Raw genomic sequence first — 288358 nt, 5'->3', positions numbered from 1 at the left:
TCAAGATACATAAAAGGTTCCCTGTGACCCGACCTCACCTCAACAAATGAGTATCATACTTTAAGGAAATGTTCCTTTCAGTGCAGTTTGGAACACATTTGCTAGTACATTTAAGTAACATACTTGCGTAGACACAGGCTAAATGCGGTTGTGAGTTCAACTTTTGCTCTTAATACGGTTTATATACACACACAGTTCAGTTACAAAGGGCAGCGACAACCGCACTAGTTAATCCTTTTCAGAGTATCGAGTGCAGTTATTAATTCAGTTTGTTTAGGTAATGCGCATTAACTGTGTGTGTGTGTGTATTACAACCGCACTATCACAACTGCAGTTGGTGCTCAGTGGATTTCTGCACAACTGATGATGTCATTGTTTATCAGTGTGATAAACATGGCTAAATAATATACATATATATATATATATATATATATAATTATGATAAGGCAAGTTGATTTTGTAATATTGATGAAGGTCTGTATCTTAGCAACGTGCTGACATTGGCTACCTACCTTACTAACAGCTGGTAGAAGCAGAAGAACGTTCCTCTCGGCTCCAAAAAAATTACAGCTAGAAGAAAATCTTCAGGTACCGACCAAATCCTTCAGCGTGTGCGGAACTACGGTGCAGCCCTGCACTAGGTATGGATCGATAATTTCTTACCCCTAAAACGGAGTCTGTGGGAGTGAAACAGGTTTTGAACCAGTCTATAAAAAAAAAAGCCTTCCACTTTATTTCAAACATGCTTGTGTATACAGAGTGCACAATTAATTCTGCAGTGCAAGCTAAAGAAAATCTAGGTTTTAAGTTCAACAAACCACCTCTGCCAGAAAGGGTTATGACCCAGTTTACACTACTGGGCTGGCCCAGGCCCGCCTCAGATTTAGGTCTGCAACCCTATTCACATTTGAGGCTTAAGGCACCTTTGCGAATTTCACATATGTGACTGAAAAGCAGGCCTAAAATGTGGCAAATGGCTTTTTTTTTATAGAACGATAGCCTGCACTCCAGAATGGATGAGCTACCGGAATATACAGTAATCCGTTGGTAGCAGATTTTTTTTTTTTTTTTTTTTTTTTCAATGCAGCACAGTAGCAATTGTATGGTATATATTTATTTATTCAAAAAAAATATATATTATTGCCTATTTTAACTTGCTGCTTTACAGCAATGCACCATCACATATCTAATACAATTTGATCAACAACATACATGATACATAATACACCACTGCTCTAGTGCCAGTAGAATAACATTAACAATAATAATCACAATAACAGGCATCAATATTACAGTGAGGGTCTCTCCCTCACATGGTGCATCAGCAATCTTAATATTTGTGGATGAGAAATATTTTTTTGTGTATGTAAAAGCAAGCAGCTTTTACAGTAAGGGCCGGCCCTGGTCCCAGATTGCAGGCCCGGGCCTCATCAAAACGACAGCCTAAATCTGGGCCAGCCCTGGGCTTCACATATGAGAAAAAGGGCCAGCTTAAATCGCAAGTGTAAACAGGGTCTAGGTCTCCAATCTGCCATGAATCCAAACAAGGCATCCCTTGAGACTGATACCAAAACTGTCAGAAGCTGCTTAATTAGCAATAAACACACTGCTCCCCACAAACATGGATCTGATCTGTCAGTGTTCAGCTGGAATTCTTAGACAAGACCATGATACCTGTACAGTATTGTGATTACACTTCTATAGAAAGTATCTCAAAACCATAAGTCTTTAACTCAGCATTTTCTTAGGTGACTAGAAATTAGATCAATCTAATATAGTGCTGCACTTTCTTTTTAACACTAGAAGCGCCAAGCTGGTCAATTTAACCGTTTTGTGTTTGAAAATTGAAATTACTCTGCGTTCCGGTATGTAATGTGCATGCCCGTTTGTGACTTTTCCTAAATATATGTATTAGATATACTGACTGCGTTTGAGCCGCATATTCACAAGAAATTGATCATTATAAGCACGTTTACCTAGAAGCGCCAAAACTGGTCATTTTAACCAGTTATTTCAATACATATTTATTTATCAAATATAGCCTATAATCCTGCCTTTCAATACAATCACCGGTCCTTTTCAATACAATCAGTCCCGTGATCAAGTGGCGTCTATCTGGCTACATTCTTTGAGTGCTTGAAAAACACGCCTCTCTGAGTCATAGGTACCTCCTGTGTATAGCATTGCAGGTTCATTCTCAGCTCTATGCACGAAACAGTATTCAGTCAAAGGTGGGGATCTCATCGGTGGCTGTAGCTGTATTTTATAACATTTTAGACCTGTCAGCCATCAATACATATGTTCTGTACAAGGAATGTACCGGGGGAAAACTGCAGCAGGAGGGACTTCATCTTGCAGTTAGCCAGGGAGCTTCGGCAAGCACATATGGATCAGAAAAGGGCAGAGGAAGATGCTCCTACTGGCAGTGCTGCAGCCGCTGCACCCACACACAAGAGGAAACAGTGCCCGGTTGCAAAATGCAATGACAACAAAACTTTGGATGTCTACGACAGTTGTGGAAGGGCAGTGTGCGGTAAATGCTCAGGGAAAGTGGAGAAGCGTGTATTATGTGTGGACTGTATAGGTTAAAAAGCTGCCAGGTATGTAGGCTAAATAAATATTTTATGTAAACAATTTATTGTATTATAGTTATTTATGTTTTGAAGTAGTGATTATATTCTATTTAAAAAAAAAAAACCTTTTAAAGTTATTTTTAGAAACAAATAAAATGTTTATACAACTTCATATGTACAGAGACCCATTACAAAATAGTTACTAGTTAAATGTTTATTTTAATTATTATTATTATTTTTTTTTTTTTTAAATCTCTCCAGTGCTTCCCTTCCTACTGGCTTAAGAAAACCTTCCTTCGCACACACCTTTGCATCAACTCTAAATGCCTCAACTAGTAAGTGTCATTTGAGTGGCCCCTTGTGCGTTTGATACACAACAAGGTTTTACACTTAAGTGAGACCTTTTCTTACGGCTATAAAGGTATGGCAGTTCTCTGGGATTGACATGTTTCTCCAACTGGGTAAGCTTATAAGAAGGGTGGTTTCATTGAAACTAGGTCTAGATCGTATTGCAAAGTCGTTTGTGCCATTCCAAAATATAGTAGCAATGTACACAGGAAGGGGTTGATTTGAGCAACATTTACCCTGCTGGGTTATACCACAGCTGGATTTCAATGAGAATTTGATTGTACCAGGGAATCCTCCTTTTTTCTATGCAAAATCTACAGACACAAAAGGTTAATATATTTGAAGATTTTGGACAGGATTAAAGTAATTTGTGATTTACAAACAAACTCACTTAACAGAAACATATAACGGGCAGCAGTGTGGAGTAGTGGTTAGGGCTCTGGACTCCTGACTGGAGGGTCGTGGGTTCAATTCCAGTTGGGGGACACTGCTGCTGTACCCTTGAGCAAGGTACTTTACCTAGATTGCTCCAGTAAAAACCCAACTGTAAGAATGGGTAACTATGTAAAAAATAATGGGATATCTTGTAACAATTGCAAGTCGCCCTGGATAAGGGTCTCTGCTAAGTAATAAAAAATATATCTAAAAAGAGTCAACATACTGTAGATTATTACAACAGTACAGACAATGCAAATATATCATACACGCACCTCCAGTAACACGTTCTTACAATTACAACGAAAAAGCTCGATACTCTGTATACAGATGTGCCCAAATACGGATAATTACCCATACAATTACGAATAGAACGTATAGTGTAAACTATACTAGTGAGCCCATATTTTTGACAACTTCTATCCGCCCTTAGAAAAAAACATTTCAGTATCCAATAAATTAATAAACCTAAACTTTTTTTTTTTTTTTTTTAATGTATTGTGGTTATATAAATTACATCAGAGTGGCTGAATGCATGTCATGTGAAATCCCAGACCGGCTTTACGCCCACGTATACATGGTTTGTGTACAGTAAAGACAGGCGTAATAGTCTGTTTTTAAATGAGTTATTGTGTGAATATGAACCGTTTTCCATCATCACCTTAATAATCAAAGTAAATTATGTAGCGCTGGCTACGACTCGAGTGGCTACACACCGTGTCAGAAGTCAAATGTTTTTACTCCTTCAGTAAGTCTTCAATTACTGTAATTATTTTAATTCTCACACAAACATGGATCAAAAGTCAGCATTTGTCAATATGGCATTCTGAAAAACACCTACAAAATGCTGTATCCGCAAATTTATATTAACTCGTTATTTTAATTGATTGTCAACTCATTCATTTCAATGGGCCTGCGAGATCCCGCCCATGTCAAGAGGCCTTCACTGAAAAATACCTGCATCACCCTATACTGTATGTTCACACATTTCGATAGAGGCGCTTCGAGTAGGGTGGAAACTCAATTAGCAATGGAAAAAACCACACATACACCTTATGCAGATCCTACTTATTTAATAAGCTCAGAGAATAATGAAATGTACCTTTGTAAACATTTCCATGCAAGCTCAAATGAAAGAAATACACACCCGGTTTGGAATCGTTTAGAAAAACATATCCCGTCTGACTACAGACAATCGTTCGATAATGACATTTCGGGTCTCCAGATGTTCTGCATAAACACTCCACCCTACTGTCTAAAGTGACGTGAGTAGATAACATTTGTTTATTTAATGAAACACGATCATCCAGGAGGACGAGGGCCACACTTCTCCGCCATCTTTAACAAGGGAGGAGGTATTTTAACCCAACCTCATTCGGGTTTGGATCAGAGAATAAGCGGAAGTAACCAACGCAATAGCTATTACTGTAAGTTAGCTCGTGCGTGATCCGCTAACTGGTATTTGGCTTGTCTTGCCCTTCGCTCTGTATTTTGGTCGTCGATGTGATGCTAGTAACTGTAAAATAAAATCTGTAAGTGTTACCTTAATGATCCTGCGGGGCAGTCCTGCCATCTTGTCTTTAATGCGGTTTTAGACTCTGGCTCTCTCGCTACTTCTTCACTCGCAAACACGGTGCAGGGGCGCAGCCGCACGATGTTCCGGTGAATACCGTCACTGCGCCGGGAGAATGCTGGGAAATTGAGTTTATTTAGGAGCTGTCTAACATGGGTAGCAGCGATTGTTTTTAAGAAAAAACTACAAGTCCCAAAAGACTGCTCCACTTGTCTGTTGCTGCGAAGCAGACAAATATAAGAAAGTGAAAAAACTGACATTGAATTTGGAGGTATGTAACGGCAGCACCTGGAGAAAAAAGGGGAAGTTAATAATATGTCCTTGTAATTTAAGTAATATACGGACAGTACTGTACAGCTGTGTATCAGTTGTATATCAGTTGTATCAATATACTTTGTGTTTTTTTTTCTTCTTTTTTTTATGTAGTACATGGACCTATTTTAAAACGGGAGTTTTGATAAACTGTAACCTGTAAAGGTCCATTCTGGTCAGGATTGTGAGGTTTGATACAATATTTCACATTGAGCACCAAGTTCATTTTGTGGGAATATTCAGCATTCATATGGATTTCCATAATAAGATTACATACGATCATGTAATTTATCAGAAAAGCAACACATGAAGTACTTTGCTAGTTAACCTAATTGATGCTCTCCTGTTACATGCTTTTCATGTTATGTCAGCCTGGTCACTATCATATCTGATGACATATCTGAGTACCTGTTTTTGTATGGTGTATTAAATATTTTCTAATCTCAAATGTAATTATTTGAGTCGTTGAATATTTAGCGGCTGCCTTTGTTTTACCCTATAGTGCTGTATTACATCATACATCTAAGACATAATTTTTCATATGGGTTTTTTCTTTTCCTGGAGACCATGCATGGGGTGTGTGTGTATATACACACACACACACACACACAGTGCTGGGACAAATTATAACAACAGCAAATGATCTGCAGCAAGATTAGGGGTGGGGATTGCATTGCCCATTATTCCTCACTCTGATCCTTTACTTACTAAATATCTTGGTATCACAGAATAATCATATCCTCTTTAAAATATATGCTAAATATTTTAATGAACAGTCTCTCTACAAATATGATCCACTTGCTCCCAATGCAGAATGACTGGGTGTGACATTTTCTCTTCATTTTACCCTCATTTTAATAGGTTTCTGTCTAAAGACAACCAAGGACAACACTACATTCAAGTGTAGCTGTCTTGGCAGTAACCACCCAGGACCTTTTCCCTTTTTTTTCTAGGGGTGGTAAAATAGAGAACAAATGCCATTCATTCAGCATTGTTTGTAAATTGATCATATTTAGGGTACCACTGAACTTGTGAGATTAATTGCTTATTAAAATCATTAGCATAATTTTAAAGAGGAGAAAATCATCTATTCAGGGATACCAAGATATTTAGTGAGCAAGAGTGAAGTTATCTAGCAACAAACTCTCCATCCCCAGTTCTACAGCTTTATTAGAAAAAGGCAGTACAATTCCCACCCCTAGTCTTACTGTAAAATATTTGTTGTTGCCATAATTTGTGACTGTACTGTGTGTGTGTATATGTATATATATATATATATATATATATATATATATATGAGTTTGATTTTTTATTTAATGTTAAATACACCAAGAGACAGAGAACTGTGGAATAGGTATTCCTTAGGAAGTTCATGAAGGTATCAATCATGGTGACTTCGTTTTACATGACATGTCTTGATTGGTTTGGCAAATAAACACCTTAAGAACCATTTGTTGTCATATTGAAATACCTGATGAAAGTATAAGAAATATGATTATATTGTTTGCAATGAAAGTAACAAAGAACAGGTTTGATTAAGAATTGCATGTTGAAAACAAGTTTGCAAATTGCAGGAAATAATAGCTTGGTTTATATGCAGTTTAGAAACTCCAAATTATCCCTCCATTGTTGTGAGAATGTGACATAGCATGCATATCTCACGCACATTCCTCACGCTGTAGGCAGCGAGTGACCAAAACATGGTACGGCTAAAAATGGGGGGTAAATCGCCTTTTCACGCTAAAAAGCAGCGCAAATGAACTAAAAATAAGTTGTTTTTTTTTTGCATGTCAACAACTTTGAAAGCCGTACGTTCATGAGACTTCAGCAGTGAGGATACCATTTATGACATCACCTTTATAACTAAAGGCCGTACCAAACAAGTCTTTATTAACAACTGAGATCTGATGAAAGTAGCCCTGGCAAGTTCCATGCTTGAGCAAACTTGTATAGAGTTGAAGTAAAATCTCTTTAACTTAATTCATAAGGTAAGATTTTTTTTTCACAAGAACAAAAACATGAAAAAAACTTGTTGGTTCCACAAATTTGTTCAACAAGACAAATATGGGGCTTAACATAAGCTTGCTGCAAGATTTACAGAATGAAAATGCCTGGGTGGATTAGCATCTACTGCGGAATTTGTTGAACTCGTATGGGCTACCAGTATACTGGATCCACAATAACAAAAAAATATAACATTCTGCTGGCGAGAGACTTGCACTGTCCCTGCAGAATTCAGATTCAGGTATTTATTATTATAAGAACAGTATATAGTGAGAAATGTGGGAGGGTAGGGTAGCATATTGTAGATGTACTACAACTATTTTGAAAATGTACACTACTATACATTTTGACAGGATATTTTAACCTGAAGTGCTGGATTTTAGAATTGCTGAAGCTACACTTCTTGTATAATATGTGTGTGTATAAGGCTATGTCTGGGTTTTTGTTTTGTGTCCCATGCTTTTTTTTTCTTTTATTTGAGGCAGGCTGCACTAGAAGTTCTTCAACACAACCTAAAAACTGCTTGTAAACCCAGTTTAAGAAAGCTACACTATATCAGTCGTCGCGCAAGGCCAAATTGGAAGACTGATAGAAACATATAAATGTACCCTCCCATATTTTAATATTAATTAGGTCATTTGAATTTTAAAAGGACAATTTCTTTCCCTAAAAGAAAACTTCAAGTAAACCTAAACTGCCCGAAAGCTACTTCCAAAATAGCGTGACAAACAGGTGAGACATTTTATTTTTGCATATAAACCAAGTCAATGTGTAAAACAAATTCACAAATAGGTATAAATCATTTTTAAATAGTCCATTTATTAACTGGGTCTAATCCAAGAACAAACAATACACTTATTTATGCTTCACTTGGGCATAATCTTGTACAAGGTGATCTCCATTTAAGAAACAACAATATTGGTGTGGAAACCAAGGTTTTAAAGCCAATTTCTTACCTCTTATTTGCACTGCCAATATATTCACCTGATGCAAATTAAAAATTAAAGTTGTGGTTGATTCCTGGAATACAATCTATTCCTGTGTTATATGTTTGATTAATCCACTGATTAAAAACAAAATGTGACCTAAAGCACAGGAAGTAATAAGGTACTGTACCAGGAATCTATAACATGCTGTTTATGAAATGTCTACATATACGGGAAAAAAAAAAATCAAGCAAAGGAACAAATGATTTCCAGTACAACAAAGTAAGTCATCAGGAAATTGTAATTTGTAGAACCACCATTAATAGAAAAATGCAAGTGTTCAAAATTATCTGTCTTTAGGAGGATTAGTCTTTTTCCGTCTTCTGTGATACCTAATTAAAAAATAAAAAAGGAAACAAATATATTAGATTGTGTATTTCAAAATTGTAATTGCACAAGTTACATTATATTTACTTCAGATTGCAGCTGTTAAAGAGTATGTTTTCAAAACTTTAGCTCAGTCGTTGACACAGTGATCCATGGAAAACTAGTTTAATGAAGCTGGCCGACATGTTTTTTTTTGTTGTTTTTTTTTTAGTTATCAACGTAAGCCACAACTGCATTTTGTTGGACTATTTTACAGCATTGGGGAATCACCCTGGATTACATTAACATTCTATCCTTGGTTATAACAGGGACTGTACTAAAACAAACAAACAAAAAATAATGGTTGATGGATTCCCTAAAACTGGGTCTTAGCTCCAATCAGCTGAAGCACAAATTGGGATTTTTGGACTACACAAGTGAAAAAATCGTTTCACAAATACAAGTACATAACAATTTAAGCCGAATATATATAATAGATATAGATATTGAGATATAGATATTCTAATTTGATATATCTGAACACTTCTCAGACTAAAACAAAGTAAAAGCCAGTGGATGCATTTCACTGTGTACCTTTAACCATGGCAGTAACTTGATGGGATTAAGTTTTCAAACCCTCCAAGGATTTCAAAAACACAATTTAACTGATAAATCATTTACATCTTTGTTATTGTACATATTGTTTTAGAAAAGAACAAAACAAAACACATATAACACCTGAATTCTATTGTTGCATGAATACAAAAGCAAGCAAGGCTAGGATTTAAAATATTTTAAAAACACAGAAAGTACTTACTGTCCAACTGGATACCAGCGATGTTTTGTTGTATAGAACATTTTACTGAGCTCTTCAATAGTGGGTGCCTGTTTGTTCTGCAACACTTCTTCATTCAACCGAGCTTTCAGCACCTGATCGTGTGTTTCCTCATGATTTTCTAAAGGGTCTGGTCGTGGGATAGGCTGCAACAGTGAGGAATTGAAATGCCAATGCACATACACTGTACACTACCTTTTCATTGCAAGGTCAGAATTATCGGTTAACAAATGTTACACATATTTAGTCTTATACACATGTTACAACTGTCTATCAGAGTTTAGCATGATGAACTTTCTGACTGGAAAAGTCAAAAGATTTATTCTTAAAAGTTACAGTACCTTTGAATGTTCATATGGGAATTCTGCTGGAGGGTGATAACACACTATTGTTCTGCCATCTGATGTCAAGGCAAGTTCCACTTTGCTGCAAAAGATAGGTACAAAAATCACCAGGTGCCACAAATTTAAAAAAGAAAGCACATTGTAAACCACTACAGAACCATGTGTAATTTTACAGTGTTTCATTTAACTGTGTTCACTAACAGCAGTACAGATCAGCTTACCAGTTATCACCTGGAAGAGCACTGAATGTGGATTTTGGATGAATGCAGTTCAGGTTTCTACCTAAGAAAGACAAAAAATAACAGTGTTTAATGTTTGCAACAGTTGAATGTGTTTTCTTATTTTTTTTTTTTTCATTGCTTGGTTTTTATTTACAAAAAAACAAAACGCAGATACGTCCTGGGGTATAAAAGAAGTTCATGTCTAAAATTATGTTTGAAATTCACGTGTGATAAGACATTGTAAAATATAATAACAGCGCAGTACCGTACAGGTTGGTTAGTAAAAATGAAGGTCACAGGTAGTTAAGGTACGGCATCTTGCTTCCTGTTGAAATATCACATTTTGTAAAAACAGACAAAATAACATATTTTATTAAAATTTTGCAGAAACGTCACTACCCACCTTGAACTGCATTTTGTTTCGCAAACTTAAGTAAACGCCTGGTTATACTGTTTAACCCGAATATGTGTCGTGCCGCCATGCCTATATAGGAATCTGGCGCCACCAGTAAATACTCCGTGCAGGAAACAAAGTACATAGCTAGCTAGCTCGTCGTCAGTTCCACTAAAAAAAGGAACAGTAAAGTGTCCTCTCTGGAAATTAACGAAGTCTTCAGTTTCGGTAATTTTAAGTCCTGTAACATTTATTATTATTTTAAATGCATTTTCAATTGAAAACAAGTTTATTTTAAAGCCACAATGTCCAATCATGATTCATTTTACACTACTGAGTTTTATCAGAAATCAAACTGTTGGCTTAGCAGCTGTTTACATTATGCTGCAGACACTCACGCTTCCTCCTCCCTGGTATGTATTCAAGGATTTCAAACTGCAAGGCAGTTTTTGGCAACACATAAATGTCAGTTTGCGGTGTGTGTGTGAATGTGAATGGAAGTAAATGTTAAGTATCCTTTCAACAGAAGTGATAGTGAGATGCTTCAGGATATGGAGGAAGCTGATCACACTAAGCTAAATGTTAGAGGCGGGAAAAGGCTTTCACCACTAATTAACTTGCCTTTTGTCCATAGTTTGTTCCTGATTATATTAACTGCTTATTATTAGGAGTAACTAAGCAGCTGACAATTGTGTGTCGAAGGATTTGATAAAAAGTACTATATTCATACACCTCAATCAAAAAAAAATAGTAAATGCCAGACTGCTAAAAATCAAGCCTCCTCAGTACATCACCAGATATCCGAGAGCACTGAGTGAAAGGAAGTACTGGAAGGCTTCTGAGTGGAGAGCCTGGTTTGCCATATCTAAAAGATGTGCTACCTGACAGGTATCTGCCTCATTTTGCTCTTCTTGTGCAGGCTATATATATATATATATATATATATATATATATATATATATATATATATATATATATAAATATATATATATATATATATATACTTTTAGATCTAGCAACATTACTAAAGACCAGGTAAGCTATGTTGAAATGATCCTATTAGTATTTGTCTTTCGATTCCAGATTCTTTATGGTGAACATGCTTTGACATTTAATGTGCATCAGTTAACACACTTGTCTTTATGTGTGAAGAATTGGGGACCTTTAAGGGATTTTTCTGCTTTCGCTTTCGAATTTGGGAATGGTAAACTTGTTAAGTTGTAGCTGGTAAAAAATTCTAGGGGCACCATTGCAAATTGTTAACACATTTTTGCTGGCAAAAGCTCTCCCACCCTTTAGTAAGCTGTACAAGAGTAGTGAAATTCTTTAACACTATTTTGTGTAGTCAAACAGACACACGATACACAACCAGTAGAATTAATCACCAGCATAGTATCTCAAAATAAGCTTCACCTGCAATAAATCAGCTAATTGAGCAGCATAGTCATTTCCAAACCAGCTACATAGCTGAAATTTCCAGCAGGGATTGCAACAGGATAATGCCCTGTGAAAGCAGTTCATTTAACACTGGATTTTCTACAGAAGACAAAAATGATGTGCTGTCTTAGCCCATGTTTTCTCTTGATTTAATCCCCAGTGATCAAGCCATGAATCATTTCAGACTTGTATCACTTCCAAAACAATTGAAAAAGCAACCAGAACATTCCAAATAGTGATTGGTGACCACATTTAGATGTTGTTGATTTGATTGTGGTCAGTTGGCCACATTCAATCAGCATCACCTGCGGTTGTCATAACAATATTTACTGTTCAATTCACACTCACTAGAGGTCCTCATTGCTCCAGTGCTCAAAAGCACCCAGACAATTCAGGCTTCACACTTACATATATGACACACATGGAACCCATTCTGGTGAGAAATTAACTGGAAAGCCTTGCTTTAATGGAGCAGCACTTAGGAGGAATGAGAGTTATTTTAAAGAAATAGTTTGATTGCATTCTTAGTAGAGGAAAAAAACTACAACCTCTGTTTGTGGCTTGGTGATTTTCATGAAATGACATTAAGGGATTGTAGTTGTAATTGGTCTTATAGGATTACTGGTTCCTTTCCTTTAGGCCTACACGTGGTGAGTCTTGGTTGTCTACAGTATATCACATAAATCCCAATGAAAAGTGTCATCATGTAGTTACTGTACTATAGGCAAGATAGCTGAATTTTGTTTTCAGTCTTTAAGAGTGTGTTGTATATGTTGTGTAAATAAATGACCCAATTCTCAAGTGCTTGAAATCCAATTCAGAGATAAGAGAAAAGTATTTTTTTATTTTATTCTATAGATTTTTATTGAGAATTTAAAAATTACATGATTATAAACAGTTGACATGTAAATTATTTATTTATTTATTTCTTAGCAGACACTCTTATCCAGGGCGACTTACAATTGTTACAAGATATCACATTATTTTTACATATAATTACCCATTTATACAGTTGGGTTTTTCCAAGCAATCTGGGTAAAGGGTACGGCAGCAGCGTCCCCCACCTGGGATTGAACCCACGACCCTCCGGTCAAGAGTCCAGAGCCCTAACCACTACTCCACACTGCTGCCCAAAAGCAAGTATATGAGAACACAAGGCAGTAAAAATTGGTGCATCCATTAATGGCACACGTTAACTGCTGATAATAAAATAATAATGAATAATAAAACAAAATCAAATGAATTTATTGGAAAACAGTAGATTAAAAGTTCAGTTCCATAATTTGACCTTAAAGAACAGTTTCAAATTGATCATAAATAGTGTTGTCTTGTAGTGTTTGAATACAGTATGATAGCAGGGATGGAAATAAGACTCCTATTACATAGCACTTTTATCCATTCCAGGTTTTACCATAAACTTGAGTAGTCACAGTGTATTGGTACCAAGCTCAGGTGTGTCATTAAACCAGGAATGTCTCAAACTGCTACGCAATGGGAGTCTTATTTCCATCTCTGTGATAGCATTAGAAAACCTCATTTAAATCACTATTCTTACCCTTCCTGATGGATATGAAAATAAAAGGTTGTACATGTTATAAGTCATAAAGGCAATTACACATAAAAACTGTCCAATTTAGTAAGGAACTTTCTTGCATTATTTGGAAAGATTGTAAATAATATAATTTAACTAAATTGTATGAAAATATATTTTCTAAATATAATGTGCTTAAAATATAACAAACACCACAATCAATATTTCCTGAAAAACCAGACATATAAAACCACTTGTGCAAACAATACAATCAATCTGATTTCCTATACTGTACTGTATGTACAGTGTATGTGTATGTCAAATTAATAAAACCACATTGGTTTACAGTTAGTGTTGTACTATTTTGCATGCTTAGGGCATGGTTTTTGAAAGCTTAGGAACTTATGCTGAGTAAATATCAAATACTAAAACTTACTAATTAACAAGAAAAAAGGTTTTAAATGCATTCAGGTTTTCAATCATAAATCACACATCTGTTTGTTTTAATTTAAATACAGTATTAAACATTCTTAAATTTAGAACCTCAAACACACACACATAAATGTAACATTTGTGGGTTTTCAAGCATGATCCGCTTGTTTTCAATAACATTTTCACACCTGAAGATTGCATGTTTGATTACCTTGCACACCAAACAAATGAAAGAAGCACCAAACTTTGGTGTCATTTTTTCTCTCAGACTCCCTCTATATACTACTGCGTTGTATTCCATGCCCGTTCACGTATTGTTTTCATTTCATTTGGAAATTTAAAAATAACAGCAGCTTATTACTTGTAGGGATTTATGTTGTACAGTAATCAGAATAAAACTATAAATTGTTTAGTTTAAAAACTGGAAAACATAAAGACAACACACAAGTTTTAAAAGCTCTTTAAAAGTGTTACAGAACTCCCTTCAGTGTTTACAAACCTTTGTTGTATCCCCATATATTTTTCACCATGATTCTGATTGTTTTGATATTTTATTCACAAATCATGGGGCAAGTCAATTGAAAAAAAACATTTTAAATTCACTAAACAGAGAAAATGTCTCTTATGTGCCATTGTCATTAATATGGATTTACATCAAACTTTAAAGTGCCACACCAGTAGGTGTCATTTTATGGTAATTAAGTATACTCTAGCCCAAGGGTGGGCAATTCCGGTACTGGAGGGCTGGTGTCCCTCCTGCTTTTTGTTTCAACTGTACCCTAAATTACTTAATTGGACCAATTAAGTGCTTATTAGAAGCTTGATTGGTCAGTTGGAACAAACACCAGTCAGGACACCGGGCCTCCAGGACCGGAATTGCCCACCCCCTGCTCTAGCCTAATATTTTGGATGTAATGCATCAAAGCAACTGTACTGTACTATAAATGTGCAATGCATTAAAAAGGGTGTTTACAACAACTTTGTAAGATTTTAGAATATTACAGAAACATTCCAAATGTACTTGCCTAATCGTAGCGCACCCAGGATTACAACAGATGTAACTGGATCATTCTACTTGTCCTTTGAACAGAGTTTTGTTAATGTGTTGTGTTGTGCAAAAGTTGTGCCAATAGACTATCATTACTACTAATCTAATTTAAGTTTATTTTTTGAACTATGTACTATTAATATGTTTTTTATACAGTTACCCTCCTCACTCAGCAATGTGACCTTTAGCTTCACTGTAATATGAATTTCAAGTTAAAACAGAATATGTCTAGTAAAACCAATCTGATTTTCAAAAAAAAAAAGCTAATACTAATACTATTATTGATGGAGTTAAACAGAGCTTGTTGCTGAGACTTCAGAGGTTTATCAGCAACAGTGAAGGCCTGTATATCTCGACTAAATATTGTATTTGTAATTTATATTGATAAGAAATGCACAGTTTAAACAGATTCACCTTTTTAAAAGTTTATTCAGAGATCTGTTGTGAAACTCCTGAGAATGTACTTTGGACAATCGTGGGGAAGCACTGACATACTGTAGCTCTGTGCCCTTTCGCTGGTTGGCATTTATTGTATTTTATTTATTTTTTGCTAGTTTTATTGGCCCTAACGTTATCTGTTATGATGTTTTGAGAAGTCTTTCTTAACACGAGATATGGAACAGGATTACAGGAGATAAGGAAGTCTATTTCTGGCTCACTAAGACAATGCTTCTTCAATTTGTCTCTGGAATTTTGACCCATTTTGACCCATGGAACGATGTAAATTGAACCAAACTGGCACTGGCCTGCCCCCTCCACTGCCTGCCCCATCCAGAACCGGTTACCCCCTTCAACAATGCTCTTTTTTTCTGTTTCCTCAAGCCATTTATTTTAATCAAGAGTACAGTATCAGCATTGTTGTAGGAGGGTGCTTGATTTGGATACACTTTTATGTTAATAAGAAAAATGATCTTTCCCTTGGGGAATGCTCTTCAGTAAAGGTCCATCGCATTTTTTGACACCATAATGTGTAAATAAAAATATCAAAGCAATCAAAATCATGTTGAAAAATATAACATGACGGTAAGGACAACACAAGATGCAGGAAACATAAATGAATGCATTTCTCATAAACACTGCAGGGTGTTCTGTAAGACTTTACATAAACAAACTTGATTTACCATTTGAATTCTACAGATGAGGAAGCAATTATAATTGTACATTTGAAAAAAATAATCTGAACTATAGGCATCAACACCTCTCTAAATTACTATTTAGAGATTAGCAGGGGTTTACAGTCTTATCCTTTTCAATGTCTTTAGGATCACGTTGTTTCCACTAAGAGACAAATACAGAAGGAAAATAAATATAACAAGGTAAGTCTTGAAATTCTGATGACATAAAAAAAGTAAAAATATGAATGAAGTAGAATTAGATCTAACAAACAAAAATGTAAACTAGATTTCTACAAATTATCATCAATAGTCATTTAAGGACACTATATTAGTCTCCAGTTTATGCTTTTGTTGTTGCAGCATAAACATTTTTAAAACATTACAGCCATAATTTATTTTACCTGAGTTAGTTCAATTTCTTTCAGGAAATGTTTATCCGTCATATCACTTTGATCTGAGCACACTACTTCCTTTATTTTTTTCCCTTTAATCAAGGGGATGCTCGTTTCACATGGGAATGTTGTAGTGAACATGATAGCTCCTTCCATGTCCTCTGGAGAACTGTTAAAATAAAATAAAAAAACACAAAAAAATAAACACAAAAAGGGAACAGTTTTCTCTCTTAAAGAATGAAGAATCTTAATTTTCACTGAAATGAAGATATCATTGTGTCAATTTTGAGTGTACGGTACAGTACAATTGACGTTAATAAGACAGTGATGCTGTTCTTTTACAGCATTTTAGTATTCTTGGAAAAAATCCATCATTCCTGATTTTTATATTTAATTTAACAATTTTGCATCAAGCAGTATTAACTAAAAAACATACCCAAGTAAGAGTGCGTTTGCTTCAGCAGCGATTTCTCCATGATCATTATCAGTCTGAGAAAATATACTTGTGCCTTTTGGAAATCCATTGTATCCTGCAGCAACCTAGCATAGCAACAGAATGATGGAAATAGTTATACTTATAGATTCATATGTATTTATTTAATGTAACATCCAAAATGTTATTACTATTGTAACATAAGCCCCAAATAACTTGCTATCAAGATAAATTAACATTGCTGTATGAAACTAACCTGTCAATAAGACAAGCTGATCCACAATATTTTATGCGTGTATCATGTGATATTTGAATCTAAGAACTTTTAGGGAGTTAGTGTCCTGAGGATGATTACAAAGGTTCTCAGTAGAATACAAAGGGTAGCATGGAGCAAAGTAGCAACTCCTGTGAAAATAACAATTTATGGGACATGTGAGGGTATTGATGTAATGGGTTTTTGTGTAAAAACACTGGAAAAGTACAAGAAAGTTCTGGTCCTTTCTAATGAGGTATAAAACCCCTCTCTTATTGGTCAACCGCGTGCCTTTTCTACCACCTTTCATCTGGAAACTGTGATGCTGCGGATTGCCATTTGTACCTGATAAGTCTCTGCTGCTTGTTTTATGTTACCAGCCTGTTTCTGTAAATGGATACAGATACAAGAAGGGAAAATGATCCTACATATGAATTGCTATAAGGAATCTTTGAGCGAACCTTATCAATAAATCCTATCAGTAGATTTGGTGACAGCCCTCACATTGTAAAGAGTATTTCTGAGTATTGGAAATATCTCTGCACTCTTCAGTTGTTAAGCTAATAGCTTTGAGTTTCTTGGACAAGAAACTAAAGACCAACAATTGAGATATAAGAAGAAAATAGTGACTGTGTTGATTTCACTTCAATGATTGCTACTTGCTTGTTGGACACCACCTGCCTATGATGGAAGAGGAGGATCTACAGTACAGTTGTGGACTTTCTGTAAAAGACATTTTCCTTTTTGTTTTTATTTTCTGTTTTTTCATCCAATTCATCTAACCATCTTATTTCTGCCCCTAATAAAATACATCAAAGACTATTTTTACTCCGAATCATATTTGGGTTTTGTATATTTTAACATACACTGTGTCTGAGCTTGTATATTTGTGACTGAAACAGTAGGCAATCACGACTTAACTGGTACTGGGATACTTGCCCTATACTTTCCTAATTAAATTAGCTATATTTTTTAGCAATTGTTCCTACATTACAAAAGTAAATACTTACAATGTGTTGGTTCTTGTAAATTAAAGTCCCTGTTCCATTAGGACACTCTAAAACAAAAAACAAAAATGCATATTATACTGTATGACTGGAAAAGCTGATTGGCTAGTTAGTCCATATTCCCTGATAACCTGCCTGAGACCTCAACAGGCTGGTACACTTAACAAGGAGAATAAAGTAAAATTATGGGCCAGTTTGCTAAAAATCCCAAGAAATAACTTTGTAGCAGTGGTTTCCAGATGTTCATTTAATTTTTGAAAATGCCATAGCAGTTAGTGAAAAAAATGAATGCCTTTGTATATCTTTCATTGCTTTATTTCTGATTGTGAAGGAACGCTGTCAACATAGAAAAAGAAAATACGTGAGTCTTAGCGAAAGCAGTGACAGAGCAAAGAAAACCAATTCTAAATGTTTTTTTTTTAAAAACATTCTACATTTCTGTCATGTACTTCCTTTACAAGGACTCAAACTTGCAGAACTGACTGGTGTGTTTTAAATGTGCACTGAGTTCCTTCACGCAAACTTTATGCAATTAAATAGAGATATGCCACTGAAATATCTGCAAGAAACAATCAATACATTTTCTTTACTAGCAGCTTCAAAAACATACTATTAAAATGTGGCAATTTCTTTATAAAGGAAAATATGATACCTAAAAAAGATTTACTGAAATTATTTTGTTAGGTCTATGTCATTTATATATATATACCTACCTGTACGGGCTGCCATTAGGTAGCACATGTTTAGGGCATGTATGTACTTCTGTTGCTTCTTGTCATTTGAATCCTCATTATGATTAATGCCAACAGATGTCTCTTGAAAATTACCAAGAAGTGCCTGCATACACTTTTCTGTATTATTGATTTGCTTTATTAATTTCTTTTTGGAGTCCCCAGTGATGTTTTCAACATTTAGCAGCTTCCCTCTGTTTCTTGCCTGTAAAACTGTTCTGAGTTTTATGTCAGGCCTCGCTGTTGATTTGGAAATATTTAAAATATTTTGATGCACTTCGTTAAAGTCCATCAGTGGTATATATATCTCTGCAGTAACACAACTTTTGCTAAACAACAGACCAACTTCAACAGCATCTGACTCAGCAACCTGTTCTTCATTTGTGTTGTTTTCTGAGGGAAGCTCCATATCTGGCCAGTAACATACTCTTGAAACTTGCCCTATAACATAATGAAAACAATCATTATTTGTTATATTATACGCATATGTGTGTGTGTGTGTGTGTTATATATATATATATATATATATATATATATATATATATATATATATATATATATATATATATATATATATATATATATTATATAAACAAGTAGCTTTTGAGTTGAGAGGATTTGATTGCTTCTTGTAATGCTGAAATTTGCATATTTCGTGATTACCCATTGTTCACTTTTCATTGCTTTCATTCCCCTTAACTTGAAAGCTACTTGTTTCTACTTACTCTCCTGAGTTATTCAGAAGTCAAAGCACAGTTGTGCTGCACTGATGAGCCCCAAACAGGGTGAAACATGTCTGCAGATACTGTACTTTAACTTTTAAAACACTGTGTATGTAGAAGCCTTTAGGTGACTTTCCTGCAATTTAATTGGCTCTTGTAATGCTGAAATTTGCATATTTCCCGATTACCCTATATACACACACACACACGTTACGGGTGAAACCCGGTGGTCTGGCAAGTCTAGTTTTGCCCGGGTCATTCTACTTTCTCCAAGGGCTTCTGGGTGAAATACAAAGTTACCATTTTTTTCCAGCACTCACCCACGTCCAATCGAGTGAATCTAGATTGGCCCAGAACATGAAAAAGATGACAGGGCGAAACCCATTTTTTCATCAGTTTTCACTGAATTTCGGGACTAGCCTGGGCATGCCTAGTTTCGTCCAACGCTTCAAAATCGATGTTGGGCAAATCTGGTTTTGTCCAAAGCGTCAACATCGATGCTGGGTCAGTCTAGTTTTGCCTATGCCAATTATTTGGGCGAGTCTAGTTTTGCATTTCTATGTAACGGGCAGTTGTATTTAATCATATCCTGATGTAACTATCACTGACACTGCTATCTGCTGTATTATTGATTCGTATTTTGTCACACTTGTACTTGCTTGAACCAAAGTCATTGTATTTATCTTGCTCTTAATTGTATTATTACTTGTACTGTGATACTTGAAATGTATTTGCTTACGATTGTAAATCGCCCTGGATAAGGGCGTCTGCTAAGAAATAATAATAATAATAATAATAATAATAATAATAATAATAATACACAATTAGAAATTAAATGATATAGTCCGACTATGCCAATGGGAAATTACATACCAGAAATATATTAATAATTTGGTTAGAATAATATATAGCATACAGGTTCTTTTAGTTGAGTCATTCAGTACTGCAGTACTGAGTGTCCTGTGATATGCAGTGCCTTTTGAACCTGTTTTACTGTGAAAGAATACTTTTAAAACAGCACGTCTAAAATAAACTGTGCATGTGAAAATAAATTGGACCTGATGCGCCTGAGACACGCTGAACATATGGACCGCTAAGGGTTAAAAACCAAGGAGTACTTTTATTACAGAAAAGAGTCATAATAAGAATTACAGTCAATCAATACAATCGTTGAGAGTCCATAGAAAGACAAAACCAATTACAATTATAACACATCTCCGGAGCTGTCGCCTTGGGCCAGCACTACCCAGAACAACAGCACCACAGTCACTGTTATTTGTTATCACCCACCTTGAGTACTACTGCATGCACCCGGACTGGTGATTTGTGTTAGTAGTATTGTGGGAGTGGATAACGTGTTATTATTTGTTTTGTTTACAAATCATTATTATTATTTTCCTGGAGCTTTACACCAGGAGTGTATTGCCAGAGGATTATTGTTTGGTCGCCAGACCAGGATTTGTGTAATAATAAAAATAACATTTCCAAATTGGATTACAGTTTTCACTTGTGATTATTTCTGCACTGTATCACCTCTGCACCTGTTCATATCAGCAGCCACTTTGCCACAAATACAGCAAAACAAACATCAAGCAGGCAATATAATATTAATAAAGAAAGAAACACACGTGTTACACCTACACTCTTCCCTGCCAGCTTCCAAGTGAGTGCCGGTAACTGCCTCGCCTCCACTTCTGACAACAATGTAGAAACCACGTGCTGGGTTTCCAGAAGTGGTGCTGAAAAGGGAAGACACCAGGGCTGGTTTAAATAGTGGTTAAAACCTTTTTATTAGCTTTCTCTCCTAAAAAGTCCAGTCAAAAATTCTTGCTCCTCCAAACGTGCAGGCAAACTCGCCACACACAGGAGAGAAACTGTAATGCGCAGGCAAACTCGGCACACACACACACACAACAGAGAGAGAAATAATATGTTAATTGTTCATGTTTATATCTTCTTTTGTTCTGTCTTAATTAAAATAGCTAAGACTGTAACATGGTAAATAATGCCTCTGTTAGATTTCACATATTTATTTGTCACTTGTATGTTTTATTTTTATAATTGTACACTTTGATTTGATTAGTGCACGTTTTTTTATATATTGTCGACTAGCACTTTGGAATTGATGTATCACTTTCTAGTAGCTTCTCCACTCAGTCCCCTTGTAATGCCTTATTGGGTACCGACTCATTGAGTTATTGATAGTTTTACCCACCTGTGTGTGGTGAGTTTGCCTGCAAGTATGGAGGAGGAAGACTTTTTGACTGGACTTTTTAGGAGAGAAAGCTAATAAAAAGAGTGGTTTTAACCGCTATTAAAACCAGCCCTGGTGTCCTGCCTTTTCTGCACCGCTGCTGGAAACCCATCACACAGTCACTACATTGTTGTCAGAAGTGGAGGCGAGGCAGGTACCCCGGCACGCACTTGGAAGCTGGCAGGGGAGAGTGTAGAAATGCAAAACTAGACTTACCCAAATAATTGGCATAGGCAAAACTAGATTGGCCCAGCATCGATGTTGAAGAGTTGGACAAAACTAGACTCGCCCAAATTAATGGCATGGGCGAACCACATTCGCCCAGTATCGATTTTGAAGCATTGGACGAAACTGGACTTGCCAAGGCTAGCCCCGAAATTCAGTGATAACTGTTGAAAAAACAGGTTTTGCCCAGTCAACTTTTTCAAGTTCTGGACCAGATTCGCCCGAATGGCGAGTGCCAAAAAAAAGTTGTAACTTCGGGATTCGCCCAGAAGCCCTAGACGCAAACAGATTGGCCCGGGCAAAACTAGACTCGCCAGACCACCGGGTTTTGCCCTTAACACACACACACACATTATATATATATATATATATATATATATATATATATATATATATATATATATATATATTCAATTCAATTTTATTTTTATATACAGTAGCGCCTTTTGCAACAAGTCACCACAAAGCGCTTTCCAAATGCAAAATTATTACTGAACAACAGTAAACATTTAAAAAAAGAACAGAATAAAAACAAAACAGAATATATACAGTGCCTATAGAAAGTCTACACCCCCTTTTAAATTTTTCACCTTTTGTTGCCTTATAGCCTGGAATTAAAATGCATTAAAATAGTTGTTTGTTTTTTTTCATTTATCTACACATCCTACCCCACAACTTCCAAGTGAAAAAAATATTCTAGAAATTTGTAGAAAATTAATTAAGGGGGGTGAACACTTATCCAACCAATCTATTTAATTTTTAATTGTCAAGAAAATAAGTGAGGCAAGGTTGGATAGTAACTATGACTATTTTGTTTAAATATTGCTGATACAGCATAATTAAATAAATAAACAGAAATTAATAACAGAAAATGTTTTTGAAGCTCATACCGCATAATTATCAATTAATTATTTGTTTGGCGTACAGCTCTCCGTCTGGCTTGCTGACTCCACATAATACTCCAAGTTTAGACCCTGGCTGTCATATTTGTTTACATGGTTGAGTTGAATTTTATTAAGTCAGAAAACAGTGATGGTGATGTTTTAATCACCATTTTAGTGTTTGGAGCATCTTTCTTTTTGTAGTATGTTTTGTAATTAATTTTCTGTTCAGCAGTTTTTTCACTTTCAGCCATATTTCTTCTGGGACTGACAGTGATGTGAACCAATCACATTGTCAAGGGAGACTATTGCCAGGTGGTGTACGGATGTTAGGGCAATATTTCAGTCTGTTTTTGGTCTTATGATGATGTTTTAACAGGCCAGGATTTCCAAACACTAATTCTCATTCATATATATATATATATATATATATATATATATATATATATATATATATATATATATAATTATTTATTTCTTAGCAGACGCCCTTATCCAGGGCGACTTACAAGATATCACGTTATTTTTACATACAATTGCATTATTTTTTTACATTATTTTTAAATACAATTACCCATTTATACAGTTGGGTTTTTACTGGAGCAATCTAGGTAATGTACCTTGCTCAAGGGTACAGCAGCAGTGTCCCCACCTGGGATTGAACCCACGACCCTCCGGTCAAGAGTCCAGAGCACTAACCACTACTCCACACTGCTGCCCTTATATATATATATATATATATATATATATATATATATATATATATATATATATATATATACACAGTACTGTGCTAAAGTTTTAGGCAGGTGTGAAAAAATGCTGTAAAGTAAGAATGCTTTCAAAAATAGACATGTTAATAGATTATATTTATCAATTAACTAAATGCAAAGTGAGTGAACAGAAGAAAAATCTAAATCAAATCCATATTTGGTGTGACCACCCTTTGCCTTCAAAACAGCATCAATTCTTCTAGGTACACTTGCACAAAGTCAGGGATTTTGTAGGCATATAGTCAGGTGTATGATTAAACAATTATACCAAACAGGTGCTAATGATCATCAATTCAATATGTAGGTTGAAACATAATCATTAACTGAAACAGAAACAGCTGTGTAGGAGGAATAAAACTGGATGAGGAACAGCCAAACTCAGCTAACAAGGTGAGGTTGCTGAAGACAGTTTACTGTCAAAAGTCATACACCATGGCAAGACTGAGCACAGCAACAAGACACAAGGTAGTTATACTGCATCAGCAAGGTCTCTCCCAGGCAGAAATTACAAGGCAGACAGGGGTTTCCAGATGTGCTGTCCAAGCTCTTTTGAAGAAGCACAAAGAAACGGGCAACGTTGAGGACCGTAGACGCAGTGGTCGGCCAAGGAAACTTACTGCAGCAGATGAAATACACATCATGCTTACTTCCCTTCGCAATCGGAAGATGTCCAGCAGTGCCATCAGCTCAGAATTGGCAGAAAACAGTGGGACCTTGGTATACCCATCTACTGTCCGGAGAAGTCTGGTCAGAAGTGGCCTTCATGGAAGACTTGCGGCCAAAAAGCCATACCTCCGACGTGGAAACAAGGCCAAGCGACTCAACTATGCACGAAAACACAGGAACTGGGGTGCAAAAAATGGCAGCAGGTGCTCTGGACTGATGAGTCAAAATTTGAAATATTTGGCTGTAGCAGAAGGCAGTTTGTTCGCCGAAGGGCTGGAGAGCGGTACACGAATGAGTGTCTGCAGGCAACAGTGAAGCATGGTGGAGGTTCCTTGCAAGTTTGGGGCTGCATTTCTGCAAATGGAGTTGGGGATTTGGTCAGAATTAATGGTCTCCTCAATGCTGAGAAGTACAGGCAGATACTTATCCATCATACAATACCATCAGGGAGGCATTTGATTGGCCCCAAATTTATTCTGCAGCATGACAACGACCCCAAACATACAGCGAAAGTCATTAAGAACTATCTTCAGCGTAAAGAAGAACAAGGAGTCCTGGAAGTGATGGTATGGCCCCCACAGAGCCCTGATCTCAACATCATCGAGTCTGTCTGGGATTACATGAAGAGAGAGAAGCAACTGAGGCTGCCTAAATCCACAGAAGAACTGTGGTTAGTTCTCCAAGATGTTTGGGCCAACCTACCTGCCGAGTTCCTTCAAAAACTGTGTGCAAGTGTACCTAGAAGAATTGATGCTGTTTTGAAGGCAAAGGGTGGTCACACCAAATATTGATTTGATGTAGATTTTTCTTCTGTTCACTCACTTTGCATTTTGTTAACTGATAAATATAAACTATTAACATGTCTATTTTTGAAAGCATTCTTACTTTACAGCATTTTTTCACACCTGCCTAAAACTTTTGCACAGTACTGTATATATATATATATATATATATATATATATATACACGCTACCATCTAAAAAGTATTGGGGTATGAATAAAAAACACAGTTCCAAATATGTATTACTACAAGACTTTTTTTCACTTCAAATGTGATTCAGTCTGTTAATTGAGGTGTGCAGGTGTGCAGAAAAATGTCATCCCCAAACTGCTTTACAAACACTTACCTTGTATTAATAATTTGGCGCAGGTGCTGCAGGGTTTCTTTGACAGGAACACTTCACATCCTTTCACTGCACTGGGTAAATTCAAGAGTGCTTGTTGCACGGCATGGAGTTTTTTTCTGGAACAGTCGATTGTAACAATCCACTTTGGTTTATTTGGTTCACATATGACAATTCCACTTTTACAATACTGAAACAAACAAACCAGCCAATTATGATCACCTTTCCCTATTTTCTTGAATGAATGTTTAAATCACTTTTTCTTTAAGTGACACAATACAATGCTGGCATTTTATATTGAGAATTGGAGCCAAAGAACATACTGTGCTTAACTAAAATTTAGATCTAGATTCGTTATTCAGCAGACATGTCATAAGGTGATTTTAAGCTTTCACAATCATCAATACAGATCTGACAAAACAAAGCCAATAATGTCATAGATGTACAAATAAAAGCAATTCATTATATGTTATAAAATACTACAATAAACTTAAATTCAATGACAAGCATTTCGACTAAAAGTTTTTCAATGTCTTCAATGATTATTAATTATATGTTAGGGTAAAACAAAGTCCAAAATCACCCAGAGTTTAACTTCAAATTTAGAAAACAATACCTTTTCTTAATGTACAGTACATTACCCTCCAAAAGTATGATAGGGTTTCCAATCCCTTGAAATATAAGGCCATTTAATAAGAATTGGTACATTTTACACTGGCAAGTCATCAAGACCTTATATACAGAATTCTGACCATCAAAAAGTGTTGGGGTTGCCAGTAGTTTCATATGGATCTCCTGTCCAATGTAACAAATGCCACAAGTCCCTATACAAGCTGGTTTAGCCCCTCTGCTTATAAACAGCTTACCTTCAGATCTTCTGCTTTTGCTGGTTCCTCACAGTCTGTAGAATACTCCATGTACAGTGCTAGCAACATGCAGAGGTCATCTTTCTCTCGCAGACGTGAATGACCTACTAAAGAGAACAATATGGCTGTCTTTAAATATGCTGACTGTAAGCCCTATAAAGAAAAATAATAATGACTGCTTGTCTACAGCTCTCCTCTGTAGCATTGAGACAGAAAATAGACTAGGAATTGTGAGATAAAGCAACATACAGTACATGTATGTACTGTTTTTTTTGTAGTTTGGGAACTGTTTAAATTAAATACATTTTCAAAAGCTTGGTAATTGTATCCTAAATTGGTTCTGAGAAGTATAGATCTGTACCAGGCCAGAGAACTAACAAAATGGTTAAATATATACTGTACTGTAGGCCTATTATTCTGTAGAAATCACTATCCTGGGGGGGTCACGTTATGAGTCATAGTGAGAGGCTGTAATACAAAGGAGCTCCTGTTAGGAGACATTTATAATTTAATTTAAAATCAGAAAATAAGCTTTATATATATATATATATATATATATATATATATATATATATATAGTAAAAGAGAACGAGTAGCAGATAATCAATTCTAGCAAAAGATTTATGCAATTCTTTACCAGTTGGATTTAATATTCTCCAGATATCAAGTAAATGTAGTTCTTCAGCTAAATTATTTAAGGCTTAAAATGATTTACCTAAGTTCTGTAGGTTTTTTATATTATATTAGGGGCATATATACACTGGCTATGACTACCTCTCTACCTCCCAATTCTACACAAATGGCTAGGAATCTACCTTATTTATCTTGTTTACGATCAAGTATTTTAACATTCAGTTTTTTATTTAGTAAAATAAGAACGCCTCTGGATGATGAAGAATGTGAGGAGTGTAGTACTGTTCTCACCCATCTTTTCTTTAATCTGATCACTTCTGATTCAATCAAGTGAGACTCCTGGATAAAGGCTGTATCACATTTGAGTCTTGAAAGGTAATTTAGGATTTTACTGCGTTTTATGGGATTATTAATGCCCTTGACATTCCATGAGATCAGTTATAGTTTTTTTGACCAGGATAAATTACTCATTACAAAATACTTAACATATGGTGAGGGTAAGATGCTGCAATCTGTATTAGGCCATATAAGACTGAAAGTCAAATCGTACAATTTTTAACTTTTTATCAATGAAAACGCAATCAGTTCTGTGAGTGGGAGACGACAAAAAAAAACTATTAAAAACATAACAAACAAGACAAAGACAGACAAAGCAGTGAAAAACTGATATATAAAGGAATAATACATAGATAAAACATTATGACATCTTTGACTGGTCGTGACAGCCTTTTCAATGTGAATCCCACGTCTTTTTCCATTTTTAACATTTTATCTTCTATCTTTTTTTGGCAGCAACAAACCGTTCTTGAAATTTTGACTGACCCTCCAGAACATTCTTGAGCATCTCTTTAAAGCGGGTCAACTCATACATTATGCTTGTTCTATGTAGGTAGTTCACCGGTGCCATTTTGATTTGGAGTCGGAGAGTCTGGTTTTGGTCTTTTCTAAGCAGATTTATCACTTCATGGTTCTGAAACTGTTTTTGTAGGGTTCGTTGCCATCTCATGGTTTTTTGAGAACCTATAAATTATATATATATATATATATATATATATATATATATATATATATATATATATATATATATATATAGGATGCCACCATTGAAACTATTGAAATATCAGATCATGCCCCAGTCACATGAATTTATCTAACCCAGTGGTTCTCAATCTGTGGTCCGCTGGCTCCCTTCAGGTGGTCTGTGGAAAGGTTACATAATTATGGAAAGGAAGCAGCAGCATAGTTTATAGATCCTGTTGCAAAACCAAAATTGAGACCTTAAATCCCCAGAAGCAGGAAGAAAATGCATACAAGGAGAATATCTCCAAGTTAAAAAAAGGTCTAAACTCTCCGTCATATATAGTTTTTAAGTGTCTAAAATGTATGCTCTGTGTATTGCACTCACGAGCACTCAACACAGCAGCTTGTAAAGTAAGGGAATAACACACGACAGGGCGTGCGTTGTGTTGCATTAAAATACTGCTGTTACTGGGTTGGAGGCATGAAGTGAAGCAACACAATGCACAAGCCCTGAATAGTTATCCCATTTATAAAACGGATATAATAAAAAAAAAAGTGTTTTTATTTAAAAAAAAATATATATATATTATATAGCCTTCTGCTTTGGAGACAAAATAGTCACTCAAACAAGGTTATATTTGTTGTAAACATTAAACTGGAGGTTTTCAACATTTCCATTTATTGTAATTAAGTAAAATGAATGAAGCCTCCGTGCTGGTCTCAGTTGCTCCATAAACAGAGCTGACATAACCCACAATGTTAGCCTTGTTAGTGACCAAGCATTTAAAAATGCCAATCATGTATTTTTGTTGACAATGAAAAGATACAGAAAAGGAGGCAAAGACAAAGTTCACTATTCACACATTACTACCGCTGACCTGGAGAAACTAATACAAAAAGACAGAAAGAGAGAGAGACAGACGCAAACTCAAACACTCCTGTATTTTTATGTAAAACCTCATCATGATAGTGACAGATTTGGGTGAGGGATTTTCTGTTTCATTTTGTGTGCACGATTTGTTTTTGTTTAACCTTTATCTTTTGGCTCGGTGAACAGGGTTTTGTGGTTAATTTTGATTTATAAAAATAAACTTGCAACACTTCCGTTAGATACATTTTCTCTGGCATACTGTAAAGGTTTACTTTCAAACTTTCGACTAGAGTTCACTAACATGTTATGGTACTTATTTATTTATTTGGGTCATACAGTTATGAAATTACCTAGCTATTTATTTATATTAATGTATTGTTGTAGGAGATTAATAACTTGTTAATGCTATTGAAAAGTCAATAAAATATAATTCTGGAAATCTCTATCCTAGTGAATTTAGTATCAACAATATGCACTCTCCGTACTGCTGCTGGTGGCTGGTGTGCTGCTGCTGGAATCTGGTGTGCTGCTGCTGGAATCTGGTGTGCTGCTGCTGGTGGCTGGTGTGCTGCTGCCTGTTGTCACTGCAAAGAGAAAATAAATAATGTTACTGTGGTAGGGCAGTAGCCCTGCACTTGTAAATATTGTGTGTGTGGGTAACATTGTGTTGGCAAGGAGGGGGTTAAATTGCTCCCTGCCAAAATACACGTGAGAATGTGGCTGGAGCCTGATTAACGTGATTAATTAAGGTGCAGCAACATGGCTAAGGAAGGAGAAATCCTTTGTCTGGTGGAGGGTTTTGGGTGAGTTTGCACTGTGGTGCTAGGGGCCTCTACACAGTCAGTTACCATTCCAACAAAATAGAGGAAATACATACAGAATATACAGTACATATTCTGTAGAAATGTGTTAAAACCCTCATACTTTGGGGTATTGTATCCCTTTATCCTACTGAATTATATATATATATATATATATATATATATATATATATATATATATATATATATATATATATATATATATATATATATACAGTGCCTTGCAAAAGTATTCAGACCCCTAACAAATTCTCTCATATTACTGAATTACAAATGGTACATTGACATTTTGTTCTGTTTGATATTTTATTTTAAAACACTGAAACTTAAAATCAATTATTGTAAGGTGACATTGGTTTTATGTTGGGAAATATTTTTAAGAAAAATAAAAAACTGTAATATCTTGCTTGCATAAGTATTCAACCCCCACACATTAATATTTGGTAGAGCCACCTTTCGCTGCAATAACAGCTTTAAGTCTTTTGGGGTAAGTATGTACCAGCTTTGCACACAGTGTCAGAGTGATTTTGGTCCCTTCTTCTTGGCAGATTTGCTCCAGGTTGTTCAGGTTGGTTGGACGACGCTTGTGGACCGCAATTTTCAAATAGTGCCACAGATTCTCAATAGGAGTGAGTCAGGACTTTGACTGGGCCACTGTAGGACATTCACCTTTTTGTTCTTGAGCCACTCCAATGTTGCTTTGGCCTTGTGCTTGGGATCATTGTCCTGCTGAAAGGTGAATTTCCTCCCAAGCTTCAGTTTTTTAGCAGACTGAAGCAGGTTCTCTTGCAGTATTTCCCTGTATTTTGCTCAATCCATTCTTCCTTCAATTTTAACAAGATGCCCAGTCCCTGCTGATGAGAAGCATCCCCACAGCATGAAGCTGCTACCACCATACTTCACTTTGTAGCTGGGTCATTCTCATGCTTTCTGGCAAACTCCAGACGTGCTTTCAGATGGTACTTTTTGAGTAACGGCTTTTTTCTTGCCACCCTCCCATACAGGCCAGTGTTATGCAGAGCTCTTGATATGGTTGACTGGTGCACCATTACTTCACTCCCAGTCACTGAACTCTGTAGCTCCTTCAAAGTGATTGTTGGCCTCTCTGTGGCTTCTCTCACAAGTCTCCTTCTTGTTTGAGCGCTGAGTTTTGAGGGACAGCCTTTTCTTGGCAGTGCCTGGGTGGTGTGATGCAGCTTCCACTTCCTGATTATTGATCCAACTGTGCTCATTGGGATATCCAAACACTTGGATATTATTTTGTACCCTTTCCCTAATCTATGCATTTTTATTACTTTATCTCTAACTTCTGTAGAATGCTCTTTGGTCTTCATTTCCTTCAGATTCACAGCCTGACCAATGATCCTTCAACAGTGGGGTTTTTATCCAGAAAATGTGACAGCAACTTTAATGGTTCACAGGTGGAGGCCAATGGTAAGGTAATTGTGTCCTCGTTAGGGCAGTTTCTTTCATCGGTGTAAACTGGGAGCTTCCACAACACAGGGGTTGAATACTTATGCAAGCAAGATATTTCAGTTTTTTTATTTTTCTTAAAAATATTTCCCAACATAAAACCAGTGTCACCTTACAATAATTGATTTTGAGTTTCGGTGTTTTAAAATAAAATATCAAACAGAACGAAATTTCAATGTACCATTTGTAATTCAGCAATATGAGAGAATTGGTCGGGGGTCTGAATACTTTTGCAAGGTACTATGTGTGTGTATATATATATATTATTATTATTATTATTTATTTCTTAGCAGACGCCCTTATCCAGGGCGACTTACAATCATAAGCAAATATATATATATAGTTATAAACCATACATTTTGCAAATAACTACACTTTATATGTGTTTGTATGTGACTTGAGACAAATAATATAACCATAGTATCATAACTCCATATAAAAATTGGAAATGTATAATGCATGCATATATGTATCCTTATATATATTACATGAGTTTTCCATTTTTTTTTTTCGTTTTTTGATTTTACAATTTAGTTTCAAAATGTATTTCTATAAATATTGTTATTTAAACTAACCTTGGGCATCAGCACTCGGTTTCCACTGCAAATGAGAAAGTAGAGCATTAAAGTACTGCTGCTGGTGGCTTGTACAAGTAACTAGAAGTTATGGATGAATTAATAATGATTAAAATCAGTTTCAGCAGTATTACCTACTTTATACTGCATGGCATACTATGAGAATAATATTCAATATCATGAATTTTATAATATGCTGACTTTAATTTTCACTTGAAACAAAATGTCAAGCAGACAAACTTTTCTGCTAATATCAGTGTAATCATCATCATCAAAACAAGCAGGCAGTGAATGTAAATCTGTGGTCAAGCAAGACATACATGTCTACTTAGACGAAAACATCATCACAAACATTTATTTGACTGATACATACTGTACATACCAAAACAAGTGTATAAGCTGTGTCTCGTTCGTTTGTATCATCTATGGAAATCACTTTTGTAATCCCTTTTGCCTCTATTAACAGCTGGCAGCTCACACATGGTTTTTTTGATGAATAAAGGACTGCTTTATCCAGATCTTTCTGAGATCTGCACACAAATATGGTGAGAGAAAGAATATAATCACTTGATTATAAAGTCTTAATTCATAATTGTTTCCCAGTAGACTGTTGTTGATTTTCTGAATAGGTCACCCCACATTAGTGAAGTCACTATCTTGAAATATTCACAGATTGTCGTACCTAACATAATTTTCAGATCCATCTGCTTGTCCTGCTTGCTGAAATCTATTAGTTTAATTGTTTTTACTTTACATTGTCACCCAGCTTAAGAGGTAACACTGTCTGAAGGATGGGGCCATAGTCAATACTAAGGTTAATCATGGCAGCTACATATTTGTTTACCTTAAAAGAAGTGCATTTGCTTCAGCATGTACAAGAGAGGTTTTTTTTGCTGCAGTACCTCGTCCCTCACGAGGAAAATTTCCATAGGTTGCACCTGTCACATATCCATTATAACCACAGCCAATCTGGAAATAATCACAAGACTATATAAATAATTTACCATATACAGAGAAGAACTCCTTGGAAAATGAGGTTGAGTAAAGCAATTCAGTTTTAATTTAATACTTACAATGTAACCCATTTCATTGTAGATAACAGTCCCTATGCCACGATCTGGATCATCTGGAATATTTGCATTTTAGTTTAAATGAATATTGAAAACACCTTGTACTATTCATAACGAAATAATTTCAAGATAAAAAAATGTATATATAGTTGCTTCATAGTAAGTTCATCCACAAATGTATTGTTTGTAAATAGACATGAGGCATTCAAATAAAGATGTGACAGCCTTGACAAATTGTAAAGAAAAAAAAAAAAACATCTGTGCTGACAAAAAATGCATCTATAGTCCACAATGTGTAACTCCTAGAACAGTATTCCAATGTCATACCTATTTATTTAACATATTTAGTTTCAAGCATTATCTTGCTGTGATAATAGTAAGGGTAAAGATTAAATGACAACTTGCCTGATCTGGCAGCCAGCAGGTAGCATAACTGCAGTGCATGAATGGCAAGCTTTATATCTTCTTGTTCTAGTGCTGGTAAGAAAGAGCCTTTGCTGCAGGGAAGCAAACTGTCCAGGCAACATAAAGCCCTTTCGATTAGCTTTTCGACTCTCTCAGGATTGTCTGCCATCATTATGTTCTTCATTTGGTCATTGCTGAGATCATTTTCATAGTTTTTTGCATGACAGCATTCACACTTGGCTTTGCGAGTAAATTTAATTAATTCATCCTTCACCATGTCTGTTTCAGGAACCAAGCATTCAAATGAGATTTTACTTCTTAGAAACATCTGGTCAACACACTCTGAATCAGTGAATGCCGAAGAGTCTGATGTCATGCAACTCCGTTCAGGATCCCGTGGCCAATAATAAACGGAGGAGAATTCACCTAAAAATGCAATAGTAAGATTTAGTGATCTGGTTAGCTCAATTTTGAATGGCAGTTATGGAAGATGTGAACTTTAGCAAGGCATGTGTTAAGTACATCTGAAACTTAGATAAGGCTAAGTGAACATGTTAAAACATATTTTGATTGTGAACTTTTTGATTTAGGTTTGAAACCAAGGACTTGGCTTGGATAAATGACTTTATATTTTCTTAACTCTCATTAGTCTAACAGTTTTTACTTTGTTTTGTATAGGACCCCATCTGAGCCACCTGAACACCAATTTGTTTCTCTTATTTTACTGTGATATTCTCAGAATTGTACCTTGGATAATGAACTGAGTACACCTGTAGCAAGGTTTCCTTGATAAGAAGACATTGCCCCCTTTTAAAGACCTTGGGAAATTCATCATTACCACTTCCACTGCATGCAGTTCATTTCTGGAACAATCCATTGTGACAATTCTTTTCATTTTATCTCCTGTAGTTACTACAATACCACACTTGTTATACTGCAAAAAGAGAAAAGATGTTCATTTTACATATTATTCAGGTGCCATGAACCATGGTATTTATTTTAGGTAGAAAACTACTGTTTCTACCTAAAATGCAGTGATACATGTAAATAAAGAGTATATAATAATACAACACATACAATATTAACAGTATGCAAGAGTGTACTGTTTTATATGACTGTACAAAATGTCAATACAGTACACCGTCGCTATAATGCCTTTCATTATAACGAACCTTCGGCTATAACGAACCTGGCCCCTGGACCCCAAATAAAAAAAGAAAAAAAAGAAAATATTGTGAGGTCTGTGAAGTGCTGGAATGCCTATGAGCGACAGGTACGGACCACAGGAGCTGCTGGTGATTGGCCGTGGAGTGGGACGAGGTGGTACTAACTGGAGCTAAAGACCAGTGACAGGAGGAGTGTTTGTTGTTGTGAGAAGCAGAGAGAGAAGTGAATAGACAGATAGGAAAGTTCCACCCTGAGATTCCTTTTAAAAATTAATTTGTTTTAGCAGCGTAGGTCGTGGCACACAGTGACCTGTTAATTGCTAGTTAACAACTGGCAAGTTGTCTTTGATTATTTATTATAAAGTGTCATGAATATTGACTTTGGCCCTGAATCGACTGAAGGCTCATTCTTATAGCATCAAGGATTTTTGTTACAATATACACACACTGTCAACATCCCAGTCTGAACGCACGGGATCATGCCACCTCCACAGTGAAGTCAACTCTTTTGTCTTAATAAGAAACATGCGCTGTGCTGCCTCCAAAACGAAAATCATTTTATGTTGCAACAAAGCTGGAAACTATATTGATTGTTTGAAAAAAGTAGTAATGCAGGCATATCTCAGTTGTGAATATAGGTTGTCAAAAAGCACTCTGTCTTTTGGCTTGTTCAGCAACCATGCGGCCAAGCAACATTGATTATCGAAAGTTGGTAGAACCTGGTGAATGTATGCAGAGTAGCCCAGCTAGCCGCAGTACAGATATCAGTCAATGAAGCTCCTCTAAAGAGGGCCCATGATATAGCCACTCCTCTGGTAGAGTGCGCAGCCACCTGCCCAGGAGGGGGTAGGCCGGCATTAGTACATGCAGTCGAAACTGTGTCCACAATCCAGTGAGACAGTCGCTGCTTCCAGAGGGCTTGACCCAGGGTCCTTTCACCATAACAGACGAAGAGCTGGTCAGACTGACGCAGCACTCTCATCCTATCCACATAACCTTTCAATGCATGAACCGGGCAGAGGGAATTTAATCTCTGATCCTTCTCCGAAGAAAAAGGAGGGGGATGGAAAGCCTCTAATTCCACTGACTGGTTTAAGTGGAAAGCCGTAACAAGTGGAAAGCGGGGTTCATGTGCAATGATACCCTGTTTCCATCATCCCAAATACGCATACAGTCACTGCTTAGCGTAGGTGATGGCTAGCAAAAAGGCTGCCTTCATAGAGAGATATTTCAACTCTATGGAATGTGTAGGCTCAAACACGGCCTTAGTGACAGCCTCCAATACCACGTCTAGACTCCACTCAGGGAGGACGTCCTTTCTAGGAGAACGTAACCGCCGAGCACCCTTCAGAAAACGAGTCTGCGAGAAATGAGTGCCTGGGGACACTGAGTCAGTGGGGGCATGGTATGTAGATATGGCTGCTAAGTACACTTGCAACATAGAGGGGCATCTTCCCGCCTCTAGGAGGTCTTGCAAAAACTGTAAAATAATTGCTATAGGCGTACAATGACCTTGTGGAGGAGGCCCTAGCATTCTGCAGTGTACTGACGACTGTGTCTGAGAGCCCGAGGCGGACAGAGGGTCCCATTCAGGGGCCAGACCCACAGTTGGAGTCTGCCCCTTTCTGGGTGCCAGAGGGTGCCTGGCCCTGCAATAGCTGGCAAAGGGTTGCAAACCAGATTCTCTTGGGCCACCTGGGGGCCACCAGGAGAACTGTCGCATCTTCTCTCTGAACATTCTTTAGGAAGGCCGGGAGCAATGGTATCGGCAGAAATGCGTATAGGAGCATCCTGGGCCACTCGTAGGCTTGGGCGTCTACGCCTAGTGGACCACCTCAGCCGTAACCATAGGGAGCAGCAAGTCATCTCTGCACAGAGCGTCTAAGCACTGAGGGTGACGAAGCACAGAGGCACTGAGCACCGAGCACCATGAGTGTAAGCACCAAGGGTACTGAGGACAGGCTCCTAACCTTAATGTGCATGGGCGCTGAAGCACCAAGCATGGAGCGTCTAAGCACTGAGGCTCTGGGGTACTGAGGGCATGAGCATCGAGGGCGCAAGCACTGAGGGTACTGGGCAAGGGTGCCTAGTCTCGACCACGTGCAGTCACACATCCGGGGCAGAGCATAGCTTACAGCGTAGTGGAGCACCACCTACAGGCAGAGGACATCGAGGCACCGAGCACTGAGGGCGCAAGCACCGAGGGTACTGGGGAAGGGTGCCTAGTCTTCACAAGTCAGTCACACAACCGGGACAGCGCGTAGCGTAGCTTGCAGTGGAGTGGCACACAGCACTTTTTTTCCAATGCATAACACACCGAGGTGGAAGAGGCGATGTAGCCATGGAATATACTCGACAGTGGGGCAGTAACAGGCCCAGTGGAGGTAGACGCTACAGGGGTCGCTGGTGCGTGGTGAGCTGAGGACACCCTGACCGACCTGAAGGTTGTGCCTGAGCTTGCATAAATTCAATCCTCTGTCTTTGTGAGTTCCTGCAGCATTTCCCATCAGACCTTGGTTCATCCTAACATTTACAAAGCATGTCGCGTAGGCAGTCTGAGACAAGCAGGTGGAGTCTACTCAACAGCGAGACACAGCAGAGCCAGGTCCCAGTGGAGGAATCACTTTTTCTTTTTTCTTATTTTTTATTTTTTTTAAACTGCAAGGCATTAAAGAAAAAAAAAACACGCACACAACAGGAAAGCTGTGAGGATAGAACAGTCGCTGCGGGTGAACTGTAAGATTTTTGGCCGAGCGCACCAAGAGGGCGGGTCGAGACAATCCGACGGAGTCGACTCAACAGTGGGGTGTGGCAGAGCGCTTTTTTTCTTTTCTTTTTTCTTTTAGCTGCAAATAGTAGAGGAAAAAACACAAAACAGCAAGCGTCGTAAGGTTAAAAAGCCTCTTCAAATTGAAAGAGAACCAGCCTTCTTTACATGAACACTGCCATGTTTTTATTTAAAATACCTTAACGCTTTGTTCCATCTTGTTTGGGGGGGCTTCACATTTTGGAGACTCTTCCATGTGTAGGGCAAGAAGCAGCATTAGATCCCCCTTCTTTTTTAATCGGATAGAGGGATCATCATTATCTGAAACACATAACAATGGTCACTCTTTCTTTCAAAATTTATTACCATATTTGTTACACTGCCACCTTTGTGTATTGCACTCACGAGCACTCAACACAGCAGCTTGTAAAGTAAGGGAATAACACACGACAGGGCGTGCGTTGTGTTGCATTAACATACTGCTGTTGCTGGGTTGGAGGCATGAAGTGAAGCAACACAATGCACAAGCCCTGGATAAAATGGATACAATAAAAAAAAAAAGTGTTTTTATTTAAAAATATATATATATATATATATATATTATATAGCCTTCCGCTTTGGAGACAAAATAGTCCCTCAAACAAGGTTATATTTGTTGTAAACATTAAACTGGAGGTTTTCAACATTTCAATTTATTGTAATTAATTAAAATGAATGAAGCATCCGTGCTGGTCTCAGTTGCTCCGTAAACAGAGCTGACATATGGGCAGCAGTATGGAGTAGTGGTTAGAGCTCTGGACTCTTGACCGGAGGGTTGTGTGTTCAATCCCCAGTGGGGGACACTGCTGTTGTATCCTTGAGCAAGGTGCTTTACCTAGAGTGCTCCAGTAAAAAAAAAAAAACCCAACTGTATAAATGGGTAATTGTATGTAAAAATAATGTGAAATAATGTATAATGTGATATCTTGTAACAATTGTAAGTCGCCCTGGATAAGGGTGTCTGCTAATAAATAAATAATAATAATAATAACCCGCAATGTTAGCCTTGTTAGTGACCAAGCATTTAAAAATGCCAATCATGTATTTTTGTTGACAATGAAAAGATACAGAAAAGGAGGCAAAGACAAAGTTCACTATTCACACATTACTACTGCTGACCTGGAGAAACTAATACAAAAAGACAGAAAGAGAGAGAGACAGACGCAAACTAAAACACTCCTGTATTTTTATGTAAACCTCATCATGATAGTGACAGATTTGGGTGAGGGATTTTCTGTTTTATTTTGTGTGCACGATTTGTTTTTGTTTAACCTTTATATTTTGGCTCGGTGAACAGGGTTTTGTGGTTAATTTTGATTTATAAAAATAAACTTGCAACACTTCCGTTAGATACATTTTCTCTGGCATACTGTAAAGGTTTACTTTCAAACTTTCGACTAGAGTTCACTAACATGTTATGGTACTTATTTATTTATTTGGGTCATACAGTTACGAAATTACCTAGCTATTTATTTATATTGATGTATTGTTGTAGGAGATTAATAACTTGTTAATGCTATTGAAAAGTCAATAAAATATAATTCTGGAAATCTCTATCCTAGTGAATTTAGTATCAACAATATGCACTCTCCGTACTGCTTCTGGTGGCTGGTGTGCTGCTGCTGGAGGCTTGTGTGCTGCTGCTAGAGGCTGGTGTGCTGCTGCTGGAATCTGGTGTGCTGCTGCTGGTGGCTGGTGTGCTGCTGCCTGTTGTCACTGCAAAGAGAAAATAAATCATGTTACTGTGGTAGGGCAGTAGCCCTGCACTTGTAAATATTGTGTGTGTGGGTAACATTGTGTTGGCAAGGAGGGGGTTAAATTGCTCCCTGCCAAAATACACGTGAGAATGTGGCTGGAGCCTGAAGTAGGTAATTGATTAACATGATTAATTAAGCTGCAGCAACATGGCTAAGGAAGGAGAAATCCTTTGTCTGGTGGAGGGTTTTGGGTGAGTTTGCACTGTGGTGTAGGGGCCTCTACACAGTCAGTTACCATTCCAACAAAATAGAGGAAATACATACAGAATATACAGTACATATTCTGTAGAAATGTGTTAAAACCCTCATACTTTGGGGTATTGTATCCCTTTATCCTACTGAATTATATATATATATATATATATATATATATATATATATATATATATATATATATATATATATATTACAGTGCCTTGCAAAAGTATTCAGACCCCTAACAAATTCTCTCATATTACTGAATTACAAATGGTACATTGACATTTCGTTCTGTTTGATATTTTATTTTAAAACACTGAAACTTAAAATCAATTATTGTAAGGTGACATTGGTTTTATGTTGGGAAATATTTTTAAGAAAAATAGAAAACTGTAATATCTTGCTTGCATAAGTATTCAGCCCCCACACATTAATATTTGGTAGAGCCACCTTTCGCTGCAATAACAGCTTTAAGTCTTTTGGGGTAAGTATGTACCAGCTTTGCACACAGTGTCAGAGTGATTTTGGTCCCTTCTTCTTGGCACATTTGCTCCAGGTTGTTCAGGTTGGTTGGACGACGCTTGTGGACCGCAATTTTCAAATAGTGCCACAGATTCTCAATGGGAGTGAGTCAGGACTTTCACTGGGCCACTGTAGGACATTCACCTTTCTGTTCTTGAGCCACTCCAATGTTGCTTTGGCCTTGTGCTTGGGATCATTGTCCTGCTGAAAGGTGAATTTCCTCCCAAGCTTCAGTTTTTTAGTGGACTGAAGCAGGTTCTCTTGCAGTATTTCCCTGTATTTTGCTCCATCCATTCTTCCTTCAATTTTAACAAGATGCCCAGTCCCTGCTGATGAGAAGCATCCCCACAGCATGATGCTGCCACCACCATACTTCACTTTGTAGCTGGGTCATTCTCATGCTTTCTGGCAAACTCCAGACGTGCTTTCAGATGGTACTTTTTGAGTAACGGCTTCTTTCTTGCCACCCTCCCATACAGGCCAGTGTTATGCAGAGCTCTTGATATGGTTGACTGGTGCACCATTACTCCACTCCCAGCCACTGAACTCTGTAGCTCCTTCAAAGTGATTGTTGGCCTCTCTGTGGCTTCTCTCACAAGTCTCCTTCTTGTTTGAGCGCTGAGTTTTGAGGGACAGCCTTTTCTTGGCAGTGCCTGGGTGGTGTGATGCAGCTTCCACTTCCTGATTATTGATCCAACTGTGCTCACTGGGATATCCAAACACTTGGATATTATTTTGTACCCTTTCCCTAATCTATGCATTTTTATTACTTTATCTCTAACTTCTGTAGAATGCTCTTTGGTCTTCATTTTCCTTCAGATTCACAGCCTGACCAATGATCCTTCAACAGTGGGGTTTTTATCCAGAAAATGTGACAGCAACTTTAATGGTTCACAGGTGGAGGCCAATGGTAAGGTAATTGTGTCCTCATTAGGGCAGTTTCTTTCATCGGTGTAAACTGGGAGCTTCCACAGCACAGGGGTTGAATACTTATGCAAGCAAGATATTTCAGTTTTTTATTTTTCTTAAAAATATTTCCCAACATAAAACCAGTGTCACCTTACAATAATTGATTTTGAGTTTCAGTGTTTTAAAATAAAATATCAAACAGAACGAAATTTCAATGTACCATTTGTAATTCAGTAATATGAGAGAATTGGTCAGGGGTCTGAATACTTTTGCAAGGTACTATGTGTGTGTGTATGTATATATATATATATATATATATATATATATATATATATATATATAGTTATAAACCATACATTTTACAAATAACTACACTTTATATGTGTTTGTATGTGACTTGAGACAAAAAATATAACCATAGTATCATAACTCCATATAAAAATTGGAAATGTATAATGCATGCATATATGTATCCTTATAAATATTACATGAGTTTTCCATGTGTGTTTTTTGATTTTACAATTTAGTTTCAAAATGTATTTCTATAAATATTGTTATTTAAACTAACCTTGGGCATCAGCACTCGGTTTCCACTGCAAATGAGAAAGTAGAGCATTAAAGTACTGCTGCTGGTGGCTTGTACAAGTAACTAGAAGTTATTGATGAATTAATAATGATTAAAATCAGTTTCAGCAGTATTACCTACTTTATACTGCATGGCATACTATGAGAATAATATTCAATATCATGAATTTTATAATACGCTGACTTTAATTTTCACTTGAAACAAAATGTCAAGCAGACAAACTTTTCTGCTAATATCAGTGTAATCATCATCATCAAAACAAGCAGGCAGTGAATGTAAATCTGTGGTCAAGCAAGACATACATGTCTACTTAGACGAAAACATCATCACATACATTTATTTGACTGATACATACTGTACATACCAAATTAATTTCATAAACTCTGTCTTGTTTTTTCTCTTTTGGATCATCTATGAAAATCACTTCTGTAATCCCTGTTGCCTCTATTAACAGCTTGCAGCTCACACATGGTTTTTTTGATGAATAAAGGACTGCTTTATCCAGGTCTTTCTGAGATCTGCACACAAATATGGTGAGAGAAAGAATATAATCACTTGATTATAAAGTCTTAATTCATAATTGTTTCCCAGTAGACTGTTGTTGATTTCCTGAATGAGTCACCCCACATTAGTGAAGTCACTATCTTGAAATATTCACAGATTGTCGTACCTAACATAATTTTCAGATCCATCTGCTTGTCCTGCTTGCTGAAATCTATTAGTTTAATTTTTACTTTACATTGTCACTCAGCTTAAGAGGTAACACTGTCTGAAGGATGGGGCCATAGTCAATACTAAGAATACTAAGGTTAATCAGGGCAGCTACATATTTGTTTACCTTAAAAGAAGTGCATTTGCTTCAGCATGTACAAGAGAGGATGCTTTTGCTGTAGGATCTTGTCCATCACGAGAAAAATTTCCATAGGTTGCACCTGTCACATATCCATTATAACCACAGCCAATCTGGAAATAATCACAAGACTATATAAATAATTTACCATATACAGAGAAGAACTCCTTGGAAAATGAGGTTGAGTAAAGCAATTCAGTTTTAATTTAATACTTACAATGTAACCCATTTCATTGTAGATAACAGTCCCTACGCCATGATGTAGATCATCTGGAATATTTACATTTTAGTTTAAATGAATATTGAAAACACCTTGTACTATTCATAACGAAATAATTTCAAGATAAAAAAAAATTATATAGTTGCTTCATAGTAAGTTCATCCACAAATGTATTGTTTGTAAATAGGCATGAGGCATTCAAATAAAGATGTGACAGCCTTGACAAATTGTAAGAAAAAAAAAAAAAAAACATCTGTGCTGACAAAAAATGCATCTATAGTCCACAATGTGTAACTCCTAGAACAGTATTCAATGTCATACCTATTTATTTAACATATTTAGTTTCAAGCATTATCTTGTTGTGCTAGTAGTAAGGGTAAAGGTTAAATGACAACTTGCCTGATCTGGCAGCCAGCAGGAAGCATAACTGCAGTGCATGAATGTCAAGCTTTCTATCTTGTTCTTGTGCTGGTAAGAAAGAGTCTTTGCTGCAGGGAAGCAAACTGTCCAGGCAACATAAAGCCCTTTTGACTTTCTCAGGATTGTCTGCCATCATTATGTTCTTCATTTGGTCAGGAACCAAGCATTCAAATGAGATTTTACTTCTTAGGAACATCTGGTCAACACACTTTGAATCAGTGGGTGCCGAAGAGTCTGATGTAATGCAACTCTGTTCAGGATCCCATGGCCAATAATAAACGGAGGAGAATTCACCTAAAAATGCAACAGTAAGATTTAGTGATCTGGTTAGCTCAATTTTGAATGGCAGTTATGGAAGATGTGAACTTTAGCAAGGCATGTGTTAAGTACATCTGAAACTTAGATAAGGCTAAGTGAACATATTAAAACATATTTTGATTGTGACCTTTTTGATTTAGGTTTGAAACCAAGGACTTGGCTTGGATAAATGACTTTATATTTTCTTAACTCTCATTAGTATAACACTTTTTACTTTGTTTTGTATAGGACCCCATCTGAGCCACCTGAACACCAATTTGTTTCTCTTATTTTACTGTGATATTCTCAGAATTGTACCTTGGATAAGTAACTGAGTACACCTGTAGCAAGGTTTCCTTGATAAGAAGACATTGCCCCCTTTTAAAGACCTTGGGAAATTCATCATTACCACTTCCACTGCATGCAGTTCATTTCTGGAACAATCCATTGTGACAATTCTTTTCATTTTATCTCCTGTAGTTACTACAATACCACACTTGTTATACTGCAAAAAGAGAAAAGATGTTCATTTTACATATTATTCAGGTGCCATGAACCATGGTATTTATTTTAGGTAGAAAACTACTGTTTCTACCTAAAATGCAGTGATACATGTAAATAAAGAGTATATAATAATACAACACATACAATATTAACAGTATGCAAGAGTGTACTGTTTTATATGACTGTACAAAATGTCAATACAGTACACCGTCGCTATAATGCCTTTCATTATAACGAACCTTCGGCTATAACGAACCTGGCCCCTGGACCCCAAATAAAAAAAGAAAAAAAAGAAAATATTGTGAGGTCTGTGAAGTGCTAGAATGCCTATGAGCGACAGGTACGGACCACAGGAGCTGCTGGTGATTGGCCGTGGAGTGGGACGAGGTGGTACTAACTGGAGCTAAAGACCAGTGACAGGAGGAGTGTTTGTTGTTGTGAGAAGCAGAGAGAGAAGTGAAAAGACAGATAGGAAAGTTCCACCCTGAGATTCCTTTTAAAAATTAATTTGTTTTAGCAGCGTAGGTCGTGGCCCACAGTGACCTGTTAATTGCTAGTTAACAACTGGCAAGTTGTCTTTGATTATTTATTATAAAGTGTCATGAATATTGACTTTGGCCCTGAATCAACTGAAGGCTCATTCTTATAGCATCAAGGATTTTTGTTACAATATACACACACTGTCAACATCCCAGTCTGAACGCACGGGATCATGCCACCTCCACAGTGAAGTCAACTCTTTTGTCTTAATAAGAAACATGCGCTGTGCTGCCTCCAAAACGAAAATCATTTTATGTTGCAACAAAGCTGGAAACTATATTGATTGTCTGAAAAAAGTAGTCATGCAGGCATATCTCAGTTGTGAATATAGATTGTCAAAAAGCACTCTGTCTTTTGGCTTGTTCAGCAACCATGCGGCCAAGCAAAATTGATTAACGAAAGTTGGTAGAACCTGGTGAATGTATGCAGAGTAGCCCAGCTAGCCGCAGTACAGATATCAGTCAATGAAGCTCCTCTAAAGAGGGCCCATGATATAGCCACTCCTCTGGTAGAGTGCGCAGCCACCTGCTCAGGTGGGGGAAGGCCGGCATTAGTATATGCAGTTGAAACTGTGTCCACAATCCAGTGAGACAGTCGCTGCTTCCAGAGGGCTTGACCCAGGGTCCTTTCACCATAACAGACGAAGAGCTGGTCAGACTGACGCAGCACTCTCATCCTATCCACATAACCTTTCAATGCATGAACCGGGCAGAGGGAATTTAATCTCTGATCCTTCTCCGAAGAAAAAGGAGGGGGATGGAAAGCCTCTAATTCCACTGACTGGTTTAAGTGGAAAGCCGTAACAAGTGGAAAGCGGGGTTCATGTGCAATGATACCCTGTTTCCATCATCCCAAATACGCATACAGTCACTGCTTAGCGTAGGTGATGGCTAGCAAAAAGGCTGCCTTCATAGAGAGATATTTCAACTCTATGGAATGTGTAGGCTCAAACACGGCCTTAGTGACAGCCTCCAATACCACGTCTAGACTCCACTCAGGGAGGACGTCCTTTCTAGGAGAACGTAACCGCCGAGCACCCTTCAGAAAACGAGTCAGCGAGAAATGAGTGCCTGGGGACACTGAGTCATTGGGGACATGGTATGTAGATATGGCTGCTAAGTACACTTGCAACATAGAGGTGCATCTTCCCGCCTCTAGGAGGTCTTGCAAAAACTGTAAAATAATTGCTATAGGCGTACAATGACCTTGTGGAGGAGGCCCTAGCATTCTGCAGTGTACTGACGACTGTGTCTGAGAGCCCGAGGCGGACAGACGGTCCCATTCAGGGGCCAGACCCACAGTTGGAGTCGGCCCCGTTCTGGGTGACAGAGGGTGCCTGGCCCTGCAATAGCTGGCAAAGGGTTGCAAACCAGATTCTCTTGGGCCTCCTGGGGGCCACCAGGAGAACTGTCGCATCTTCTCTCCGAACATTCTTTAGGGAGGCCGGGAGCAATGGTATCGGCAGAAATGCGTATAAGAGCATCCTGAGCCACTCGTAGGCTTGGGCGTCTACGCCTAGTGGACCGCCTCAGCCGTAACCATAGGGAGCAGCAAGTCATCTCTGCCATAGCAAAGAGATCAGCCCTGGCCCGAGGGTGGAGTCGCCATTCTGACGGGTGGGGACCATCCCTCGACAGGAGATCCACTGCCCAATTCACCACTCCTTGAAGATGAACAGCCCGGAAGGATAACAGGTTCTGTTGTGCTCAAATCTATAATTTGAAGGCTATGTGATGCAACCCAGGGGACCAAAGTCCCAGACCGCACCCCAACCCATTTTGGATGCATCTGTCGTCACCACCTGACAGTTGTGGATCACCCCCATCCTTACACCTTCATGCATGTGAGAGGCTTGCCTCCACCAGCGCAGGGCTTCCCAGCATGCACGAGACACGGTCAGCCCATGGTGTCTGTCGCGTTTGGGATGTAACCGGAAGGCACTGAAGCAACCCCAACTGAAGGGCTAATGAAGCCGCAGTTATCAGACCCAACAACTTCTGACACAACACCAGAGGTACTATCGCCCCCTGTTGAAACACAGATAGGTAATTTAGAAAGGCAGACACTCTGTCATCTGACAGGTAGGCTATTCCATGACCTGAGTCATCTGACTCTTTGTCTGAGATGTCTTTCGACTGGCGTGAGTGTCTCACCCGCTTACTACTCCTTGTAGGAGACCTAGAGCGGCTGCGAGATTGACCCTCTAGAGCCAGACCGCAGGGAATACTCTGCACAGGGCTCGAGGGCAGATAGAGGATGGGGGAGGCCGGGGTTCCCAATGCCGCAGATGCCTCTGCTGAGCTAGCTGGGGAAGCTGCACCAGTGAACCTAGCAAGTCTTTTCTGCAGGACTCGTGGTTGGAATACTGAGCAAATATGGCAGAACCTCTCGTCCCCTAAGGCAGAGGAGGTGTGCTGCAAGCATTGCCTATTAACATGCTGGGGCGAAGCACCAGGACACAGAGCGTCTAAGCACCGAGGGTGACGAAGCACAGAGGCACTGAGAGCACCGAGCACCATGAGTGTAAGCACCAAGGGTACTGAGGACAGGCTCCTAACCTTAATGTGCATGGGCGCTGAAGCACCAAGCACGGAGCGTCTAAGCACCGAGGCCCTGGGGTACTGAGGGCATGAGCACCGAGGGCGCAAGCACTGAGGGTACTGGGCAAGGGTGCCTAGTCTCGACCACGTGCAGTCACACATCCGGGGCAAAGCATAGCTTACAGCGTAGTGGAGCACCACCTACAGGCAGAGGGCATCGAGGCACCGAGCACTGAGGGCGCAAGCACCGAGGGTACTGGGGAAGGGTGCCTAGTCTTCACAAGTCAGTCACACAACCGGGACAGCGCGTAGCGTAGCTTGCAGTGGAGTGGCGCACAGCACTTTTTTTTCCAATGCATAACACACCGAGGTGGAAGAGGCGATGTAGCCATGGAATATACTAGACAATGGGGCAGTAACAGGCCCAGTGGAGGCAGACGTTGTCTTTTTTTTTTTTTGTCACACACACGCAGCAGTTCAAGCTTATGGGACAAGACAGTCACCACACCAGGTGTGCTGTGAATATCCTTTATTTTATATTTTTTGTAATTATTATTATAATTTTTTTAGTTTTTTGTAGTTTTTTAGGCTCAGCTTACCACTACCACCCCTGCGCTGACTCGTGAGCGGCAAAGATGAACATACGCTACAGGGGTCGCTGGTGCGCAGTGAGCCGAGGACACTCTGGCCGACCTGAAGGTTGTGCCTGAGCTTGCATAAATTCAATCCTCTGTCTTTGTGAGTTCCTGCAGCATTTCCCATCAGACCTTGGTTCATCCTAACATTTACAAAGCATGTCGAGTAGGCAGTCTGAGACAAGCCGGTGGAGTCAACTCAACAGCAGGACACAGCAGAGCCAGGTCCCAGTGGAGGAATCACTTTTTCTTTTTTCTTATTTTTTATTTTTTTTAAACTGCAAGGCATTAAAGAAAAAAAAAACACGCACACACAACAGGAAAGCTGTGAGGATAGAACAGTCGCTGCGGGTGAACTGTAAGATTTTAGGCCGAGTGCACCAAGAGGGCGGGTCGAGACAATCCGACGGAGTCGACTCAACAGCGGGGTGTGGCAGAGCGCTTTTTTTTTTTTTTAGCTGCAAATAGTAGAGGAAAAAACACAAAACAGCAAGCGTCGTAAGGTTAAAAACCTCTTCAAATTGAAAGAGAACCAGCCTTCTTTACGTGAACACTGCCATGTTTTTATTTAAAATACCTTAACGCTTTGTTCCTTCTTGTTTGGGGGGGCTTTACATTTTGGAGACTCTTCCATGTGTAGGGCAAGAAACAGCATTAGATCCTCCTTCTTTTTTAATCGGACAGAGGGATCATCATTATCTGAAACACATAACAATGGTCACTCTTTCTTTCAAAATGTATTACCATATTTGTTACACTGCCACCTTTTGACTAAGTAATGACTTCTGAGAGATATTCCAGTCTAACCAAAGCAATAATTATTGACAGGTTTGACTTGTATATATTTCACTATGCAAGTACAATACTTATTGCAACAGTGTAACACAATAAAGAATACATCATTTAAAAAATATATGTACTTCTAATATCCTAAAATCTCTTAATTAAATCTCACAACACTATGAATGAATAAAGCTGCATCCACACTGGACACGAGCGACGACAGCGAAGTCGCCAAATTTCAATCCAAACCAGACGCAACTTGGAAACGATCCAAAAGACTGGATATAAATATACTGAGCATCACTTATCACTTATATTTGAGCATCAAAAGAAAAGTATAATTTATATTTGAGCATCAAAAGAAATGTATCACTTATATTTGGATAAAATTCACAAGATGTGATTGAAAAATGACAAACTCTGTTTTAGAGCAAGTGCAGTGACTTTTTATTGTGCTGATTAACAACTGACATCACGAAGATGCTGCAAAATGATCTGTCGATCTTGAGCAGGTGACTCTTGGTCTCTCAGTTCATGGCCTGTCATTGACAGAGTGTGTCTGGTTATACCGTCTTGCCAGGTTTGAAATTGCTGGCTGTGAGCACCCAAGATGGCGAGCCACAGTACGCTGCCCTAGTCCAGCCTCCAACATGCTGATTGCATGAAGGCGCTGCTCTCTTGACAGACGTGGCATATTGGTTTTTGTCAGTGATTTTCTTTATTGCTTTTAATCAAGCTTGCAATTCAACAGCTGAAATCACTCCACTCGTGTCATGGTCAAGGATGAATGATCGAGCGATTAAAAAGAAACCAAAAACATTTTATCAATGTCCATCATTTATATACCTTATTTTTTTCTAAAATAAATGTGTTATAATAGTGATAAGTTTACTTTGATGCTCGGTATACATTGCCACGCCTATGCCTTCCTATTGAACATCAGAACATTGCTGTCAGAGTACACTCTGTACTGGGTATTTTATGTTGAAAAAACCAAAATGACAACGATAATAGGCTTAGAATGAAGTGCAATTAGGTTAACCGATGAGTAATTAACACAATTTACCACGTCTGTTTGAAATCAAAATTAAGCGAAACAGAATCAGACTCAGTCAAGATATGAAAGTAAAAACAAGTCACATTGTTTTGTAATTATCAGCTTTTTTTCTGAATTTAATTAAGAAAGAGAATCGGCTCAAAATAAGTTTAAAGAGACGTCAGGTGATAAAAAATAAACTCCGGAAACTTCAAGCCCTACCTTTTTACCTTACCAGGTGAAAAATGAACAAATAGCACCCCCTAGTGTCTGAATGTCAAAATGACCCTGGATCTTAAACTGCATCCACACTGCACTGCATCCGCGAGCGAAGTCGCCGAATGTCAATCCGACACGAGACGCCACTTGGAAACGATCCAAAAGACATCAAGGAAATAAATACATTGCCACGCACATGCATTCATATTGAACATACTAGAGATGGGCTGTCCCATTACAAAACAGGTCTTGTTTTGATAAAGTAAAGGAAATAAATACATTGCCACGCACATGCATTCATATTGAACATACTAGAGATGGGCTGTCCCATTACAAAACAGGTCTTGTTTTGATAAAGTAAAGGAAATAAATACATTGCCACGCACATGCATTCCTATTGAACATACTAGAGATGGACTGTCCCATTACAAAGCAAGTCTTGTTTTGATAAAAGTTTACCACCCTGAACTCTAGCAATGCTGTTGTAAAAGTTGGACTTGTAAAATCTATAGATCAGAGTTATTGAACATCCTTATATATCCAACAGTTTAATTGTTATCATTATTATTAGTAGTAATTGTACAGGTGTAGTCGTAGTTTTCTTTTTTATGTACAGTAGTACTTGTAGTCTGATTTGAAGCCCGGTACATCTGTCAGACGACAGCTGGACAATAGTAGTATAGTTGAACTGATATTTTCAACAAAATTATTTTTTATTTATATATACAACTTACTGCAATGTCAAAACTGGATGGATATATAGGGAAGTTCAATAACTCTGATCTATAGATTTTACAATCCAACCTTTATTTTACAACGCAGTTGCCGGAGGTCAGGGTGGTAACCTTTTATCAAAACAAGACCTGTTTTGTAATGGGACAGTCCATCTCTAGTATGTTCAATATGAATGCATGTGCGTGGCAATGTATTTATTTCCTTGATGTCTTTTGGATCGTTTCCAAGTGGCGTCTCGTGTCGGATTGACATTCGGTGACTTCGCTCGCGGATGCAGTGCAGTGTGGATGCAGTTTAAGATCCAGGGTCATTTTGACATTCAGACACTAGGGGGTGCTATTTGTTCATTTTTCACCTGGTAAGGTAAAAAGGTAGGGCTTGAAGTTTCCGGGGTTTATTTTTTATCACCTGACGTCCCTTTAAACTTATTTTGAGCCGATTCTCTTTCTTAATTAAATTCAGAAAAAAGCTGATAATTACAAAACAGTGTGACTTGTTTTTACTTTCATATCTTGACTGAGCCTGATTCTGTTTCGCTTAATTTTGATTTCAAACAGACGTGATAAATTGTGTTAATTACTCATCGGTTAACCTAATTGCATTTTATTCTACGCCTATTATCGTTGTCATTTTCAGCATAAAATACCCAGTACAGAGTGTACTCTGATAGCAAGTCCATCATTTAAAATACCCTTGATTTGAATTGTAGCAAAGAAAAAAAAAACTTTACCCAATCTTTAATTCGTAGTTTTTGCTTTATTAAGTTACAGAGACAGTTTAACAACGACTAATTAACATTTTGGAAAATAAAAACCGAAAAGTTCAAGCCCTAGTTATAGGTTACTAACTGGCTGTGGTTTCTGTTATTGCTTTGTTTTGTTAAAACATAAAACCAAAGTACACAACACAGAATGTCCACAAAATATCCAGAAACAGACCAATTTATCCTATTTTGTACAACTCATTTCATCAAATGCATACATATGGACTGTCTAAATTATAAAAAAAAAACTTTCATTTTTCCTTTTACTCGTCCACCTCACCACTAGCTTCACCTTGTTTATGTTGCTGAGAGGAGCCAGTTGCCTACCTACTGTCTACTATGCCAGCTATAGTAACTGCTGAAAATAGAGCACACTGCAGGACCATTATCCTGTCTCAATGGCATACAGGATAATAAAACCTGATACAGGATAATAATTCAAACAGGTATGCCTTACGAAACGTAGCATTAACCAATTATGCAATTTATGAGTTTGGAATTTGTACCAGGATGAAGTTGTTTGGATATTGGACATTCGCAGTACACTGTATAATACTACAATTATAGTGCCAGCTTCAGCCGCTCCTACCAAAAAAAAAAAAAAAACTAAATGCAGGAATGGTTTGTTGTTTACATGGTATACTCTTTGTACCTTGCTAAACAAAAGAAAAAAATGGCCAGGGTACAATTATAAGTAAACGTGACCCGTGCCCATATAGCTATGCATGTAGCTAAATGCACAATGGACCCCAGGATTACTGAGACTACATGAGGTGTAGCTGTACTGTTGAATTTCAAACTAAAATAAAAGGTTAAATGTAACACATTTGTAGTGTTCTGTATTTTCGGTTTTTATCTTTTTAAAAAAAAAAAAAAAAAAAAAAACATAAGAAAACAAACAAACATTTCTCTCAAACTGTAAATAAAACAGACAATATTCGAACATTAAAAACAAATTTCATGTATTTCAACTGTACCTTTCTTTTTTCCTCCGTGTCTGCCATCTCCACCTGTTAAGATAATAATTCAAAGAGATATGTCTTTCGGACACATAGCATTTAATGTAATTTTTGAAAGTTTGGAATTTTCTTTTCAAAATACCGTCCCAAAAAATTAAAATATATATTTTTTAAACGCGTTGACTGTCAGAAAAACCTGAAAACAGGGATTCAGAAATATTAAAACATAATAGGTTTAGTTTAAAGGAGTTTGTATGTGTAGAATAATGAAGGGTGTGGCTTTGTCGAAAATCTGAAACACATAACAATGGTCACTCTTTCTTTCAAAATGTATTACCATATTTGTTACACTGCCACCTTTTGACTAAGTAATGACTTCTGAGAGATATTCCAGTCTAACCAAAGCAATAATTATTGACAGGTTTGACTTGTATATATTTCACTATGCAAGTGCAATACTTATTGCAACAGTGTAACACAATAAAGAATACATCATTTTAAAAATATATGTACTTCTACTATCCTAAAATCTCTTAATTAAATCTCACAACACTATGAATGAATAAAGCTGCATCCACACTGGACACGAGCGGCGACAGCGAAGTCGCCAAATTTCAATCCAAACCAGACGCAACTTGGAAACGATCCAAAAGACTGGATATAAATATACTGAGCATCACTTATCACTTATATTTGAGCATCAAAAGAAAAGTATAATTTATATTTGAGCATCAAAAGTATAATTTATATTTGAGCATCAAAAGAAACGTATCACTTATATTTGGATAAAATTCACGAGATGTGATTGAAAAATGACAAACTCTGTTTTAGAGCAAGTGCAGTGACTTTTTATTGTGCTGATTAACAACTGACATCACGAAGATGCTGCAAAATGATCTGTCGATCTTGGGCAGGTGTTGTGACTTGGTCTCTCAGTTCATGGCCTGTCATTGACAGAGTGTGTCTGGTTATACCATCTTGCCAGGTTTGAAATTGCTGGCTGTGAGCACCCAAGATGGCGAGCCACAGTACGCTGCCCTAGTCCAGCCTCCAACATGCTGTTTGCATGAAGGCGCTGCTCTCTTGACAGACGTGGCATATTGGTTTTTGTCAGTGATTTTCTTTATTGCTTTTAATCAAGCTTGCAATTCAACAGCTGAAATCACTCCACTCGTGTCATGGTCAAGGATGAATGATCGAGCGATTAAAAAGAAACCAAAAACATTTTGTCAATGTCCATCATTTATATACCTTATTTTTTTCTAAAATAAATGTGTTATAATAGTGATAAGTTTACTTTGATGCTCGGTATACATTGCCACGCCCATGCCTTCCTATTGAACATCAGAACATTGCTATCAGGGTACACTCTGTACTGGGTATTTTATGTTGAAAATAACAAAATGACAACGATAATAGGCGTTGAATGAAATGCAATTAGGTTAACCGATAAGTAATTAACACAATTTATCACGTCTGTTTGAAATCAAAATTAAGCGAAACAGAATCAGGCTTAGTCAAGATATGAAAGTAAAAACAAATCACATTGTTTTGTAATCATCAGCTTTTTTTCTGAATTTAATTAAGAAAGAGAATCGGCTCAAAATAAGTTTAAAGAGACGTCAGGTGATAAAAAATAAACCCCGGAAACTTCAAGCCCTACCTTTTTACCTTACCAGGTGAAAAATGAACAAATAGCACCCCCTAGTGTCTGAATGTCAAAATGACCCTGGATCTTAAACTGCATCCACACTGCACTGCATCCGCGAGCGAAATCACCGAATGTCAATCCGACACGAGACGCCACTTGGAAACGATCCAAAAGACATCAAGGAAATAAATACATTGCCACGCACATGCATTCCTATTGAACATACTAGAGATGGGCTGTCCCATTACAAAACAGGTCTTGTTTTGATAAAGTAAAGGAAATAAATATTGCTACGCACATCCATTCCTATTGAACATACTAGACATGGGCTGCCCCATTACAAAACAGGTCTTGTTTTGATAAAATAAAGGAAATAAATACATTGCCACGCCCGTGCATTCCTATTGAGCATACTAGAGATGGGCTGTCCCATTACAAAGCAGGTCTTGTTTTGATAAAAGTTTACCACCCTGACCTCTAGCAATGCTGTTGTAAAAGTTGGACTTGTAAAATCTATAGATCAGAGTTATTGAACATCCTTATATATCCAACAGTTTAATTGTTATCATTATTATTAGTAGTAATTGTACAGATGTAGTCGTAGTTTTCTTTTTTATGTACAGTAGTACTTGTAGTCTGATTTGAAGCCCGGTACATCTGTCAGACGACAGCTGGACAATAGTAGTATAGTTGAACTGATATTTTCAACACAATTATTTTTTATTTATATATACAACTTACTGCAATGTCAAAACTGGATGGATATATAGGGAAGTTCAATAACTCTGATCTATAGATTTTACAATCCAACCTTTATTTTACAACGCAGTTGCCGGAGGTCAGGGTGGTAACCTTTTATCAAAACAAGACCTGTTTTGTAATGGGACAGCCCATCTCTAGTATGTTCAATATGAATGCATGTGCGTGGCAATGTATTTATTTCCTTGATGTCTTTTGGATCGTTTCCAAGTGGCGTCTCGTGTCGGATTGACATTCGGTGATTTCGCTCGCGGATGCAGTGCAGTGTGGTTGCAGTTTAAGATCCAGGGTCATTTTGACATTCAGACACTAGGGGGTGCTATTTGTTCATTTTTCACCTGGTAAGGTAAAAAGGTAGGGCTTGAAGTTTCCGGGGTTTATTTTTTTTATCACCTGACGTCCCTTTAAACTTATTTTGAGCCGATTCTCTTTCTTAATTAAATTCAGAAAAAAGCTGATAATTACAAAACAGTGTGACTTGTTTTTACTTTCATATCTTGACTGAGCCTGATTCTGTTTCGCTTAATTTTGATTTCAAACAGAGGTGATAAATTGTGTTAATTACTCATCGGTTAACCTAATTGCATTTCATTCTACGCCTATTATCGTTGTCATTTTCAGCATAAAATACCCAGTACAGAGTGTACTCTGATAGCAAGTCCATCATTTAAAATACCCTTGATTTGAATTGTAGCAAAGAAAAAAAAAACTTTACCCAATCTTTAATTCGTAGTTTTTGCTTTATTAAGTTACAGAGACAGTTTAACAACGACTAATTAACATTTTGGAAAATAAAAACCGAAAAGTTCAAGCCCTAGTTATAGGTTACTAACTGGCTGTGGTTTCTGTTATTGCTTTGTTTTGTTAAAACATAAAACCAAAGTACACAACACAGAATGTCCACAAAATATCCAGAAACAGACCAATTTATCCTATTTTGTACAACTCATTTCATCAAATGCATACATATGGACTGTCTAAATTATAAAAAAAAAACTTTCATTTTTCCTTTTACTCGTCCACCTCACCACTAGCTTCACCTTGTTTATGTTGCTGAGAGGAGCCAGTTGCCTACCTACTGTCTACTATGCCAGCTATAGTAACTGCTGAAAATAGAGCACACTGCAGGACCATTATCCTGTCTCAATGGCATACAGGATAATAAAACCTGATACAGGATAATAATTCAAACAGGTATGCCTTACGAAACGTAGCATTAACCAATTATGCAATTTATGAGTTTGGAATTTGTACCAGGATGAAGTTGTTTGGATATTGGACATTCGCAGTACACTGTATAATACTACAATTATAGTGCCAGCTTCAGCCGCTCCTACCAAAAAAAAAAAAAAACTAAATGCAGGAATGGTTTGTTATTTACATGGTATACTCTTTGTACCTTGCTAAACAAAAGAAAAAAATGGCCAGGGTACAATTATAAGTAAACGTGACCCGTGCCCATATAGCTATGCATGTAGCTAAATGCACAATGGACCCCAGGATTACTGAGACTACATGAGGTGTAGCTGTACTGTTGAATTTCAAACTAAAATAAAAGGTTAAATGTAACACATTTGTAGTGTTCTGTATTTTCGGTTTTTATCTTTTAAAAAAAAAAAAAAAAACATATAAGAAAACAAACAAACATTTCTCTCAAACTGTAAATAAAACAGACAATATTCGAACATTAAAAACAAATTTCATGTATTTCAACTGTACCTTTCTTTTTTCCTCTGTGTCTGCCATCTCCACCTGTTAAGATAATAATTCAAAGAGATATGTCTTTCGGACACATAGCATTTAATGTAATTTTTGAAAGTTTGGAATTTTTTTTTCAAAATACCGTCCCAAAAAATTAAAATATATATTTTTTAAACGCGTTGACTGTCAGAAAAACCTGAAAACAGGGATTCAGAAATATTAAAACATAATAGGTTTAGTTTAAAGGAGTTTGTATGTGTAGAATAATGAAGGGTGTGGCTTTGTCGAAAATCTGAAACACATAACAATGGTCACTCTTTCTTTCAAAATGTATTACCATATTTGTTACACTGCCACCTTTTGACTAAGTAATGACTTCTGAGAGATATTCCAGTCTAACCATAGCAATAATTATTGACAGGTTTGACTTGTATATATTTCACTATGCAAGTGCAATACTTATTGCAACAGTGTAACACAATAAAGAATACATCATTTTAAAAATATATGTACTTCTACTATCCTAAAATCTCTTAATTAAATCTCACAACACTATGAATGAATAAAGCTGCATCCACACTGGACACGAGCGGCGACAGCGAAGTCGCCAAATTTCAATCCAAACCAGACGCAACTTGGAAACGATCCAAAAGACTGGATATAAATATACTGAGCATCACTTATCACTTATATTTGAGCATCAAAAGAAAAGTATAATTTATATTTGAGCATCAAAAGTATAATTTATATTTGAGCATCAAAAGAAACGTATCACTTATATTTGGATAAAATTCACGAGATGTGATTGAAAAATGACAAACTCTGTTTTAGAGCAAGTGCAGTGACTTTTTATTGTGCTGATTAACAACTGACATCACGAAGATGCTGCAAAATGATCTGTCGATCTTGGGCAGGTGTTGTGACTTGGTCTCTCAGTTCATGGCCTGTCATTGACAGAGTGTGTCTGGTTATACCATCTTGCCAGGTTTGAAATTGCTGGCTGTGAGCACCCAAGATGGCGAGCCACAGTACGCTGCCCTAGTCCAGCCTCCAACATGCTGTTTGCATGAAGGCGCTGCTCTCTTGACAGACGTGGCATATTGGTTTTTGTCAGTGATTTTCTTTATTGCTTTTAATCAAGCTTGCAATTCAACAGCTGAAATCACTCCACTCGTGTCATGGTCAAGGATGAATGATCGAGCGATTAAAAAGAAACCAAAAACATTTTGTCAATGTCCATCATTTATATACCTTATTTTTTTCTAAAATAAATGTGTTATAATAGTGATAAGTTTACTTTGATGCTCGGTATACATTGCCACGCCCATGCCTTCCTATTGAACATCAGAACATTGCTATCAGAGTACACTCTGTACTGGGTATTTTATGTTGAAAATAACAAAATGACAACGATAATAGGCGTTGAATGAAATGCAATTAGGTTAACCGATAAGTAATTAACACAATTTATCACGTCTGTTTGAAATCAAAATTAAGCGAAACAGAATCAGGCTCAGTCAAGATATGAAAGTAAAAACAAGTCACATTGTTTTGTAATTATCAGCTTTTTTTCTGAATTTAATTAAGAAAGAGAATCGGCTCAAAATAAGTTTAAAGAGACGTCAGGTGATAAAAAATAAACCCCGGAAACTTCAAGCCCTACCTTTTTACCTTACCAGGTGAAAAATGAACAAATAGCACCCCCTAGTGTCTGAATGTCAAAATGACCCTGGATCTTAAACTGCATCCACACTGCACTGCATCCGCGAGCGAAGTCGCCGAATGTCAATCCGACACGAGACGCCACTTGGAAACGATCCAAAAGACATCAAGGAAATAAATACATTGCCACGCACATGCATTCCTATTGAACATACTAGAGATGGGCTGTCCCATTACAAAACAGGTCTTGTTTTGATAAAGTAAAGGAAATAAATATTGCTACGCACATCCATTCCTATTGAACATACTAGAGATGGGCTGCCCCATTACAAAACAGGTCTTGTTTTGATAAAATAAAGGAAATAAATATTGCTACGCACATCCATTCCTATTGAACATACTAGAGGTGGGCTGCCCCATTACAAAACAGGTCTTGTTTTGATAAAATAAAGGAAATAAATACATTGCCACGCCCGTGCATTCCTATTGAGCATACTAGAGATGGGCTGTCCCATTACAAAGCAGGTCTTGTTTTGATAAAAGTTTACCACCCTGACCTCTAGCAATGCTGTTGTAAAAGTGGGACTTGTAAAATCTATAGATCAGAGTTATTGAACATCCTTATATATCCAACAGTTTAATTGTTATCATTATTATTAGTAGTAATTGTACAGATGTAGTCGTAGTTTTCTTTTTTATGTACAGTAGTACTTGTAGTCTGATTTGAAGCCCGGTACATCTGTCAGACGACAGCTGGACAATAGTAGTATAGTTGAACTGATATTTTCAACACAATTATTTTTTATTTATATATACAACTTACTGCAATGTCAAAACTCGATGGATATATAGGGAAGTTCAATAACTCTGATCTATAGATTTTACAATCCAACCTTTATTTTACAACGCAGTTGCCGGAGGTCAGGGTGGTAACCTTTTATCAAAACAAGACCTGTTTTGTAATGGGACAGCCCATCTCTAGTATGTTCAATATGAATGCATGTGCGTGGCAATGTATTTATTTCCTTGATGTCTTTTGGATCGTTTCCAAGTGGCGTCTCGTGTCGGATTGACATTCGGTGATTTCGCTCGCGGATGCAGTGCAGTGTGGTTGCAGTTTAAGATCCAGGGTCATTTTGACATTCAGACACTAGGGGGTGCTATTTGTTCATTTTTCACCTGGTAAGGTAAAAAGGTAGGGCTTGAAGTTTCCGGGGTTTATTTTTTTTATCACCTGACGTCTCTTTAAACTTATTTTGAGCCGATTCTCTTTCTTAATTAAATTCAGAAAAAAGCTGATAATTACAAAACAGTGTGACTTGTTTTTACTTTCATATCTTGACTGAGCCTGATTCTGTTTCGCTTAATTTTGATTTCAAACAGAGGTGATAAATTGTGTTAATTACTCATCGGTTAACCTAATTGCATTTCATTCTACGCCTATTATCGTTGTCATTTTCAGCATAAAATACCCAGTACAGAGTGTACTCTGATAGCAAGTCCATCATTTAAAATACCCTTGATTTGAATTGTAGGAAAGAAAAAAAAAACTTTACCCAATCTTTAATTCGTAGTTTTTGCTTTATTAAGTTACAGAGACAGTTTAGCAACGACTAATTAACATTTTGGAAAATAAAAACCGAAAAGTTCAAGCCCTAGTTATAGGTTACTAACTGGCTGTGGTTTCTGTTATTGCTTTGTTTTGTTAAAACATAAAACCAAAGTACACAACACAGAATGTCCACAAAATATCCAGAAACAGACCAATTTATCCTATTTTGTACAACTCATTTCATCAAATGCATACATATGGACTGTCTAAATTATAAAAAAAAAACTTTCATTTTTCCTTTTACTCGTCCACCTCACCACTAGCTTCACCTTGTTTATGTTGCTGAGAGGAGCCAGTTGCCTACCTACTGTCTACTATGCCAGCTATAGTAACTGCTGAAAATAGAGCACACTGCAGGACCATTATCCTGTCTCAATGGCATACAGGATAATAAAACCTGATACAGGATAATAATTCAAACAGGTATGCCTTACGAAACGTAGCATTAACCAATTATGCAATTTATGAGTTCGGAATTTGTACCAGGATGAAGTTGTTTGGATATTGGACATTCGCAGTACACTGTATAATATTACAATTATAGTGCCAGCTTCAGCCGCTCCTACCAAAAAAAAAAAAAAACTAAATGCAGGAATGGTTTGTTATTTACATGGTATACTCTTTGTACCTTGCTAAACAAAAGAAAAAAATGGCCAGGGTACAATTATAAGTAAACGTGACCCGTGCCCATATAGCTATGCATGTAGCTAAATGCACAATGGACCCCAGGATTACTGAGACTACATGAGGTGTAGCTGTACTGTTGAATTTCAAACTAAAATAAAAGGTTAAATGTAACACATTTGTAGTGTTCTGTATTTTCGGTTTTTATCTTTTAAAAAAAAAAAAAAAAAAAAAAAAAAAAAAAACATATAAGAAAACAAACAAACATTTCTCTCAAACTGTAAATAAAACAGACAATATTCGAACATTAAAAACAAATTTCATGTATTTCAACTGTACCTTTCTTTTTTCCTCCGTGTCTGCCATCTCCACCTGTTAAGATAATAATTCAAAGAGATATGTCTTTCGGACACATAGCATTCAATCTAATTTTTGAAAGTTTGGAATTTTTTTTTCAAAATACCGTCCCAAAAAATTAAAATATATATTTTTTAAACGCGTTGACTGTCAGAAAAACCTGAAAACAGGGATTCAGAAATATTAAAACATAATAGGTTTAGTTTAAAGGAGTTTGTATGTGTAGAATAATGAAGGGTGTGGCTTTGTCGAAAATCTGAAACACATAACAATGGTCACTCTTTCTTTCAAAATGTATTACCATATTTGTTACACTGCCACCTTTTGACTAAGTAATGACTTCTGAGAGATATTCCAGTCTAACCAAAGCAATAATTATTGACACGTTTGACTTGTATATATTTCACTATGCAAGTGCAATACTTATTGCAACAGTGTAACACAATAAAGAATACATCATTTTAAAAATATATGTACTTCTACTATCCTAAAATCTCTTAATTAAATCTCACAACACTATGAATGAATAAAGCTGCATCCACACTGGACACGAGCGGCGACAGCGAAGTCGCCAAATTTCAATCCAAACCAGACGCAACTTGGAAACGATCCAAAAGACTGGATATAAATATACTGAGCATCACTTATCACTTATATTTGAGCATCAAAAGAAAAGTATAATTTATATTTGAGCATCAAAAGTATAATTTATATTTGAGCATCAAAAGAAACGTATCACTTATATTTGGATAAAATTCACGAGATGTGATTGAAAAATGACAAACTCTGTTTTAGAGCAAGTGCAGTGACTTTTTATTGTGCTGATTAACAACTGACATCACGAAGATGCTGCAAAATGATCTGTCGATCTTGGGCAGGTGTTGTGACTTGGTCTCTCAGTTCATGGCCTGTCATTGACAGAGTGTGTCTGGTTATACCATCTTGCCAGGTTTGAAATTGCTGGCTGTGAGCACCCAAGATGGCGAGCCACAGTACGCTGCCCTAGTCCAGCCTCCAACATGCTGTTTGCATGAAGGCGCTGCTCTCTTGACAGACGTGGCATATTGGTTTTTGTCAGTGATTTTCTTTATTGCTTTTAATCAAGCTTGCAATTCAACAGCTGAAATCACTCCACTCGTGTCATGGTCAAGGATGAATGATCGAGCGATTAAAAAGAAACCAAAAACATTTTGTCAATGTCCATCATTTATATACCTTATTTTTTTCTAAAATAAATGTGTTATAATAGTGATAAGTTTACTTTGATGCTCGGTATACATTGCCACGCCCATGCCTTCCTATTGAACATCAGAACATTGCTATCAGGGTACACTCTGTACTGGGTATTTTATGTTGAAAATAACAAAATGACAACGATAATAGGCGTTGAATGAAATGCAATTAGGTTAACCGATAAGTAATTAACACAATTTATCACGTCTGTTTGAAATCAAAATTAAGCGAAACAGAATCAGGCTTAGTCAAGATATGAAAGTAAAAACAAGTCACACTGTTTTGTAATTATCAGCTTTTTTTCTGAATTTAATTAAGAAAGAGAATCGGCTCAAAATAAGTTTAAAGAGACGTCAGGTGATAAAAAATAAACCCCGGAAACTTCAAGCCCTACCTTTTTACCTTACCAGGTGAAAAATGAACAAATAGCACCCCCTAGTGTCTGAATGTCAAAATGACCCTGGATCTTAAACTGCATCCACACTGCACTGCATCCGCGAGCGAAATCACCGAATGTCAATCCGACACGAGACGCCACTTGGAAACGATCCAAAAGACATCAAGGAAATAAATACATTGCCACGCACATGCATTCCTATTGAACATACTAGAGATGGGCTGTCCCATTACAAAACAGGTCTTGTTTTGATAAAGTAAAGGAAATAAATATTGCTACGCACATCCATTCCTATTGAACATACTAGAGGTGGGCTGCCCCATTACAAAACAGGTCTTGTTTTGATAAAATAAAGGAAATAAATACATTGCCACGCCCGTGCATTCCTATTGAGCATACTAGAGATGGGCTGTCCCATTACAAAGCAGGTCTTGTTTTGATAAAAGTTTACCACCCTGACCTCTAGCAATGCTGTTGTAAAAGTTGGACTTGTAAAATCTATAGATCAGAGTTATTGAACATCCTTATATATCCAACAGTTTAATTGTTATCATTATTATTAGTAGTAATTGTACAGATGTAGTCGTAGTTTTCTTTTTTATGTACAGTAGTACTTGTAGTCTGATTTGAAGCCCGGTACATCTGTCAGACGACAGCTGGACAATAGTAGTATAGTTGAACTGATATTTTCAACACAATTATTTTTTATTTATATATACAACTTACTGCAATGTCAAAACTGGATGGATATATAGGGAAGTTCAATAACTCTGATCTATAGATTTTACAATCCAACCTTTATTTTACAACGCAGTTGCCGGAGGTCAGGGTGGTAACCTTTTATCAAAACAAGACCTGTTTTGTAATGGGACAGCCCATCTCTAGTATGTTCAATATGAATGCATGTGCGTGGCAATGTATTTATTTCCTTGATGTCTTTTGGATCGTTTCCAAGTGGCGTCTCGTGTCGGATTGACATTCGGTGATTTCGCTCGCGGATGCAGTGCAGTGTGGTTGCAGTTTAAGATCCAGGGTCATTTTGACATTCAGACACTAGGGGGTGCTATTTGTTCATTTTTCACCTGGTAAGGTAAAAAGGTAGGGCTTGAAGTTTCCGGGGTTTATTTTTTTTATCACCTGACGTCCCTTTAAACTTATTTTGAGCCGATTCTCTTTCTTAATTAAATTCAGAAAAAAGCTGATAATTACAAAACAGTGTGACTTGTTTTTACTTTCATATCTTGACTGAGCCTGATTCTGTTTCGCTTAATTTTGATTTCAAACAGAGGTGATAAATTGTGTTAATTACTCATCGGTTAACCTAATTGCATTTCATTCTACGCCTATTATCGTTGTCATTTTCAGCATAAAATACCCAGTACAGAGTGTACTCTGATAGCAAGTCCATCATTTAAAATACCCTTGATTTGAATTGTAGCAAAGAAAAAAAAAACTTTACCCAATCTTTAATTCGTAGTTTTTGCTTTATTAAGTTACAGAGACAGTTTAACAACGACTAATTAACATTTTGGAAAATAAAAACCGAAAAGTTCAAGCCCTAGTTATAGGTTACTAACTGGCTGTGGTTTCTGTTATTGCTTTGTTTTGTTAAAACATAAAACCAAAGTACACAACACAGAATGTGCTCAAAATATCCAGAAACAGACCAATTTATCCTATTTTGTACAACTCATTTCATCAAATGCATACATATGGACTGTCTAAATTATAAAAAAAAAACTTTCATTTTTCCTTTTACTCGTCCACCTCACCACTAGCTTCACCTTGTTTATGTTGCTGAGAGGAGCCAGTTGCCTACCTACTGTCTACTATGCCAGCTATAGTAACTGCTGAAAATAGAGCACACTGCAGGACCATTATCCTGTCTCAATGGCATACAGGATAATAAAACCTGATACAGGATAATAATTCAAACAGGTATGCCTTACGAAACGTAGCATTAACCAATTATGCAATTTATGAGTTTGGAATTTGTACCAGGATGAAGTTGTTTGGATATTGGACATTCGCAGTACACTGTATAATACTACAATTATAGTGCCAGCTTCAGCCGCTCCTACCAAAAAAAAAAAAAAACTAAATGCAGGAATGGTTTGTTATTTACATGGTATACTCTTTGTACCTTGCTAAACAAAAGAAAAAAATGGCCAGGGTACAATTATAAGTAAACGTGACCCGTGCCCATATAGCTATGCATGTAGCTAAATGCACAATGGACCCCAGGATTACTGAGACTACATGAGGTGTAGCTGTACTGTTGAATTTCAAACTAAAATAAAAGGTTAAATGTAACACATTTGTAGTGTTCTGTATTTTCGGTTTTTATCTTTTAAAAAAAAAAAAAAAAAAAAAAAAAAAAAACATATAAGAAAACAAACAAACATTTCTCTCAAACTGTAAATAAAACAGACAATATTCGAACATTAAAAACAAATTTCATGTATTTCAACTGTACCTTTCTTTTTTCCTCCGTGTCTGCCATCTCCACCTGTTAAGATAATAATTCAAAGAGATATGTCTTTCGGACACATAGCATTTAATGTAATTTTTGAAAGTTTGGAATTTTTTTTTCAAAATACCGTCCCAAAAAATTAAAATATATATTTTTTAAACGCGTTGACTGTCAGAAAAACCTGAAAACAGGGATTCAGAAATATTAAAACATAATAGGTTTAGTTTAAAGGAGTTTGTATGTGTAGAATAATGAAGGGTGTGGCTTTGTCGAAAATCTGAAACACATAACAATGGTCACTCTTTCTTTCAAAATGTATTACCATATTTGTTACACTGCCACCTTTTGACTAAGTAATGACTTCTGAGAGATATTCCAGTCTAACCAAAGCAATAATTATTGACAGGTTTGACTTGTATATATTTCACTATGCAAGTGCAATACTTATTGCAACAGTGTAACACAATAAAGAATACATCATTTTAAAAATATATGTACTTCTACTATCCTAAAATCTCTTAATTAAATCTCACAACACTATGAATGAATAAAGCTGCATCCACACTGGACACGAGCGGCGACAGCGAAGTCGCCAAATTTCAATCCAAACCAGACGCAACTTGGAAACGATCCAAAAGACTGGATATAAATATACTGAGCATCACTTATCACTTATATTTGAGCATCAAAAGAAAAGTATAATTTATATTTGAGCATCAAAAGTATAATTTATATTTGAGCATCAAAAGAAACGTATCACTTATATTTGGATAAAATTCACGAGATGTGATTGAAAAATGACAAACTCTGTTTTACAGCAAGTGCAGTGACTTTTTATTGTGCTGATTAACAACTGACATCACGAAGATGCTGCAAAATGATCTGTCGATCTTGGGCAGGTGTTGTGACTTGGTCTCTCAGTTCATGGCCTGTCATTGACAGAGTGTGTCTGGTTATACCATCTTGCCAGGTTTGAAATTGCTGGCTGTGAGCACCCAAGATGGCGAGCCACAGTACGCTGCCCTAGTCCAGCCTCCAACATGCTGTTTGCATGAAGGCGCTGCTCTCTTGACAGACGTGGCATATTGGTTTTTGTCAGTGATTTTCTTTATTGCTTTTAATCAAGCTTGCAATTCAACAGCTGAAATCACTCCACTCGTGTCATGGTCAAGGATGAATGATCGAGCGATTAAAAAGAAACCAAAAACATTTTGTCAATGTCCATCATTTATATACCTTATTTTTTTCTAAAATAAATGTGTTATAATAGTGATAAGTTTACTTTGATGCTCGGTATACATTGCCACGCCCATGCCTTCCTATTGAACATCAGAACATTGCTATCAGGGTACACTCTGTACTGGGTATTTTATGCTGAAAATGACAACGATAATAGGCGTTGAATGAAATGCATTTAGGTTAACCGATAAGTAATTAACACAATTTATCACGTCTGTTTGAAATCAAAATTAAGCGAAACAGAATCAGGCTTAGTCAAGATATGAAAGTAAAAACAAGTCACATTGTTTTGTAATTATCAGCTTTTTTTCTGAATTTAATTAAGAAAGAGAATCGGCTCAAAATAAGTTTAAAGAGACGTCAGGTGATAAAAAATAAAACCCGGAAACTTCAAGCCCTACCTTTTTACCTTACCAGGTGAAAAATGAACAAATAGCACCCCCTAGTGTCTGAATGTCAAAATGACCCTGATTCTTAAACTGCAACCACACTGCACTGCATCCGCGAGCGAAATCACCGAATGTCAATCCGACACGAGACGCCACTTGGAAACGATCCAAAAGACATCAAGGAAATAAATACATTGCCACGCACATGCATTCCTATTGAACATACTAGAGATGGGCTGTCCCATTACAAAACAGGTCTTGTTTTGATAAAATAAAGGAAATAAATACATTGCCACGCACATGCATTCCTATTGAACATACTAGAGATGGGCTGTCCCATTACAAAACAGGTCTTGTTTTGATAAAGTAAAGGAAATAAATATTGCTACGCACATCCATTCCTATTGAACATACTAGAGATGGGCTGCCCCATTACAAAACAGGTCTTGTTTTGATAAAATAAAGGAAATAAATACATTGCCACGCCCGTGCATTCTTATTGAGCATACTAGAGATGGGCTGTCCCATTACAAAGCAGGTCTTGTTTTGATAAAAGTTTACCACCCTGACCTCTAGCAATGCTGTTGTAAAAGTTGGACTTGTAAAATCTATAGATCAGAGTTATTGAACATCCTTATATATCCAACAGTTTAATTGTTATCATTATTATTAGTAGTAATTGTACAGATGTAGTCGTAGTTTTCTTTTTTATGTACAGTAGTACTTGTAGTCTGATTTGAAGCCCGGTACATCTGTCAGACGACAGCTGGACAATAGTAGTATAGTTGAACTGATATTTTCAACACAATTATTTTTTATTTATATATACAACTTACTGCAATGTCAAAACTGGATGGATATATAGGGAAGTTCAATAACTCTGATCTATAGATTTTACAATCCAACCTTTATTTTACAACGCAGTTGCCGGAGGTCAGGGTGGTAACCTTTTATCAAAACAAGACCTGTTTTGTAATGGGACAGCCCATCTCTAGTATGTTCAATATGAATGCATGTGCGTTGCATGTATTTATTTCCTTGATGTCTTTTGGATCGTTTCCAAGTGGCGTCTCGTGTCGGATTGACATTCGGTGATTTCGCTCGCGGATGCAGTGCAGTGTGGTTGCAGTTTAAGATCCAGGGTCATTTTGACATTCAGACACTAGGGGGTGCTATTTGTTCATTTTTCGCCTGGTAAGGTAAAAAGGTAGGGCTTGAAGTTTCCGGGTTTTATTTTTTATCACCTGACGTCCCTTTAAACTTATTTTGAGCCGATTCTCTTTCTTAATTAAATTCAGAAAAAAGCTGATAATTACAAAACAATGTGACTTGTTTTTACTTTCATATCTTGACTGAGCCTGATTCTGTTTCGCTTAATTTTGATTTCAAACAGACGTGATAAATTGTGTTAATTACTCATCGGTTAACCTAATTGCATTTCATTCTACGCCTATTATCGTTGTCATTTTCAGCATAAAATACCCAGTACAGAGTGTACTCTGATAGCAAGTCCATCATTTAAAATACCCTTGATTTGAATTGTAGCAAAGAAAAAAAAAACTTTACCCAATCTTTAATTCGTAGTTTTTGCTTTATTAAGTTACAGAGACAGTTTAGCAACGACTAATTAACATTTTGGAAAATAAAAACCGAAAAGTTCAAGCCCTAGTTATAGGTTACTAACTGGCTGTGGTTTCTGTTATTGCTTTGTTTTGTTAAAACATAAAACCAAAGTACACAACACAGAATGTCCACAAAATATCTAGAAACAGACCAATGTATCCTATTTTGTACAACTCATTTTATCAAATGCATACATATGGACTGTCTCAATTATATAAAAAAAATACTTTCATTTTTCCTTTTACTCGTCCACCTCACCACTAGCTTCACCTTGTTTATGTTGCTGAGAGGAGCCAGTTGCCTACCTACTGTCTAACTATGCCAACTATAGTAACTGCTGAAAATAGAGCACAACTACGTTGAGGGATCATTATCCTGTCTCCATGGCATACAGGATAATAAAACCTGATACAGGATAATAATTCAAACAGGTATGCCTTACGAAACGTAGCATTAACCAATTATGCAATTTATGAGTTTGGAATTTGTACCAGGATGAAGTTGTTTGGATATTGGACATTCGCAGTACACTGTATAATACTACAATTATAGTGCCAGCTTCAGCCGCTCCTACCAAAAAAAAAAAAAAACTAAATGCAGGAATGGTTTGTTATTTACATGGTATACTCTTTGTACCTTGCTAAACAAAAGAAAAAAATGGCCAGGGTACAATTATAAGTAAACGTGACCCGTGCCCATATAGCTATGCATGTAGCTAAATGCACAATGGACCCCAGGATTACTGAGACTACATGAGGTGTAGCTGTACTGTTGAATTTCAAACTAAAATAAAAGGTTAAATGTAACACATTTGTAGTGTTCTGTATTTTCGGTTTTTATCTTTTAAAAAAAAAAAAAAAAAAAAAAAAAAAAAACATATAAGAAAACAAACAAACATTTCTCTCAAACTGTAAATAAAACAGACAATATTCGAACATTAAAAACAAATTTCATGTATTTCAACTGTACCTTTCTTTTTTTCCTCCGTGTCTGCCATCTCCACCTGTTAAGATAATAATTCAAAGAGATATGTCTTTCGGACACATAGCATTTAATGTAATTTTTGAAAGTTTGGAATTTTTTTTTCAAAATACCGTCCCAAAGAATTAAAATATATATTTTTTAAACGCGTTGACTGTCAGAAAAACCTGAAAACAGGGATTCAGAAATATTAAAACATAATAGGTTTAGTTTAAAGGAGTTTGTATGTGTAGAATAATGAAGGGTGTGGCTTTGTCGAAAATAGGTAAACCGCAACCAAAACTCAGGGTGCCGCGGCTATCTGGAAATTCAACTTGTCTTAAAAATGTTTTACAATAAAATCCACTTAGAAAAATGTCTTTTGTTTTGTTTTGTTTTTTGTGCCGAATGTAATGTAGGTGAATTGTACAATTAATTAATATAATATTTAAATAATTATTATTATGATTAAAACGACAGGTGTCATTGTCTTTAAGATATGTAGTGATTTTACAGCTCTGTAAACTACTCAAACATAGGCTACTTAAATATTCTAGTGGACAAAAAGTTTTATTAGAAATATATTTATTTTGCAATTGATGATTACTTGGATAATCTTACATCGATTTAAAAACTGCTACTTTCACGAGTCGCACACAGTCTTCTGTGGACTCATAACACTAGGCTAACTGGATTCGTTAATCAACAGTATATCTGTCCCGCACTCCCTTTCTCTTCAAAGCCACTCAGCCACTTTTAGTTAGTAGAATTAATCAATCACAATATCAGAGAGTGACGTCGCAGAAAAGTTTTAAACTAAGAAAGTTGATAGATTAATGGTAGCCATGTCAGTCCAGTTAATAAGTACATAAGAAAGCGCAACTTATTAATTAAAACTTAATGATTACATTCATAGTTTACATTATCGATATCTGGTAGCAATTAATCATTTGGCCAATTATGAAAACATCAATAAGAATTGGAAATTAATAGATCTGGTTGAAAAACATCTGGATGGGTATGTTTTGCTGTTTTCCATTTTAGTGTAGTGGTACAGTACGGCTAACCACGAATACATAAGAGGAAGACCGAGAAATGTGAACCCTATTCTTAGCATTACCTACCATACACGTTAAGAATACAGGTTTAAAACATGCACAAATGTCATACAGCGACAAAACCCTTAAGAAGAAATACTTACAAATTCACCAGAAAATAAGATACAGCTCCTTTTCGTTTATTTCACCAGCAAAGTATGCTAATGTTTTTAAATGTCTAACTAAAATGAACTAAGCTAGGCTATACTATTAAATGAGGTAGTAGGCTTGACATTAAGTACATACCGTAACTATGATCTGATTGGCTATTAACGTCAATGTTTGTCACAGGTGTTAGTTACATTATGCATTTTACATACCGGTATTCTTTACTAGCTTCCTCATGCTTTGCATTTACAGCTGTGCCCTATCTTTTGTTTTGTTCCAGTTTCTATTTGCAAAAAAAAAACAAAAAAACAAAAAAAAACCACCTTCTTTACGTGAACACTGCCCAAGTTATTATTATTTGTTTATTTAGCAGACGCCTTTATCCAAGGCAACTTACAGAGACTAGGGTGTGTGAACTATGCATCACCTGCAGAGTCACTTACAAATACGTCCCACCCGAAAGACGGAGCACAAGGAGGTTAAGTGACTTGCTCACGGTTACACAACGAGTTAGTGACTCAGGTAGGATTTGAACCGGGGACCTCCTGGTTATAAGCCCTTTTCTTTAACCAGGGTACCACACCGCCTCTTATTTAAAATGCCTCAATGTTTTGTACCATCTTGTTTTGGAGGGCTTCATATTTTGGAGACCCATATGTAGGGAAGCACATTATCGAAACACAAAACACTGGTCACTTAAAACCGCAATATAGCGAGAGCCACTGAAGAAAAAAAAAATCACAAATACTATACAATCAAACGTTAGGTTACTTACCGTAACCCTGTTTCCCTGAAAGAGAAGATGACCACCAAACATTATGTATGGGATATTCCTGCCCTTGAGGTAGGTAATGCTGAGCTCTCTATATCAGAGCTGCTGAAGGCACCTTCCTGTGATGACGCACTCGGTCCTGCCCACTGAGGGTATAAAACCGTCACTCACCGGAAGATCACCCTCTTTTTCCATCGAACCCGTGAGGGCGACTGAAGCAACCTTGTGGTTGGTGGTTGTCTTCTCTTTCAGGGAACCAGGGTTACGGTAAGTAACCCAACTTTCCCTTTCCAGTGGAAGACGACCACAAAACATTATGTATGGGATAATGTATACCAGAGCCGTCGCAAGGGAGAAGGAATGGCAGCCTATGAGGGACGCACAAGCACTGCCTAACCCAGGGGTTAGCGGTGTGAACTTACACCCTCAAGGACCCTTGTGCATACAGAAGGCAAAGCAGGATCTACCACGTTAATGCGGTAGAACCCGGAGAAAGTATGCGGCGTAGCTCAGCTAGCTGCAGTACAAATATCAGACATTGAGGCATCCTTAAAAAGGGCCCAAGATGTAGCCAACCCTCTAGTTGAATGTGCTGCTACCCTACCAAGTGGGGCAAGCCAGCACCATTATACGCAGTCGAGACTGTGTCCACAGTCCAGTGGGACAGACTCTGCTTAGAGAGGGGCTGTCCTAGGGTCCGTGTTCCGTGACAGACAAAGAGCTGGTCAGATTGATGCAGCTCTCTTGTCCTAAGCATGTAACATCTCAATGCCCGTTCTGTGCAGAGAACATTCAATCTCTCATCCTCCGTTGAAGCAAACAGAGTTGGATGAAAAGACTCCAGTTCCACAGACTGGTTAATGTGGAAAGCTGTAATCACCTTGGGGAGGAAAGCGGGGTTGGTGCACAGCAACACTCTGCTTCCATCCTCCCACACATGCATGCAGGAGCTGTGCACAGACAGCGCCTGCAGCTCACTGATCCGCTTAACGGAGGTGATAGCTAAGAGGAAGGCTGTCTTCATAGACAGGTGCTTCAGCTCTATGGAGTTTAGGGCTCAAATGGGGCCTTTGTGAGAGCTTCTAGTACAAACTTAAGGCTCCATTCGGGGAGAACAGTCCTTCTAGGAGGGTGTAATCACCGTGCCTTTTAAGGAAATGGGTAGCCAAAAATGCGCACCCGGAGACATAGAATCTGGTTAGGTTAACCATACACATATACTTATAAGACAACAACATAAAGAAAAGTGCAGTTTTAAGTATTAGCTATGACCTTTAACCTCTGAGGTAAGCAACCATTTTGTTTCTGCTGATGTGGCACTATCAGCCATCTTTATATGCTGAGGTATCACTGGTGGCCATCTTTTATACACTGCTGACCAGCTACTACCAGCAACAAGGATTTTTGCACACAGGTATGAATAATACAAACTTTGGTTTTTTAATTATATTTTCTCTTTGCTTATGTTGTTCTCCAAGAATGGGGATACACTGCAGTGATTTGGGGAAAATGGGGAAAATGGTATGTAAAAATTCATTACTCATGCATATCACAAGCACACACACATTCATACATGATGGGAAGTAGGAAAGGTTCTTGGAGTCAACAAAAATACCTTGATACAAAAATAAATGAAAAAGCCACCCTGTCACAACCACCCTGTTTACAACCCTTGTATGGCTTGCCTGTTAAGTGTATTTCAATACTTGTGGCATTTTATGTAATTCCAGATCCCTGTATGCTAGCAGTTTATTTTCTGCAGCACTGAAGGCAAACATTGGAGAGGGTACGTGTCAAATGAAGATGCTGTATATTTAGGTTGAAAACAGAATGCTTTTTATTAAAGGTTCTTATTTATTGTAGGTGGTGAGAAGCCTAATCCAACTGAAGAGGGTGGGTCTAGGGTGCAGCTGCCACCAGCATCACAAGAACCAACAAGTAATGCATTTTCAAATTGTACACAGAGTCACTTGATCCTCATGTGCCAACATCCTCACATTCCTTGCACAACCTGGAGCTTAAAACTCCTAGAGGATCTACTTATGACAGTAATTGTCAAAACCAGTGTTGTGGATTGGAACTATGCAGTCTACACCAACCTGAGTCAGCTTCTTCATCACTGCGAAAACTACAGAGATTTTAACTGGCTTACATTTTGCACAACACAAAATGAGGTTTTCTGCTTTTATTGTCGCCAAGCAAGGCAGAAAGGAATGGCTAAATATACACTCCAAGGACAAGAAGCTTTCATGAACAGAGGCTTTGATAACTGGAAAAATGCTCTAGATGCTTTAAGAAAAATCCCATGTGCAGAGAGAATTCCTGTATGTACAACAGGCCTAGAAAGCTCCAAGTCTAGCAGCTCAGTTGTCAGCACAGCATGCTTAACAGCAAAAGAAACACCAAATGCTTTTCATGAAAGAATTGTCCACACTGAAGTTGCTTGCAAGACAAGGGCTTGCTATTAGAGGCCATATAGAAGCAAATGGCAATTTTCTACATGTACTGCAGTGAAGAGCTGAAGATGTACCTGGAATCAAAGAGTGGATTGAAGAGCACAAGTATGTCTCCCCAGAAATTGACAATGAATTAATTCATTTGATGGGAAATCAAGTACTGCGAGAGATGCTTTCAGAAATAAGAAATGCCAGATTCTATGCCATAATTGCAGATGAAACCATCTGATGGGAGATCTGAGTGGGAAGGGGAAGCTTGTTGTTAGTCTACGGTGAGTAGACTGTTTCTATAATGTACACGAAGATGCAGTTGGCTTTGTTGACCTAGAAAACAAGAACTCCGTGACCATCGTTAATGTTGTTAAAGACGTGCTTTTGCGTTGCAACGCAAAATGCTATCAGATTGTGTAGGGCAAGCTTATGATGGAGCAGCAAATATGAGTGGGCATGTGAATGGTGTTGCAACAAAAATAAAGTCAGAAAACACAATGGCTCTGTATGTGCACTGCATGACATACTGTTTGAATCTTTGCCTTCAGGATTGTGCCAGAACATCACCTATGCTCTAGATTTAGTCATGGAACTTTCAAGCTTGATTAAGCTTTCTCCAAACTGTCAGGCACTTTTTCAGCAGCTAAAAGAACAATTGGGATATTCAAACACTTCTAATATTAAGTCACTATGTACAACCAGGTGGACAGTGAGAGCACCTGCCGTTAATGCAGTACTGAAAAACTACAGAGTTCGTTGTGATGAACTTGACATTGTGAGAAGGGAGAATGGTCAACCACAGTGCAGTCTCCCCAGCGCATCAGCATGACAACCATCTGGATTGAGCTAAGTAGGGTACATCTCTGGGGTCTTCAAATGGGCACCTTCCACTGTGGCAAAGTGGTAGTGCAATGCGCAGGTGTAGAGGTGATGCCGTGCTCAAGATAATGACAAACAACAAAGTACTGGTGAAATGGTGGTTTATTTGTAATCCAAAGTCTGATGACAAAAGTAAATAATAATGAAGGACTGGCAATACACACTGATGTGTAATGCACAGTTATTTAACACAGGGTTCAGTCCCGAAATAATAAACAGGATATTAAACACACACAGAACACAAACACAGTCACAAGTCCAGAGTGAGTGCTGTCGTGCTCGTGGTGAAATACAATTTACTTGTGCACAGTGATGTGTTGTCCAGTATTTGTGCTGGCCTGTAGTGACAGCTCCGGATCGTGTTAGTCGTCTAATAAATAACAAACAGTACAATTAGACAAGAAACAAACACTAAACACACATGGTTATTTTACTTTCGTCCTTCAGCGTTTCTCTTAACCATAAACAACGGAACAGATCACCTAGCCACGTCTCCTTTTCTACTGTCAGTCACACCCCCTTGGTTAGCGAGTGCAATTGTTTCTCCTCCAATCCGCGGCTGCCACATCGCTTTCCCTCTGGAGTGATGACTTGGTGTACTTTAGCTCCACCACCTTTCTAGATGGCTGACTTCCACCTAACCCTTGGAACGAATTGTCTGACCATCCAGTCCGGGACACTCTATTCCCTTTACACCGCGTCCTACCACTGATTGATCGAAATGTCAGCAGATAAAGATTTAGAAAATAATATAGAGAAGGAACAGTATGGTTTGTTGTTAATAGCTCTGATACTGGCACAGATATCCCCTGTTCTGAGTCATGAAGGAGTAATGCGTAGTAGAGAACTTGCATGTTTATTTCGTTTTCAAATGCTGCTTTATTCAAAATGATATCCATAAACGTATCAATGATTAAGTTGTCTTTTCTCAAATATTCACTTGAAATGTTTTGACAAACAGATTTCCAGCCTCTAGTGCAGGGGTGTCCAATCCTGGTCTTTGTTCCAACTGTGCCCTAACTGCTGACATCAAGAAGTACTGTTTCCCCACAGACAGGTTCTTTGGAGATTTGAAATGGAATTTTTTGCATCCTGTAAATTTACATTTAGCTTGAGCCTTGAAAAAGAGGCATTTCCTTTTTCGTATTTTTTCTACAGTAACATGACTGTATGTGAATACAGGAACACATGTTTTACTCACCTTATATATATATAATATATATACAGACATGCTCAAATTTGTTGGTACCCTTACAGCTCATTGAAATAATGCTTCATTCCTCCTGAAAAGTGATGAAATTAAAAGCTATTTTATCATGTATACTTGCATGCCTTTGGTATGTCATAGAATAAAGCAAAGAAGCGGTGAAAAGAGATGAATTATTGCTTATTCTACAAAGATATTCTAAAATGGCCTGGACACATTTGTTGGTACCCCTTAGAAAAGATAATAAATAATTGGATTATAGTGATATTTCAAACTAATTAGTTTCTTTAATTAGTATCACACATGTCTCCAATCTTGTAATCAGTCATTCAGCCTATTTAAATGGAGAAAAGTAGTCACTGTGCTGTTTGGTATCATTGTGTGCACCACACTGAACATGGACCAGAGAAAGCAAAGGAGAGAGTTGTCTGAGGAGATCAGAAAGAAAATAATAGACAAGCATGGTAAAGGTAAAGGCTACAAGACCATCTCCAAGCAGCTTGATGTTCCTGTGACAACAGTTGCAAATATTATTAAGAAGTTTAAGGTCCATGGAACTGTAGCCAACCTCCCTGGGCGCGGCCGCAAGAGGAAAATCGACCCCAGATTGAACAGAAGGATAGTGCGAATGGTAGAAAAAGAAACAACGATAACTGCCAAAGAGATACAAGCTGAACTCCAAGGTGAAGGTACGTCAGTTTCTGATCGCACCATCCGTCACTTTTTGAGCGAAAGTGGGCTCCATGGAAGAAGACCTAGGAGGACTCCACTTTTGAAAGAAAAACATAAAAAAGCCAGACTGGAATTTGCTAAAATGCATATTGACAAGCCACAATCCTTCTGGGAGAATGTCCTTTGGACAGATGAGTCAAAACTGGAGCTTTTTGGCAAGTCACATCAGCTCTATGTTCACAGACGGAAAAATGAAGCTTTCAAAGAAAAGAACACCATACCTACAGTGAAACATGGAGGAGGCTCGGTTATGTTTTGGGGCTGCTTTGCTGCACCTGGCTCAGGGTGCCTTGAATCTGTGCAGGGCACAATGAAATCTCAAGACTATCAAGGCATTCTGGAGCGAAAAGTACTGCCCAGTGTCAGAAAGCTCTGTCTCAGTCGCAGGTCATGGGTCCTCCAACAGGATAATGACCCAAAACACACAGCTAAAAGCACCCAAGAATGGATAAGAACAAAACATTGGACTATTCTGAAGTGGCCTTCTATGAGTCCTGATCTGAATCCTATCGAACATCTATGGAAAGAGCTGAAACTTGCAGTCTGGAGAAGGCACCCATCAAACCTGAGACAGCTGGAGCAGTTTGCTCAGGAAGAGTGGCCCAAACTACCTGTTAACAGGTGCAGAAGTCTCATTGAGAGCTACAGAAAACGTTTGATTGCAGTGATTGCCTCTAAAGGTTGATATTAGGTTAACCGTCCCATCATTTTTGTCCATGCCATTTTCATTTGTTTTATTATTTACAATATTATGTTGAATAAAAAATCAAAAGCAAAGTCTGATTTCTATTAAATATGGAATAAACAATGGTGGATGCCAATTACTTTTGTCAGTTTCAAGTTATTTCAGAGAAAATTGTGCATTCTTCGTTTTTTGTGGAGGGGTACCAACAAATTTGAGCACGTCTGTGTGTGTATATATATATATATATATATATATATATATATATATATATATATATATTAAAGCTCCGGGTGGTTGTTTGTGTTCAATTCTGGTACAGTGCATGATTACAACATTTTTTTTAAGTTCATAAGCTTGTGCAGGAGTTTGGATTCACAAGTGGTAGTTTCGAGTTTAAAAACAACTTACAAGTTTCGCAAAATATAATTTTTGTTTTCTAAAACAACTTAATTTTTTTAAAACATAGCATAACATTAAGTTAAACCAGACAAGAAACACTAAACCCCTTTTCTACCGCATTTAAGTTGTAAGCTTACATAAATAAAAATCTATTGATTGACCCACAAAATAAGTATTAATAATAATAAAATACCAAAAATGATTTACAAGTAATTTTAGACAGTTTATTTTAGTTTGGCATTTCTCAGTGCAGTCAGGATGCAGACTGATTATTTCTCTCTGTCAACTCCATAGTTTTTGTGAACTCGATGAGCGCAGGTACACTAGATTTACCTTCCATGCTGCTGATGTTCTTCTCTCTGTCTCCATGTTGTCACGTGTTCCTCTCACTCATAAATAGGCAGGGCTTGTACGCATCAAAAGAAGGGCTGTGGTTATTGAAAACAAAACTGATCATGTAATTTATCATAAAGACTATGACTCAAGTCAAGTGGAGACTTTTGGGCCGGGACTCGAGTCGAGTCTTTTGAGCAGAATCTCGAGTCTTTTCTTGCAGGGACTCGAGTCCACTCATTTAATGACAATTTGACGACAATGACTCAAGTCCAGTCCAACTCGAGTAATTACAACTCTGCATCTTCCATACCATATAAATACATGTATAACTTATCAAATCAGGTAAAATAACACCTTTTACCCGATAAAAGTTGCCCTAATTAAAACAGTTTAAAAGCAAACAGCCAAAAAGACGATTCTGTAGCATCTTCTGCAAAATACAGTTGTTTATTTTGTCAATGTCAAATCAAATGCTGTAGCACGGACTGTACTAACTGGTGAACTGTAGCTGTTTCTATAGCAATGCTATATCCAATGGCAGCTTTAATGTTTTAACCTTGGATCCATTGTGGAAGGTTTTTTTCATATATTTTTTTCTGTCTTCATTGTTAGGTTCTAACTTGTGTGGCACAGCTACGACTCCATTGCATTCTCAGTACTGCTGGTGGCTTGTGTGGTACTGCCTGTTGCCTCCAGTGGTGTGCCAACCACTAACCGTTCTCGACTTCCAAATGTTGCATTCACTGTAAAGAGAAGCAAAATAATGTTACCATTCCAGCAAAATATGGGCAAGACTTTGTTGTGTGCTTAACATTGCGTTCTATTTAAATTAGCCATGTGATTCTCAGAATGTTCTGTACCCTACCATAGGCACTTGCACACATTATTTTCCTCTCCTGAAAATGTGAATTATGTACAGCTGAGCAATAAATGTGAAGTACTGCTTAAATCCTAATGGTTGGATAAATGGTTTTATTTCCCAGCTCGCCGTTAAGATGCTGCTGTTCATGTTATTGCAGCTGGTTTACACATGGCAGCCTTACCACAGAACATTAAAAGAGGTTTGTTTTCTGTATGAACAATGGCATGTATAGTCTTATTATATAACATACCTGCAGCTACATCACTAATATCCCAAACGCGTAATCCTTCCTTTTGCCCACCAAACGCATAGACAAAGGGTAGGTCTGGACAGCAAGAGGCACAGAACAGTACTCCCTGTGGATGAAATGAACAGATTTCAATAGAGAGTGGATGTGTCAAACTAGTGTTCACTTTCACTGAATTCAGATTGGATATATCATCCATAAACATTAAACACTCAATAGGGCTGAATTTAGAAATTCTAAAAAGAAAGTCTATGACAAATGTTTCGACTAGAAGTCTTTTTCAGTGCTTAAGACATACCCATCTGTGGATATTTGAGATAATAAAATCTAATAAATAAGTGTCCCTTTATCATTGTGTGGAAGATCTTTTTGTTCTTTTCTTGTTTTACTACTTTCAAGGACCGCCTCTAACATTAGGTTTAAGATGTTGCTTCCTGGAACCTAATTCCATCTTGTGATATAGGTCAGACTGCAGCTAAGTCAAAAGAATCAGTCTACAGTAATCCTTCAATAGTGTTATTTAAAACCAAAATGGGAGGCCAACATTTATGGTACTGATGCCAATATGAGGTAATACATTATTTGTAAAGGAATGACAATTACATCTTTAAAATGACAATAAATAGTACAATATATTGAAATAAAAGGTGCATGCGTAGATCAGCGGGACTCACCATTTTCATATCTCTGGAGTGGATGAGACTAGGCTTGTTTCCAAGAATATCCCAGATCTTCACATGCTTATCTGAAGAGGATGTGACTAGGCACCCCTTTATCTGACTACTCAGGTCTAATCCTGTAAAACGAAGAACAAAAGCACAGTGCTGTTTAATAGTGCTAAACTGAACTGTATTTAAGATACACTAGTGCCTGGTTTATAGAGGCAGTGTAAACCAATGCTGCATGCCTAAGTTTTAGCTTAAGTTGGCAAGGTTTGATTGTTTTACATGAATAATGTATTGAACAGACAAGAAAATATTATGGTCTTTATTACATTAATCTATTTTATATAGAAGAAATTGAGATAGGTGAATAGCTTTATGACTCAGTGGAATGCACAATTAGTGAAAATTGTCTTGCCTTGTCTCATTGTTTTCAATTATTCAACTATTTTCATTTTCAAAGGAAGACATATTTGCTCAGTACTTTATTGTTTTTTGGCTGTGGTAGTGAATTAACTGCTTTGTTTACCGTTAGGGGTTTTATACAAGTAGTTTTAATCTGCAATAAACTACAAATAAGCATACCTGATACTTCGCCGTCATGAGCTTTGAGTGTCAAGACAGGCTTATTTGACCGTGCATCTAAACAACACACAAAACCATCTTCTGTGCTGGCCTGAAAAATACATTTAACAATGGCAATGACTTAATTCAAATGGTTGTTTAAGTTAAAGGATAACCAAGCTTTGTTACCAGTTCTTGGTTTGGAGTTAGTGCTAACGTTTTCCAATATATTTCTTCTTATCTCTGTGTCAAAAGCCTGTCTTCCATTAGAACCAACTGAAACATACAGTATAGGCTTCTCTTGATAAACAACAACTTTCAATGGCAAACAGCAAAAAGCTCTGTTTATGGGCCAAAGCTTTAAGAACTGAAGTGGTCATTGCACATAGAGGTATGCCTGGGTTTGCCTATCTGGGTATCTATTTTTTAACAGCAATTGTGACTGAATGGTCATCTTTATGTGTTTACATTTTCTTTTCTATAGGTGTTTAAATGTTATTTTACAACAGAGCTTGAGGGCTATAGTATATTCCTTAAAATGACAGTATGTAAATGGAAACCATTCAGGTATTCTGGTATTTTTAAAGATGGTTACCCACTTCCAAATGTTCTACCTGTGCCTACATCCAATTACAAGTGTCTGTTTAAAAGGTATATTGCCAGTTTGATTTATTGAAATCAGAGTAGAACAAACACATAGAAAGACACCTGGATGGCATAGTCCAGTACCAGTATTGTAGCTGTACCTAAAAAAACACAATACTGTTTGAATAAAATGATAAGTTCCAGTGCTTGACAAGCTTACCAAGAAATGACACGGAGAGAAATGGTTCCAGATTACTCGCTCAACCTGACCACTAAATCTCCATATCCAGTGGTTGTCTTGTGGACTTCTACAATCGTAAAGAATCGCAGACCTGGAAAAAGGGTAAAAAATAATCTTGAATTGGCATGAAAACCACTCGCAAGAAAATGTTAGGTCTTCAGTATATTGCATTTGATGCTTAAATGTTGCTTACTTGTCAAAAGATCCAGAAATTAGTGACTGTGCTTCAAATGGATGAAACTTCAAAGCCAGAACCTGAAAAAAAGAAGTCAATATGTATGCTGACATGACAGAACTATGGGTAAGTGTTCAGCAGACTGGGTTGTGAAAAAATTTAACAAAAAAAAAAAAAAATCATGACTAGATTCACATTACCAATTCTTCTTTGTAAGATTAAAACACCTTAGGTGTCACATTCAGCTTTGCGGTGAACTACATGCTACATTGGCAGGCTAACCACTGTTTTTTTTTTTTTTTTTTTTTTGTTTAATGCCTCCTTAATGTACCTGCACATCATATAATATACGGATAGACGCATGGGCCGCTTCAAAGGGTTAAAAGGGCTCGGAGGTTATAATTTGGTAGCTCCTCCTCTGCTTCTGAAGTTCCTATCTGTTCAGCTCCCAGTCATATCAACACAGGCTAATGAAGCTTGACTCATCTATGGAGCAAAGGATGTGAATATAGCATGTTGGGAGGCTGAGAGGGCTCTGCTTCCACCAGTCAAACTGACCTGAGAGCTCACTTGCCTGGGGGGAAACCTGCAACATCTGCTCCAAGTCACTTCATTACAGCAGGTAGGGATCTGCTTGACTCATCATTTTTTTATATCCACATTTCTATCTGCAGTATTGCAAGGCACTGTTACAGTATGATATTTACAAACAAAAAAAGGGGGATTGCATCAATCTGACAGTGTTGAAGGCTACTAAGTAAAATTATAAGTAACATATTCATCATATACCAAAAATATACTTAAAAAGGTAACCTTTTTAGTATTCCTGATACTGGCACATTGTTCTGATAATTAATTATAACATATTATTTTCACAGCTACCAACAATACCTACCTATTTCATGTATTTACTGTACATCTAGGTTATCTTGATTTTCCACCACTATCTTTATGTTTCAGTTTTATTTGCTTGTAGTAACAATACAGACAATCACATTTTTGCTTCTGTTGTGATTAAATCTCAGAAGCTGGCAAACTCTGCCCTTGCAACCCTTCACATAGCTGCTTGTGTTATTGCAGATCACATGAAGAGTTGTACAGGGCAGCATTACACAAGTACCTGGAGGTCAGCTGAAGGTGCGGTACAGTTTAACCTCACCATGATACGCAGGCTCATTATCTCAACCTACAGAAATATAGCTAAAAATCGTTACAAGAAATGGATTAACAAAGCAACATAGCCAACAGTCATGTTCAGTTTGACACTAAAATAAAATGAATTGGTGTCAACTTTGTATATTCCTCTGCAGATAAACCTGTGTCCTCTTTGTCATAGAGCAGACCATTTTGTCAATAGTTTGTTCATGTTACTCAAAAGTACTTTTATCTGTAAGGACATAAGCTTCCATAAATCTTTCCAGTAACACCAACATCAATAACTGATCATCACTCTGAAATACCAAGGTATCTCCTGGGTCAAGTAAACAGACACAGGAAAGCCTGGAAATGATGGGAACCTTAAGAAAAATGTACAACACCCTGATCCAATAACAAAACTTCTCATTTTGGTTTGGGTCAATAAAAACACTATGCAAGTTCACAGTAAATGATTTGGAACCTGGTGAACGGATTCCAGCCTTTTACACAACACATTCTTAGGATCACACAGAACATACTGTACTGTCTAATGCACCTAATAAAAGCAATACATAAATTAACCAAAGACTACTACATATTCTGTGTTTATTTTCCCCTGCTGCTGGTGCCGTTTACTGCATCTTGTTGCAAAAGAGGTACAGGACACACCCCAATTCCCATCTTTCACACTGGGCAGCAGTGTGGTGTAGTGGTTAGGGCTCTGGACTCTTGACCAGAGGGTCGTGGGTTCAATCCCAGGTGGGGGACACTGCTGTTGTACCCTTGAGCAAGGTACTTTACCTAGATTGCTCCAGTAAAAACCCAACTGTATAAATGGCCAATTGTATGTAAAAATAATGTGAAATAATGTATAATGTGATAACAATTGGAAGTCGCCCTGGATAAGGGCGTCTGCTAAGAAATAAATAATAATAATAATAATAATAATAATAATAATAATAATAATAATAATAATAATAATAAGAGGTGAGTCTTAAGGAGGGGCCTGAATGTGGTCAGGGACTGGGCGGTCCTGACATCTGTAGGAAGGTCATTCCACCACTGCGGAGCGAGAGTGGAGAAGGAGCGGGCTCTGGAGGCAGGGGAGCGTAGAGGAGGTAGAGCCAGTCTTCTAGTGCAGGCGGAGCGGAGAAGTCGCGTGGGGGTGTAGGGAGAGATGAGGGTCTGGAGGTAGCTGGGTGCAGTCTGGTCAAGGCATCTGTAGGCTAGTACAAGAGTCTTGAATTGGATACGAGCGGTGATCGGGAGCCAGTAGAGTGAGCGGAGTAGTTGAGTTGCGTGGGAGAAGCGAGGCAGAGAGAACACCAAGGCCTGGACCAGGAGCTGGGTTTGTGTAGTTGGTGAGGAAGGGTCGGATTTTTCGAATGTTGCTCAGGAAGAATCGGCAAGTGCGTGCCAGAGTGGAGATGTGCTGGGAATAAGACAGACAGGGGTCCAGGGTGACTCTGAGGTTCTTAGCAGAGAAAGAGGGAGAGAGTGTGGTAGACTCCAGAGGAACAGAGATAGAGAGGTCAGAGGAGGGGGAGGAGGAGGGAAAGAAAAGGAGGTCAGATTTAGAGAGGTTGAGTTTGAGTTGATTCGAGTGCATCCAGGAGGAAATAGCAGACAGACAGGTAGCGATACGGGAGAAGATGGTGGAGTCAGAGGTGGGGAAGAGCATCATCAGCATAGAAATGGTATGAGAAACCATAGGATGCGATGAGGGGGCCCAGGGAGCGGGTGTAAAGAGAACAGGAGAGGACCCAAGACTGACCCTTGGGGGACTCCTGTTAAGAGAGGGTGAGGTGTGGAGGTTGCTCCACGCCAGGTTACCTGGTAAGTGCGGTTGGAGAGGTAGGAGGAGAACCAGGCCAGAGCAGTGCCAGAGATCCCCAGGTCAGCGAGAGATGATAGTAGAATAGAGTGATCAACAGTGTCAAAGGCAGCAGAGAAGTTGAGGAGAATTAGGACAGAGAGAGAGGCAGCTCGGGCACACTTAAGTGAGTTGGTGACAGACACGAGGGCGGTTTCAGTGGAGTGAGCAGAGGGTCGAGCAGAGAGTGGTTGGACAGGAAAGCAGAGAGCTGGCGCTGTACAGTCCGCTCGAGGACTGTACAGCTCGAGGGTTTTGGAGAGGAAGGGTAGGAGGGAGACAGGACTGTAGCTCTGGAGGGGGAGGGGTAGCTAGAGGGTTTTATTTGTTTTGTATTTGTAAAGGTAGCTTAAAGGAAATATTGTTTTTCAAAGTTAAATATACATTGAGATCAAGTTTCCAGAGTAAAGTTGTGTCTGTCAGATGCAGTGGTATTTGAACAATTGATTTCTGTGAGCTATAGTAAATTTGCATGATGTAAATTTGCATGATGCAAACTTGCCTTAACATCAAGTTAGAATTGTTCTGTCTGAACAAATAAGCTAAATATATTACAAAACTGAAGTGCAGGCATGTAGAATGTAAGATTTGTTTCTCCATTAGTTTAGACATTGCATATTACAGCATTTCTTTTTATATTAGTTTGAGTGTTATCCCTTAACTATTGGTATGCATCTTTATAGTAAAATACATATTTTATAAGACATATAAAAAAAATTAATCTCTTAACCAGAACAGCACTATATGGTATTGAACAGGATGAGACAAAACATTTGAAGGATACTCAGGATTGGATAAGTTGGTTGTGTTTTGCCAACCAGAAAGACCATTCCTTGCTTTTGTAGTGAAAAAAATCAATTAAAAATCAATTAAAAAGTTAAATGGAGTCCATCCGTGTGTAATAAAAGTGGTTCACATGATTTCAGATTAAATACACCTGTCTCTGCAAGGTCCCACAGTTTGCTAGTGCATTCAAAGCAAAGATACTACCATGAAGACCAAGGAGCTTTCAAAACAACTCTGGGATAAAGTTGTGGAAAGGCACAGATCAGGCGAGGGGTATGAAAATAAAAGGTCGATCATTAAGAAGTGGAAGGTATACGGCACCACCCAGAATCTGCTTAGTGCAGACCGTCCTCCCAAACTGCACAGCCGGGTAAGAAGGGCATTGGTCAGAGAAGCCAGCAAGAGGCCAATGACAACTCTGAAAGACCTACAGCGTTCCATGGCTGAGATGGAAGAAACTGTCCATGTGTCAGCAATAACTCAGGTACTCCACAAATCTGGCCTTGAACAATTTTGCCAAGAAGAATGGGTGAATATTGCATAGTCCAGATGTGCAAACCTGGTAGAGACTTACCCCAAAAGGTGTAATTGCTGCCAAAGGTGGTTCTACCAAGTACTGGTGAATACTTATCTAACCAAGACATTTCAGTTTTTTTTATTTTTCATTAACTGTTTCACAATAAAAATTGTCTTGCCTCTTCAAAGTGTTAAGTAGGTTGTGTAAATCAAAGGAAAAAAATCCAATGGAAATGCATCAAGATTTCAGGTTGTAACACAAACTGTGAAAATGTCCAAGGGGGGTGAATACTTACTATAGGCACTGTACATACACACATAAACCTATTATATTCCTTTAAGTAATTTGTTCAACAGAAGATTGCAGTGATGTGTGTGTGGTACTGAATCCATGCACGCTGTGAATAATATTACAGTATCATACCTTACAAGTAGACACACACTCCACTGTGCTGGACACCTTCCATCTATTTTATAGTATAATCCCATAGAAAATCCTGAACTGCCTCTTAGCCTTCTGAGCATTTACCAGGCAAATCAATTGTATGTTTTTTAAATCGCCCTCATTTAAGGTACAGTTCCACCTTACCTTGTCTGTGTGTAATGTGAGAGTTGAGGCTGGCTTGCCCTGTGCCATGTCCCAAAGAATTACTGTGTTGTCAGCAGATGCGCTGGCCAAAACATTCCTAAGGGAGAACAAACAAAAAGAAAAAAAGAAAATGCCTGAATAGGTTCTCAGATACTTTGCAGTGCCATAGAAACATTGACTGCAGGGCATCTATGTCCAACAGACTCCAATATGTGAAACGTATCATCCATCTCACACAACCCGACATGAGAATGCAGTACTGTATACCTCTCAATATCATAGGGTCATACTTCAATTTATAAAACAGAGGTGTAGGCCGACAGCATTGCTGACATCTGGGATGCAAGCCATTTAGAATCTCACAGAAAACAAACTTCAAAAAAGATATTCAATTAAAATACAGTATATAAAAAAGATACTACAACAGTCACCCTCATTCTTACCTAACCAGTTTGTTCCATGACAAATCCAGCACAGCATCTGAATGTCCTTCGACTGCACTCTCTGCAGCAGCACCCTGAAATAGAAAACAGAGTATTTACAACCCGTTTCAAAGTTAATATGGAGCTGTAAATGCCCCCAGTAACTAATCTCCATCAGGTTTGCGAATTAAGATCCCCGAGTGGTATAAGCATGTACAGCACTTATAGAGAGAGAGAGAGAGACAGGGCTGAAGCATTTGTCTATCAAAGCCTACAACCTGTATATTTCCTGTTGTTTTCCACCCAGGCAACAATCCTCAAAGAAGACCCAGAATACACACTTTCACCATGGGCACTGGTCCAAGTTTCTAATGATTTTTCAGAAGATTTCTCCACAACTTCGTACCAGTAATTTCTCAATCTACTGGAGTAACCCACCTTCTTGCTCTTCTTTTTCTTTGTTATTTTTTTACTGCCAAGAGAGAAGACCGGCTCAAGGCAATCCACCACATCCAAGCCCCACACGTCTACCACTGGGGTCATGTTACCAACAGCAACATAATTTCCTGAATGAGTTGGAGGAAAGAAACACATTGTAGGAAATAATAATCCAAAACTACAAGGGGATACATTATTGTGGTTTAATGCTCGTCGCCATTGCCATTAACAGCATGGGGCACTGCAACATCTTTTTTTTTTGCAGTCAATTCCTTCTTGGGGGTTAGGGTCAAAATTCAGCCACTCTACACACAAGGGGTATGCAGGTAAGAGAATGTCATGGTGCACATAAAAGGAGTCCTCTTCATTATTATACACTATAGAGAAAAACAACAAGAAACTTGGTTTACTCCATGAAAGCATGTTGATACACTTATTATGATTAAACTATAACCCTGGCATACTGTAAACTTTACTATGCATACAGACAATACCACCCATAATCAAATTGAAGGGCCACTTTATCTAGATTAAAATATAATTACTTTCTTCTGATTTTTTTTTTTGAGATTTTATAAATACAAAAAACGGCTTTCTCTTAATGTTTGAGTTTAAAGAAGTTTGTCAGTGACTAACTGTACATCCCGTACCTTGGCTGCAAATACAAGAGTTATCAATATATTGAAATCACCATTTAAAAACATACATTTAGCATATAAAAAGCAGGGATGGGAATAAGACTCCTAGTGCATAGCAGTTTAATCCATTATTGGTTTTATTGTGAGTTTAAAAGACACACCTGAGCTTGTTATCTGTACACTGAGGCTAATCATGCTTGTAGTAAAACCTGGAATGGGTGAAATTGCTCTGCAATAGGAGTCTTATTTCCATCCCTGAGAAAGAGATTCTGCCAGATTCTGATACACTTATTGTAAGAATAATAAACCACTTAAAGGGGAGGAGTAACTATGAATGGCATTTGAGGATTTTTCATCACAACTGGACAAGTGGTTCTCTAGACTTAAATGACAGACACAATCAATAAAGAATATCTATAGCATGTTTAATCACAATTGAATATGTGTCTCTTATCTGGATGTACATTTGCTACAATACTGTAGGTAAAAGGAAAATTACATTTCAGAAGTTCACTTTTACAGGAACACAAGAACAGTAGGACAAACCATGTATCTCCAAATTACAGCAATCCTTCTCAGCTCTGCCTGCAACAACCAGGTTGTCATTTGATTTAATCTGAAAATCCTCCCGCTCATACTGATCCTTTAAAAAGATAAAAGCAGTTCATAAATCCACAAGATATAACACCCACAGTTAGCGGTCACATACACTTAACAATTCAGCGTCTCATCTAAAAAGGTTCTCAGCAGCATTTACAGCATCCAAAAAATAAACACCAATTTCTAAAGTTCCTGCACAACACAATTAACAGTTACTTTAAGGAATTCAAGGTGGAATTTATGTTAAACATTTAAGTCACCCATACTTACAGTATCCTTAATGGTAACATAAGGGTCCTCTTCATTATTTCCATGGACTGCGAGGCCTACTAGGCTGTCTCCTAGATTTGTTGCTTCTAGTAAAAAAGAAATGGATGAAAATTGGACCTTTAGGATCTCTGGGACTATTTATTTCACCACAGGACTATTAGGATATAAAAGGCAGCATTTACATAATACATTTTTTAAAAAGACTCAAACTAACCCGTGTCTTCCTCATCATATTTATCAAGCCCATATTCTGCTAGTTCATCTTTATCCAGTCTCTCATCATCAGTCTCATCTTGTTCCTGTGGAGCCTCTGTCTCGTCACTCAGTTCTTGTGCACTGGCGACCCCCTCATCGTCACCGTCATCTAACGCTTCACCATCTTCAGTTTCATCTCTGAAAACAAGGAACACATTGAAATCTTCAAAGATTCTCTGCATATCTGCTGTGTTGCAAAGAAAAACACAATACGTGGTTATAATGGTCTTTACTGGAAATATAATGTGCTAAAATTACCTTATCCTACATTTATAATGCCATCATTAAATATTTCATATATCTCAAACACAATCCCCTTTAAAATGTATTTCTGTTATCAGAGCTAGGACAGTAATTGTTAATCTGCTGCAAGTAGATGGAGTACTGTATGTCACATGGCATAGTGGCAAACAAGTTTCAAGAGGTGCGGTTTGAACGTTTCTGTCTCAAACTATTCAAAACTACAGTTGAGGATCAAACAGACTGGACTGTAATCAGGTTTGAGTGCACATGCTGCTAACCTACATACAGAGAATGTAACAAGTAAGACACCAACAAGGAATCACATCACATTAATTTGTGGCCATCAAAAATAATATGCTAGAACTAAACTCCTTAGTCATAATAGAAAAGGTACTGTATAAAACGAGCTGTTCTCGACTCAGGAAATCTGAGCCAGCACAGGGAAATAAATAAGGAATGTCAGGAAATTCAGATAAGGTTTTATGTAAGCTTATCTTACTCCATGTGTTCTTTCGCTTCACTGATGAGACGCTGTAAATCATCTTTACTTAGTTCAACCTGTTAAAGAAAAAATAGAATTTATCCAACACAGGACGCAGACTGCAATATATTATTTATGATGTGTCGGGCATGGAATATAGTAAACATATACACAATTTAGCACAACAATATTAACTGGGCGTTTATATTATAACAGTTACAGTAACAAAACTTACCTTGTCAGGTGTTTTAGCAACTCCTTGCTTTACCCATCCAACACAAGTGATCTGACAGCTCACTGCAGATTTATTTTTTAATTTTACACTGATTATAAAATACCACAGAATTTGCTGTGTGGTTTATGTTTATCAGTGCTTTCCTTTGAAATTTAGATGACATTTATATTTTCTTCATATATGAACCCACTCTTAAAAACCCCTCATACACACTTGGCAGATTTTCACATACGTAAACTGGACATGTAGTAGGGCTATGCCAGCTGTTCTGTGCAGGCGCGTCCACTTATGACGGATTTAGCTGTCCTACGTACTGCCTGACTGTTCAAAATAGACTTCCCGGTAAATTAGCACTGAATAGACGAATCTTAAAAATAGCGCTTCCCCTCAAAGTGAGCTACCCTGTGTTTTGACTGAGGTTTGACAGGTTTTAACCCATTAAACCCCAGGTAGCTCATTTGGAGGACAGAATTGACAGAATGGGCTACACTGTAATATATATATATATATATATATATATATATATATATATATATATATATATATATATATATATATATATATATATCAAAACATAGCTAGCTATAACTCAAAATCTCAAAATTATATTCTAAACAGAATTTATGGTCACGTAGGTAAGACACACTCTAAATAACACATAATTAAGTTTTGGTCAATATGTAATACGACAGATAAAAACAAATGTACATTACGCCGAAAAACGTAGTTCAACTTTTGTAGGCGTGTCACCAATCAAATAATAATAATAAAATAATAATAATAATAATAATCACGCATGCGTAGTTTGTGCAAATAGCTCAGATTTCTAGTATCACAGATTTTCAAAACAGGGAGGCTTGCGTCGGGCGACTTTAATTACAGATTCGACCAAAATGTAGTGAAAATGGGTAAACATGTCCAGGGGTGTATTCTTAGTACATAACAGAAACATTTTGCTTTTATTGAAGAACAGGCAGACTGCAATATCAAAGGCTTTAAATTGAGTGGGGCATATCACTACTATAGAAATATTATATTTGTATTGACATATGCAGTAATATGAATAATAATAATAATAATAATAATAATAATAATAATAATAATAATAATAATAACATAACTGACGTTTCGTTTTGAAAACGATACACAATATTCATACATTGTGAATGAATTTAATAGGAAATATGTTACATATAAATAAGTTATGTCATTTGAATAAAGTGTTATACAGTTAAAGCCTGGGCAGTTTTGCCTCAGTTTTAACGTGGATAATGTGTTACATTCTTTCCAGAGGGTTCCGGTTGCCAATGTAACAGCACGGAAAGATGGGCAACATCTCGTTTAAAGTAGGTTGTGGACATCTCTTCTCAATCTAATTATCTGGCCTCGGCATGTTCTGATGTTTACAGGTGTTATACAGTATCCATAATTTTAAAAACAGCAGAATGTTACAAAAAGGTAATATTAAAATGTGATCAAAGAAGAGCTGGGCCTGTATTTATAGCATGTAGTTAAAAACTTAGGAAAAATTCAATTACATACACACTTTACTTTTGATGCTAAATCGCTATAACATATATTTGGACACAATGATTAACAACATAGGCAGAGTTTGAATGCAATTAAATGTTTTATTCACACAATAAAATGTTACAGTACTAACATCTAACTTTTTAAACTGATTAATTAATATATTAAGAGTAGATAATTTATTGCATTTCAGATGCATATAGAAAGTAATGGAGGAGAGGACTAATATCATTTTACACTTCATCTTCAGGGGTATGACCCATTATATACAACCTGGCCCACGGAACACATAAATCACACATTGCTTTGAAAGATAATTAAACATTTAAAAGGCTCCTAAAGATAATGACTGACATAACATTCCTTCCTTATATATATATTAGGAAATAAATTAAGAGTGTTAATACCACTTTTAAAAAATAACATATTACTGATTACTTTAAAAAGTAATATGAATACAAGGAACTCCTTACAATGACTAGTTATTTTAATAACCCTATATTTAATTATTTAAATAATTAGTCCAACTCCCATCTGTTTGGATGAAAGCAACACAAAGTACCTGAAAATACTTGTATGTTGTCTAAATACACACATGTTGTTTTGAATGTCTGAACATTTTACTATTTTAAGATTATTTGATATGTTTGTAATTTTTACAATGCCCACAGCACTAGCATCAGTTTGAGAATCTGTAGCAATATTGTTGTCAGCAGTGGAAACCGGATAAATAATGGCAAAACCCTCAGCATATGAACTCCCAATATCAATCAAAGATTTTACAATTCCAATCTCTCCATTTTCTAAAAGAACCATGGAATTTGATCTTTTTTTGTGATTGCTTAACATTGTTTTATATGTATCCTTGTTCCATTAACTATTGCCCTTTTATAAAAGTTGTACATTTGTGATGCATAGATACCAGATGCTTTAAGTAAATATGATTCTCCTGGTGAAGGAAACCTTGATTCTGGAGAGCCCCTAAACAAAACATTGTATTTTTGAACATTTTTCTTTGTTCTTTCAGCATTTCAACAACAAAACATTTGCTGTGAGACATACTAGCTTCTCTATATGCCAGTGTCATAGGAATATTCTGATACATATACAACTTTTAAAAAATGTGTAATGTTACAAATTGTTAAAGAATGGTTTACAGTGTAGTCCCAGTTTCCATGTGCTTACAAAAAGTAATATCAATCCCAATTCATAAGTTATATGTTTTGATGTGTTAAAGATTATGACAGAGGGAGAAGAAATCGCAAGTGCAATTTGCAGGCAGGACACAGTGATGTCATTGATTGTGTTCCAAGAGAGGCAGTGTCCGCACAATACATAGGGGAGAGCTGTGTGATAGAATCACAGTAATTGTTATACAGGGGACGATAAACCCAAGTGGAAACGACACGAAGCCAAAAAGTCAGTAATGGTTTGAAAAGTAGATAAACAAATATATTGCCGCATTTTTTTATTTTTTTATTTTTATGGCGGGCTGTATCGTTGACTAAAATAAACAATTGAACTTATTTAAATTAAGCATAGAATATACACTAATCTTTCATTTAAATAAAGCCTGCTTAGTGCAAGGATTCAGAAACTAACAACGGAGAGTCCAACTATCAAGGTAAAGAAAGTTTATTTATTTAATTTTTTTCTGTGAGCTTCCAAGTATTTTCTTAGAAAGTATAGTATTAAATATGTATTTGTAATCAGTGTTGCTGGCATGTATGTGCGTTTAAATAATTGTTTAAACAATATATCCGTTATAGAACCTATATATTCAAGTGCGATTTGAAAAGGCTACCATATAAATTCTGTACCAGTATTTGAAAGTTATACTTGTACTGTCTGATTGTTTCCAGTCAAGAGAGAGACGTGTCGTGTGTGGTTCAATGAAATTTATCTGTAGGAGAAGACTGGGTTGGGTGATATAATTTATTGTTTGAAAAGGCTACAATATAAATTCTGTACCAGTATTTGAAAGTTATAATTTATAAGGTGAATAATTAAAATGTAAGGTATCATTAGGCTCCAGTGACCAGGCATTTAATTTGATTATTCTCCTATTGAGAACTTAGTATTCAGAAACAAATGGTCACCATGCAAGTTGCAATTGCACTGTGGTCAAATGCTCAATGAATTCCAGACGGTAGTTAAAGGATAGTTATTAAAAGTTATAAAAATCCAAGAACTGAGACTGAGAACTAGGGAACATGGTTATTTGTCACCATCTTGATGCTGAATGCCATTTTCAGTTTGAATAGAATTAATGTTATGCAAAAACCTTAGTTTCACTAGAAACATCAGTTTTATGTCTGCAACAGCTGGTATTTGTTTGCAGAGCAGAACTGACCTTTTACTTTGATTAAGGCTGGGTTTCCTTGGCTTGAGGGCATGCATCTCTTTTTATAGTTTAAAGGCCTCAGTATTGATGCAAATAACAGGCTGTTTGAATAGCACCCAAATACATGTCATATGACCAACTACAAATAAGGCTGTGTCAGCATCCTTGTTATTGAGCTGACTGTTGTTTCCCATTATATTTGGTGGTAGTGAAAAGGCTAAGGGATGCTTTAATGGGGGTTTATAGAGAAATTATGACAAATCACTGTTTTTATTTCTTGCAGAATCTGCAAACGTCTACATTAATTTGACAATGTCAGCTAAAAGACATAGCGAGAAAGGTAGGTTGAACTGAATGCATCTTGTTATGATAAAAGGTGGTACTAGATAAGTCTCATGTTTCAATAGTAAATCAATCAGTAGATCAATCAAAAGTTTCACCATACATTAATTATTTGTACACTTTGGCACCAAGAGCTGTACTTCAAACAATTGGCGGGCTCAGAGAATCAGGCAGGTTCTTCGCCTGGCAACAGAACTGTTTGGTTTTAGCTAAGCCTCTGGTGGACTACCTATATCAACAAACTGCTACACAATTTAAAACAGCTGGCACATGTACAGTCTCTTTACCCTTTCATTATCTGTTCATCCTAACTATAATATTATTATTGCATCCTAAACACTGCAATAATAATATTGTAATGAGGGAGTAAAAACGTAGTAGGTAGGTTACAGTGGAATTTAAGGGTCTTTCCTTATTTGAGAGTTTTTTTTTGTAAGTCAGGATAGTTCTTACTATTGGCTATTTTTTTAAATAAAAAAAATGTGGGCATGCTTTCAAGACATTCTGCAGGAGTACTGTAGTATATATTACCTCTATTTATGATTTTTAAATGACAAACTAGAGGATTAAAGGATAAAAGATTAGCCTGGACACATTGAATATAGAATTGAGCATGCTGTTTTTTTGTGTGTGTCTGCTGTTGTAGAAAAACTATTAGTGAATGCTGTGAGGCGGGAGAATCTCCAGCTGGACAGGACTATCCACTACCTGAACCTGCAGTGCAAGAAGGAGCTGGCTAACATGACCATGGCACAGCTGGAGCTCCGGAAGTCCCTGGAGAGACTGACCAGCAGACAGGAGAGCCGGGAATCAGTTTCCTCAAGGGCTCCAGGGAAGAAAACTATGACCTTCCTGCATTCGTTCGCAGGCAGGAGTCCGGACAGGAGCCAACGTGAGCATTACTGCCCCAACCACATTTTGTGCTCCAAGTGTAACCTGAGAATGAGGCTGGCTGATACCATCACCAGGCAGTTCACTCCCAGCCTGTGGACCATGTACTCCAATGTGTCTGTTGTCAGCTTGGACAAGCCTTTACTTTACAGCATGCAGGCTCACAGACCTGAGGCCTATAGGATACCAAGCTTTGTGGTGCACAGGCATCTCTCTGCAACTGAGAATTCCCTTCGCTACTTGCCTTTTATTTCCTAATAGTAAATCTGCAGTTACTCCTCTTCTTCTTTAAAAAAAATGTAATCAACACTGAAACGGGCCACTGATATTTTTCCCGTTGGTTGCCCAGACAGTTTTATAACTAGGAAAAAGGTTTTAGGGCTGGTATTTGTAATGACCATCCCGTGTTTGGCTGTGTGTGTTTTAGAATGAACAAACACTTTTCAGACCTGTTTTCTGTGTTGCTTGAAGAGGCAATAATTAAACTGCTTTTACACTGATAGTTGTTTAGTTAAAATATGTACCTTACATTATGTTAGTTGTGTCATTAATACTACATTGTTTAAATGTTTTCTTGGCGTGAAATGTAGTATAAATATATGTGAACTAAACTGGCATCAACAGACAAGGTCAAAATTAAAATTTCTATAACCCCTGGAAATGCAGCCAGAAGACCCATTGAGTGAAAGGTTTTCCAAAGAAAAGGATAATTTATTTAGTCCCTGGCAGCCTCTGTACTGTTTTATGACTCAGAGTTTGTGACCCTACACTTCCAGACAGAGATTCCTTTCCCCAGACAAAGCACAGAGCAGTATATTTATTGGGATGTGTGGGTTTGGGACATCTCAGAGCGCAGATGAAAAGATATCAGTAGACATTAGCTGGTGATTACCATGACTGACAGACATCTTTGTTTTCAGTAGAATTTAAACTGAATTCACTCATTGTCGTGTTCTTGGATATGCTTCATGTGTGTTGAGGAATGTCAAAGGGTGGCCCCATTTCTGTATGACTTGGATCTTTTTGCCAGGTAGTTCCTCGGATTGCTGCACTGGAGTTAGTTCATCGGAATGCTGCACTGGAGTTAGTTCATCTGAATGCTGCACTGGAGTTAGTTCTTCGGATTGCTGCACTGGAGTTAGTTCATCGGAATGCTGCACTGGAGTTAGTTAATCGGAATGCTGCACTGGAGTTAGTTCTTCGGATTGCTGCACTGGAGTTCATCGGAATGCTGCACTGGAGTTAGTTCTTCGGATTGCTGCACTGGAGTGGTGCTTTTTATATTTCAGCCAGTTCAATATATTTGATCTATTGAAAGACCATGTTCATGAGGGTTATACCCAAAAATTGTCACTACTGTAAGACTTTTCTGAGAGTTAAGAGCTCCAGAGAAGAAAGTAGAACTTAAGAAGTTTGATCTTTTAAACCCTATGCTGCTACTAAACCTTAGTAGAAAGGTTGTTGAACATACAATTGTGTTTTCCTGTTAGATTTTGGGCTCCTGGAACCTTAAGAGACAAGCACACAAAAACTTCTGAGACTGGAGAAACTCGTAGCCATTTTATTTGCTGTACACAAATGCATTTCATTAAACAATAGAACACTAGAACATGTATGTATTGTTATTTTTTTTTCAATCACAGCCCTAATATTTACACAATACACTTTTATACAAGGTATGAAGCTTTTAACCTCAAAACACTTGGAAAATGAAAAATTCTGCGATTCTGTAAATATCTCATGCAGTTTTGTTAATAGAAGCATATGATTTGTGCAACACTAGAGATTAGATAGAAAGATAAATGTTTGATTCTCATCACAAATATCAGAAATGCCTAACCTTGTCCTGAATTAGTAACACAAAACAATACAACTATTTTGTCCAGGATTGTAATATTATCTTCATATAACAATCTTTGGAAATCAGTGTAAATGAAAAAAAAAAAAAACAGATAATCTATTGATAAAGACATTTAATTAGCCACCAAAATCACATCAAGTTCTAAAATCAAAGCCAGCAGTGCACATGCGAGTTTCTTATGGTCTGTGATTACTCTGAAATAAAACTACTGAGCAAATGTTGGAATAATATTAAGACATGCAGTTACATGACAACTGTCTGTATTTGTAAAGGTGTGTGTTTTAAGTGGGTGATTACTGAACTGTATGTTTTATTCAGAAGAATATTTCGTTCAGATGCCCTTGCTAAAAACAATATAGCAGTACATTTTTTTTTTAAGGAAGAGTCTTTTCTGCTTATTTTCATGTAGAATTGTTTATTCATAAGACAGTAGATTTTGGCTTCCTGGCTGAAGTGGTGGTTGCATGTTTCTGATGGGTTGAATGAAAAGGCATCCCATTTCAACAATCAGGAAATAGAGTCCTCACTTAAAAAAAAAATGAAAAGCAACAATTTTATTTCAGCTTTTTAGACAGGCCTTCTTTTTCTGTTGGACTGGAATTCTTATCCCCATTTCCGGCAAACCTCAAATATCTGTTAGATTGGTTCCATTCCCAATTATTTTGCGATTGCCTTTAATGCTGTTGGGAAGTATTTAAAGACTATGCTGATCTATATCACTGATCTTTTTCTTAGTGCATTGGTCTGCACCTCTACAGTATATCCAAGGCCTCACTTGCACTTGACTTCATGTGTATACGCAAAACTAAATATTCCACATTAGTCTATCCTGCACAAAAAGCCAAATATACAGGAACATGCATTTACAGACAGGAGCTTTGGTTGCACTTCTAACTGTTCTAATTGTGTTTCTTCCACCAGATGTCACTGTTATGCAGCAATATTTAAAGGGGTTTGAATATCACATTTATACACGAGAAAATGGAACATGTTAGAGGTGGTCCCAATTGTTTAATTAAGAGAGGATTTTTGTTGTCCTAAATACCTTGTAATTTAACTCCTTACTGCAATAAAGCTATTTTTTGACTATTTTGGTAACACTGTTGTTTTCCTTTCTGGAAAAAAATGTGGGCAAACTTTAAATTGGTTAAAAAAAAATGAGGCCCATTATGTATGTTGCTGGGGCGTATATAAGTGCTGTACTGTACAAACCATGGGCCATTTACATATATATATTCCCAAAAATATACTTTATAAAAAACACATTTCATTCATAGCCTCCAACACTATTTGTCTTCCAAATTGAAAGCTAATTATTTACTTCAGAATGATAAATACTGAACTAAATTAAAAGCACATTAGCAGTACCTGATCAACCCAATATAACTTATAAAAATAAATGTTCCAGATCTAGTGCCAACAGCATGATACAGTTTGCACAAAACATACTTCCTTCTATTGAGTTATTGACAGTTGCATAACACACACATATAAGTATATATATATATATATATATATATATATATATATATATATATATATATATATAAAGAATCAAATCTGCAATCATGCAAATTAGTTTTAGAGCACTTATACACCTAGGACAATAACATTTGTATAGAATATCCAATGAAGTTAATGCAATACAGAAGCAATAACACATGGTGGTTATATATACATTAGTTTACAGAAAAAGCACACATTAACCTTCTCTATCTGATTTACATAAAACATTTACACATATATGGAACTCTTTTTTTTGAAAATGTGTTCATCTATTTTGTCAGGACTAAAGATTCCCTTGAGTAAAAAAATCCAGTCATTGTAATGAGCACATAAGCTATTCAGTATCCAATCAGTGGTGAATAGAAGAAATGTGTTATTGGTAAAAATAAGACCTTTTGCTTAAACCAATTCTAGCTTAATAAGTATCTTTAGTGGCTCATTTTTTTTTTTCTAATCATGCAAAACATCATTTTGGTTCCACACAGTACTGTACCTATGTTACTATACATTACCTGTGGCAGTCAACCTTTGAAGTATCTGCTTTAAACTGATATGCAAAAATGACTATAATGTATACTGTTTTCTAGAGCCCCGAATAATGGTAATCTTGTTTTAAGTGGTTACCAAAAAGATTAATAAAGGAAAAACAATAGACCTCAATATATCCATGCCTTAAGGTTGAACCGTGACTGGTGATTTACTACAGTACCTGCTAATATAACTATAATGTCTACAAGGATGGGCTTTGTGATGCGTGTTGGAAATACATCAACATTATACATACTATAGCAGTTTCTCTGTCTGTATTGTAACATTGTATCTTTATTATTATTTTGAATTGTAAAAGTTATTGTCTGTCAGTTGTTCACAAGTCATAAAGATTGATTTAAGATTTAACACTGCTGTTTCTCTTTATCTGTGCTTTATGACTTTCTTATATTGTGTTTTTCCAGTACAGTACAGTACAGTAAGAGATTAAGTGGTTAGATAGTTATGGTCCAGTCTGGAGACCACCAACCAAAAGATCACTCTCAGTCAAACTAGCCACAAGTAAATGTGACAGCCACGTCAACAGTACTCGCTCTGTTAGTAAGAATAAGCTAGGCAGGCAGGGGCTTGATACTTTTTCAGCATTATAGTGGCCGTGCTTCCCAAAGATTTGATCTGCTGTTTACATAAGGAAGGCCATAGTGTAGTACTGAAATTGCACGTCATTTTTCTTGGTGAGTCTACTGCTTCTTCAGATTTCCAGGCCTGCTCCATTTGAGTCTGCATTAAAATGGCTTCCCTTACACCCTCTGTGTAAACATTATCAGTACAAAAACAGCTGAACTAGGCAGGCTCCTAGAAAAAAGGGTCATTAATTCGACATCTGGTTGTGGTTGTACACTAAGTTCCAAATAACAGAAAGTATTACCCTTTTCCACTATAAAACGTAAACAGCAAAATCTGCCTAGAGCACAGATATGCCATTTAAAAAGTAAAATGCAGTGTATAATGTATATTAGTGCCGCAGTTTTTTCTAACCCTATGGTTCTATAACAGGATCCAATCCTATTATCTACTGTTTAATTTGGTCATACATGTTTATCCTTTATTAATGTTGTCAGCCTTACAGATAGCTTCAGGGGTTACAATATTCACATTGATGAGGTGCCACCTTCTGGAACATTGGCAGTGCTACAATTACACTTAATGACCACAATGTAAGGCAAGCATATATATATATATATATATATATATATATATATATATATATATATATATATATATATATATATATATATATAAATCTATTAAGCCACTTTATGCTCCTTGCACAAAGTTATACAAAGTGTGATGAATATCTAATCCTACTTGATTTATAACTCGTCATTAGATTAATATTAGGTAAGTATTTACATTTCTCACATATGCTTTAAACATTTTTAACATTAAATCTATGTCACTTATCAATATGATTGGGCCTTATGCAAAATGGTCCAGTGCCATCAATTTTGTGGATAAAAACGCATAGCTCCTGATATATTAATGTAAAAACTGACCTATTATGACAACAGAGTTGAAGTCTGCACAAGTTGTTCATACAGCATACCCTGCTTTGAAACAGGCTAAGAAGGACAAGCATCCTGGTCAGTAAACAAATGAAATGACCAATGAGCATGAGATAGATCATTTAACACAGACTACACAGATATCCAAAGCATTCCAAGCAGGCCAAGCAAGAAAGTCAGGTGTTGTGTGTAAAAAACTAAAGAAACCCAAAAACAGATGCTCTTAATCCATAGCAGCTCACACGATGGAGCCCTTGGAAGAGGACAGATGAATGGACTGGATCCTGGTTCCCAGTGTCCTTTCCAGGTCCTGCAGCACGTCCGGCCCGGGGTTCTCCGAAGGCCTGTCATACAGCAGCTGCTTGAAGGCTTCTTTCTCAATCAGTACCACCATGTTCTTCAGAAAGTAGCCCTCTGTATACGCAGAGAGCTCAGGGGTTCCCAGAAACTAGAGGGGAGAAAGAAAGATACTAGCTCTGTAGATTCCCTGATATACGCTTGCTGTGATATACCACACTACAAGGACAGCAAAGTATAGTAAAATCAGAGTAAATGCATAGTGAAATCATGGTAAAGAACAGGCAAGCATGGTAAATCTTAGATTTGTAAAAAGCATTGTCAATCATGTTACAGCAAGGCAGAAGCATAGTAAAATGGTATTTCTTAGGAATATAAATTGATAATTGGCTGTTTGCATCAATAACTGTGGTATTTATCGCTGATTTAGTATTTTATTGAAAAAAACAATAAGAAATAATATTTTAGAAAAAATATAATTTTGTTTGAGTTCCTGCCACTTCTAAAGCGTTACCAACAGTTTATAAATAGCCATTTCCCTGGGATCAGGTTGATTCCGGTGGCCCCTGACTTTATCAATTCCTTCAGCTTCAGGGTTTTATCTGCCCTCCAACATAAGGTCTATTGAGTCAAGACCTGCGCTGCCAAACAGACGGAGTGGAGTCTCGTTTACTACTATATTTTACAGCAATGCCATAATATCTCTTCCCTTTGTTAACCTTACCAGCACATTACATAGTTGGATGCTGTTTTAAAAAATATTTTAAAAAGAGTTAATATTGATTATTGGGTACAGCAACATCCCAGTTCAGCATCGGGCTACATCTCTCTATGCATGTGTTGTTTTGAAAGTAGCATATAGAACTAATATGATTGGATTTAGCTGGGCTCACTGATGCAACCCTTCCGATATGTTGATCGGATATTTTGACTGGATACCAATTCACTGCGTACCACTCTAACTGGCTGAATTGGCTTTTAGATTTCAATATACAGTGTGTGGGAAGAGGTTTAACCCTTTGCGGTCAATTGTCGGACCTGGTCTGACATTGCAATTATTCCTATCAGGTCCATTGTCGGACCCTGTCCGACATCATTATAGAAACGCCAAAAACGAGTTTCTAGTCGTTTTTTCTCCGGAAAAAGCCGAGAAAACCATTCAATTGCCGAGTGGGAGTGACAGGAGCCGAGACAAGTCGAAAAAAAAACAAACAAACAAAAAAAAGGCGTATCTCATGAATAGTCATACATGGCCCTGGTATCAGATAACGGGGCGGTCATAAGTAAACAAGCTGGCTGATAGTGCGTCAGCGCACAGAGAACACGGACATTTGCAGAGCTTTTTTGAGAAGTTATAGTAATAAAATAATGACTTGGATCGCATTATTGAGGAGTTTGGTGATAAATCGAGTGATCAGGAGATGATTGATCGGTATGTACGACTATTATTATTATTATTATTTATTTCTTACATAGGTGAAAGCTATAGCGAACAAAAGGGTGGGGCGGGGCTGGAGATGCCTAGTGAGTGCTTTGTTGTTATGCAGTGCCTTTTAAACCCGTTTGGAAAAAAAACCCAGCGCGTCTAAAATTAACTGCGCGTGTGAAAATAAATTAGACCTGGCGTGCCTGACGCGCATTTAATAAATGGACCGTAAAGGGTTAAGACTTAGTTGGACCTTTTTAGTAAGGTAAGTTCTATCCAGAATGCAGCTGGAATTTGTCTAGCCAGGGTAAAGACTGACCAGCAAATAAGCTACACTAGGCTTAATCTGTGCTGCTCGTACAGGCAGCCTGTCCAGTAGAGCACTCATTTGATAATATTTCAACCTTACTTTATTACCAATAAATGAGCAAATAACAATACAGCCCACCCCCTAGTGTGGGGACACAATGGAAGAGGGCGGAGACTTCTCTTCTTACCTTGGCATGGGTGTAGATATCAACACAGGTGTCAGTATTAATGTTTTTAGCACAGATGATTTCACAGTGACGCTGTAGGGCATCCAGCTGGAAGAACTTAGCAGCGGACAAAAGCTGGTAAAAAAACCAAACATTAAAATGTATTTATGTGTCTGCTGAGTAAGATAGCATATTTACACATACTGCAGGAGCCAAAGCTAGCTTGTTTACAGGGGCAAGGCAGCATGTTCCAATTGCAAGATTTGGGTGGGAGATAAGGAGTATTACAGAACAACACTCGCCTCAAACCTCCAAAGCAGATTCAAATAGAATGATACACTTACAAAAATGTTATGTTACATATGCCCCACAGATCCCAAACTTTTAGCACCATCAGAAATTAATTTTTGTAAGAACTGTGGCAAAGTTAAATCCTTTATGAATAGGGCCCTACCAAATTCACGGTCCATTTTCTAAAATTTCATGATCATAAAATTTTAAAAATCTTAAATTTCACGGTGGTGTTACAAAGTATGGCCAAGCCCAGGCAAAGAAGGACGGGTCTGTAGCTGAACAATATATCCTGAGGCAAAAAAAATATAAACGTGAAGTCTCTGAAATGACTGTATTTTCTTTTTTTTTTTTTTTTGTCCTGCGGTTACTTTTAATGTATTTTTCTGCTCATACTACTACTTCGTAGATATTTGGCTTCTAAATTATTTTACACAATCCACTGCAGTAATGACTGTTGCACTTTTTGATTTATTTTGGACACTCATTTTAAATCATGTCCAGTTCATGATTAGCTTTCTTTTTTATATTGAAACAAACTAATAATGGCATCAGAAACCTGTAACAGTACATATAACTTCATCGGATTTTAGTGCAGGATAAAAGTACACAAAACAGACCAGACTTCACGGTGCAGAATGAATTTCACGGTCCGTGCCGTATTTTGGGTAGGGCCCTATTTATGAACAGTGAAATACTTTACCTCCATGATCTCATTGTTCCTCACGTGAAGTGATTCCGTCCCTCCGTGGTAGAGGTACTGCATCACCAGCTGAAAGATACCGTTGGTATTATTACATTTTACATGCTTAGAATCTGCATTCAGGACATATCAAGTTTCAAAGAAAAAGAAAAGCTCAATGTTTTAAAACACAATTTATTTACTGATTACAGCAGTAACGTAGATAGTTTTCTCATTAGTATCAGTCTGTCAGTGCAAGCTCCAGATTCAGCAAAATACTGTGGTCTAATTGGAGTGGGTTACCTGAGGTTCCATTTCTCTCCTACAACTGACATGATTGAAATGAAAAGCACTCTAAATTCTCAGGACATAGCTGTCTTTACATACAGTTTATGGACTAATAATAGTTCACTGTGCATTGACTTTGAATGATTTATTCCTGTACATGTTTGCACACATTGTACTGCATCTCTATGTCTATGGCTACTGAACCTTATATTAGCTTACACAGGGTTTGATGTAGACAGCCACTGCTTCCAAATAGGATCATGCCTGTTGAGTGTTTTTAATGAACTGGTATTCTTTGAATTATTAACTTTTGGAAAACAACTTTTTACCTGAAAGATATTGTACTTCACATGGCTGATTTCAATACATGTGTTCTCAGCAACAGGTCTGTTGGAGAGCAATGATTTAAACCTAAAAAAAATAAATGATGGATGTTAAAACTGTCCATTGCTTGGCAGTCATTATTTGGTTGTAAAAGCTAAAAAGTTCTCTGATATTGTGGAACTGACTGCTTGTTAATACCTTTTCTATGTAGGAATATATAGGGACAACAAGACAGCTAGGTATTGCATCAAATGGCCCATCCCAGTAATTCAGCATTTATTCATGCATCAATGCTCGGTTGTAGGACGGTGAAGATTATATATAAGGTTTTATATTTAGAGAACAGTTTTTTTCCCTTGAAAAGCAGCATCTGTCAGAAGACATTTTGAAATTAAATTCAGTTGTTTAAACACAACATGACATGGTCGCTGAAAAGGAGATGTGCTTTAAACATTCTACACCAAAATGTCATAGACATTTACTGTTTAATATCAAGGACATCTGTGCTTAGCAAAGTACAGTTTGTAGGAAATAAACACACCAAAAAAGAACTAATCGTGTTTGTACCTGGCAGAGGCAGTGAATAACAACACTTTGTGCGCATAGAATGGTTTTCCTTCAACCAGGAAAGTAACATCCGACATCTCTTTATTATTCAGAAAATGAGGATCTGGGGAAAAAAAGAGAAGGTTCCTTTCTGGTCATTTAATCAAAATGGAACTTCTAGTGCTAAAAATATTTGTACATTCTGACTGAAATAAAGATCAAGGTGCTTGAATAAATACAATAAATAAAAAGTTGCTGGTGTTTGGAGCAGAAAGGAGTCAGGTGACAAGGTTAAAGTGCAAACTTGCGAAGTGTATTAAAGTGCTGAATGCCACATTATTATTTGTTTATTTAGCAGACGCCTTTATCCAAGGTGACTTACAGAGACTAGGGTGTGTGAATTATGCATCAGCTGCAGAGTCTCTTACAATTACGTCTCACCCAAAAGACAGAGCACAAGGGGGTTAAGTGACTTGCTCAGGGTGACACAATGAGTCAGTGGCTGAGGTGGGATTTGAACCGGCGACCTCCTGGTTATAAGCCCTTTTCTTTAACCACTGGACCACACAGCCTTCCACATGAACGTTGCTTTTTGTCCGTCAGTGCGCGTGCCCCCTTAATGGCTGCTCCTACCGTCAACATGCCCACGCGCACCCCCACTCTGGATTCGAACCGAATGCATACTTGCCAACATTTGGAAACTGTTCAGCGGGACGCTGATCATATGTATATATAGTATCATATAATAGACGTATCCCCCCAACTCAACACCACATGACCATCATGACAGTAAAAATACCGTAGATATAATGACGCGTTCTTACCTTTGTATAAGTTAGTGTCAGCCGCACGAAGAGCACGAGCGCAGCGTGTGGTTTTCACTAACTACTGTGCAGAATAAATGCATTTTTTCTATGGGTAAATATCTGGATTTTCTTCCTATGCATCGGGACGTGGGACATTTGCTAGGAAATCGGGACTGTCCTGATCATACAGGGGCTGTTGGCATGTATGCGAATGGTAAATATTTTAAAATTAAATTAATTATGTTAAAACAACAGCATTTCAATGCAATCAGTACTGGGCATTATTTTACACAATATATGCACCTATTATGCGAAATAGTTTCCAGCAAGCCATGCCAGCAGTGTTACTAACATTGTTTGCATTTCTTTTTACAGGCCGCCAGCATCCCGACTCTCTGGACGCCCAGGACAACACGATCCCTCTCCCCACCCAGGTAAGTAAACAACAGGTATTATTATAATTAATATTATTATTATTATTATTATTATTATTATTATTATTATTATTCACGTTTCTTTTAACATGTACAGAATGATTTTTGACATTGCAAATCAGCAGCAAACCTTTACCATCAATGTTATCAATACACATTTTAAAGGGACAGTATACATAGTAAAATGCGTGGCAGGTTTAGGAAGGGCAGTGTTCCGCGGTACTGATGGACAATGGAATCTGCTCCATCACAGCGACAAAGCTAGAAAGATTGACAAACACCTACCTAGGCGTGACGTCTGCTTTCTTTTAATCTCTGTGAGTTTTGGGATGGGGTACGGTCCATAGCACTGAGTAAAAATAACAGACAGCTGCTGGCTTATCACTTCATTCTGAATATACATAAACAAGGAAAGAAAGAACATTAGAAAAACATGGTTATTCATTCTATCTTCAGCAGATGTTTAAGATGATACATAATTTGGGCCACATTCTTTGCCAAAATGGTCAAATAAATCTGCTAATGGTTAAAAACTAGTAACACACATTTCAATGTATCTTGTGACTTTCTTCTTATATTTTTGTAATAGTTTATAGTTTATTTTCCTTTCACAAAACAATTATATTTTGGTGTTAATACCTTAATATATCTGGCTTCATGGAGTCCATTAGAAAAGATTAAAAATGTTTGAAATGTTTTCCTCAATCATAATATAGGGTATCTCCTAATAAAGTTGTGATCTCTAACTGATCTGCTGCTGCTGAACACACACACACACACACACACACACACACATATATATATATATATATATATATATATATATATATATATATATATATATATATATATGGACCTAGAGGACCAATTCAAATTCCTCATAATTTTCACCAGGCTAGAAACAAGTAGGCCTAAGCCTTACTTAACTAGACCTTTAATTGAACTGATAATTTGCTAATTAGACCTTTTTAATTGTTTCAGTTCCTTAACAGTTGCAGATTTCAAGTTATCTTTTATATTTTCTAAGTAACTTGAACTCTGCAACTATTTAAGAGCTGAAAACAGTTAAAAATGTCTAATTAAGCAAATTATCATTTCAATTAAGGGTCTAGTTAGAGCTCAGTTGGAATGAAAACCAGCAGACACAGTGGTTCCCCAGGCCCGGAGTTGAAAACCACTGCTCCAGACCACTGATTTTCAAACTTTTGTCTGGAGGTTTCAGCTTAAGGAGGTAAAATTAAATTTACACCTGTTTATTTAATATTTAATTTATGTCACAACGGTTTGGGACTGGGAAACTGCTGTTTTAGGATAGAATAGCAAACACATATTCTTAAAACTTTTAGTTACAAGACTTTGGATGCACAGAATACAAAGCCTCGCAGAATGGTGGTCATCTTCTCTTTCAGGGAACCAGGGTTACATGGGTGGACGCCATCGTCTTGTTCTATCCCGCACCAGAGCACGGGAATGGAGCATCGAGGCTACCTGCCTGGGGGTCTGAGGCTCTGAGGCCTGAGGGTGCGAAGCACCGGGGGGTGCTAACCAGTGGAGCACTGAGGTACCGAGGCGCCGAAGCAGTGAGGGCATCTAAACACTGGAGCACTCAGGCTGAGAGGGTGCAGGAGCACCGAGGTCACTGAATGCAGCGAGGCTCTGAGGCACCGAAGCACTGAAGGGTGCGAGGGCAGCAAGTGCACCGAGGCTCTGAGGCTCCGAAAGGTGCCAAAGCACAGAGGAGCATCTAAATAGTGGTGTACCGAGACACAGAGGGCGGCAAAGCACTGAGGGCACGTATGCGCTGAGGCGCTAAGGCCCCGAGGGCGACAAGCACCGAGGGGCGACGAGCATCGGGGGCATCTAACTGTGGAGCACCGAGGCACCGAGGGCGCTGAGCCCCAAGAGCATTTAAACTGGCGGAGTCAACTCAACAGTGGGACATGGCAGAGCCGGGCCCTGGTGGAGGAAATCACATAATCACATGTCTTTTCCTACAGTTTATTGCCCAGGTGAAACTAATTAGTGCTTGAGTAAGGATTTTATAGAAAATAAAACACATTCCTAGTACAGTACTTAGCACCAAAGTCATGCTGAAACTAAAGATGCCCAATGTGCAGTCCAATGTGTCGGTTCTGAGGAGCCTTGGTGAGCTAGGTTCCTCTCCTAGATCAGAACATCCCTTTATTAACATCTATTTATACTCTTTGAATAACATACACAGCCTCTGCTGTGACCATGCCATGACCCCTGTACACATATCTTAAATTGTTATTGAATAAATCAATATAAAATAAAACTGGAAGGAACCTATGCACCAGCAACTGTCATTGTATGCATAACCTGTGTAATGTGGAAAAACCTCATTAAATGTTCATGGAAAGTCATCCATCCTACTAAATAATTCCTAAGACATCAACTCAGACAATCAGGTGTCAAGTGGAAGTAACTTCCTAGAAACAAATGGGGATACTTAATAAAGTTACTGGTATACCTTGCTGGCTCTCAGAATTTCAAACATCAATGGCAGCCCATGAGTAATGATCTCTTCGGTGTACTCCTCCTCTTCGATAGAGCTGAACTCCTTCAGCAGGCACTGGATGAGAGGTCTCCTGTGCTGGAGGAAGGAGGTGCGCAGGGATTCCAGCCATGTGTGGAGAGTCCAGGGCACGCCTGAGCAGGGACAGTGACAACACAACACTCACAAAACTCCTTCCCAACAATTATGTTTGGCACACCACCTGAATAAACAGTACTGTAGATCTATCTTTTCTTACAGGGAAAAACGTGTGGTGTCTCCTTTAAACTACAATACTTTATTTGTTATGTTGGTTGCTATGAAACAATTATGGGAAGTATCAAGATACAAAAGCAAATATAGCTTATAAGCCATTTGTCATCTTGATAATTATTCATAATTAGTGTTTGTTACTGCCAGGGTAGTATAAAGCAGTACACAATATAAATTGCCCATGGCAGTACATTTATTACAATGCTTTCTACAAAGATTAACATCACAGAAAACAAGTGATTGTAACCCTGAAATGTAATCTATTTAAATGTGGTATATTGATGGGGCTCGGCTGAAGGTTGTCTGTTGGTGATTACACTGAAATCAGGTGTATACTGACCCAGACTGCGAATGTCAATGGTGACGTCCACGTAGCTGTGCTCAGCACTGTGATACATGGCTTCACGCAGGGCTTTAAGCTTGGCCTTGCTGTTCCTGCTGGAGTTTGAATGCCCTGGATTCTTTTCAGCCGGGTCAGACCCTTCAGCCAGCATCTCCTCCAGGGACAAGACATCAGTCTTCCCTTTCTCAGGCTGGGCAAGTAGTTTCCGGAACACATTCCTGTACCAAAATAATTTATATCTTCCTTTACATTTTAATCTAGGGGGTGTTTTATTTGTGTGTAAAAACTAAAGAAAGGAATATAAGTCCTTAACCAAGGTTCTGTGATGACCATCCAAATGTTTTGTCATCTGAGCAATCCAGTCATTGGATATTGCATCACTGTGTTCCTGCAGGGCGTGGCTACTTTACTATCAAATGAAGTTAGCAAACATCCCAGAAGACAATTACTTATCAATCTACGTGTGGTCAGAAGATGACAGCTCTAACGTACAGTACCTTCTGGCATGTTCCTTTCAGCTACAACCATAAATCACCCCATCCTACACACTAACATTGATAAACAACCCTTGTGAGTTTTTAATTTTACATTGTTTTATATTTTCTACTGTTAAACATCTTTTTGGTCTGAATTTTCAAAACATATTAGCCTAGGATAGTTTCTATAGTTTTGTTCTTCTAAACTGGAAACGTGGGGGGCAGAGACAATGAGTACCATACCTGTGTCCATGTGCAGCAGCCTGACTGTAGGAGTTCATATCTCCCTGGGAAGTAGACGAAATCCCATTCCTGTACAGTGTTCCAATCATGGGGTCTCCTCCTCTCTCCAATAACAAACTGACAAGCTCAAAGTTACCTGAGGAGAACCAAACAAGCTTGTCGAATGCTTGTCAGATACAAAAAAAGTCTAAGGGCCCTATTTATTTAGCAAATACTAAAGGGCAAAGGCAAATACAGTGGGTCCCTAAAAGTCAGACAGGCTCCCAACATAAAACATCTAACAGTATATTATTTAATTTATGTCTGTATGAGAAAAATTATGGGGGGGGGGGGGGGGGGGGTGGGCAGATATACCATCTCACCTGCTGCAGAAGCCAGTTGCAAAGGAGTTTCAGCATAGTTTTCTTCCCCATCCTGCAAGGAACCTTCAACATTTGCTCTGGCGTCCAACAATAGCTAGACAAAGACAAATACCAAGACCGGTTCCATATTCAATTTCTTATGCTAGGGTACAGGCTATTCGGTGGTAACATTTTGATGTCTGAAGTGTCTAATATAACACTCAGAATAAAACAGAAACATTTAACTGCTGCTGAAAATTGAGTTATATTTAATCATATCAAATTCAACAGATCACCATGAAATTTGCTTAACAGAGTTAACATAATCATTATCGGTCTCAAAGAAAAAATAAGGAAGGACAACTTTACAATTTAACAGTAAAAAAAAAAAAAAAAAAAACATTAGCATTGTAGCCCACTGTCCCCCATCACCTGGTAATTAAAGAAAACTGGAGCAAACTGAACTCCTTGCTCAGTGATTTTATATTGTGACAAGTTCATATCTTACAAGACCAGAACATGATGGAATCTACAAATCAGTTGAAAACTTTTCTACCTGTACGACAGGAATGTGTCCATGTAACACTGCGAATGTGAGTGGCGTCCAATGGCGAGTCTCAGGGTGGACCGATGGGTATTTGTGCACTGTGTTAGGTACCTACAAACAAAAACAAAAAAACACATTATAAATTCTAGACTGGCGTAAGCTTTGCATTGAGAGGCAAAATAAATCAAAATTGAACTGCATTTTCCGTCCATATTTATATTATTATATCAGTATTTTCCATTCACCCTGATCTCTGCATTCATTTTCTGTTATTAGAGGCTAAGCTACTTTGTCATCTTCAATTTTTTTAAATGTAGTACTCAATATCAATGATTTTACTGTCACTACTAAAGCATTATTCTTTGTTATTTGTGCAAGTAGCGGCAATAAACATAGACAGGAATCTACCTTACCTCATTATTTATGTCTGCTCCAGCATCCAGTAGCATTTGTACCATGGCCTCATCCCCACGAACACAAGCATACATCAGAGGAGTCATCCCCTATAGCACATGGCCAACACAAACATGTTTATAGTAACTTTCAATTATATTAGAAAATCCCCAGGTAAATAGAAAAACATCTTATTCGGTGACCATGAAATAGTGCCACAAAATTATATGTTATTCATTAAATGGTACCTAGTCTAGCATAGTGAACTGAAGGCCTGTATAGCAGAAAAAATGAAATCATACTAAACATGTCCCTTACTGTAATCAGACAAAACTTTTGCTGTGAAAGCAATTTAATAGAATTTATAACAAGTTGCATGGATAAGTATGTTAATTTACTGCAAACAAGATAAACTGAATTTACCAGTATTTCAGAACACCAAGAACCAAAAGAATAACATTCTTTTTTTCTAAATAGTGCATAGAAACTGTCCTTCTGTACATGGTTATTTCAAAGTAACCACTGGTAAGGAAAGGCTGCCAAAGACGCCCAAAGCACTTTGAATTTGGGATAGCAGCACCATACCTGTTCACTCATGCTGTTGATGCCATCAGGGCCTAGCAGAGACACAGCCTGTGTGACCAGGTCTGTCCTGCCACAGTTCAACATCCGGAATCCTAAATCTTGCAGAAAATTGGCTTCTGTGGCAGCAGCGTCCAGTTTCCGAGAGGCACAGAAACAGTCATCCGTCCTGAAAGGGTTACAAGAATTGTAAACGGCATAAGAACAGTTATAAACTGACTTAAACCAGGCCAAGTTGGGCAGGAACATTTATTAAGATGTTTCTGGCAAATACAGGTGATCTGTAATGTAATTCCTAGGAAGCTTTTCTATATTGCTCCAATAGAGGTATGTATTGTATCTCATATAATACTGGGGGATACCTGGCTTGACCAGATCTTGCATTGCGGTGTAATTAGTATTAAACAGACCTAGATCAAAGCATCAATGGTAAAGTTATATATTCCCACTGCTTATGGTCATACTTCAGCTGCCGAGGTTCACAGTCAACTCCAGGAAGAAGGAGCCTCGCTGCTTGTCGGACATCATCACTGTCTACTGAGAAACTCCGGCGGTGTTCTGCATGAGCTACTGCCACTCTGATCCACTCCATCAGGGGAGGCAGTACCAAGAATGGCCTGTAAGGAGGGGGGACAGATTATTTAAAAAAAAGCAATCAGGCAGATTATCAAGAGACAAAGTTTCCAAACTGTGAGCTGCAGGCTACAGGAGCAACAACATTCTGTGGGGGGCCTGTGTTTCATACCACTTGTTTAATTTAGGAACAATACACATTGATGCACATCTCTCAACGCTCCCTTATTTGCCAGGACTCCTGTTATTTGGACACTTCTCCCAGACAACTCCCAGCGGATTGGAGGAGCGGTTGCAATTGTTAACCAAGGGGGCGTGATTGACGGTATATAAGGGAGATGTAGCGAGGTGATCTGTTTCTTTGTTATAGTTAATGTTGAACCGGAAGGAGAACAAGTATTGTTATCGTGAGTGTTTCGTTTGTTTTGTCGTGTCTAAAATACTTGTTTGTTGTTATTAGACACAATGCTGTCACTACAGGCCAGCACAAAACACGGACAACAATGCACTTGAGTCTGACTCAAGATGAGGTCCTCCGATTCTGGCCTGCTTGTTATCCCCAAGCAAAAGTGCACCACACTTGGAGAACGCTCGTTTAGCTTCATGGCTCTTACTCTTTGGAACTCTCTCCCAGCTTTGATGCGTGATGCTCCCACCGTCGCTCGCTTTAAATCAACTCTCAGGACCCAACTCTCTTGCTTTCGATGCTCTTTAAGCCTGATATCTGCTATTAGCTGCTATTTCATGTATTATGCTATTATCATGTATTATGCATTTTTCACTGTATTTAATGTATTATGCTTTGTTTTTTACTGTATATTATTATTATTATTATTATTATTATTTATTTCTTAGCAGACACCCTTATCCAGGGCGACTTACAATCGTAAGCAAATACATTTCAAGTATCACAGTACAAGTAATAATATAATTAAGAGCAAGATAAATACAATGACTTGGTTCAAGCAAGTACAAGTGTGACAAAATACAATTCAATAATACAGCAGATAACAGTGTCAGTGATAGTTACATCAGGATATGATTAAATACAAAATACTACAGATTAAACACTTGGCAGATTACAGTACTCTGAAGTACAGGATTAAATGCAGTAAAATAGGGGGCAGATAAGAGCAAGTAAAGCACATTTAAGAAGGGTGATAAGTGTCCCAGGGGAAAAACAGAGGAGTTCTACAGGTGCTGTCTGAAGAGGTGAGTCTTGAGGAGGCGCCGGAATGTGGTCAGGGACTGGGCAGTCCTGACATCTGTAGGAAGGTCATTCCACCACTGCGGAGTGAGGGTGGAGAAGGAGCGGGCTCTGGAGGCAGGGGAGCGTAGAGGAGGTAGAGCCTCCTATATCATGTATTATGCATTTCTCTGTATTTAAAGTATTATGGATTTTCTTGTTGTTACTGAATCTTGTAAAGCGCTTTGTGATGGTGGTCCACTATGAAAGGCGCTATATAAAATAAAGTTTCATTGATTGACTGATTGATTGAGTCACGATTAATTGTATTTGCACCATGAGCACTACAGCACTCACTACAGACTTGTGTTCGTGTTTGTGTTTATTGTTGGTGATGATATATCGGGACTATTATTTCAGGACTGTTACTGTTATCACTTATTATTTACTGTTGTCATCAGACTGTGGATTACAAATAAAAAAACCATCATTTCACCAGCACTTTGTTGTTTGTCCTTGTCTTGAGCACTGCATCACCTCTACATCTGCGCACTGCAAACCACTTTGCCACATGGACATAAGAACATTACAAAAACAATCATTGCAAAGTAGATTTTATTTCATAAAACAAAATGATTTATCTGTAAGAATAGTGTGCAATGTTAACTGTGTGACTGATATCTGTGTTAAGACTCCAGGATTGATACAAGGCTGTGGGATCAGTAATATCTTACTATATCTCCTGTGTGTTCTGAACTTATAAGCTTAAAAATAAGGCTTTATTTGGTACTGGGGCTGCATGGCACAGATGCAGATTGTTTAGCTTTAAAAGTTGCCTCTTTGTCCTGTGTTGGTCATTTTGTTATTGTATGAGTTATAAAAAATATAGGAAATAATCTGATAAACTGATATTTAAGTTTTTATCTGCAAAAAAAACCAAGAGCCCCTGGACCCCACATAAAATTGCCACCCCACCGTGGCGCCCCTGTCCATTACCTACAGAGGGTTTCAAGTGCCAGTAAATATGATAAAAGCAGTTTAAGTGTGGTTTGATTAATAAAATAAATATAAGGGTTAGGGTTATATTACCTTTATTTAACCAGATATGTCAAATGAGAACAGATTCTAATTTTCAATAACGACCTGGCCAAGAGGCTCACACCATAGCAGCAAAAATACACAACACAATACAATTCATACAAACAAACGTACGAGAAAAATAAAAACATTTAAAGCAATAAAAATCAATATTAGCAGGCACAGATATCAGTCAGCAGGGATTTAACCCTGCGGCTAAAGGCATCCACAGTAAGAAAACTATTTAACTTCAGTCTAAGTTGTAACATATTCCAATCATTAGCTGCAGCAAACTGAAATGAGCTATGACGAAAGACTGTAGAAACCTTAGGTAGGACTAGTTTAATAAATTCAACTCATCTTAAATTATAAGATGACAATGAAAATTGTAACAAATTGTGCAAATAAAAAGGGGTTATACCAAGCAAAGATCTGTAAATTAATAAATACCAAAGGGTCAGACGCCTCGTATGTCAAGAGGGCCATTTATTCAAAGAATAAAGATGGCAGTGGTGAGTATGATAAGGAGCACCAGTCACAAATCTTACTGCTGAATGGTGTAAGACATAAAGCCTCCTAACAGCGATTCTGGAGGCCATTTTATAAATGACATCACCATAATCAAGAATGGGGAGAACCGACGTCTGAACTAGAATGTACTTCGTAGAATGAGTAAAACAAGATTTGTTGCGATTGTAGATTATCAATATGTGTGTTAAAAGTTAATGCACTATCCATAGCCATATACCAAGATATTTCATCTTATTAAGAGTATAGAATTTTATAGTCACCATTACAAACACCACTGCAATTTGTTTTCTATTTAACATCATAAATTTAGTTTTGCTAGTGTTCAACAAACAACGTAAATCAGAAAAAGCCTGTTGGCAACTATCGAAACTACGCTGCAGTTCAGACAGTACTGAAGATATAGAAGAGCCTACTGAATATAAAATGGTGTCATCTGCATAAAGACGGATGAAAGAGCTGCCTATTACTTGAGACACATTATTTATATAAATGGAAAAAAGAGTCCTAGAGCCCTGTGGGGCTCCCTTTGTAACTGTAAGAGAGTGAGAGGCAAATCTGTCTGATTTTACACACTGAACACGATTAGAAAAATAATTCTTGAAACCATACAAGAGAGTCCTTATTGAAACCAATACCACTCAACCTTTTCAAAAGAATGGCATGATCAACAGTGTCAAACGCCTTTGATTGGTCTATAAAGATAGCAGCACAAGTTTGCTTTTTATCAAGGCCTGTTGTGATATCATTTAAAACTTTCAAAGTTGCTGTGATGCACCCGTGCCCAGAACGAAAACCAGACTGCATATCCAATATAATATTGTTACTGTCTAAAAAAGAACTTAACTGCGTCTTAACAATTCTTTCCATAACTTTGGATAAACAAGGCAAGATAGAAATTGGCCTATAGCAATTTGGATCTGACCTCACCTCCCTTATAGAGGGGCAAAACGACAGCAGATTTCCATATTGCGGGAATTTCAGTTTGAATTGAAAGATTAAATAGAAAAGACAAAGGCATAAAAATGATACGCGCTGCTGATTTTAAAAAAAATGGATCAATGTCATCACATCCTGCTGACCTTTTAGGATATATTTTAAGTAACTCAGCTAGCACCTCTGCTTCTGTGACAGCCTGCAAAGCAAAGCTAGAAGGACAAGGAGAAAGATCAATATTGTCAGGCTTTAATAAATCCAAGCTAACGTTGTTTCCTATAGTCTTATCAAACACATGTCCTGCTTTAATAAAATGATGATTAAATAAATCAACCATACACATTTTATCTGTAACAACTATGTTTTCAGAAATAATTGAAATAGGTAAATGTGAGGATGATGATTTATTCTCCATAATTTTATCTGTCTGCCAACATTTCTTAGTATTATTTCTAAGATTAGTAATTATAGTAATCGACTTTAGCCTTTCTAATAGCCTGAGTACATGTTTTTCTGGTTTGCCTAAAAGAAAGCCAATCACCATGACCCTTAGTCGTCCTTACCTTTTGCCATGCTAGATTTTTTTGCCCATTTAAAGAAGACAGTTCAAAATTAAACCAAGGGCTACCACGATTTTTAACTCTAACCCTTTTCATTGTGCATGTTTATTAATAATATTACTAAAAGTATCTTTAAAAAAGGCACATGCATCTTCATCTGAGGGAATTAAACTAATTCTACTCCAGTTTAATAATGCTAAATCTTGTAAAAAGGCATGTTTATTAAAATTTCTTAAGCTTTGTTTAAATAAAATTGTAGAAGGAAGCTTTTCTATAAAGCCATTTCGAACACAGCTATAAAGCAAAAGACAGCTGACTGATATTTCGAAAGAGTCGTAGTAAGAATAATATCAATTAGAGTTGATTTATTAGGTAACTTGGTATCAAATCTAGTAGGTTCTGTTATAATTTGGAAAAGATTTAGAGTCCAACTGACAACAATGTCACAAGGTTTAGTCATGTCCCAATTTAGATCCCCTAATAAAACAAACTCTGAATTTATATAGTGAGCAAGTAATTCGCTAAACATAATTTAGGTGCTTGCTGGGGCTGAAGGTGTTTACAGGTATATTATCATAGTTTCACCATAAAAAATAAAATAAAACCATTATCACAGTATCACATAAGAAATACATAAAAACAGTATCAGACTTTGATTCAGGAATTACAAAGGAGTTGCTCATTGCTCAAGGCCAAATAAAACTAGAAGGGTGTCCCTAGAGAAATGAGCTTAGCAAAACAATTTGAATCTCACAGTTCTGGCCAGGGGTTTATTTATAATGTATTGGTCTTAAACAAGAAAACAACTTTCATTTGTTGAGAGAGCGCCAGTACACTTAGACAAGAATGCTTTGTGGTCTATATAATATGATCACTTGTTTACATCAGCTTAGCCGCAGAGTGGTGGTTTTCTTTTGCTGTAATCCCTGCCCTACTTTCCCAGAACACTCAGCCAGCCCAACACTCCACACAGTTTTTCAAAGGATTCCTTAAGGGCTAGACGTGAATAATAGTAACACTTCACTTTCAATCATATCACCACAAAAAGGAAGTACTGTATTCAGTTTCCTAGTTTAAAAAAAAAAAAAAACTCAGAATACCGGTGCTAATATTAGATTTAGAAGTCTAATGAAATCAACAGGTCTGTCAGTTCTCAAGTCTTCTCCATAACTTCACCTCCCAAACAACCACTGGTCTGTAGTATAAGGATAAGACATTTCAACCATGTTTGCTGGTAAGCTTGCAGGATGTGATTCCTCCTGGTTGTTCATAGTATAAAATATACATTATATCTAAAATCAGATCAAAGTTAATCTTTTTGATACAAGCCATTCACACTGCCTGCGATGCGACGGGCGACACTGAAGCGATGCGAAAAAAATAAGATTGGTGCCTATTTTTGCGATTTTGTCACACGGCAGCTAGGTAACTGACCAATGAGGAACAGCTTCCCTTGCGCGCCTTCATTAAACAATGGCGGAAGAAAAGATCATTCTTGCAGTATCAAAATACCCGGAGCTGTACAATAAAGGACACGAAAACTATAAAGACACAGCAATGAGGGAGAACATCTGGCAGTCAATTTCCAGGGAACGGGATATAGCTGGTGTGTATGATTTGTTTTCCTTTACTGAAATAAGTATTCTGAAAAGCTGTTATGTATTCTACATTTTCGCGACTGGTGTGTGGAGGCCTTAAGACAAAATACCCCTTTCATTTCATTTAAATATCCCAGAAAACAAATATGTATATAGTTAAAAGAAAATAAGAAACATATGTAGCAATACAAAGTGTCATTATAGCTTAATTTTTTTATTGTTAATAAGTAATGTCTTATCAACCAATTCTTTATTTAAATAGATAAGTCAGTTGAAAACAGATTCTCATTTTCAATGGCGACCTGGCCAAGAGGCTCACAAAACTGCAGTAGCTTTCATAAAAAATACAAACATTCAAACAAATAAGAAAAAGATTACAGACACATGTTACACAGTATACTGTAACAGGTGGCAATGAGATGCAAAAACAGTAAATAGTTTAACAACTACAAGTTCTCATTTTGGCTAAAAAGATCAACAGATACAACATCATTTAGTTTCGTCCTCTTTTCAAGGGTATTCCAGTCATCTGCAGCCAGGAGTCCAAAAGAATGTCTACAGTGAACACTAGGCCCTGCTGTGACTTTATAATCAAATAAGTGGATAGGCAACAAATTACACTTTCATAGTGTTAGTTTTAAAATAATCTAATCCTTTTGTATGTATGGTATTGTTATAAAATGCTCAGGGATACAGGCATGCATCAGTTATGTTGCCATCAGCTCCCTCCTTCTCTTCAGCAGCAGCTTTATTGAAGATTTATTACCCTGATCAAACTGTCTGTCACAGTATTCATAATTACATCTAGACTGAGAGAGTCAAGTACTGCAGAGAATAACCCCTCCCCACTGGACCCAAAAGTGACTTATGTACTGTACTGAACCTATAAGGTATATTTACCACTATACTGAAGGTCAATGGCCAAATGACCACTCCATCATGCAGTACAGCTTCATACTGTCCATACAGTCCCAATACCACTGTCAAAATTCCAAATATGTGTGTCCATTCACTTCTATGCTTGAAATGAAACTTCATTAAATATTTTATTATAGACAATACAATTCTGGTATTAATAATAAAGTAATTTAAAGCTAGGTTTCAAGTTATTATATTAATAATGTCTAACTCTTTGCATTTTTAAAAACTACTGATATAAAGACCCACAAATCAATGGTGCACTACATTAATTGTTTTATATATTTAAAAGGCCAAGTTATGTTGAGACCTATTATTCTTTTTAATGCAACAGCCTTCAGGACATGTCTCTTTCATATAGGAATGCCTCTATTCATCCATTCAATCCATGTTTCAGGCTCTTACCCCTCCAATAATACACATTTTTACTGACAAAACTGCCTTGCTCTGTAATGGCTGTTTATCATGAGGGTCATATGAAAACAGGATATAAAAGCAGGCACAATTCAAATATATCCTTCTCTGCATACTGCTAATCAGGTAGTTCGCACTGACAGTAAATGTCTGTAAGTAATATCACAGCTTTGCCAATCTTAGTTTGTTTTAGAAGGTGTCTGATCTGGGCTAGTGTTAATGAGTCCTACAATGGTCCAATTGTTCGTAAATATGTGGCTGTATTCAAGTATCTGAAACTTTGGGATTTTTGGCCAAACAGAGCCCTCCACTGCAGCAGCTTAATAAAGGCATTCAAATGTCGGGTGAAGTCTGTGAACATTTTTTCTGACTTGGATCAACAACACCTGTTAGGCATGGATTTTCCCATTCCCCATATTAAGTTGTGTTAAAAATGCCCCTTTAATTTAAGTTAAATATCCCAGTAAAAGTGGACAGGCAAAATACAAATTGACTACAGCTACAGGCAATCAGAGATAAGTGAGTCTATGTTTTATTTCAGACTCCTTTTAAAACGCTTGTTAGGCACAGAATCCCATTTTAAGAAAGAGCTAGTGGAGTGGAACTAAGAAGTTGATTTCCATAATCTTTTATTTTGGCCCTCATGCCCTGTTTCAGTTTCTTTATTGTATTTAATAAACAAACGGCAACAGTGCTTAAACTGTAGCTCTTTGTTTCTGAGTCGCTCATTCCTGATGCTATTCTGCAACAATATCCACATGGGTTACCAATAAATACATGAAACATTCACGAAGCTCAGGGGATGGGTTTTTTTTCCCAGCATGCCAGCCTTCTCACCAAGCGAGTTACTTTGCAGTCAAAGTTAAATCACATTTGTCATCCTTACTGTTTAAATGAGGCCAAACAATAATGCATTCAGCTCAATGGCAGTCTCTACATTAAGGTGCCAAAGCTGCCAGAATGCTTATATTGAATGCTTTGTCTTGACATTGGCATGCAGAAACCAAAAGCGATCTCAGTTTATGGAGAAGTCCAACAACATGCAGGTACTATAGCTAAAGGAAGTGAAAGAAAGCTATTTTTATGGCCCCTCATTCATGAAATTTTAACTCTGTTTGTAAACCTTCTAGTTGGTAGACAGCACAAACCACAAAGATAAATGCCATACCCTCTTTACAGACAGCTGTGAAAAGGTGAATGCATTATTGAAAACAGGCTTTGCAAAACCTAAAATGTAAATACAAATTATAAAACTAGCCACAGACAGGGGCAGTTCAATAATTCTTATGAGTTTTGTCTCGCTATTTTTATATAAATGTTCAAACTGTATTGCTCTTTTCAGAAAATAATGATAAACTTTACTCTCGCTTCAAAACAGAGCCCCTTGATGTGAGTTAAAATTCCATAAATCTTGATTTCTGTATAACAAGCCAGGAAACCCCAGCTGACAAAACAACAACCTGTTACCTCTAAATGTGAAACTACTCGCAATTGATAGAGATGCTGTGACGGGGGATATCTGTGCTGGTTATCGGGCGCATGTGTGATCCTGCACGAGGGGGGGAGGGGGTTGGTCAGAAGCCCTGTTTTGACCCGCCTGTCAATCATGGCGTTGACACAAAGAGGTTGAGCGAGGGTGTGCTGCTCAGACCTCTTTGATTGGTCTTGGGGAGACGATCGACCCCATAAAATGACACTCTCCTGTTCCTAGGGTTGCCCAAAGCAGGATACCATCCAGTAGAAGCTCTGGTCGGAGAACAGGGGTAAACAGACAAAGAAACAAATAAAGGAAGACACTGCCGATGCCTGATACAGCAGCAGGCGGCAGTGAAGAGTAAGGAAAGGCAGCGGATTTCAGTTTATTTACGTTCCCAAACTGGTAAAGTATAGTCCCTGGGACGTTAATTATTTTAGCTCTGGGCAACCCCATAAAAGTAGGCTAGTGGAGGCGGCGAGACCCAGCGTAAAGCAGCACTTTTCTTTGTAGTTTTATTTACAGTGTTTGTTTTCCTTTTTGATTTCTCCTTTTGATTATTAACTATTATTTCTACACATACAGTACCTCAGGGTGATACCATTGCTGGTAGCAACCCTGAGTCTATCCCAGTTTACCATTGCTGGTACCCTGTCATCAATAATAAATCCTGTGTGCCTGTGTGGCATCTCAAAAACATTTCTGACTCCCGTGTAATCAGTGAATCACCCACACAACCTACAGACGCATACTAAAAAAGTGATGTCACTAAAGTTCTTTTATTTATCCACATTACACATCTTACCCTGTTGTGTACAGGAGTTACATATTACTTGCAAATTTCAACAATCATCATTCTTCTCATAATGATGTGTCACCCCAAAGAGTATGAAGCACTGGGATTTCCAAAAGTCTAGTGGGATTTTATAACAAAAATAAAAATAATAAGTAGGCCAGCTTATGGGAAAGAATCAAAACTAAACTGGGGTGAATTTCCACTTCATGCAGAACAAGCCTGAAGCAAACGAGTATAGTGCCTCTTTAGCGAAAGTGGGCCTGTTTTACATCAGTATTCAGTCTTCTGTATTCATTTCACACCCCGTAGGGGGAATTTGCAAAGCCTATCTGATCTTTTCAGGAACGCTAGACGGATAATTAACATGTAAAAGCAAAATGCGCAGAATTTCAACCTCTTCTGTCTAGAGATCATGATGGCCCTGTAGGGAACCAAACGTTAATATGAGAATGTGGTTTAGTACGAGTTTCTGAATGCCTTTGTAAATGCTTGTGGTAACTTGTGGTACTCAGTGAAATGTAAAGAAATTGCTGAACTAGGAGCAGACATGAATATATTTTATTTCATCGTTAAATGTTTAATTATTGTCTAAGAGTTTTATAATCTATAAAAAACTTTGATTATGTTAATACCAAACCTAGCTTGGTTAATAAATAGGGACTATGTTGCTGCACTATTCTGGTGATCTGTGACATCTTAGTTTAAGACAGTGGATATGCATATAACAAAATAAGACCTGATAGATTTGATTAAATTTTCATTTCAAAAATTCATTTCATACGGGGTGCAAAGTGGAATTATGTTATGGGACCCTTTTGAAACAATAATGGCCCCTAAGTTACTGAAAATACACACTACTGCATATTCTGCTCTGTTGTACACTGGTGCTCGCCAGCCTCTTTTGAGATAGGCAACTCCATGTGAGTGAAATACCCCTCATGTTGTTCTTTTGTTTAAACCTTTATCCTCTGTCCCAAAATAGGATTCCTCAGATTACTGCGTGTTAAAGTATGTTGTATCATTAGAACTTTGAAGTGCAGGCATTTTTCTGGCAGTGCGTTCCAGCTGGCGACGGTGGCAACAAAATCAAACAGTGTCACAGGGGATCTCTTGTCTTTATGAGTTGCTTTACTGCACTCTTTGACTTATCTATAAATCTTTTTAGTGAAATGAAGATTTTTCCTCAGCAAACCAGTTGCACTCATTTTCTCCTTGGGTTGTATATTCTGTATGTAGGCAAAACTGACATAACTTATTTTTTGCTTTATATATATATATATATATATATATATATATATATATATATATATATATTTTAAATGTCACTATTATCAAACACAGAATTCCTCTTTAAATGACTGATCCCCTTTTTTGTTCTTCAATAATATAATCTGTTGTTATGTGTTAAATGTCCAGCTGGTGGCATTGGTGAATCTATTTATTTTATCAGAGACTCAAAATCAGTGTTTTTTCAGTTTCAGCCACAATACCAGAAGTCATTGCCTTAATGCGGTAGGCGATGTGTCAGTCATGGATTGGAGGATACGTGATTGCACTCACTACCGAAGGGGGCGTGACTGAGGGTATACCAGGGGAGGTGGCAAAGCAATCTGTTCCTTTGTTCTGGTTACGAAAGGACCAGTGAAGGAGTACTGTGCTATAAAGAAACCATGAGTTTTTGTGTGTTGTTTTGTTTCTCTATTAAACTGTTACGTTTGTCATTTATAGAAGGCTAATATCCGGGAGGTGTAGCTAAACAGCCAGCAATTAAACCCAGACTACACTTCACCATTGTGTACATATAAACCTGTAAATCACCACTTTCACTAAGAGCACTCACTCTGGACTTGTGACCGTGTTGTGTTTGTGTGTGTCTTGTTTAGTGTCTATTATTATTTCGGGACTGAACCCCGTGGTTTTCCTGCGCGATACACATTGTTGTGTAGAGTCAGGTATTATTATTTCTGATTGCAAAACAAGCAACCCAGCCAAATACAGAGCTGTTTAACTGTGAACTGTGTTGTTTGAAATCATTCCTGAGCACTGCATCACCTCTACACCTGCGCACTGCAAGTCACTTTGCCACAGGGACTTAATGTGACATTATACCACTGTGCATTGGATTTTAGGTTTACAAACCCGGCAAATATGGAGCCCGTGCCCATGGAAGACACAGCGCTTATTAGCATGAAAGTTATGGCTTTGTTTCTTAAAAACAGTTTTTTATCATAATGTGTGCGTTTCGTTTTGAACACTGAAGTTCTCCTTCACCGTTTTCATCGCTCCAGATATCAATGTGCGTTGATTTCGGCATCTGATCACGTCATTCCATGATCCACCATTTTACAACAAGCCTCAGAAATTGTATACGGTACAGTAGTATTGATAGTCATTCTCAACTCCTTCAGGCACCTGTTGTGAGTACTGTATTTGTAATGTCCATGCGCCAAAACATATCAGAAAGCATTTTGGGATATTGGAGGATACACAAAAAATGAAGTTTGGTATTATAGCGTCCGCACTTCTGACAAACCGCACTACCTGATATGATCTAATTTAGTTCCGTACTCGAGACTACCCCTGAGGTAGCAAAGAAGAAACGTCTCCCCATAAAAAATAAAAAAAAAGTTTAGCATGGCACATCTTTCTGTGCATTCACCATATGTTTTAAAAGTTTTACCATACTTCTGTGGTTTCCCTGGTTTTATAAGCATGACTGTCTGTGACAGAGATCGAATGATTGTTGGTGTTAGATCTCCCTCCCGACCTGCGAGGCAGCTGCATAAAGGGAACAGAATACCCTGGACTAAATGGCACGACAGTTTATTCCCAGGGTTAGGTGGAAGTCGGCCATCTAGAAAGGGGGCAGAGCTATGGTACATGAAACCAATGACCAAGATGGGAAACGGCGTGGCATCCACGGATTGGAGGAGCGGATGCACTCGTTGACCAAGGGGTCATGGGTGACATTATAAACAGGGGACGTAGTGATGTGATCTGTTCCTTTGTGAATGATTATGTTAAATGACCAGAAGGAGAACCTGTGCTGTGAAACGTGAGTGTTTTGTTTGTTTTTGTTTGTCGTTAATAATACTGTTTGTAATTATTTGGACGGCTAACACGATCCAGAGCTGTCGCCAAAGGCCAGCACTAAACCTGGATCAACAACACTGCACTTTTGTTGTCACTAAAGAACTGTATTCACCACGAGCACTAGAGCACGCACTGTGGACTGGTGTTTGTGTTTGTGTTTGTGTTACGTGTGGGTGAACTGAAATGGGACTTTTATTATTTCAGGGTAAACCCGCAGATTATAAATAAGCAATACATGCTGCTGTATTGCTTCATTAACATTGTTATTGTTTACTCCTTTTAGCCATCAGGCATTGGATTATACAATTAAACCTTCATTGCACCTGGATTATCATTGTTTGTCTGATTATTGATCACCTGCACCTGCACACTGTTAACCACTTTGCCACACTGCCATATAAACAAAATCTGTTGCAACTGTATTTTATTAACTAAACATATCACATGAAAGATTGTTGCAAACTCGACTAAACATTTTTAAAGTAATTAAAAAATACATAAAGTGAGATTATTGATAATGTGGTATTTTTAAACCTTCAATTTTAAACGCAATGTACAGTATTCACCATGAATTCTCACCGTTTACAGAAATAGTGTCACTTTAAACTAAAGAAACAGAAAGATGGGGTGAAGCACTGCCGCATGGTGTGCAAGGTGAGTCATACAACCAGATATCACAAGTTTGAATCCTTGTTGTGCGAGGCAGCCGGTCTTTGCTGGGGACTCCTGGGGGGCACCGCATTGGCTTTGGCACTCCCGGGGTTGGGGAGGTGGGATCCAGCTTAGACTGTTTCTCTTCACCGCTCTGTGGTGACCCCTACAGGCCAGGCGCCAAGTGAGCTTGGGGGCGGAGATTTGCTGGGCTGGTCTTTGTCCTCCACAGGCCGGTAGCCTGCAGACATCCGCTCACGAGTTCCTGGGTGTAAAAAGATGCCGATTGGCTCTGGGATCGGAGGATGCCCACTGAGCCTCGGGTCCCTGAGCTGTGTGGGGAATCGCCGGGTGAAAGAGAAAAATAATAGTAATAATAATTGGGCATAATTTTTAAAAAAAGAAAGATGGGGTGCATAAAATAATATATAATGCATAAGTAGTATCAGTAACGCACTAAAGAAAAACAGGCAGCGCAACATTTTATGAGTAGGTTGATTAAAGACAGACAAATATTTAATGTGAATCCCGTTCCAACGCTAAAAACAGCGGCAACAGCAGTGGTCTCACCTCTCATAAACTACCAACACTGTAGTGGCTTACTGTGCCCACTCAGCAAGGCCTACAACACAATAGTACTGTAATTATTTAAGTAGGCTAAGCAATTAATGCATATTGCATCATAAAAATAGATAATAAAGGATATATAGCATACATACTCATCAGGTACTTTAAATTTTTGACCAAATGTCCGGCAGAAGTCTTGAAATCCAACATCATCGACCAATCTAGTAGGTATACTGATCTTAACTAGCATATCCTTAAGTGCCATTGCTCATTTTTCTGTGTTCTGTAGAATCCAGTGACCAGGTTACCTTCCATTTCCCAAATGCTTCCAAATTAGTCGGCACGGTTTCAGCTCCGCTTTAGCATGACTTTTTGTCTTTCGCCTCCTCTTCAAATTTAGAAAATTGTTCCTTATGCATACAATGCAAGTGATTTTTTAAGTTGGTAGGGTTTTTTCCAGATAGTTCTCGGTCACATACTGTACAGTCTTCCTTAATAATTTTGCACTTGCTTGAATACTGAAAATGCTCCCAGCTCGAGCATTCCCTTCATCTGCCACTCATTGTTTTTGCAGACAATTTTTAACTGCACATAACCGGGTACTTGAGCACAAAATCATTCCACGACCCATTATCATTGGGGAGGGACTTAGAGCTGTGAGTTTAGTCACGTGTTCAATCAAGACTCATATGAATAACAGCGCCACAGAGCAGGAAGTTATTGCAGCTTGCCTGTGCAATTTATATATCATTTTCGTGAAACAATATTAACACAACTCAGAATATTCATTTCAGTTCCTTTTAGTTTTAAACATTTTCCAGTTTCTATTATTCTTTTGTTAGGAAAATGATTATTTTTTCATTTTTGTCAATTTTTCATTTTAGTTCTCGTTAACTGAAAAAAAAACACTGCTCAAAATGTGGTAATGCAGAATTGTTGGCAGTTAGGAGGCTATAGACAACAAATCCTCACAGGATGCACTTTGTTAAATCACCCTTATGGTTAAAAATCGAAATCTGCTGTATTTCTACGCTAAACTTACTCAAATGTTTGCTATTCACTGTTACAAGCGTACATGTCTTATACACACCAGCAACGCAAACACATACATTTAAAACGTACCTCTCAGTTTGTAGGGTGACTTTGGATGGCTCCACGTTGGGGTTCTCCCACTCCATCTGTGGACAGTGCATGAAGTAGCAGAGGGTATACAAGGCTTCAGGCTCCCAGTACGCCAACCCTTGCTTGTGGTGCATTGGGGTGCCATTGCTGTGATTCTTTAGGTGCAGAGGCTGGAGGTGATGCATTGCACGGGACACCAAATCACCTACAAAACAAAATTACTTAAGCAATAACTGAAAGAAAACAAGAAACACTGGTTATGTTTGAATGATGAATGGATTGTGAAAAACAAGAGTAGCTGCTACTGGTCACTTGTGGTCAATTGCAACAAACTAAAAGTAGTGTACTAACTGTGGATGATCCTTTGGTTAGTACAATGGACAGTACTAATGATAAGCCCCTTTCACACTGGCATGCTCTACCCAGGTTGGAACCTACTCGGATGAAGACCCATTGTTATGAGGGTCGGCTATGTGATTTCACACAGCTTGTTACGGACGCTTCCATCCACGCTTCTCTGGATTGAATCTTGCCTCGCTCAAACTCAGGTCAAAGCGTGTCGACCCACATCCTGAGGTGGGTCACTATGACCCAGGTTAACCCAGGTACGTGGCTTCACACTAGGCGGGACTGTAACCCGGGTAGCCAGAACCTGGGTCGGGACCCAGGTGGGAGTGCCAGTGTGAAATGGGCTTTAGACTGCAGAATAGTTTCAATTGTGCCTCCAAATAGACTGCAACTACTGTAGGTTTGTTCTCAATTGCAACAAACCCAATGTGTAGCAATTGTCTGCCTCCAAGAGGATTGTAAAACACGATATTAGTTAGTCCTGTGATTCTGTACCTTTTGAAGTGAATTTTCAATGTATCAATTTTATTTTATTTTATAAAGCATTGAGTTAAGCATTTTTCAATACACAACGAAGAAATGATCAGATTAACCTTGTCTGTACTTACATTGGGGATCTCTGAATTTTTTCGTTGGAATTGGATAGTAGAGAAGAAAGTACAAAGCTGGAGATGGAACAATGAACACCTTCATAGCAATAAACAACTTTCACTTCAATGGATACAATTATTGGTATTTCTTTGCCAACATGGCCGTAACTAGCTATGAGGACACCAAGGTCGTGTCCTTGGTTGTTTTTTTGCATCATCAATGTAAAAATTATGGTAAAGTACAAAAGACTCCTTAATGTTCTCTGTTGGTTTGCCGTGTAACATAGATTTGCAGGGTGAATAGTAAATACCAAGCAGTCCTATAAATACTGCCAGCTATAGCTTGAAACCTAAGTTTGACCTCGGTAGAATGTCAGCTCTGGTTACGTCGCTGTTTGCCAAATATGTAAAAAAAAAAACTATGAAACATGTATCTTTAATTTTTTATATCCTACATACAATCTACCCCATATACAACCCTTCCACATTTTCAGCATGAATGATTGAAGTAAGTAGTTGAGTCATTTCTCGCAACACAGCATTCGTATTTGTATGATTCAAGATCCCAGTGGGGCCCTGAATTTCCTGGCGAAGGTGCTTCTAAAGTGTGTACCGGGATGATTTTTAAAGTGAATAAATAACCAGGCAGCCTTCCTAGCATTATTTGTTTTGATAAAGTCCATCCAGAGCTTTTCCTTTGGCAGGAGGGATACCGCATGGGAAGTTCATTTTGGTACAGCTGCTGTTCTACTTTGATTATGTTACTTTGCTCACTCATTTCAAAGACAGCAAGGCTAGCAGTTTGAATTCTGTTCTTGTTAATCTGAGAGGTACTTTAATTTAAACACTGTTGTTTTACTTAGATAACCTAAGATTGGAAATTTCTGGAAATTCACCAGAAACTGCATGTCATTATCTCAGGTAGATATTGGGGACAGGATGACATCCATGTATCTGAGAAGGAGGAATACAAAAATTTAACAATGATAAATTAGGTGAGAGGAACAATGAATGAAATAATAAATGTATTTATACAATATTCTTGTTAATCCCTTGAGGATAGGATTTAAAAAAAAAAGTTATTTTATTTAACAAGAGACACTCAAAGCAGGGTATAAATGTTGCTTAGTAATAACTGCACATTTTCTTTGGTCTTGTCAATTTTATAGCAAAGTGTAAGCCAAACGCTAAATATTTTTGTGTTCTACTCCCCTTTCTTCAGAGAATGTTTCACCTTTTGCACTGACCGTTTGAATTGTATGTTCAATTATCTATTACAAATTGTACCAAAATGACATTGATATTATTATTATTTATTTCTTAGCAGACACCCTTATCCAGGGCAACTTACAATTGTTACAAGATATCACATTATTTTTACATACAATTACCCATTATACAGTTGGGTTTTCACTGGAGCAATCTAGGTAAAGTACCTTGCTCAAGGGTACAGCAGCAGTGTCCCCACCTGGGATTGAACCCACGACCCTCCGGTCAAGAGTCCAGAGCCCTAACCACTACTCCACACTGCTGCCTATAGTAAGTATTCAACCCCCTTTTGTTGTTGTGTTACAACCTGAAATCTTGATGCATTTAAAAGGGATTTTTTTTCCTTTGATTTACACAATCTACTCAACACTCTCAATCTGTGAAAAAATGGGGGGGGGGGGGGGGAGGGGGGGGGGAACAAATCAATTAAAAATAAAAACCTGAAAAGTTTTCATTAGATAAGTATTCACCCCCTTTGCTATGACACTCCTAAATAAGCTCAGGTACAACAATTGCCTTCAGAATTCACACAATAAGTTAAATGGAGTCAATCTGTGTACAATAAAAGTGGTTCACATGATTTCAGATTAAATACACCTGTCTCTGCAAGGTCCCACAGTTGGGTAGTGCATTCAAAGCAAAGATACTACCATTAAGACCAAGCAGCTTTCAAAACAACTCCGGGATAAAGTTGTGGAAAGGCACAGATCAGGGGAGGGGTATAAAAAGATTTCAAATGCATTGAATATCCCTTGGAGCACAGTCAAGTCGATCATTAAGAAGTGGAAGGTATACGGCAGCACCCAGAATCTGCTTAGAGCAGGCCGTCCTCCCAAACGGAGCAGCCGGGTAAGAAGGGCATTGGTCAGAGAAGCCATCAAAAGGCCAATGACAACTCTGAAAGACCTACAGTGTTCCATGACTGAGATGGAAGAAACTGTCCATGTGTCAACAATAACTCAGGTACTCCACAGATCTGGCCTGTATGGAAGAGTGGCCATTTCTGAAAAAAAGCCCATGTAAAATCCTGCTTGGAATTTGCAAATGATTCTGTTGTCCGATGAAACAAAAATTGAACTATTTGGCCTAAATGCAAAGCGTTATGTCTGGCACAAACCCAACACAGCACATCACCCAGGTAACACCATCCCTACTGTGAAGCATGGTGGTGGCAGCATCATGCTATGGGGATACTTTTCATCGGCAGGGACTGGGAAGCTTGTCAGGGTAGAGGGCAAAATGAATGGATCTAAATACAGGCAAATCCTTGAGGAAAACCTGCTTCAGTCTGCAAAAGACCTAAGACTGGGACAGAGATTCACCTTTCAGCAGGATAATGACTCCAAGCACACAGCCAAAGCAACACTGGAGTGGCTTAAAAACAAGAAAGTGAATGTCCTAGAGTGGCCCAGTCAAAGCCCGGACTTGAATCCGAATGAGAATCTGTGGTACGACTTGAAGATTGCTGTCCACCAAGGATCCCCATCCAACTTGACAGCGCTTGAACAATTTTTCCAAGAAGAATGGGCGAATATTGCATGATCCAGATGTGCAAACCTGGCAGAGACTTACCCCAAAAGACTCACAGCTGTAATTGCTGCCAAAGGTGGTTCTACCAAGTATTGACTCAGGGGGGTGAATACTTATCTAACCAAAACATTTCAGTTTTTTTACTTTTCATTAACTGTTGTTTCACAATAAAAATTATCTTGCCTCTTCAAAGTGTTGAGTAGGTTGTGTAAATCCCATTAAATGCATCAAGATTTCAGGTTGTAACACAACAAACTGTGAAAACGTCCAAGGGGGTGAATACTTACTATAGGCACTGTAAATGAGTAATAATAGCACATTACTGGTGTCAATAGTACAGTGTTAACCTTGAACATGAATGAATACTCCTACCCCCTGCCTCTCTCAAAATGAAGCAGGTGTCTGATAATGCCTGGAAGGTGCTAATTTCATACTCATTTCTCTTAGGTCTCATTTCTAGTGGAGGGCATGGTTGTTTTCTTGTCCTACATTTGTTCTGTCTCCTCTTTTGTTTGAAGTGTTTCTCATGCCTTTTCCCTCTAGGATTTGTACATGTGCAATTTACATTTGCAATAACTCAGAATAACGTGTGTATTGGGGGGAGGTGTTCTGACTACAGGTGACATCTCTTGAAACAACCCAGAACCAAGGCTGTCGAGTGCTTCTGAATGTAAAATACGTGTACTGAGAAAAAGCAGCAGTAGTGACCCTAATGACCTTTGCCAAATAACAGTACTCCTATACAGCCTGGGGATTGGGTCTGTTTGCAAGCCAGCATGCATGCATGTTCAGACATTAACTGCATTCAAATGAGCTAATTTTGCACTGACCTGATGCATTCAAAGTGAAAAGGACTACACAACTAAAACACTGAGAGCGAAGGCATTGTAACCAAACCCCTTTTTTAATAAAGCATCCAAGTGCTGACGAAGCTCAAAGTGAAATGAACACCTCGTAACTAAACAGCTCATAACGAGTGCAAATTGCTCCCAGATATGAGCAAGACCTTTTACACCTTTTCAATGTCTAACACAGCTAAACCAAAAGCAACACTCCCCCTCATTGAAAAGTCAGGCTACATCACCATTTGGAAACCATTATGAGGTCAGAGCATGCATGTTCTTGGGGTTTGCATGTTTTGCTGTCTTACCACGGGTGTTTAACATTCAGGAAGTCAGCCTGAGGCAGCAAAATAGTAGCAATGTATATGTTAAGATTTTTATAGGTAAATGTTGACATTTACCAAGCAAAACGGTAAATGTCCGAAATAAACATGATAACGCTTTATTTCTGACATTTACCAGTAAATCTCAAGAATAACCAAGTAACTCTGGCTAATGACGGAATGTCTTGCTTTCGCTCATTGTAAGGCTTCAGGAGTCCTGTATAACTCTAAGTGCCACAACAGTCTACCATGCTGCAATAAGTAAATAGATCTATTAAGTGCCTGCATTTGTTGTGTTTTGTGTCATAACCAAAGTGTGATTTTCTGTTGAAAAAACGAAAGTCCTAAAAAACGTAATTTGCATTTACTTTTGTATTTTTCATCAAAGTACTACGTATTTGGAGTCTCACTTGGGATCCAGTTTACTGCATTGCAGTTGTCATGCATTGAAGTGTTTGCCTTTCTTTCCGGGAGGCTTAGACTTGCACACTTTGACACTACAATAAATGAAACCACTAGGCCGTAACTACCAATTTACTGTCAATAATGACAAACATAGCTTTTATAACTGTGACAGTAAGAACTTTATAGTTGGTTCTTGTGCAAATGTGTGCAGCTGGGACGCGGAACAGGATATGCGCTGCTAGGCAACTAATTGAGCAGTTAGGTTTGCCCGGCGCTGAGCTGATCAGGAGGATCGGATTGGCTGGGGGGTGTCCCTGGAGAGGCTGCGTGCAGCTCAAAGGACGTCTGCGCCACAGCTCGAGGTGACTGCACCGCCATGCTACACAGAGGGGCGCTTTGTTTACACCCAGGAGGAGAGCCTCCACTCCGCAAGATTACTACTGCAGAACCCTTCAACTGCAAGACGTGCCTGTGAAGGCTCTGCTCAGCCAGGACAGTCGCAACAACCCACAGTCGATGGGAGGCAGGGACTTCGGGAGCAACAGGAGTAGGTTAGTTTAGGGGATGTTGATCCCAAACAGTATAGAGAGGGTTTTTGTATTGTAGTAGGTTCCTGGAGCAGGACATTTTTTTTAGTGAAACTAGCTTTCGCCGTGTGTGGCAAACATTTATTTTTAGCTTTGTTTTGTTTTCTTTATTAAGTCTGACACTTGGGCTACCATTGCTGGTACCCTAGTGGCAGCACGTGTGTTGAATAGAATCTACTTTCCTATGCAGTGTGTCAAACCTAATGCTCTGTATCTGCCTCATTATTATTTAGTGCAGACCCACACACGTAACACTTCCCCCTGTTACAATAACATACATTATTTGATCTTTGGCTCACCTTTGAGCTTTGGTGGAGCTGGCTGTCTGTCAAATTTAATTAGCTGTGCTCTTAACACAAGAGTTTAATACTGTAGGAGCCTGGGTCTACATATTACAACCTTAGTACCAGAATGCCTTTCCACACAGAGAGGTGAACATGAAAACGTTGCAGTCTGGCTATGGGGGTGCAATAACATAATCACATTTTTGCCTGATCAGCTACTTGATTTAAAAAATAAAGCCTAAAGGATCAATTTGGGAGAGTGTAATAAAACATTGACTCTTGTCATTGTGATAATTCTTATTGTAGCCCTCTACCAATTAGAATTACTGCATTTCAGAATCATACTGTATATACAGTACAGTAAAATAAAGGACCCAGATTAGTGGCATTGACCTAAAGCAAATGTATTGCCCAGAATATCTGAAAAGAATGAATCAATACTACTACTGCCACTACTACTACTAATAATAATGAAGGAAATAAATTAACAATCAGCCTATATTTAAACACATAGCCCCCTAAAAATAGGAGTGCACATTAATTACAGTAAAGAAGAATCTATAATTTAAGTAATAGCTCAAAACAAACAGAATAATAAAACATATGCTGAATGATGCAGGATATTCACAGAAGGGGAACATAAAAAATAAATATCAACTCATATTGTATTGAAAATGAATCTCTACAGGGTTCTGCAAATTAAGTTATTCCTCCCAAGCTGTGGGTAAGGCTACACTGTTCTAATCTTTAGCCAACAGCTATACCGCATTTGAGGCCTGATCTCATCAACTCTCAGAAGCTAACCAAGGTGGGAGCTGGTTAGTAATTGGATGGGGGACCTCCAGGAAAACCCAGGTGCTGCAGATAGTGTTGCTGGTGGCTCAGCAGGGAACTCTTTTCTCTGTAACAGAGTTCCAGCAGTGCCCCAGGACTATAAACGGTCCTGTCTACAAATCCCACGGCACTCCTTCAAAGAACTGATTACTCTGGTTTCATTGCTAAATCCCCAGGTCAATGGTCTAGATAAAACCTCCCATACTGTCCTTGTGCGCCAGGTCACTAATGTTAAATAAAAATGAGCCTTTACTTGGTTAATGGTTGGATTGATTGGATGTGATCTGACTCATTATACCTGTGTAATCCACCATACTAAAAGAAAATGCAATTTTGTTTACTTTGTTTAGAGGTTTCCCTGCGCGTTCAGGTTCCAGTCATATGGTCCCCCTGCTGCTGTAGGTAGCAGAAGAAACATCCCTGTAGATTACGAAGTGGCAAAATAATTCAAGGAGGGAGGGCATCTGTGTATCTGCAGCTACTGAGACAATATTTAGGGAATGTAAAATTAAAAATCAAGCTTTACGATGCAGATAAGTTTACAGAAAGGTAGTACAAAGTCATTGTCAGGTATGAAATGTGATTTTGAATTTGGAAGAGTGGATGATGTTGGGGGTGGGTAATTCCATTGAAAAGTCAGAACTGAATATGCTTTGTCACCTTTAAAGTTTGAGTCAAGACCTCAGGAATGCTAGAAACTCTCTGTCAGGAGCTGAGGGAGTGAGATGGCTGTGTAACTGGACAGCATTGACGTAGGAGCCAGTGAGTAGGCGTTTAACAAGAAAACCTCAAGTGCTATATGTATCTCAACTAGGAGCCTATAAGAGCCTAGAGACAGGAGTGCATATTGTATCAGTTGGCTCTGGCACCGCATACTAAATAACAGAGAATAAAACAACATGAATTCATCTTGAAGGTTATGTAGAAACTGCTGTTTGCAAGGTGTTTTGGATGGATACAATAAATGACTATCACACAAGGGTAACACATGCTAAAAAATTCCCACACGTAGCTGTAAAATGATCTGCAAATCACTGTAACACAAACGATTTGGGTATCATAACAGTCTGCTTTTGAATGCCCTGAGCAATTACTGAACAACTGACACATTAAAGTATGCTCTTAAGGCACAGCAGTTAAAAAGCAATGGATATAATTTACATTATTTTATCTTGCAGCTAGAGAATTGGGATTTCTATATTTTTAACGCCACAGCTACTGTGGTGACTTTCCTATCGATGTTTCTATTTTATAATGCATATATGTTTTTTTCAGAGCTTTGGTAGGGCAACTTCTCGAACCCCACTGAGTTCACACAAACTGTTTTATAAAAATGTCATTAAAAAATCAGGGATGTTGAAAGTGCTACAGTATATACTCCCATATCCATAGTGTATATTGGATTGAAGAAACACAGTAAATTAAATAAAAGACCCGTGAGGGAGCTGTATAACAGGAACATTGTGCCCCGGACTGCATGGTTCAGCAGTTCATTCCAGGGTCAATCAGAAGTCGGCCATCCAGAAAGGGGGCGGAGTCACAATACCAGAAGCCATCGCCTTAATGAGATAGGCGATGTGTCAGTCATGGAATGGAGGCTACGTGGTTGCACTCGCTACCAAAGGGGGCGTGACTGAAGGTATATCAGGGGATGTGGCCAAGCAATCTGTTCCTTTGCTATGGTTACGGAAAGACCTGTAAAGGGCGTACGAGTGTGACTTGAGTGAGTGTTTTCCTGATGTTTTTTTCTGTCTATTAATAATTGTATTTGTTATTGTTAGACGGCTAAACTATCCGGGAGCCGTCGCTAAAAGCCATCACCAACCCAGGACTACGCACTGCACTACTGTTTCACTGATTACTGTATAATTTACCACTTGCACTAGGAGCACTCACTATTGGACTTGTGATCTTGTGTGTATTAAGTGTGTGTCTTATTAGTGTTATTATTATTCCTGGACTGAACCCAGTGGGTTTCAACTGTGCCACACACATTGTCGTGTAGGGCCAGTTACTATTATCTGTAGCACAAATAAAGAGCTGCAAATAATGCACACTGCAAACCACTTTACATGCTACTACTGTGTTTTAACCAAGTACAACAGTTTACCATAATTTCCTTTTCATTATCACTGCTCACCTCTGCTCTACAAGGCTTTCAATAGGATTTTACTTTGCTGGGCTTTTAGTACTGTATACCATAGTAAACTTCTATAAAGAATATTTTTTAGCTAGCACCCAATCAAACTTCTGGGTAAATCTACAGAAGCTTCTTAGTTTAAGAGTCTTTTACAATGTCGGTGACACAGTATAGGAACTCTTAAGTAACAGGCTCTGGTATTTAGTTTCAAAGAAAAACAAAATGGAACCATGCTTTCAGACTGCCTTGTTCATTTTACCTGGGCAGTGAAGTTGTCTCCACTCCTTCACTGTTTTTAACCCCTGTCCATAAGCAATCAGCTACTTCCTCTATTGACTGACACGCTTTCAACCAGTAACATGCTTTTGACCACACTTAAGGCCAAACAGATAACCCAGAAAAGGCATAGAATCTGAGAACATCCTTTAACCTAAAGTAGTACTACAAATTCTCTTTTAAAATGTAAGTACATGTATGCCATAACTTTTGCAAGCTACAATTACTTTAATACAATCTACATTGCTAATCATAGACAACTTATTTTAAAGAGACTCCGCTTTCTCAAATCAGTCATCTGCAGTTGAACAGATGTTCAATGTGAACTGAACGTGACCTTGTATTGTTTGAATTAGGCTTTATGCTGAACCATTGCTGGGACAAAAGCCATAATAATAATAATAATAATAATAATAATAAGTATTTCGATTTATGAGTGGGAATGGAGATTTAACTTATTCCTGACAACATTTTTTTTTTAAATGGTACAAAAAAACTATCAAGCACCATTACAGATGATGGTTTTCATAACTTAAGTACACAAAAGGGCCTTAATTTAGTTATTGTTATTTCAATGTGCAACTATTTTAATTAATTAAAAGGACCCCCAGTTTCATACAGCAGTAAGGTTTGAAAAAAATGTGTATCATACAAAAAGATTAGTTACGACAAGATGCATCCAGTTGTAACCACTTTGTTCTTTAGACATTTGTTTTTGTAAACAGTGTTAGAGAAAGATGAGGTTCTTGGAAATAAATGTAAGCAGATTATTCATATGTAAGCTTCAATTTCAAGATTGTATTGTTTAGGCAAAACAAATTAACTTTACTGTCTTTATTCTTGACTCCCACTGTTAATCCTGCAAAGGCTGCCATTTACAGCCTGCATTATTAGCCCCTTTGGGAGTTCTGAGTCAAATACATCTTAAAATAAGCAAATGCCTCAGGGTAGTCAGAGTTGAACTGTTCGCCAACTCTCATACCAATGTATTTTTCATAAGAATGTCACTGCTGCTGTATAATCTCCCATTATTCTCTAGTCCAGTGGTTTTCAACCTGTGTTACGTGACAGACTTGCAACTGGTATGTACCAGTAAATGTTCTTTATGACGATATGATTCTTCAACCACAATACCCCCTTAATTGCACTTTTGTAATGTTACTTTCAAAGTTACTGATGGGGAATCAAAGCTGCCACTCTGTTTTGATGATTGTGGTGAACGCTTGTCAAATAATTAATGAATAATTTTCAGTGATAATGTGCAGACAAAAAAAAGAAAACCAGTTGTAATGGGTAGGTCTCTGTTTTACAACAGCTGTTTAAAGTTGCACATAGTTACTGGTACACCTGGTGGTCCCTGTTGGAAACACTGGTACTTTAGATGAAAAGGTTGAAAACCACTGCTCTAGTCCAACCCCTTTCGGTGAGTGATTTATGTGTGTCTGATGGGGGTGCAATATATTGCTCCAATTGACCCCGTCAATTTGCTCCAGATTGTTGGGAAACCTGCAATTTACAAGTTGTCAAGACAGAAAGCAGGCCAGGGCAAAGTTCAAGTCACTTGTTCACTCAGTGCCAGACCAAAACAATCTTCCCTAAAAATGTCCATAATGTTTGGTCCAGCAATTTGACAGGCAATTTATTCTATCATACACTAATTACATTATTCTATAAATCAACATGCATAGGTTTATTGATGAAAAACAGTTTGAAGTGACATCAATTGGCCACAGTCAGAGCTGCCTCAGAGACGGAACTGACTGAGAAGGGTCTTGTACAGGTGCTGAATAAGTAAGTGGCAGATGCAGTGCTAAGGGATCATCACGCCAACCTTTTAGGACAGCTTCAGTTTCCAGTTTGAACGGAGGTACAGACTGGAACAAAACTATGACAAAATCCTTTTACGAGATAGTATGTGACCTGAAATCCTTCGCTTGTAAAACAGCACTAATGTAGGCACAGATCATATTGGTAAAAGCAGTCAATCCATAAAAAAACTCTCACTGGCCCAGTGGACTTGGCCTTTTTGTTTTGTAGCTACAGTATGAGGTTAACTGATTGAAATATGTGTGTGTTTACTTGTGCAGGTGGGCAGCAAGCACATATATTGACTGATAATGGTTGTAAATAAATATGTGGTATAGATTAAACATTACAACCATCAACACATAGAAAATCTGAAATAGGTTATCCTCCATGGCATATTTTTATTAGGAAATATATTTGTATAACGTTGGATTTTTAGAGTTATGGATATGACAATCTTCACATTGACATTTTCTATAAAAGTCACAGAATAAAATAATGACAGTTTGTCCTAAAAACAGTGTCATGAATGCAGGTTGTCTAGTTTTCTTCATGCCTTGTACTAAAAATGGACAGAAAACAAATGTCTTAAGCTGACTGAATTATAATAGGAGACAGACTGAAGCAGTTTAGTGTACTATCTACTCTGACATATAGTGAATACATATATATATATTTTACTGAGTTAAAAAAAAAATATATATATATATATATATTTTAACTGAGTTAAAAAAAAAGCTTGAGGTTCATGCTATATTTAATTTGACATCACAGCTTTTGCAAGCTGGGTTGTTGGTTAGAAACGGAATGATGGAATGCCAGGCACTGCTTGAGTTAAATGTTATGAAAGCAATCAGGTTTACTTACTGAGCTCAGCAATGCTTCCCACACGAGTTGCAAGCAGGGACTGCTCGATGGTCCTCAGTTCAGACTGGCTGTACATGTGCACTTCTCCTGGTTTGTTGGACCTCTGCTGCTCTCTGTGCAGGTTTAGGCTGTCAGGCAAGGAGAGAACACCTGAAGGACAAGGAAGATTAATAGTGGTTAGGGCTCTGGACTCTTGGCCGGAGGGTCGTGGGTTCAATCCCAGGTGAGGGACGCTGCTGCTGTACCCTTGAGCAAGTTACTTTACCTAGATTGCTCCAGTAAAAACACAACTGTATAAATGGGTAATTATATGTAAAAATAATGTGATGTCTTGTAACAATTGTAAGTCACCCTGGATAAGAAATAAATAATAATAATAATAATAATAATAATAATAATAATAATAATAATAATAATAATAATAATAATAATAACTACAGTTCCTGCATGAACATCAATTGTTAATTGACTGACTAAACAGAAATCAGAAAATGAGAATATGATTCCAACATGAGCTCTTCTTGTAGCACAAACTGGGTTATCAAATGCCTGCACCCATTCACTCTGAAACTGTTAGAAATTACAGTATAAAACCAAGATGGTAATGTTGTACATTTTACTCATTGCCTCTATTTCATTCATAAGCCATATAAACACTGGGTCTGAAGACCTATTTCTATTCTTAAGCTGTCTTAAGTTATTTTCTTTAATTATTAAAATATTGAACATTGTTTTGTTTTTTTTATTTTTGTTTACTTGCCTTCAATTCTACCAAACTTGCCAGGACTGAGGAGTCAAAGAGTTAATGTGGGGCCATTCTTTCCTCTCCTTAAATGGTAGCCAATTGCTGACCAGAACTGACCTCGCACTTGCACAATTAAATCCAGATACTCCACATAACTGTGAGAGTTCAGGTCCCAGTCTGACTGGTCCTGCCAAAACACATAAACCCTCAGGACAAGGGGTCACATTCGTAGCTCTCCAACTTCTTCTTCTATATCTTTCATATACAGTTATTAGTTTGTCTCAGTAGCAGGCCAGTATTTCAAACTGAACTCAACAGGAAGGAAGAGTGGCAAAGCTGTGTGAAGCCATTTGTTTGAAATGGAGCATAACGTTATTGTGCACGTCTTGATTCTTTTACTGTGAAACTTTTTTTTTTTTTTTTTTTTTTTTTACTTCTTGGTGAACTGAAAAAGCAATGAAAACAGTAGGCAAAAGAAAACCAACACTGAAACCTGTTGAAGTGTTTATTTGAGGCAGAACATTTTGTATTTTGATTTCCAACAATAAAGTTGTCAGACTGGTTACCAGCTGTTTTGGGTCATTTAATTTACTGTCACATAAATGGCAAATACCTGGTTATTTATCAGAAAAAAGCTAAATCTGTTTAAGCATGAAAATGTGTAGTCATGTAGGCCTGACCCCATCTAGTGTAGTCAGTAATATTTGGGCATACAGCAGTTTTCAGTTTTAAAACTGATACATTTGAAGAGTATAACTACAGTGAGAATATCTGTGCACATCACAGTCATGTGATCTACTCCTGTATAGCTTTTTAAAGGGAAGTCAACTATGTATAAATGCAACTGATGTTGTAATGTAGCCAATTCAAAACAAAGGTAATGTGCATAAATAAATACATTTATTTTGTTCATAACTAGAAAAACAGATTTATAAACTGGATTGTTTCAACCTCTGAGGATTCATGGGGTCTATATGTTCACAAAGAGACCAAGCAATATGTTTTGCAATGGCAGACTCTACTATTTCTCTCTCGATTCCCTAAGAAAAATGGTCATGGCTAAAAAAATATCTTCTCCAAGCATTAATTATGTTCATTCAGCCAATCAGAGTTTCCAGAATTCCTCCATACTGACAGCAACTTTTGTTGACAGCAACAACAGGAACACATTTGTTGCCTGCATGTTGCCTTGCATTTTGCGGTGGTCACACGAGAGACAAGCTTGCGGTCGACAAGATGGCAACACACAGGGAACGAATCACAATGCACGTTTTTGTCACAAGATGTAAACATGCTGCGAAGAAAGGCTGTTGCCACTGCTTTAATAGTAATGTTACACGAGGAAGAACATAAGAACATAAGAAAGGTTACAAACGAGAGGAGGCCATTCGGCCCATCTTGCTTGTTTGGTTGTTAGTCTCCCACAATTCTCTGTGTAAAAAAAAGCCTCCTATTTTCTGTTTTGAATGCCCCTTTATCTAATCTCCATTTGTGACCCCTGGTCCTTGTTTCTTTTTTCAGGTCAAAAAAGTCCCCTGGGTCAACACTGTCAATACCTTTTAGAATTTTGAATGCTTGAATCAGATCATTGCGTAGTCTTCTTTGTTCAAGAATAAATAGATTCAATCCTTTTAGCCTGTCTGCATACGACATGCCTTTTAAACCCAGGATAATTCTGGTCGTGGTGACCAGAACTGAACACAATATTCTAGATGAGGTCTTACTAATGCATTGTAAAGTTTTAACATTACTTCCCCTGATTTAAATTCAACACTTTTCACTATATATCCGAGCATTTTGTTGGCCTTTTTTATATTACCCATATTACCTAAAACATTTCTGAGTCAACATAAACTCTTAGATCGTTTTCATAGATTCCTTCTTCAATTTCAGTATCTCCCATATGGTATTTATAATGGACATTTTTATTGCCTGCGTGCAGTACCTTACACCTTTCTTTATTAAAGGTCATTTGCCATGTGTCTGCCCAGTTCTGAATGCTGTCTAGATCATTTTCAATGACCTTTGCTGCTGCAACAGTGTTTGCCACTCCTCCTATTTTTGTGCCGTGTGCAAATTTAACAAGTTGGTTTACTATACCAGAATCTAAGTCATTAATGTAGATTAAGAATAGCAGAGGACCTAATACTGATCCCTGTGGTACTCCACTGGTTACCTCGTTCCATTTTGAGGTTTCTCCTCTGATCAGTACTTTGTTTTCTACATGTTAACCACTCCCTAATCCATATACATGCATTTCCTTGAATCCCTATTGCGTTCAGTTTGAGAATTAATCTTTTATGTGGAACTTTGTTAAAAGCTTTCTGGAAATCTAGATAAGAGGAGGAGAGTAGAAAAAAAGATTTTGGGTTCGGCCCTGGGTTATGAGAAATAACAAAATAATCTATTAGCTTCACTTCCAAATCATGCGTCTACATCGCCATTTTATTATCATGTGACACTACAAGCAAATATGATTGGCTGGTATTGAAATTGTTGCCCTCGTGTCACCTGAAAAATAGAACATTGTCCTAAAGTTGGATACATGTTGCCGATGTGTCGCCAGGGTGTTGACCAGGAAGACTGCATGTAAAAGTTTTTTAGTAAGAGACAAAGTCATTTATAAAAAGCTTAAGCTTACCCAACCCAATGTGGGAACCCAACCTTCCTTTTTATTACTGACTGAATGTTTTGGGTCTTTTGAAACATAATAAAAGGTTACCTTTGATTATATGCTGTCTGCTTTTTTCATGACACATTAACATTTCAATCGCTTTGAACTCAAAGCTTCTTTTTAAGTTTAACTGCCATTCCTTCTATTGAAGTGTTGACTGGACTATCATTCACAAACGATTTAATGCTACAAATACTAAATTGTTCCTTTTAAAATAGATTGTTTTCCTATTAGAAGACGATTCATATTGCAGAACTCTTCCCCATTGCCCAGCCTTAATTCCTTTTTGGGCATGAACAATGATAGCCTCCCCCCCCCACCCCCCCCCACCCCCCCGCAGTTTCCCCTACCCAAACAATTAAATGAATGTGATAGACCCCTCAAGCATTTCCACCAGCCCTATCCCAAACACTGGGGCATTCGAAAAATTCATAATTTAGTTTCTGATACTTTAAAGAGATCTGTGTATAAAACATGAATCAGTTTTGGAGAAAAATTCTGAGCTGGTATGAAAGCACAAGTGGACCCCTCCTGTTTAACATTCCAGGGCTACTTCTTGGGTTTCACTATAACTGGTACTTCCAGAGTTGCAATTCCTAAATGGACACTGTAGAACAGCTACAGCTGCACACAATCATTACAATGGAGAAAACATTCTCTGTTTCTGAGCTTTTACATTTTTTTTCCAAATATATTTGGTCTATGTAGAAGTGTGAGTCTAACAGCATAGGGCAGCTGAGTTGCTCATTTTAACGCAATGCAGGTTTGCAAAAGGACCACACTGATCGCTTTTATGCAAAGTCCCGCCAATGTGCCTCAGCTCTGCTCAGGAAGGACCCCAAGGAGAGAGGTACCCAAATTTGATCCAATTGTTTTTCTTTTAGTAAGGATATAAATATGTAAATCAAAGCTTTTCTGTTCCACTCGACCTATCAACATAGAACGGATAGCACAAGCAGTGAAAATGCGGGCTTCTATCCACATGCTCATCCATTAGTTTAAATTGTGACAATCAAACTAATTTCAATCATCACGTAAGCCAAATTTTAACGCAGGCCCCCAGAGGTCAAAGGGTAGTGCGTTAACCAACACTCCATCTTATTCTTGTCAATGTCAGAGAATAGAGCTCATTACTTAATACCGTAACAGTGTTATCCATTAGGAACAGACATTTTTTTGTTACCTTTGACTTTCTAATGAAAAGCCTTGCAATTAGCTTGTTAACTAGCTTGGTAGATTTTCATGACATCTGTACTAATTTTGAGTGGTTCTAACAGCTGGTCATATGTATATATGCATTGTAATTCTAAATTTTAAGTGCTTGAAAGTTTTATTACAGTACAGTGTTTATATGTTGATGCCTTCAGTCTAAGTTGATGACTAATGCAGTATACTGTATGAAACCCAGAAAAAAAACATGTTCCTGGCTTAAATTACAGCCTGCCGTCAAAAAGTCAACTGTTAATTGATACCAACACCTATTGATCTCAATTAATAGTGAAGATGAACTCAAGTCTAGTAATATGCAGCGAATGACAGTCTGTGAATACACCTCTCTGGAAGGCCCATGAATAACATAATCAAAATTCACTGTGGTAACCAGTGTGATCTTTAGTCCCATATCTGTTGTTGGTGATGACTGATGAGATAGCTCTGTTAATACTTCAACCACTAAGAAACACAGTAAGCATAAATAAACAAACAAACATGTTACTAATATCTTACTAGTAATTTAATGGCAGACTGCCTGATTGATTGAATCCACTTTACTGTAGCTGTGTTTCAACCAGAAAGAAGTCTGTGTTATAGTAATATATCTGATTACATGCCAACAGGCTGCCCTGCAGTTTTGTCAGTTCGTATACGACTTTCAGTGCTAATGTATATTTCAGAAAATTTTAACGTATGTCAATATGTGAAATATAAGAAAACATCCTATTCTCAATAAAGAGACAAATGTGTTTTTAATATTTATTTCAAATACAGTCTTGAATAGTTTTAGGAATGGCAAACTTATTTTATTCATAAAAACATCCTTTGAAAAAAACATTGTCTAAATAACTTGGGCGGTAAAGTGATTCGGGCCCAATATGTAGTGTGTTAATGAAACTGCAGAAGAGAATTAGTGAAGAAAAATAGAGAAGAAGTAGGCATAAATTTCCATGAGCAAACACAGCTGAAGTCAATTAAAAATTAAAGAAAAAACCTTACATTACTGTCTTTGATGCAAGAAACTTGTAAATGTGTCCGCTGTGCTAATCGTGTTCAGGTGTTAGAAGAACCTTGTAAATGTATTATAAAAGCTATTAACCTGGAAAAGAGCTATCATCAGCTAGCGCATGGCACTTATAAATGTCAGCACCGATAATGAGCCCATAGCAAAAATTGTTATTTAGAAAAAATATTTATCCACAGGTCTGCTTAAATATCTATTTTCCATAACTTAAGCAATGCATGGTATAAGTATATTACAGGACATTTATAATTCTGAGGTATTAAACCTCTAAATTGGGCAGGGATTTAGTTTCTCAAGCGAGACTTCAGGTGTCTCAAATTGCAATGAAGACCGCTTGAAATGCTTCAGACCTGTGGCTGTTTGACAAAGTATTTTCCTTTTTTTTTTCTGCAGCCATCTTTAAAGCCACATTTAATATATCCATTAATGAGTTAAAGCCATCTAGCAAAAGGTAAGTCCAATTCAAAATAAGTAAAAACAGCTAGTGTTCATGTTCTACTGTAAGTAAGTTTCACAACAGTGAGAGAACATCAAAAGGAGAAACTACCTGGAATAAATAGTCCTAGATTCTTGTCTCTGACCATCTTGTCCCACTACTGTACCTGCTTTCATTTTCACTTTGCTTTTGTCACACACAAACCAAGCAACATTCCTCTTAATCATCTGAAATCATGTAATAATTGGAAAGTTGGCTGAATATTTGACATTTCAACTAACTTCAGTCTATTTCATATCATGCTTTTAGAAATACTGTTATTTATTTAGTTTATTCACCATGCTGATACCTCCTTTGATAAAACCTGCTCCATTTATATGAAACACCTCTATTATGAAAAATCCTTTGGGCTTAAGAGTAGAACAGCTTTGTATATTTATTTGAAGTAATTTACTTTAATTGCTTTTGTAAGTCCGGCTAAAAAATGGAAATAGACTCCTGAATAAAATCCCTGCATATGGGACATAATGCAGCAGAACTCAATGACGCCACTGTGAGAGACACATACAATGGAACAGCTTTTTTTTTTACACAAGTGGTGCCTAGAAACTGGTAATTGAACCACACACAGGAAGGTGTGTTTCTGTCTGCACTATGAAGTGACTGAAATGGTGAAGCTTGATTGCTTTTCAGCCAGTTGATCCAGATATATTTCATATTGTGCAGTTCAGTTTCTATACCAGGTTAAAACACAATGCTTCCCACAGAGAAAAACTTAAAGTACCTGGCGAGACAATTCAATTTCATAGCTGTTTTTTTTTTCTACAGATACCGACACTTTCATTAATAAGATTAGAAAAAGGAGACCGATATAGAATAAACCTGGTCAAATCAACCAAAGGACATAGTGTTGGTGTTTCTGGTCTGAGATACCATGGCTTATTTTCAAATGTACACTCTATCGTGCTTCTTAAATAAAAACACCATTTGTGCATGATACATATATATACATATAACGCGGTTGTCAGGGTCCATAATTGGAGACGGTGTTATTTATGTTTCGCCTTATAATGAATATTGGCATTTTTATTCCCGAAATGAATTACAATGGCCAAATTAACATTGTAGCATACCGTGGAAAATGAAGGAAGGAGACAGGTACTCGAATCCATGGTTTATTGGGATGACTATTCCTGGCCCCTGTCAGCCTGGGCCACACCAGAAACAACAAACAGATTCACACAGCAGCTTGTCTGATGAGGATGAGGAAAAAAAGTTACAAGAAATAGATGTCTACATTATTTGCAAAACTCCAAAAATGCTAATTCAAAAGTATTCATACCATGACAAGGAAAATAAAATTAATAGCTAGTTGAGGCACCTTTAGCAATAATAACCTCTTTAAAACGATTAGGATATTTGTCAATGAGATTTTGGCATGATTACTGATTTTTGATCATTCTTCAATGCAAAATTGTTCCAGTTCATTCAAAGTCCGAGGACTTCTCTTGTGCACAGCCTTCTTCAACTCATACCAAAGATACTCAATCGGGTTTAGATCAGGACTTTGACTAGGCTTTTCCAGAACCTTGACTTTATTCTTCTTTAAACATTCTGAAGTAGATTCTGATCAGTGCTTTGGATCGTTGTTGTGTTGGAATGTCCAGTTGCGCTTTAAATCAGGTTTTGTAGCGGAGGGTTTCAGATGATTGGCCAATATCTTTTGGTATGTTATGGAATCCATTTTACCAAGTATTGGAACTAAATTTCCTGTGCCATTAGAGGAAAGACAGCTTCATAGAAGGATATTACCACCTCTACGCTTGACAGTAGGTATGGTGTTCTTTTCTTTGTACGCCTCACCAGACTTTCTCCAACATGACTATCACCGTGACCAAATAGTTCGATTTTTATTTCATCACTCCACAAAACCTTTGATCAGAACTCATACCCATCATTTAAATACCATTTTGCAAACTTTAAGCGATTGTCCTTGTGATGTTTTCCTAACAATGGCTTTTTCCTTGGCCTGCGGCCATTAAGACCTTCACAATGCAATACTCAACCTTGCAGCCAATTCACATTGAATATCTTTGGCAGTCAACCTCGGATTGTTATTAACCTTCCGCACAATTCTTCTACTTGTTCTTGGTGAAAGAACCTTCTTTCTTCCAGACCGAGGGAACATTGTGACTGTACCTTGAGTCTTGTACTTCGTGATAATAGAAACAACAGTTGAAATTGGGATGCTCAAATGCTTAGAAATCTTCTTGTATCCTTCTCTAGCTTTATGACAATAAATAATGTTCTGCCTAAGGTCTTCGATAGCTCTTTACTTTTGGTAATGAATTTAATACCAGAAACAAAATAAAATATATTAAAATACCCAAAAATGTAAAGTTTGCAAAAAAACAATCAAAGGTTAAATCCAGTATATTTGCATGGTTGGCTGTAATCCTTTTTGATCACTGTTGTTGTTCAGACATTTAAAGGATTCTATGGATCAAGTGAGATTTTAGATAACAAGAACATATAAAACAGGTGAAGTTTCAGACTTCAGACTTAGCACAGAAATGCTGACGTGAGGGCATCAATGGAAGCTGACCAAAAGTTAATTCCGGACAGATAGTGGGACACACTTTTTTTTTAATGCACAGAATAGCCAATCAGATGAAGATTATATCCTATTAAATTAGATTCCCCTTAGTAGGGAGAAAATGCTACAAAGGGTTAAAGAAATTTTGTGCAAGGCCTGCACAAATTCATTTTCCATCTTCATATAATCTTTCGATCACTGAATTATCTATCTCAATACCTGCACATATATCTGATTCTAACGCAATTCTGAAAATATTACATATAAAACATTATTATTCTTCCATCAAGTAAATAAATGCATCTGCTAATCCCTTTATAAATGTCTTTGTTTTTTTAGTTTTTTTTTAACTGCAACATTATTATTAAATTGGATGTAAAGTCAAGCTATGCCACTTTCACATAACCTTAAGCGCCATCCATTGAGAATTAATGATGCATCTGTTCTTTTTGCACTCATTTAAAATTCCAGTGCTGAAGATGCGGATGACAGTTCATCAGTTCATTTTGACCTCCTGAAAAAACGGAAGTGTTTTCACTCCCGGCTGCTGTCATCTCTGTGCATCTAATGAGAGAAAAGGAAAACAAGCCTTCAAAGATGAGAAGGTGGAGATCTTCATCGAATGGAACTATATATATAAATAACCCTTTATCCAAAACCACATTATACAATAAGTTAACAAAATAAACCAGGCATAGGTGCAACCCAAGTACAGTGATTGCAGTAATTATGATTTTGACTTTAAGTAACTCTAAATATGTTCCCAGCTATGAGTGACATTTGCTGTATTTTTCAGTTACTCCCTGAATGTATGTATAGAGTCCAAGCAGCTATTTATAAGATATAAAGGGCCTTAGAAACCTTAACAGTATACAACTTTGCAAAATATATGGATCAGAATTTGACAAACTGTTGTAATCTTTTGTAGGATTTTTCGTACCAGTCCCTCTGGTTTTATTGGCTCATAGACTATCCTCTGTCTGTCCTCTCTAAATCTTTCTGTTTTAGAATATTCTTACCATTTAACAAAAGATTTGAATATCCAGTACTTCAAATACTATCCTTCAGGATTATGTAAACTCATTTAAGGGTACAGTATTCATTGTTCTTATTTGCTAATGGATGCTCTGGATACCTCATTTTGGATTACTTCATATTGTTCCCAGGGTGTACTGTTGCACATGGACAAGTCATTTGACTTTATAGCAATTCTTACCCTACATTTAAGTCTATTTTTGAAGGCGGTCTTTCCATCCCACTGCCAGGGCACAGATTCTCCGTCTTGCACTGTTTCTTTTGGATGCTCTCCATCATTCAGGAACAACTAAATCTTTCACAGAACCTGTTTCAGGCACTGAACTTCATTCACTTAACAGATGTGTTTTATTTTATTTATTTATTTATTTTACTTTACTTAATTGTTTACCTATTGTGGAGGGATTTAGGTTACTATAAGGGGAAATTTATAATATAATATGGAAAATTCAGAAAGGCTTTTGTCTACAGCAAATGACTCCAGTATGTGCTTGATAACACTGACAGATCTATTCATAGCGAGTGAGTAGGCGTTTTTAATGATTTGTGGGTCACTTTGTTATAAGAATCTCCAATTGTGCATGTTCCATTCCGCCACCATGTTGACAAATCAATCTAACAAGTTGTAATTATTGTATATCCCAGTATAATGACACCAACATGTATTCATATATCTTGTGAAACTAGCTTAGAATACGCATACTGTACATACCTATACAGTCTATTGAATAAGAATAACGAGCTAAAACTAATGGCTTACAAATTAAAGGGGGTTTACTGTATTAGAAATTAAGAATCATATATCAACACACAATTCTTGATGAAAAAATATGCAATAGGTGAATCAACCACCTTCCTAATGCACAACTTCTGAGTTCCCAGACTAATAATGGCAGGTGTTTCCTTTTAAAAACCTTACAAAATATGCAGACAGTTTTACAGTGTTCAGGTTTGAGACATTGGGATATGTTTAATTCAAGTTAGTCATTTGTTCTCCACACCTTATAAAAATGTCCCCATAGTAAAAACATAGCAGCATGTAAATACAACATAATGAAAGCAAGGTAAAGCATAGGTGAGCATTGTAAAGTCCAGTGAGGTATGGTAAACAATATTAAATAACATGGCAAACCATGGTAAACAATGGTACATGTAGTATACTGTAACTAGGGCTTGAAGTTTCAGGATTTATTTTTGATCACATGATGTCCCTTTAAACTTATTTTGAGCCGATTCTGTTTCCTAATTAAACTCAGAAAAAGCTGTTACAAAAAATGTCACTTGTTTTTAACTTCATATCTTGACTGAGCCTGATTCTGTTTCGCTTAATTTTTATTTCAAGCGTAAGTAACAAATTACGTTACTTGCTCATTGCTGATTCTAATTGCATTTCTTTCTTGTAGTCGCCTAGTTTATTGTTGTGCTTTTTGTTATTTTCACTCGTTTAACAGAGATTTTAACAGCTTTTCTTTTAAGCATACAAAATACCCAGTACGGTGTGTACATTTAAAAATCTCCTTGATTTGTAGCAACATAATCTTAAACCCAGTCATTAATTAGTAGTTTTCTCTTTAGTAGGATGCAGAGACAGCTTAACAACGGCTAATTAACATTTAAAGGGAGGTAGAGATTTGGAAAATAAAAAACGAAAAAAGTTCAAGCCCTAATATAACTAAGCATGGGAATGCTGCAAGATTACTGTGCACATTTCCTGCAGTAAACTTTTATAAAAGATCCCCCCTCCTTAGCCACTATAAACAAATAAGTGACATTAACTTTTCAAAATTATTACTTTGAAGTGGCACTTAATCATTTGACTGTTGTTAACATTACAATATTCTCTATCAACATAAATTAGGGGTTACTAATCTATGTGTTATTACTTAATATATTGTATGTACACTATAAAAACACATGTTCACAATACCTAGAAAAAGGTTATACAGCATTTTTAATGATTGAATAATTTGTGCAAGTACTAATACGCTGCCATAACTAATATTGAGCCGTAGGGGTCTGGATTAAGTCACTGATGTCAGAGCCAATTTTGTAATAACAGTGGTACTTTTTCATAGTACATAGAGTTATATTTGGCTCAATAAGGACTGTTTAAAATATTCCATAAATAAAACTACAAAAACAAATAAAGAAACACCACCAAAGTATATTACTTTATATGAGGCCCCAACTGTTATGTTAACTTATGAAGTATAATGCTGGTAAATATTTAGTCTGGTTAAGTGGACAATGCATTTCTTTTAAACATGAACCAATCCAGGGCACATGTGATGTTAACTCCACAGAGATGGTGACATTTTCCAGTCTTGAAAATAGCAACTATAAACACTAATCACTCAGCTCAACACCCTATTGCAATTTGGTAACATGTACATCTTTTTTTCCCATGCAATTTATATTAATCAATCTGCACAAAAATTATGTTATCAAGCGGTTCACAAAAACACCTGATGGCTTTCTAACCAGAATTATTTTGCAGATTTACTCTATTGGTTGGAAACTGCATTTTCAAAAGTAATCACTAGCAACATTAGAATTCAACGAAGTATATGGGTAATCAATCAAGGTGTTTCAGTTAAAGTAAGTACTGAAAAGTTTTTGAGGACTTTTTGTAAAGTATTATCATTGAAACTCACTAAACCTAGAACAGATGTTGATTATTATTTTAAATTATATATATATATATATATATATATATATATATATATATATATATATATATATATATATATTCCCTCAGTGCTCATACAGTTGCCGTTGCTCTGATTATAACAGTTTGGACTCAGAATGTATATAATGTATATATATATATATATTGCCTCAAAAAATAAACAGAAAGTATTTGAGCAACCATAAGAAACTCAATCAGCCTTCTCTATTTATTTAGCATAGGAGAGGCCTGCATCTCCTGAAGGTTTTGAGAATTTTGAGAGTTCCAGGACGCCCGACTGACCACAAGTATGGAATGGATTCAAACCAGCCAGGCACCAGGTTTCAGGAAGAAAAACGTAATACAATGTTTTCCAACTATAAAAGAACATGTTACAGCACCAGTGACTCTGTCTAATTATATTATTGTTATTTTTTATTTCATGGGGTGTTTTTTTGGACTACAGATGACTGATTCAAAGGCTCATGCATACCCTTTCTTAATATATTTGGTTTATTCAAATATTTTCTCCATAACCAAGTGATTTGAATGGCAAAATACACTGAAATAGACACATTTGTCAAAGCAGCTTTGCATAAATCTGACAGCAGGTTATGGTAATCTTTAAGAGGCCGTCAAAAAACGTTTTGGTTTCCTTGTTTCTGAATGCACACTACCTCAAGAAAGGAATACCCATAATAAAAATAAAAGTTGGCTCAAAAATGTGCAACATAGTCCAAGCTTTTAAGTACATTTCAACTAAATGTATCAGTGAATCATGTGATGGTCACAAGCAGTTGTTAAAGCTCTAAAACTTGGTCCTATATTTTACTGGAACATGATTTCAACTGTTCTGGTTACCCATTACACAATGTTTGCTTTATACAAATACAAAAAAATAATCAATTCCCTAGAGTTTATTTGAAGAGTGGTGTTTATTTTTTCCGCAGTAAATGTTTAAAAGTAAAGAAGTATGTGATGTTTCTTTCAAAATCCCTCAGGGCTCATTCCACTAATTATTCTCTTGGCCTCGTAATTCCAATAAAGTACATCATTATTATTTAGAAACAAAATGGTTGCTTTAGCAATAATGCATGGGCAGAGTGTTCGTAGCATGATGTATTGAAACAGAAATCAGGGAGCTTTGTAATTTTTATAATTCCATTAAAAGCACATGCCTCCTTCTGGGATGTCCTAAAGATCAGTAAACTAAAAGCTGGACGCGTAGAAGGATTGATTGTTGATGAACAGAGCATTAAAACAGTTCATTGTGCATTCATTAAAATTAGATTTTCAGACTTGGAGACAGTAAGCAATGTTCACAAAGCATTCACATTGCCATCGTTCTAAATTAAAGGAAAACAAAAAAATAATGTTAAAAAGGTGTTTAATATAGCAGTCCCAACATGCCCCTTCGTTGTTTCTCACTAGGTCTGTAACATTAGCAGTTTGTGGTTCATTTTGTGACTGTGGGCCTAAATATTTCTACCTTGTAAGCAAGTATTGTTATGTTTTATTTAGCAGACACCTTTATCCAAGGCAACTCACAGAGACTAGGGTGTGTGAACTATGCATCAGCTGCAGAGTCACTTACAACAACGTCTCACCCGAAAGATGAATCACAAGGAGGTTAAGTGACTTGCTCAGGGTCACACAGTGAGTCAGTGAGTGAGCCAGGATTTGAACCGGGGACTTCCTGGTTACAAGCCCTTTTCTTTAACCACAGCCACAGGACACAAGCTTTGCTACAGTAATAATCCAATACAAACATTTTTCATCTCTGTGTTTGGAGAACAATCACGAGACAAGGATGGCTAATACTGAGTTCTGAGCAACTGGTTTGTAAGAACTAAAAAGGATCATATGGCAGACAAATTACAAATCACTGTGTGATGGTGGTATTGTGAACTAATCATTCTCTACAAAACACATAAAGAAAAGGCTAAATAAAATGTTCAGAATTCTTTTTAGAAATCTAAAATGTGTGCTGAAACAGTTTTATCCAGGCACACAAAACCCAACACCTCTGAGGTTCCAGTCCCACGCCCTTACCATTAGGCCAGACTCCCCCTTAAACAGGTTAGGCTGTCGTCCTACACAGAACAGAACTTTAGGTGTTCAGAGTAGGACTCTGAAAGAGCTCATTTCAGTGTGGCTTTAGAAGTTTATGTTTGAGTCAAAGGCTATTAAAATGAAACTATAAAGTGCAGTAGGACCCCAGGTTACCACTGCCCCTCTTGTCTACTGTTAAAGGCAGCTGACACTTGAAGGGGAACTGTGCCTCGGAAGCTACAGGAAATGAAAGGTTTTAGGCGGTTGGCATCAGCTATTGGTTTCAAACTGAGATGCATGATTGCTGAGCTTGCTGCACACTGGATACAGTGACCCTAAAATACTATATATGTGTCCGGATTTTTGTTTGGGAGCAGAGAGATGCAGGAGATGCTACATAAAGTATGAATAAGTAGGCTTTTTTTTAACCCATTCAATCATGTATTTTAAACCTTCTATGGTCTTTTTTTACCAGGATAAATGTTGATGGTTTTGGACAATCCCATGAATCACACCTGACAACAATCTACAAAGTAAGCCTCTGCAGGCTCGCTGCTGTAGAGATGCTGTTTCTAAGGGGATTTCTCTGTTTTGTTTTGATGCAGCAGAAACTCAGGTGGGATGGGGGATGATAAAATATTCTGAAACTCAAAGCTGGCAATACAAAATTACAGGAACCTGTATCACTGCTTTAGGGCAATACTGTGATATTGCAGATCTAGAAATGATCTCTTACTAATGTTTTGAAGCATTAAAACAGATTCTATTTTTCTATTACAGCGTGCTATATTAAAAGTAAAAAAGTATTTTGTAAATATAGTGAAAGCTTGATAAAGGACAGGCGGAGGGAAAAGAGAAACTAAAATGTCAGATATCACATCCCTTTTCTCATAGTGGGCTAAGTTTCCATCTTACAATGACATGGATTGAAATACCCCAGGGTGTCTGTCGTGTATGTGGGCTGCAACTAGAAGTCACTCTCATCCCAAGGCATACTGACCTATTCACTCAATTATAAAGGATTAGAAATTGCCCCCTTTGTATTCAAAATTTAACTACTGATAAGGGACTAGTTAAAGGCGGTTACAACTGTATTATATATTCAAAAGCTATTTGAAAACAAATGGCACGTGAAATGACACACAACATATTGCAGATAATTGTTCCGAACAGTGTTCTGCTGTAGAAACTTCCAGCAAATAGGAAAAAATAGGTTATATAAAGGATATATATCTGATTCTGTTTAGTCGCCCTCTCCCCCCCCCCCCCCCCACCCCCCCCCCCAGGATTTTAAATAGAATTTAAAACTCAAGTGTTGTGATTCTCTACAGAGTGACCTACTTTGTGGAAATAAAGAGGTGTATCTTTATTCAGAGCAAAAACAATAATCTAACTTTTTGGCAGCTTTAATAATGAAAATCTAAAAAGAGTGACAACATTTCTGTCACATTAGGGGCTCATCAGGGGACCTATCATTTTAAATGAAGTTAATATACTGTAATGTGAATGCAGTCTAAGATGATGTGAAGGGATACTATCAATCTTTGCTTGTACAACCCTTGTGAATCATAAAATAAAAATAAAAAAAATAAAAAAACTAATTTTAGCAGTTTTCTTAAATGATTAAAGACATTCTCTCTGGTGTATAAAGTAACAGAACTGCACTTACTTTGGGTTTGTGCCCCTATAAAAATGTGACCGACACAGAAATGGAAGATTTTAGCATTGGCGCGCACTTTTAACAATACAAAAGTAAACAAAACCAAAAAAAACACCTAGCACTAACTAAACACTTTTTTGTCCTAAACTGACACACTGGACGGCTAAGCCGTTTACCAGTCACAAACACTTTTACACACACTTTTAAACAAAACACTAAGGTTCTCACAATAATTTTTTCTTTCCCAACTCCCTGGTGTTCTCACTCTCAATGGAGCTTCAAACACTCTTTGTATATGATGTGGCTGTTCCCAATTGACACAAATTATCTCATTTGGGAACAGCCACATTCTCACATGTTTTTGGCAGGGAGGATTTTTAGCCCCCTCCCTGCCTTGTTACAAAATATATATGGACCGACGATGCTGAAAACGGGCAGTTGCCAAAATGCCCGGGCAGTCCGCGACGTGCCCTGCTGCGGTATACTGCAGTATCAGTATACTACTAATACAGAGTGAATTACCTCTGTTGCCTTTAACCGCAAAAGTGCACCACCATCGAGCCACCCATTGCCATGTTATTTAAATAACTTAAATACTTTCTGACAATGTTTAAGCAATGGTACTCAACAAAATATCAATGCACAAGGTTATTTTCATCGTGGGTTAGATATAGAGGTTAGAGTAAATGGGGGGGAAAAAATGAGTCTAGAATAAAATGCAACAATATTTTATTGTAATCTTATTGCAGTAATGCAACATAGATTTCTGTGCAGAGTTCCATTGAATGAGAGAACATTCAATATCAGCAAGAGACTAGTTTAAACGTGTAAAAAGCCACCCAGTTAAATATAGTTCCTCTCAGGAAGAACGCAGTGCCAAACAACTCATTTATCATAGCAATATTAATCGTATTTTGGGAATACAACTGGAATAGAGAGGAAGTGCTGCACGAATGAATGAAAGATGTCGCTAGTGAAGTTTGACCAGGACGTGGCTTTGTGGAAATTAAAGTTTAAAAGCATGATGTGGTAGATATGAACTCCTTTTTACATAACTGAGCTTCCGTATCTTTGCCTGTTTTATGATCTCTCATTCAAACAAAGCAACTTCGCACTAAGACCTATATGCATTACTGTAATAAGAATACAATAAAATTGCTGCATTATATATTAAATCATGTAAAACACTGTGCTATAGCATATCATTCCAGAAATAAAGTATGGAATTGGTTGATTTCTCTTTTACAATAAATCTTTTTATGACTAGGGGAATAAGATACTGAAAATGTAACCCATTACGATTAGCAGTGGAATCATACAGCATTGGTTTTTATTATTCTAAACCTATGCTTCTGATGTCAGTATCAGGACACAGAATTGAATGTCTACAGAATTTCTACAGAACACCGTACGCAGATAATCATGACCTTCATGTCAAATGTCAAATGTTCTTGTCTAATAGCAGCTCAGATGATTAGTGTATGTGTTTGTGGACAGCCTGTGTCTATGTTACAGAGAGTGAAGGTATTGGAGCTGTAAATCTCCCTCCTGACCAGAAATGGCGCTGTGTACGGATGGTCGTACATTTTCCCCTCGAATGACGGACTCGATAGTAGGTGGATACCGGAAGTCGGACATCTTGGGGTAGAAGTGTAGCTGCAAGTGCTCTTAACAACTCCACTGCGATCAGATACAGGTCAGGCAGCGATTGGACACCGGGCTGATTGCAGGGAGGAGTTCGAGAGTACAACCCCTTACGCTGGTTATGAAACCTGAGCCGGAGCATTGTGGTTTTTGTTGTTTCGTTACGTGTTGTTTGTCTTGCAGAGGAGGATTAGGAGCCAGGTGCTGTAGAGCACTACCTTCACCACTGCACAGCACAGATACACTCCATGCCCTGCACCAGAAAAGCACAGTTTTTCGTGCACGGAGGATCGTGGTTACTGGTGTGTGGGACTTTTGATTTTGGAAACTGAAGCCCATTCCGCCTTACCCTATACCATTGTTGGTATAGGGTTGGAGTATTATTGTTTTGAATTGTTGGAAATATTATTTACAAAGGAGTGAAATGAAGAACCTGTGTTTTGCCCTACAAAACCTTGTCTGGACAGTGTCATTTTTATCCACTCACTACTCACCTCCTGATGGTCACCTACATGTTCACTGCAATACAGTACTTCAAATGTATTAAACGCATTAACAATCACGTGCAATAGAATACCGTGTCTACGCTTTTTGATCTTATGGCCTTCAAATAGATGGCCGGAGAAAAGCAAAAGGGTCTTTGAGGATGCATGTGAAATTAGTTATAATTTTCTCATCAGTTTATAATCGACAAGTGCCCATGTCATAAACACAGTTGGATTTATTGTCTCTTTTCATGGGCAATTTTTGGAAAATCCAAGGAATAAATGAGGAATGGAGGCTTAATTCTCCTATAAAGTATATTGTCAATGTTGGAGAAAAAATATTCTATAATGATTCCAAATAATCAGTGCACTACTATATAACTGTGTGTGTGTGTGTGTGTGTGTGTGTGTGTGTGTGTGTGTGGAATGAAGCTTGTGGTCACCCAATTAAAGCAGGATTAGTTGTAAGGAAAGAGCTGGTGGAGGGTTGTGGTGCTAAATGAAGGGTGGAGCAGTGGTGCGGTAACCGAGTACATTAATAGCAGGAGTGTTGTTACATTAGATTGGGGGGTGGTGGGTTCAGTCCTGGGTCAGGGTACATTCAGAACAGCACTAAGGCAGGCCGAGAGGCAAGAAGGAAAGGTAGATAGAGTCAAACTTGTATTTAGGGACCCTTGTACTAAGCTATCACTTGCACTCTCTAGCCAGTAAGAACACAGGCACCTTGAATTAACCCACTGAACTCACCACCGCGCCAAGGATGTGGTTTTGCTATGCTGACCACATAGAGGCCCAGTTACAGTAGTAAAGCTAGTAGGGAAGCTTTACGTTCGTGACCAGAGAAACACAGAGCCTCAGCAGATGTAAGAGGGGCTAACAAACACACAATTGCAATATTCCAAGACACAAATACCTATGAACATTTAACAATTGAACAATTTAGAATGTAAACAGATATTATAATAATATATAAGCTTTTTAAAACTCAGTTTGTCTGACTCAAGAGACAATGGAAATGATGGCTGTTCACTGTATGGTGGCAAACAAGATCATGTCTGTTTTTAAACCATTTCCGGTTTCGTTTCTTGTTTTTTCCACTTTTGTGTGTGTGTGTTTTTGTAATTGCATGCTATTTTTAAAAAATGTGTATGTGGTTTTCTGGTTTGTACATAGTTGCACTTCAGGACCACTGTAGCTATACTGTAGATTGGAATTTGCAGCCCCCTCCATTGATGACTCAAGGCTGTCCCTCGTTAAGGTAAATGCAATTTGATTAAATTATTAGTCCACACTCCAACCCACTAGACAGAAGGCATGTGTCCCATCTGCCCGTATCATACTTAACCTCCCCCACTCCTTTCATACTTCCCCTCGCCTCCTCCAGCTTCACTGGCTCCCTGTCTATTATCGCTGCCTGTTCAAATTCCTTACCCTTGTGTATAAATCTCTCCATGGTCTTGCCCCACCTTATCTGGCTGCATTGATTACCTACTATATTCCCTCACGTCCCTTACGCTCCCAATCCCTATTGTCCTTCTCTGTCCCACCCTCGCCCTGTGCCCAATCCCGTTTCCATTCCTTTTCCCTTCTTGCTCCCCTTCATTGGAATAGACTCCCACTTATCATAAAACAGTCACCCACACTGTGTAGTTTCTGCTCCTCCCTCAAAATGCATCTCTTCTCCCAAGCCCATCCTACTGCTACTTCTGGCCCCTGACCTCCTGTTATGATCCCGCTTTCCTGACCCTGACCTAGCCTCTGGCCCTCTGCTTTCATTCAAGCAACTATTCTGTTTCCCCACCCTAGCCCAATAAACTTACATTCTTTTTCATCCATTTTCCTTGATTGTACCCCTTTGTTTAAACTTGTAAAGCACCTTGGCTAAAGGCGCTATAAAAATGTAACTAAATAAATAAATAATGTGCCAACAGCTGTACAACTCCAGTACACTGAATGAAATCAAGTCAAGGCATTTTTAGTTCATTGTTTTTACAAGCTGTTCTCTTTTAAGATAAGCAGCTCCATAAACAATTATTTTTAGTGCTACTTCTAAAAAAAATGCTGTGTGCAAGGATGTGCTCTGCAGGGAATTGTTTGGATATGTTACTGTTATCAACCAATAAGCAGCAGTTATTTGATTAATATTGGTATAAAATACTAGTATAATAATGATGCCCTTAACTCACCTAAACAAAAAAGCTTTCTTTAAACTGTGTGCAGTTCGCACGTATGCAATACAGTATGTGACAAATGGAGCCTTTGTAATTGTAAGAGTAACATTAGTTCAAAATTCCCATTCTTACAATTTATGGTGCTCTAAATATTTAATATATCACGTTTACTAAACCCACCCTGCTCACACACTGCTGTGTTTTTACTTTCATTCTGTTTTTTTGTCCAAAGGGGATGGTGATTTTATTAGACTCTCGCCCTCTTTGGTGCACAGAATGCCCATCGTACTTGGTACCTTTGTAGGCACTGCCACAGAGGGTTTGGAGATATGAAAAACCGGGTACTGGTCAAACAAAATGCTGGAGACAGTGGCGCTGAAACCATTTTTATAGTGGGGGTGCTGATCCTCATTGAACAAAACGGTAACCCCTGTATATGACGGAAGCCATGCATTCAGTTGCTATTATGTTAAACATGTTAATAAAGCGAAATCAGCTATTTTTATCTAAGTAAAATAAATGCTTTAACCACAGTCCTTGCTACAATGTGTACAACATGCTCACTGTAAAACATTTAGAACAAACACATTGAAAAGTAGCCTATAATGTTATGATCCACTTGAATACTGCAATTTAGAAAGGTTTAGTTGCAAAAACAGGTTGAACAGTTGTATTTTATTTACAGTAGTCATTGACAAGGACAGTCAGAAGGTTGCCTTGCAATGCTGATTATTTTTTTTCATGAGGGACTGGGCCTCTAACGCGTCCAGAATGTCACTGTGTGTGTGTGTTTTTACTTGTATTGCTCTACATAGCAGCACCCCCGCACCCCTAGTTCCCCTGGCTGAAGAAATTGTTTTAATAAAATATTTATGGTCATAAAAATTTAAACAGTCATCTTTTTTACCATTAGGTTTTTAGCTCTAGCTAGATTCAATCTGTAAAATGCTAGTATAAAGAATTAACCAGCAGTTAACATACGGTATGTTTTAATTTAAAGTGAGCTAAAAAAAAATATTTAAGTCCAACCTTTTATTTCCTTAGCATAAATGGAGTATGGCTATATTGCACTGCCAAGATGTTTATGTGTTTTGTTTAACAGGTTACAGAGCATAAAACTGATTTGATTTGTGCAAACAAGTTAGAGCGATTCAGCTTAATATTTTACTTTAATTCTGGACAAGAAAGCAGTGCGGAGTAGTGGTTAGGGCTCTGGACTCTTGACCGGAGGGTCGTGGGTTCAGTCCCAGTTGGGGGACACCGCTGCTTTACCCTTGAGCAAGGTACTTTACCTAGATTGCTCCAGTAAAAACCCAACTGTATAAATGGGTAATTGTATGTAAAATAATGTGATATCTTGTAACAATTGTAAGTTGCCCTGGATAAGGGTGTCTGCTAAGAAATAAATAATAAGAAACAATGCAAAAAATAGCAACTCATTTCTGGCCACCACATCCTCAGGAAATCATAGTGAAGCATAACTGCCACTACTTTCCACTGTGTAAATTGAAATGTCACGTTTGCAAATGAGTTCAGCTCTGAATTACTGAGCAGTCATACCTCAGACTGGATCCTAAACATTTCTTGATTTTCAGAATTTAAAGGATGCAAGTATGTTACAGAGATTTTATCAAGCGGTTGGTTTATGGAGCCTTTCTTAATTAAAAATATGACAGGCTATAATTGATTTATCACACTTTAATACCTAATAAAATTGTATGGGATAGGACCAGCTGCAGCGATTTGCAACCTTTTATATTGAGAGTTAAGTGTGGTTGTTGAATGTGTTAAAAAAAACAAAACAGTGCTGACGGATTATTCAAATAAAGACTAAGAAATTTAAACAAATGTCTTTTTTCTTAGCAAGGTTATGGGCTGGGGTTTAATGTGAGAAAGCCTGTCTGAACAATATGATGCACAATGAAAATGTAACAGTCTACATTTTACATCAATAGCTCATTGGGCACACAAATAATGTTATTTACATTTGAGAGCAGATAGGTTTGTTGATTGTTTGAGTGGTATTGTTCCTTGGGATAACACAATACTGAGTTCAAGTCATATGATTTCATAAAAATGCCAGGTGCTCAGTGTTTGGTATTTGAGTTGAGTTAAAATTGCCAAAATGAGTTGATTAAGAATCTGTGTAAATCTGTGTAGCCATTCGAAAAGACATGATTTTAATTAACGGAAGAACAGTGAAAGATACGACCATACCCCGCTTGAGTAATGAAGATCGCCTGGTTGTTATCGGCATGATTGAAGGCAGCCTGTTTGAGAGAAGTTCCCCAGAGAATGAGATGCTCTGTTCCAACAATCAGCAGACTAGTCCAGAGATACCAGGAAACTGGCTCTGTGAGGGACAGGCCACGTCCTGGAAGGCAGAGGGTCACCACACTGGCCCAAGACCGTCACATCCAACTGATCCATCTGAGTAATCGTTTTCAGACTGCTGTGGCTACAGCACAAGAAATTCCATGAAGAAATCAGCAGAATGACTGTAGCTGTGGGCCAGAGAACATCTGAGGTGGTGACAGAGAGAGTGGTGGATTGTTTTATTAACAGATGAATGCCGTTTTACCCTTGACAGACCTGACGGAAGACAACATGTGTGGAACATCCCACAGCAGTCTATCCAGAGGCTGATCAGGTCTACACTGCCAGGATTGTGTTAATGCACAGGGAGGTCATACCCGATACAAACTTTGTAATGTTTTCATTTTGACAGTGTGTCACGTTTCATACTGAAAACTTATCATGATTCTTTGGTCTGTATTTTTGTTCACATTTTCTGTGATTTATCTATGTTTAAAATATTTGATTAAATCAATTAGACCTGAGTGTTGCGTTTCTTTTGTGCATCAGTATATAATTTACAATTTAAAATGCATTTGCTATTTTAGTTTAAATTGAACCAGAAAAATAAATCCAATGTTCAGCCAATTTCAGTTTATTCTGGCCATGCAAAAAGAAAATTACTTCTCAATTTATTCCATATGAAAATAATCAAGCATCTTTGCTACAGTAGTACTGTAATTTCTAATTTCAGATCATTATCATTGAGCAATCCAGACTTCGATTTCAATACCACACTATTTATGGCTCTGTCTTTATGAAACAAATAACCTGCTCTCAGTCCCCAAATGATGTGTATTCTTATGCCTAAGTATATTTGGATTAAGGCTCAAATATTGTTGCTGCTGTTTCTCCCCATTTGTTTTTGTTTTCCAATGTCTACTTCTGTTAAAAAAATCCTTTCGAAGAATATAAAGACTGTGGATATCCAAGAGTTATGGGCAAACATTAAACTTTGGATAAGGAGCCAACAAGTACAGTACTTTTCTGAGCTGCTGCAGAAATAGCTACAATAAACCAACTTTAAAAACTAAGAACATTTGATCACTGTAAATACTGTGCTTGGTGTCCTTGGTTTAAATCCAATGATTTTCTGACGTAGTTCTCTGTGGCATAAGAGAACTCAATAGCTGGAGTTACAGCTGGCAATTACCAGTCTTCAGTGTCCTTAGCCTTGGATAGGTTTTGAAATGCAGTCCCTTATTAGAGATCAACCAAAGTATCAAACAATATCTAATTATTCCAAATGTCCTGGGTGCGATTGACTGACCCATGAGGTCATACCAGTAAATATTTTAAATAGCCTGAATGCTCATATGCTTTTAAACACTAAGAAATAAAAATGAATGCAACCAGGTTACAATGGTTTAGCCCTGATTCATTCATTCATTCACCCAATGACTCATTAGTTAATCTAGGTGTTGGTTTCACAATCAGTTATTTTGTTGCAGTGAATTGTACAAGGTCTTGAAGTGTCTAGAAGGTGTATACATTAAAATCATTACAACAGAAAACATTTGATTATGGAGTATGTTAAAAGACAAAACATTTGATTATGGAGTATGGTACAAGACAAAACATTTGGCCCACTTGGTTTGAGGGTTTATTGCCTGGTTGTTTGTATGAGATAATAGACCCCCATGGTTAAGCATTGGGTAATTGAAAAATGTGACGATTGGAGAAGGTAGAGGGATGTGAATCAAATGAAGGGTGAGTGCTAGGTCCTGTTATATTTTTTTAAATAGTTTTAAAACATGTGTGTGATGATGGGGGGGGGGGCTGTCAGAAGAAATGCTCCCAAACTGTAAGTTAAAAAATGTATTTAAAAGTTAAATAAATAAAAACAGCTCAGTACAGTAAGAAAAATAATAATAATTAATACCAGCCTAATATCAACTCTCCAATGTGTTTAAGACAAATGAGTATACTTTCAGAAGAAGAAGAAGAAGAAGAAGAAGAAGAAGAAGAAGAAGAAGAAGAAGAAGAAGAAGAAGAAGCATTATATTGTTTTCTTGTACTGGTACCATACTAAAGTCAATAACGATACACAAAGTTAGAACGCAGAACACAAATCAACAAATAATTAAGAAGTGAACCTTTACTCAGTTTCGGTGCAGATTTTTAAAAAAGTTTAGCGTAATGCATCCCATAGTGCACAACTGAAGTTTAACGACTGTGCATTATTTGCAGAGTCACTTAGAATAGGACATTGATTTAACATCTCAACCGAAGGATGGAGCACAAGGAGGTTAAGTGACTTGCAGGGTCACATAGTGAATCAGTCCATGGCAGAGGAGGGATTTGAACCGGTGACCTTCTCGTTACAAGTCCTGGACTTTAACCACTGGACCACACTGCCTCCTTAACTAGACCACACTGCCTCCTTTCTAACCATCGCATTAGCAATAATCCATCTCACTGCAATGAATGGCCAACATAAACTGAATTCAACTCAAGCTAAAATAATTAGCACCAATTAAGGGTGACCTAGGACCAGAACAACTCAAGGCATTACAATCACTGGCAAGGCAATGCGTTCCCTTAGCACTGCCCGCTACATCATGCTTTAGTTGTCATGATTTCTAAAGCTACTGTAGCAAGCCGTCCAACTGCATCACCATTTAAATCAAACTTTCTTCAAAAATGTTGAACTTTTTTCAGAGACATTAAGAAAATAAACACTGCTAGGTCAAATCCTACAAAATACTTCAAAGGTGGGGAATGGGCCAGTAAGAACTGGCAGGAGAAATGCTGGAATCATAAACTTGCAGCCTACATTTGAAAGAGCATGGAGGCTGCATTGTGGTTGAGGTTACACTCTCAGCCAGCTAAGAGAGCTGCGACAAGTTTCCATAATTACTCTAGCTTGGCTTTTCAATGTTGGACTTCAGTGAAAATGTAGTATTTAAGTTGTTATTCTTTGTTTAATGAAAAGCAGGGCTGGCTTAAAAGAGACTATTGAGGCTATTACATTTTCAAGACGTATACTCGAAAGAGACCCACAAGCCCTTAACACAAAATGTACACAAGGTTTCTATTGTAATGATGCAAACAGTGGCTGTTTAAATAAATTAAATACACCGTAGCTGTAAATTTAAACGTCAACTGACATTAACAGCTTCAGCCACCACAAACAGAAAGAAGAATGTCCTGTTATTTTTTCCTTGCTTGTCTGAAATAGGTCTGTATTCCTACAACAGTTTCCTCATCAGAAAGGAAAAATTGGGATGTGAACTCATGACCTTTACATGTGGATCAACACACTAAAGCAATTTGAATCTTTAAATTGAATAAGCACCAGTAAAACTGTGTGGTCTTTAATGCTAATCAGAGAAGGAATTCACAAATGTTTATTTTATCACGTTACTGCTATTAGTACATATCATTTATTTTCTTTTTCATTTTTGCTGGCCATTTTAAAGACGACACCTGAATTTCCTCTTTCTTGTAAAATACGTTGCTTCTTTAACTCTGTGGTCACAGCTGCTGCTTCAATGTATCTAAAATGATACTCAACAAATAGTACAAATGAAACCACTACAAACAGATGTGAACGTCAACCAAAAAAAGAAAAAACAGAGAACTGCTTCACTATTCCCTATATTAGTATCTTTAAAAACATCTACAGACTTTTAAAAGATTATTTTAGAGTGCAACTCAACTAATTGTATTACCCAAAACATGCATTATTTTCCATCTCACAGTAATACATAATTTAACAGCTTTTGTTATTTGTACCAATGCTCTGTTTAACTTCAGTATTTTTTTTCCCCTCATGAAGAATGATTCTATTCACTGGACCCAGGATTCATGGGCACCTTACATTTAGAGGTAATAGCCAAATGCTCCCCCACTCACAGTAATCCATCTCATCCATAAATGTGAATACCATACAATGCATAAGATGTTTTTTAAAGACTTAAGTTATTGCCCTTTTCAGAGTGCCCTTTACAAAACTTTAAAGTTTTGTATGTTGATTACATACATAGTTCAACTGATGTCAATCTGCACTCACTTTCACGCCAATTGTGTAAATATAAATGTGGTGTAATATACCCATATACTATTAATTTCCTCTAATGCTCAATCCATTCATTCTGTGGGATGATCACCACAACGTAATAAGAATGTTAAACCTGATATCACGTTTCTAAGGTCCATTTTAAAATCAGCAAAACCGGCTGATAAAATGAGCCATGAAATCTCAAAGCAAATTAATTTCAACATTCATTTACAAAAGGACATATTCAACATACCTAAACAGAAAACTAAAATTAATAAATTGTAATTTGTTTTATTTGTTTACTCAAATAACCACTTAGGAGATTACAGCCCCGAGTGTACACTTTGTTCTTTTTGTTCTATTACTATAACCCATAGCTGCTGAATATATCATTTCACTAGCACACTGCCAGTTGGCAATTGTTTGTTCACTTCTCCCGCATCACTGTCTCATGGGCATGTGTTTCTCATTTCCTCTCTGCTTACACTCCTTATTATTCCAGCCAATCAGAGCCTCCGGTCAGAGGGTCTGCTGGCTGTTGTCCATGACCCTCCTTCAAGGCTCCTAAATCATTTTCTAGAATCCGCTAGTAATAATGGTGCAGATGGAGATTTGGTATGAGGCAGGCTCTAAATGGAATAATACCTGTTATTGAATGAGAAGCATAAGGTGCATAGGACTTCCATGATCTATACCAGGTGGCCACTCAATCACATAATGACAAATGTGCCAGACATCTGGTAAGAAAAACAGACAACAGGTGGCAACCAAAAGATTACCTATAAAGCACAGGAGGCCAAGATGAACAGATTATATTTAGACATGAGTGACAATTCTGGTCACCACACTACCAAAGGGACACCAAGCTACGAAGATAAGGTGAAAGAACTGAATCTATTTAGCCTGGAGCAAATCAGAATGGGAGGTGGCATGATTGAAGTGTTTAAAATCTTAAAAGGAGGTGATATAGTTAACCTCAACTAATACTTTGAGCACAGTACAAAAATCAGGACCAGGTGACACAGTTGGAAATTAAGTGGGAATAGACTTAGGACAGAGGGAAAGAAACACTTCTTCACACAGAGAGTGGTGAGGGGCTACTGTGACAGAGTGTGAACGAATCCGAGTCAACAATCTCCCTCCCAACCTGTGAGGGCACAGTATAACAGGAACAGTGTGCCCCGGACTGGATGGTTTGACAGTTCATTCCAGGATCAGTCGGAAGTCGACCATCCAAAAAGGGGGCAAAACCACAATACTAGAATACTTACTGCGGTAGGTGATGTGTCAGTCATGGATTGGAGGATACGTGGTTGCACTCGCTACCAAAGGGGGCGTGACTGAAGGTATATCAGGGGATGTGGCCAAGCGATCTGTTCCTTTGTTATGGTTACGGACAGATTCCAAAAACTGTAAACTAAACGTGAGTGTTTTTGTGAGTGTTTTGGTTTGTATTAATAGTGTTTGCTTTGTAATTAGTAGACGGCTAACAACCGGGATCTGTTGTTGTCAAGCCAACATCCAACCCAGATTATAAATACTGCACAAGTCACAATCACTGTATTCACCACCAGCACGGGAGCACAGAGCGAAAGGACGCGGAGCCATCTCTGTATTATTATTATTTCAGGACTGAAACCCTGTATTGTTTAGCTGTGCAATTACACATTGCTGTGTAGTTGCCAGCATTATTATGCCAAACCGTGCAACAAAATAAAGAACTGTTTGGACCATGAATTCTGTTGTTTGTTGTTGTTTGAGCACTGCATCACCTCTACACCTGCACACTGCAAGCCACTTTGCCACAACTACCTACTCATGTTGTTGATCCTGTAAGGGTCCAGTGTGACAAAGTTTTGAGATCCATAAGCTATTAGGAACTGGATGAGCTAGGATGGCCTCCTCTCGTTCTTATGTTCTAATTCAAAAGACAGGGCAGTGATGATGGCTACATTGCAATGATGAAGCAGCCAGGCTAAGCTTGAAGGCATGAACTACAGGTCAGTGCTCTAACTAGATGCTCATACCTGTCTTTGGAGATTAACCTTATAGGATTTAAGAAAACCCTTGTTACTGCCAATTACATTCAACTTGTTTAGGATAGCTTAAGAGAATATCTATTTTCAACTGACCACCTGTTTTCTTATATGTCTGGCTGCAAAGTTTCTTATCTTCCAAGCAAAGTGTCTTTATTGGTGCCTCGATGAAAGGCCAAGATTTGAATGGGCATGGAGACTCAAATCCCCTAGACCTGTGCTCTGATACTGTAGTTTGTCTGTGTATAAGCATCAGCCTTATGTCTCTTGTGTTGTTAATATAGAAATGTTCACTTTTTTTTTATAGGAACAAACTCAATATACCAACAATACTTAATTCTAAAGTGCATTTGAGACTTTTTTAGGTGCTTATTAGTGCTCAGGAGCGGAAGTTTTTTTTAGCTCCCACAACATGACTACTTTAGCATAAAACAATATGTCAACTGTGGCTACTTACTTATGTCACTAAATTGATGACACAATGATAATGTCACCCGCCCAAAAACAAAATGGGAAAGCTGCCATTTTAGAAAGAGCCACAATTTGTAAACATGAATGTTAAAAACCCCTTTGACTTTCACCAGAGACTTACCTGAAAGCAATATTGTGTTCTGCTACATACTTTTACAAAACTGTTTAGTCTGAAATTCCTGCCTTTGTTAAGTTGTCTTGTCTACCTAACTGACCATATTGTCAGAACATCTGGGGTCCAGATTGTTCACTATAGAAGGAGGCCTATGCTTACTTGAAAATATCAGTAAAAAAATCAGGAGCCCCTTTTTTTTAAAACAAAACACAACTATGTGACCTCACCAAAGTTGATCCCATTTAATTTTTGTTATTGTTTCAGCAAATCTTTCTGTGCTAGCATAATCCCTAAGGGTTATCCAGAAGTCTTTCACTGGCTGCCAGGGTTTTCGTATTGAAGTAACAGACCAGCAAAACATCTGCTGAATATGAATTGGTTATTTTACTGATTTTGATTTACATGTGTATTAGTGCTTCCTAATTCCTTATATAGGAGTTCTGATTAAATTAGTTCACATATTAGGAGCTCATTAGGATCAGATGGAACAATCAGGTGATTTAGAACATTCAGACATCTTCATTTGCAAGAGGCCATCTCTAAAATGTTGGAAAGTAACAGATCTGAAGAACAATCTTTTAGAGAACATTATATTGCTAAAATCTTTATTGCACATAAACATACGGTTTAATCTGAGTGACAATGCACCCCCCAAAGAAGATATAGTACATAGCTGGAGTCTTGAGTAAATGGAGCAGATCCAAGTTTTTATACTTGGTATCTAATAATGCTGAACAGTCAATGTATTTTCCCTAGGATGTGTTGCACAAACACTTCCTCCATCACACTACTGAATATTGCTTCTATTTCTTCTATCAATAAAAAAATACATGACAATTCAAAAAGACCTGAAATATCTTCCTTTGGTACTAAATTTCATATACATGTTTACAACAGTTAAGTTTAAAGTTTACTATACCACAACAGTACGCAGTGGCTCTACTTTATGGCTGCATGACAGCTACACCCATCCAATCATGACTGCAATGAAAGCCATCAGAAATCTGAACAAAAGTTTGATCTGCTATATAAGAAAAGAAGGTTATTTCCTGGGTCTGTTCTCACTGTAAGTTTATTGGTGCCAGGAGATGCCACTTAAAAATAAAAGGTCCTTATTGGAGGAAATAGATTAAAATAGTATACATTCTTCTAATAAAATAAAACATTCTTCATACTTCTTTTCACCTTGTTGATCTGGCTGTCAGCTGGGAGAAATAAAACAAGATGTTCTTTAGTTATGTGTATTCATTGGTCAAGGAAGAGAGAAGAAAAACAGATCCAATAATATTCACAGTCCTATGTTGTAATACCAGTTTATTTTACTACAGTTTGTTTTTAGCAGCTGTAGCTGAATTGCACATTTGAATTATTGCCCAAATCTGATACTGTCTAACCCTGCATACTTATGACATTGTGACAAAGTGCTGATTAGCAACATACCCTTTGTCCATGGATCAGGAGATACTGTCCTTCAGAAGTCACCTTCTTTGCAAGCTGTTTTCTATTTTGTCTGTATTTTCTGCTGATTTATTTAATTTTAATTTTTTTTTGCAATCACAGTAGGTTTAATTAAAACGCAATCACTTGTTACTTTGAGGAGAAATGTGTTTGCAGATTTCTACAGATACTAGACTTACCTCAATTCTACTGAGGCCCAAAACATAATATTCCCCACATTTGAATGAATAATATTTTACAGCATGCATCATAAAAAAAAGAAACATTCCCCTTGCTTAAATTTCCTCAATAGCCACATATGTCATGCTTCCCATTATTAGAGTAGTTTATGTATTAATGGGACACTGATAACTTGATTATGGACCTATAGCAATTTATAAAAAATAATCTGCAGGGCAAACCCAGCGCCACAACTACATTTGTGATAAGAGGTCCATGTCCATCATAACTGCAGTATTGCACTTTCTCGTATAACAAATACAAAAAGACAATTATACAGCAAAACTAAAATGTCCATTTCTCTATTGACAGAGTGGGCCAAGGTATACTAAAAAAATTATATAATTATACTAGCATCATATAACATGCAAGAAACAACAAAATAACTTCCATTCAATCTGCAATTAAACTTTTAATTTTAACTTCAGTACAGTTTTTTTTTAACAGGTATTGTGGGAATTACAAAGCAACTTTAGCATAAGATAACAAACCAGATTCCCTCTCTGTCGAGTATCAGCACTGGAAATCCTCTGTTTGAATAGCCTCTTGCCGAGCCAGAAAAAAAAAATCTTTATGAACTACATTGGCCATGTCTGGTTCTTAAAAGGATTCCTATTTAATATAATAAAGCCTGATTTCAAATTACTTTAACATTAGCAAAGTAAAAGTATTCTCGATTTCATGACCGCTTTACTTTTAAAGCATTACTGCAGAGACCGAAGAATAAACAATTAAACATTTGAGACAGTTGACATACTTGCACCAACATAGTTTTATTTGCTCCAGTGAAGTTACACAGCAATGGTGTGCTCATCCACCTTTAATGGCCCTCAGAGTAAACTGTAGGTTTAGACAGTTAAGTTAATATCAGAATTAATGTTTAAGATAATTTGCTCACATAACATCCTTTATAGTCTCTAAATTAAGACTCATTGTAAGATGCTGTCCACCAGAAAAGCTAAAATCCTTTGACATGTTTTCACACGTGCAGGGTGTAATTGAGTCTGTAGGTTTTATTTTAGAATTACTCTCTCTGGAAGGCACAGACAGACTTTGAAGGCAAACTACTGCAGTGGCTGCTAATGAATAACACAGAGCAACAAGGAAGACTCACTTCCATTTAAAGAGATTGTCGCTCATTTTCTGGGAAATGCCTGACGAAATTTAGCAAACTTTAAAGAACTAAGCATTTTCTGAAAACTGACAAAGAGTAACATTGCAAAGTATACAAAAGGTACCGGTAATGATGCACTGATGTAAACAAGTGTCTACTGGCAGTCAGACATGTAATGGCAAACACATGCTCAAGATGACCTCTTTAACCCTTATCTTATTAGACACTGTGTCTGCTGCTGCAAAGTCAGCGTTTGCAAACAGCTATTTGACTTGCAAGGTGGTCAATACATTTACCATATCAGTTGCCACCAGCGGACCTAAAGAACTCTGATAAAAGGACTGAGGAGTTGGTAAAGAGTTTCTGGTGTTCATTTCAACAAAAAGCTAAGCCAAAACAAAATAGTCAGAAGTCTTCACAAAGATAAAACTGCTGTACAGCAGCTGGTATTACAAATCATCATAGTACCTCTCAGCCAATCAAAATGCTGGGCACTTCACATAAGGATTTCTTCTTTAAATGTATCTTTGTGAAAATCATCTGCACAGTTCTCTCTCTTCATAGAAAAACCAAGAGTTAAGATCAACTGTCAATTTAATCACTGCAATGTAATGTGTAATTAATGTGAAACAAGAAGAAATCCTGTTTTTGGAACACCCAGGAGTCACTGGCTTGTTCCTTTGACAATGTTGAATGTTGACAGATCTATGACTACCTCATAATTCAGAATGTAGGCCTATTCCATGTGGATTTCTGACGGCTCTAAAAAGTCAGTCTCCTATAGATCCAAAACAACTTCAAAAAAAGAAATCATCAGTTCTTTTCCTGGGCCAGTTCAATAAGCTGCCAGGTGTGATAACCAGCAGAAATCATCATTACAGGTTCTCTATTATTATTATTATTAATTTCTTAGCAGACGCCCTTACCCAGGGCGACTTACAATTGTTACAAGATACCACATTATACATTATTTCACATTATACAGATATCACATTATACAGATATCACATTATTTTACATACAATTACCCATATATACAGTTGGGTTTTTACTGGAGCAATCTAGGTAAAGTACCTTGCTCAAGGGTACAACAGCAGTGTCGCCCACTGGGGATTGAACCCACAACCCTCCGGTCCAGAGTCCAGAGCCCTAACCACTACTCCACATTGCTGCCCTAGCATGTGTGCAAGGCATCATTAAGGATGTTTAGGAGGCTGTGTGGTCCAGTGGTTAAAGAAAAGGGTTTGTAACCCGGAGGTCCCCAGTTCAAATCCCACCTCAACCACTGACTCATTGTGTGACCCTGCGCAAGTCACTTAACCTCCTTGTGCTCCGTCTTTCGGGTGAGACGTAATTGTAAGTGACTCTGCAGCTGATGCATAGTTCACACACCCTAGTCTCTGTAAGTCGCCTTGGATAAAGGCGTCTGCTAAATAAACAAATAATAATGTTCAGGTTTAAGGTAAAAAATAAAAAAACACGTCTCAGTTTAAAGTTAACGTTATACAGGGTGAATAGAAAGTAAGTTTACAACATGCAAAAGGAAAGTTCAGCTGTCAGAATAACCAGGGAGCTTTTATTTAGACCAATCATTTTTATAAAGGCTACAAATAGTATATTTATTTTTGTAGTTTCTCTATCAGGGCTGTTCTGTGCCTGAGAGGAATTCAGATGTTTAGATACATAATGATGACCAAGGATATTAAGAAGCATAATCAAATCTATCTGTTACAAACCTGACACATTTATCAAATAAGAAGAAGCAGCCTCCATCTCCTATTAAAAAATGACTCTTACCTTGGCCTTAGCATTGGAAGACAAGCGTAACATGACCAATAAGTTGCCACCTGTTCCATCAAAACATTACACACAAAAGACAACATTCCTCCGCCCAGGAGAGCAACCACCAAGAAAAGGTGTTAAAACCAATCCTCGCCCAGGACAACTGGAAGCTGCTAGAGACTGGAATATGCTGGCAGATGTTGGTCAACGGCTTATTTTTCCACCTGAGATTGCCACCACTAACCTTCGACCAGATATTGTCTTGTGGTCTGGATCAGCACGCCTTGTTCACCTGGTAGAGTTAACAGTGCCATGGGAGGACGCTGTAGATGAGGCGTATGAGAGGAAGAAACTGCGGTATGCTCAACTAGCCACTGAAGCGGAACAGCGAGGATGGAGAGTTCGGGTTTACCCAGTGGAAGTGGGTTGTCGAGGATTTGTGGCACACTCTACAACCCGGTTTCTCAGAGACGTCGGATTCAGTGGCCAAGAGTTGCGTCGCACAGTGAAGAACTTATCTGAAGCAGCAGAGAGGAGCAGCAACTGGCTGTGGTTGAGACGGAAAGATTCTGGCTGGGGACAGGTAAGTAAGCTGGGCTGAGTTGAGTGGGGGACGGAGGGGGGTGATGCTGGGACGCCAGAATCACCGTCGAGCCCTCTTGAGGTGTCGTGGGCTAGTCGACGAAACACTGAGGATGGAAGGTGCCCACTTGAAAACCCCAGAGATGTACCCTACTTAGCTCAATCCAGACGGTTGTCATGCTGATGCGCTGGGGAGGCCGCACTTTGGTTGATCCCCGAGCCAGCATCGCAGCCGTTGTGTGTGCTGATGCGCCAGGGAGGCAAAATAAGCTGATCCCTGGAGCCAGCATTACACTTCAGCCATTAACACCAGACAGAAGGATATCTACATCATCATATGGAAGGAAACGTAAATGGATGGAGACGCATATGGATCACATTAGTTTACTGTAAAGCTACGTCTTAGTTGGTGCTTATCTTGGCGAGAGCCGAGTTCAAATCAGCATGAAGTTTTAACATCTACTCTCGTGTAATGGAAATCATAAACACTTCAATTAAAGCATCGCAAAACAGCTCTATTTAATCCTCCCTGCAATGCACCTTTTCTTGACAGTCTATTAGTTGATTAAAGCAGTAAATCGCAAGAACTGCAAATCACTCTTTTTTATGAATACAAAATGACCAATGTTTCCAAAGCAAATGCTTCTGAAAATGCAGAACAGATTTCTGTTTGGTAATATTTCATATTGCAATTTTCTCCACCAGTCATTGAAATTGAGTCAATGAGGTCATTAATTTACGCATTTCTCGTTAAAAAGCTTAATTGTCGCAGGTCACGTGCATCACTTCCTGTCTCAAAGACTAAATAAGGAGAACTCGTTAATCAAAATGCATGTTAACGAGATCAAGAAAAATGAATGGAAGCATAATTCGCTGTTACGGAAACTACTACAGCGAGACGGCTCTCTCACCTGCAAGCAGCAGCCAAATGGAAATGAAATAATAAATAATGGGAATATCTATTTTGTGTATAATTTGTAAATTTCATTTTAAATAGTTTATTTTGTCATGCAGAATGTACATTTATTTAGATAACTTCACATATACAATGCTGATTTACGATTATCTGGCGTGTGGGTAAAATTCGGACGCAACAGATTTAAAAAAAAAAATCTATGTATTTTCTGGATGGGGTGGGGGTAAGCTATCTATCTATATTGGTTGGGATTTATTTTCTGTTGACATCTACTTGTGTATGTATTTTAGTATGTACGTTTGAACTGTCATTTGTGTTTGTAGTTGTTATTTTTTTGGGCGACACAGTATAGGTTACCTGCATTGTAAATAAAAAAAACGTGATTTGGTATAATTTTTTCCATAAATACAAATATTCAATTATATAGCTATTCTCTGTATCATCGGCATCACAGCCACGGTCTGTTTCAAGGTGAGTTGTAGTCTTTCGTGAATTGAAACACTCTTTTTCCAAATGCAAATTAACTCCTGATATTTAAATTCCCACGCAAACAAAAGAAATAGTCGTAAGAAGCACTGCTTGTTAAGATATCATTATTTAGTAAATCAACTTAATTTCAGAAATCACATTAGGACGATTATTTAATTATGAAATAGGCATAACGACCGCTTGAAAATGCCAAAATCAATGCTACATACCGATTTCTTGATTAACAGAGTTATCATTTATGACCTTTTGAAAATCAAGTAACCAATGTGCATATCAATGCCCCGAAGCAGCTTGTTACTGACGCTTCCATCCAAGTTCTCTGTATTGAACTGTCTGCCCAAATGTTGATTAGAGCAAATGTTTCTTCATCCCTGCTGCAATCTGGCTTATTGTGTGCAAAACAGAATAAACAGAAACATTCATTGCAGAAGTGAAACCTTCATGCAGGTGTGGCTCTTTGCTATTGTGTCGGCTCACGAACGGCCGTCAAAACATTTTGTTTCGCTCAACCTGGGTCAAAGCGTGTCAACCACATCCTGAGGTGGGTCACTGGGACCGACCCAGGTACATGGTTTCACACTACACAGGATTGTGACCCGGTTAGCCAGGATCCGGGCCCAGGTAGGAGTGCAAGTGTGAAAGTGGCTTAAGTTTCCCTCAACAGCCTAGTTTGATTTGATTTATGTGAATTAAATTGAGAAAACTCTTTTTTTATTTGCTATTCCTCTTCTTGTATATCTTACGGCCTCAGGAAGCAGATCCCAAGATAAATGTCATGATTAAAAATCCACTATTTAAACTAGCACAAAATAAACAGCATGTGGGAAGTACAGCACTTTTTGCTATCAGTAAAAATGAATCTCGTACGAAATTTTACATGCTTTAGTCTGAAAAAGTTTATAATCTCAGGTTAACGTTTCCTTCGTTGTGGAACTAAGAAAGATAATTTATGTAGTGGATTGTAAATCAGATATTTTTATTGTACACTTTTTATGCAAAAGCATGTTAGACCTATGGATATTTTCATGAAACAAAAACAATTTGTTCAGATTTTCTCCAAGACACACCAAAAATGTCATCCATCTGCGTACCAAGAACAAAGTACATTAAGTATCCCTGTAAGTGTTTGTTTGATAGTGTGAGCAGTGTGTCTAAATGTGATGTCTACATTGAAAGACAAAAGATTAATTCTATAATCAAGCTGTGAGTCTAATTAGTCTAACTATATTACAAATTAGGTCCACACATTACATAATTACTTGAGAAAATTGTAAATTACTGTAACGTTAGAAGTTGCTGATTCTACAAACTCGTCTAAAAACATTTTTTAGATCTCAAATTTAACGTGTCAACTCGCAAATGTCAGATGACTCAAAAAGCAACACAGCCCACTGCTTCTGGCAAATGCTTCATAAGCTGTCCTACAACCACTGTGTCGCCTAAATATTAATGGTGGCAGCATGCAAACTAAGGAAACATTTTTTAAGTTATTATCTGGCAGTTCTGCTCCATTGAAGCACATGTTCCTTGAGCTACAGTCATACTATGGCTATCAAGCTATGACCCCTGGCTATGTGAAAGAAATTAGCTTGCAGATCATGGCTTAGCTAAATTGGTGCAAGTGATGATAAATTACTGTTATTAATTCTCTCAATACGTCCATGCATTCTGCCTGTTAAATGACATTTAGTGAAACATTTATCTAGCCATCACACATTTGTACTTGACATCGGTTCATAGTTTATGCATATTCTTCAATTTATAATTATGATCAGAATTTCAAAACCAAGAATACTGTTTTCTCTTAACAGTCTGAGAACGTTGCATTAACAGTACTGTGCAAGAGATGGCTATAACGATCTGCAACTCAATATGTACTTGGCTGTTAACAAACATCATTGCAATAGCTTTCCTTTTTGGATGTATTGCTTTCTTGGGGTTTGAGAGATCCAGTTCTTATCAATTTGCATAGAATCACAAATGAGCTTAATGTGAAGCCACATACTACTGTCCATGAAATCGTTCAGTTTTGCACTGAATAAACACTGAGTTAACAAAAATGTCAATGTCCTTTTTAATCAGGCATAACAAAGAATGTAAGTTATCCAAATGATAGGGACTATTCAATATTCTAATGAAAATGATACATTTAAGTGCAGCACCATTCACTTTGTTTTGTGCTTAAATAAACTATACATTACAGTATATTACATTCTCATATCACCTGTCTGCACTGGTTGTCAGTGCCTGCAGCAATATTACTATTTTACTAGAGGTTGTAAAGTGGGAAATGTGTCAGCTTTGCAGCTGATAGGTTTGACAAAAAAAAAAAAAAATACAGAAACATACTGTACACTGTGCTACCTCGTAATAATGCAGCCCCTTAAACTGCAGAACTGCCTATAAGATGGTATGGACATGGCTCCCATTAACTCCATATCTGCCATTTCACTAACACTTGGATAATCAATATAAAGCAGAAAACAGTACAGCTGAATTATTCCGTTTCTGCAGAAACAGCACTGAATACAATGCAGACTTTATTAGACTTCAATTGGTAGTGAATGACATATAGCTGTGAAACTAAGAAATACAGGATATAAACAGTATATCAAAAATGTATAATGTAGTATACAATGCTGTGTTCTAATGTTATGTTTTTATTTTTTCAAAGACAGCAGCATACATTTTGCTAATTAATTCAACTTAGGTTACGAGATCTAATGCTGAGGAAATTACTTTTTGTCTTCAGTTGGAAAACTTGCCAAGTCTTTTGATCTTGAGTTGTTTTCTTACTGTTTAAAATAAAATGGGTACTATTACTATAACAGAAACCTACACTAAAGTTCGATAAATATATCTGTACATCAAAGATTGCACTTTATATTAAATTGTTCATAGGTTCATATTGAATGTAGCTGCTGCACACACACACACATCCATAGACATAAAGCACTGTATGTTGAAATATTTGGTGGGCCAGAAACTATGACAATTAAACTTGAAACTGTTGAGTTTGAAAGATGTTAAAACCTGTGGATAAGGCCTGCATGATCCAATGTCTCGAGTTGAGCTGGGTGTGTTAATGCAAAAAGCCACAATGACTTCATCTCTGCATGAAAAAACCAAGGCACAACCAAGAACCTCAGCCGCAATCTATCAAAGCAACATGTCTGGCAGGTAACTTAATAACTAAGCTGTGAGGTGTATGGATGACTGGGAACTCACTGTCTAATTAACTTATGCAACATTAAAAAAAAAAGAAAAAAACAGAAGAAAAATTCAAATCTTGAAGCTGAAATTGAAGATTAATATATATATATATATATATATATATATATATATATATATATATATATATATATATATACACATTATATATATATACATTATGTATTGGTGGCTTTCAATGAGGCACATCCCATAAGGAGTTTGGGTACCCACCCCAAGTGTGATCTAAAGTGACTGAGGTAACACTACCAAAATCTCCCCCAATTACTGAAACCACACAAACAAATTAGTTCCTCAAACAGAGCTTGTTTTTATGAGATTTAAAGTCTGTGGAAGGATGTTTGTGGTGGTTTGTACCCGTCCATCCCTTCAAACCTAACAGCAGATATAATGAGGGGGAACTTTAGCCCCATGCATTATAAAAGCCACAGGGCTTGGCACATGATGTGATAAATACTCTAGGAGATTGAAAAAAAAAATCATGACATTCAACTGTCAAGAGAAGGAGGGAGGGCAAGCGGTCACAAACTGCGATAAGGAAATCAAAATGCCAGTGAAATGGAATGATAAACGTCCATTGGGAGTAGCCAGCAGAGTCCTTAAGTCAGTGTAGCTCCAGGGGGTTTGTGTGCTTTAGCCACAGTGTAGATTTAGAACTGAGTCTAAGCTGGGCTCTTGTCAAAAAATTAATTAGTTATACAAATGAAAATGTGAATTAAGTCAAGGAAAACAAAAGGATAGTTGAACCATACTTTAATCCTGGCAGAGAAAACCACTTACAGGTGTTCAAGTTAGAGAAGGTCAACAGTTAAAATCTGCATAAGGGTTCTGGATTGATGTCATATGCAAACAGTCCAGCTTCCAAAAAGTAACTTCAGCTTCCAGCATTTGGACAGGACTAAAATGGTAAATTTGGTAGTTTTAAAACCCCCTTTCTCGTTATTTATTGTTTAATGGTAAACTGAACACTGGAAAAGGGGATTTGTTCTCCGAGCCTATGTTACAACTTTCTTTATTAGAGCTGATTGACCTTGATGAGTTTTGGACCACATGCCAAACACGAGACATGCAAACACGAGAATCCCGAGGTTAAATGGAAAATTTAATTGTGTGTGTCGCCAAACAAAAATTACTTTATGATAAATCCAACAAACATTACAAAGACATTGCCGCGGACTTGGGTATGAATGATATGTATTATAAAACATGAAATTATGAACTGATACCATACATAAACACGTGGATTTTGTGCAGTATAAATTATTACAAGCATATACTTTTTATTTCAATTGTAGTCGAGGAAGTAAAGAAACAATGGCCTAACCTGGAGACACATATCAGAGAAAGAAGCGTGACAGAGCGGCAAGAGGGGTCAGGACTTAAGAGAGGCAGTACATGATATGATGACACATCTGGCTCCATACACAGAGAGTAGAAAGACATTATGGTAAAGTATTTTCGCTTGCTCATTGCTAGCTTTCCAACTTTTAGATATATTTATTGCAGGAGCGAGTGTTTGAAAAATTAAATATTGGTCATATGGTTTCTGATGCTATGACAACTGTGTTGTGTAATATCATATGTTTTTTTTTTTATTTGATTTTATTCTATATTGTGTAACAACATTATTGTAGATCTAGTAGAAACGTAATAATTACCAAACGTTTTAACTTCCATCAGCATTTGCTGATCATTAGGTTTATACTACATTTAACATGTTTTTGTGTTCAAAGTTATGTACAACAGAATTGTATTTATTTTTTACTAAAATACTGAAACTAGGTATATTTACTACAAAGCCTCTACTGCACATCAGCGCTCTGAAGTACGATATTAAACTCATCTAGTGTGCAATGGATTGACGCACGAGTTTTTCGGATAATGGATGCTAAATGACGGAACGGATCCAGTGTGCAATGGCCTTTAAGCATGCTTCATTCTCTCTAGTTCTTGATTAGGCGACCAATGAGGTCACTAACCAATCCAAAGGCAGCACTTCTACACACTGCTTTGTCATATGCCAAAGACAGTTTAGATCATAAGTTCATTAGGCAACATGATGTCATGACATGTATGACACCAAACCATATGATAGGCACTTGTCAGGGTAGTCATTATCAACATACTGTACAACATAACCAGATCGTGATGATTCTAATAATAACATCACATGTTTATAAGGCTTGCGTCTAGTAAAACCAAAAAAACATGTTTTAGCGCAGATGACCAGCATCTGTGGTTTTACACATCCTTCTTTAATTAACACGGCCAGAGCAGCTGACAAATCTTAAAATAAAGATGGTAAAATAAACCTTTATACCTCTGTTTACCAAAACAACAGTTTAATACTTACTGTTCAGTATTAGCACAATGTTGTATGCAACAGCTCCTCTACATCTGAGAGTTTTTTAAGGCAGGAAAAAGCCTTTTAGCTTTCACCCAAAATATAAACATTTTTCACTGTGCTGAACGTCTACAGAATGCCTGCTGGTTTGAGTTAGTTTGTCATCTAAGGGTTTTCAATGACATCATAACCCACCAGAGCGTATCCCCAAGACTGACATCATAACCCACCAGAGCGCATCCCCAAGACTGACATCATAACCCACCAGAGCGCATCCCCAAGACTGACATCATAACCCACCAGAGCGCATCCCCAAGACTGACATCATAACCCACAACAGCGTATCCCCAAGACTGACATCATAACCCACCAGAGCGCATCCCCAAGACTGACATCATAACCCACCAGAGCGCATCCCCAAGACTGACATCATAACCCACCAGAGCGCATCCCCAAGACTGACATCATAACCCACCAGAGCGCATCCCCAAGACTGACATCATAACCCACCAGAGCGTATCCCCAAGACTGACATCATAACCCACCAGAGCGCATCCCCAAGACTGACATCATAACCCACCACAGCGTATCCCCAAGACTGACATCATAACCCACCAGAGCGCATCCCCAAGACTGACATCATAACCCACCAGAGCGCATCCCCAAGACTGACATCATAACCCACCAGAGCGCATCCCCAAGACTGACATCATAACCCACCAGAGCGCATCCCCAAGACTGACATCTTAACCCACCAGAGCGTATCCCCAAGACTGACATCATAACCCACCAGAGTGTATCCCCAAGACTGACATCATAACCCACCAGAGCGCATCCCCAAGACTGACATCATAACCCACCAGAGCGCATCCCCAAGACTGACATCATAACCCACCACAGCATATCCCCAAGACTGACATCATAACCCACCAGAGCGTATCCCCAAGACTGACATCATAACCCACCACAGCATATCCCCAAGACTGACATCATAACCCACCAGAGCGCATCCCCAAGACTGACATCATAACCCACCAGAGCGCATCCCCAAGACTGACATCATAACCCACCACAGCATATCCCCAAGACTGACATCATAACCCACCAGAGCGTATCCCCAAGACTGACATCATAACCCACCACAGCGTATCCCCAAGACTGACATCATAACCCACCAGAGCGTATCCCCAGGACTGACTTGTAATATACTTTACAAGTCAGCTATTATGGTTTATAATAAAGACCATTTAAAAATCAAGAAATGGATAACTAAGAAATACATTTGAAAGGTTTATTGAGCAAGGTTTACAGAATGAATTGTCTGGATTGTACAGGGAGACGCTACAGTAAACAGACAGCAGTTCTTGGATTCAGTGGGAAAATTGTTGTCATGTCGGTATTATTGAAGATCAAAAAACCATATTCAGAAACAACACGTTAGTGATAATGTTAACTTAAATATGCTTTCTAAATGTGAAAACACTTGGCACATTTAAATGAGCACTAAAACTCAAGTGTTGCTTCTGAATATGGTAGTTAGCAAATTGGGTTCCAGTTGAGATTCTTGCAATGTTGGTAAATGCAAAATTACTTGGTAGAATGTTGTAAAATTGCCATGTTTTGTGTTATTTAGTGTTTTTATTAGTAAATTTTCTTTTTGTAGTTCTAGAGCTTTTGTTGTTTCAGGATTTTGTTGTTGAGAAAGTGGATAGGATTCATTAAAAAAATATATGATAGATGGGATATATTAATATGTTTTGGTTATAGCAATAATCAGGGATGAACACACCTGAGCATACCTTTTGATTTTACAGAGCACTGTCCTTGCTTTTTGAGCCTAATTTGTGTTTGCAACATGTTTCCTGTCTCTTTCTCTATTTGAACAGCTTGCACAGATATGCAACTACATCGTAGAGGCTTGCTCAACCACAAAGACTACATAGTTACAGGCTAACCTCACCCCTTGGAAAATGTGCAACTACTGATTCAGTGTATTTATATTTTAGAAACTGGCACTCCATACATCCAAGGCAAAAACATGTAGTGTGAGCCAGAACTGTGGATCACTAATGCTGGCTGGAGAAAAAAATCAGAGCCATCTGGAGCCTCTGGTAGTTAAATTGGGAAAAAAACAGTGATGTTGGTTCTTTATTGCAATCTGAACTGATTGCCATTGCAGCAGCCTTTTAATAGCAGACATTACATGGCAAACAACCTTCTCAAGCCATCGCTGGCTCACGAATCATGCTCTATTTACACAACGTACAGTAAGTATTCTAGCCCACAGTATTCAGTACAGCAGGCCTGTGCTCTAACCACGTCCCGTGGGTCAGTAGATGCATTAAATCAATTTGCCTTCAAAGACTGTGCCTACTGTATTAAGCCCCGAAAGTAGACAATTTGGTGGGAACTTAGACATATTCTGCAGACAGTACAGGTGGCTAGTTGGCTAGTGAAATGTCCCAGCTGATGAAGGGGCAAAACAATATCAAAATAATTTCAATAGAAAAAATAATCATAATTGCATCAGTAGTGGGAATGTCAAAAAAGCTGCAGCATGTTAATATGGGTCTGGGTATATAGTATACATGTATAAAGGCTTACATTGGTGAATTTGATTTATTTTCTTGCAAATGTGGTCACAGGAAAAGAGAATATGTAAAACATAAGCCTCTTTAAACATGCTCAGGCTTAAATATGTGTCATTAACACTGACTCATTGTGTGACCCTGAGCAAGTCACTTAACCTCCTTGTGCTCCGTCTTTCGGGTGAGACGTAGTTGTGACTCTGCAGCTGATGCATAGTTCACACACCGTAGTCTCTGTAAGTCGCCTTGGATAAAGGTGTCTGCTAAATAAACACATAATAATAAATAATAAAGGACCCTCTCATATAACTGAACTTGCTGTAGTCATACAATCATCACACTCTCTTGTTCTCAAATCACTCGAACATATACTAATTCATGCTCCATAAATGATACCAAAAAAAAAAAAGAATGCCAAAACAAGCATACAATTATTTTGTAACTACCATATTCTGAAGAAGCTAAAAATTACCATTTTTATTCCTCTCACGAGACGGTGCTTTTTGTTAGATATTATTATAGGGTCTGTGACAGGGTGGCTAGGCGGTGACGTCATGGCAGAAGCAGGAAATAAAGTACTGACACCAGGCACTGCAGTTTCAAAAGAAAGACGCAGTTGGCTGCCGTTTTATTAAACAAAAATAAATAAAAAGTTTAAACAGAAAAAGACTGTGCTCACAGAGCAAAAATACAACAGTAAACAAAAATAATCACGAACACTAAATAATAAATCATACAGGTCAGGCTGGGCAGTCGCTGTCACTGTTCCCGTATGTTATATGTTATAATTTAGTTTAGTTTTCGCTCCTCTCTCTCTACACTCCTCTCGTACTCTCTCATACACTCCCACTCCGAGTGCCGAGAGCTGCAGGCATTTATATTCAGGTGACCATCTCCCGATTAGCAACAAAATGAATCACTTAATTAATTCGGGAGATGGCCACCTTGTGCACAAGTTTTTCAATTACTGTGGATGGGGCTACCCGTCCACGCTACAAAACAAAATCGGCTACGCCGTCCTAAATACATAAATAACAAAAACAATAACCGTCATATTTACAAATACAATAATAAATCATAAATAATAAACAATAAATAATAATAAATAATAAATAACCAAATCTAAAATAACACAGGGGCGGAGTGGGAAACCCCGTTCTAAAATAAACAAACCCTGTACAGGGCTGCTCACCCTGTTACAGGGTCATATCGGCATGAGTGGAAATTAACCAGCTGATTCACTGTGGCCTATTTAGACGCAGTCAGACTTCTCTCTAAATATATTTAAAATATTGCTTATTTTATATTTAGAAATACTAAATGACACGTCTTTTAGTGTTTCTAAATTTAGCTATATTGAGTGTTTAATAGTTATGAATGTTTATGTTATTAGTCACAGTATCAGTTTATTCATGTGTAGAAGAATTGATTATATGTTTCTACTTCCCTTTCTAGCATAACACTCTCTTTAGGCAACAGTATGTTATGTTTTGAAGTGAAATTCTAAGGGAATACTGTGACGTGAATAATTGAGTACAGGTTGTTTTTATGTTTAATTCCAATGTATCTATATTGAGAATGCAGTAGGCTGAAGGCTCAGTGTTGTAGCTTAGAGGTCATGAATAGAGTTTGTTAGAAGTCAAGAATTAATGAATCTGCTGACGAACTGCTTAACATGTTTAGCTCTAAAATATGCACAAAAAGCAACTTCTCAAAAAGCTACTCTGTTTAAATATATACCATATCCTGCAAAGACTTATCTGAATATCTCTCTTTCATTCGCTGTATTGTTCACTGTTTCTGAAATGTACCTGTAACACTGCTAAATCTTTATTTTATCAACAAGTTTCTATTCTGCTGACTCTGAATGTTAAATAAGGAGACAAGATTGGAAATTACTTTTCTCTTTTGTTTAGAATAAGTGCGAAAAAAAATTGGCTGAAGAATTAATCATATGTTTCTACTTCCCTTTCTAGCATAACACACATTGTTTGCTTTTTGATTAAACTGGAAAAACAAAAAAGGATGTAAAAATGCTTTTCTCATCTGCTGAACAAAAAACAAAAAATAGGGCTGCTTACAGGAAATGTACCAAACAAATACAAAAGTCAATCAGTATTTTACTGGAAACAAGAGAAAGTGAAAGTGAACAGTATAGAGTTGTCCACAAACATAATTAGAGCTTCTAGTTTTTGGGTTTTATTTTCCATCTCTCTCCCTCCCTTTAAACCTTAATTAATAGTTGTTAAGCCTTAACTGAATACCAGATTGTTTAAATTAGCGACACACTACTAGAAACTAACACAGTGGAAATTAATAAGATGAATTCGGCGATTAGAGCCAGAATGAAATGCAGGTTCAGATAGAATCAGGTGAGATCAATGCACGTCGATTGTTAACTCAATCAAGATATGAGGGTAAAAGAAACAACTTCCTTTGGTAATTAGTGTTTGATTAAGAAAGCGAATCGGCTCAAAATATGTTTAAAGGGACATCATGTAATCAAAAATAAAACCTGAAAACTAGAAACACTAAACACGTAATATGCTACATTATTGAATAATTTCTAAAATATACTCTCAAATTGAAACGTTACAATTGTTACTAGAATTAAGGACTAACATGGGCTTTTCGTGTTTGAATATTCTTTGAAGATTGAAATGAATTTGAACTACAAGTACAATTTTAATTATGTGACCAAATATGAACATGGCTATTTTTTCCAGTGAATATATTTCCAGAAGTGGTTGTTGTGGTGGTGAGCTCAAAATTCATTATTGATTCCATGCAATAACAATACATGGTCATTTTCTAATTGTTTTGGGTCACTGGCAGTGATTACAGTCTGGCACTGTCTTGGCATGAAGGCATGAAATAATGGTATGGTTAGCACTTGTAGCCTGTCTTTTGATATATTTGATGTATGTAATTAACATCCATCTCCCTTCTTGAAATCTTCTGACAGCTTCTGAATCACCTCAAATAAAGAAGCTGACCTTTCAAGAAAGTAGCACCCAAAGTGCCTTCTGACAACATATTGAGGGGAAAGTGTCCAGTGTATGTCAAATGTAAAACATTTACGTCCCATGAACATTCTTAAATACAGTTGACATGGATTACGGCAGTGGGTTCTGGGTGTGCTACATTTTGCCACAGCTGTGAAACAGAGTCATCTATTTTAAAACCATAGAAAAATAAACAAATGCTATAATGTACATATCTCACAATGGAAAATTCAAATTTAAAAAAATTAAACCAGTTACTGTTAAAGTAGCATATTTAGATCATTGCGAGCTTAAACAATATGATCATATGCTGCAATACCTCATGTGGGACACACCAAATCTGCATTCAAAATTTTAAGAAGAAAAATAATCTTACAGTAACTAACACCTTTTCACTTCTAAAAAAAATTATAACATGTTTTTAAATTATATTAAGACTCTACTGTCATTAATAAACCCAACTACATTCAATATAAATACCAATGTGTGTTAAAAACAAAACAATGAATGCACATTGTGTGTTGTAGTATTCTTTGCTAGATGAGCTTAAAATGCTGGTAGTATTGCTTGTTGAAAACGATAATACAACCCTGTCCTTCTCCCATATGTTTTCACCCAGAGAATTCCACATTTCAAGCGCAGATTTACATTCACCCCAGAAGGCAGTGCTTTTCTGAATTGTTTTGCTAAAGGATTTTGTAATCTAAAACTCTAGTCAAGGATGAGTAGAAAGCTTATTCCCTGATTGCTGACAAGGCCAGATATTAGCATAGTTGACAGTCTTGGCTCTGTATGGCAGTGTACAACTACAATAGCTAAAGTGATACTCAGACCTCACTACTGTGGTGGATGAACAGTCCGTCCTATCAAGCTTACATTAGAAACTGTATTATTAATGAGCTGTTGTCCACCTTTGGCACTTTTTTTAACTGCTGTATATGCATGACAGTATTCATTACTGACAGTGTCCCCCATTTAATAATTTAATACAAGAACTTAACGCAGGTTACAGAAGAGTTTCCCTATTATATCCCCTTACATACTGCAGTAAGACCCAGGAAACATTTATAAACTAGATATACTTGCAGTATGTTGTGTTTTCAGATGGAATTTAGATTGTTCTTGTTTTTATCTGTTTAGCCTTCATTTTAATATTCTAAATGAAATCTAAAGGAAATGTAGGTTTTTCAGGTGGTGCATAGATTTTTTTAACTTGATGCTGCTTACACAGAAAGCACACTCAAATAAGGGTAACAGTAACAGAATACAATTATCACAACAGAATTTGGTTTTTTTTTATCCAGCTCAAAATTGTGTTTAAATATTGTCAGATTCTTGATGTCTACTTGTACCTTGTACTGAAGTTATTGATCTCTCACTACTATATATTATGCTGAGATGAAAATAACAATAGGAGTTTGATTTATTATAGATACATTCACAGGCAAGTGAGAATCTACACGACCTTAGTAGGCCACTGTAGCAAATGTCAATATCCTCATGCAGATTCACTTACAATAGAATCTCGGTTTTATGCCTCATCCAAAGGACGGAGCACAAGAAGGTTAAGTGACTTGCTCATAGGTGCCGGAGATGAACGAGTATGAGAAAAAAAATAAATATATATCTTGAATCTCATCATTCTTCCAAAACACAGTGACAGATAAGTCAAACAAAGTCACAAATTAAGACAACCAGAACTGTGTATCTACATTAGCATCTTGTAACACTATAGAAGACTGTTGAAACATGTGTTACCATTTCATGTACAGTACTGTGCAAAAGTTTTAGGCAGGTGTGAAAAAATGCTGTAAAGTAAGAATGCTTTCAAAAATAGACATGTTAATAGTTTATATTTATCAATTAACAAAATGCAAAGTGAGTGAACAGAAGAAAAATCTACATCAAATCAATATTTGGTGTGACCACCCTTTGCCTTCAAAACAGCATCAATTCTTCTAGGTACACTTGCACACAGTTTTTGAAGGAACTCGGCAGGTAGGTTGGCCCAAACATCTTGGAGAACTAACCACAGTTCTTCTGTGGATTTAGGCAGCCTCAGTTGCTTCTCTCTCTTCATGTAATCCCAGACAGACTCGATGATGTTGAGATCAGGGCTCTGTGGGGGCCATACCATCACTTCCAGGACTCCTTGCTCTTCTTTACGCTGAAGATAGTTCTTAATGACTTTCGCTGTATGTTTGGGGTCGTTGTCATGCTGCAGAATAAATTTGGGGCCAGTCAGATGCCTCCCTGATGGTATTGCATGATGGATAAGTATCTGCCTGTACTTCTCAGCATTGAGGAGACCATTAATTCTGACCAAATCCCCAACTCCATTTGCAGAAATGCAGCCCCAAACTTGCAAGGAACCTCCACCATGCTTCACTGTTGCCTGCAGACACTCTTTCGTGTACCGCTCCCCAGCCCTTCGGCGAACAAACTGCCTTCTGCTACAGCCAAATATTTCAAATTTTGACTCATCAGTCCAGAGCACCTGCTGCCATTTTTCTGCACCCCAGTTCCTGTGTTTTCGTGCATAGTTGAGTCGCTTGGCCTTGTTTCCACGTCGGAGGTATGGCTTTTTGGCCGCAAGTCTTCCATGAAGGCCACTTCTGACTAGACTTCTCCGGACAGTAGATGGGTGTACCAGGGTCCCACTGTTTTCTGCCATTTCTGAGCTGATGGCACTGCTGGACATCTTCCGATTGCGAAGGGAACTAAGCATGATGTGTCTTTCATCTGCTGCATTAAGTTTCCTTGGCCGACCACTGCGTCTACAGTCCTCAACGTTGCCCGTTTCTTTGTGCTTCTTCAAAAGAGCTTGGACAGCACATCTGGAAACCCCTGTCTGCCTTGAAATTTCTGCCTGGGAGAGACCTTGCTGATGCAGTATAACTACCTTGTGTCTTGTTGCTGTGCTCAGTCTTGCCATGGTGTATGACTTTTGACAGTAAACTGTCTTCAGCAACCTCACCTTGTTAGCTGAGTTTGGCTGTTCCTCACCCAGTTTTATTCCTCCTACACAGCTGTTTCTGTTTCAGTTAATGATTGTGTTTCAACCTACATATTGAATTGATGATCATTAGCACCTGTTTGGTATAATTGTTTAATCATACACCTGACTATATGCCTACAAAATCCCTGACTTTGTGCAAGTGTACCTAGAAGAATTGATGCGGCAAAGGGTGGTCACACCAAATATGGATTTGATTTAGATTTTTCTTCTGTTCACTCACTTTGCATTTAGTTAATTGATAAATATAATCTATTAACATGTCTATTTTCTTACTTTACAGCATTTTTTCACACCTGCCCAAAGCAGTAAATAACTGTAGAACTTAAAAAAAATAGCTAGCTTTTAGGTAGGCTATAACGCTAAACAAGTACTTTGTAGACAGCTGTTTAATATTCTTTATCAATACATTCTTTATCAACCTAAACACTGTACATAGTCATTTTCTTTTTGTTTGTTTTACAAAACAAGATTTTAATTTATTTTGAAATAAATTAAACGATTTTTGCAGGATACCACTCCCTACCCAACATTCAGATAACAAGCTCAGACATAGTAATATTGTTGGTGCTGCAAAGTTGAAATAACCAGTAGACTATAAATATATCACCTGCTTCAATATTTGACATAATTGTTAAATTGCATTCATTTATCCGTAGAAATACTGCATTTTTTTTTGCTGTGTTTTGCTCTCCAAGCTCTTCAAGCTCTGAGAAACTGATTAACTAATGCATACACTTAATGCTTGCTGACACTGTCTGGCTACTTTTTTGTCTATACTTAGACACCAGTACTGTCCAACATGGAAAAACAGCAGAATGTAATGGATGTGTTAAAAATGTATATTTTGGTGAAACAGATCTTGCTATAGCTTATAAATACTTCATACTGTACAAGTTGCCTTGACATCAAATGCTGTTGATATCCATCACCATCACTGAGTAAACACACTGCATCACAACAATGTATTTTTCAATCATACTTAAAATGCAGTGCACACAACTGACAGAAACCCATGTTATAACTGGATCAACTGAAGTGATAAAAGCTTTTATACAGTTGATTTGACATTAAACAAATATATACTTAATTAATTTATACACCAATTTAAAGTAAGTTTAACCATAATGTGACAAATGACTTCACGCTGCAACGCAAGTAATCTATCAAAAGCAACAAGAAACAGACAGATTTCCTTTTTGGCAGGGAAAAATTCAAAATAATTAATTTAGAAAACAAACAAAAACAAACAAAAACACACCAATTACATGTGCAGGGCTTCCACCCTGCCACAGTAACCTATAAACTAAAGATCAAAGATGGTGTTACAAGCTCTAGCTCTGATCACACGGGCAAGTGGTTTTCTTTTCAGTCTCCATTCCAATTGAATTGTAAATCTGTGTAATCTGTAATAATCCCCTTAACTACGTATTGCTTCAGATTACAATGTACTATACAATAGCTACAGTAGTCTTAATGGTCTTCTTTGCTCTGGCATGGCTCTCCGTGTCTGTCTGCCCTGCTCCCTTTTGCCTTCCTTCACTCTACATTGTCCTATTGAAGGTATTGGCATTGGCAGATCTGAACATGTTTTAAGTAAGAATAGGTGTGGTATTACGTTTTGTCACGGTGCCTCAAGTGTCTAGTCCAAACCCGGTTCAAATGAAGGCTTATGTCTCTGGAATCTCACATAATGGCATTTCCTTTTCAAAAAAACAAACAGTGAAATGCTTTTCATAAAATAATGGGTTTAATCTGGAGGGAAACAGCACGAAATAACTGCCAGACCAGAACCCCCCTTCGATATTGTGCATGACTTCCAAAGCCTTTATGTAAGCAAGTTCAAAGTTATTTTTGATCACAATGCTTTTTCCCTGTGCTTTTATTGTGCACTTTTTTAGTCCCTGAAAGTAAACACAGGCTGGAATGTTATACAACAAATGTATAGGAAACTATTCATATTCTATTTCTAGTATTGTGCCACAAACAATACTACACAGTGCTGAATAATCTTCCAATTCATCAATAAAAAAAAAAAAAAGATTCATTCTTTTTAATCCAGTCAAAACCCTATTCATGTGTCCTAAGGGCAGTCTATTGCAAGATATATTCCTGCTTTCAGTTTATTGCCTCTTTTGTGCTCATGTAACATACTATAGAATGCATAATTTATGTTCTATAGGTTTTACACACTGCATTGTTGTAACCATGACTTATATACACCACATTAAATGTTTATGGCTTTGTTTATTTATTGCACAGTTACATTTCATAAAATACAGAGAATCCTGAGCAGGCCTATTAAATCTTTTATATATTTCTTACCTGTGCTGTGGCACAAGACATCTTTTTTTTAATTGTTTGAGCAGAAGGCCCGAGGGGAGGATTGGGTTGCACTGCCTCGCTCAGCGGCTGCCGTAGACAAGCTGTATCTGATGACACCTTTGCCTTTATCCAAGGAACTGAAGGCCCCTCAGATTGTTCTAATTCTGTGTACTTAAGTCCTTTTTCAAGGGCACCGAAAACACTGCACTGCTATACATGAGCTTGGTGAAAAGCATAGGGCTGTCACAAGAACCTTTCAGCACCCTGGAATGAAGAATAACAAACATCATGACTCCCCATTAATGCTAGGAATGTGTTGCCTAACTTGAGCAACCCAAAGAGTTGATAGTTCTGATAGTATGTGATCTCTGAAATCTACTACTATAGTCTTGCCAATATCACGTCTTGATGGACTATGCTATATCATGTTTTTTACTCCACAATTTCCCCAGCCTTCCTAGTCTGCAGTGACAGCCTGCTTGTTTCTTATTCAAGTTTTGCAAAGTGGTTTGAGACCACACTAGGGTGCTGAAAAATTAAACACTTCTGAGTTGTTAATATTTTACAACCTTGGCTAATTAACTAAGATTTGCCAAGAAGGATGTTGCATATTTTAATTTATAGTAGGATATTACATGTAAAGAGACCTTTAAAAGTTATGGCTAGAGCCAAAAATGTAAATACTCTAAAGAAAGCTAAAGGTAATTTTGTTAGACCATATCCTAATCCATATCATCTGCACAGGGGTGGTAAAAAGAAATAGGAATATCTTTACCACACAATCCCTGACATGCACGACTTAAGAGACACTTGGTGCAAGTCGGTTTCATTCATGATGATAATAAAAGATGAGTTCAGGGATGATAGTTGGCACTCAGCTGGTTTGGTTAGGTGACATAACACCATGACTTGTCATCACTTGAATGGAAGAAAAATGGGGGTAATGTTTCTAATGAAGGAACATTTTCTCCTTGATGAACTTGCTTGATAAACTCGCTCATACAGGAAAGCGAGGAAGGTGAGGCCAATACAAAATGTACTACAAGTGTGCAACGATTGTGCTAAATAATGCAAATAATTGTAATAGGATTTCTACTAACTGATATTATGTAACTAAAATTCTTCAATAAGTAGTGACAACAAAATTCTATAAAAAACTTTTAATTAAATAAATGATATGTGTTGTTGAAGCTTGTACTTGTAATTATGTGACCTACAAGTAACAATATCTGAATAGTTTTGGATTAAAACGTTTTATGTTAATGTATGTTCAATTGAAAACTCAAACAATTACTTGTGGACATTTTTTTGTGAAGTGGACATTTTAAAAAACAATTCCACTCCTTTTGGCACTGTTACAAATTCAGTGAATATTCTTTACAATTCCAATAACTCTACGACCTCATTCAGAACCTACTAAGAACCCTTTTATCATAAGCAATTTCATACAGTAATGTGTCAGCACTGCAATGCTTTCAGGCATCTCTGGCCTACTTTCAGACACTGATAATAATTTTTACATGTCAGAGTTGCTTATAGTTTACCTGGACAGTGCCAGATATTTGAATGGAGCAATATACCTAAACTGTCCGTGTCTTGGTTTGTGTTGTTGAAAGATGCTCCAATTGAGCTGAGGCTGTGATTGGCTGTGATTGGCTGTGATTGGCTGACTCAGCAGTTGCAGGTACAGGACTGGTTGCTTTTGTCAGTGCAAAGTATTGATTGGCTGTTCTTGGTAGAGAATAAAATGTTGACCCGCTATGTCCCTGCTATGTCCCTGCCCGCAAGCTGAGGTCCTCCGACTCTGGCCTGCTTGTTATCCCCAAGCAAAAGTGCACCACACTTGGAGAACGCTCGTTTAGCTTCATGGCTCCGACTCTTTGGAACTCTCTCCGAGCTTTGGTGCGTGATGCTCCCACCGTCACTCGCTTTAAATCAACTCTCAAGACCCACCTGTTCTCTCTTGCTTTCTATGCTCTTTAAGCCTGATATCTGCTATTAGCTGCTGTGTTGCTGTTACTATTTTATGTATTATGCTACTATTTCATGTATTATGCCACTATCATGTATTATGCACTTTTCACTGTATTTAATGTATTATGCATTGTTTTTTACTTTATAGCATGTATTAAGCATTTCTCTGTATTTAAAGTATTATGGATTTTCTTGTTGTTACTGCATCTTGTAAAGCGCTTTATGATGGTGGTCCACTATGAAAGGCACTATATAAAATAAAGATTGATTGATTATTTGGTCATATTGTACCTTTCCTTAGTATTAGTTGAACACTTGATACAGTAAGCCTTCACTTGCGTGGATTGATTTTAAGTTTGATTCACAGTTGATGCTGTGATGTTCCAGCGGGCAGCAGGCATCTACTTAGCTGATTAGCTGATTGGCTGAAGGTATTTTGTGATTAAAGGATTGCATACAATACATTTTCAACCAAATAATTATCTAGCAGGTAAATCCCACTGTAGAGTGTGTGCAGGAGCAATTTTGTTTTTTGATTGCATAATAAGATGCTATCTTTTACCCGTAGGGTAATGACTGATAAACTCAGAATCTGACAGGCTACAATCCATGTGTTATATACAATATTTGAAACATAATCATATCAAGAATATTATATTTGCCTTCTTGAAGTGACAGAATCATGAACTGCAAACCACATGTTTTTCTTGGCTATGACTCATTGATTGGTGTCTTTCGATTGTGAGCTCATGTGTGCGATCATCTCCACCTCAGGTTGATTCGGCTGCTGAGCCGTGTGGGAACAGAGCTTAGCTGGAGTAATATTACTTCTTGGGATTACAGAGCAATATTTATTTACCTTTTCTTCATGTTTTCATGAATATATGATGAACCATCACTGCAAAATATTTACCCATCCTGTTTTCAAATCTTTCATCTATACTCTTGTGAGTACAAACCCAGTTAAACATCTTGTTTATACACGATAAACAACTCCCAGGAATAGATTAGTATCTTTTACACACCCGTGAGATTGGCACACATGACTGCAGTATTTAGACATGGATTTCCTGTCCTTACAAGTTGCTGCAATAAGCTCATGGGCGACAATACAGAAATAAGTGGATTATTTACATCTTCAACCATATTGCAATTTACAGGGTTCATTTGTTCATCAAAGGCATTCCCATGAGAAGGTGTTTGCCCTGGTTTCACATTGTCTGATTGCAGTTAGACCACTGGGGTATATTTGACCTACCTACAGTGCTACCGGGATAATGTTTCTAGAACTGCTTCAAATACATCGATTTAAAGCCTTGGTTTTCACTAATCTGTGTCCATGGCTGTGGTGTTAAACATGAATAAATGATCTACAGCCAGAATTTAATTGCATTTTCAGATTTACTGTTTTGCTGATTTCAATTCCAAAATAAAATAAAAGTTTTAGATGATAACCAGGCTGAAAAATAAATAGAATATAAACCATAAAAGAAGATTCTCCTGTTCCTAATGTGGGCATTGGACACATTACAGTGTTTAATGTTAACACTGACGCACCACCAATCCCTCTGAGTTTTATTTAAATACAACCAACAATACAAGCTATTATTCCTAACCACAGGTTGTAAAAACCTTCAAAGATACTTTTAACAATAAAGGTACAGTAGTTACAGTAAACTAAAGTGGCACATTGATTTCGCAATAGAAATATATTAAAATAACTTTTGTCAATTGGCAATAAAACCTAGAAACAAGACAAACAGGGTACTAACATGTGTTTGTATTTCCAAAGGTTTAATTGAGATCAAAATACTACATATTTTTAGCTCAGGCATTTAGCTCTTTGTGTTATTGTAACAGGGATCACACTACAGGTGATGATAAGAGACGTGACTTGGATGATTTGATGCTCTGGAGGACGTAGATGTGTGTTTGCTGCTTGATTGACAGAAGATGGAGACTAGAAGGTTGGGCTTGACACGTCTGCAGGCACAGAGGTTTATTTACATGGTACAGATTAACCCCATGTGACACTACCAGCAATGGTAGCTCATGAGGGACATACGGCCTGCCGTACAAAAGGCAAAATAAACACTGTACAAACAACTATGCGAACAGATGGAGGTCCCGCTTCCACGTCTGCTATACTGGTTAGGATCTACTATCCCGAAACTAACTCCCTGTCCCTCGGCCAGTTCACCCAATTCCAACCTTGGATATATACACAATTGTTGTTGCGTTGCAGCTTCTTTCTCCCGGAACAAACCCCCAAACCCACGACCTTGGAATATACACACAATCACCGTTAGAGGTGGTTGCTTCGTTTCCTGAACCCAGTCATTCAGAAGCACAGACGGACTGAGACTTCGGCAGCAGCAGCGCTCTGACCCCTATGGCTTACAGCAGCCCCGATCTGTATAATCAGAACCCTTTTATTCCTGGCATTCAGCTGCACCACGCCCACCTGCTGATTAGGAGCTCATAGCTGGTAAACACACACGCTGATCGTTCCCGCAACTAAGCAGGTAGTCTGCTACACACAGAGCATCAGGTTCCCCATTAAAACCAATCCCACTATTATTTATACGTTCACAACCCCCTGCTTATGTGCATGGCCCCAGCCCTACTACATTTATCAACTGAAATATACAGCTATGGCCAAGAATGTTGCATCACGTAGAATTTTAGAATTGAGACATAATTTAAAATAAAAAACCAATATGAACAAAAATTGGAGATTTTATTTAACATCATGTAATCAAAGATACTACAAAATGATACTGCAAAAGTCTACTGGAAGCCATCATAGTAGCAGAGTATTTCATGTTACATTTCAAAATGTCACATTTTTCAATTTTTGTCAGTTTCTCATAAAGTATATGGAAAACTATAAAGTGTTATGTAATTCAATATGTTAATGTAATATTATTCAGCAGGTTTCATTCAACTTTATGATGCAAAATGTGTTAATTCTAAAGGGTGATGCAAAACCTTTGCTCATAGCTGTATGTGTGACTGAACCAAGCAAGCTGCTTGAACATGTTGAAACAATGGTGAGACCTGTGCAAGTCCAAACATGACAGCTCATCCACACAAACAACAAAAAGGTATTTTGTATAATAGGCAGGGAGGGAGGAATCTCCCATGACCATCTGGTGATGTAAAATACCTTATCACTCTGTTGTTAAAAGAACTTCAGGCAAGTTCCTGAACTAGCTGCATATTTAGTCCTTGTTATAGATTATATTTTTCAAAGACATTTAAAAATAAGTTGCTAGTCAATTAATCTGTAACCTTAAACACAAGTCATATATATACTGCACCAGTAGCACAGTAGTTCAAAAAAGAAATGTCAAAAACTTTACTGTAAACTTTGAAACCAAGTACTCTATTAACACTTGGGTCACTGGTGTTTGGCCAAAACTTAACAATGCAGAAAACACTCCTGAGGGGAAAAGTCTACAATTGAATGACTTCTTGATGTAGATGTTGGCTGTCCAAATCAAGAACCTTATGAACAATAAGCCTGAGGATATGGGCTGCAGAGGTATTTGACTATTGTAGCGTGTGGCGTACCTTTTATTTCCTTGAACATAGCTGTCAAGCAGCTGCAAGTTTCCACTCTTTTAGTTTTTTTGTTCGAAGTCTACCGTTCATTTTTTGTTTGTTTTTGAGTTTTCTTTTTTCAAGGATTGTTTCAAGAGACGTTCATTGAGTCTCATAACAGCAGTTAACCTAACCCTTTCAAACATCACTATTAAAGTAAAAATCCCAAATGGAGAACAAAAAATAAATGACATGTCCTATAAAAAGGTTTCAGTATTATGTATGTTGTTTTTTTTTTTTTACTAGTTGAGAAGCGTACTCAATCATTCACACTGCCAGACCAAAAACATGAGTTGTGACAGGCCGTTTCTGACATGCACTTGAACCACACACTTAGTTTTGCAGGTGTGACTGAAGGGCACTCAGAGGCGTGATGGAAGTGGAGCAGTAGTGCCACAGATGACAACAAATCAACTCACCATTCATGTATTTATAGCCGTTCTGCTGTCAGTATTTCCTGAGTGCAAAACTGCATGGCTATGTTCGAAAACTGAAATAACTTCTTTGAAGAAGCAGAGTGGTTTGCATTATGTCAGCAGTTTGTTTTCTAGTAATGCAATAGCTTGTACATAATGCACACACTAACATCAACAGAGTTGTATAGCTTTTTTATGAATGAAGGTGGATTTTCCTATTCGCTAATATTTAACATCTAATTATCACATGTGTATCCCCATTGAGAAAGCAGTGTAACTTATGCAACAGCAGTCTTCACTTCCATGCTAGCTAACCAGATCTAGCAGTGTCCCTAGCTTTGCATGTCTACCATGTAGATATACTGTAGTTCCATAGCTCAGGAAACCTAAGTGGTTTCAGTACAGTCGGTATTTATAGTTTTCAGCAGCTCAAGGTCTTTTTTAATGCTAATCTACAGGAAGTTATTTTTAAAAATTGATCCCACAAATAAAAAAACATGACAAAGTGTTCAGTCAAAAGTTTTATTTTATCTACAAAATTAGTTTTTGGTCACAAAACCCCTATACGGCTAAAAATATTTGCAATTGCAGATTAGATATTATCCGGATCTAATAGAACGTCTTTATATGCCAGAAACCTCCCATAGTCAAATGACTGTTTGATATGTTTGGTGTGACAAGGCGTTCAGATTGCTTTCAGGCCCTATAATTAACAGCAGCTGCCTGTTTTGCGTTTGCTAGTAGTTATACAATAACAGTTGTGTGTTACTGTGGTGGATTGAATGAACTGGCTTGTATCTCATAGCAGTGTGTGGTGTGATTATTAACATTTGGACAGTGTTCAGTGTAATGCTGTGATGGTTTGGCATACTACAGTAACTTTGTGTATAAACTGGGTGGTAGAATTTGCAGTGTTCTAGGTATAGCATATGGTTTTAATATACCAAAGAAGGCAATGTACAGAGGATGTGTCCTGGTTACAATGTCCACAATGAGAACAAAATTGAAACAAAACAGGAAAACCTCTTCAAAGCAGCTCAACTAAGCTAGGACAAATGCTGTGAACTCATTCTTTGAGATAAACAATCTTTTTTTTCCTTCTCATATTTGGGTTACATCTTAATTCTCCTGGACCTATATTCATAAGGGAAGATACTGATGAAAATCACGTAAAAGGCACGTATTTCTATTTTGCACCCTTCCCAGTAAATTAGATATACCATCATGGTGTTTCTTGAGTTCAAAAACAACAGAACGTAGGAGAATACAAGCAGGAATGTACAAAAGCAGGTTTGTAATCATTCCTCTTCTTTGATAATCACCATCAATTGTAATCAAATGCACCAAAGACCTACCAGAGACCCTCTTATTGGACCAAAATTATAGTGCAACACGTACACTGTTGTGGACTGTATGTAACTTACCACGGGGCAGCAGTGTGGAGTAGTGGTTAGGGCTCTGGACTCTTGACCAGAGGGTCGTGGGTTCAATCCCCAGTGGGGACACTGCTGCTGTACCCTTGAGCAAGGTACTTTACCTAGATTGCTCCAGTAAAAACTCAACTGTATAAATGGGTAATTGTATGTAAAAATAATGTGATATCTTGTAACCATTGTAAGTCGCCCTGGATAAGAGCGTCTGCTAAGAAATAAATAATAATAATAATGGAGTGACCTTTTCATAGGCATCTTTGAATTTCCTTGTTTAAATTTTGTGTGCTTTTTGGTGTCTGTGATACATTTAAAACACATCTTGGTTAAAGTTAACATTTAAATTTGGAGGCAGTTTAAGGAAAGTAAAAAAAAAAGAACAAGAATATAAAAAAAAATAAAAAAAGTTTAGCCAGCAGGTAGCAAGTTAATACTAATATTTGATAAAATCAATTTCCCAGGATACGTCTAATTCTTTATACAGTAACGAAGCAGAACTCTAAAACCTGCATTTTGCCCAAAAACCTGAATAATCTCTGCAGAAAAACAAACTGGCCTGCAGAATAAATAATACATTTTCAGCTGCCTAAAATGTATTCAGCTCTACACATACATACATAGGAAAAGAGGTTCTCTATGTTGTTTTTGCATATCCTTGCTTTCCTACTTCAGCTGAATAAATATTTCCAAGTCCCTCAGATATTCCTAAAACAGAATTGTTAAACAATGGCATCCATCACTTTGTTTGTGTATCTGCTCTGAATGTTAAATTTTTCTTCCATAGCCTAGCTTGCATCAAAGTTCTAGCAGTGATAGTGATTAGTGATATTAGATTTTCCTTTGGGTATCATTACTCTTGGTAATTATCTTGTAGCAAAAGCACATGCATCTGTCTGAAAGCACTTTAAGAAAAGAAAAACAGAGTCCCGCTGGGTATGTTGGGACATGTTCAGAGTCATTTTCTGCAAACAGCTAAGGCCAGCGTTCTTTAATTGGCGGCCCGTGGGCCAAATCCGGCCCATGAGAACCTTCCGTCTGGCCCGTCGTACGTCAGCTGCACTGCTGCCAAATGGGCGGTTTTTCCACAAAATGTGGCTGTTTTTAATTACATTTTGCAGGAAAATCACTTTAATTTATGGGGTTTTAATGTGAAACAACTAAATCGTCCAAGTCTTTACTTTCTCATTAAATGCAGAATGAAGAACGCTAAAATGAGAGCACAACATTTTAATAAATGACTGTATTAATGTTAATATAATTACGAATAGTGATTGTAATAAAGTCTGTCCTGCATTTATTCTTTTTTAAATTATAGATTAATCACTTACTAAAATGTTGCACCCTCATTTGCATGCAGTTTCTTCGTTCTGCATGCACCAAAACACGTACATTAAACCAATTTTACTAAAAACAACAATCCTAAATATAATAATAATATTCAAGTTATATTTACTAACCCTTAAAAAGGAAATATTTAATATATTAGAAAGCTACTTGTTCACAGTAAATATAAAAAAATGTCCACTTAAAACTAGCGTTTCTAGTGGCAAATCACACGGCCATTTCCACTGTGGATTACTGTGTGAGATTGTGAGAGAAATTGTAAATGACACAAACTTCACCGATCTCAAAGACATCCAGTTGCACAGAACTTAGTGCACAGCAGTGATAAATTCAGTCTTGGAGCCATGCTTTTTCATTTTTTTTATTTTTTAGTATGGTTTCTTTTGGGAAGATGTAGGCAGTTTTTTGTAAAAGCAGTTGTCATTCATTACAAATGCTAGTTGCAGATACAAAGACAGTGCCAGCGAGTTTCAACATTTTAGACAAAAGGAATTTAGATGTCCATTTTAATGTAATAGTTTTAATAAAATTAAGATTACTAGCATGTAGTTTTAATAGCATTATAGTGATAAACATTTGCTTTGTATTATTATATGGCAATCATAAATCGTATCATTGTAAGTGGTGTCTAGAATTCAGAAATGGCACTTTCAGTCAGCTAACATTATAGGGCTTACATCAGTATGTTGCTTTTTCAATTACATGGCCTTGCCATGGCATATGGCTTGCATTAGCTTGCAATTGGGCTTATTTTGTTTTCTACCAATGGACTTGGCTTTATTCTTTAAAAAAAAACAGCTTCGTTTTGATCTAAACTGACCCCTGTGTTTTCAAGAATGTAAAAGCTGTGAATTATTTGTCAGTTCTGGGGTATACACTATTTATAAAAAGATGAAATGTAATGATCTTTGGAAAGGGCAGCTCCAGTTTATACTTCTGTAAAAAGGGGCCCTTGGTTTGTATTTCCACCCCATTAGACACCTTTCCCCTGCAGAATAACACAGTAAAATGAAGCTATGTTGCTCCAGTTCTGAACTGTAACCTTTATTTCTCTGTATCAGAATCTACTTTGCATTATCTGCTTGTTTCTGGTTCATTTTGCGTACATATTCCAAGATGTGATTTCTTTGGAATCAGGAAGTACCCAAAAGAAGCTGGTAGCTGGAAATATACAGACACAGAGAGCCTCAAGGACTGGAATTGTTCATTCTTGATTTGGATAAATTGAAATAGACTGCACTGTGTCTGAAATATTTTTGTAAGAACATAAAGGATACCTTTTTGAGTCACATTAGTTATTAATAACGCCTGAATTAATGAGCCTGTACAGTAAATTCCATTTGTTGTAAAAATACATTTTAAAAATCCATAAATAGACTGGTTTGTAATACCATTCATTTTGAATGACTTGTGTTGCTGTACAATGGTCGTAATTTCATGGCTGAAAAGTAGAGACCACAACACTAGAATATGTCTTCCTAGATTAGGAGGCTGTGTGGTCCAGTGGTTAAAGAAAAGGGCTTGTAACCAGGAGGTCCCTGGTCCAAATCCCACTGACTCATTGTGTGACCCTAAGCAAGTCACTTAACCTCCTTGTGCTCCGTCTTTCAGGTGAGACATAATTGTAAGTGACTCTGCAGCTGATGCATAGTTCACACACCCTAGTCTCTGTAAGTTGCCTTGGATAAATTCATCTGCAAAATAAACAAATAATAATTACATTTTACCTGCCAGATGTTTTTGTCTAAACTGTGAACTACATAAGTCACTATAAAAGAATTATATAAAAAGCTTGTCATGCTATTCAGGGTTTTAGAACAGTAATCTTGCATGGAGCAGAGTAATTAAGTGTTCCCTTCTAATTAATTTTCAAGAACAATATTCATGCTATTATGCTGCCCGGGAACTGTCATTACAGACACAATTAAGGCATCTGTTTTACCTTCAGATTCTATCAATCCAATAGTAACAATTCCCAGTTTCCCAAAATGAATTAGAAGGTATAAGAAAGTGTCCCATATCCCACCAGTCTTGTGCTAAATAATTGTTGCTACTACTGTAAACTAAAATGAATTTAAATACTGGTTACATATGTGCTGACTTTAGTTCTCTTTAATTCTTTTTTTTTGTAATTTTGAATAATTTTATATCAACGTTGGAGCTGATATAAGTTGTGCTATGTTGCACTGTAGGTTATATTTACCCACTGATATTTGAACTGACAGGCAGCAAAAAATCTTCATCAAAATGATTTATTACTTTCAAGCATTCACAAGAGATAGCTACTGTATGTAGATATGAGATAAATAATAAAACAGAACATTACAATTCTGCAGCAACTGCAGACTTAACAGCTGTGACAGAGCACAAGAATGGTGATTTTAAAAAGACATTTTGAGACTGCTTAACTAACCCCAAACAGGATTTCTGACCAAAGATAAAGTGACCTATTTTTGTTGAGTCAAGAATATTGAGACTGAGAGGGATATTATATTCATCTATAAGATCTATAAAACTGTCAGAAATAGTTTGCAAAAAGCAGCTGTTAAATTATTGTTCTGCGTAGTTTCTTATATGTCTAACCGTAACAGTTAACTTATTTTTATTCTGAAAAATGTCCCTTTTCACTTGCTTAAAATTAGGAACAAAAATGTTTCAAAGACAATTTGTGGTAATACTCCATTAAAAAAAAAGAATTCTGTTAACAAAACAAAACCGTCAAAACAAAACATACTTCTTCTGTTGAGTTATATTAGAATGTGAAACATTGTACCAAGCCCAACAATGCTGTTACAATCGGCATACGAACGTACTGTATGTCTTTTGTGTTGCCCAATATAAACTCACTTCCCACTGCCAATTTATGCCATCTTGCCTTCCTACCAATGTTCTCTAGGTGGGACCTTTCTAATGTAATGCAAACAAAGAAAACATTATTCATAGAACCTCAAAAATCACCCATGTCACTTTCTAATGTTTAACTTTCTAATGTTGAAATGTTTAACAAAGCCCACAAAATATTGACAGATACCCGAGGCACGCTAACTACTATTTGACCTGCAGTTTCTCAGGCTCTAAAATGTCCCCTGTTGATTTGAGATGTTTTTGTTGTTTAAGATTCTATTTCCTGTTTTCTTGTTTACAGAAGTTACCATTGAGGATATCCATTTACACAGACATGTAGGAGCATAACAGGCCTCTCACAAATACTATAAACGGACCGTATCCATGTGAAATGTATTAAAAATCTCAATGTAAGCCAGACATGATAAAGCATATCCCTGACACACTTTAAAAGCAAGTAAAATTGTGCAAAGATAAACATTTATTTTTAATTAGCCTATTTTCAATACACAGTAAATATAGTAAAGGCTCGGTTCTTGGCTGGTTTGGGCCCTTTAATGTCAGGGGAGGAATAAAAGGCTGTGGCAATTGCAGTAGTTGACTTAAATATACCATACATAAAGGTAAAGAAACAAATACCTGATTCTTCACTGCAGGTATAGATTTTAGGAGCTGTACCCAAGTTTGAGTATTTACGACAGCACAGGAACACATACTGTAGTTCTGCAAGGCTCCGATTTGATTTTGTCTTTTTATTTTTATACACATTATTAGAAACCCATGGACCAAGTACCAAGAATTACAGTGGGTGTTAATGTTCTTTTCTCTTCAAACACAGTCTAGGTCAATTTGATTAAAGCAATTTTTATCTGACATGCATTCAGGACCTCTGCAAAAAAAATGTGTTTAGTTGATCTTTGCCCAGTTACCAGTAGAGTCATTGCCATAAATCACCCAACACAAATGCCATTATGTCTTAGAAATTTGGAAGCAGTGCATGGTAGAGGAAATAAGGATTTGAAATCTCAGCTACAATTTAGTGTGACTCAGTTCAGTTCTTTAGAGTAGCCTGCCCACACAATTTCCCACTACTGTAGCACTGATCAAGGCAAATAAACAATTAGAGACCATGAAAGGCCACTACAGCAGGAGGCAAAAGTTCATGAAGGGAGCATACTGAAACTACTGGCGTGTAAAATATAATACTGCTAACACTGTGACATTGGGAAATAATTTAAACAGAAACCAGAAGGTACTGCCCAAGCAAGCAGTGCAGAATACTTTATGAAGATATATTTATTAATTATCTTATGCATTATGACTTTCGAAAACATAGCTGGCCTAATTATGGGAACAAAGCAAGACCAGTATACCAATAAGTTGTGCTCTATAATTCCATGCAGTTCTAAGCAAAATTCAGACCCCATGTGTTAGCTATCATATAATGTTAAGAACAAATGCATAGAAATCCAAAGCACACTATTATAAACACACAGTATTCCATTTAAAGGTTTCAGATGTCTTCCAATGTGAAGAAACACTACCACTTCAGTATGGCTGTATAAGGGGCTTAAAGTAGTATTGATAAAAAAAAAATAATAATAATAGTTTTCACATCAGTAAGGAAACTGTAAAAGCTGTAAAGACCTTTACTCAATCAGCTACAATGTGAAGGTATTCAATTCCAAGCTCATTAAAGTTTTTATACACAGGCTGATAGAAAAATAACTACCCTGAAAAAACAATAACCATCTACCGCACTAGTTTACTGTTTTTAAACAACCAATTGACCAACAACTGCCAAATGCATGTTTGCTTTCTCATATAGATTACTGTACCCTGGTTTGGGCCATTAAATATTTCACAAAAAAAGCTATATAGCCATCAGTTACTTTAGCTTTAAAAAGGTATATTAATCAAAACCTGGGAGAGAGCTCAGACCAATGGGAATGTTATGAGCATCACCTTGAAATTCAATGTAATAAACAGTGAGAAAATGTTACAGCCTGACACTGCCAGATGCCAGGAAAATGTTTTATTCTACAGTATGTGAACTGTGTTGGCGACTGAATAGAGGAGATTTCAAATAAACAGAGCACATAGCAGTGCCTTCTTGGACAGCCACAGCAATAATAAACATCTCAACCAGCATACACAGAATGAGAACAGTGCTGTCCCTAAAGAAACTGGCTGCTGTAAAGTACAATTATTTAGATTTGTTACCAAGAGAATATGTTACTGTTGAAGGAAATGTGTTAGTACAACAGTTAACGAAGAGTTTCTTGAAATGGTAATGAAACATAAAGCTAATTAAGAAAGGGTGCACATTTCATTTTAACCGAGGAGATCTTCATAAAATACATACATTTAAAAATGGTGCACATTACACTTAGGGAAAAATCTTTGAGAACTGCACCCAAAATCTCTATTCAATATCAACATTTCACCATGAACATTTTGAGTGGTCCATAGTAATATTGTGAGTTTTGGAATGTAGTGCTGTCTGGTGTTCAGAGGTCTTGAGTGACAGTGGCTTGGCGATTGAGGGTTGGGAAATGTACCCTGTGTATTCAAATGTACCTACAATATTCAACACAGAAGCGCCATCCGCACACATTTTAAAGTGAAAGTATTTTTTAAATATGTATTTAAAGGAAGATTGGAAGGCTACTTCAAATTAAAATATCTACTCTCTGGAAAAAGCCCTCCTGACTTTAATTGGGCTATCACTGGCTTGTTACTTTTTATCTCAGTCATTTCTGATACTACTGTTGGATTAGGATGTTTTCATACAAGATTTTAAAAAAAAAGATAAACACAACTAAAAGAAACCTTTGTAAACTCTGACACAAGGATAAAACGTTGTGCATGTTTACAATTTTGAAAATGGTAAAGCAGTGTAACTTTAAATCTTGTTTTTTACTTTATGCAATTGATTGTTTTGAGAAAAAAATACTCTACTTGAAATATGTTTTTTAAAAAAAAGAAAATGTATGTTACCATTTTCAATACAAATTGCACAAAACAGTGTAGTACTGTAAATGCCATAATTTCAGAAGGAAACATTTCAAATGGTTTGGTCCAAATGTTTAATTTAGGCATCAACCACAGTAATGCCATCAGTTATAAGGTGGCACACATGCATAACTAATAAACAACTCTTTCTGCTGTAAAAGTTGTCAGAGATACAAGCAGTAAAGTTCAAAGCGCTATTTCTGTGATTTGAAATATAAACTTCCTCAGAGTCAGAGACTACATATGACTGTACAAAAGGCGTTTTAGTTTGTAAGTTGGGCAGCTCAGGTTACTCATCCTGAGTCTGACAGTCTGACAGGTACTGACTGGGCAGTAGCTCTTACTATAAAATGAATTACCAGTACACAAAAAATGCAATCGGGTCTAGAGAAAACATTATTATAAGGTAAATGGTCAAACTTGCTAAGGGTTTGATTTGATCAGCCTATACCCCACCTGGGTAAACCACAGCTGAGTTTTTAAAGCATGTTTGTGCTCTGGGGAATCACCCAGGATTGCAACCCCTATCCCTGGTTATCCTGGGTGGGCATACCCCAAAAATAAATATGAGTAGTGGATGCAATCTAAGGGGATTCCCTGGCAATGTAAATGCTCTAAAATGTTGTGGCTTATCCTAATCAAATCTGATCTAAGCTTTTACAAAACTTAGTTGTACACCAACAATTGGAATGGGCATGCTAATTTATTTACTACTAGATTTATTTAAGCAAAGACTTGGGTCAACATATATTAAACCAAACGAGCAAGATGGGCTGAACGGCTTCCTCTCGTTTGTAAACTTTCTAACATCTGGTTCAATTATCTTTCTTGATCATTCTGCTGTACTGTGATACAGCTTTTCAAATTTCCTAATGATTTAACAGGTTTGTTATGATACTGCTATAATAACACGCCCTATCGAGGTTTCCATGAAACATACCCCTAATTTATAAGCACTGTTGTGCGTTACTGTTTCTCGTTGGGTCAACGACCCATTACAGAATGAATACTGTTTTCTCAACTTTTAAACGGTCTGTGAACACAGTACACCAGCCTCGCCAGTTATTGTACCTCCTAACTGCCAGTCTCCCAAACTCCCAAGCTCCATTTAAAAGTCTTACTAATCAAGTTTTTCTAGTTGAAAATACAGCAAACTGTATCCTGGTTGGTATTTTTAAAACACTTACTGAATGCACTAATAGGTATTTAAAATTGTTTATTACACAACAAATGTGTTTTGCATGTCCCATTGTTAATGAACATATGAACACATTAAGCAATAAGCACTGGATAAAAGGATAGTCTGTGGTCCGAATGCAACTAAATGCTGGTTGCAGAACATTCCAGCAGGACTATACGTACAGATACATTTTATCCCGCGTATATGCAGAAACGATAGCTATGTAACTAGCAAATCTTTACTCCACAAGTAAAAAAAAAACAAAAAACAGCTAAAAAACGACTATACGTCAATGCTGTTCAAGCTAGATTCATACAATAGGTCCCCACCAATTCCAATTTCAATTTTGCAAAGTGCACAAAGGATAAACGACATATACACACAACTTACCGCTGGCATTTTTCCCACAAATGAGGTGTTGATATGGCTGAAGCATCCCCCACAGTTCCGAATCATTGTTGACAGCTTGTTCCAAACACTCGACAGTCAACTTTGGAGTCCCATTGTCCTTCTCGGTGTGGGCACTATGTACCACCCTCATGTATATCTCTCTGAACAGACTCTCCATGCACGCTGTCAGGTAGATAGCCGCATGCTCGTGGATCCTCATCGCAACCCTGCTATCCACCATCCACCTGAAAAACTTGCCGACTGAAAAGATGAGGCCGCACCTGGTCGACTTGCCCCTGCTAAACTTGTCCCCCGTGCTCATGTTGTAAAGGGACAAGGCGCTAAGGGACGCAGTGATGCAGTTCACAGATAGCGTCCAGGAAAGCACCACCTTGATGGCGCTTTGGATTTCATACTTGGTGCACTTGGCATAGCGTAGGCTCAACCTTTGGGCTTCTTTGGAAATCCTTACCAGCGCCCTGCTAACCAAATAAGAGAGCTTCAAAAGAGCATCCTTTGAAAGCTGTCCCACCGCCGCTTCCTGCTCCTTCTTGATGGCATTTTCCACCTCCTCCAGGCTCCAGGGTGCATCTTCCAGTTCAGGTAGCTTGGCGCACTGTCCGGAGCACTCCAGGATCTCGGTGTCTTCAGCCAGGACGGTGTTCACCGTGTCTAGACTATTGTGTCGACTGTGCATGGAGTCTGTTAAATGCCAACAGTTTCCTCCATGGGCATAAGGTAGGTGAGAGTCTGAGCAACACAAGGACACGCTGGACGACCTGAAGGAGTCTGCAGCACCACCATAACCAGAATCAAGCGTCAAGTCCTCCAGGGTCCTCACAACTGTCTTACCCCTTCTTGCCATAGCTGCACCTCATACTGTATAAGTATGCTGTGGAGTAAAATAAATACAACTAAACCGTTCCGCCGAATTAAGCTACTGTTGTGTTCTATGTATAAAAAACATAGATAAAAAGAATGTATTGAAAAACAGACTACTACACCGTAAATCCAAGCTGCGCGCGATGCGTTGTAATCCCCTTTGCAAAACAGACAAATACAGCACATATTACGTTGTCTCCAACTTCATGCGCACTGTAACGCATTGAACACTGACTGCAAAACAGCCTGCAAAGCAAATCACTGAGAAAGGAGGAGGGGTCATGCAAATGCATACGCCTCAAGCAACCAATCGGCTGCAGAAAGAGCTGTTGAATTGTACAGTGAAACAGACAGGAGATTTTGGAGCCAGTAACTATTGTGGACCTGAGTATTTGTTTTTCTATTTTATTAACTTTAAATACTCGGATTTTATGGTTTACTAAAACTTAATATGATGTCCATATTGTGATATTGAAAAACACTTAATTTGTCCGGGATTTAATCAGTGTACAAGTACTGCCAGGCAATACAAATGAACAAATATGTCTGTACATTGAGCCAGGTATGATGAAATCACGCACAAATGATAGCCAAGGTCAGGATCAATCAGGATCAATCTGGTATGTTTCAGACTCCCGGTATGAGATTATAATACTGCATTTTGCGCCATTAACTATTGGCATATATATATATATATATATATATATATATATATATATATATATATATATATATATATATATACATACATACATACATAATATGTAATATACTTACAGGAAATATGATATATATATATATATATATATATATATATATATATATATATATATATATATATATATATATATATATAGTATTTCCTTCCTTCTATTTTTTTTTTCAGTGGTAAACCAACTAATCTAGTGTAATGTTTTATTTATTAATATTTCCTGTAAAGTACTTACAGGGTCTTTTTGTAGATGTTTACAATTTTGAAAATGGTAAAGCAGTGTAACTTTAAATCTTGTTTTTTACTTTATGCAATTGATTGTTTTGAGAAAAAAATACTCTACTTGAAATATGTTTTTTAAAAAAAAGAAAATGTATGTTACCATTTTCAATACAAATTGCACAAAACAGTGTAGTACTGTAAATGCCATAATTTCAGAAGGAAACATTTCAAATGGTTTGGTCCAAATGTTTAATTTAGGCATCAACCACAGTAATGCCATCAGTTATAAGGTGGCACACATGCATAACTAATAAACAACTCTTTCTGCTGTAAAAGTTGTCAGAGATACAAGCAGTAAAGTTCAAAGCGCTATTTCTGTGATTTGAAATATAAACTTCCTCAGAGTCAGAGACTACATATGACTGTACAAAAGGCGTTTTAGTTTGTAAGTTGGGCAGCTCAGGTTACTCATCCTGAGTCTGACAGTCTGACAGGTACTGACAAGTACTGCCAGGCAATACAAATGAACAAATATGTCTGTACATTGAGCCAGGTATGATGAAATCACGCACAAATGATAGCCAAGGTCAGGATCAATCAGGATCAATCTGGTATGTTTCAGACTCCCGGTATGAGATTATAATACTGCATTTTGCGCCATTAACTATTGGCATATATATATATATATATATATATATATATATATATATATATATATATATATATATATATATACATACATACATACATAATATGTAATATACTTACAGGAAATATGATATATATATATATATATATATATATATATATATATATATATATATATATATATATATATATATATATATAGTATTTCCTTCCTTCTATTTTTTTTTTCAGTGGTAAACCAACTAATCTAGTGTAATGTTTTATTTATTAATATTTCCTGTAAAGTACTTACAGGGTCTTTTTGTAGATGTACATAGATAGCACTTAGATAACACACAAAATATTGTAGCTGGATGGGATGTATGTTTTAGTATATGTGTCTACATCACCACCAGACGTTGGGAACAAGATTCAAACCTAAAAAATAGCTTTTGATAATCCTGCAATTGACACAAATGTGTGTTGGCATTACACCAATCTAGGTGTACTGTATATACAACTAAAGGTAGCAATGGTTAACTGGGTATATCAACAAAATAACAGCATGATAACAATATGGCAGTTCAGTTTGTCCTCAATTATCCCATAAACTGACATGATCTTGTATGACATATAAATCAATGTGATGCCTGGAGACAGTAAATTGTTAAAAGTTTGAAATGCAAAAATATTGAATGAAAAAGAGGTTTAAGTTGAGGTCAGTCTTCAATTCGCAAGCCTGCAACTGGATACATCACAGCAAATACGCAATATATCTGCCAAGCTTCCACTTAATTATGAGTCCAGTTATTTCAGATCAGAGGATGCTGCGACAAGGGTGACGTTAAATGTTAATGTATTTAAAAATGTAAATACGTAAATGCAGAATACTAATCGTTTAAAATATTGGGAACAATATCAGATCAATATTTCCTGTAAAATATTATTACTGTAATATATTACAGTCCATATTTAGCCAATGTGGAGGAAGTGAAGATGTTTGCAGAATGCACTGTGTGTTGAATAGATAGTGGAGAACTACAGATTATTTCGACCTGTGTGGTGTTTGTATGCATAGAGGTTTATCTTATAGCAATCACCTTGTAATTGGTAGTTGCAAATATGTCAAGGGGGTGGGTTCTGAAATTGAAATTTGATTTGCAGAATGTAATTCTAAGGTCTGTATGCTTTCTGAAAGTACTAAAATATGGACAACGTAGTACAGAATTCTGCAAAGTTATATGAAAATAACAGCGGAACATAACACAGGAACACTGCAAACTACAGCTACAGGCTCTTCCAGTAGACTGTTGGTAGAAATCCCATAAGGTCTGTCTCTTTGTTAAACTTTCCAGCACTTCAGGTTTACATGGTTTGTGTGCTTATTGTATCTTTAAGAGAAGGTAACATTGATTGCAGACAGATTTCCATAGACATCTTTTATATATTTTCTGCTTTCTTTGTATTGTGATTGGATGCACATAGGGGCACTTTTAAATTCCAATGTGTAAGTCATTCCATAATAATAGGAAAATTACCTTAATATGAGCAAAACTGCACATGGAAAAAATGAGAATGTGGCAATAGTGTAGTTTATTTCTGCAAACATACCCTATGGTAGTTCCATTAAAGGTGCAACAACTTCCATGGTAAATATTTCAGTTTTGGCTGGCCCATCTTATAGACATGCCCTTATATATGGTTCTCCATAGAAAATTATAGCAAATGAGATCTTCTGGTGTATAAACACCAATGCTTTTTTTTCTATCAGCTGTGAACTTGTGTAGAACAGACTAACGTCAACTGTCAACTATAAAAATTGAAAATAAAAATTGCATAGAAATTAAACTAGAAAATGTGCTGTTCAGAACAAAAAAGTGTGCCCCGTCAATAGGTGTTTAGCACAGCAAACCCTTCCCACAAACGTGAGGCCTACATCCCATCAAATTGTTAATCGAAGGAAGAGGATGAGACTAGCAAATAGGGTAGATGTATTAATAGCATTAAATTAGCCAGTGGAAAGCACACACAAAAGTTGTGTTTAACAGTTCTGCATTATAGTATCACAATACAAATATTTCAATTGTACTAAAAACAACCACATTAAAATAAAAAAGGTCAGTTGTGTAGTGTAAATATAATGGGCAAGCCAATGAAAACGTTATATTGACTAAAATATATTTGACTCCATAAAGATGGCATATAAAAATGACCAAGTTAAATAAGATACAATTGGGAATGACTTGACTGCTTTTTGAAACCTGTATGCATATATGACTCTGAAAATGTGACAGGTACTCCAGGAGGATCAGAACTACAATACTGCTGTGCAATGTTATAAATAATGTCTTGTATCCCCCTGCTGGCTAATTCCAAATATCTGTAGTGTTGGCTGCTCCTTTCCAAATCAATTCTACATTATGGATTCACTCCACTTGGAGTAGCGGTATTACGGTTCATTCCTCTTTGGGGACGATTGTGTGACATACACTAGTATAGCTGATATGTGCCTACAGAAGTAATTAATTGTTAACCTACTCTAAACCAAAATAAACTTATTTTTCCTATAAATATCTTTTAAGTGTCAATTGTAGGCCAAAAAAAAAACACGGTAAGTGCTGTGTTGTGTTGAAATGTTGAGTTTTCCCATTTGAGTCCAGCTGGTCCTCTCTGCACCAGCTTCATTGCAGGTTGCTTAGAAACCAAACAGCTCTGTAGGTTTGATGTCTGCCCTGTTATTCAAAGATAGATTTGATTAGTACCAAATATAGAGATATACACAACACTGTTCTCACAGTGCTACTTACTTTGATTTCTTTCTTTTGTATTACCATAAACTACAATATACTTCACCAGACTACTTAAAAAAGACCTAGAAAAGGATGAATTGCTCACTGATATACCAGCTTCGTTAAAGCAAAACACTTCAACAGAAGTGCTTATGAAAAGTAATGGCATTCATCAGTAAAATGATCCAGCAATACCAATGGATCCATTGTACATATTACCACAGCTACATAGTGACATTTAACAGCAGTATATTGAAGATGATCATCTTAATAAGACATTTTACACATGACACTATTCATGAAAAAATACTGACATGCTAAAAATAATGGATTGAAATGTTGTTGTAGCCTTAGGTCATCTTGAAATCATTATTTAAAATATGTTTTTATTATTTAAAATAGGGCAGCAGTGTGGAGTAGTAGGGCAGCAGTGTGGAGTAGTGGTTAGGGCTCTGGACTCTTGACCGGAGGGTTGTGGGTTCAATCCCCAGTTGGGGGACATTGCTGTTGTACCCTTGAGCAAGGTACTTTACCTAGATTGCTCCAGTAAAAACCCAGCTGTATAAATGGGTAATTGTATGTAAAAATAATGTGATATTTGTATAATGTGATATCTTGTAACAATTGTAAGTCACCCTGGATAAGGGCGTCTGCTAAGAAATAAATAATAATAATAATAATGTTATAAGTGAAATGGCAAACAAAACAGAACAAAATATATTTGTCCTTAGAAATTATCCAGTTAAATATAGATTAAGGTATCTATTTAATGAAGTTTGCCATGTGTCCCTTTGACAATCTCTGTCTCCTTAAAAAATGTTAAATACATTTTAACTGAAACAACCAGAGGTTTTAAACACACTTCACACTTCAACTCTCAATTTACTTGTTAACTTATTTGTGACAAATGTATATATTGTATTGTACAGTACCACCTACAGTAGCCCCATATAAATGGCTATAATGCAAACAACAATTTTATATGCGAGAAAAAGCATCCCATAAACCTCTAGCTTGTAAAAAAAAATCCAGATAATACTAATATTCCACAACTTCTGCATCCAAGTTATCCAGTGAGGTGAGGTGTTTTCCCCTTACTATACCACGGTCTTATTAATGCGATAAGGACAGACAGTTCCTGATACATAACAACTTAAAATGTGCATAATTAATGTAAACTTTAGGCCTGGACAGGAGCCAAGCTGAAAATTAATGTGAAAAAGCTGTAGTGTATCATAGCCATGGCTGTACACTGAAATAGTATTCCTTGGTGTCTCTTATCTTGAAAATGACATGGTTTGTCCTTTTATGCACTATAAAGCAGACAAGTTTGTTTACATTCTCCAAAGGTCATTTTAGCTATAGGTACACAAGCCTCACGACAACCTTGAATGCTGCTGTGTATGTTTTCAATGAATTCTATCTATATGCGCGGGAACACTATACACTGCATTTGCATTTAGTCGCTTATTTACAGTTATTTGTAATGTTCTTACTGCTCCTGGATATGGTATCTGGTGATTTAAAAGTTACAGTATTGTTAACTCAGGTTTATAGCCCCACTCAGTGGAAAACTTTCCAAACTGCAACAGACATTTTTAATACAACCACAAAGCGACACTTTTGTCTTCAAACAAGAGCATGCAATAGGTACAATAAAAAATAAAAACATTAACAAAATAGTCTGTACAATTTACATTTAAACGTGTTTGTAACTTTTTAAAATACTATATATTATTACTATAATTACTAGTAGAACGCTCACCCCTCCCCTTATAAAACCCGTCATGGCAAAATTCGCAAAAAGCACAGAAAAACAAACACAAGGACACAGTTTGGTTGAGTAAATGTAACAATTTTCTATATTTATTCAACTATAAAAAATGTGTAAAACCATAGTATAGGCTTATAGATGTAAATGTATTTATTTATAATGTTTTCCAATCATTTTAGATTGTTAACTAATGGGAAACCACAGCTATTACACATTGGAAAAACTGTTAAATCTAAAAGAAGAAAACAACAATAATAACAGGAAAACATCTTCTTGATTAGCTGGTTCTGTAAAAGTGACAAAACCGTTACCTAACGTTGTTTATTTCCAACCTGCACATGTCAAGATAGTGGTTTCCTTTTGCCGACTGCGTGTGCTTATCCGGGTATTTTAGTATTAACCAATCACAGCAACGACCATACAAATGGGAAGATGTGGGAATGGCACTCAAAACGTTTCACAAACCCTCAAATGAAAATATTAATGCAGTTATAAAATCGCAACTCCCTATGCAATTAATAAAGTTTAAAGGTGTCGGTAACAGTAAAACTAACTTGGGAGGACAAAAACAAATGATACTCATGTATAAAACTGTATTTTCAGTATTTAGAATGAACTCTTCAGCAGTCAAAAACGTGACTGAATGGTCTTCAAAGGAATCGAGAAAAAAGAGCCAATCAGTTCTCTTGTTGTTTCCTGCGTTGGTATGAGACGGTCAGTGTCGATTCAAAAGGAGAAAAGAGCGAAGTGTAGTTAGTGATTAAAATAGATTAATTTGTGTTATTTGAGGAAGAAGGACTACAGAAGGATACAAAATAAATCTGAACGGTCTACATTTATAATTGAGCCATGTTGTTGGTTTGGTTGGGAAACTGTAAAAGTAACGAGTGTAATTTTGTATTGAGCATTATTTATTTGCTTTTGAAAAAAAAAACATACTCCATTTTAATTTGTTTGATCCATAATTCATTATTAATAATCGTGTTCGATTGTGTAAGCAGGCGCGTTATATTAAGTAAGGGATTTCCAGGTCCTAAAACCTGCACAATACGTAACCCAAAGCTGAATTGGTGGAAGACTTATGTACAAATGCATGTGCTTGTATTTTCTGGTTTTTACAATACCATGGACAAGGATTTATCAGAACAGGGCTAACAAAAAAGGATTTCATAAAGTCGTGTTCTGTTGTTTGACAGTAGATCAGAATAGTGAAAAACATATATAACTTAGACATTTTTTATATTAAAAAGCCAGGATGTATTTCGGGTAAATAATGTGGAGCCTAAACGTTGTACACATGTATAAACACAATTTTCATCGTTTCTAAAGTGTAGCCTATAACAAACACAATTGCCAGTTTTGTCACAGTTACACGAGCTCGAGCCTCGAGTGTTAATACTAGTAAGTAATGGTGGTGAATACAGTTCACTGGTTCAGAAAGGGCTTGAGGCTCCACGCAAATCCTTCATTACGAGAATCTATCCAAGGTGCTGATAGCATTCGGTGTGTTTATATCCTCGATCCCTGGTTTGCAGGATGATCCAACGTCGGGATCAACCGATGGAGGTAAGAAAACAAATCAATGACATCTTTGTTGCTTATGGGTAAGGCTGTAATAGTGAAATGTCATGAAATATAGAAACATATAGGGCTTTTACAATTTATAGTGGATAAACCAAATTAGTGGATTATCAATAGTGAAATATTGAGCAAAGACATATATTCAAGTATATCATAAAAAAAGTAATACCTTGTACAACCTTGTACCAAAGTGACACAAAGTTCTAATTATGATGGTGTGAAAGTGGGTATTTTTCACGGGTCAATGGCAACACAGTTACTGTAGTATGAAGACATTCTTTGTAACGTTTTATTGCAGCACAGCTTAGAAGACTTGCTCCTTTGGTCTATCTACCATTTGAACAATTGGTTTATTACTAAATCTATGAAACTTAAAAAAACTATAAATAAAAATAAATAAATAAAAAATAGAAGTTAAAGTGTTACAGCTGAAAGTAGGCCATGACCTAAAATGAACACCACGGGATCTTCTTCCCAACATGTTTTTGGACTCTTTTAGTTTCTGCATTGGCCTTGAGCTGGAATTGGATTTGGTCATGTGTCATGTTTCAGAATACACTGAGCACTCCAAAATGTAAGAGTTTGAATAGCAGCTTAAAGAAATACTTTTGTTTGTGAAGGTCTGTATAGAATGCTCTTGGTCTACATTTGAACTCAAGTGCTGTGTTTACTTCCTACAGAGTGTTTTATCAGTGATTTTGTATTAAAACAGAAAGACAGATTTAGACAGAAAAACTAAAGTGTGTCTTTTGTATATCCAGGGCTATTAGGAAATGATTTATCCTTGTACAAAAGGCATGGTGATAATGGATTAGTGTATCAGTTACGCCTCAGTTTTTCTCTACCGAATTTGAAATGCCCAATTTCAGCTTGCCTCACTGATGCAAACCACAGAGGGTTGAAGATCAGCAGGTGATCACCTGTCCAGCTGTCAAACCAGTTGCTTCTTTACATTCTTTAGTACAAGGGCCTTGCTCTAAAAGTGTTACATTTTGATCTGCAACATTTCAGAAAAAAATGATCTGTCTAGACCAGGGGTCTCCAATCCTGGTCCTGGAGGGCTGGTGTCCCTCCTGGTTTTTGTTCCAACTGTACCCTAATTACTTAATTGGACCAATTAACCTTCTAATATGCACTTGATTGGTCCAATTAAGTAATTTAGGAGAGAGAGAGAGAGAGAGAGAGAGAGAGAGAGAGAGAGAGAGAGAAAATATAAGACTTAGCTTTCTGTGGTGATGTATTTTTTTCTTTCAAATAGCATATATCTATAATCATTTGAGAGATGCATTTTAATTGCAAATATATATCCTGCCCACTATTACAGTTTTGTTACAGGATACATTCTTTTATCTCTAATGTAATCACAGTTTTACATATAGACTGACCCTGTTCTCAACATCCCAAATTCTGGGCCACTGCTTTTCAGATAACGTCCCAAATTCTAGGCTGATTTGGTTTTCAGATAATGTCCCAAATTTTGGGCTGATTTGGTTTCAGATAACGTCCCAAATTCTGGTCCGCTCTGGTTTTCAGATTCAATTATTACCAATTATTGTTCTAATTAAGTAATTTAGGGCACAGTTGGAACAAAAACCAGGAGGGACACTGGCCCTCCAGGACCAGGATTGAATACCCCTAACCTATGTAATGCCTAGATTGATACTTCTAACAACCCATAGACAGTCCTGGTATTGAATGCCACATGTTAAATGTATCAATCTGTGCCAGCTGATAACTGTCTAGATTGATACTGTGTTGTAGTACATACTTCTAATAGTCCACAGATGGAAATGCCTGACATTCTAAACAGCTCGACATTATAAATAGGCTTGGTAGTTTTTGACGTATATTCCTAACAAAACTTGCCTTCAAATGTCATTTTAAAAAAAATCATATTTATTTAATAATAGCAAGATTGACTTAATGAGCCTTTCTTTTCTCTCCAGCAAATGATGCACAGCACAAAAGGGCGATGCGCTATTTTGACTAGTTCGGCACTCTAACAGGTTAATTGCACCATGTCACCAGATTTACATCACTTTGGGATGGTGGTAGAGCACAGGACGTTTCTTGTTGTTTTTTTATTTATTTTATTTTTATTTAGCACATGCTTATCTCAAACTCATCAGTGGGTGAACACAAAATGCAAGCAAGGTTGTTTATAATTAGGCTTGCTACTCTCTACCTGCCTTTAAAGCTGTAATTAACATTGTTAAACCATCTCCATTTCTTAATTACATCATGGCTATGTGACGATGATGAAATGAGCTAAAACATGTTTCTAGCTATACATTTTTTTGAACAAAATGGATCGCTTTACACTCACTGTAAGGAATATGTAGTTAATACACTACACACCGCTTGTTTCACAAAATTCTGCCTGGAGAAGCACATAACTAATACAGAATTAGCAAGAAACAATAGGGGGGATTCATTACCTGTTTGAATTAAAAAGGACGCAATGTAAATCTGGTGATATGGAGCAATGAACCTGCAAGAGTGACAAACTAGTCAATTAGCGCCTTTTTGTTTATCATGGAGTGAAAAGAAAGGCTCATTAAGTCAATCTTGCTATTAATCGATTTGATTCTTTTTTTAAAGTGACATTTGAAGGTAGTTTTGGTAGGAATAAACATCAAAAACTACCAAGCCTATTTATAATGTCAGGCTGTTTATAAAGTCAGGCATTTCCATCTGTGGACTATTAGAAGTATGTACTGCAACACAGTATCAATCTAGACAGTTATCAGCTGGCACAGGTTGATACATTTAACCTGTGGCATTCAACACAATACAATACAATAATATTTATGTTAAGTTGTTGAAGGGCACTGGTCTCTTAAAACCCATACGTGAAAGAGCTGATATAGGCCTTTATTGTATTTTTTATTTTTTTTTACACGTGATAGGTGAATATAATATGTTGAACTACCTACTTGTGACTATATATTGATGGACATTACATAAGCACATGCAATGTCCTTTTTTTGGAATACCAGTTCCTTCTCAAAAATGTGTTTTAATATTAACTTTTAATAAAGGAAAACGCCTGCTTTAATGAATTTTCATGTGTCTATTTCAGTGCAATGTAGTTTCTTCATTGTAATAAAGAAATAGTAGTTTTTTAAAAAACATTTAAAATTTGATTTCTGTTTCTTCATAAAAATAATGTTTTCTGGAGAGAGTAAAACAAATACATTCATTTTGATTCATGTAGTAATGGTTACTCTTAAAATAATTAATGATCCAGTTCTCGTGTACATTTTTATGGAAAACAGAGCATGACCTACAAACTCGGCTGTCATCTGTAACAGCAGAAGATTACAAAAACTGGGCTGAATTCGGAAATGCAGAGCGGCCCAGAATTTGGGACGTCATCTGAAAACGGCCCAGAATTTGGGACGTCATTTGAAAATGGCCCAGAATTTGGGACATCATCTGAAAACGGCCCAGAATTTGGGACATCATTTGAAAACGGCCCAGAATTTGGGACTATTAGACATACACGGTACCTTACATGTTTCTGTAAACCATTTAAAATGACGACTTCATATTTTCAGTACCCTTTACTTTTACCTAAGATGACTGCCATATATGTGTTGTGTTTTTTTATTTATTTTTAATTTCTGGATGACAGACATAATGCTTCAAGATATTGGATTCATACATATTTGAATTGTGTGATTCTCTAAGTTAAGTTCAATCTTAGGTCAATTTTACTGCCACTGTTAAAGCCTCCTATCTCAGAAATGGTTTGAGATCACCGATTCACAGTTACTGTATATAAACCCTGCAGGCTAAATGTGTTGGTGAACTTGACATTCACCTCTGACTTTAGGTTGCTGCACTATTGAGATTGCACTCCTCTTGTAATATGTGGTACAGGAAACAAATATTCAGAGCCTAGCAAAGCTAAATTTCAGGTTAACATTTTTTAAATCTGTACTAGAGTTATACAGTATATTCTCATCGTGTGCTTGGAATTCTTGTCAAACAATTTAGTTCCACCTACAGAATGAAGTTCCAACCTACCGTATATTTGTTCAGATGGCGTTTAAAACCTGCGAGTTTGAAATGGAATTGAACATTTGAACCTATGCTGTCTCATCCTTTTTTCATTATAAAGGTTTCTACTTCAGTGTCTTGAGGACCTTGATGCCAGTCTTCGGAAGTTAAATTCACACCTGTTTGTGATCCATGGGCAGCCAGCTGACATCTTTCCAAGGCTTTTTAAGGTATGTTAATTAAGTAGGAAAGTACTACAAATTAAGGATGGGTCGGTATAACGTTTGCATGGTATGATAGTGGTCAAAAAAAAATCTTGCTAACCATAATTATCATACAGTACATCATGCAAGTTATAAAAGGTTGTAAATGAGCCTGCTATATAATGTGATATAGCTAATATAATATAATTGTACACAGATATTTCAGACTGCCTATCACATCAACATCAGGGTCTATAATATAGTTTAACTAGCCACACACAAGATCTAATCATTTGTATTCTTGTAGGTTTTGACACAGAAGGTCTACCCTCAGCTCTTTGGCCAGGTGGAGAAACAGAAGCACTTACAGAGAGAAAGGTAAGAGACCAATATTGGATCTGAAGGGAGAGCACTGTCCCAGAATTGTTAGTGTTTAAAGTTTTAGGTGGTTTGCATTCAGAGCTATTCATTCACGCTTTTTTATTGTTGTTGTTTACTCTCATTCATGCACACCATAGACTAAAAAGGATTTTAGGATTAACATTTTTTTAGTCAATGTATTTTTGTTTGCATACAAAGTCAAAAAGATTTTTTTTTCCCCTTATCTTGTATTTTAACTGTTATTCAGGCATGGGTGGCTAACTTTGAAAGACCTTGAATGAATGCAAACTCCCTCCTCACAAGTCCAACAGGATTACCTTGAAAGAAGAATATGTTGGCAGGTATTAAATAAATTAAAACACACCTATTTATTAATGAGTTGAAAACAAGAAAAGCTGCCCTTCCGTCACGTTTCTAATTGAGTACCAATTAATGGCAATTAACTTCCACATTGAGTGTTTTTAAAAAACAATTGGAATTTTTTACTGGCATACAGAGACCGTAAAATGGAATTGGAAACGTGAAGGAGAAAGCTTGAAAATCAGTTCATTAATAGTTTTGTGTAATATAAATGTATGTACAAAACAGGATAAGGATTATTTTTCTGAAATTCATATATATATATATATATATATATATATATATAGTTTTACATACATTTCTGGCTTTTTTGTGCAGGTCTTCTTGCTTCAGTGCCTTCCCACCCCAGTGGCAATGGGAATGGTGGGATGATGGGATTCTTACCAGGAAAGGGCATGCACGGGGGTAACAAAGAAGCAAAAGGATATTGGATTAAAACAATGTTGAATATTAATATATATAGAGATAACTAGTTCATCTCATTGTCAACTTTGTTTCTAATTTTTTATTTACTTTTTAATTTGTAGGTACTCCAGTAAGAGTTAGGAAAGGAAATGCAGGAATATAGCAGCAAGGTAGAAACAAACATAGAACTTTCATTGAACCACAGCAAGGGGGTGCAGTAGAAAATTATATTATAATACCCATTGGTGTACCATATAGTCCACCCTCTGTAGCATATTGCGTTTACAATCCAGCCTCAAAAGCCAGTTTTGTATTTGGTACAAGGAATGGAGGGTTAATAAAGGCGGAGCTATAGTGGCTTATTGCAGGCTTCTTAGTATAGCCCTCAGAAGCTATGAATAAAGAGAGTCTGAGGATTTCAAAAGGGTTAGTATGGGTGTTAAAGTCCTCTGAAAAGCAACCGGATTGCATCACTCTGAATTACTACCATTAACCACAAGATGGCATTGTAAGACTTGACAAGCTTCCTGCAGAAGTGAGACAACACATACTTGGTTACAGCTGTTTATGATTATTATTGTGTTTTTTGTTAGTAACTCATTTTGAAAGAATATTCTATTATTATTGTTTGTTTATTTAGCAGACGTCTTTATCCAAGGCGACTTACAGAGACTAGGGTGTGTGAACTATGCATCAGCTGCAAAGTCACTTACAATTACGTCTCACCCGAAAGACAGAGCACAAGGAGGTTAAGTGACTTGCTCAGGGTCACACAATGAGTCAGTGGCTGAGGTGGGATTTGAACCGGGGACCTCCTGGTTACAAGCCATTTTCTTTAACCACTGGACCACACAGCCTCCTGTATTCTGTATTCTTTCTGTATTCTATATTCTTTCCTTCATTGTTTCTAATACGTCGACTATTGTTCAAAGGCTATGGACGAGGAAGCAACGTTTTGTGATACACACAAGGAAACACGCAACAAACACAAAGTGTCATCTTACAGCATGGTAATAGTTGCATGAATCTTTATTACATTGATACAGGTGCTTTAATATTGAGCCCTATTGTAGAAATGATTTGTGTAGGCAGTGAGGATATTTCAGTTGATTCCATGCAGTAAATGTCAATTTTTTAAAATTACTATTACAGTCAGCGCCTCCTAATCGGGATACTGATAATCAAGATTTCTGCTTAAATGGGATCCAACTCTGGGAGACGGTTCTTTCCAATGCTATTTATGTAGCTTAATTGGGACGTCACTTCATTTAATTGGGATACAGTATTTTCAAAGGATGAACAGAGCTCGCTTTTCAGAGTGTAAACCACGCTGAAATCTTGAAGGAGTTGGAGTCTCCTGTGGTTTGTCAGGCTGCTGTTGCAAGGAAAGTTGGTGTCAACCTCGCAGGTGCCTCGACTTATGATAAGATATGATTTTCATTCTTTTTCTTTTCATTTTTAGAAACAAAAAAGTGTGACTAAGGTCATCTCAAATGCCTCTAGTTTAATTGGGACAGCCACTTTTGGAATATTTTTATTTCTCGCGAGGAGTCCCAATAAAGTGTAATAGCTTCAGTGTCACAATGGCCAACACTTGATATGACAGAGAATAACCTTGTACTGTCGGAATTGGGATTTTGCAATTGTTCTCATCTTTCCTGGCCATTTTAGATTTTTGCTCGGAACACAAAAAACAGTCGGAAAGTTAAAACACCGCCACTAAAGCCCTCCCTGATGGATATTCAGGGCCAATGATTTATTTTCTTTTAGTTAAGAAATCAGCTGCAAATTCCCAGTTGCATTTACTTGCATAAATAAATAAACAAACGACCTGTAGGGGAAATTACACTAAACAATTTGCGTTGCAATATGACTCTGTCCTTGAAATGTGCAGATTAGAAAACGTCACATGATATGAGAAAAGGAACCCTACAAATGGGGTTGCAAAGGGGTTGCGCTACAGCGTACCCTACCAGCCAGGCACCTAGTGAGTTCAAGCGGACAACTGCAGAGCTCGCAGACATCTGATCTGGAGTTCCTGGGTGTGAAAGAGGAAACTGGCTCGGTCGCCGGATCAGAGGATGTACACTGAACCTTCGGTTCTCCTGAGTTGTGTGGGTAATTGCAGCGGTGAGTGGAAAAATAATTGGGCATTTTAAACTAGGGAGAAAATCGGGGGTAAAATAATCATCCAGAAGCATATAACTGTAAAAATGTGAAAATCAAATACTACATGAAATAAAAGGACTTTAAATTCTGGAAAGAAAATGTAAAAATTATCTTTATGAAGTATAACGGAATGCATCTGAAAAAAACTACAACAAAAATATACATTTTGACCGTGTTTGCGGTTAAAAATAAAAAGAATAGGGGCTCCCGAGTGGCGCATCCAGTAATAGCACTCGCTAGAGTGCAGGATGCGCTCTATAGCCTGGACATCGCCGGTTCGAGTCCAGGCTATTCCACAGCCGACCGTGGACGGGAGCTCCCAGGGGGCGGCGCTCAATTGGCCGAGCGTTGCCCGGCAGGAGGGAGGGTTAGGTCGGCCAGGGTGTCCTCGGCTCACCGCGCAGCAGCGACCCCTGTAGTCTGGCCGGGCGCCTGCGGGCTTGCCTGTAAGCTGCCCAGAGCTACGTTGTCCTCCGACGCTGTAGCTCTGAGGCGGCTGCACGGTGAGTTCGCAGTGTGTAAAGAAGCAGGCGGCTGACGGCACACGCTTCGGAGGACAGCGTGTGTTCATCTTCGCCCCTCCCGAGTCAGCGCAGGGGTGGTAGCGGTGATCTGAGCCTAAAAAATAATTGGGCATTTCAAATTGGGGAGAAAATAATAAAAACTAATTGGCAACGACTAAATTATTAAAAAAAAAAAAAAATTAAAAAAATTAAAAATAAAAAGAATATACTACAATCAAATCGATAAGACTGCTTTAGTATATTGTTTTCTCAGTTGCATAACACCTGTTATGCATGCATTATTCATTCATTAGCATTATGTAACATAATGGAAACCTTATGATGTTACATAATCTTGTTTCATATTGTGCAGAGGAAAAAAACGATACCTCCAATGACAGCATTGCCATAATCTGATATGCTTCCTAATCTATAAACATGTTTAAGGTCAAACAAAATGTACTTCTGCACCCAATTATAACTGAAAATGGAGTAAAAAAAATGACATATAAAGTGGTTAGAAACATAGAAACATTTTGCCCAGAAATTCCAGGCCTCCTTGTATTTCCTTGTTATGCATATCTACATAAATACAGCGATGGTGATATTCTATACAATGACAATGACAATACGGTAAATTATACCCATGTTTTTAAAACACACTGCACTCATCCCAATTGCAAAATCAATCTGAACCTTGATCTCTGGTAAATAAAACTGGATGGAAGAACATTTCAAACATTTGAGTGGCCTTCTACAGTGGTGGTACACAGTAAACAAATGAATCATTCTTAGTAACAGACACATGGTAGTGGTATACCACTGATAATAAATCTCCAACCAGAAAATATCTATTATTCCAAATGTTTTAGAGATTACTAACAACCACCCAATAATCTCTTAGCATTACAGGACAAGGGTAGTGATTCAGTGGGTATTAAAGTGCTCAGCCTCTCTCTGAAAGCTTATTGTGCAGAGTGGAGCCTGGCTCAGCAACATGTGTGACTGTGGAGAGAACGCGCACACAAAACCGATCAGGCTGATTGCTGCAGCTTGTAACAACATGGGTATCGGGAAAAATGGGTACCTGCCATGGAACCTCCCGTAAGTACCAAATCTCCTTTTCCCTGTAATTATTGTTGTAATGTTCAAAACCCAGCAAAACACCCTAGACATCATGGATATTTTTATGATCATGTGGTGCAAGCATTCAAGATTAAATACTGTACTTCAAAATAAACTCTGTCGGAAAACTTATAGATGGCACATTCTTTACAGAGGTATTGCATTGGCCATATGTAAAACTGTTTAAATATTAAACAGTACTATTCAGTGACTGTCTCATGTGAAATCGTTTCAATCCACCTTGGTAACTAACACCCAATGTTAGTTACCAAGGTGGATTGAAACACCCATCGGACAGTTCAGTTCCTTTGATAGCTACTGAACTGTCAGATGCCAACATCTAGAAAAAAGCCCATACATTAATCAATATTTAAAAAGTTAGATTCTGTAATTCCTATTTCTTTTAGCAGATACACTGTAGTGTGATTTTCTTCAATGGTTGATCAACATAAAATGTTCTGCCAATGATATTATCATTTTTTAGATCCTGGCCAACATTATGTGTACTATCATTTTATATTATCATTTAAAAATCAATTGTTATATTTAACAATGTCATCACGTGTTTGGTGCTGGATTTCTAGAAACCTCCTTATTATTACAAAACTTTTTAAAAATATATTATTTTAAGTGTATTTTAATTAAGGAGATTTGTTCATAAAGTTAATTTAAAACCAGATAGATTTACATAATATCCAATTCCCTGCCGTCGCAAACAGATTTCCACAGGGGCCTGTCAATCAGTCTCCTACCTGCACATCTACCTGCCAAATTAAGTAAATGGACGGCTAGAAATATAAATGGTAAAACGTGGGAAAAAATATTAACAGAATTAGTTACAAACAACAACAGCTGTAAAGAAAACTGATAAATAAAATCTGTTGCTGTCCAACAGCATATCAAGAGGCACTATTTTAGGCACATGGGATAAAACATAACATGCCATATGTTTCACCAGCAGATGTTCTGAATTTAAATTAAGTCTCTTATTCAAAAACAAAACAATGTAGGTGAATTTGCCTTTCATACCTCTTACACAGTTCAAGCTTAATATAGTGTGCAGTAAATACTAAAAACAACTTTTAAAAATACCTGTATTGTAGAATTTCTAGTGTGTTTTGTGGGGGTTCGTGTTGATCTTTTTTATTCCAAACCAAAAATGTAGACGTGTTTCTGCAAAAAAAAAAAATATTGTTATTCTTTGTCAATTGGAATTCAATGCATTGGGTTTACATTTTAAAACTTCAGACAAATTGAAGTGTGTATTTACTACTAAGACTGACTATCTCAGTGAATCTCTTATGCATTATGAACTATTTCAACACTAGATAAATGAAAAGTATGAGGATATACAGGAATGCTTACAGAAAACAAACAATTCACTACTGGAAATAACGTCACTAAGGGTGTATACCCCAACCCATTGTAATGGAATTTTCTAAATTATTATTATTATTTTTTAATTTTTTTTATAGGAGCGAGTTTACATTTTTTTTGGACACCATCTCGTCTGTTTCTACCCCAGGTAAATATCTCGATACCATAAAGCTTAGTGGTTGTTTAAAGTCATCAACACAGACAAAGGCATTCAGCACTTTGTGATTTCGATTCTGATACAAAATTGCCGAACAAAAATGCATTAAATAGCAATCATTGCAAATTATCACCTCCATAACACTATTATATAAATCAGGATTAAAGGAATTACTCAATTGACATTACGGTAATCAAAGTATGGGACCTTTGAAAAATGACAAAAAATATGATCTGCACTCGTAGGCATGAAGAACCTGCTGGTGTGGGGTAGAAAGTGTTGGGAGGCATTCCCCGAGAGCCTCCTCCCTCTCCCAAACACCATGCATGTCATCCTGAGCCGGACCCTGAGGCAAGTCATGTGGACATGAACAAAGTCAGCAGTCTTATGCATGACCAGCGTTACAGTACAGCTGTAAGGCAAAACTCATATTCTTAGAATATGTAAGGCAAAACTCATGTTCTTAGAAAGATCTTAGATTGGCAAATTTTGGAAAATGTGACCGCAATTCTTGAAATTAAGACTTTGTTCCAGTGACAGGTTTCAACACTAAAGCCTTGTTAGCACCACCGATGACTCTACTTGGAACCTGAGATGATAAGCAAGGCATTTATAACGCCTTTAAAAACTATGAAAGAACAAATAATGCTAAACATTCCCACCACCAGATTAGCATACAGCTTAGAACAGTTTTATGAAAGTGCTTTTATTATCAAAGCATAAGCAGCACATTTTTTGTTGTATCTGCTTGTAGCTAAACACCACAGAGAACAAAGTGAGTGGTAGCAAAAGAAGATTTCACAACACTTAATAAAGAATTGTTCACACACACACACACACAGCATTAGTATTGTCTTAATACTGCAGTCATAGTTTTCTGCATACAGGAGATGTGTATTAAATCTAACTCAAGCATGTTATACACACCATTTTTAAATGATTTGTTATTTATTATTTGATGCTTTTAAAACAATGCAGATCTAAATCCAAATATAGCTACACACTGTGTTGATTCCACCCATATCACACGTTCTTTAAGGACAAGGAACCAAAGACACATGGCAAAACAACTAGACACCAAGGAAGTAAAAATAGTTCCAGTGTGCATTATTAAGGCCCCAGTTGTAGCATTCAAAAGAGAAGCTAATTTAGGTGATATTTTAGTTCATAGTAAATATAAAAGAATAATTGACAAAATAGGTTCTACGAATACTTGCACTAGTACATGTAAAGTGTGTAAATACATAGACAAAAGTAAAAATATAATTACACATAAGAACAACACATATCCACTAAAAACTAATACCTACTGTAAAAATAGCAATGTTGTTTATGGAATAGCCTGTGAAAAATGTGATGAAATAAAATATGTTGGAGAGACTGGAACAACTTTATATAAAATAATTCAGAACCACCTTTCATTAATTAGAAATAAAAAAAATGAATGAACCAATAGTACAGCACTTCACCAGTCAAGGACATGACATAAACGATGTAAAGTTTGTAGTCGTAGAACAGCTAAAATTAGACAATGTGACATAGAGAAGAATAAAAGAAAGTAAATGGATAAATAGACTGAACACGATTATGCCAGCGGGACTCAACAGAAAAGAATGAACTAATTAACTTCAATAAATATATAACATTTAAATAAATAAATAAACAAAATTCATTAAAAAGTTGTGCATGCTGATGCGTTGGGGAGGCCAAATCAAGACTGATCCCCAGAGCCAGCATTGCATGATAATATAAATATAAGTTTATATAAAATAATGTTAATTAGAATGAATACAGATTTAAATATAGAAGTAAAAATGATGTCACAATATATAGAACACCATTACATCATGTAACAATAAATCATGGACTTATATAATATAAACAATAACAAGTAGTTGCCATGCCGTCAAAAACCTATAAATACCTCCAATGTTTTGATTCAAACACAGGCTCCCTTGAGAAAGATATGTACAACATATCGAAACGTTGGGCAGCTGGCTCTTTGAGCTATATATATATATATATATATATATATATATATATAAGAGAAAAGAAAAGTATATTTCAGGTACTTAAAAAGGTAGAATAACTGATTACAAATCATTTATTAGGACGTTTTGGACTACAAGTCGTTCATCGGCTGAATACAAAAAAACAGTGCTTATATACAGTATATATATATATATATACACTACCGGTCAAAAGTTTTAGAACACCCCCATTTTTCCAGTTTTTATTGAAATTTAAGCAGTTCAAGTCCAGTGAATAACCTGAAATGGTACAAAGGTAAGCGGTAAACTGCCAGAGGTTAAAACAAAAAAAGTTTAGGTTACCAAAAACTGAAAAATAATGTACATTTCAGAGTTATACAAAAAGGCCTTTTTCAGGGAACTAGTAATGGGTTAACAACTTACAGCTGTTCTGCAGCAATGGAAGTAAATTAAGCCTTGAAAGTTGATGCTAACAATTCCTACAGGTGTCCCAACTTTTGTTGATTACTTACAAACCCTCTGTCTGTATAAAAGCAGTGTTGGAACAGACTGTGTTACTACACCCTCTTAAGCATTATTTGGACAGTATTGTACTGCAGGAAGTACTATATTGCTCTCATAATGGCGAGAAAAAGGCAATTAACAAAGGAAGACAGGCAGACCATTATAACCCTTAAAAGTGTAGGTCTTTCCTTTAGAGAAAATGCAAAGATAGCCAAGGTGTCAGTGAGTACAGTTTCCTACACCATCAAAAGGCACTTGGAAACTGGAGGAAACTCTGACAGGAAGAGGTCTGGCAGACCCAAAGCCACAACAGAATCAGAAGACAAGTTTCTGAGAGTCAACAGCTTGCGTGATAGGCGGCTCACAAGACAACAGCTTCAAGCACAGCTTAACACTGGTCGAAGTAAGCAAGTCTCAGTTTCAACTGTGAAGAGAAGACTTCAAGCTGCAGGTTTGACAGGTCGAGTGGCAGTAAGAAAGCCATTGCTAAGATGGCAAAATAAGAAAAAGAGGCTTGCCTGGGCCATGAAGCACCGCCAGTGGACTACTGAAGACTGGAAGAAGGTCTTATGGACCGATTAATCAAAATTTGAAATCTTCGGTTCATCACGCAGGGTTTTTGTACGCCGTCGAGTAGGCGAAAGGATGGTTCCTCGGTGTGTGACACCAACTGTCAAACATTGAGGAGGAAGCGTGATGGTCTGGGGCTCTTTTGCTGGATCCAGAGTCGGCGACTTGCACAGAGTGAGTGGCACCCTGAACCAAAACTGCTACCACAGCATTTTGCAGCGCCATGCAATACCCTCTGGTATACGCCTAGTTGGTCAGGGGTTCATCCTACAGCAAGATAATGACCCAAAACATACCTCCAGGCTATGTCAGAACTACCTTAGAAGAAAAGAACAAGACGGTAGGCTTCAAATCATGGAATGGCCAGCACAGTCTCCAGACTTAAACCCCATCGAGCTGGTTTGGGATGAACTGGACAGAAGAGTGAAAGCAAAGCAACCTACAAGTGCAACACATTTGTGGGAACTTCTGCAACAGTGTTGGGAAGAACTTTCCGAACAATATTTGATTTCCATTGTAGAAAGAATGCCACAAGTGTGTTCGGCTGTTATATCTGCAAAAGGTGGCTACTTTGATGAGTCAAAAATTTAGATTAAATTTTGTTAAACAAAACGATTCCATGATTTCTTTTTTATCTCCAATTGTTTATTTGTTCTATGCTTTAATTTCAGAGTACATTGAGACATTAAACTGCGTAAATTTCAATAAAAACTGGAAAAATGGAGGTGTTCTAAAACTTTTGACCAGTAGTGTATATATATATATATATATATATATATATATATATATATATATATATATATATATATATATATATATATAAATCTTTTTTTTCAATAAATGCATTTATCAATGGCCAAGTATCCGTTCTCCTATAAAAGATACAGAACAATATATTCAGTTGTGCACGTGATTTACTAACCGATACAACCGATTCTAATGAAGCAAGAAGTTCTGAATATTTGACACAGTAAAGCTTTTATTTTGTTTGTAGTTACATCTTTTTGCAGACAGATATTGTATACACTAGACATGATAGTAAGGTTCAGGTATAATGACAAATATAAGTTTGCCTTTCCTTAACTTCCATTTCTGTAATTCATCCAGAACTAACTCATAAGATGGAAAGTAAACTTCTTTAAGAAGGTGTTTAAACTTTCTTTGGACCGCACATGAGTATGTACTGTAGAGGTAATATGACTGAATTGTACCCATTACCCCACATTGACTGCATTACATTTAGAAATGAATATTACTGTTTGTTTTATTTTTATATAGCTCTGTACCAAAGCATGCTCAGTATCTCTGCTCTGATCTACAAGGTTCAGTTAAACTGGGATCTACACATCCCCTCAGTGAAGTTATTGAAACGATTTGGATAATTGGTGGTGTTGAGCCATACATAGTAAGTACAGTAAAAACAAGTTCAATCAAGTTTCATTCATTTTTCATATACACAATATAATATAGAGCTGTTTCTGTAAAAGTTATGTATTGTTTTTGTTTATATTTTAATTTTGGTGAGATTACCTCTTTTTAAGACTTATATCTTATTAGATTATTGGTTCAGATCCACCTTTCCAACTGTCATGTTCTTAAGTTAAGCTTCTTCTCTAATTCAGGAAGCTTTGCAGCATCCATGGTGTGACCTGGTTTACCTTACTGATGTCCAGGCAGACTTTGAATGTGACACCTACTTCCCAGAATTCAACAACAATGTCTACAAACTAGTTGATGAGTGAGTTGCTTGGTTGGTTTCTTTGAACATTTAAAGTAATTGTAGCTAACAGTTATTCAATAAATCTTACCCATTTTGCAGCTCCGTTAGCTACACAGGTCTCAAATGTGCAGTTTTGAAAGAAACACATGTTATAGCAAATATGTATTTTCATTTTAAAACAGGCATCTGGCACTACACTAGGTTAAAGAAAGCTCCCATTTTGCTTGCCAGCTCAGCAGTACTCATATTCCGACCTTTGCAAAAATTGCACTTTTGGTTCGAAGGGGGTTTTAAATTTTTTTTTTGTATCCAGCAGTAACACAATGGGGAAAGTATTGAATAAAAACATTTTAGTATCCAGTATAGATCATGCAATGATTATATATATATATATATATATATATATATATATATATATATATATATATATATATATTTATTTATATATATATATATTTTTATATATATATATATATATATATATATATATATATATATATATATATATATTAAACCATTAGATAGAAACTGCCATCCCAATTGACTAATGCAGTGTCACATGACCAAAATAGTTTGTGCTGCAGCCCAAAAAAACGGTCTGTAATGTAGCAGTCAATAGTTTCCTCTGATGCCAGCCCCCAATAAACAAAACAGCACTACACATTTCTCTGAATAAATATTTTATAAAACAGATACAGTATTGACTGCAGTTTTCACTGTTCCCCTTGGGTTGAAAAAGTGACCTCCAGTGTGCATTATTGCTCACTTTGAATCCTGTTTTTTAAACCCACGGGGCAAGAGTTTTCCACTATTTGCCTGAACTTGGTTTCGTTAATGTTCACAAAAATTCTTACAAAAAAAAGCTTACAAAAAAAAAAAATGATGAGTGTCAGCTAAGGTCTTTGAAATACCTGTGAACTTCAGTTTTAATGAAGATCATTCTTTGTGACTCTCAAAATATCTTTTTTCTCCAGGTTTCCTGGTGTGCCTAGTGGAATCCAAGAGGAAAATGGCATAAAATTCAAATACCAAGTTTTCAAGAAGGTTGCGCAGTGAAAGTATTGGGAAACTGTTACGGATGGAGTATAGACAAGTTTTAACTAGCTGTATATGTGTTAATACACTTTTCTGTACATCAGTGGCTGAAATGTGAAATGTTTGGGGAAGGACAACTGAACTAAAGTAGTTCAAAGACTAAAAAAATACTGAATTTAAAAAAGGTTGTGGACATATGGGAACTAACAGACATTTCATTATGAATTGTAACCATATATGTAGAGCATCTACTGGACTTGCTTCCCCTGCAACACCCTATTTGAATACATTTTAGTGTACTGTAAGTTCTGTAAATCAGTTACAGTTAATGGTTCTGGCCAAATTTAGCAGTCGCTTATTGAAAATTACTTCTAAGAATATGAATTCACTTAACACGAATTTCATGTGTAAATTACAAGTGCAGTTCATTTGCAATGTATAGTTTTTAAAAGTTCACTTACAACTGTATTTTCAAAAGATGCACAGTACACTAATGCTTTTCATTATTCTATAACTGAAACTTCAATAAAAAGTGACAGTATGCATTTGGTTTAGACTTCTCATAATACAAAGTACTGATAAATATATATGACCTGCAGTAACTGCATTATCCACTTTTACAAAGGCATTATACAAATCACCCATGGCAAAATATAAACTTGCTTAATGTGTAGCAGGATTGTAAATAATCATTTTTCAAAACTGTTAACTCAAGGATAATGAAGCAATCAATACAATTCATATGAAAATAAATCTCTCTATAATGTTTAATATTCATATCATTGTGGGTATGAATTGCATTTTTAAAATCCCTGGAGCTCAGAATGACTTAAAATGAATGCTGAGTTTGAAAAGAGATTAATGATACACAATATAAGAGTAGGTGATATAGGTGAAAGATGTGCATTTATCACTAGAATCTAGCTTTGTCAATGACATATTTGCATAAAACAAAACAAATAAACATTAAATGCACATTAAGTCCGTTTTAATAACATGTATTTTATTCTATGATTTCTTACATGCTCAGTGTGGAATTTCCAGAGATTCCAGAGATATTATTTATGCTAAGAATTAGGACAAATTAATCAAGTCAAAGCATCCACTAGATGGAGGCATGTATTTTGATACAGCCAACAATGAAAAGTGATGATGAAGGTAGTCTACTTCTCAGTTCACCTAAAGTTCAGGAAAATTAATGATTAAAATAACTTTTTAAAAAATTATAAAGCTTATCTCATTTCTCTGAACCAACATTGGGCCGTCATACCAAGTCAAATCATTGTCTCGGGTTTGCATCACTCGTGGGGTCTACTAATCATTACTATTTACCATTTATTAGAAATACAGAAATATTAGTTACAGAGATTCCAATAGGAAACCCTACAGGGACCTATCCACTTAGTACACGCTGAGAGCAGTTAATTTACTCTGGGAGCAATCTTGTTCTTAACGAATAATTAACCCTGTATATGTTGATTTAAATATAAAAAAACAAATGGGTTTGTCTTTGCTAATGTTTTTTTTTTATTTTAAACAAAACTCCTAATGTGAACAACTCTAAATTTCTAGCTATTCCTGAAGCTGTACAACCTCAGATTATACACCCAATCCTTCAACTTGTTCAAGCTCAGTAAAGTATGTGTGGCGGGTGGGGGCGTCCACGCTGCCCCAAATAATATTAAGAGCACTGGGACCGGTGTGATAGAACTCAATTTCCCCCCTGCACAAGTTGTCTCAATTGAATGAAAAGTCAGAGACGAAACGGTAATTTAGTGCTCATTCCGAGCAGGATATTTTATTATAACGCACGAGGAATAGCACATAGATAAGCTAAAATGACCAACACAGTGATGACTACAGGCAGTGGACAAAGAAAGAATAAAACAGTTGTTCGGGGTCCTTTTTAACACAGCAGCACCTAAAAAGGAAACTAGCAAGTCTGGGCTGGAGCACTTCTTAACAACTAAGTAGAAACAGCATGAGAGAACAAATCTAATGGAAGTGTCAGCAATGTGGAACAAAATAAATGTGTGAAACAAACTGCAGAAGGTCTTTTAAGAGCATGTATAATGTTTCTGCACAGTGACCACAGCAGACTGGGGATCAGCTCTGCTGTTTATTTCAGGACACTTTGAACAAGCATTATATTGATTAATTTACGACTAACTGCAGACAAGGTGTATGCGCTTTGTTTCAAATCCTTTATTAAAATAATGTATTTACCTAACTGTAACATACTCATTTGCTACCATGTTGATCTGAAAACTGTTCTGGAAAACTCTGGGATCTAGAACTGACATGCTAAAATATGTGATAGGCCAAGGGTTACACTATGACAATACAATCTTCTGTAAGGTTGCAATCGGACAGTTTAGTTTAATCTACAGCATTCCTAAATAGATGCACTGACTCATATGGATTGGTTAAGAGATGCTGATTCAGTCACTATGGTATTCTCCTGCACAGTCTTATGAGGTGTATATATTTTAAACAGTCGTAGTGATTTGGATGTATCAAAAATAACTTGGTTTAAAAATGAATTATAAGGAGTGCCATTTAAGAAATGATTTCTAAAAGATCCATACTGTTAACCAAGACCAGGATGAGTCTATTACACTGATCAAGAAAGGCTACAGTAGGGCAAACTCCCTGTCATCTAATTATTTAACCAGTCATCTCAAAACAAGAGCGGCTTACCTGGTAAAAGAACAGGCATGTGGTGTGCAGGGTGAGTCATACAGTGCAGGTTCGTTATAAAAAGCGATGAGCTGTTCATCACTGAGAGAGTGTGGGGGGTGGACTAAAAAGGGGTCTGTCTGAGAAAAATTAAATAACAATTTATGAGCTTACATTTCAAACTAGATAAACATTTTTAAAGATTAAAATAACTTCAAAGATAGTCTAGTTACCACCTTAATTCTTCAACTCTCTCCTACGCAACAGAAAATTATAGATTTTAATTGCTTTTGTCATCTATTTTAATATTCCCTGTAAATTATAAGCCGTAAAATCAACGTGTAACATTTGCTAATAATACTGGATGTCAGGTTTAAATGAAAAAGAACAATTTATATTACCTCTTATTAACCTCCCATGCTTTAGCGTATAAGTCAATTTGACAACACTACTGTTCTTCACAGACAAAGGTCTTATCTACTGGGGATAATTTGTGGTGAATTTAGTACGGATGTTATATTGTTTCATATTTTAAGTGAAACAGTCTTCCCATGGTGTTTTATTAAATTTACTGTTTCATGTTTCCCCTTTTATTGAACTTTTCCTTAGTATGCATTGAATAGTATACTTTAACTCTTGATAATGGTGTGACTTTATAATTAACAAGGGTGTTGATGGGCCCAATTTACAAAACCTGTTTTAAGGAATGTTTTTTTAAGGACTGTTCTTAGAAGAGTGTGTATGATCACTTATCTTGCGTTCCCATGGTTCAAACACTCACATTGGCTCTGGCACTACAGTGAACCCTGCTGGTCAGGCTCCCAGTGAGCTCAAAAGCAGACACCTCCAGAGATCGGTAGCTTGCTGACATCTGCTCTCAAGTTCCTGGGTGTAAAAGAGGAAGCTGGCTCGTTCATGGAATTGGAGGATGCTCAATGAACCTTCGGTTCGCCTGAGCTGTGTGGGCAATTGCTGCGGTGAGGGGAGCAATGATGGTTGTGAAGTTTAATACCTTATACAGTGGTCCTTTCGGGTAGCCTGTCACTGTTAATATGTACCTTAATGCAGTATGTTCCCTTTTCCACCTTGACATTGTTTTTTATTCTAAATTCTGTGTTGTATAACACATTCCCAGGTTTACCCTGGATTTCTTTAAAACTGGGATTTTTACTGTGGATACTGTGTATTCCTGTGTGCCAGACGATAAAACATAAATGTTCTTTAACAGTAATTTAGAAGAGGTTCATTAACACCAAATTTGGACCCAGGCTGGCATAACGACGCTTGACTTGCGGTAGATCCATATAAGCTATGTCTTATTAAGTGACTGTAAGCTGACATAAAGTAGAGTGCTGAATGTTGGTACTTGCACAAGCTATGGAAAACACAATGGTAAAAACAAACTGTGCATAGGAGGCACTGCTGAAGTCTGCATGCACATATCACACGCTTAATTAAATATGAGCAGCTATACAGTGTGTCTAAGGTGTTAGGTTATTCATTCAGCATCATTCACTCAGTGATGCTATTGTGTTCCCCGTGCTCTGTAAAAAATGCAGCACTCCATGTCAGCTTAATAAGCCATCAGTTATGTTAGGACTTAAATGAAACCATTACTTGTCAAGCAGAATAAGGCTATTTGATGTATTAACTGGGCTTTGAAATATAACCCTTCTATGTATTACACCAATCTTATTGTAAACAGGTTAAATTAGAGAAAAATACTGTGTACATTTATTTGTAAAATTTTAATGGTTTAATGCAGCAATTGCTATCTTTTCACATTGAATGAGTCCTAATTAATCCTCAGAAGGGGCTTTAGAGCTTTGATGAGTACAAGGCTCGAAATAGGGCCTCACATGAGTATATTTTTTTGCCTGGAAGTCGAGAACAAAGAGCTCATAATACCCTTTTTCACATTTATCTTGTTCAATTTTTTGTCCTAGCACATTACTCATATATCTTGTCAGATAGAATAAATGAACAGTGTTTGTTCCCCTCCCAGGAGTGGTATGAGCTGGTCAAAGTTACAGTTTCCCGTTGCCCACTGCTCCCCAGAGCCTTCCTGCACCTTACTCACCTGAGAGCAAACCCAAGGCGTATACCTAAAATAGATGATTTATTGCAGGGAAAATCCAGGTTCTCTTAACCCGTCTTCAATGAACTCGATATCATCAGTGTTTAAACATCCTGCTGCACTGTAAAATGTACATGGACAAAATGAAACGGATATCAGAACTTCAGGTTGACCAGTATTTGTTCCTCTAAAATTTAGCACAATGGCTTTCTGAGGTTTAACATAGTACCCTATCATTCTTAGGTTAACCCTGTTAGCAACTGCAGTATGATTTCAGTATTATACAGTAGTAACAATAACAAATGCATTTGGAATTGATGACTTGAAAATGCCTTTTACAATGGTTTGAAGACAAAATGAAACTCCAAGACGGCTGTTGAAAGACAAAGGACATTTCTGCTGTTATTAGGCATAATTTTTGGGATAAGTATGGGACCACAGGCATATTCCATGGAGTATACAAATCACCACTGCACATGGCAGTAATAAGCAGATAAATGGGGAGCTGTTAACATTTCTTATAACAATTTTTAGCAAATGATATTCCCTTCCCTTAAGTAATGATGGCAATTTCTATTCCATAATGTTATTCAGCTATTTAAAAAAAAAAATCAATAAATAAATACAGTATCATTATGATACAGATCTTCAATCAAATATGAGTTTGATAATGGCTTTTTCAAACTACCGGTGCTGTAAGCAGCACAAGTAGGTTTCAAAAGCTGCAACACGGCAGAAACTCTGGAAGTGTAGTATATAAAACACTGCTTATTGAGATAAGCTGAGTAGGTAACATTTTAAATCAAATAACCCAAGTGTAAAACTTCTATATACGATTTGGAAAAAGCAGTGCACTTTTCAAAGTGACCAATGCATGTTAGTTCAAAAGTGACACTTCTTTCACCGTTGCCAGTGATTTTCTAAATATTTTCTCTACAAGGTTCCTACAACTTACAGTCAAATATATGTTTGATATATTGCAATTGGAAGGAAATAAAAAAATGTAATACTAGTTATTTCGACACTTTTAATGAATGATTATAGCCAATCCGTGGTAATGGCACGAAGGACCTTTAATGAATGTGATAGCCGAATTATTTAAAAAAAAATAATGTGTTGCCAAATACTCCACATTTGCAAAGGTCCATGGCAGTGAATTTAATGTTATGTCAGGAATAAGCATATACTTTAGAGATGTCCAGGATAGAACCTTCTCAAATGCAGGACCATTAAAGAATATCCAACAAGCATGTGTTGTTTATTGAACCTCTGCCTTTCAATGCTCCTGAGTGGTAGAATTTTGCTGGTCCAATAAGTTAAATTGAAAATTCTGAATTTTTTTTGGCCATCCCCATAGTAATTCATGGGGCAGGAGCCAGGCTACCAAGCCCTCGGCAGGACGAGGTCCATGTCGTGGTGAAGTCACTGCCACAGTTAGGTGAGACCGTGTCATGGTGAGACAACTTCCAAGGCTGGGCGGACAGCACCTTCAAGGACATAGAGTTAGTTAAGATTGAATACATATAGAAAAGGGGTCCCCGTCTCTTGGGGGACCCGACATACACAGGGGGTCCCTGTCTCTTGGGGGTCCCCGTAGATAAATAGAGGCTTGAGAACCTGAAAGAAGGAAGAAAAGGGAACTCTGGCTTGGATAGCTGCCCTCTATGAGGTGAATTATAGACTTCCAAAGCTGGGATGGAGACGCAACCCAAGAGAAACTGAAACGAGAAGAGAGCCTCGTTACGAAGGAAGAGCTCCTACTGCGAGGTTTAGCAAGAATAAGTTTAGCTCCTCAGATTGCGAGGATAGTGATAGATCATGAGATGCTAAAAGGTTGGTCAAGGCATCTGTAGGCTAGTACAAGAGTCTTGAACTGGATGCGAGTGGTGACTGGGAGCCAGTGGAGTGAGCGGAGCAGTGGAGTTCTGGGTGAGCTGGAGCGGACGGGTGGCGGACGCAGGTAGGCCTGCCAGGAGGGAGTTGCAGTAGTCTAGTCGAGGCGTATGAGAGCAGACCACATTTTAATGTCTTTCCTAGCTTCTGATGAAATTTTGATGTAGTAGTCCAAATGTTTTGTGTTGATGAAAGAGTAAGTAATTGAGATATAAATGTCCATCCCTGGGGGATAATGCGAATTGCTAAATTAAAAAAAAGAACCCGAAAAGCTAGTGCTAAATGACTTGCTTTGCATGGTTTCTTGGCAGATATTTTTGATCGCTTAAATATTCTTAACACATCACTCCAAGGACGAGATACATTTCTCTTTTCTCTCACTGACAAAATCGAAAGCTGGATCAATAAGCTGTCCTTGTGGTACGATCGCGTAACCGTGGCAGCCTAGAAGCATTTGTAATTTTTTATATATTTTTTTATTTTTTTTACTGTTGGTTGTAAAACATATTGCATAGTCATTTTTATTGCTAGAACTAGGGGGTCACAGTGCAGCGAAGTTTGAGAGCCGCTGCTCTATGATAACAGGTGACATTTTCGTTCATCTTTGGTGAGTACAGTGGTTTAAATTATTTTATTTTGTTTAGACTAAGATGTTTTAGTTCAGTAGTTGTGGGCACAGTTTGTTAATGTTGCAGTTTATCTGTGGTCATTTCAAGCAACAAAAAAAAATCTTGTCTTTCACGTACTTGCTTTTAAAATGGATTCATAGCATTAATTCATAAGAATCTTGAAAAATGAATTGTTGATTGCTATGCTAGTTTATGGGATGGTGTAACAGGGCCATGAGCCCTGTACATGAAAAGGAGGCAGGGCAAAAGCTTTTGTGTTTTTGTTTTGTTTGGCAGCGTGGATGGGGAAGCCCCATCCACACAGAAACTTGTGTAGAAGGTGGCCATCTCCCGATTTAATTAATTGGTTAATTTGTTGCTAATCAGGAGATGGTCACCAATATAAAAACCCTGCCGTTTTCCCTGTTCTGGGTGGGAGTATGGAGTGTGTTGGAATGGGAACGAGAGAAAAAACAAACGTGAAACTAAAATAATAAGTGTGAGTGAAGGCTGTTGCCAGTCTGACCTTTTTGGTGACCTGTTTTCATGTGTGAGATTTATTTTCATTTACCTGTTTTATTTTCGCTCTGTGAGCAGTGTTTTTGTTTAAACCTTTTATTTTATTTTTGTTGTTTAAAATAAACGTCGTCGCAGCGTCTTTTGCACCGCAGTATCTTGCCTCTGTGTTTTGTTCCTGTATCTGGCCTGATGTCAGCACTTAGCCACCCTGTCACAGATGGTAACATGTATTTTTTTTTAATGGTGTTTTATTTTATGTGAAACCAGTGTCCCCTGTAGTGGATCGAGATTAACTATGACGGAGATACTATCATCAATGTGATACAATCGTGATGCAATTAAAGAGGATTTGTGCTCTTAAGCTGACTCTTTTTATGTGTGGTAAACAAATGTCAATGCATGACAAAGACTAAATATATGTGGAAAGGGTATTTATTTAAAGGGTATTCAGTGTGACGGTGTAACTACGGTTAAACGGTTAACCGATAGAAATTAAATAGTTTAAACAGATTTTTTATTAAACAATATTTAGATCCCTACTATTAACCACTTTGAAACTGGGTTGGTGTTGAACTTCCAACAACAATATAAATACAAATCAGTCAGCCAGGTGCGTTTTATTATCCTGCATGTGTTTTTACTCTGTTCTCTTTGTCTTTTCAATTTGATGTATTGCAGCCAATTTCAGTCGATTCTTCTTGTGAGCATGCAAAAAGAAAGTGAATGAAAAATTCAACATTGTCTTCAACACACTCATATTAACTTGTTTAGCCAAATGCCTTTATCAGGCTGTGTTCCTATAATATCTGGCTTTGTCATTTTAAATCTCATTAGGACTCTCCACGATATGTTTTGATTTTCCGTTATTTATTATGTGTTCTTTAGTGTCTCAGAAGAACAAAAGCTGAGCTGTACTCTCTTATACTGAATTGTTTTGCAGTCTACTAATACAATAAATAGACATTCATCTTTGGATTAAGGATTAAATCTAAAATCATTTGTATTTTGTAGGCATGAGGACAGAGTATTATTGATGTACTGTAGTTTATTAATAATGTCCTCAGGGATTTTAAATTATACTGAAATGTAGCTCTACTAAATGTACTTAGCCTGATTGACAATGCTACCCTATTTACCCTCTCTCTCTCTCTCTCTCTCTCTCTATATATATATATATATACATATATACATATATACATATAGCCACATCACTCTGTGGAGAAGCAGATGATGTGATATTCAGTAATACAATCACAGTTTTAAAACAGAAACATACACAACAGCTATCTAACAAACTTTAAGTCAGAAGTAAATGTAGTATCTATACAGGCAAATACCTTTAAGGCATTGCTATTGGAAATTGAGGACATAGAAAGAAAAATAGTCTAATTGTTATTATGAGATCCAGAGATTATCTACTGATCCCAACATAGCCCAAAAATGATACAGCCTTAATTATTTCTCTTATGATCTCTATACACAAATCCTTAGTTTTATATCCTTAATGAAGAATGACCCACAGTAAACCTGTTTTAATGATTTAAACAATAGTGGTATTTAGATCTATCACCAATAAGAAAATGCTTTTGAAAACGAGTATGGACAGTTGACAGATAAATGCAAGTAATTCTACGAGACTGCATGAGAAATATGTAGATGTAGCAAAGAATGGTAGTACTGTACCAAATACGTAACAACCATCTTCTTAACTGAGGTATAGCTTTCTATTGTGAAAAAGCATTAGAAAATTCAAATAAATCCCATAAAGTTTTATACTAGAAAAAGCAGAACACTTCATATGTTTTAGGGGATAAAATGGCATCAAGCGATATTTAATGTGAATCAAAACAAACATGTGTTTTGGAGTCTGCAGTTGCCACAGCCAACACTTCTCTAGTATGTTCTGGGGTTGAATAATGCTTTGGCTCTTTACTATACTGCCAGTTGTCCCTTTCTTGTGTTTTGTTGTACATACCATGGCCTGCATCTTAGCTGTATCTGTTCATAAGCCAGTGTTTCAAATAGCCTAGTTAAAAGCCAGTGCCATAGATTGTTAGATTTCAGGGAATACAGTACAATTCCCTGAAATCAAGATACTATCCCTTTTTTGGGGGTCTGTCCTTGACTTATTGAATACATTTTCACTTCACAAACAATTAGTTTAATTTGTAAAACATTTCTAAAAAAAACACAAGACAACTTTCTCTGTTTCAATGATGTTTACTCAGTAGAAAACTGTGTAAACATTTTAAGGTCCCATGATATATCTTCATTAAGTCTGAATTTATGCTTATGCTTGTCCCATGTGTTTGGCTTTGTTCATTATCTTCTTGGTACTGATGTGGCCTAATTAAAGTGCATACTTTCTAGTAACAGTTCCATAAACGTCCTCGCTGTCTTGCTTATTTTGTCCTTTATCTCCTTGGCACAGTTGGCAAGAACTGGGACCTATTAGCATTGTCACTCACTCCAAAAAGAAGGTCTCCAAGAGCCTGTACACTTTACAAGGGACTGTTAGAAAAGTCTGGAAAGCTCATAACGTATTCATGCAGATGTAAAGGTGTTTGTCACAGAATGCAGGACCTCACAACCTCTTGTACACCAGGTGAATCTAATAGCTCTAAGGAGAGGCAACTTATATATTCAGAGGCTGAATTCAAAATTCACAGCAAAGTGGTAAGGACGCCATTAGCATTTCTCCTGTGTGACATTTAATGAAATGGTACAAAACTGGCGCTTGTGACCTAGTACAGAAAATGAAGTTTAACACAACAAGACATATTTTCATTATCAATATTACCTTTTTATAGGAAAAAATGATTCCCTGAAAGAGAAGATGACCAACAACAATACGTTTGGGATATGCCTGCCACAGGTCAGGTATTTACTGAGCATTTTATGTCAGAGCTGCCGATAAGCCCCTCCGGGATTAAGTAGTCACTCCGCGGAGATCACGTTCTCTTTTGCATCGAACTCGTGAATGCGAGTGATGCGACCTCGCAAGGTTTGTTGGTCGTCTTCTCTTTCAGGGAACCAGGGTTACATCCTTAACCTATCGTTCCCTTTCAATTCAAAGATGACCAACAATAATACTTTTGGGAAAGTATATCAAAGCCGTCGCGAGGGAGCGTGAGAGGACAGCAGATGAGGGACGTCTCGCTATCACCAAAAGAATCTTTGTGGCTTGAGCGTGCAACCTCAAAGACCCTTGTGCCTAATGAAGGCATAGAGGGATCTGCCACATTGAGTTGATGGAACCTGGTGAATGTATGCGGAGTAGCCCAGCTGGCCTCAGTACAAATATCAGTCAATGTCGCTTCTTTAAAGAGGGCCCATGACGTAGCCACTCCAGCATTACTATATGCAGTTGAAACTGTGTCCACAATCCAGTGGGACAGTTGCTGCTTCGAGAGGGCTTGACTCAGGGTCCTTTCACCATGACAGACGAAGAGTTGGTCAGACTGACGCAGCACTCTCGTCTTATCCACATAATATCTCAATGCCCGAACCGGGCAGAGGGAATTCAATCTCCAATCCTCTTCTGAATAAAAAGGAAGAGGATGAAAAGCATTCCACTGATTGATTCAAGTGGAAAGCTGTAACCACCTTAGGAAGGAAAGCAGGGTTTGTGCGTAACGACACCCTGTTTCCATCATCCCAAACATGCATACAGGAGCTGTGCACTGACAGAGCCTGTAGCTCACTAACCCGCTTAGCAAAGGTGATGGCTAACATAAAAATACCACGTCTAGATTCTACTCGGGGAAGACGTAACCTCCAAGCACCCTTTAGAAAACAGGTCGCTAGTATATGAGCGCCAGAGGACACTGAGTCAATGGGAACATGGCATGCAGATATGGCTGCTAGGTACACTTTCAGCATAGAGGGTGATCTACCCTCCTATGATTGCTATAGGGCAATAAATAGGGTCATGACCTCTGACCGTACACCAATTTTGGAAATACCTCCACTTATACGCATTCAACGACCTTGTGGAGGGGGCCCTAGCATTTTGCAGTGTACTGACAACTGTGTCTGAGAGTCCTAAGGCAGACAGATGGTCACATTCAGGGACCAGACCCACAGTTGGAGTCTGTCCGGTTCTGGGTGCCAAAGAGTGCCCTTCACCTGACTGAGGAGGTCCATGCACAGCGGGATCTCCCAGGGCTGGCCTTGCAGCAGCTGGCAAAGGTTTGCAAACCAGTTTCTCCTGGGCCATCTGGGGGCCACCAGGAAAACTGTCGTTTCTTCTCTCCGAACTTTCACTAGGAAGGCTAGGAGCAACAGTATTGGCAGGAATACGTATAAAAGCATTCTGGGCCACTCGTACGCTAGTGGACCGCTGCAGCGGTGGAGGGAGAACCATAGGGGGCATTCTGATGGGAGATGAAGAGCCAGGAGGGAAAGCAAGTACCTCTTTTCCCAGGTCAATAGCTGAAAGGCTACCGAAGTCCTCCCTGGCGGTTGACACATGCTACTACCAACATGCATGTTGTCTGTGCAGACAAGGACACGTCTCCTCTGGAGCGCTGGAAGGAAATGCTGGAAAGCGAGATGAACCGCTCGCAGTTCCAGTGCATTTATGTGCAGGGATGTTCATCAACCCAACCAGGACCCGCGGACTCCTCTGCCTGCCCAGACCGCACCCCAACCCGAGTTGGATGCACCTGTCGTCACCACCTGACAACTTTGGATCACTCCCATCCTTATGCCTTCACGCAGGTGAGAGGCTTGCCTCCACCAGCGCTGGGTTTCCCAGCATACGAGAGACATGGTCAGCTGATGGTCTCTATCGCGTTTGGGGTGCAGCCGGAAGGCACTGAGCCACGCTTGGATCGGGCGCATGTGGAGTAACCCCAGTTGGATGGCTGATGAAGCTGCGGCCATCAGACCCAGTAGTCTCTGGCACAACACCAATTGTACTGTGAATCCCTGTTGAAACAGGGCTAGACAGTTGTGAATGGCGGCTACTCTGTCGTCCGACAGGTAGGCTCACATTGTAAGGGAATACAGCCGGAGACCCAAGTAAACCATACTTTACACCGATATTAATTAGCTTTTGGCATCGTTGAGGGTGAGACCCAGTCTTGTCAGATGCTCTGTCATGATTGCCGTGTGGCCACTGCTCCTTCCTGCGACTGGGAGCAGATCAACCAGTCATTTAGGTAGTTCAACACCCTGATCCCCTGCAGCCACAAGAGGGCTAGGATGGCATCCATGCACTTTGAGAATGTGCAGGGGGCTAAGGAGAGGCCGAATGACAGCATAGAAAACTTGAAGACGCTTCCCTGAAAGGCGAAACGGAGATATTTCCTGTGCGCGGGATGAATACGGACATGAAAATGCACGTCCTTTAAGTCCACAGTGGTAACCCAATCGCCCGGCTGGACAGACTGGAGAATGTGGCGATGTGTCACCATCTGGAACCTCCTCTCCCTCAAGAACCTGTTGTTCCTTTGGAATTGTCTCCCGGAGCGCTGATGCACTGGGGCCCCACGTCCGGCATTCCCCCATCCTTGCGGGCTGCCCCGGGTATTAGTTGCCGTGGAAGCCTGAAGGTGATGCCTCAGGTCGCCACACGGCGCAGTGGGGATCGGAACCGTCCGGGTCACCGTCTCTGTCACGGGTGGACGCCAGCGTCTCACCCTCTCCGTACCGGAGCACAGGAAGGAAGCATCACAGTCGCTTGTCGAGATGCCTCTCGCTCTCGGTGGGAGCGTTGCAATATCTCCTCCATGGCTGGCCCAAGGGTATGGCCAGGGGAGATGGGCACATCCAATAAGGCTGATTTGTCTGCATCTGAGACCCTGGCCTGTGACAGCCAAAGCTTTCTGCGCACCACTACTAGACCCGCCAGGCTTCTGCCCATGGCTTGCCCCTGGAAGCCTGAGATCTGCAGCAGCGAACCCGAAACCAGGTGCAGCTCTGAGGCTACTGGCTCAGGGAGGGGCGTCGATCTTGTGCTTCGGCTGCAAACGCTTTCTTAAGGTGGGCCCCTGTAATCCTGCATTGGCTGTTAGGGCATACAGGGTCCTTAGAAAGACCTCCTACCAGAGGGGCTTGCACCAGGGCCGCTATGGTGGAATCCACCGGTGGAAATTGCGCTGTTCTGACGCTGAGTATCCTCATGTGTCATCAGCAATACAGGTTATAAATAAACGAAAAACATAATCATTCTACTGAAGCCAAAACAATTCAATTTTGTGCTATCCCATTTTTAATAACAGAAGACTCAAAATAATATTTCAATTTCACTTGTTCTTTTTTATTATCCTTCAGTGCTATACATTTTTCAACACACATTATAGGTTGATACAAGTGCGATATTACAGTAAATGATGCTGCATAAAAAAAATCTATTCTATCTGTGTTGTCTGTGTTGTTAACGCCAACACTGTTGGGGTCTCTTTTATTTGGTCAATGGTAATGCCCTCATTTAAAAGTCCCTTTGAGCACTCTGCTAAAAGTGGAACTGAATAGTATAAAAGAGCTGGTCATTTTAATACAATCTCTTTCAGCTCTTGATCATCACTGCACTTTAGCATTTCCTTGGAGTACGCCAGGCTCTTCTCTATGCTGATTGGCGATGGCTCAGTGATAAATCCTCTTAGCTTACACAGAAGTGCAAGAAGTTCTGCATCAGTAATAAATGGGTTTTGGTTCAAAAGTTTATCCAGCCAAATTTTCATTTTGGCTTCCACTCCACTCAGTTTCAGATACATTTCTTGCAAAATACTAATCATCTCTTTGTTCTTCTCAGCTGGGTTGCTGAAATTCTGGGGTGAACTGGCCATCAGTTTGCTGAGTGTTCATATTTAATCCCTGAAACTTTTCAATTATAATTATTTTCAATTATCAATATCTTTAATAGTTCTTTCTCGTTGGGACATACTGACCTCCACAACTCTTTATGAGTGTTGACTTCAGCAGGGGTACAAAGCAGTGCCTCAGGACACTGCTCCACTATGCTAGCTATTGCCATCTTGTCTGTACCCATTTCATTGACATAAGTGGTATCTTCAAACAGCACCCAACCTTTTAGTTTGCGTGTTTTTCTAATATCCACTGATAAATTATATAGAGTCCACAGTGCATTTGTTCTCAGCCGTTGAATCTCCGGTACGTAGGGCAGCACACCAGGCAACACTAATATGGAACCTGTTGTGGGGCAAGGAGATTTGGAGATGCAGGCAGTAAACACATAAGGATGATGCAGCCAGTCAGAGCATATTCAAAATGCAAGGCTTACTCTTTAACAGAAACCTGTCTCATTCAGGATGACCTTAAATAAAAACAAACAAACAAACAAACAAAAACATTATTATTAATATATTTACCAAGTAATATAAATGTAAATGTATACAGTAGTTTTGAGATGGAGTGGTACAAAAACACGAATGGTCAACTAATGTAAGGCTTTTAATTAGTATCATTTGTACAGTGTCCTCAGCTTCAGCCAAAGATACTCAACTGTCGTCGAAGTCAATTATGTAGCAAATATGTTTGGCTGTTTCAAACTAAGTGACTGTTAGAGTTTCAAGATTTCAAAGCCCATATGGACTAGTTGGATAATGCCTACTCTACTCAAGAAATGATGTGGACAGACCATAAATGAGTCTGGAAGTTGCTAAGGGTTACATTTAGCCAGATATATTGCAGTGAATGATATTGCATCAGTCAACAGACATAAAATGTACTTAGCATACACAGATAACTAAATTAAAACCAGAACTTGGAAAAAAGAAACAGCAGAACAGTCTAGAATCAGCTGAACTGCAATATTGGTTGGACAATATAGGTACAGCTTTTTATAGTATTTTACATTCACAACACACAGAATTTAAACCGAATATTTGCCTACAGTAAATAAGCCTCAGGGAGAAGTGCTGCTCCACTAGGCATTTCTAAATGTTGATTATAATTACTGGATAGGAAAAATCCTGCAGCCAAATCGTAAACCACAGTTTCAATAAAGATTAGACATTAGAATTATTTTCTGCCAAACTATACATCGTTTATAAGACATCTGGACTAACAAAACATTTTGACTAAAATTTGGATTAACAAAAACATAAGCTAAATTGATTGCTTTCAGTAAAATGTTAAAATAAAATAGAAAATAGTTACAGTATACACCTGGCTTTTAATTTAACCAAACTCATTTCAATGACTGTGGCATGTATTCTGAGCTAAGTTTAGGCATATAGAACAAATAGTTCAAAGCCACTAGCCATAAAACGTTCTATGTTTTCAAGTCTATTCTATGAATTTAGCTATGATTTTGACAATTTTACATTTATTTTCTATGAATTAACCATGCATAAAGCACCATGTAATCAATGCTATATTTTTTACAAAAAAAAGGTAACATTCCCACTTGTGGATCATTTTAATTAGCAGTTTTTAAACTATAAATAGCCTGGCTAAACAGCGGTCAGGAGTTCAGTTCAAAGCGACAGACAAACAAACCAAATGCGAGAAGGAGATCGGGTCAGGAGAGGGGAAGAGTGAATGGATTTGTACCTAACAATGCACCAAGCAGTGACAATATACATGGCAAACCACACCCTCAAGTACTTTAATGCTTTTAGAAAACAGATTTATTAACGTAAATATAAATAAATACAAGAGAAAAAGATAGTTTCTGAAGATTTATTAAGAAATTTGAAGGATAACCTTCCGCAACAGAAAATAGTTCCTATGATAAGATTTTTCTTTATCTGAGTTGCAATTTTGTGTTCATAGACATTAATTTGAATGTTGCCGTTTACTGTACAATTCTTAATGTGACTGTCACTTGTTGCAGAAGGGAGCATTGAAGTGCAGGAAGGGGGTCTCCCTCCCCACTAGGTAAAGCTTCTATAGCACTAAGTTTGTCTCCACTCACTTCTATCACAGAATCCTCTTGCTCACTAGGCTGTTCTGATTCAAGTGTCTGGGTAAATACCATAACTTTATGCTTCAGGAAAGCCACCTTACACACATCTAGCTCCAGGGTGTCAAAATCAGGGTCTTGTCTGGTCCTGGACAGTATTTTAGCAATCTTCTCCACTTGCTTCAAAGAGTCATCATCATCTGTAGCAGGGCCATTTGTTTTTCGAGATAAGCCATCTGCATCAATGTTTGTTTTTCCAGATCTGTAGCTTATATCAAAGTTATAGATAGACAGGGCTGACAACCACCTGTGTCCTGCAGCATCCAATTTTGCAGTTGTGAGAACATATGTCAGAGGGTTATTATCTGTCACTACTGAACTCTGTTCCATATAAATAATTATGGAACTTTTCACCTATAGACCATTTCAAAGCTAAAAATGTGTTCATTAGCATATGAGATAACCCTCATTTTACCATCCTGGACCTGGTATAGTGCTGCTGTGGCATCTGTGTGTAATATGTAAGGGAGTTTACAGTCTGCAAATCCCAACACTGGCGTTGTCATGAGCTTCTCTTTGAGGCATTCAAATGCCTTTTTACAATCTGCTGTCCATTGATCCCCCAAAGGCTGTCTTGTTTTTGTTCGCCATGATGCATTTTTCCTTCCACTTGAAACTTTGCCCACCAACAAATCATTTAATGGTCTAGCAAGACTTGAATACTTCTCCACAAAATGTCTGTAATACCCTGCAAAGCCGAGAAAAGAGCTCACCTCCCTGACGTTCTTGGGTGTCGGCCAATCTGTTATAGCTGAAATCTTCTGAGGGTCAGGGCAGATGCCATCTTCTGATATACTGTGTCCCAGATATGCCAACAATTTCTGAAAGAACTTACATTTGGAAGGAGAGAGCTTAAATCCATACTCAGCAATGTGATGCAGGACCTTCATTAGGTGTTCCTCATGTTGTTCAAGAGTGTCTGAAAATATAATGAAATCATCCAGGAACTGCCAATTACCAAATGGCATTGTGAATGCAGTCTTGGCATGGTCAGACTCTTCTACTTCAATTTGATAATATCCACTTTTTAGATCTAGTACAGAGAACCATTTTGAGCCTGAGAGGAGAGCAAAAGTCTCCTCTATTCTAGGAAGTGGGTATGCATCCTGCCTGGTTAGATAATTCAGTCTTCTATAGTACACAGACATTCGTAAAGATCTGTTTTTCTTTCTAACCACGACTGCTGGAGATGCATAGGTGGCATCAGACTCCTTAATAATCCCAGTAGCCAGTAACTCATGAAGACGACTTCTGAGGTCTTCAAAATCAGCTGGAGAGACACGACAGGTGCGCACTTTGAATGGAGTGTTGTCTGTGAGCACTATTTTGTGTGTTATCCCAGAGGCATGTCCTATGTCAAGATCATGAAAGTAGAAAGCACTGCCTACTTATTTTTCCATCCTAGCAGTAATATGTTCTTTGAAATCTTTAGAAACTGGTGAGTTATCAAAATCCAACTCCTGCCTTGGTGTTTTATTGGAACCAACCCTTTCTCCCTCCCTCAGTACTGCAGTAGCACTGGAACATCTGGACTCCATCATATCAAATCCACTGTTTCCCCTGCAGCTATAATACTTCTGGGTTGTAAGGTGAAGTCAAGGTCTGAGACATTTTTTGACCATGACTCCAACCTTGGTGCGATTATGATGGTCTACTACTAACAGCTGATTGTAAACCAGTAATCCACCTAGAATGAGATGGCCTTCAGGTTCTCCTTTGAGTATACTGCAGCCTTTACTTTAGATATTCTTACTCAGCATACACTTCAGCTCTTTGGATTCGTTCTTGGGAATGGTAACAGGTGTTTTACTGGCTAATCTTACCTTGGCAGCCCAGTCGCAGAGTATAGACAGTCTCTTCAAGTATTGGGCACCAGCCATCTCCTCACACTCGTGCATGAGTTACCTAAGTACATTTGTTCCCACTAAGAGAGGTCATTAGATTGATTGTAAGGGCAAACAAGAGCTAACAGTTAAAAGCTGTTTTCTGTGCCACAAACATCCTTAGGAAATTGCACATTCACTTCTATAAATCCTAGATATGGAACAGTACTACCTCCTGCACCAACAACACAGAGTAAGTCTTGTATAGAGCTTAACTTGAGATGTGACAAGTACTGACGGTAATATGACTCAGATATGCAAGTTACCTGTGAACCTGTGTCAACTAAACAGAGACAACGGACACCATCAATAAAAGCAACAGTGTGACATGACTCACCAACCAGATTAGGAGGTATGGCTTGTAAACCTGGATGAGGAACAGGTAAATTGTGCTTTTGAATTGGCTTGGGACTGGGTGTAAATTAATTCTGTGTCTCTGTCTGTCCCGCGCAGAGACACCCATCTAGTTTAAAGGAAGAGAAAGAGTACAAGCTTTTCTGCTCTGTGCAGCCTGTTTCTCACATCATTTCTTGATCTTTTGCTGAACCAGCACAGCATTCACTGGATTAGAGCACTTTTCCAATGCGTGTCCATCCTCCCCACAGTTATAACAGAATACTACCATCCTGTTAGGTCCTTTCTGAACTGTAGATTCTGACCTTTATCTTAATGCAGTAGGGCTGCTTCTACTACTTGTACTATCTGGGGCTCTACTAGCATTTTACACCCTATGAGTATTTAAGGTTACCTTTGCTTTTCCCAATCCTTTTCCAGCTGTAGGACTCTTTGGGCAAGCTCTACTTCTCTGCTGGTTGAACCTGGAACTGTATGGGATACAGTAGTTATATTATCACCAACACTGACAGACTTGGTAGAAACCTTGGGTTGAGCTGCACCAAGATGACGCTTCTTTCTTGTTTCTTTCTCCTCTTTCTCATCCTGAAAAGCTTGTACCTCAAGTAAGATCTTTAAGTATGATAAGCACTGCTTAGCACAAACATTTAGAAGGTTCTTCAAGTGCAAACGGTCTATTAATGCATCATCCCAACAACCCCTGATAAATTGCTTCAACTGTTGCTTAATAGGCTGTGTTCCAACTAAACCACCCATTTCCATTACTCGTTGCAGGACAGCATGGGGTCTACAAAGATAGTCTGATGCTTTATCAGTTGCATTTTGATAGGTCTCAATAAACTGTATAAAGAGCTCCTCACCATTTGCTACACTGCCATAAGCCATCTCTAGCTCTTCAAAATACTGCTCCGCAATTGCGTCCTCTCCTGCATACAGTGCAACATTCAAACATACTATATTGACATACTATACCTCTTGCATTCTTTTTGCATTAGCAGTGAGATCAGTATCTTTAATTACCTGACGAATCTGAATGTGCCATGTTTCATAGTCTGCTTCACTACTTGGCTTACTGGCAGTGCCTGAAAAACACTTGAGCCTGTAACGGACATTGTTAAGACATGCACCTTCACTTGCAGTTTTCACCACATGCTCCACTACAACTTTCTGTACATCAGAATAGCATCAGGGTCAAATATTTTTCGCTCGGTGCATGACCTCTGATGGGTGACGGCAAGCTAATTAAAAGTGAGTAAGTAGACTGCAGTAAAACGTATACAAAGTAGCTGTGATAAAGCCGGTGGCTTTATGGTTTTTTACACAGGTTTTACAATCTGCGACAGTGTACCCATTCTCTTCACTTGGCGATTTACACACAGTGTATCTTTAAACTTCGTTCTCCGAGCTTGGGAAAACTCGAGCACAACAAACTAAGACATTGTCCTACAAAAGACTTGCATAACCTAGCAGTTCAGTGTTGTTGCAGATATTTTGTTTTATTTTAAATAGGGTTAGTAAAAAATTAAAAGACATTTCCAAAGTACCTTCCTGCAAGTTTCCAGAAAAAGCAAACAAAACTGTATTTACCCCAATTCAGTGTTTCCACCTACAGCACTTAGGAAATGACGTAAGGTCAGTGTTATGCAAGCCTTATTCTTAAAAAGGCGTAGGCTATGTCAGAAATGGCTAAGCAAAGTATTTTAACCTGCACTGTACCAGCTTATAAAAGAGCTTAGTTTATTATTATTATTATTATTATTATTATTATTATTATTATTATTATTATTATTATTAGTTGTTGTTGTTTTAGTAGGAGCATTTTCAAACTTAAGAATGCACAATGATTAGCAATAAACTTAAAAAGCAGTATGTTGGTGAATCCATTGCTTTTTGTATTATTATGGTATACAGCGCCCTACAGATAAGTTAAACATTCATGCCAGTACTAAGTTAATACTGAACACCTGCTTTCTTGAGATGTGGCTTGCAGCAACTGATAACCTTTTACTAAAATGAGAAAAACACACATTTTGTACTATTCCAAAGCTACTGGGTAGGTCAGTAGTCTATTTTGTTCAAGAGTTGCTGAATGCACAGATTTACATACTGAATTCACAGCCCGTCCTCTGTGTAGTGATTGGTTTGGAGGACAGGTCAATGTTGCTGTATTACATCTGTAGTCAAAGAGTTTATGTAAAGTCATTCACAGATTATACCATACATACTGTATCTATGGTTGAAAAGAAGATCTGTCCCACACAATGGTCCAACCCTGGTAGGAAAATACCAGCAAGATTATGTACAGTAAATGTTTCTGAGTCCATATTCTGAGTAAAATATTACATGCATTATTTTATCTGTAGTTTAGGACAATTATAATTTCTCTAAATTGAAAGATTGACAAATATACTATTTATTTTACCTTTAATAACCTCTCACTGCTGCATGAGCATGATTGGAAAGAACGATTTATGGAGGGAGGAAACTTGTCTGTGCAGCTGAAACAGTAATGTAAACAAACTGGAAAGTTAATATGATCTGGTTTCAGTAAAGTAGCAGTAAACAGTCACAATCAATTAATCATATTCTAGTGTTGAAATTTAACAGCACTGTGGAAGACTGTAGCTTTAAATGTGCTTTTAGTACACTCAGATAATTTACGTCTGTAATTATTGTGACATTAGCAGAGAGCTTACCTCCAAACAGCAGTATAATCATAACATCGCATTTCAGAGGACAAAACTGGCTGCACTGCAATTGGGTCATTATCAGCATATATTAGAATTCATTAATATTATAAACAGGAACTCACACAGCAGGATATTAATTACAGGTATGTGTCACTAGCACATTTTATTTTTACATTTCCTAGCCAAATGGTAGATTTTACAGGTTGTTGACAAACACAACATCTATATCAGCTCCATAAACAAGAAATGGCATCTTATCAGGATTACTCTCAAAATAACTGTACTAACTATGAACTGCATGATTATAAAATACTATACCTTTTGAATTATTATTAATTGACAATCAAAAAACATACATACGGTCATACAAGTGGGTTACTGTTTATTGCTGAGTAACTTGGTAGGGATGCCCCTAACGTTATTTTGGTTCTGTAAGGCCACTACATTTTTAGTTTTTAAACACTAGATATATACCGGTCACTGTGTTTCATTTTTAATTTTAAATATTATGGAATATTATATCTAACAATCATCCAAGCGATCAGGCCTCCAGAAAACAGTGTAGATGAAGATAGATTTGCACATTAAAGAGGGTGAAGCAATAGTTATGTTCAATTGGGTTACTATTACTGTATGTCTCCTTCTCTCTGCTATTTGTTTTATTTGTTTTCATGGTAATTGACTTCTTCCCTTCATTTCTTATTACTCCTTTATTTCCCTAGGCTGAGATTGAGCTAAAAATCACTTAGCCTCTTCATCCCCGTCTGGAAAATGCCAGGGCCTTCCTCCGCACATCAGGATGTTTCTATGGCACACTTGGTCATCAGCTCTAAATGGTGCTCTGCAGTTTAATGAGTGCTATAGGGGATTTAAAGGTTGTCTGTGGAGGCTGTCGTGCATACAATCAATATAACCCCAGGTGTAGACATCAATAAAATTAAAAGACAAAATATACACAAGCCCTACACGCATGGCAACAGTACATATGGAAATGGACAACAGCAGAAACAGAAAAGTATGCGTGTAACATACATCCCGCACTATAGCTGTAAATTCAAAATTCATGTTGAAAAAATTGTTGACCAAGAGGTATAGTATATCAATATAGTATGTGCCGATATGTATCGAATAGACATTGCAATTCATAGTTTGATGAAAACTGGATACATGGTAAGACCTATATGTTATTAGATAAGCAAATGAGGATTAGTATCATAGTAAAGTTTATTAAAATGACTAATTTACAGTATGTGGAATAACTTCATCACAATTAGATAAGTGGTTTTCCAGATATATGAAAAGATCCAAAGTGTGACATGTGGAAGAACGGACAGACAACCACCTCCACTACATTATTATTATTTATTTCTTAGCAGACGCCCTTATCCAGGGCGACTTACAAGATATCACATTATTTTTTACATACAATTACCCATTTATACAGTTGGGTTTTTACTGGAGCAATCTAGGTAAAGTACCTTGCTCAAGGGTACAGCAGCAGTGTCCCCCACTAGGGATTGAACCCAAAACCCTCCGGTCAAGAGTCCAGAGCCTTAACCACTACTCCACACTGCTGCCCACTGCACTCCACACTAAATCCCCGTCAATGGAGATTCCATGACAGACAGGTAGATATATAATCACCATGAATATGCTGTTGTATAATCCCTCTTTTGATTTTTATTAAATATAGTTCAAGTTTACTATTCTGTATAGCTTTTATCAATTTAAAATTACATAAAAAACAATTGTGAACATATAGTTACAGATACCAGCACTGTCAATAGAACATGTATTTGTCAAGGGTCTAATACTGTTTCACGAGAGAGGAGCCAGGTCTGCGTAACGGACTACTGAATAAAGAACAAAGTGCTTATGACTTAGTAACAGAATAGGGGTTTCCTCTTGACTATTCTGAGAACCGCCCTCGCTGAGGTGAGGCTGAACCAATCGACCTCCAAGGCTGGGAAGCGAGGACTTTTCCCAAGGGGAAATTAAGGAAGGATAGAAGGACGAACCAAGGTCTCCCTGCATGGAGAGCCTTGCGATCTACGCAGGGAGAACAAAAGCGCTGGAAAAGAGAATAAGAAATAAACACATAAAGAGGGTCAAGGGTCTCCCCCCCCCTGCCCCCAGCTGTAAGAGCCACCTTCGATAAGTTGAGTCAAATGACTAGCTCGAAAGTTGGGAGCAGCTTGCTCTCTGATGGGGGAGACTTGCACGGGTGCCAATGAATAGATTAGCAGGAGAATGGAAAATGAAATATAGTTAAAGTTATTTGGCCGGGGATCCCCTCTGGCCAGCAGGAACCTTGGAGGTCGGTAAATGAGCTTCACTTTCCCCCAAAAGAGTATCCCCAGCTTCCTGCAACTGCGCCACCCACACAAAGAAGAGAGAAAATTGTTAGATAGAAAAGAAAGTTCGTGATTAATTACAAATATTTGATTAATTACAATTATATATAGAAAGACAGAAGATTGCAAATGTAAATTTTAGTTGAAAACCAGTTCTCTGGATGGAGGGATGGGTAGAGGGAAAGGTTTGAGCTGAGGGAGCCAGACGTCTGAGTTGCGCGATCTGTAAACTAGAAAGAGCGTCACCAGTGTTATTAGAGATACCTGGAAGTTGCAGGGCTTTCAAAATCAATTATTGATAACTGAAATCCAGACTAGCCATCAAAGAAGTTGCATAATTATAGGCAAAGAGGAATAGCCTTTATTAATAATATGAACAGTAGATTGATTATCACAAAAGATTAAAATAGATTTTTCTGCCAAAATAAGCCCCAAAGATAGGCTCCAACAGCAATAGGGAATACTTCAAGTCATTTTAGTGGAGGAGGAAGAATTTTGATTTCTGGAGGCCAGACATCTGAGATGCCGAAAAGAGAGACCCGAGTTCTTGAAGTGCTTCAGCTAGAGGGGCTGTCATTTAGATGAAAGAGGGCAGATGGAATGTGAATGAGCATCACCACAGAAACAACACATAAAAAACGGCATCCTTTGGAAATGCAGAATGAGGAATTTAAATTATTCCACAGCTGACTGCCGTCGGAATATTTGATGGGTCTTTGTGACAAAGAGAGAATGAACTCTTGTTTTAAATCTCCCTCTCGCCCAGTGAGGACGCTAGGGAGGAGGAGCAGACATCCCCAAGGGGAGCGGAGCCGCGGTGCGCAACGTCATCGACCCGGACGGGAAGCGCGGTGGCAATCATGTATTGGTTGACGGCGGTTGCCCTCGCTGACCAATGGGGACGGGACGGAGCGTACAAAAGGGGGCGTGGCCCAGGGTTCTGTTCCTTCTGGCAAGGTACAGTGCGTGTGAGAGAGAGAGAGAGAGAGTAACAAGCAAACAAACAGAGAAACAGGAGGAAGGGAGTTGGGAGACGGTTCGTTTTTGTAACTGTGAATTCCTGTGCTAACCCTTCCACTCTTTGTATTTTTTTAGAGCACTAACGGGATGCTCCGGGATTACGTTGGAGGAGCGACAACCCGGTAGTGCTGGGTACTATTCCCCGTGTTTTTCCCCGTTTCTGGATTATACTAAAAGGAAGACGGATTGTTTTGTTGTTTGTTTATTTTTGGACTGCAACCCCGTCTTTGCTTTATGTTGTCGGGTTACACATTGTTGTGTACCCCGGCTTCCTTATTGTTTATTCTCCCTATCATTTTGAGTGTGTTCTGGTAATCGGTGGAAGGAAAATAAAACCCAGACGCTGAATTAAAAAGGACTGGAGTCTTATTTCACACCACACTACGCCTATCCTGTCACACGTGGTGTCATCGTGGGATGGATCCCGAGGAACAGAGGAGGGAGGAGCGATACACAGCCCTCATCGAGAGGGTCGGGATGGGGATGACATCGACAGCGGGTCCCGTGATGGTTGCCCCGAAGGCCCGGGCTCAGAAAATGACGGCGGAGGATGACCTGGAAGCCTACCTGGTGGCGTTTGAGCGTCTGACCACCACCGCCGCATGGCCCCGGGAGTACTGGGTGAGCCAACTTGGCCCCTGCTTGATTGGGGAAGCGCAAGCAGCGTACCAGGCCATGACGGACGACGACGCAGCCCACTACGACCTGGTGAAACAGGCTATCCTCCGTCATCTTAACATCACGGGGGAGACCCACCGGGTCCGGGAGTTTCGGCGGCCACCAAACACCCAGCCCAGGGTGGTGGCGCAGCGGTTGTGCGACCACATGGCACAATGGCTGAACCCCAGTCAGAAAACCGGGGTCCAGATGGGGGAGGCCATTGTTATGGAGCAGTTCTGCCATGTGGTCGGGGCTGAAACGCAGGCCTGGATTCGACGGCACAACCCCACTACCCTGGACCAAGCCGTGGTGTTGGCCGAGAATTTTGAGGACACCCTCATGTCCGCCCAAACCACCCTGCTGAACTGCCCCTCTCCCTCCGTTACCAAGGGACCACCATCAAACTCCCCCGGACCAAGACCTGCCAGATCACCGGCCCCGTTGGGCCACCCGGCCCCCTTACCATGGCGGCAGAGGTTGGCCCCCAGCTGGGGTAGAATGGTTTCCCCCGCCCCGCTGTCATACCAACAGCAGGACAAATATGTACCAACCTTGCCCTCTGCCCCACCAGTCTGTTTTAGGTGCCAGCAGCCGGGACACATCGCCAGGTACTGCCCGGCAGCCATGGAGTGTGACGTGGCTGCGTGTCACCTGGCATCGGAGACAGGTAAGAAATGGGGAAATGGTCAGGAGGGCCCGTGTATGGTTGATGTTATGCTGGGGAATGTGAAAACCCACGCATTACTGGACACAGGGTGTGAGCAAACTTTGATTCGGACAGCTCTCCTCGGCAGTGTGTCGTGGCGGCCACAAGGACAGGTGGCGATCTCCTGTATCCATGGAGACACGGCGACATACCCCACCCTAAAAGTATATCTATCGGTAGGTCCGATTAAGCGTCACCTGGTAGTGGGGTTGGCCAAAAAGTTACCACACCCGATTATTCTGGGTCGAGACTGGCCGCAATATAAGGATTTGGTAAAAGTATCGGCAGCCTCGACCACACGTGTAGACATGGCAGACCCCCGGGGAAGGGAAGTAATTGGCACCATTTTTCCTTTCCATGCAGAACTGTTTTCTCCACTTTTCCGTCCTATGAAAACACACAAGGAGAGACAGAGGGAAAAGTGGGAAGGCGCGTTGATCCGAACCGGTTGGGGCCTGGCGGGGGAAGGGTCTGATGGTCCCAAACGACAACCGAAGGGGGTGGGAACACAGTGTGACCGGGTGGGCGAGGTTACTGGACCCTTGAGGGCGGAGACTGCTCCAGCCCCTGTCAATATCCCGGACGTGTGGGCCTCAAGCGCGGACCTAGTGTGGGAGCAGAACAACGACCCCACACTGGTGCACGCTTGGGAACAGGTTCGGTCTATTGAGGGTAAGGATGTTGACGGCATCGGGACGCTGGTATATCCCCACTTTGTTGTAGAGGGGCACTTGCTATATAGAGTAAATCTAGCCCCGGGCACAGGACAGCCTGTCAAACAGTTGATGGTTCCCCCGTCCTGTCGACCAGAGGTCATGAGGCGGGCTGTAGGACTAGTAAATTATGAAATTAGGCAACCCGATCGCAGAAAAAAACCCGAAATTTACCATGTTAACTTATTAAAGCCCTGGAAGGCAAGGGAGGTCTTATTCATAGCCCCAGGCGAGATGGAGGATGATTTAGGACCCTGCATAGAGGCCCCTAGCCCCAGTCAGATTTCAACGGGGGAACAGTTACTTCCGGATCAGCAGGTGGAATTGCGTAAGTTGATCGGGAAATTTGGGGATGTGGTTTCTGACGTGCCCGGCAGAACTAACCTTACCGAATATGCAGTTATTACTCCGCCAGGGATCACTGTTCAGGAGAGGCCCTACCGGATCCCAGAAAGCCGGCGGAGTGGCGTCCAGAACGAGGTGAGGGCGATGCTTGAACTTGGGGTCATTGAGCCTTCCAGAAGCGAGTGGTGCAGTCCCATTGTTATAGTGGCTAAGAAGGACGGCACCAATCGTTTCTGTGTTGACTTTCGAAAGGTTAATGCTATTGCCAAGTTCAATGCCTACCCCATGCCTCAGATCGACGAACTCCTCGACCGACTGGGGACGGCCAGGTTTATCTCAACTTTGGACCTGACGAAGGGATATTGGCAGATCCCTTTGACCCGCAATTCACGTGAGAAAACGGCATTTAAAACGAGTTCATTTTCTCTTTGTCACATATCCCACCGCTCAGAGTGGAGCCGAAGGAACACTCGGCCAAACCTACCAACCCCATTACTCCCCCCGACAACCCGGAAGTGCTGGGTATTATTCCCCGTGTTTTTCCCTTTTCTGGATTATACTAAAAGGAAGACGGATTGTTTTGTTGTTTGTTTATTTTGGGACTGCAACCCTGTCTTTGCTTTATGTTGTCGGGTTACACATTGTTGTGTACCCCGGCTTCCTTATTGTTTATTCTCCGTATCATTTTGAGTGCGTTCTGGTAATCGGTGGAAGGAAAATAAAACCCAGACGCTGAATTAAAAAGGACTGGAGTCTATTATTTCACACCACACTACGCCTATCCTGTCACAGACTTCCATGAGAATCTTTGCTTGTTGAAAACGCAGGTGGAGCTGAAGAATGAATAGGAGAAACTGCAAAAAAGGAATGTTGTCGAGAGTAGGGGGAATAATTTGAGGCCGATTCCAAGTCTACGTTTTTATAATTATCTATATAACCCTTTGCCCACAGGTTGTTTTGGATTTCGAACTGACCACCCGGACCTTCCCAATGAGTGTACAGGAAACACACCAACAGGTAAGTAAAAATAATGATTTATTTAGTACAGGAAATGATGCAATTGAATATAGCTTACTTTGAGACAATTTACAAAATCCTCCCTTCAAAACACCTTTCAGTATATCCCAGCTATCCTAAAAACACCTAAAACTGTGCACCAAGTAAAACTACTAAAACCTTCAATAAAGCATTGGTAACAGGCTACTTGTGACTTCAGGGGGATATTATTATTACAATTATTCAATTATTACAATTATTCAACTCCACACAATATATTAGTTGCAATATATTCACCCGGGTCTCAAAAAGGCCTAGAAAACTCAGTTTGTAGGTCCTGCACTTAATCCATGTCGCCAAACACTCTCCCGGTGGAAACGCTAACAAGGAAAGGTAAAGTTGAAGGTGACCGATCCAAGAACCTCCTAATCCGTTTTTATCGGTGAAAGGCTTGTATTTGGCTCCCTTCAGGCTCGATCCCCCCCCCCCCCCCCCCCCCTCTCCAGCATCACGATGCAGCAATGGAAGAACAAACAGCACTTGATATCCACACTCCCTCTGTGTCCTTGGTCATTCACCACATACACCCTGATCTCTGCCCCCCCTACTCTGATTTGGTCTTCCGACCCAGCCATTGGTACTTAACTTAAGTAGGGTAGGACCTTGCGTCTCAGGTGTGTACAGGGAGCTGGCAGTCTGTCCCTTGGCTGGTGTCGGTTTGCTCCTCCGGGGCATCGGTAATGGAAGGGGGTTCCTTGATGCAAAGCAGTACAACACCTTGTCATAAACCACAATTAATATCAGTAAATCTGAATATTTCTGCCAAGTGTCTTTACTTCTGAATCACGTGTCAAACGCCACACGGTCTTTGACGTAATAACATTAATAGTCTTCTTTTAATCAGAAAGTGCTGCTTCAACAGCACAATTCATGTCTTTATCCTTCTGTATTCCCTTTAGAGTTCCAAATAATCCTTGTTGTTACCATTCAGGTCGGTCGGTCTGTCTGTCTGTCTGTCTGTCAAGATGGCCAACTTCCTTTGTCCTCCGTTCGATTCCTCCTAGAACCACTAGCTTCCTTCCTGTACTTTTAGTTCCCTTTTTATAATGGACTGTCAATGATAGTTAATTGGTGCAAATGGAAAACACCTGTGGCTGCATTTGGAATTGGGGAATGGGACTATTTTTTCCCTCTAATTGTCTGTGCTGTATTAACAATTAATAACTTGAACACAGCAATACAAATAAGCAACAACGTGCCACACTTTGGGTAATAAATAAAATAAAGTGTGAAACATATCAAGTGCAAATGAAACCAAAATACTAATATAATAAATACAAAAACAAGACATAATGTGCACAACCCCAACTAATTTATAGTCACTCATGACATATTCAGTTTAATAACTGATTTGGGAAATCATATATTCCCACTGCTCAGTCCAGGAAGGCTTTCTAGACTATCTGTCCTTCAATATTGAAGAGCTGTCACGCAAGCCGGCTGCAATAGTTCCTAATGGTAGGGAAGCAGTAAAGGGGTTTACTGCGGCTTCCTGAGTGATTTAACCTTGAAATAATTTGTTTTTCTGCTTTCACTATGCTAGAAAGAGATTTGCAATAAGTTGGTCGTACTAAAACTTTGTTTGTACAGTATTTACATATGTACAAGAGCAGCGCAAGGCAATGTTGGGAAATTAAAGGTATAGTAGCTGAATGGAATAAACAAATAAAGGTACATTGTTTTAAGGATTAAACCACTGTAGAAGTAATAGCTGGCATCTTTTTTATGGTAGCTACATACCACTGAGGTTCATTTAACATTGAGACATCTTTTAAGGAGTCTTTAATTGTGTGTATGTTGAAACATACTGTACCTACAGTGTTAAATACATTTTGTGACTATGTAACACAAGTTAAATGTGAAAACAAAATCATGATAGATTGTAGCTTTGACTATATGCAACTTTTATGTAGGTCCAATAAATGGGACTGCTCAAATAAAGCAATCTGCTTGTGAGTGCTATGAAATTCCTTTTAAATGCATTGAAAAACTAGCTCAGCTAAACAAATAATGTAGCAATATACTGCACATTGAAACAAAATTGCTGATTGTCACTTAGGTCAGGAGGTCGACTTTGTATTGCTCCTGCTGGATGTGACTCAATTTAAGATTAAAAAAGGGATGTCAAAGTACATTATTGATCTTAAGTTTGGATAGAATTTTCTGCTGACTGAACTGAGAAGAGTCAGCCCAAGAGGAAATGTATTTAGTGTGGTCTTGTTTAATGCCATCCCTTTTTTCACAATGGTGTTCAAGAATGCAGTACATTGTAATATGATTTACAATGATAAGGAACAAGTGTAATAAATACACGTGCATGTTTGCATTCAGTATTCAGATAAAACAGATGTATAGCGGAACCAGTGGTGTGTTTTAATCAAAGGAAACACAAGCAGCAAGTCAATAATTCTACACAGTTTCCGCACTGTTGTAATATGTTGTTGTTGCACTGCAGAGTCTAAATGGCTAACCTGCATGCAAGATCATTTCATATCAAACTTATAGGTACATCAAGCTTATAGGTGAGAATATTTCTCTTTCCTGATTTAATAAGGATAAGAATATTGAGATATGTATTCATTAATGTATGTATATTTGTAAGTAATTTGTAAGTATATTGTATGTAAGTAATTTAGCTATCACTCAAGGTCACAGGAATGTTGTACACTAAAAGAGTATGCAAATAATAGTGCATGCTGTGTCTCTAATTATAATATTTCTATGATTTGACACATTTATAAAGGATATTCTATGAACATTTATAGACTGTTGTAGTTATTCCATTAATGAGAATGGCTGAATAACCCCCCAATCTAAGGAAAGAAGGGAACATTATTTGAATGTGATGCTATTTAATGAAATCCAGTGACGACTCATGTAAGAAGGACAACACTTTCTGCTATAATGACCCATACACGTTTCAGTCTTCCTTACATCATACGTTAGTGCAATTTTACAACCTTCTCATAAACTCAACACCATGAATATTTTAAACACTATGAATAGTAACATTACATTGCAGCATGCTTGCTGTTCAAAATGAAAAGCAGTTTTAAAACAGATGCTTACTGTTCAATCTGATAGATTTGTTAGCTTTCCCTGCCTTTATTTTTAGTTGTCATTTTTCTATTTCTATTTTTTTAAATGTAGTAACCAAAAACAGTTTCAGTCAGAATTTTATTTGAGTGGTCCAGGCTCTCTAGGATAAGTACAGCAGAGTATTGCAAAGTATTGCAAAGTATTGCAGGAGTAGTTTTTCTTTCAGATGGGCTAACGTCTCTTTATAGAAGTAAGACCTGCTTCTTAACTTAGTCACATTAACCATAACAGACCGAAAAAATATATATTCAAACCCCCCACTGTATTTGAGTACTGCAATAAGAACCACTCAACATGGTAAAGCTACAGAAACACTATAGAAAATGTAGTTTTTGTTTTTGCCTCCTGAGCTAGTATAACATTACTTGAAGATGCCATTTATACTGATGTCTTAATCCACTCAGGTTTTAATGATATTTTCAGTTAATTTCAGCACGACTATTGGGGTGAGGCAATGCTGGAGTAGCTTGTTGTAAGATCCCAAGTGACCATTTCCTGTCAATACCTGCTATTGTTCATATGAGTGACTGACATTGAAGGACAGGCAATGATGTGTGTTTTTCCACTGCCTTGTTTCCAGAGGGACAACCACTAACCCCATCACTGACAAGGAGACCCGGGAGTGACTAGTGAAGGCGGATCAGAAAAATCGCCTGACCTGGAATGGAGCTAGACTGCCGAAGTGAGAATTGGAAATCCTAAATGTGCCGAGTGGTTTTTATTTTGTGACGTTATTATATTATTTGTATAGGTATTTTGGGAAAGTTAACCCTTCATGATGCCAATGCAAGAGCACTACAATGGCAGAGGTATCACAATGATAGATACAATGGTATACTTTGAAATACTATGCTTCCTATGGATTCCAGTACCACCCTCCCCCTTCCTGCATTTTGATCGTACAGATACACTATACATTCGTAGTCTATTCATCGGGCAGCAGTGTGGAGTAGTGGTTAGGGCTCTGGACTCTTGACCGGAGGGTTGTGGGTTCAATCCCCAGTGGGGGACACTGCTGTTGTACCCTTGAGCAAGGTACTTTACCTAGATTGCTCCAGTAAAAACCCAACTGTATAAATGGGTAATTGTATGTAAAAATAATGTGATATCTGTATAATGTGAAATAATGTATAATGTGATATCTTGTAACAATTGTAAGTCGCCCTGGATAAGGGTGTCTGCTAAGAAAAAAAGAAAAGTAAAGAAGCAGTGCACTCATCAACTAAATAGATGACAAAGACAAGAAGGTTAAATGATTGATTTAACTGTGAAGCCAAGAAAGGGTGCCTAATAAGGATGCAATAAGAAGCAAAAATAGACAATGTGATGCCACACTAAAATTAGTATAGCTGTCAACTCAGCAATGCTTGGGGAGTTGCTGGAGTATAAGCCTTTGGCCTTAAAATAAATTATAATAACAATAATGAAAAGAATTGGTCCATATTCACAAAGCATTAACAAATGAGCAATTCAAAGAATGTAAAATTAAATTAGGATAGTTATTTACCTTCTCATGCCTGTTCCTAAGGAGGCCAACAACAGTATATAAATAGCTGTATATAGTAGACCATAATACTATTCATGAAACAAACAAAACTTTAAATTATTAATATTATTATTAATTCATAATTTAGCAGGTGCTTTTATCCAAAGCAACTTACAGAAACTAGGGGGTGAACCGTGCATCAACAATTGCTGCAGAGTCACTTACAACAGGACCTCGGTTTGATGTGAGTTAAAGAACTGCTCACCAAACCTTTAAAATCATTTTCTGTACAAAATGTACAAAGCATGGCATTTTAAATTCATACAGATTTTTTGGTTGTATTATTGTATTTGTTTATGTCTTTTGTAAAACTTGAGGACCCCCTGCTATTTTTTTAAGAACATAAGAAAGTTTACAAACGAGAGGAGGCCATTCAGCCCATCTTGCTTGTTTGGTTGTTAGTAGCTTATTGATCCCAGAATCTCATCAAGCAGCTTCTTGAAGGATCCCAGGGTGTCAGCTTCAACAACATTACTGGGGAGTTGGTTCCAGACCCTCACAATTCTCTGTGTAAAAAAGTGCCTCCTATTTTCTGTTCTGAATGCCCCTTTATCTAATCTCCATTTGTGACCTCTGGTCCTTGTTTCTCTTTTCAGGTCAAAGTAGTCCCCTGGGGCCAATTTTTTCTTGAAATGTCATCACAAAAAACTTTTAAGACACTGGCATCAATTTCATAAACTTTGCCAATTTGAAAACCTCTTAAATAGCTAAGGCAGTACTGGCCATAGCCGCCCCACTTCACACAGAAGTAGATGCATCAGAGGATGGAGTGGGTCTGAGTATATAATGGGTGATTTACTGTTATATACTATATGCTACACATATACTGTACTATTCTACACTGTCTATTATACACCCAAGCATATAGAAGAAAGAAATAAAGTCCATCAGAAATGGAACTCTAAACAGAAGACCCTGTGCCTCAAACTAGGCTCTTTAAATGGTCTCCTATTTAATTGCTTTCAAAGCACGAGGAATGTTTATTATAAAATCTATTTCCAACCTCAAGAGTCTGGTTGCTGTGAAACCTGTTAACAGAAAAGATGTGCTTTTATTTTGTGTAATTGAATTAATTGCTCAGATGCTTAATCTAGCTCAGTAAAGTATTTTTTGTTCTCATCTGAGACAGTAATGGTAAAATATGAAATAAAAACAAAGCCCTTATTCAAAAGGCACCTACTCAGTTCATGCATAGTGGAGTTTTTTCCAGTTTCTTTTCATTGGCATCTAAGGTATTTTATATTAGTATAGACAGGGTAGGAGGATATGAATGACATCTTCAAGGTCTTTTATAGCAAAATAGAATGATATCCACATGGTGTTGTAAGACTGATAACATTGAACTGATAGTGTGTGCACAATATATTTTCTAAAATTGTGTGAGACACCTCTACGCCCTTTTTTATATCTTACCGAATATAGGGGTTTCCGAATCCTTGTCCTGGGGACCCCCTGTGTCTGCTGGTTTTCATTCCAACTAAGTTCTCAATTACTTAATTGAACCCTTAATTGAACTATTCATTAGCTTAATTAGAGCTTTTTAATTGTATTCAGCTTTTAAACAGTTGGAGATTTCAAGTTAACTATACAATTGTATAAATCGAGCTTATGTAATCCCACATTTCCTTTTAGTTGGTTCTGTGATCCCAGTACCAAAAAAATTCTCTGACATCCAATGCTTGATGTCTGTAGTAGCTAATAACACCCAGGCAGAAGAAATTCTTGGCTTTATAGACAAATATAGCTGGGTATCATCAGCATAGCAATGGAAGTTCACTTCGTGTCTGCGGATAATGTCACCTAACGGTAGCAAATATAATGAAAATAGCAAGGGACCTAGAATGGAGCCCTGTGGAACACCACAGACAACTTCCTTCCGATAATGCTGATTTTACCTCCCCAATAGAGATGAACTGAAACCTATCAGAAAGATAAGATTTGATCCAGGATAGGACAAGGCCAGGCAGTCCTACTGTACTTTCAAGACTATTTAGTAAGATGGAATGGTCTACAGTAGGGGTACACAACATACGGCCCGCTGACTGCTTAAATACGGCCCGTAAGGACATTTATATTATAAATGAAAAATGGCCCGCGCTTTTAAGAAAATACACACTGTTTAAAAAAAAAAAATCTGAAGTTCTACGTCAGCCACCGCTCACTGGAAACAAGTAGCGTTCGAAAGAGAGAACCCACACGTGACACACACCCAGTCTACTAACAGTGAGTGTGAGTGGTAGATGCCTCAAAATGCCTTGTATCGTGTTAGCCAATATAATTACAGTATAACTTGACAGAGGTGATTAAAGTTTAAAAGTGCTTGGAATATGCACAAGCCCAGCCCATTTGGGTGGGATTCTGTCATGTTAGCCAATAGTAATACAGTACAGCAGACCTTGGAAAGCAGGACGTAAGGTTCGGAAACAGGCGCCAGCTAGACGCTAAACAGAACACAGCGATTCACGTTTATGGTTGTTGCTCTGCGATTATTTGAGGTAAAATATTTTTATACTTTCACAAAATTATGGTAGGCTGCCTTCGAAGCGTCTGAAAACATGTCTGTCAAAGCCATGTACAAGTAAAAAAAGTAAAATTGATCTTGAAGACAGAAAATTTAACCCAGAGTGGACAGAAAAATATTTTTTTGCTGAATCTAAACCCAGTGTCCATAAGTTCCTCATTTGCCTTGAATGCGTCACAGTTGCCAAAGAATACAATATACGACGCCATTAAGAGACAAAACATCCCAAATACAAAGAATTGCTGGGAGAAGCACAAACAAAAAAATTGGAGTCTCTTAAAATACTGGGACAGCAAGGTGTTTTTGAACGGAAAAAGAAGGAATCTGAATCTGCTACAATAGCAAGTTTCAACGTCGTGCAGCGAATTGCAAAATCATCTCGTTCCTTTACCGATGGGGAATTTGTAAAAGACTGCCTGATGCAAATAGGTGATGCTGTTTGCAAAGAAAATAAAGATTCCTTTAAAAACGTTTGTCTTTCCAGAATGACTATGCAGAGACGCATAGCAGACATGTCTGGAAATAGCTATGATCAGCTAAAGAGCAAATGCAAAAATATTGTGTATTTCTCTGCTGCTCTGGACGAAAGCAACAATGCCACTGATACAGCCCAATTTTTAATTTTTGTTCGTGGAGTGACAGAAACATTTGAAGTACACCAGGAGCTGGCATCTCTAGTTTCTCTGCATGGCAGAATCACTGGATCTGATATCTTTAATGCTTTTAAGAAAGCTGTTGAATATTTAAATTTGCAGTGGGATAAATTGGTGGGGGTGACAACCGATGGTGCTCCGGCTATGGTTGGCAAGAATAACGGTTTTATAGGGTGTTTAAAAAAGCACATCGGGGATCAAGCTGCGCTGCTGAAGCAGTATCACTTTTTTCCACTTTTCTGCCCTACCCAGAAATAAGCAGGTCAATGTGAATCCCTAGTTCTTTCTTCTCCACGATTAAACAGTATATGCATTGCTGTAGTATATCTGCTTTAGGTCTAAGGGGGCAATCTTGTGATCCTTCACAATACTCTAGGTTAAAATAACAGCATACCACTGGCACTGCTGGTCCTCTTTGGTCAATTTTGAAGTGTGTTCTCTTCTGTCCTTTCAGGCTGATAGGAGGTACAAATGAAGAGCTCTTCTGGACAATGGAAAGAAAACTCTTTCAGAAAAAAGCAATGAAGATTCATTATACATAACAAAATCCTGCATCATTTTTGTAAAGCTAAACATGAAATTTCCCATTGCTTCTCAATGTTAAACATTCTTTTCAATTTATAAAAAAATATCCATGTGAATTAGTATAAAGTAAACATCAATTAATATACAGTACAAACCCCTAGTCTTATATTATACACCAGTGACCAATTTTACGGTAATATGAATAAAATAATTTAGTAGGAAATAATTGGGGTTGCAATAATGGAACTTCAAATAAAGTGTTAACATATGTAATTACGTTTTGTTGGGACTTACAAAACATGAATACAACTGCGTGAATTTAAAATACTTTTAAGAAATTATAATACAAAACATGAGTACAACTGCATGAATTTAAAATATAAGTATTTCTCCTGAAGGGAAAGCCAAACATCCTGTGCACCTCTATTTTCTGTGACACCATGTTATGTATCTTTTGTTAGGCAGCTCATATGAGATTGTTTTTATTAAAAGACACCTTGAGTAACAGAGCCACAGTATATGCAGTACACAAACCTATTAATAGAACACAACAATTATTTTAGGGGTCATAATCCTAATATCAGCAATGTTGGAATTTTGTACATACAGGATTTTAGTAACGAATTCTACTTGCCTCACTGCTGTGGAAGAAAATGATTATTCTTGACCTGACGTCTGTATTACATACATATTCCAAACAAGCTCAGTCAAAACAAAACAACTATACAAAACATTTTTCCTTTACCAGCAACTCTTGCTGAAAGTCAAGAATACTAATTGAAAGTGCATCTTTTCTTGGTACTATCCATCATAATTTCAACTAGACTGGAGAGAAATCTCGCCTACACAGAGACTTTCTTTATGCTCTATTAGATTACATAAAATACAGAATTAGGTGTTTTTCCAGATGGATGGCGTTTTTTATTCTGGTGTTGTTTTTTTGAACTGCTCATCTCATTGATTTGTGGAGCCCATTACTCTTCCAGCATAATAGCACTAGGGATGTATCTTTAGATGGGAGAGCTGGCGAGAGGGCAGCTTGTGGTGTTAATGGGGCCAGTTACAGACTATGAAGCTCTGAGCTGATGGGATCATTGGCAGGGGAACTGAGGATGTGAAATGGCTATAATGATGTTGTTGAGACAGGCAGAAGGATCAGGAGAAAGTCAAAACCAAGGACACTGTGGTTTAACTAGGCAAGAACTGACTTGCTAAAGAAGTGAGGAAGAGATTTTACAGTATAACAGATAATGTTTTTGTCATGAACCTGGAATAAAGTGAAGCTTGGTGGATTAATTTTTAGAGAAAGATTAACAAACCTCTGTTCTGTATATGTGTAAAGATACATTGAATAACATAGACATTGACGAACTGGACAACACCAATACAGCATGTGCGAAAACAGTGCAACACAGAAGCTGTCACTGTCCTACCCTTGCATTTTATATGTGCACTATTACTGTATCTTGACCTGTTGCCTTAGAGACCATGGGCCATATTCATAAAGGGTGTTTACTAGGTATTAAACAGTAAGTAGCGGGGTTCCGAAAAAATATAGTGTTACACATCCCCGCGTGTTTCTACAACTGTTTAAATAACGTATCTGTAATTTCTCTTTTCATTGTTAACATCCTTTTTACACTTATAACTTTAAAGTCTGTTTCAAAGCTCTTTTCAAAATGTCTGCTCTCGTGCACTGATAGTGTAAGGATTAGGATGTTAACAGTGAACCGGAACCCCATTACTTACCCTTTAGCTTTAGACATGGTTAAGAGGTACAGGCATGCAAAGCTGCATTAAGCGCATCTGGCTAAAATGACTTCCAACGAAATTTCAAACGGTATTCATAAACTGACATAAACACCCATTTTAACTAAGCGCATCTGGGTGTGAGATAGGCTCTCTTTAGCTATGTTCATGCATACAGTAGCCATGCCAAGCTCGAGTCAAGTTGAGTCACTGAATTTCCAGAGTCCAGTCGAGTCACCTATCTGGCTCGAGTCACTTCGAGTCATTGGTTCCAACAGTTCAAGACAGCTTGATTTAATCTGATTAGTTTTACAGGAAATCAGCAATCTATATATAAAAAATATCTGTGCTCAATTGGGTTGGATGTATAGTAATGAATGATAACATAAATTAAACAAAGAACATATCTAAATATTTTCTCACTTCTTCTCAAGTGACATTACCCTATAGTTGTTTCAGGTACAACATGAAAGGAAATTTGGTGGGATTTAATTTCATATGGAGACAAATAATACTGTAGCATATAGGCCAAGAGAAAAATAAAGAAACTTGTTTTATAATGTACATGTAATTAACATAGAATGCATCCTTTCATTTTTCTCTCAAACTTCCTGAGGAGCTTTCACGCTACTTTTTCCTACCCTCAGCCCCATTCTCCCCCTCCCTCTCAAAGAGGTCTCTTTTCCACCCTCGAGGTGGCTCATCTTTGTCTTCTTCACTTGTGCTTGAAGTAAATTGTACTATTGTAAAGAGAAGGCAGGGTCCAGTACTGCAGCCACAGCATACACTGACTCGCCAAACGGATGGCTGTTATTGAAGTCAACCACTCCTTCCTCAGTCATTCCAACACTTGTGAAAATCCCAAGGTAGCTCTTCCGGATAGAGGATTGAAGCTCGGTGATAAACTACTTCAGGAACTTAGCTTTTTTTACACAGTTTTGTAAATGTCTACCCAGGGCAAGAACAGTGGGTATCACTAAACTTATTGTTGGTACTTCCTCACCTTGTGTCAGGTTGGTTGCCTCAGCAAATTGTAGCAGCACCTCAACAGGCTCTTTGAGCTGGGCCCATTCACGTATGAACAGCACAGTCTCTACATGACCTGCATCTTTACATGTGTCATGGAGCTGTTGATGGTCCAGTGATACAATGGATTGCATGTTTGATGAATGGCCTGAGCCTGTATACTTTTTGGTGAGTAGTATGTAGTAGTATCACCTCCCAAGGCTCTTGGCTTATGTGACTGTAGGAAGGAGGTTATTGAGGACTATCCAGCTGTAACAGTATCTGTTGCTTTGTAACACTGAAATCTAAATAGAAAAGAAAAACAAAACATGCTGTTTATTATAGTTGCCAGCCTACAATATGTGCAGTCAGCATAACCTGCCATTTTAGTGCCCAACACACAGTATATAGGAAAAACAAATAGCCTAAGCCTACAGAATGCATTTGTACAAGTTATGTTTTAGGTTTTTATTTTTGATAATTTTGTTTCAAAATACTAAATATAAATTACTTTGGATTAAAATAATTTGGAAACAAGTTGCTCACGGGGTAGCAGCATTGTAAAACAATGTATTTTGGAGTATTTTTTAAATTACAAAATACTCTGGCATGTGTATTTTCAATACAAAACATAAAATACTTTAGCAATGTATTTACAAATTACAAAACTATAATTACATATATTTTCAATACTGCCCATCACTGCCTGTAAACACTGGGGGAATGTATTTACAGGTATCTATTTCTTAGCAGAGGTGTGACCTAGTTGTTAAAAAATATTACATTACAGTTAAGAGCAATTTTAAGGCATACAGTAAAAAGGCTGATAGTACAGTACAGCCGTCGCCTTGGATAAATTAATCAGTCCTGTTTCTATTCTTTTTTTATTATTAGGCTACTACAGTAGCCCTGTAACAGGGCGAGGAGCCCTGTACATTTATTTTGTTTATTTATTTTTAGAACGGAGTCTACCCCTCCGCCCCTGTGCAGTTTATTGTTTTGCATTTGTTTTGTTGATTATGATTATTGTTGTATTATTATTATTGTTATGGTTTAGTGTTTTATAAATATGACGGCGAAGCGCCGTGTTATTGTTTTGTTTTTATTTTAAACATGTTCTGGCAGAGGCGAGGTAGGCAGCTCGTCCTCTGCCAGGAGTAATTAAAAAAAACCCGTGCAGAAGGTGGCCATCTCCCAAATTAATTAGGTGATTAATTTGTTGCTAATTGGGAGATGGTCACCTGTATAAAACCCTGCAGTTTTTCCTGCTCGAGGTAGGAGTGTACAGAGGAGAGTACAGGAGAGCGAGAGGAGTTAAATGAAACTAAAAATAGATACTAGGATCAGTGAAGGCGATTGCCCAGCCTGTCCGAAGTATTGTTTAGTGTTTGTGATTTGTTTTATTTACACCTTTTCTTGAGCAAGCGTTTTTTGTGTTTAAATATTTATTTATTTTTATTGTTTGAAAATAAAACGGTGTCGCAGCGTCTTTTGCCTGCAGTACTGGTGTCTTTGTTTCTGATCCTGCATCTGGCCTGACGTTACCACAACGTCATCCTGTCACAAGCCCCCACCCCCAGACCAGACTGCGATTGGTAATTAAACATTTAAAAGCACATCAACCAAGTTAGCAGTTTTGATTCAATGTTAATTTAAGCCTTGGTTCCATTTTAAATATCTGGATCAGCACGTCTTGTTCACCTGGTAGAGTTAACAGTGCAATGGGAGGATGCTGTAGATGAGGCGTATGAGAGGAAGAAACTGCGGTATGCTCAGCTAGCCGCTGAAGCGGAACAGCGAGGATGGAGAGTCCAGGTTTACCCAGTGGAGGTGGGTTGTCGCGGATTTGTGGCACACTCTACAACCCAGTTTCTCAGAGACGTCGGATTCAGTGGCCAAGAGTTGCATCGCACAGTGAAGAACTTATCTGAAGCAGCAGAGAGGAGCAGCAACTGGCTGTGGTTGAGATGGAAAGATTCTGGTTGGGGATCTCAAGCACAATAGAAAGAAAGAAACACTGTTACGGGTAAGTAAGCTGGGCTGAGTTGAGTGGGGGACGGAGGGGGGTGATGCTGGGACGCCAGAATCACCGTCGATCCCTCTTGAGGTGTCGTGGGCTAGTTGACGAAACACCGCGGATGGAAGGTGCCCCACTTGAAGACCCCAGAGATGTACCCAACTTGGCTCAATCCAGACGGTTGTCATGCTGATGCGCTGGGGAGACCGCACTGTGGTTGATCCCCGGAGCCAGCATCGCAGCCATTGTGTGTGCTGATGCGCTGGGGAGGCAAAATAAGCTGATCCCTGGAGCCAGCATTACACTTCAGCCATCAACACCAGGCAGAAGGATGTCTACATCATCAGATGGATGGAGATGCAAATGGATCACATTAGTTTACTGTAAAGCTACGTCTTAGTTGGTGCTTATCTTGGCAATAGCCGAGTTCAAATCAGCATGAAGTTTTAACATCTACTCTCATGTAATGGAAATCATGTGCTGTCGTGCATATTTTTCATTTGCTTTCCTGCAAAATTGTTTTCCTTGTATTTGCCATGATTATTTACAAAGCCCTTTTTCATGCCTTTTTTTGTCATCATTAATTCTCTGGCTGAAAAACAAATCACAGTCCATTACTCAAATGTATTCATTGTCACTCATCATTTATAATTAATATTGTTCTAGCTTCACAGTTTACAGTATTCATTGAAAGAATCAGAAATTGTTTTGAAGTCATTTTTATCCATACGTTTCAGACATTTGCTTTTTTTGGGACATTAGTTATTCAACAACTTTTTTTGATCCATTACTCAACAAACCGACGGAGGTTATATGTCTTCTGGTTGATTTCTGCACCGCGGCCTATGTAAGCTTAAGAGCAATACAAATTACTCAAAACACACAAATAATGAGCTGCAATCATGATAATGAGGGTCGCAATGACAGCCGTCTCTGCATCGGGGTATTTAGCGGCTGCACTTACAGCTCAGAGGTGAGGTGAGTTACTACAGAGAGCAGTAGGCGCTGTATGAGAGTTGTGGAGCACGAAAATCAAACCTCACAAAAAATGTCAGAGGAAGAGCAGCAAAGTCCTTTTGTGCAGCAAGGGCAGTGTGTAAATAGCCTGCGGCTGGTTATAGTGCAGTCTAATTTATACTGATTTGTTAAGCCAAAGTTTGGTGTACCGTGTTGATACAGGAATACATCGAGAGAATGCCCTCTATTAAGGCATTGTGTGTGCAAATCTCCTGTCGCTACTGCACATTGCAATATCTCCTGCTTTTTTAAATGATTTATTGTTTTATTGTTGTTTATTTGAATGTAGACAGTGGTAGATTGCAATTTGGAATGTCCAGTTATTTTTTTCATAACTGCAGCAATTCCCCACACAGCTCAGGAGAACTGATCTGCGTCGTCCAATCCCACGACCAAGCCAGCTTCCTCTTTTACAACCAGGAACTCGAGAGCGTATGTGGGGCGAGCTACCGGCCTCTGGAGGACAAGGGCCAGCCCTGCAGGTTTCTGCCTGAGCAACTAGGTGCTTAGCCAGCAGGGTTTGCTGTAGCGCAATGAGGGGAAACAGTCCCTGCTGGTTTTGCCTCCCTAACCCACGGGAGCACCACAGCCAATCTGACGCTGCCTTTGGAATCCCCAGAGAAGACCGTCGACTTCGCACAGCCAGGATGCAAATGTGTGACTCTCCCTGCACATGGCACAGCTGTGCTTTCACCAGGTAAGCCACTCAGGGACCCTTGATACTTTATCTAATATCAGTATCAATTGCACCTTTTAACAGAACTTTAGTTATTATGGTTTAACTGTCAAAACAGTTACTGAAACCACTGCCTCTGTAAATAACTCCAAGGTAATGGATATTTAAATATTGGGTAATGGGTAAAGTTTTCTTTTCAATGTTTTTTTAATTGGGTATTATAATGGCAGCCAAATTTATATTTTGAAACGTTTCTGTTATGTCAATATATTTAGCTTATACTAAGAATTTACTGGGCTTGACCCTGGTTGACCATGCTTTTCATCACACATAATCATGCCTGACTGAACTAGGAGGTGACAGTCACCCTTGGGTAGCCAGACAGTTGCACATCAAGAGATTAGAAATCCTCAGGGAAGGTTGCAATATTGTAGTATGAACCAGCCTTTAGTATACTTGGAATAACATAAAATAAAAGACAATCCTGGTGTGGTGTGTGTCACTCTACTCACAGTTAAAACATCTCAAAGTTAAAAGTGAATCCAGCCATATATTATTTGGTAATATTTTCAAACAATAACTACAGTTGATACAACCTTTGTATTTAAATTGCATATGAATAACTATTCCAGCTTGGTAACATGTCTTGTTATATTTCATTTCAACGTGACATGACCTAGATTTCCTATGTGCTACAAATGTAATCAAGAGATATTTGACAACAGGCTGTAGTGGTGACGTCAGACCAGGAAGTAATGGATACAGACAGGACTGGTGAGTGATGAAACTGCTCTGATGCAGCGGTTTATTGTAAAATAAAAAGGTTTAACAAAACACAAACACTGAACAAAACAAACGGCGCGGTGGCCAAAACAGACAGACTAACAAATGGTGGATGAACCCCAAAACAAGTATCATGTGCATTTGTTTTGCTTTTAGTTTAATTACTTTCTCCCGTTGAATCACCGTTGATCCCTCTTGAGGTGTCGTGGGCTAGTTGACGAAACACCGAGGATGGAAGGTGCCCCACTTGAAGACCCCAGAGATGTACCCTACTTAGCTCAATCCAGACGGTTGTCATGCTGATGCGCTGGGGAGACCGCACTGTGGTTGATCCCCAGAGCCAGCATCACAGCCTTTGCGTGTGCTGATGCGCCAGGGAGGCAAATAAGCTGATCCCTGGAGCCAGCATTACACTTCAGCCATCAACACCAGGCAGAAGGATATCTACATTATCATATGGAAGGAAATGCAAATAGATAGACACAGATGGATCACATTAGTTTACTGTAAAGCTACGTCTTAGTTGGTGCTTATCTTGGCGAGAGCTCTTGTGTAATGGAAATCATATATATATATATATATATATATATATCGACTTGAGTCAGATGGACTATATACACATATAGTTGACAACATAAAACACAAAGATATGCACAGGGCGGGGCACACTGCCACAGTTGTCCTCCTCCACCATTGGGGGGGGGGGGGGGCAAGGATCATATGCAAAAGAAAATCAAAAAGCAGGTATCAGAATTGAACACAAAACCAGTCTCCAATGATTGTAAACCTTCTTGCGAAATCTTTGCTGTTTCCTCAGATATCTTCTACTTTTTAATTGCTTCTGCAGCACTCAAAATGTATTCAGTACATCTTATAAGCAATGTTTTAATTTACTGCAGCAGTGATACGTTTCTGATTCCGTGAAACAATAACAATCCTGTTCCTTCTTTTACTAAAGTTTAGTATTTGTTGTCTAACAGTGACAAAAAATGGTACTTCCCTTGTTTCTCAAGAGATTCTTTATCCACTTCTGAATGGTTTCCGTGTTTCTTTTCTGTTCAGTGTGCGCATGGTTTACTCCTGCAATCCCCTTGCTGGAGTCCAAAAAGCATGGCTGACTTCCTGTGCACCTGCGCTCTCGTTCTCGTTCCTGCCCAACTCATCTCCTCTCTGTATTTTTGTTTCCGGTTTTATAGCAGTCTGTCAATTGATGTAGAATGGCATGCACCAGTGGCAATTAAAGTCTGGATCCTGGGAAAGGTACGTGACTGATTGTGCTCAATTATTAATTTGTGAAACAAACAAAAAGATAAACAATACATTAATCAAAATAAATCACAGCAAAATTCAAACAATATCTCAGCAGGAGGTTATGCACATATGCAAGCTGCACTGTTGCTCGAGAAAGCAAAGTAAATCCATGAAAAAGGAGTTTCATTCTGCATCTAATGAATACATTTCTTTTAATTCAAAATACATAGCATAAATCGCTTAATTTGAGTATTTGTAATTTGTAATACTTGTGGTCAGAGTGTTATCAAGGAACACCATCAACTAGCAATACCAAACAAACCCAGTAGACCAGAGGGATTAATGGATTTATGTTTTCAATAAATGTATGCCCTCTGTGGGTAGCAGAAGTCATTTTTGCAGTAGTCTCATGACAAGCAACATTCCTTTCACTACCCATTGCATAGCAACATGATGTGCTCAAATTCAGTTTTATCTTAGCACCAACCTATATCTCCACGTTTCATGTAGGTTTGTCGCATTCTCAATTGGGCTTCTACCTCAAAGTATAAGCCACAAAAGTGGCAAAGTAAGCCACCAGACCCTCTGTAATCAAATTCCTGTAAACAAACCTAAACAGTTTCCAATGCATTTACTATGAATGTATTATACAAAATAATATGTACTTAAAGTAGTAATCTATAAACCACCCAACACCATATCGGCAGTTGTATTAGACGGTGCATGTACAGGTTAACCTTAGGCAATATTTCAACCTGTGATTTGTAATTAAATGTGCTACTGAGTCATAGCATGGTGAACAAGTTGTCATACTCTATGAGGGTTAATGGTCCTTCTATAATTTATTATTATTTTTTTTTTATCATGACCTTGAACTGAAGAGCACAGGATGGCCTAATCTTGCTCTCCTTTACCAATCAAGCTGATTGGTTTGTTGATTAGCCAATTCAGAATCTGTGTCTGAGTTTCAATTATATAGAGCAGGACAAACATAATCTAGGGTCTGGGAATGAAAAATGAGAATTACTTAATAATCACCCTCTAACAGAATTAGAATGTAACAGGATATCGTGCATAGATTGGAGATGAAATGACACAGTATTGGAACCCAAATCTATTTATCAGTGTACTAAATATATATATACTAGATATTTTTTATATTATATAGCACAGTGTAGGAAGGTTGAGTATATCATTGTCAGTACAATAAACCTATACATTTATTTGGATGTAAAACACAGACAACGTTACAATACATACTGATTCCCCATGTAAACTACAGCATATCATTTCTTTATTGTGTTGATGTTTAAGATGCATAATAGCAAAATCCAAAATCGATCATGTTATCTTTCCAGAATGCAGTCATGTATTAATGTAAATGTTACCTTCGCTTGTCTTGGGTAGCTAGCAAGTAAAAAAATAAAAATCAAGAACTGATACTTGCAGTAACCAGTAATGCTTTCTTTGTGGGAATGCAGGTTGGGTGAAATGAGATTGTTCCAAAGTGTATTGAATGGCAGGATGGTTCTGTTAAAATGAAGACTTTGTGCCAATTGAGGTGTGACTGGGTACAGAAGGAGCTGGTATTCTCTCCAGGGAAAACAGCAGTGGAATTGTTTCAATGTTTAATCATCCTGCGGTTCAATGACCTTTGTGCTTAAAACTAAGCAAGCAGCTTTCTGCATTTTACCATGTTGTGAACTCAACTGAACATTTCACGCAAAAGATAAACAACAACTACTGTGATTGTGGCTTATAGTTTTTCGGTTGTCTGTCCTTTTCTTTTGACAAGATCTAATACAGTATGCTTATTTTATTTCCCAAATACTTAAATACAAACATTCTATTTTATTATTAGTTTTAACATTGTTGATGTTATAAAACTGAGAAACAAATGACTTGAATGTTATTTTTCTTAATTGTTTGGTTGTAGTTTTGTAAAAAGTAATTTTTATAGTCATTAGAATTGTAATGCTAACCTGGTCGGTCATTATCAGAGGCAACACAGTACGGTATTAAGAATTAATCACTCTACCATAAAATGTAATGGGAATCTGATCTGCAGAACAATACAACAGCAGGGCAGCAGTGTGGCGTAGTGGTTAGGGCTCTGGACTCTTGACCGGTGGGTTGTGGGTTCAATCCCTGGTATGGGACACTGCTGCTGTACCCTTGAGCAAAGTACTTTACCTAGATTGCTCCAGTAAAAACCCAGCTGTATAAATGGGTAATTGTATGTAAAAATAATGTGATATCTTGTAACAATTGTAAGTCACCCTGGATAAGGGCGTCTGCTAAGAAATAAATAATAATAATAATAATAACAACACTTACAGTAGCTATACCAGGTGTGACGTAAATGGAATGCACATCCATCAGACAGTTTTGTTTAGTTTACTAAAAAGCACAAAAGGTAGTTTCATTCTTCTTAGCAACTAATAAATCAGATTATTTTTTATGGATTTTTAGGAAAATGTAACAACAAACACAGGGCATATACACTTGCAAACACATTTTCTTTGTAAAAAGACAGAGATGTACTATGGGTAGTTTATATGGGAATACAGCTCCTTTTAGTTTAAATGATCATTGTTCACTAAAAAGACAACAATGTTTTTTCAATGGAGCTTGGAACACCTGTCCTTTACATTAATGTGTTCTCATATTAATTGTATTGGGTTATCAACCTGCTCCTTGAATACATTTCAATTGACTCCTGAAGGTAAAATGCCAGTCAGCCATCTGCTGGTTAAATCCTGCCTGACAATTCCTCACCATGCAGTTTTAGAAAAGGTCTTGTTATGTTTGATTTCTAAGAATAAGAAAAAAAGAAAGGGACATTGCATTGTTTGTATGATCTTTACAAAATATAATGCAGCATCAGGAAGGATTTTAGGAAAAATTATTCATCCTAAATCCTGGCAAGTTCTGACTGGCAACTTTAATTGGCAGCCATTCCACAACCACAGGCATGTGGAGGTAAGCTACTGAATATGCTTTTTAAACATGAGAGAATGACCTGTATGGGGCTGACAGTTAGTTAGTTAAAATGGGCACTGTTATTAAGGATTAGTCCTATCAGAAAAGACATGTGCTCAGCTCAAGAATTTTCTTTATGTAGGTTGTGTCTGTTTGGTCCAGTTAATAATGCTAATCATTTTTCAGATAAATCAGAAGGCTATTTAAAAATTGGTATGTACAAAGTTATGAATACAGAGCATGATTGGGGGGGGGGGGCTATTTTGGTCAGCATTAAACCTTGTGCCCTTTAATAAGGGCAGCAGTGCGGAGTAGTGGTTAGGGCTCTGGACTCTTGACCGGAGGGTTGTGGGTTCAATCCCCAGTGGGACACTGCTGAAGGGGACACTGCTGTTGTACCCTTGAGCAAGGTACTTTACCTAGATTGCTCCACTAAAAACCCAACTGTATAAACTGTATAAATGGGTAATTGAATGTGAAATAATGTATAATGTGATATCTTGTAACAATTGTAAGTCGCCCTGGATAAGGGCGTCTGCTAAGAAATAAATAATAATAATAATAATAATAATAATAATAATAATGGTGCTGTACATAACATGAGCTGATATTCAAATTCCAGCACCATGAAGAGAGCATTGCATAATTCAAAATGTACAGTAAATGAAGCACAAACTCTGTGCTGCAGTGTCTGCACACACATGTATGTATACACGCAAAAACCTTCAATGCTGCCCCAATATCTGTTGGAGGCCTCCAAAATGACCCGCTTTGGACAGCAGTAAGAAACCCAGCAGCATTAAGTGGCAAACAGACCTATACAGTATGTATTTGAAATGTTCCCTAGCAATAATTGAATGTTTAAACATGCATTGAGTAACATGGACTATAATATGCATTCCACACCAGGTGTTTGTTTTTGCATAGTATTCCTGTGGGACGTAATTGGGTACCACATTTAAATATTACATCTGATATAATCAATCAATATTTTTATTTTAAAGAGCAGTTGAGCTGAATTTGAAATAATCAATATTGCAATTAGGCAATACACTTCCCTTGATACTGTACTGTAGACATAGGCAGCGCATGAGTCTTTCGTTTGGGGAGGCTATTCCACACGTTCCCCACTGCATTTATTGAACCCGTCGATGTACAGTAAGATACACACACACATATATATAATTAAGACTTACATTGTTTTTTTTTTATTGCTCTGTTAGTAGTGAGTCGAAATATTGAGTTTCATTCATTGTGTTGAGTTTGAAGAATAGTCAGATTGACAGACACAAATAAAAGCTGTAAACCGGATTTATTCTCCTGCGTCTTTTTGAGAACTTGTACTGTATAATAATGTATAGCGCAAAACAGACCCCGAAACCACTCAGGGATGCTACATATATATTTGACATACATTTTTTCCCCAACATAAGGCGGCCAAATAAATTAAGTTTAATATAGCACTAGCTTGTACTTTAAAACAGGTTATGCCTATTTAAGCAAATTAGAAAAACAGTAAGGATAACAAGCTGCACTGTTTTTTTTAAAGAATTTCCATCACTTCACACCAATTTAAATCAATTATTAATACACTATCGTATTTATAATCAAGGGGTATTCAACGTATTTCATAAGGTATATTTGCAAAAAAAATAACTGCACTCATACCGTAAACTTTCGACTATCTATATGGGGCTCAGATCGGCGGGAAGAATGGACGTTAAACCAGCCAAGCATTGTCTCCTTGAATGACATTGAAATGCCAACTAAATCCTGTATTTTGGACCTTGGTGATACTGCAACAGGACCGTCATAGCCGTGTTTTACCTGCGTATCCAAAAATTGTCTTTGGCAAGCAAAACCATTCATTTTCATCAGAATATTGAAATACTATAGCAATCTCAGTTAACGAAGACGGGTGCACCACACAGGGCGAGGCAATACTTACAGTACAGTAAGCAAGCAAATGCGGTTTTCTGCTTTCCTTGCAGACACACTTTCAGAAGTTCAAAAGACCCCGCTTTCACTGAAAATGGAGTGAAGGACTGGAAAAATCTAAAGAAAAAACTTCAGAAACATTCATAATCTGGCACCACAAACATTGTTCTGAAAGGGGGCATTTGTTCAAACAGTTGAAGGAAGTATGTTCTGACTGTAACGTCACAGTTATCAAATTCTCACAAAACGGTGGTGTGTGAAAACAGACAGTATGCTACAAAAATATTTTGCCACAAGTTCTGTAAAATCAGATTCGGATCAAGCTGTTTATATAGATAACAGCAATTCGAATTCTGTAGAAATTGTGATGAGGATGTTCCAGGCAAGGGAATGAGCTAAAAGGTTTTCGTCGTCTGCCTCCTGCAGGAGTATGGGGGGCTCATATCTGCAGGAAGAATTAACGTTAAACCAGCTAAGCATTGTCTCCTCCAATGACACTGAAATGCAACTAAATCCTGTATCTGTACTACAGTGTTGATCTTGATTTTCCAGCTGCCCTAGCGGTCTAGAGGTTGCGCAGTAGGAAAACGAGAAATATGTTGGTTAGACCTGCTTTGTGCGCTTGTGTGAAAAAAATTGATCTTCTCTTACAAATATTTTTTGTGTTGGTCAGAACAATTTCTTGTAAGGGTTTGGGCAATTTATTTTGGGCAGGCTTAGCCTCCCCAAGCCTTATACGAGCCGCCTATGACTGTAGATATGTTTTGTTAGTATTGAAAAATGAGGCTGAATCAAGGTTGAATCATATGAGTGGGGCTTCAAGTTCACAAGCCTTGGATGGGAGTGTCAGTGTGGCTAATGGATCAATAGATCATAATATAAATATATATATATATATATATATATATATATATATATATATATATATATATATATATATATATATATATATATATATATTTCTCTTAACCAAATGTTGGAGGGAGTTGCACTAAAAATATTAGAACCCAGTAAAGCAGCAACGCCATTCAGGGTACTGAGTTTATAGTGACGCTCTGCTGAAAATTCTATTTGACTATATTATTAATACCCTCATACCCTTAATACCCTCATCTCTCCCTACACCCCCACTCGACCTCTCCGCTCCGCCTGCACTAGAAGACTAGCTCTACCACCGCTACGCTCCCCTGCCTCCAAAGCCCGCTCCTTCTCCACCCTTGCTCCGCAGTGGTGGAATGACCTTCCTACAGATGTCAGGACTGCCCAGTCCCTGACCACATTCCGGCGCCTCCTTAAGACTCACCTCTTCAAAGAGCACCTGTAGAACTCCTATCCTGGGACACTATCACCCTTCATGTAAATGTGCTTTATTTTGCTCTTATCTGCCCCCTATTTTACTGCATTTAATCCTGTACTTCAGAATACTGTAATCTGCCAAGTGTTTAACCTGTAGTACTTTGTATTTAATCACATCCTGATGTAACTATCACTATTTAATCATATCCTGATGTAACTATCACTATTACCTGCTGTATTATTGAATTGTGCCTTGTCAAACTTGTACTTTACTTGAACAAAAGTTATTGTATTTCTTGCTCTTATTGTATTACTTGTATTGTAACGCTTGAAATGTTTTTGCTTACGATTGTAAGTAGCCCTGGATAAGGGCGTCTGCTAAGAAATAAATAATAATAATAATAATAATAATAATAATAATAATAATAATAATAATAATAATAATAATAATAATAGCCTACTGTTCTGGTCCGTTCCTCTACTGGAATAGGACTACTAATAATCGTAATTACAGAAAAGTTACACTTTAAAATATATAACAAAATAAATAAATAAATAAAAAACAGCTTCACAACTTTTGAAACGTGTATTATTATTTTTTGACAAAGTGGCGCACTTTTAAACGGATCAGTATTGCAAGCCTACATACAACAAAGAGGGGTGATGCATCATTGCATCAGAAAACTGGATCTCGAGCTTGAGAACGCACCTTCTCTGTCTTTCTGCTGGTTTATTATAAGGCACGCGAGTCTGTCTCGTGTTCCTATTGGACTGTTAGTTCTTCCTTGCTATTGGAGATTTTTGACAGTCTACGATGCAGAGCAGTATTTAAACAACAGATTGCCGAAACAGAAAGAGGGGATTTTTTCATGCAGATGTTATAAATTTTGGATAATACACAGACACAGGCACATACAGTAAGGTAAGACGTCCATAATTTAGTTGTGCTGTTCTGTGCATGAATGTTATTTACAAGAATGTAATCATAATATATGACAGCCAGCAATCTACCGTATACTGGCAAAAAAGATCGTTCCATTAAAACTTTTTTTTCACGTGATTTCTTTTTTTTTCTTAATTCATATGTATTCTGCAGTTTTCTTCAAAATGTAAAGCTTGCATTTATGCAGCATTATTTATAGGCTACCATTTCTTACATTACAAAGATGTGCGTTTAAATGCATGGCTTTAGGTCTTGCCTTAGTGGATATACAGTAAAACCACACAAGACAAATATGATTAATCCAAGCATAATAACGTATACCATTGTATTTTAGGTACAAGTAAGGTTAATGTTTTATTGTGCATAGTTTTTTAATTTTAACCACAAAAGCTAAATGTTTCTTGTGAAAAAACATGCATGAGATTCTAAACTTCTAGACCCACTGACTTCTGCATTCTGCCCCATGAACATCTTACAATACATTAGGCTAAGGCTTTTTCTTAATAGTGTATTTTATTCTATTCCCACAGGATTAGATAATTAGAGATTTTAATGTTGTCATCCTGCAATTATGTCCATGGAAGCGAAAGCGTCGCTGTGAATTTTGTTTTGTGGTTTGTTTGTTAATTTGTAGTTTGCAAATAACAAGAATATAAATAAAATCTCAACACAGGATAATAAGGTGTTTTTCAGGTTGGTTGTGGAATGTAAATTGTAGAAGAAGAAGAGGTTGTTTTACAAAGCAAGCTATGCGCATCCTTTGGAGTATTGATTTAGAGGAGGCTTATGTGAATAGAACAAAAACGTTTTATGTATTTATTTATTTATTTATTTATTTATTTATTTATTTTTCACAATTTGTATTTTTTTTTTTTTATAGAAGCACAAAATCTGATCCGAAGTCATGGTTAAAACAAATATAATCAAAATCACAAAACTAGACATTGTTAAACATGGTAGGTATAGTGCAAAAACACCGTGCAGATTTTCTGTGGCAAACTTTTGGGTTTTATAATCATGTACGTAGTTGTGTGCTTTACAGTAATACTGCATTCAATGGTAGTTGTAAAACGTTTAAGTATTTATGAATAAAAAACGTTTGCAATTGCAGTTGTGTACATTATGAAAAGCTCAAACATAATCGTCCAGCAGCAGTATCACACGTTAAACACACTTTATAGTAATTCTAGAATACAGTTATTATGTCATTGTCATCACTTGCATAGAGTGTTTTAATAAACTGATTTATTCGAACATGAAAAAACAAGACAAACCACCCAGACTAAAAGGGAATAACATCAAATTAATTGTACACTGCATCGTCTATTTTATATTTATAGTATATTTTATGGAAACAAAAATAGATTAACCGTTAAATATATCAATTTAGCCGACATATTGTCAGACTTCAGTCGACCATTAACGGTGTGTCAAATATATGAGACACTTGTAAAGTAAATGCTTCAAAAGTGGTATTTTAGTGAAAGCAACTTCACAGTGCTGCATTTGATGCAATGGCATTGAATATCCTATTGTCAAATGTCAATATTTAAAAGAAAGATAGGGAACAATCACACAGGGGTTCCATTGCTGCAGTATTTTTAAATAATATTTTGACCTAGATATACCATGTGTAAGTACTGTAATTAAAAAATGATGATACAATGAAACCAATAAGAAACAATAGAGAAGTTACCCACATGTGTGGCATTACATACTGTAGCCTACTGCAGTAATTTAAAAAACAATGGCTGTTTATTAAAACCTGAAGAGGATTGTGATGCTGCTTTCCTGTTAATCCCAGGACCTTCTATTTTAAAGAGATGCATTGGGTTACACTAGACTGATGCAGATTTGAGACTTGTATAGTTATTCCACAGGGGAGGTATATATATATATATATATATATATATATATATATATATATATATATATATATATATTTTTTTTTTTTTTTTTTTTACAAAAAATATGTATTAAAAAAAAATGGTACACCTGATATAAATATCATGTAACATTTAATATTTTGCAAGTTTCTCATTGAATCCACAACCGCAGTACATATTGTAGTCTAATTACAATATGGTTTCTGGAACTATTCCTGGCTATTTTCAGTATGTTTATACCCACAACAATGAAAACGAGTAGCAGTGTATAGAAGCTAAAGATTAAATAATTTATTTTACTGCCCACAAGAGCTTTACAGCAATGCACTACCTGATCTTATATCTTCTTGCTGGCACTGCCAGGCATCTAGTTCTATCATGTACAGTGCTGTAACAAACCCAATCCTTAAGCAACGTCCAATAACTAGTATTTTGTGACGGAATTACAAGTAAACTACCCTGAACAATATAAACTCTCCAAAGTAGTAGGATTGTGCGACAGAACCAAGAAAAATTGCTGGGTAAGGCAGGATTGTTTACAACACATAGAAAATATTAAGAAAATTAAATCAGAAGACAGCACCAGAATTCACATAGCAGATGTTATTGAATATGTGTGGAATATTATACTTGTCAACAGAGGTATCAAACATTTGATGTACATGAGTTTTAATCAGACAGCATTTGGACCATTCACAAATGTTCAGCAGAGACCACATTAATACTAATCATATAGGACAGATCAAGCGTTTAGTAAATGTACAGCCTAACATGCCCATGTTGATTAAAGTGTTTCACAGAGTCCATCAGGCAGTCCTTATAGAAAAAAAATGTCCATGAAACAACCACAAGCAATACTTTAAAAGTCCCAGGCTGTTATATCAGGTCCATATTGAGAATACAGGTTAAGATAGAACAGTTTAAACACAAAACAAAAAAAACAACAAAAAACAAAATGAGACTTCTATGCGAGGTGCTCGTTAAACCCCGATAAACAAAATGAGACTTCTATGCGAGGTGCTCGTTAAACCCCGATAAACAAAATGAGACTTCTATGCAAGGTGCTCGTTAAACCCCGATACATAACCAAAATGAGACTTCTATGCGAGGTGCTCGTTAAACCCCGATACATAACCAAAATGATAATAATCCCAAACAGTCAGAACAAAACAGATAATCCAGCAGCGGAAAAATAAGATTCCTCCCCATCAGGGGATCTCACCCAGTTCTTCCTTGGTCCTGTCGAGCTTGGAGTTTCCAACCAGGTAAGGAGACAAAAAGTGATGATTTGGATAATAAATGGATTAGTCACCATTGTTGCTCTTAGGATAAAAATAAACAATTTGAATGATGTAGATAGTTTCCATTGGACAGGAGATTAGATAACTGGTTATTTTCCAACTGGAAAATGGCAGATTAGAAAAAATACACTGTTTCTAACAACCAACCGATCATTGCTTCCCGATCTCTCTTTTATAGACAACAACCTTCTTCAAAAAACCCTGCTCTTTCCTCCAAACACTCTGCATCTGCATCTGCATCTGCATCTGCATCTGCATCTGCATCTGCATCTGCATCTGCATCTGCATCTGCACCCAAAAAAGAATCACCCAAAAAAGGAACCACACCCTTCCCAGGAAGTAATAGCCATATTTAAAGAGCTCCCAATTAAGATACTTAGACAATGATAAATCAAGCTCAATAAGCCCTTTGCCAAGGCAATTAGCAACACCTGACTCTAATTAGAACTTCCATGTGGAAATTTAGGAAAAGATCATTCAGTTAAAACAAGAGAGACCAGTGCAGAGATAAACCCCTTACCAAAAACTGACAGTAAATTGATATAGCTTCACCTAAGTTTTACCTTATGAATCTGAAAAGCCCACTTTAGAAACGAGGACAAAATTACTTATTTAGCAATTTAATAGAGAATTAACTTAACCTGGCCAGGTATTCTGATACTCAATTAAGAGCAGCAGGCAGCAAATTACTTATGCTGCATTCATGTAGCTAGTGCTACAGTGCATACACAAGGCATGCTTCACACCTCTCCCTTATTTATGTTTTCAAACAGAGTGAAGAATGTAGATACGCTGGTGGTTCCATGAGGTTTACAGGATGGAGTGCTCTTGGAAAA

General features: G+C 37.6%; 9 protein-coding genes, 1 long non-coding RNA gene and 1 pseudogene across 14 annotated transcripts in view; 2 read left to right on the top strand and 9 right to left on the bottom strand.

Moving 5' to 3' along the window:
- LOC117414753 (ubiquitin-conjugating enzyme E2 N) overlaps window positions 1-5049 on the bottom strand; it is a 19428-nt gene extending 14379 nt beyond the window's left edge. The window contains exon 1 of the mRNA XM_034024540.3: window positions 4900-5049. Within this exon, the coding sequence (XP_033880431.1) occupies window positions 4900-4929 (30 nt within the window). The 5' untranslated portion in view covers window positions 4930-5049. The remainder of the gene's footprint in view (window positions 1-4899) is intronic.
- A 2995-nt stretch (window positions 5050-8044) lies between these two features.
- Window positions 8045-10465, bottom strand: LOC117416145 (large ribosomal subunit protein mL42-like). Its single transcript, XM_034027213.3, has 5 exons — window positions 10341-10465; window positions 9938-9998; window positions 9714-9798; window positions 9355-9518; window positions 8045-8563 (listed from the first exon to the last, which is right to left on the bottom strand). The coding sequence occupies exons 1-5, from the start codon at window positions 10417-10419 to the stop codon at window positions 8518-8520; spliced, it is 435 nt and encodes a 144-aa protein (XP_033883104.3). The 5' UTR covers window positions 10420-10465; the 3' UTR covers window positions 8045-8517.
- A 2147-nt stretch (window positions 10466-12612) lies between these two features.
- LOC117414982 (cytidine and dCMP deaminase domain-containing protein 1-like) lies at window positions 12613-32737 on the bottom strand. Its single transcript, XM_034921950.2, has 12 exons — window positions 32688-32737; window positions 32459-32583; window positions 31997-32144; window positions 31615-31639; window positions 29231-29329; window positions 26222-26328; window positions 25359-25545; window positions 18693-19151; window positions 17983-18029; window positions 16723-16826; window positions 16296-16455; window positions 12613-16057 (listed from the first exon to the last, which is right to left on the bottom strand). Exons 1-12 carry the CDS (start codon window positions 32697-32699, stop codon window positions 16001-16003), a joined length of 1530 nt encoding a protein of 509 aa, XP_034777841.2. The 5' UTR covers window positions 32700-32737; the 3' UTR covers window positions 12613-16000.
- Window positions 32738-32974: 237 nt separating this feature from the next.
- LOC117414583 (uncharacterized) lies at window positions 32975-42291 on the bottom strand. Its single transcript, XM_034922010.2, has 8 exons — window positions 42101-42291; window positions 41872-41996; window positions 41398-41551; window positions 41016-41040; window positions 38658-38777; window positions 37222-37343; window positions 33837-34023; window positions 32975-33515 (listed from the first exon to the last, which is right to left on the bottom strand). Exons 1-8 carry the CDS (start codon window positions 42110-42112, stop codon window positions 33016-33018), a joined length of 1245 nt encoding a protein of 414 aa, XP_034777901.2. The 5' UTR covers window positions 42113-42291; the 3' UTR covers window positions 32975-33015.
- A 92-nt stretch (window positions 42292-42383) lies between these two features.
- LOC131737514 (uncharacterized) lies at window positions 42384-59971 on the bottom strand. Of its 2 annotated transcripts, XM_059027065.1 has the most exons (6): window positions 59883-59971; window positions 55664-55696; window positions 51553-51585; window positions 47617-47738; window positions 43139-43325; window positions 42384-42817 (listed from the first exon to the last, which is right to left on the bottom strand). In XM_059027065.1, the coding sequence occupies exons 4-6, from the start codon at window positions 47692-47694 to the stop codon at window positions 42468-42470; spliced, it is 615 nt and encodes a 204-aa protein (XP_058883048.1). In that variant the 5' UTR covers window positions 47695-47738; window positions 51553-51585; window positions 55664-55696; window positions 59883-59971; the 3' UTR covers window positions 42384-42467. The 2 variants fall into 2 exon arrangements, with proteins under 2 accessions (XP_058883048.1, XP_058883049.1); XM_059027066.1 differs by lacking the exon at window positions 59883-59971 and having other exon boundaries at window positions 55664-55752.
- Window positions 59972-64004: 4033 nt separating this feature from the next.
- On the bottom strand, window positions 64005-70128 carry LOC131737513 (uncharacterized). The gene is made up of 3 exons (XR_009329162.1): window positions 69416-70128; window positions 68224-68257; window positions 64005-64039 (listed from the first exon to the last, which is right to left on the bottom strand). It is a non-coding gene; the product is annotated as an uncharacterized LOC131737513 (long non-coding RNA).
- Window positions 70129-76443: 6315 nt separating this feature from the next.
- Window positions 76444-88818, bottom strand: LOC117414580 (periodic tryptophan protein 1 homolog; the record flags this gene model as incomplete). The annotated part of the gene is made up of 14 exons (XM_059027064.1): window positions 76444-77619; window positions 77989-78094; window positions 78660-78781; window positions 79233-79323; window positions 80017-80128; window positions 80231-80292; window positions 85114-85210; window positions 85557-85630; window positions 85974-86101; window positions 87158-87254; window positions 87482-87567; window positions 87696-87874; window positions 88479-88537; window positions 88696-88818. Coding segments are annotated over 14 exons (1446 nt in total), but the record flags the coding sequence as incomplete, so codon positions are not given.
- A 10131-nt stretch (window positions 88819-98949) lies between these two features.
- LOC117415653 (ankyrin repeat and BTB/POZ domain-containing protein 3-A-like) lies at window positions 98950-207849 on the bottom strand. 3 transcript variants are annotated; one of them, XM_034026258.3, is made up of 17 exons: window positions 206751-207849; window positions 138101-138250; window positions 126000-126204; window positions 110971-111123; window positions 110510-110675; window positions 109945-110034; window positions 109541-109642; window positions 109006-109099; window positions 108644-108779; window positions 107922-108142; window positions 107285-107463; window positions 105079-105184; window positions 103575-103677; window positions 103013-103094; window positions 102417-102485; window positions 101444-101557; window positions 98950-99671 (listed from the first exon to the last, which is right to left on the bottom strand). In XM_034026258.3, the coding sequence occupies exons 1-17, from the start codon at window positions 207613-207615 to the stop codon at window positions 99462-99464; spliced, it is 3045 nt and encodes a 1014-aa protein (XP_033882149.1). In that variant the 5' UTR covers window positions 207616-207849; the 3' UTR covers window positions 98950-99461. The 3 variants fall into 3 exon arrangements, with proteins under 3 accessions (XP_033882149.1, XP_058883046.1, XP_033882150.1); XM_059027063.1 differs by having other exon boundaries at window positions 105079-105142; XM_034026259.3 differs by lacking the exon at window positions 206751-207849 and adding an exon at window positions 145325-147334 and having other exon boundaries at window positions 98951-99671.
- Window positions 207850-214153: 6304 nt separating this feature from the next.
- zgc:153031 lies at window positions 214154-232385 on the top strand. 2 transcript variants are annotated; one of them, XM_059027062.1, is made up of 11 exons: window positions 214154-215322; window positions 219464-219572; window positions 219853-219923; window positions 220174-220267; window positions 220605-222821; window positions 224328-224467; window positions 225964-226013; window positions 226268-226373; window positions 230366-230492; window positions 230710-230825; window positions 231782-232385. In XM_059027062.1, the coding sequence occupies exons 6-11, from the start codon at window positions 224361-224363 to the stop codon at window positions 231861-231863; spliced, it is 588 nt and encodes a 195-aa protein (XP_058883045.1). In that variant the 5' UTR covers window positions 214154-215322; window positions 219464-219572; window positions 219853-219923; window positions 220174-220267; window positions 220605-222821; window positions 224328-224360; the 3' UTR covers window positions 231864-232385. The 2 variants fall into 2 exon arrangements, with proteins under 2 accessions (XP_058883045.1, XP_058883044.1); XM_059027061.1 differs by having other exon boundaries at window positions 220605-224467.
- Window positions 232386-245974: 13589 nt separating this feature from the next.
- On the bottom strand, window positions 245975-251832 carry LOC117414579 (transcription termination factor 2, mitochondrial-like; annotated as a pseudogene).
- A 32325-nt stretch (window positions 251833-284157) lies between these two features.
- Window positions 284158-288358, top strand: part of si:ch73-62b13.1 (Carbohydrate sulfotransferase 1-like) — a 13719-nt gene continuing 9518 nt past the window's right edge. Inside the window, exons 1-2 of the mRNA XM_034024442.2 lie at window positions 284158-284314; window positions 288296-288358. The exon at window positions 288296-288358 is cut by the window's right edge and continues 120 nt beyond it. Coding sequence (XP_033880333.1) covers window positions 288340-288358 — 19 coding nt within the window. The 5' untranslated portion in view covers window positions 284158-284314; window positions 288296-288339. The remainder of the gene's footprint in view (window positions 284315-288295) is intronic.

This window comes from Acipenser ruthenus, chromosome 7 (genome assembly GCF_902713425.1).
Source record: "Acipenser ruthenus chromosome 7, fAciRut3.2 maternal haplotype, whole genome shotgun sequence".
NCBI lineage: Eukaryota > Metazoa > Chordata > Actinopteri > Acipenseriformes > Acipenseridae > Acipenser > Acipenser ruthenus.
Note: the sequence above shows the minus strand (reverse complement) of the source record. Positions and strands in the feature narration are given on the sequence as shown.

Excerpts from the sequence above, each read along its gene's own strand:
- LOC117416145 (XM_034027213.3), bottom strand. The coding sequence starts at position 10,419 with ATGGCGGCACGACACATATTCGGGTTAAACAGTATAACCAGGCGTTTA. Across the intron at positions 9,519-9,713 it reads TCCCATATGAACATTCAAAG|CCTATCCCACGACCAGACCC; the intron begins GTACTGTAACTT and ends TCACTGTTGCAG. Across the intron at positions 8,564-9,354 it reads CGCTGGTATCCAGTTGGACA|GTATCACAGAAGACGGAAAA; the intron begins GTAAGTACTTTC and ends TTTTTTAATTAG.
- LOC117415653 (XM_034026258.3), bottom strand. The coding sequence starts at position 207,615 with ATGGCAAGAAGGGGTAAGACAGTTGTGAGGACCCTGGAGGACTTGACG. Across the intron at positions 105,185-107,284 it reads AAATTCTGAGAGCCAGCAAG|AATGAAGTGATAAGCCAGCA; the intron begins GTATACCAGTAA and ends ATGTATATTCAG. Across the intron at positions 101,558-102,416 it reads GGAACAATGAGATCATGGAG|CTTTTGTCCGCTGCTAAGTT; the intron begins GTAAAGTATTTC and ends TTTTTTTACCAG.
- zgc:153031 (XM_059027062.1), top strand. The coding sequence starts at position 224,361 with ATGTGTGACTGTGGAGAGAACGCGCACACAAAACCGATCAGGCTGATT. Across the intron at positions 226,014-226,267 it reads CTCGTCTGTTTCTACCCCAG|GCATGAAGAACCTGCTGGTG; the intron begins GTAAATATCTCG and ends CTGCACTCGTAG. Across the intron at positions 230,493-230,709 it reads GTGGTGTTGAGCCATACATA|GAAGCTTTGCAGCATCCATG; the intron begins GTAAGTACAGTA and ends TCTCTAATTCAG.
- LOC117414583 (XM_034922010.2), bottom strand. Across the intron at positions 38,778-41,015 it reads ACCGAGTGCTGATGCCCAAG|TGACAACAGGCAGCAGCACA; the intron begins GTTAGTTTAAAT and ends TTCTCTTTGCAG. Across the intron at positions 33,516-33,836 it reads TACTCAGTTCATTATCCAAG|GTGAATTCTCCTCCGTTTAT; the intron begins GTACAATTCTGA and ends TTGCATTTTTAG.
- LOC117414982 (XM_034921950.2), bottom strand. Across the intron at positions 18,030-18,692 it reads CCTAATGGCAGCCCGTACAG|AGTGTCCTAATGGAACAGGG; the intron begins GTAGGTATATAT and ends TTTTTGTTTTAG. Across the intron at positions 16,058-16,295 it reads AAGAAATTGAACTAACTCAG|TGGAAACAACGTGATCCTAA; the intron begins GTAAAATAAATT and ends TTTGTCTCTTAG.
- LOC131737514 (XM_059027065.1), bottom strand. The coding sequence starts at position 47,694 with ATGCTGTTTCTTGCCCTACACATGGAAGAGTCTCCAAAATGTAAAGCC. Across the intron at positions 43,326-47,616 it reads AGAAGGAACAAAGCGTTAAG|TATAACAAGTGTGGTATTGT; the intron begins GTATTTTAAATA and ends CTCTTTTTGCAG. Across the intron at positions 42,818-43,138 it reads TACTCAGTTACTTATCCAAG|GTGAATTCTCCTCCGTTTAT; the intron begins GTACAATTCTGA and ends TTGCATTTTTAG.